The sequence below is a fragment of the Opisthocomus hoazin genome, chromosome 10 (genome assembly GCF_030867145.1).
Source record: "Opisthocomus hoazin isolate bOpiHoa1 chromosome 10, bOpiHoa1.hap1, whole genome shotgun sequence".
Taxonomy (NCBI): domain Eukaryota; kingdom Metazoa; phylum Chordata; class Aves; order Opisthocomiformes; family Opisthocomidae; genus Opisthocomus; species Opisthocomus hoazin.
In genome coordinates, this window is record NC_134423.1 from 32,420,632 (window position 1) to 32,693,025 (window position 272,394).

Consider the following 272,394-nt stretch of genomic DNA (forward strand, 5'->3'; position numbering starts at 1 on the left):
CCAGTGGAAACCGTTCGGGTGGTTTGGGGGAGCGGCGTAGAGCTGCCCCCGATGTCCGGCTCCAGCAGCGTTCTGAGGCCGAGCCTGAGGCAGCGGAGGGGGACGAACTTGGGCAAGGGGCTCCTGCGCTGCCTCGGCGAGGGTCTTTAAAAAAAACCCCACGCTGCTTCTGCCAAAAACTGGAGCCTCAGCAAAACTGTTCCCTTGGCGGAGGAACAAAGTCGATAGCCGAGCCGCGGCACGGGCGAGAGGCTCCCCGACAACGCCGTGGCTGCCGTGCCATGAATGCTCTCTTCGTTAAGCCGCTCAGCTGGCTCAGAAGCTCCTGCTCGGGATGAAAGCAGCACCTGCTGGTGCCGAGGAGCCCATTCTTCATTAGCAGCTCAGCTGGTGCAGAAAGGGAGCTGGGAGGCAGAGGAACAATTTATGCGGAGTGGGATGCGTGGCAGAGTAGCAGCTCCTTTGGTGAACACAAGCGTCTTTGTAAAAGCGCCCAGATGGTTCCGGAGCGAGCCCCGTTCTTCCCGACGAGCGCCGTTGGTGTGCCGGGCTCCGCATCCCGGCAGCGTGCCGGGCACTCCCCGGCTTCCCGGGGAGCTGCGGCCTTCGCTCTCCCGACGGACGGCCCGCGCAGGCCGGCGCTCCGGCTTTGCCGTCGGATTTCCCGGCAGAATAATGTCATTTTCGGGCTGTTGCCCACCGCTGCGGTTTCACTGCGGCAGCACCACTGCCTGCCACATCTTCCCCCTCGGACATTTACGTTAATTTAGATTAATTGCCTGTTGGATACTAAGATAACGGAGCCTGGCCCTCCCCTGTGGTTCCCCCCAAGAGCACAACCGTGGCAGGGATGTGCCCAGCCTGACGGGCAGACCCAGTGCGGCCAGCCTGGCTGGGGACGGGGACGGGGAGGCAGGGGCTGGGGAAGGCTCGTCCTGGGGACGACCCCTGAACCGTACGGCCCCAGAGAAAAGCACCCAGATCCCAGCCCTGCATGCTGGAGTGGGGGCTCCCCACGGTGAGGATGGTGTGTCAGGGATGGAATCATCGAAACATTGAATGGTTTGGGTGGGAAGGGACCTTCAGAGGCCACCCAGCCCCACCCCCTGCAGAGAGCAGGGACATCTTCAACCAGGTCAGGCTGCTCAGAGCCCCGTCCAGCCTGGCCGGGAATGGTCCCAGGGATGGGGCATCCACCACCTCGCTGGGCAACCTGGGCCAGGTTTCCACCACCGTCATGGTAAAAAATTTCTTCCTTATATCCAGCCTAAATCTCCCCTCTTTTAGTTTAAAACCATTCCCCCTTGTCCCACCACAACTGGCCCTGCTAAAAAGCCTGTCCCCAGCTTTCTTCTGAGCCCACTTTAAGTACCAGAAGGCCACAGCAAGGTGTCCCCGGAGCCTTCTTCTCCCCAGGCTGAGCAGCCCCAGCTCTCCCAGCCTGTCCTCCCAGCAGAGGGGTTCCAGCCCTCACAGCATGGCTGGGGCCCTGCTCCCACAGCTCCAGCTCTGTCCTGGGCTGGATACGAGAGCCTGGAGAGCCACCAGTGCCTTGGAGCCGTTCTCCTTTCTGGCGGAGCTGGGAAGAGCTTGGCCGGGCGGCGCGGTGCGGGAAGGGGTGCTGCCCCGCAGCCGGGAGAGGTCCGGAAGGGTCGGTGGGGAGGGAACCTGTGCTGTCTCAGGTGGGGAGCGTGGGTTTGTGAGCCGTCCTTCTGGCTGGGAAGGCAGGGAATGAGCAAAACGGGAGCAGAGATAATACGGGGACCGGTTAGAGAGCAGCACAGTTGGAGTCCGAGGCTGGGGCTCGTGCAGGGAGGATGGGAGCCGCACCGCAGCCCCCCAGCGCAGCGGGAGGGGGGGAAGGGGGTCTCCAGCAGGATGGGCTCGGTCAGGAAGGCGCAGCGGGGACAAGGCCAGTGGGGTAGGGGGTGGGCGGCTGAACACGGACCCTCTCTGGGGCCTGTTTGGTTCGGGCATTTGTCAGCGTGTGCGGAACCACGGGGGTGGTGGGAGCGATGCTGAACCCCTGGGTGGGGGCCTTGGACCGAGGCCGTGGAGCGAGCGTGGCACCCGGGCGAGGGACGGCCGGGGCCGGAGGCAGAGATCCGCAGCGTCCCCGGTCGCTGCCGCCGCTGTCGCTGGGTGCTTCGCTTCTCCAGGGCGGCTCGCGCTGCAGCCCGGTGCCTCCGAGCCAGCCCCGGTCCCTCCTAGAGTCCTGTAAGCCTCATAACCAGAGATTTAGGAGTTTCCTTCCGGACACCGAGCGAAGCTCAGGCCCCGGGGACCAGCTCAGCGCTCGGGTTGGCGTGGCCGCTCGAAGGGCCGCGACGGCTGCCCCCTCCGCGGCGACCACCGCGACCCGCACGCGGCTCCGGCGAGAAGCGGGGCGAGGCTGGTGCCCCCGCAGCACCCCGGGGCCGGAGGGTCCCGCTGCATCCCCCGCTTCGTCCCCCGCTTCGTCCCCGGCTTCGTCCTCTGCTGACCCCGGGGATGGGCACGGCTGCTGCCCACCTCCCGCTCTGGGCCTGCCCCGCGTCGCTGCCCGGCTCCCGGCGCCGGCTGCCCCGCAACCCGGGGGCGGCCCCGCAACTCGGGGGCGGCCCCCCCCCCCCGCAACCCGGGGGTCGGGCTGCGGGGAGCGGAGCCAGCGCCCGCGGTATAAGTTGCGGGCGGGATGGGAGGACACAGCCCGGCGGGGGGGACCCCGGTGTGACCCCCCCCTCGCACCCCCCCTCGCCCCCCCGCACCCCGCGTTACCCCCTCCCGCGCGGGGCTGCCCGGCGGGGGGCGGGGGAATCCGCGCCGCCCCTGCCGCATTGGTTTGCGGCGGAGCCCGTCACCGCCGCCGCGCCGAGATTGGCCCCGCAACCGGCGCCGGGAGCCCCCCCCCCCCTTACCCCCCACCCCGCCCGCCTGCCGCCTCCACCCCGCCCGCTCCGCGCCGCGGCTCGGGCACTGCGCTCCGCTCCGCGGGCAGGGCCGGGCGGGGGGGGGGGTGGGGCACGGCACGGCACCGCACCGCCCCGCACCGCGGGGATGTGAGCGGCGGCCCGGCCGGGAAGATGCTGAGCAGGTGGGTGAGCGGGAGCAGCAGGAGCCTGGACCGCGAGTGCAGCTGCACCGTGCGGCTGCTGGACGACAGCGAGTACACCTGCAGCATCCAGGTCAGCGGGGCGGGGGCGCGGGGGGGCCCGGGCGGGGGGCGCGGGGGGGGGGCCCGCGGCCGGCGGGCAAAGGGAGCGGGGCGGCGGGGGGGGGGGGGGGGGGGGGTCGGTCCTGCCCTGCCGCCGCGAACAAAGGCGAACCCCCCCCCCCCCCCGACCCCCGGGAGGCCGCTGCGGGAGACGGCAACCCCCCCCCCCCTCTAATTCCGGCGCGGGGGGGGGAGCGGGGCCGGGGGGGGCTTCGGCCCCGCGGAGCCTCCGCGCATCGCGGGCTGCGGTGCGAGGTCGAGCAGCGGGGCTGCTGCTGGGCAGTGGAAACCCCCCCCCCGGGCTGCCCCCCCTCATTAGCTCTGCCCTAATGAGCGGTAACGGCTCGGAGCGGGGGGGCCGGGGCGCGCAGCTGCCGCTCCCCGAGCGCCGGCCGGGACCGGGGCACCGGGGCTGGGAGCGGGGCCGGGGCCGTGTCCCCCCCCCCCCGGGGGCCATCGCTCCGCGGCTGCGACCCTGCCAAGCGGCAGAGCCCACTCCGCGCCCGCGCTGCGACTCGTTGGGTGACGGGACCCGGGGGGCTGGGGGGGCTGGGAGGACCCCCCAACCCCCCCGGTGCCACCCCCGCTGCGGGGGAGCCCGCTCGCTGCCCCTCCCCCGGGCCGTGCCGCCGGTCCCGGCCGCCTGCAGCCCCGGGGCAGAGCCGGGGGCGGCGGGTCCCCCCCCCCGGGGCCCCCCGGCTACCCGCGTCCCGCAGCCCCGAGCGGCGGCACCGCCGGGGGGGGGACTGCTGCGGGGGGGACGCTGCGGGGGGGACGCTGCGGGGGTCGCCAGCCGGTTTCCCCGGGGGGTCCGAACCGAGGGACGAACGCGGGGTCTGTGCGGCAAAGCCGGGCGGGGGCAGGCAGAGCCCGGCGTCCTCCCTCGCTCCCCGGCCGGGCCGGCGGCGGTGACCCCGCACACAGCCCGCACGGCGGCCCGGCGGGTTGTGCGTGGGCAAAACTAATTCGCCTCTCGGAGGTGGTTTTTAATAGAATTTAAATGGAAAGCTGTCGTTCGGGAGAGAAAGTGCGGGCAGTGCCGTTAGGAAAAATCTGGATTTTCTGTCCTTAAGACAGTTTAACAAGGTGGTGTCGTTCTGCGTGTCTATTTTTTTTTTTTTAAATATAAAATGCTGCTCGATCACATATTTTAGTGGCTGATTTTGTGTTCAGCACAGTAAATAGTGAATCCTGCTATTTAGTGTGCATGACCGGAGAATGAGCTCGTGTTCCCCCCACCACCAAGGTTACCCCACCTGAGTATTTGTTTTCTGCTGCCTTCGCGCTGCCCTGGAAGCCCAGCGTTTACACTCCACGCAAAATTAAAGCGTGCAGAGTGGAGTGGGCAATGCCTCGCCGTCGCCGTGCGGATGGGGAGCGGTGAATGAGTTTTGAAGGTCGTTCCCTCACGAGCGCAGATATTTCGCGTCTTGCCGAGATCCGTAGCGTTTCCTTGCCCAGGCCGCGTCCGCGCCTGCCGTTTCTAATACGTATATTTCTTTTTTTTTTACTTAAATACGGAGAAACTGGCCCAAGCGGGCGTCACCGTTTCCGTACGCCGCGCTGTTCATCACGGCGCAGGTCTGGGGAGCGGAGCTGCCCGCTGGAAGCTTGTCACGCGCGCTTTGGGGGCTGTGCCCGCGGGCCTGTGCCGCTCGCGCCCGTCCGACGGCCTCGTCCCGCTTCTCCGTCGCGGGGGAAGAGAAGGAAGCACCCGGAGGCAGAGCTGGTTTGGAGAGGTTTTCTGGCCCTTTCAGCTAACGGCACTGGTTAAAGCTGTCGACAAAATCCCCCTTTGGCTGGAGAAAGGCGTGAGTGGGGGTCCGGCACTGCTGGGCGGTACTGGGTGTTCCGTCTCTAAATAAACCCTTTTTTATTTGGTTGTCGGCAGTTTGCTTTGGCAATGTCCCCGTGCTGAACGAGCGGTTCGTTGTCAGAGTTTGGGTGAATCCTTCCTCTCCCTTGCCCTGATTTTCGCTCCCCAGCAGCCCATCGGAGCAGGCGGAGGGGCTGAGGGGGCTCGGCCCTGGGTCCCCCGGCGTCGGGGGGCTCGGACGGTGTTAGGGGGCAGAGCTGCTGCAGGCAGAGGGAGCGGGGGCAGTGGGTTGGGGCAGGTGGGTCTGCACCCCCGTGAACGGTTTTTTCTTGGGGGGTGTTCGTAAATCCCAGCGGTTTGCCCTTTTGGGCAGGGGCCGGTCTGTGTCTGCCGGCGAGCAGGGCTGCGGGTCGCGCCGCTGGCCGGGACGTGGGGGCTCCCAGCAGCTGTCTGGACGTGAAGACGTCGGGCTTGCTTGACTCCGAAGAACTGGTGGTTTATCACAGACCCACAGCATGGCAGGGGTTGGCAGGGACCTCTGGGGACCCCCCACCCAACCCCCTGCCCAAGCAGGGTCACCCAGAGCAGGCTACACAGCACCGCGGCCAGGCGGGGCTGGAATATCTCCAGAGAAGGAGACTCCACAGCCTCCCTGGGCAGCCTGGGCCAGGGCTCCGTCACCCTCAGAGGGAAGAAGTTCTTCCTCGGGTTCAGCTGGAGCTTCCTCTGCTCCAGTTTGTGCCCATTGCCCCTTGTCCTGTCGCTGGGCACCACTGAACAGAGTCTGGCCCCATCCTCCTGACCCCCACCCTGCAGATATTTGTAAGTAGATATTAGGTCCCCGAAGATATTTGTAAGTATACATTAGGTTTACTAATATCACACACCACAGAGGCACCTGTAAAAGCCGCAGAGGCGGTGGTTTGCCGCGTGGGGACGGTCAGATGCGGGAAGGCGGCAGCGCCCGTGAGCGCTCTGTCCCTTGGCGCGGTGCTGGCCGTGGGTGCTGGGGACCCTGCTCAACCCTGCCCCGAGACGCGTCCCCGGGGAGCGGCTGGGCTGGTGGAGAAGGCAGCCCTTCCCGACGGCGTCGTCTCCATCCCCGTGGCAAGGCTCTGGTCTAGCGGCCTCTCTGATTTGTGTTTGCCACCCTGGGCTCGGTGTCTGCGAGCGCGGCGCGGTTGGCCGGCGAGGGAGCCTTGCAGCGGTTGTGGGAACAAAGCAAGCGTTGAACAAACGAGGCGACGCTCGTGGCCGCGGTTTCGCTGCGACCGAGGACGTGTTTGAAATCCTTCACGCTGGTGTCAGTGGGGGTGGGAGAGGCTTCAAATAATCCGTGGTTTGCCGCTGCTCGACGCGTCAGGCGTTTTCCTGAAAAGACAGTGGTGTTTTGTTTCAAACCTCGGTGGTACTGTGAGAGCCTGGAGACGTGAGAAAATAAATATAAAAATAGGGTTGCTTGGATTCGGGGTGTAAGAACTTTCTTGCAGAAGACTGGAAACAGATGAAAACGAGCTCTCGCCTCTGCTCTTGGACAAGCCCCACGTTTCCCAGATGAAGCGCAGAGTTCGTTAGCAGACCCGACAGGATCATTAATAACAGGTGGGCAGCACAAAGGGGAACCTCGGGGTTTTGCAGCGCTGGCTGCTCTGCAGGTGATTTGTTCGTTATCTTTTTACCCTCGGGGAGTTTCCAGCTGCTTCTGCCGGCAGCGCGCTGCGTGCGGGGTGCGGTCTCGTCTCCGCAGACCTGAGCAGGGGTGATGGGTTCTGCGCCGGGAACCACGGGGCTTCGTGCCCAGAGGTTCCTGTCGGCTCCCGGAGCCCTCCCTGCTCTTCCGCAGCCGGAGCCCGGTGTCCTGATGCCGGACCCGCTGCCAGGGGCGTGGGGCGAGGCGGATTTTGGGGCCAAGGCTGTGGGTCCGTGCGGTGGGTCGGGCTCTGCGAGCATCCCCCGGTCTCGCGGTCCGGCACCGGCGAGGCTCCCGCAGAGCCCCTGTGGCACTGCCGGCGCGTTGGCGGCAGCGAGGAGACGTCTCGGCCCTCGAGAAGTCCCCGGGCGAAGCCTCGGGGCTGCGGCGGTGCGGGATCCCACCCTGCCCAGCCCGGGGGTCCCAGGGGCGGTGACAGCAGCGCCGACCGGTTTCTTCGACGGGTTTGCTGTTGACCCTGTGCAGAGGAACGTGTTTGTTTATGGCGTTGGAAATGTGTTTGCAGCAGCAACAGCAACCTATCGCTCTGGCTCGGCTGACGCTCGGGTTGGGGCAGCATCCCGCATCCCCGCGCCGGCGTCGGCAGACGTGCGGGTCGCGGGCTCGCAGGAAAACCGCCCGAAAGGCACGGTGAGTTTGGAGACAAAGTGACCCTCCAAGCTGAGAGTTGCTTGGGTTTCGTCTCCTTTTCCCTTTTAAATTAATTTCCAAGTATATAATTTTAAATACAAAGGATACAAAAGGCAGCTGAGGAAAACATCCCCTGAATGTCCACGGAAAAAACAGCGGCATATTTACTCGCATTTTGATGGCGGGCAGAAGCACAAGTTGTTATGGAGACCCGTTGAAAATATTTCTGGTGTTGCGATTTCTGCACAGCTGAAATGCCTGTTCTGTGTTCGCTTTTCGGACCCGTTTCACAACGCTACCTGCTGCGGAATTCCTGGCCGTTCCCCTCCTGGGAGCCGGTTTCCTGGGAGAGCCGCTTTGCCGATCCCTTTCCCGTGTGAGATGCCGGAGACAGAGGCGGGCACACACCCGCACACGGTAACGCCGCTGCGGAAAGCCGTGTACGGCAGCAGCGTGAGAGGAGGAATTTTCTCCTTCTGTCGTGTAAGAATCGGGTAACGCACAGCACGAGGCTTTTTCTGAGGTGTCTGGGGAGCGCTAAAAGTGCCTTGAGCCGCCCACTCATTTTTAATTTTTGAGTCACTCTTCGGGAGCTCAGAGGGACCGTGTACGTGGGAACAACGTCCGTGGCCGCGTCCAAGCAAAGCCGTCTCCTTCCACGGAAACTTGCACGATGCTGGGGTTTGCCCCGTGCAAGGCGGGGGTCAGGCGTTGGCCCAGGCTGCCCAGGGCAGTGGGGGAGTCCCCATCCCTGGAGGGGTTCAGACACCGTGTGGATGTGGCACTTGGGGACATGGTTTAGCAGGCGTGGGGGTGTTGGGGTGATGGCTGGACTTGATGATCTCAGAGGTCTAAATAATATCCCAAAGTGCCACGTCCACGCGGTGTTTGAACCCCTCCAGGGATGGGGACTCCCCCACCGCCCTGGGCAGCCTGTCCCAACCCCTGACCACTCTTGCAGGAAAGACATTTTTCCCAATCTCCAACCTGAACCTCCCCTGACGCAGCTTGAGGCCATCGCCTCTCGTCCTGTCGCTGGTTCCTGGGGAGCAGAGCCCAACCCCCCCTCCCTGCCCCCTCCTGTCAGGGAGCTGCAGAGAGCGAGAAGGTCTCCCCTCAGCCTCCTCTTCTCCAGCCTGAGCAGCCCCAGCTCCCCCAGCCGCTCCCCATAGTTCTCGTTCTCTGAATCTGCAGATGTTACTGCTCGACACTTCAGCCTTCGGGGGGACTCGTCGGGGTGTCACGCGCCCCGTGGCGAGCACAGTTTGTGCAGGACCGATGGGAACCCCGACCCGGCACGCGGAGCAGCGCACGCACGCGTGTGTTCCCACCGAGAGGGGAGCGGTCCCTCGCCCTCTGCCTCGCTGCCTCTCCGAGGAGGGGTCGCGGTGTAGAGCAAACCCGCCAAGATCGCCGCGCTCCCGCTTTCCGAGCGGCGAGGAGGGGCCATCGCTGGTCGGAGAGGACAGCGCGCTACTGGGGGAGCCTGGGGAGCAAGCAGGGATTTGCCATGCGAGGAGTGGTGCTGGGTTTTATTTGCTATCAGTTTTGCCAAGCGCAGACAACACCTCGTTAGCACAGGGGGCAGCCGCCGCGGAGCGAACGGAACGGCGCTGCTGTCATCAGCCACTTGTTTGTGGTCAAAAAACCCAATTACCGTTTGGTTACGGGAGGCTTTGGAGTTGCTTCTGCAAATAGGAAGGTTTCAGGTCAAATTCTTTTCTTTGAGATCTTTCCAGAGTAAATTATCGCAGCAGTATGAGAGCAATTTCATATTGATGATCTGGAATTGCCTGCGAGGCTGATGACTCCACGGCGAGCGTCTGCAGGGGCGGCGGCTGCTGCGTGGCTCCGGTGGGTGCCGCGACGCCGCGGCCAACGTGCGCGCGTCCAAGTGTCTCCTGCCGGGGCGCGGGGTGGTTTGGAAGGACGGGGCTGAGCCCCTGCTTGCGGCGGGCTTCGTGGTTACTGATTTTCATTTTTTGTTCCTCTCAGCCTCTGAGAAGCTTCAGGACTCAGTTGTTTCTCCATCCACCTCTTGTGGATTCCCCCCTTGCCTTCCCAGCAGGCGATGGCTGTGGTGGCTCTTGGTGCCTTTCTAAAATCGACTCAGATTTATGTGGCACCTTCCTCACCCTGGGAGGTGTTTCTGCTTCTGCTCCTCGCGTGTCAGCGGGGCTCTGCCCGCCGCTGCCGGAGCCCGGGAGGAAGGCAAGCCACCGTCTTCGGTCACGGCAGAAAGGAATTGATACTTCGAGTGGTTTTTGGAGCTTTCACCCAAGCACAGCAGCACCTTAACCAGCCCTAACTGCTGGTGCAGGCTGCTTTCACGACGTTCCTTACGGAGCTGGGTAACCAGCTCCAGACCTACCCAGGGCTGCAGAGCAAACTGCTGCTGGGGGCCGGGGCACAGCGAAGGGTGCTCTGCTCTGAGCACCCGGCACGCAGCAGATGTGGCAGAAGTCTTCAGAAAGGTCTGAAGAAGGCAGAATTCCCTGCACGTGCAAGTGATGATGTTGAAATCGGGGTTTAGATGGTCACCTGTGTTTAGACAGAAAGAAGCCTGTCTTCCTGTTCAAACCAGTCTGTCTTTTATTTTATTATGTTGGGACATTGACACAAGGAGCGCTCGCAGCTGAAGGTGCCTATGGAATATCCATCATGGTGTTTCCATCTCTAGGCAGAAGAGTAACTGCTGCCTCTTGCATTCAGTAGCGTTGGGAACCGAGAGGAAGGGTGGTGAGGTCTGAAGTCACCATAGCCTTGTCCCCCGGGGAGGTGGGCTTGTGCGTGACAGCCGCGGGCCGTCATTCTGTCCCGCCGCACTGTGCCACAGATGCTGCGACGGTCCGGTTCTCCAGGAGTTTGCTGGGTGGGATGTGTGGAGATGTGGTCGCTGCTGAAGCAACCCATGGGATTTGGGGCTGGCCGGGCAGTTCTCCTGCGTGCGGCACAGAGGTGGTCACAGGATCCAGCATGGCAGGGTTGGCAGGGCCCTCTGGGGTCACCCAGCCCAACCCCCTGCCCAAGCAGGGTCACCCAGAGCAGGCTGCACAGCACCGCGGCCAGGCGGGGCTGGAATATCTCCAGAGAAGGAGACTCCACAGCCTCCCTGGGCAGCCTGGGCCAGGGCTCCATCATCCTCAGAGGGAAGAAGTTCTTCCTCGGGTTCAGCTGGAGCTTCCTCTGCTTCAGTTTGTGCCCGTTGCCCCTTGTCCTGTCGCTGGGCACCACTGGAAAGAGTCTGGCCCCATCCTCCTGACCCCCACCCTGCAGATATTTAGAGGCATTTCGAAGGTCCCCTCGCAGCCTTCTCTTCTCCAGGCTGAACAAGCCCAGCTCCCTCAGCCTCTCCTCGGAGGAGAGATGCTCCAGTCCCCTCCTCATCCTCGTAGCCCTGTGCTGGACTCCTTCCAGCAGCTCCTCATCTTTCTTGAACTGGGGAGCCCAGCACTGGATCCAGCACTGCAGATGGGGCCTCCCCAGGGCAGAGCAGAGGGGAAGGAGAAGGTCGTGACTGTTGTTTAGTTATGGCCGAATCCGAGCTGAATATCTGCAGAAAATGCCTCCTTCTTGGAGCCTGGTTTCCTTCTGAAAAGGCCAGTGCAGAGGGAAGCCGTGGGAGCTGTGCTTCAGGCTCCCGGTGGAGAATGGCTCTTTTTTCTAGGTGAAAATAGAATTTTTGCAGCTGCCCGTGCACCGCGCTAGCGTGGTCCTGGAGAGCAGCTGGGCACTGCGTTCCCCCGGCATGGTCACTGTAAAGATGCAGACCGTACCTTGCCCTTAATTACCCTTTGGCAATCACCGTCTGGGTAGATTACCTTCGCTGGCAACCGCTGTCTTCACTTGCCAAAGTGGCTCTGCAGCGGAAATTTCTTGAGGAACGCAGTTTATTCTGGGCACGCACAGAATGCTTCCTCTAGCTTGTTATCTGTAGGGGACAGCAGGGGTAAAATACAGCAAAATCTTATTTTTCTCAATAAAATCAGCAGCTGTCTCTCCAGATAGACATCAGGAGCTGCGCTACGGAGCAAGATGGTGCCATTTTTACATAATCAGCTTGCCGGGCAGAGCCGTATTTCAAGCCACGGGGTCTTCTGGCTGCTCTGAGCATCAGCGTTGTCCTCCTGTCAGTGGGTGGGCCCAGTTCTCCGGATGGACACTGCGGGGTCTGTTCTCCCAAACTGCCCAGCCTTTGCTCCTGACCGGGAAGGCTGCTGGAACGTCAGCGTAGGTGGAAGCTGCCGCTCCGCAGCCAAGGGCGCAGCCCGCAGAACGCCTGGGCGTGCAGGGGGTGCTCCCGTCGTCCAGCGGCGAAGGTGAGGAAAGAGGCCACAGGGACCTCACCAGCTCGGGTTGGATGTCAAAAATTTGATCAATGCTGCAGCTGGAAATAGGATATTTTGGCTGCGTGGCGTCTGTTACCAAAGGCTTTAATGATAGTGGCATATCTGCCATATCGGGGAGTTTTTTCTATTTTTCAGGGGTTTATAGCAGGGCTGTCTCAGACCGTATTGGCTTTTAGCTTGGCACATGAGCTGGGATCCCGAAGGAAATATCCATCTAGCTGCCAATAGGAAATTTTTCTTTAATACAAAAATTACAAAAATTGATTAAGCCGTTCTGGAGCCAGAGAGAGACTTTGGGAATATATGGATTGGGTAGTTTATAGCGATTGTAACTATATGTTATCTGTGTGCTGAACTCACGGAACTGACTGTATGCTGAAACTGAAAAAAAAAAAGCCAGAATCCAGTATAGTTATGTTTGAAAAATAGATAAGAAACATGCTGAGCAGGTACTTCTCCTGAATCGATTCAGTCCTCATTAGCCTGGTGCTATACAGCATGCTGACTGATATTTCTGGCTTGCCAACAAGCGTGGCCTTCCAAAGGGGACGCACAACGAGGACGGAGCGACTTCGGGAGCTGAAAACCCCGGGGCTGCTGGAGAAGAGAAAACGTGAGGGCAGCAGCGGTGGAGAGGGATGGGGTGGGGTGGGATGGGGCAGGGGATGAGGGTCAGGGTGGTAGCGGGTGGTGGGTGCTGGGGAGCGTCACCCGCCGTGCTGGGCCATCCCCTCCATCTACAGAGGGACCCCTGGGACCCCCGCGCCGTGGGGGCTGCCTCTGAGCCGAGCCTCGGCTCCTGCCCTTGCAGTGGGACTGTCGGGCCCCCGCTGATGGCAGCTCCCTCGGACCGCGCTCCTGCCTGACTCTGGGTGTTCCTGGGCTGTTCCTCAATAAGAAAGTTCTCCTGATCCAGAAGGGAATATTCTGTCTTCTGGTCCATGTCCGTATTGCCACCGTCCTTCCTTGCTTCCACTTGACTGTATTAGGGGTTCAAACACCGTGTGGATGTGGCACTTGTGGACATGGTTTAGCAGGCGTGGGGGTGTTGGGGTGATGGTTGGGCTTGATGAGCTTAGAGGTCTTTTCCAACCTTCATGATTCTGTGATTCTACGATTCTGTTACCCGTGTGTTCACAGTTTTGCATCGTTCTTGTTTGGGCGTTGGTATAAACCCCCCAAAACCACAGGGGTGGATTCCCCAGCCCTCCCTTAGGGCTGCGAGGATGAGGAGGGGACTGGAGCATCTCTGCTACGAGGAGAGGCTGAGGGAGCTGGGCTTGTTCAGCCTGGAGAAGAGAAGGCTGAGAGGGGACCTTCGAAATGCCTCTAAATATCTGCAGGGTGGGGGTCAGGAGGACGGGGCCAGACTCTTTCCAGTGGTGCCCAGCGCCAGGACAAGGGGCAACGGGCACAAACTGAAGCAGAGGAAGCTCCAGCTGAAGATGAGGAAGAACTTCTTCCCTCTGAGGGTGACGGAGCCCTGGCCCAGGCTGCGCAGGGAGGTTGTGGATGTCCCTGCTCCCTGCAGAATGTCTGGTTAGATGGCCTCTGCAGGTCCCTTCCCACCCAAACCAGTCCATGGTTCTGTGATTCTCTGATGTTTCCTTCGCCGTGAGGATGGTTTCACCGCGCAGCGTTGGTGTTGCTTTGCGCTGCCGGGTTGCAAGCAAAGGAAAAGCAGAGCAGCCCGCAGCGGAGCTTTTGGCTTGTCCCAGTGCAGGGCATGTCCCGACCCTTCGTGTCCCCACCAGGCGAGGAGGTGAAACCCTCGGCTCCTGCCGTGCCCACTGGCTGCCCCCCGGCCACAGAATCACAGAATGGTCGGGGTTGGAAGGGACCTCTGTGGGTCATCTAGTCCAACCCTCCTGCCAAAGCAGGGTCACCTACAGTAGGTCGTAGAGGACCTTGTCCAGACAGGTCTGGAATATCTCCAGAGAAGGAGACTCCACAGCCTCCCTGGGCAGCCTGGGCCAGGGCTCCGTCACCCTCAGAGGGAAGAAGTTCTTCCTCATTCACCCTTGGCAGGATGCGGGACCCCGGGACGGGCAGCCCGGGGCTGAGCAGCGAGCGCTGGTGCTGCGGTCACCGCTCCTCCTCCGTGGCCAACCCGAGACCCGCAGAACCCCAGAAGTTCGGAGCCCGAAGCCTAACGGCGGTGTTTCGGAGGAGGAGGGGAGCCGTTCCGGGGCACAGAGCAGCACAAACCCCAGCCGCGGCGAGCGGGACCCCCGTGAGGGATGACTGCGAAGGGGACCGCAGTGGCCATGCGCCGCTGGCGTCGGTGACGGCGCAGGGACGAGCGGAGGGACGGCTCCATCCCGGGCAGGACTCGTCCCCCGGGAGCTTATCGCGGCCGAGCTGCAGCTCCATTGCGGCTCCTGCAGCGCCGGGCGGAGAGGGAGCGGGTGCGGGTTTTGCGTTAGTAACGGAGAGCGTAAGCGATGGAACCTCGCGCACTCAGGATGGCAATTTTCAAATCCCTCCGGCTCTCCGCTCACCCTCTGGAAGTAAACGGGGAGGAGACGCGTGCTCTGAGTCTGACCTGCTGTGGTCTGATGTCCTACGGAGCCTTTGGAGCCCTGGGGAGCGGGAAGGCACCGTGCCCCGAGCGGGGACGGGCGCCTGGGGCCAGCTCCCCGCAGCGGCCGGGGGCTCCCGCGTCCCGGCAGAGCCGGCGCTGGGAGCTGGCAGCGGGGACCAGCCCCCGGCGGGGGCTTCAGTGGGGAGGGCGTGTGGGAAAGCCGGGAGGCTGCTGGGTGGGAGCTGGTGGCCCTGGTCTTCTGCAGCCCCCTGCGATGGCCTTCGTCTCGCCGGCAGGTTAGGTGGTTGCCCGAGGCTGGGGCAGATTTTAGGTGCCTCACGGGGACAGCTGCTGCTGCCAGGCCACCCTCCTCCCGCCGTGACTTCTCCAGCTCACCGAGCTCTCCTGGACTGAAATTCTGAGTCACAGCTCAGGTTCCCAGGATGGATATGAACGTGTTGTAGCCCACGTCTGGAAAATGGGCTGCCCTTCCCCGCGCTCAGCTGCAGCGGCCAAAAGGCTTCCCCGAGTGCAGGGGTGTTGGTGTTTCCCTCGCTGAGCCCGCACCAGCGCTGGACCTTAACTGGGATGACGGGCTGTGCTTTTAACCAGCCCTGCTAGCACGAGGTTTGCCATCCCCTCTCCTTGCTCCACCAGCTCATCTGGCATGGCCTCGGGGCCGGCCGCGGGGGCTTGGCGGAGGGGTTGGCACTGGCTCCGTGGTCGCGGTGCCGGTGGGGTAAATGCGAGGGTCAGGAGGCGAGCGGAGCTGGGCTGCAGTTTTACACCCTGTGCAGTCTCCATGAGACGGGGAGAAGAGTCAAAAGCAGCCCAGAATGGCTTCAGCGTTGGCCTCTGCGTGGGCCTTGGGAAACCGTAAATCAGCCTGAGAGGATCAGCCTGAGAGGAGTGACTGCACGTTGACCCCCCAGACACCGCCTGATTGTTTCATTCTGCTTTGTTCCACGATCTCTGTGGAGAGAGAGGAAAAGTCGCTGCGGGGAGCAGCTGGCGGGGCCAGGGATTGCCATGGGAACAGAATCACAGAATCACAGAATAGTAGGGGTTGGAAGGGACCTCTGTGGGTCACCCAGCCCAACCCCCTGCCCAAGCAGGATCACCCAGAGCAGGGGGCACAGCACCGCGGCCAGGCGGGGCTGGAATATCTCCAGAGAAGGAGACTCCACAGCCTCCCTGGGCAGCCTGGGCCAGGGCTCCGTCACCCTCAGAGGGAAGAAGTTCTTCCTCGGGTTCAGCTGGAGCTTCCTCTGCTTCAGTTTGTGCCCGTTGCCCCTTGTCCTGTTGCTGGGCACCACTGGAAAGAGTCTGGCCCCGTCCTCCTGACCCCCACCCTGCAGATATTTAGAGGCATTTCTAAGGTCCACTCTCAGCCTTCTCTTCTCCAGGCTGAACAAGCCCAGCTCCCTCAACCTCTCCTCGTAGGGGAGATGCTCCAGTCCCCTCACCATCCTCGTAGCCCTCCGCTGGACTCTCTCCAGTAGCTCTGCATCTTTCTTGAACTGGGGAGCCCAGAACTGGACACAGTACTCCAGATGGGGCCTCACCAGGGCAGTGTAGAGGGGAAGAGAGCAGAGGAACGAGAGAGGGGAAGAGAGAGAAGAGAACGGAGGAGCAGGGGACACCACCATCGCCCGGGAGACGCCCTGGTCCCCACTGCTGCTCGGGGACATCGTGCTGGAGCTCCACGTCCGGCCCCTGGAAGTGATAACCGGGAGCCGTAACACACTGGTGGGAGTTGGGATCCAGCCATGTCCCAGCTGCTGGGCTGTGGGGACTCCTCCACGCGGCTCCTCGGGTCCGTGCCGGCGAAGAAGTTGTGCCAAAATGGCCTTTCTGTAATTAACGCAGTCAGATTAACCAGTGCCACAGATAAACCGTTCTGTAAATTATTTGTTGCTGGAAACTTCCGTGTCCTTTTGTGGCTGGGTTTATAAAACGCTGCCAGCAGACCCTCTCGGGGACTGCAACCCGCCGCGGCGCTGCCGGCTGCGATGCCGGTGCCGGTGCTGCGCCTGGGGCCGCGGCTCCGCTCGCGGAAAGGCACAGACCCACGGCGGAAAGGGCGTTGGGTGCCAGAGGTAAAAACCACCCCGAGGGGCACAGCGAGGTGCGTTCGACCCTGGTCCCTTGCGGGACGCGTCTCGGGGAGCAGCGGGAGCGGTGCTGGTGGCCGTGTGCCGGGCGAGCATCCCGGCATGGCGTCCCGGCGACGGCCACACTCAGAGCCGCGGCGGGCGAGCAGCGAGTGGGGAGGGACCCGGCTTGTGTTGCGGCAGCGAAGGAAGCCGGCAAAAGCAGTCGTGGGAGGAGGTGAATAAATAAGCCCCTTGGCCCTGACTTTTGGAGTAACTGGGCACGGAGCTGTAACCTGGGCTGGCGGGCGGGTGGCGGGCGCAGAGCACGGTGGGCACTGTCCGTGTGCTGCCGCGTGCGATGTTTCTGCAGGGCCTGGGGAGCCTGCTGAGAGTCACAGACCCACAGCATGGTGGGGGTTGGCAGGGACCTCTGTGGGTCACCCAGCCCAACCCCCTGCCCAAGCAGGGTCACCCAGAGCAGGCTGCACAGCACCGTGGCCAGGCGGGGCTGGAATATCTCCAGAGAAGGAGATTCCACAGCCTCCCTGGGCAGCCTGTTCCAGGGCTCCGTCACCCTCAGAGGGAAGAAGTTCTTCCTCGGGTTCAGCTGGAGCTTCCTCTGCTTCACTTTGTGCCCGTTGCCCCTTGTCCTGTCGCTGGCAGAACCGGGTGTCCCTCTGACCGTAGCCAGGTAGGAGCTGCTGGGCAGGGGCGGGTGGCCGCGCGTTCCTTTGCCTGGCAGCGGGCTGGGCGCAAGCTCCCACCTCTGCGGGACCCAAGCCGGGGGGGGGCACAGCAACCGATGCTCTGAGCTCGCTGGAGTACGGGGTTTGCAGACCCTGTGCCTTTTGGATGCTCCAGTGTGCCCGCTCCAGAGGGGTGAGTTTCTCTTCAACGTTGGCCAGAATCAACCCAAGTTGTCCCCGATGAGCCCAGCTCCCGGGGCTCCCCGATGGCCCCCACCTTGCCTGCGGACGCTGGGGTCGTTGCGGATCTGCGGCAGCTTCCCGGGCACGCTCGTGCTGGTGCTCCCTGTGCCGCGCGCTGGCAGCGCTGGCATCCCGCTGTCACCGAGGGCACGGTGCGGTTCCCTCTCCCGGCGGTTTCTCCGTGGCAAAGGGAGCGCGGTGCCGTGCTGCTGTTGTGTTCTTCCGAGTGAGCGAGCTGGCGTGAAATAGCACACACATACGAAGAGGGTGAGTGCTCATGGCGTGCTGTCTTTTAGGTGTGTTTGGGAAAATAAAGTCATCTGATGAACCACAGAAGCCAAGAGAGGCTGTTCTGAATGCACTTGATTCCTCTGTAAGTGCTGCAATTATTCTGGCTATTATTTAGAGTGTCAGTTAGACACGGTGGTAGCACCGGGGCAGAAATGATATCCTCCTAGGGAAGCTGAGGAAGTGTGGGCTGGATGAGTGGTCGGTGAAGTGGATAGAGAACTGGCTGAACGGCAGAACTCAGAGGGTTGTCATCAGCGGCGCTGAGTCTAGTTGGAGGCTGGTGACAAGTGGTGTCCCCCAGGGGTCAGTACTGGGCCCAGTCTTGTTTAACTTCTTCATCAACGACCTGGATGAAGATTTAGAATGTACCCTCAGCAAGTTTGCTGATGACACCAAACTGGGAGGTGTGGTAGATACACCAGAAGGCTGTGCTGCCATTCAGCGTGACCTGGATAGGCTGGAAAGCTGGGCAGAGAGGAACCTGATGAGGTTCAACAAGGGCAAGTGCAGGGTCCTGCACCTGGGGAGGAACAACCTCATGCACCAGTACAGGCTTGGGGTGGACCTGCTGGAGAGCAGCTCTGCGGAGAGGGACCTGGGTGTGCTGGTGGACGACAGGTTAACCATGAGCCAGCAGCGTGCCCTGGGTGCCAAGAAGGCCAATGGGATCCTGGGGTGCATCAAGAAGAGTGTGGCCAGTAGGACGAGGGAGGTTCTCCTTCCCCTCTACACTGCCCTGGTGAGGCCTCATCTGGAGTACTGTGTCCAGTGCTGGGCTCCCCAGTTCAAGAAAGATGAGGAGCTACTGGAGAGAGTCCAGCGGAGGGCTATAAGGATGGTGAGGGGACTGGGGCATCTCCCCTACGAGGAGAGGTTGAGGGAACTGGGCTTGTTCAGCCTGAAGAAGAGAAGGCTGCGAGGGGACCTTATAAATGCCTACAAATATCTGCAGGGTGGGGGTCAGGAGGATGGGGCCAAGCTCTTTTCAGTGGTGCCCAGTGACAGGACAAGGGGCAATGGGCACAAACTGGGGCGCAGGAAGTTCCGTCTGAACCCGAGGAAGAACTTCTTCCCTCTGAGGGTGACGGAGCCCTGGCCCAGGCTGCCCAGGGAGGCTGTGGAGTCTCCTTCTCTGGAGATATTCAAGACCCGCCTGGACAAGGTCCTGTGCAGCCTGCTGTAGGTGACCCTGCTTCGGCAGGGGGGTTGGACTAGATGACCCACAGAGGTCCCTTCCAGCCCCTACTATTCTGTGATTCTGTGATTCTGTGAAATACGATGCTTTTGCCTGGATTGCATCCGCTGCCGAGGGAAGGGCTGAGGGGGCCGGTGGAGCTTGGTACAGGGTTAGCAACAGATTCACTCAAGCCCTTAAAATATTTATGGCCTTGTAATCCGTACACATTTTCAGCGCATCATCCTGCGCTGCTCCCGTATCTGTCGTTGCTCACGGAGAGACTCCGGAGAGCATCGCGGTAGGGCCGGCGGGGGTAGCTGCGGGTGGCCGTGCGTCGCGGGAGGTTTCTACAGCCAAGATTTAGAAAGGAGTCGTAAGTCTGTTCCTAGAGAGCCCTTCGTGGTGTGGGGGGGCTTTGCCTGGTGCTGGCGGAGTTGGCCGCTGGTGCAGGGATGGGGTTGGGGTGCAGGATGCGTGCCGGCGCTGTTTCGGCTGCGGGGCTCGTCCCCTCCTCGCACGCCCAGCCACCCCCCGGCTCGCCGTCGCCGCGGGGAAGCCGAGCAGCCTGCGGAGAAGAAGAAGGCGTCTCTGATGTTTCATCGCTGGCTCGAAGTCACCCCGTCGTTCGCAGCCTTCCCCGGCCCCGGGGTGCCACAGGACCTGTCACCGCGGCGGGGCCGCGGGGCTGTCACGTCGCGGCAGCCGTGCTTGGGGAAGCTGCGCAGCCCTCGGCACAGCGGGGAGGGTTTTGGGTTCCTTTGAAGCTGTCAAAACCCAGCTAAACGGGACGGATCGTCTCCTCGGCTGGACGATTTGTCTGCAGAGCTGCAAGGCAGCCTTCCTCCCTCCATCCTCCCTCCATCCTCCCTCCATCCTCCCTCCATCCTCCCTCCATCCTCCCTTCCTCCATCCATCCAACCCTCCATCCTCCCTCGCTGGCTTCCAGTCGTGTCTGTGCAGCTGAGAGAGCAGCCTCCTCCTCCTCCTCCTCCTCCTCCTCCCGGGGTGGGGATGGCTGCCGAGGGCCGGGAGATGGGGTGCGGGTTGGATGGGACGGGCTGGGCGTCCCGCGGGCTGCGGGGTCCCCTGGGGCAGTGCGGGCGCGCGGAGGGGGACGGCACCAGCGCCCGCGCGCGGTCCCCGAGGGCCCACTGAGTGCTGGTTCCTCGGAGGTCGGGCTGAGATCGTTGTGCGGGAGAAGAAACAAATCAGCAGAGCTGGAAGCGTTGGTGCCTCCGTCCTCTCTGCCCTGGCACAGGGGTTCTGGGTTTGTCCAGTTCTGGGCTCCCCAGTTCAAGAAAGATGAGGAGCTACTGGAGAGAGTCCAGCGGAGGGCTACAAGGATGGTGAGGGGACTGGAGCATCTCCCCTACGAGGAGAGGTTGAGGGAGCTGGGCTTGTTCAGCCTGAAGAAGAGAAGGCTGCGAGGGGACCTTAGAAATGCCTACAAATATCTGCAGGGTGGGGGTCAGGAGGATGGGGCCAAGCTCTTTCCAGTGGTGCCCAGCGACAGGACAAGGGGCAATGGGCACAAACTGAGGCACAGGAAGTTCCGTCTGAACATGAGGAGGAACTTCTTCCCTCTGAGGGTGACGGAGCACTGGCCCAGGCTGCCCAGGGAGGCTGTGGAGTCTCCTTCTCTGGAGATATTCAAGACCCGCCTGGACAAGATCCTGTGCAGCCTGCTCTGGGTGACCCTGCTTCGGCAGGAGGGTTGGACTAGATGACCCACAGAGGTCCCTTCCAACCCCTACTATTCTGTGATTCTGTGATTCTGGGTGCGTTTCGTTATTTGAAAACTTTCTGGATTTTTTTCTCTGATGGTACAACAATTTTTTTTTTAAGGATAGCCCAGAGAAAACCCTCTTACGCCAGATTCCATCAGAGAAACTCCAGCATCCTCCCTTCTCCTCGGCACCGTCTCTCATCCACCGCTCTCCTCGCTTCGGCCCCCTCCGTCGCGCCTGGAGCTGCTCCCGGCCGAGCAGCTTTGGTCTTGGGCGGGGGGCGAAGGGCAACGCTGCGCGGGGCGAAAGCTCTCCCGAGGGCGCGTCGGCCGGCGGGAGGGACAGGGTGGCCGGCGCACGTGGCAGAGCTGCGGTCCCCGTCGAGGCTCGTGTTTAGGGAGCTCCTGCGAGGCTCTGTGGTGGGCAGAGGACCCGTGAGGGACAGGAGGACACGGGCTGGGTGGTGGCGGCTGCTGGGGCTGCCGCAGCTGGGATTGATCCCGCATCCTGGGGTGACGTCCCGGGAAGCCGTCCGGCTGCGTCCGTGGCATCGGTTTGCCTCCGAGGGACGCGTCACCCCGTGCCGCCTGCCTGCTGCCCACCGAGGCTGGGGAGCGGGGGTGCCACCGCTCTGAGCTCTGCCCGTGCGGCGAAAGCCTCGGTGCTCTGCGGGGAGCTGCGGGGGCTGCGGGTGGGTAAATACCGCTCCGCTCGGAGCCGCGGGAAGGATGATGGCCTGAGACCGCTGCCCGTTCCCATGGCCTGGGGAGGAGAACGGGGAATTCTTGGCAGGGGCTGGGGAGGTTGGCTGTTTCCAGCCCGGGACACCGTTACTTGCGTGTGCATCAGCTCTTTCTTTTACCTTTTTTTTCCCTTAGAAGCTGAAATCGCCAAGCGTTTAACCCCCCGGGCTTTCTCCTGACCCAGAAATATTTCTGCCTGCCTGCAGTTGTCCGTGGTGACCGCGGGCTGTCGTGAGCCGGGGCTGGGGACGCAGCGAGAGGTTTTTGTGCTCGTGATGGTCTCCCTGGGAATGGGGCGGTGGGGCTGCCGCTTTCTGGGGAAGCTCATGGCCACGGCCCGTTCTCGGGCAGCCTCGTCTGCCCCGTCGGGCTCCTCAGCGGGGCGGCCACCGCCGCTGCCGGCGGGTTCAGCTCGTGTGCGTGTCCCCAGGCCGGCGAAGGATGGCACCGTGGCGTTTGTCATCGGGACGGCGTCGATAGCAGCAGGATATTCAGAAGGGTCCCGTCAGACGCCGGGGGCAGTCCCAGACGCCTGAGCAGCATCTTGGGGACATTTGTCGCTTTAAATGTCCGGTGGGGCATTTTGCTTTTCTTGGGCACCAGACTGTGTTCCTGGGGTCGTCCCCCGTCCTCACCTCCGTGGACACGTGGCCGTTTGTCCCTGTGTTTTGGTGGCTGCTGGGAAGGCAGGATGGGACCGTTTCCCTCCCCAGATCCTGAGGACACCCAGGATCCCTGCATGGGTCCACGCAGGGTTGCTCCGATGGGAGGAGCGACCCCAGAGCGCTGGCACTGCGGACAGGGGACGCGTGGCTCCGTGCCAGCCCTGGGAGGGAGATGTGACCCCGGCTGCGGTGGCCCTGGGACCACGAAGGGGTTGCCGTGGCCAATCCACCCGTGAAGTCGTGGCAGAGCCGTGGGTCCCCGGCCCAGGGAGCGGGGCGGGCTGCACGAGGGTCGGTCGGCGGCGGTGGACCCTGTGCCACTCTGCCAGCGGTGCCCACCTGCCCCGAGGGGACGGGAGGTGGCTTTCCAGCCAAGAATCACAGAATCACAGAATCACAGAATAGTAGGGGTTGGAAGGGACCTCTGTGGGTCATCTAGTCCAACCCCCCTGCCGAAGCAGGGTCACCCAGAGCAGGCTGCACAGGACCTTGTCCAGGCGGGTCTTGAATATCTCCAGAGAAGAGGAGCCCACTGGAACCAGCCGGCTGCCTTACTGCTGGGGGGAGGATTCTTGTCAATCTGCCACTGCTTGCTCTGATGGCTGAAAATAGCGCGTTATTTCCAGGCAGTAATTGCACATCCTGTAGTCGTAACGAGCTCTGAAGGTAATTACCTTCTGGTGGGGAAGAGCTGGAGACAGACTGCGTTCGGCTGACAAGGGGAGGGTGTTCAAGAAGGCGAAGGGACTCGGCGCTCCATTACAGGGCAGACGTCCCGCGGCAGGGGTGAAGGGTCTGGGGGGGGTTGGAAGGTGGTGGCACGTTGGCCCTTCCCTGCTGTCACAGAATCACAGAATAGTAGGCGTTGGAAGGGCCCTCTGTGGGTCATCTAGTCCAACCCCCCTGCCGAAGCAGGGTCACCTACAGCCGGCTGCACAGGACCTTGTCCAGGCGGGTCTTGAATATCTCCAGAGAAGGAGACTCCACAGCCTCCCTGAGCAGCCTGGGCCAGGGCTCCGTCACCCTCAGAGGGAAGAAGTTCTTCCTCATGTTCAGACGGAACTTCCTGTGCCTCAGTTTGTCCCCACGGGTGCTGGGGAGGGACGGGCTCCGTCACGCACCACCCCAGCCTGGGCTGCTCTTCCGGCAGAGCCGGGAACAAGCCGTCGCGTCGCGGCTGTGCTGGTGAGCGAGAGCACCTGAGAGGTCAACGTCATTGGGCAGGAGTCAGCTTCCCATCTAGCAAAGAATGTTGTAATGGATTTAATTTCTTCAAACCACGATTTACAAGTGCGTTTCCGCAGCGAGGGGTTGTCTTCACAGGAATTATGATATAAATAGAGCAAGAACGACGTGCCACCTGCTCTACCAAGCTTTGCACTACCAGAGGCTGCCCCAAAAGCCACCGCTCACCCCGTGCATCCTCCGGACCCTCCCGGCCATCGGCTCCCGGTGCCGGGGGGGCTGCCGGAGCCTGCAGGCAGCGGACGGACCCACCTTGCCCCCGCACACGCGTTGCTGTCCCTGGGTCAGTAAATGCTCTCTCCTAGTACTGCTTTGCCTCCCAGCTGGGTAAATCAATTTACTGCGTTGCAGAGTATCCAGTGCTTGTGTGAAGTGGGTAAATTACATCTACCGCTGTCACGCCTCTGTAGCTAATTTGATAACTATTAAGAATATAAACCAGTTAGAACATTTTTGTCTGAGTCAATTTGCCTTCTGCGAGGCGGAGGTGCTGGGCTCGCAGTGCGCTGCGTTTCCCAATCCTGTGTAACCCGGTGCCGTTTCCTTATCGCCGTCCCCAGCGATTTCCCCGGTTACAGCCCCGTCGGCGCGCCTGCCGTTCGCTGCCGCGCGGCGATGCCACCACAGAACCTCTCCAGCGTCGCGTTTCTGCAGCCGCCCCGCGTACGCGACCGCCTTGCTACGCGGGGAAGAGCTTGTAACGCCGAAACTCAGGTTTTATGGAGGGTTTCCTCGTATTTCTGCTTTTTCCAAGCACGGCTGTAGTCAGTAAGGTGCTGGTATCGACCTGCCGGCGTCGGCGGGGCCGGCGGCTGCGGGTTGCAGCTTCCGTCAGGCAGCAGGGAAGCGGCGAGGAGGGCGATTTCGCGTCTCCCGCATGGCACCTCCTGCGCCGCGCGTGCTTCCGCCCCGGGCAACACGAGCCGTGGGGTTTTGAAGTCCTGGGCTGTCAGCGTTGCGTATGATTTTGCACAACCTTCTTTAAAATAAAGGCCCTTGTTAGAAGTCAGGCTTAACAGCCACGTCGCGGCCGTTGTTCTTCAGGAAGAAGCTGTCGGAGAGGATCGAGCGTGCTTCGCGTGACGTGCCTTCGCCGGCTGCGCGGCACGAGGACCAAAGCCGGCTGCTTACGCCATCCCTGCGGAGCGGGGAAGGATCCCAGCCCTTCCCTCGCCGCCCTCTGCAGCGGCTCCCGCTGCGTCCGGCGCAGTGACGGCTGCTGTGGGACGGACTGACCGCCGGCACGGCCGAGCAGAGCACCGCGACGGCGGGCGGTGTTGGAGGAGACCGTGTGGGTGGGAGGCTGGGAGGTGGCCGGACGCCTTGCCCGGCTCGGTCTGCGGGTGCCCCGGAGCGGGGGGACGGGGTGCTGCCGCCCCTGAAGGGAAGGCACCGCGCGGGGGATGAGCTGCTGTGGGTGGGAGAGCAGCGGCCGTGGTGCCTGCGTGCAATTAGAGCAGCTCCTTGGCAATAAAAACATCGTCGCTTTGATAAAGCCGGAGCGATCTGCTGCTGGCAGATAGCAGCTACAGCGCGGCGTCAACAGAAGCAGAGGATTAGGTTAACAAAGCTCGGAGTCCTCGCTGTTAGAGGGACGTGGCGGTGGCGTATACGTGTTCTGGAGCGCAGGGTTACAGTCCAAAGCGTGAAATCTTTATCTTTTAATTGCTTAACGCTGTGTTTCATCCCCTTGGCTGGTGCAGGACGTTTGCTGTAATTAATACTAATGAACATGTCTGCTGGAGGATGCAGGGAAGCTCTTCATACCGAGCAGTTTTCTTCCTTCATTACTGTTTTGATGTAGACCAGACCCGAAAAGCACACCCTGCCCATTTCTGTGTGGTGCAAAGGTGCCGGGCCAGGGCTGCGGGTGATGCTCCAGGGCTCGGTGTCCCAGCACGGGGCTGGGGCCGGGGGAGCTGCCAGCAGATTTCTTCCTGCCCCTCTGCCGGGAGTCCTCCATCGCCCGGCCGTCCCGCACTGGGAGCCCTCCATCAGCCGACTGTCCCGCACCGGGAGCCCTTCATCGCCTGGCCGTCCCGCACCGGGAGCCCTCCATCGCCCGGCCGTCCCGCACCGGGAGCCCTCCATCGCCCGGCCATCCCGCACCGGGAGCCCTCCATCGCCCGGCCGTCCTGCACCGGGAGCCCTCCATCGCCCGGCCGTCCCGTGCCGGGAGCCCTCCATCGCCCGGCCGTCCCGCGCCGGGAGCCCGCATTCTGCTGGCATTCGTGATGCCAAGCCCCAGGCATTTTGCTCCGGTGTTTGGTGTGCTGAGCGCTGCTGGGACCGGAGAGGTCCCCAGGGGCTGTGGGTGCTGTGCCCCGGCGCTGGGCTGGCGCAGGGCCCTCCCGTGCTGCGGGTGCTCCCCGGGAACGAAGCCCTCGAGCCCCCCTGTGCCCCCATCCTTGGCTCCGGGTCTGTGCCAGCCCCTGCGGCAAGGACCTGGAGCTGATGCTCCTCTCTCCTCCGCTCCATCCGCGCAGGGAGCAGCTCCGCTGGGACGTGTTCCCGGGCTGGGCACGGGCTCTGCGTGGCCGGGGCGGACGCTGCGACGTTGTCGGGCGGTTTGAGTGGAAAATGCCGCCGGTAGCGGGAGGGTCGCGAAGCGGAGCCGCAGAGCTGCCGGAGGTGGGCAGGCCCTCGCAGTTCCGTGCCGGTGGTGACTCAAATGTGATTTGTGTGATGTTGCAGAACCAAGCTGGGTGTTGCAAAGCAGCTGCGAGTGGAGAAGATGATGCATTTTATTATCTTTTTTCTTTTTTCTGCACTTCCAATGTCATTTTGTAGTAAAACCCTCGAGCCTCTGCCTGGAGGGAGCAAACTGGAGATGGGCAGAGTCTCTGGGTGTCTGGCAGCCCGTTTCTCTGAGAGCCGTGTCACGTAGGGTGGGCGGCTGCACCGCCGAGCGCTCGCCGTCAGCGTGGGTTGGCGCGCGCGTTGTGGTCCAAGCTTCGAGGACCAGTTGGAGGGCTCTTGGCTGGGCACCACGCTGGCGGCAGGACGCCCGTTGGCAGCTACTGACCCACGGGCTGGGCTGGGAGAAGGTGGGGAGAATGTTGATGTTCGTTACGAAGACACCGTGTCCCACGACCAGCTGCCCTCCGAAGCCCCGCTCGTCCCAGGCTGCTCCCCAGGTCGCGTGGGCGATGCCAGGCACGGCCAGGCTGCTCCCAGTCTGCCCTTCGCCTGCGCTGAGCTGGGAGCACTGGGAGGGGCAGGACTGCGGCTTTCCTTGGTGGGTTCCCCCGTCCCCCACTGCCTGCTGTTTGCATTTCCAGTCTGGGTGTGCACCGGGGGATGCTGCCGAGGACGGGTCTTGGGTCCATGAAGCCGGGGTGCCCTGGGCGTGCTGAAGGAGTCTGCCCTGGCACCCTGCTAGAAGCTGGGGCTGTTTCTGAAGACGGTTTGGGTGTTGTGCATCTTCACAGAGGCTTGGAATTAAATCCCTGACAGTCCGGAGCCGCTGTTTCCTTTGCTAAACTCCCGGAGCTTTGTCTCGGTGACAGATGGGGCGCGGTGGGTTTGGAGACAGCGAGTGGTTTGGAAAGGTGTTGCTGCGTCGGGCCTGATACCAAGAATCACAGAATCACAGAATCACAGAATAGTAGGGGCTGAAAGGGACCTCTGTGGGTCATCTAGTCCAACCCCCCTGCCGAAGCAGGGTCACCTACAGCAGGCCGCACAGGACCTTGTCCAGGCGGGTCTTGAATATCTCCAGAGAAGGAGACTCCACAGCCTCCCTGGGCAGCCTGGGCCAGGGCTCCGTCACCCTCAGAGGGAAGAAGTTCTTCCTCATGTTCAGACGGAACTTCCTGTGCCTCAGTTTGTGCCCGTTGCCCCTTGTCCTGTCACTGGGCACCACTGAAAAGAGCTTGGCCCCATCCTCCTGACACCCACCCTGCAGATATTTGTAAGCATTTCTAAGGTCCCCTTGCAGCCTTCTCTTCTTCAGGCTGAACAAGCCCAGTTCCCTCAACCTCTCCTCATAGGGGAGATGTTCCAGTCCCCTCACCATCCTCGTAGCCCTCCGCTGGGGTCTCTCCAGTAGCTCCTCATCTTTCTTGAACTGGGGAGCCCAGCACTGGACACAGTACTCCAGATGAGGCCTCACCAGGGCAGTGTAGAGGGGAAGGAGAACCTCCCTCGTCCTGCTGGCCACACTCTTCTTGATGCACCCCAGGATCCCATTGGCTTTCTTGGCAGCCAGGGCACGCTGCTGCAAGGCTTGCTTGGAGCGGAAGGCGCTGCCGTGACTGCCGGGGGATCGCAATTCCGTAGCTGCCAGGCGAAGCCTGCCCTGCTCGCCCTCCCCTGCGGGTTTCCGACACCGTCAGCGCTGACCCTGCGGACGCCTTCGTCTTTCAGCAGCGCAGTGACAGGGTGGTGCTCCTCGTGCTGTTTACCCGTCTGTTTCTGCAGAGTGAGGACCTAACGGAGCGAATAACGTACGAGCTGACGGCTCTGGAAAGCCGTTGCGCAGCACTTTGTATTTTGGGGAAAGCTTTTTATTCGGGGCCGTTTGCGGTGCGGCCACGCAGGGTGCTCAGCCGCTGACGGGTGGCCCGGTCCCTGCTCAGGGCAAGCGTGGGGCACGCATCCTGCCAGGGCCCCGGTCCCCGGGGGTCTCCAGTGCCTGGAGCGGGGGTCACTGCACACTGGTTTGTAGCCTGGGGACGGGGTCCTGCAGAAAGCCTGCTTCTGCCCCGGGGGTCGGTCCCTGGTGCGTTCAGACCAAGCCCAGGGAGCATCCCTGGTGCAGACATCCCTGTTCCGCTTGGGAAGGGGAGATGGGAGCTGGGAGCTCGCTGGGTCGGAGTGGGTGCTCGGTGGGATCTCGGCTCGGCACCGGTGCCCCGGAGCTCGCGTGGCCTCTCAGCCCCTGGGAGATGCTGAGCGCAGCCAGCACCCGCTTCCAGACGTGAGCGAAGCCGCCTTCGCCGCGCGCTGAGCCCGGAGGAGCGGTTCCTCTTGCAGCATGGTTTAGTTTTCGCAGTGCAAACATCAGCTCCTGCAGCTGCAGACGTGGAGTCTCCAACCAGACCCCCCCTGCGTAGCTGAGTGAGATACGGTTGCGTTGCCTGGTCGGGCAGGGGGCTGGCACAATTTGAGACGTCCGTGAGGGTTTTTGAAGGTCAGTGATGTGCAGGACGTAACCAGCCCGGCGCGAGCCAGGCGTGCTACGCCGGCCTTTGGTAAACTCTGCTTGGCTTCTTGCCTTTCCTGCTCCCCGATAAAAAAGGGGGAGCTGAGCACAACGCAGGGACAGGGGTGGCCGAAACCCCAGCAAGAGGAAAACCTGAGATGCCCCGGACCCGGTGCAGGGTGGGGGGCTGTGAGGAGCGGGACCGAAGCGCGGTTGCAGGGAGCGGGACGAAGCGGGGCGGCTGCGGGGAAAAGGGGCCGAAGGGTTGCTCAGCGAGGGCGGGGAAGGGCAGGGTGTTTGTAAGGGCAGGTCCGAGGCGGTGAGGTCCGGCAGCTGACCCGTCGCGGTGCTGACACGTCTCGGAGGTCCCGCGGGGCCGCAGCCGGTGTTTGCCGAGCGGGGAGCGCCGGGCGAGCCCGCTGAGCCGTGGCTTTGCTGCCGGCAGATGACGGAGGACGCAGCGCGCGTGCCCTCCCTCCCCGAACTGCCGGCCACCAGCCCCAGCGCCCGGGGTCTGCCGCTTGGCACGGGGTGGGGATGAAGGTCGCCAGAAGCTGCTCTTGGCTAAGACAGAACATAAAGCCCTGATGGAGAGTCAGGGTGGGGACAGGAGGGTGCAGGGAGGGGGGGGTTGGGCTCTGCTCCCCAGGAACCAGCGACAGGACGAGAGGCGATGGCCTCAAGCTGCGTCAGGGGAGGTTCAGGTTGGAGATTGGGGAAAATTCTTTCCTGCAAGAGTGGTCAGGGGTTGGGACAGGCTGCCCAGGGCAGTGGGGGAGTCCCCATCCCTGGAGGGGTTCAAACACCGTGGGGATGTGGCACTTGGGGACACGGTTTAGCAGGCGTGGGGGTGCTGGCTCGCCTGCAGCAGGGCTCTGTGCCTCTCTGCTGTCTTCTCCTGCTCTGCGGGGTGGCTTTTCTTGCCCGTTCCCTGGCGTGTGCTGGAAAGGAGCGCCCAGAACCAGGTGCAGAGAGTAAGAATTTGCTTTTCTGATGTTCTGTTGGGGAAAGCATCACGTTTTCCCCAGGTCAGTAACCTGTGCTGATGGGGAGCTGGTGCCCTGCACGCCGCTGGAAGGCGTGGGACTGGCTGGGCACCTTCCCACCGCCCGAGGGTCCCCTGCACGGGGTCTCTTGCTGCTGCCGGCACCTCGGAAGCTTTCGCCCGGGGTCGGGAGGCTCGTTGCTGCCGGGAACGCTCCCTGCATTTTTCACTGCTGAGGGTCAGCGTAAAAATAGGAGCTGGGCGCTGCGGGAAGGTTTGGAGCTCTCCGTCACCAGCAGCACCTCAGATCATTAAGCCTGAAATAATTTTAATTGGATCCAGAATTCGCAAGAGGGTTTTTGTGCCGTTGTGGAGCTGGACTAGTTTCTCCGGTATCACACCAACCCTCCGAGCACGGGAGAGGAGAGAGTCCCCGCCTGTGGGTCAGAGATTGCTGGGTCGGCTTTCAGGACCGAGCTGGGTTTGGGGACTGAGAGGTGCGTGGTTTCCTTCGGAGCCGCTCGAAAGCTCCACGCTGCTGATTTCAGTTCTTGAAACGAATGCTCTGGTTTATTGTAGGGACGGTCCCTGACACCCTGTCTGACACCCTGTTCCCGCGGGGCGAAGGTGCGATGCGGGGCGGGCGTGCCTGCGGCTCTGCTGGGGTGCCTGGGGTGTGTGTAGGACAGATAACGTTTCAATTAAACATTCCCAGTTAAAAAGGAGGCATTTGTCTTTGCAAATGAACAGCAGATCAGTAACCCTCACCCACGCAGACAGGCTTTTCCAGTTAATGTGTCTTTAGAGAGCGTGGACTTCGTAGAAGGAATTAGGCCTTAATCAGCCGGAGGTGTTTCCCTGCGCTGACTGCACAGAAGGTGACGTAAAAAGTAAACATTAAAATTTCTTTTAAATAGACCGGCCTAGCAACGCTTGCATCCCGTAGCGTGGTTTTTCTCTGTGTAGAGTGCTGAGGAGCTTGAGCTTTGTCTGCACACCTTGGGCACAGCAAGGGATTAAACATGGGCAAAACGCAAAAATGCCATGAGAATTAAAAATGGAATTGTACTTTCACAGAATTCCGATGTGCTTTCAGCATGATGTTTGTCCAGCAGCTAATTTCAGCTCCGTGGCCCGGAGGAGGAGAGCCCTTGTCGACAGCTCCTTGCGGGACAAGGTGCGTGGAAGGGGCTTGCTGAGCCGGGCTCCCCCCACCACGGCTGTTGCCCTTTTCAAACGTTATAGAACAAATCTTGTCTCCTTTCCTGGGAGAATTGTGTCTGGGAAATGGGGAAGGGGGATGTGGCCAAACTCCCACCCGCCGGGCAGGATGGTGCCCAGCAGCCGGCTGTGTTGCAGCTCTGGCTGCTGTGTCCGTGGGCGAGGGGGTGCCCGTGAAGCCCCCCGGCACTGCGGCTGCGCAGCGGCTTCGGTCCGGGAGCCGGGGGCTCGCTGGGTCTGATCGGTGCCATCAGCTTCCCGTTTTGTGCTCCCAGTTCAGCGCTGGGACTGCGGTGGCGGGTGCTGGTGCGTGAGCGCTGGCTGCGCTCGTGGGACGGTTCGCGTCTGCGCGGGCGACGGGGGCACCGGGTGGGCGCATCGCTGTGCCGAAGTGCCTGCGACCAGCGCTGGGGTCTGGAGGGGAGCCGGCTCTTCTTCGGGCGTCTGCGTCCCTGCTGACAAGCGGCGAGGGGCATTAAAGGCTGAAATTGCGTGGAGAGCCCCTGTCTTTGCGTTCCTGCGGCCGGGCAATGAACCAAGCACACAGCGACAGTGCCAGGCAGCGAGGGCTCTGCCGGAGCACTGTGTCCAGCACTGGGCTCCCCAGTTCCAGAGAGATGAGGAGCTACTGGAGAGAGTCCAGCGGAGGGCTGCGAGGATGAGGAGGGGACTGGAGCATCTCTCCTGCGAGGAGAGGCTGAGGGAGCTGGGCTTGTTCAGCCTGGAGAAGAGAAGGCTGCGAGGGGACCTTAGAAATGCCTCTAAATATCTGCGGGGTGGGGGTCAGGAGGACGGGGCCAGACTCTTTCCAGTGGTGCCCAGCAACAGGACAAGGGGCAACGGGCACAAACTGAAGCAGAGGAAGCTCCAGCTGAACCCGAGGAAGAACTTCTTCCCTCTGAGGGTGCCGGAGCCCTGGCCCAGGCTGCCCAGGGAGGCTGTGGAGTCTCCTTCTCTGGAGATATTCCAGCCCCTCCTGGACGCGGTGCTGTGCAGCCTGCTCTGGGTGACCCTGCTTGGGCAGGGGGTTGGGCTGGGGGACCCCCGAGGGCCCTGCCAACCCCCACCATGCTGGGATTCTGTGGAGCACGGGGCTCGGCGCGGCTTTGGGGTGTTTACCCGAATACGGCTGCAGAGGGGTTGGTTTGGGAGTGTCGGGGTGAGGTCTCCGGTTGTGCTGAGCTGCGGCTCACGGAGCGCCGGATGCGAAAGCTCTCGGGGCGAAAGCGGCGGCTCTGACCCGGGCGCCCAGGAGGCTGCTGGACCTGGTGTCAGGGTTAAAATGGAACGGGGGGAATGTTCCAGGCGGTGGTGCTGGGGCTGGGAACGGTTTGCTTCCCAGTGCGGGAGCAGCCAGGGGGTGTTTTAAAATGTACGCGCAGGGGTCCCGGAGAGCGTCAGAGATTCAGCTGTGTTTGAGGAGGGCTCCGGCGTGCAAACAGCGCTTGGTGTTTGCACCGTCATCCTCCTCCCTGTTGCCGTCAGAGGATGTTCCTGCAGTGACACAACGCAGGGACAGGGGTGGCCGAAGCCCCAGCAAGTGGAAAACCTGAGATGCTCCGGACCCGGTGCAGGCTGGGGAGCTGTGAGGAGCGGGAGCGAAGAGCGGTTGCAGGGAGCGGGGCGGCTGCGGGGGAAAGGGGCCGAAGGGTTGCTCAGCGAGGGCAGGGCGAGCGGTGCGGAGCCGGCTGGCAGAGCGGCCAGCGCCGCGGTCCCGGGCTGCGCGGGGTGCTGGCACCGGCCCAGCCCTGCCCTTGGCCTCGGGCCCTCTCGGCAGGCGTCTGGCGAGCGGCTTTCGAGGAATCGCCGCCGCACCTGCGCTCGCCCGCCCGACCTGCCGGCACTGCTGCCGCCGCGAGACCGCGGCGAGCCCGGACCACGGGCAAGGGCTGCCCGTCGCGGGGGAGCAAGGGGACGTGGAGGACGACAGACCAACACACAGGGAAAAATCGGTGCCGTTTCCCACCGCGAGCCCCAGTCCCCACGCACCGCATCTGCCCCTGGCAGGGCATCGGGCACCGGTCAGCACGGAGTGCTCCCGAGTCGGGGTGCTCTGGGCTCCGGGCAGAATCCGGAGGGCTCCGGCTGCGGTGCTGCGTCCTCCAGCCCGGGCGGGCGTTGGGGAACCTCTGGTCGCCTGGCACTAAAACCGAGACAGTTTCACCCGCAGGTTTTACAGCTGAAGTTTTGTTGCTGAGGTTTGTTATTTATTTTCTTGCCCTGGCAGACGCCGGCGATGCCATTGGGTCACCCTCCATTTGCATGTTTAACGAGGACGCTTGAATGTTTCATGGCACGTTGCATGCTGCGAGCACTGCTGGTGCGATGCTACACGGATGCAGAGTTCATTCTGCTCCGGCGAGCTGCCGGCAGGCCGGTGTCTGCGGGGACGCGCGTCCCGGCGCGGGCTCCTGCCGCCATCCCAGCCGCAGGTCCCGGGCAGGGCTGGCCCACGGGAGCTTCCCAGGACCACGTCCCGCTCCTCGCCCGAGCCCCCCCAACTTGGACCCCTGCGTGGGCGGCTGTTGAGATCGTCTGCCCCGCTGCGGGAGTGAGGATTCCTGATGTTTCGGGCTGGGAGCCATGGTTTGTGGGCAGCAGGCGAGGGAGGTTCTCCCCCTCTGCTCTGCCCTGGGGAGGCCCCATCTGCAGTGCTGGGTCCAGTGCTGGGCTCCCCAGTTCAAGAAAGATGAGGAGCTACTGGAGAGAGTCCAGCGCAGGGCTACGAGGATGAGGAGGGGACTGGAGCATCTCTCCTATGAGGAGAGGCTGAGGGAGCTGGGCTTGTTCAGCCTGGAGAAGAGAAGGCTGAGAGGGGACCTTCGAAATGCCCCTAAATATCTGCAGGGTGGGGGTCAGGAGGACGGGGCCAGACTCTTTCCAGTGGTGCCCAGCGACAGGACAAGGGGCAACGGGCACAAACTGAAGCAGAGGAAGCTCCAGCTGAACCCGAGGAAGAACTTCTTCCCTCTGAGGGTGCCGGAGCCCTGGCCCAGGCTGCCCAGGGAGGCTGTGGAGTCTCCTTCTCTGGAGATATTCCAGCCCCGCCTGGCCGCGGTGCTGTGCAGCCTGCTCTGGGTGACCCTGCTTGGGCAGGGGGTTGGGCTGGGTGACCCCCAGAGGGCCCTGCCAACCCCCACCATGCTGTGGGTCTGTGATTCTGTTTGGGCTAATTCCTCCCGGGTGGAAGCAGGGTGAGACCCCTCTGCAGAGCCGGTGCCGCTGGCTGCACACCCAGCCCTTCTCTTCCACCTTTCCCGTTTCGCGAGCAGACCCGGAGCCCCAGTTTCCCTTCCCCGTGTTGTTTCACTGCGCTGCCCATGTTTGCGAAGCCTCTGTGTGTTCTCTGCTGTGGTTTCTGCCCAAGCACCCCTTGCTGCCACCCTCCCGGGGGGGTCCTGCCCTGGCCCCCGCTGCGGGACGAGCTGATGGCTCGGAGCGGGGCTACGCAGCCGCGCGCTCGCCGCAGCCGAGCTGGCGCAGAGATCAGCTCATCGCTCCGGCATCTCTCCGCTCCGGGCCATCTGCAGCTTTCTGGACTCTGGCAGCTTTTTTGTCCTCTTGCGGGGTTCAGCTGCCAGCCCAGCTGCGGTCGCGGCTCCCGCGGCAGGACAGAGCCCGAGCCGCGCCGGAGCGGTCGGAGTGGTTTGACCGACGCCGAGGACCCCCCAGGCCTGGTCCCCCAGGCTTGCTCCTTCACGGTTCCTCGTCACGCAACCCAGAAACTCCAGTCCTATTATTATTAGCTGGATCCAGTAAGAGCCCCAGTGTGGGTTTCCGAGGTGGCTCTGGCTGGCCCTCCGTGCCCTGGGCGGGTGGTGGGAGCGCAGGGGCACGCACGCTGCCCTGTCACAGCCGTGTCACCCCCTCACCGGGGCCGCTGCCGCCTCTGCGGGGCTCAAGCCGAAGTTCCTGGTGAGGTCCCTCCCCGGTCCGTGCCGTGCAGGCTTCAGCTGAGTTTCACGGCTGGGAGCGGTGGCTGTTGGGTGCTGCGGGGGAAGACCGAGGCGGTCCTGGGTGCGTGAGCTGCCTCCGAAGCCGCCCTGCGGCTGCTGAGCTGTCGCAGACCATCACCGTCTGCTTGTGTTGGCCACGAGCACGGCGACTCTGAGACGCTGCTGTTGCAGAGGTGCCCGAGCCTTTTATCTGTTAAAGCAAGCTGCGAACCTCCAGGGTCGAAGAGATGCGCTGTGGGGTCGTGATGTGCGCTGGAGGTGACGCGCAAAGGCTCTTCGGTTTCCATTCCCACCGCACGCCGACACGGCCATCTCCTCTGGAGGAGGCCGTGCTGGCAGCCACCACCCTGCTCCCCGGGTCAGTGAACTGTCCCGGAGAGGAGCAGCACCGGGCTCCGTGGTGGAGCTCCCCGGGTTGGGTGGGAAGGTGGGGAGCGGGGGGAGCTGCGGCCGTGCCGGCACAGCTGAGCCCTTGGCTCCGTCGCGTTGGGTCACCAGAGTGGTGGCTCTGGGGGTTTGGTTCCCGTGGCCGGGATGGGTGGAGGCATCGTTTCCACCCCCTGCTTGTTGCGAGAATGCTCTCTTCGCCATCGCCGAGGGGCTGGAGCGGGGCGGCAGGGCTGTGCCGAGGCGGGGGTCCCACCTGTGCCGGCTTCTGCTCCTGCCCTGTCCGCGGCTGGGGGTCTCCAGCACTGTCGCGATACGGCAGACAGCGGGGACGTGCCTGACGCGTCTCCCGAGTCAGGAACCTTCCCCGCTGCGTGGGGCTGGTTGTCTGCATGCCGGGGCTGAAGGCAGTGAGTCTGCGGAGGGGAGGAGTGAAGCGTTCCCTGGGTTTGGATCCTGGCTCGTTTCCCGTCGCCCGCGGGCTGCTGGACGTGAGCAGGCTGCCGAGTCCGCCTGCCAGGCAGCTCTGCCGACCTCCGGGCCAGGTCCTGCCGTCGCAAGCCCAAATCAGACCGGCAAATCTCTTCAGCCACTTTATTTTTCTGGAATTAGAAATAAAAATCTTTTTTAGTAAATAGTAACCCTTAAAAAAAATAATTCCCAAGACTGAGGTCCTGCGTTGCGGGTTCCGGGCGGTGCCAGTGCTCTCGGCAGCTCCTGCAACGCCGTCATCTCCGGTACGAGTCGTTACGCAGTCCTCATTCGCGTGCTGCACGTGGCGTCATTATGAAAGCAGAACATCAAAGTAGACCCCGAAACAATCGGGTTTCTGTTCGGAATCCAAGATGTTTGGGGAAGATCAGGAGTTCAGCCTTGCAAACTGCCCCAGAGAGCAGGTTGGGCTGGATGCGGGGGGGCTGGAAAGCGGCTCCCTCCCCCCGGAGCCTGACAGCGAGTTGTGGGCTATCCCGAGTCTGTGGAAACCCTTTCGTGACCCAGCAGGCACCCGGAATTCACCTGAAGTGGGTGTGAATAACGTGGGGAATAAACGAACAAGGAGTCCCCGTATCCACTGCCTGGACAGCGGGGAGTCACTGGTCCGGCAGGGCGGGATGCCGGGGCGGGATGCCGGGGTGGGATGCCGGGGCGGGATGCCGGGGCGGGATGCTGGAGCGGGATGCCGGGGCGGGATGCTGGAGTGGGATGCCGGGGCGGGATGCCGGGGCGGGATGCCGGGGCGGGATGCTGGAGTGGGATGCCGGGGCGGGATGCCGGGGCGGGATGCCGGGGCGGGATGCCGGAGCGGGATGCCGGGGTGGGATGCCGGGGTGGGATGCCGGGGCGGGATGCCGGAGCGGGATGCCGGGGCGGGATGCCGGGGCGGGATGCTGGAGTGGGATGCCGGGGTGGGATGCCGGGGTGGGATGCCGGGGTGGGATGCCGGGGCGGGATGCTGGAGCGGGATGCCGGGGCGGGATGCTGGAGTGGGATGCCGGGGCGGGATGCCGGAGCGGGATGCCGGGGCGGGATGCTGGAGTGGGATGCCGGGGCGGGATGCTGGAGTGGGATGCCGGGGTGGGATGCCAGGGCGGGATGCTGGGGTGGGATGCTGGGGCGGGATGCCGGAGTGGGATGCTGGAGTGGGATGCCGGAGTGGGATGCCGGAGTGGGATGCTGGAGTGGGATGCCGGAGTGGGATGCTGGGGCGGGATGCTGGGGCAGGATGGGTGCTCCCTACCCGTCTGCCCCCCGCCCCGCATCCCTCCCTCGAGCTGACCAGAGCATTCTTCCGAGCCCAGAGACTTCAACGGTTTTTAAGACGTCGAACCCGCAGGCTCCTGCCGTGCTGGAGTGACGGGGGTGAGGACAGTGCTGGGCGCGGGACGTCCCTGTGCTTCGGGGCGGTGGGGGGGCCGCGGGACGAGGGGCGATGCCCAGCGCTCATCCTGCACCATCCTGCTTTAATGAACTTCGCCAGTCCGCGGCACGGACTAACTTGGTGCCGGTGTCGGAGGGAACGAAGCGGGGGCTCGTGGCCCCGGAGGTGTGAGTAGCTGGGGGGGGGTTGCTGCGTCTCCGCGGAGGTAACCGCGCCAGCGCTCGTTTAGCCCTAATGGGAATTAATGGCGGCGGAGCTTCCCGTTAGGGCTAATGGGCATCACCAGAGTGGCCTGCCCAGCGCGGGGAAGCCGTGCCGGGGGGAGTGGGAGCAGGGGCAGCGCGGCAGGGAGGGTGCTGAGGGACCCGCCGTGGGCAGGGGGAAACTGGGGTGCGGGTCCTGTAGCTCCTTTTCAGAGTGAACGTCTCGGATGCTGCAGAAATGGGTCAGGGCCATGAAGTGTGCACAGTGGGATCCAGGGTGAAGGCACAGTAATTCTAGGCTTGTCGAAACCAGCTTTTAATTTTGTGGGAGCCGTGAAAGCAGAGCAACGAGCACAGATCCTGGCAGGTCTTTAATTTTGTGCTCAGGTGGAGACGCATGGCAAGCAGAAAGGTGCCACTGCCGGCTCCTGTTTCCTCCAAACGTCAGGATTCCTGGTTAAGCAGGAGCCCAGTCCGGGTCAGCCTTTGCAGGTTTTAGCAAAACCATTTCTCTCTGCCGGATTTGGCTGAGGCTGCGATTTTTGGAGGACACAACGGATGGAACATAAGTGCTGGTGATTTTGGTCTGTGTTATTAGCAAGTCTCCACCATAGATGTGGCACTTGGGGACATGTTTTAGCAGGCGTGGTGGTGTTGGGGCGACGGATGGACCTGATGGTGTTAGAGCTGTCTTCCACCCTGTGATTCTATGATTCAGCGTGACCCAGGGAAGAGGAATTGGTCAGGGAGCCGAGCCTAATTGTGAGATGTTGGAAGAGGGCAGTAAATGGCACGAACGGAGGCAGCTGTGACGCGAGCGGTGACTCAGGCCCGTGAGCGGGGCAGCGAGGGCGAGCGGCCGGCGGACAATGCCTGCCGTGTGCGAGGCACAAAGGGGCTCCTCTTCCCCCGAAGCACGCATGGCCGCTCGCTCCCGCTCCTCCTCGCTCCCACAGACAACGGCAGGAAAACCTTTCCTCACCCTGGAGTTCCCCCCGGTTGCTCCCACGGCCTCTCGGGCAGGGGCTGCGCGGTCTGGGCTCAGCTCGGACCTCGGGGTTTCGCAGCCTTCTTTAGAAGAACCCCCCCGTGCCGAGGAGCAGCTGGTGGCAGCTGGTGGCTTTCGGTCAGTTTGTGTCGTGGGGATCCGGCTGGTGCCCGTCCCCGTGGCGTGGCCGGGGCAGAGCTGGTCCTGGTCCCACACGTCGCCGTGCAGCCCCCAGCGCCGTGCCCGGGGACCCCAGGGCTCAGCCCCCAGACAGGCGCTGCGGGCGGTGCCATGCTCCGCTCGTGCCCCTCGTGTCCCCTGCCAACACGGACAGAAAACCCATGGGTTTGCCCCGTTACCCTGCCATGGCAGCACCTCGTGAGCCTGGAGCTGGGAGTGGGGCTCCGTCCTGACCCCAGAAACCCCGTGGGGGGTCCCCGACCCCCCGGCTCCAGGCCCCGCGGGTCTGCCCGGTCTCACCCACGCAGCCAGCACGGCGAGGGTGTCCTTCCCGGTCAGCAGACGGTGCAGGCTGCATGGACGTGTCGCGGGGCGGTGGGGGGTACGTGTGAAGCAGTTGGGGAGCGGGGGCACAGCACCGGTGGGCAGGACCCGGCCACCCCGAAGCGCCGTCGCCGGAGAGGTGATGGAGAATCTTCCCGATGTGGCGAAGGACTCGGCTCCCCATTTTTCTGACTGTGGCTTTGGGTGGTAATAGCAGCAAGGACGTCAGTGCTATGATGATGATAATGATAGTAATTAATGAAAAGGCTTTTTCACCTTTAAACCTACTGCTTGTATCTCGCCGAGCGCTCTGGTTCGTCCCCCTGCCCCTGCGAGCTCCCCGGTGACACTGGCCCGTGGCGTTCGGTGCCCGACGGGCTGACGCTGCTGCTCTCCGTGCTTGCTCGTCCTGCCCAGGAGCTCAACTGTGGCAGTCGGCTCCACGGCCTCCATCTTTACAGTTTATTTCATGGCTTTGAAAGATTTATTTGAATAAATTGCCAGATGAAATTCTGCTTTCAGCTTGCTGACCTGCTGGGGTGTTGTAGCCTTCCAGCGGTGCCATCAGGGAAAATTCGAGCCTTAGAAGTGGGATAAACGCGTTGCCTGCTCGGTGTTTGATGCGAAGCTGCACTAAGCAGAAAGGGGGGGCTTAGTGACTGCGTTTGGTGGTTAAAAAAGAGAAGAAAATTTTTCCTGACGTTTAAACGGCCGCGTTGCTGACCAGGGTCGGTTTGGGCGAGCTGTGGAGCAGAAAGCTGGCGGGGCCGCGGGGGGGTAACAGGTCGTGGCAGATGCTGAATGCAGACCCAGACCTGGCCCCCGGTTCCTGTAGCTGGCAAGAGTTGTGCGGAAATGTGGTGGTTGCTGGGCTGAAGGGCTGCTCCAGAGGAGCAATGTGCTCACGTAGGAGCACGTGAGATGAAATACATCGTAAAGACGTTTCTCGGCGCTGTTTCTCTGGAGCCTTCTCGAGGGCGATGGTTCCAGACTCCGCACCAGCCACCCCCTGCCCGAGCCGGGCGAGGTGAGCAAGCTTGAAGCTGAGCCTGCGCTCGGAGCTGCCCCTTGGTGAGCCCTGTTTGGCCCCAGGAGCAGGCGGCAGCAGCTCTCGGCGATGGCACGTGGTGCCGGGGCTCCGCTCCGAGCTGGCTGCTGGCTGGGGAGCACCAGGCACGGGCCAGCACGGGGCACTCGTGGGATGCTCGAGTTGTCCGAGGCTGCAGGACGAACCGCTGCAGCCCGGCTCTCCATCACGGGGGGGCTTCACGCTGGCGGGTCCTGGGCTGTCGGCACGGGGTCGGCCAGGGCAGCTCTGCCCCGGGCAGCGGTGGTAAATCCCGGGTCTTTGGGAGCAGCCAGGCTGCGCGGAGGTGAAGCTGCTGCGAAGCTGGGCTCAGCGGGTTTGCTGAGCTGGTGCCTCTTCCTCGGCGCTGCAGCGATGCTGGGATTTAAACTGGCAACGTGGGGTGAAGCATCCCCAGCTTGGTGCAGGGGCTCGGGTGGGAGGGAGGGGGAAGTGGGGTGAAGCATCCCCAGCTCAGCAGCGGCACAGTTGTCCCCTCCCTCCCACCCGAGCCCCCAGGCTGGGAGATGCTGGGAGCCGTGGGTTCAGGGAAAAACCCGATAACCCCAGCCGGCAACCGGATTCCCTGCTCCAGCCACATCTGAGCAACGTTCAGCGCTTCGGGGTGGCGTTTGTGCTCCTGCTCAAAGACCAAAAAACCAACAGTCTTGTGATGTTCATCCAGCAAAACTACCCCTAGAAACAGCGCGCTACGTAAAATAAATCACCGTCAGCGGCGGCGTGAGCGTTTCTTTTATGTAAGGCGCTCAGTGCTCCGAAGCGCGGGGGAAGACGTGACTTCGCCCTGCGTGGGACGGCGTCTGGGCTCTGGGAGGGGGTCACGTTGGAGGGCCCCGGTTTCAAGGCAGGTTTCGGTGAGGGGGGCCGGTAGTCACTGCTGTCGTGCAGAGGGGCTGGGGGGGCCTTCGCTGGAGGCAAACCTTGCTGGAGCCAGCCAGGATTTCCTTCTGTAATGAAATCGTTTACCAGCACGGTAGTGGCTATTGCTGCGTTTGGACGTGGGAAAGTAATTCCAGGCTTTGCTCACGTGGTTGTGGCGTCATCCTTGGGGTGCGCTGGGTGGCTTTGTGTGCACGGGCATGTCCCATCGTTCATCATCATCATCGTCCCCCACCTGAGCCGATCCTTGCCCACCCCGCTGGAGTGTGCCGCTCCCGGGCGTCAGGCAGTGCCAGCCCAGGGCTGCTCCGGCGCGGGTCAGTCGGCAAACACCGGAGCAGGCTCTGGAAACCGGCCGGAGGCTGCAAACCTCTTGATGTGCCACGGGCAAGTGAGAGAGCGTGGCAGGGCGCGGGTGGACGCGGGGAGATCGCCGCGCTTCTGACCCGCAGCGGGGCGAGGAGCCTCGCCGCTGCTCGCCCTCCGGCTGCGTTGGGAGCGGAGGCGCAAAATGGGGCGCAAGCCGTGGTTTGTGACCGCCCCGATGACCGTTAACCAGCCTGCTCGGCCGCTCGGAGCGCGTGGGCACGGGGGGGAATCGCCAGCCAAGCAAACCGCTGAACTCGGAGATGCGTCTCTGGCGTTCGGCCGCTGAGGAAGCGCTCTCCAGGTTTTCCTGGAGAGCTCGTTACAGAGACAATAACGGCCCAGGATAAATAGGATGCAGCCGTTATTAACACGCGGTCCCTAGGAACTGGTCTGAAAAGCTCGGTGCTTGGGAGATCAGATCGTGTCCTTGGTTTGTGCGGCAGCGTGCTCGCTCCCGTTGCCATGGCTGCGGCATCCTCCGGCCACGCTCCCGGCCACGTTCACGCTCCCTCAGATCTGCGTCTGCTCGGGCCGGGGCGTTTGCGTGTTGAACCCTCAGGAGAGCCTCCACACCGCCTGCCCGATGCGCATCCGTTTTACGAAGTATTCCCGGTTATTGCTGCCCCCTTTCCCGGACACCGTGGCTGACGTGAGCAGAATGGCTTCCTCAAGGCAAAGCTCGCGCGGGCGTTGCGTGTCGGGCCCCGCCGCCTGAGGGGAGCTGCCCCCGAAGGGAAGGGTCACAGCCAGTTGGACCCATTGCCTTTGCTTAAAAATCAGCGTACGTGGAAGTCGGTTGTGGAGAAGACCACCAGAAGACCACCAGAAGACCACCAGAACACCACCAGAACACCACCAGAAGACCACCAGAAGACCACCTTCTGGTACCAGAAGGCCACTTCTCCCCCGGTCCTGTGGCAGAGGGAAGGGTGGCTCCGCTGCCAGTGTCGGGGTCCGGGCGGGTGCCCCCGTCCCGCCATCCTCCTCCCTTGGCCCCGCGCTCAGCCCCCATCGCACCGACTCCTTCCTCCGCACCCGTCTCTCAGCTGCCGGTATCTGCCTTACGCAGGAGCCACGCGTGCCCCGTGCTGGCCGCGGTCACGCTGGAAGCGTGGTTTGGTGTGACACAAGTCAGAATATTTGAAGAATATTAAAGCCGCGGAGGGCGTGCGGGGAGGTACCGGCCGTGCGCCGTGTCGGTGCAGCATCCCCGCCGCGTGCGTCCGCGGCCCCTCGCCCGCCGCTGGCGGCTGCCCGGACCCCTGCCACCGGCTGCGGGTGGTCAGGGCTGTCTTCTGCATTCAGAGCAGTGTTCTGGGGGCATGGTGGGCTTGTGGGATCCACCACCTCCCAGGGCAGTTTATTCCGCTGCCGAGTCGCCCGTATTTTTAAAAACTGCACCTTGTTTCTGACTCAGATTTGTGGGCTGCCGGCTCGCGGCGGCTGGCTCTCGTGCTGCCTTTCCTCCCTTGACTGAGGAGCCCTTTGGTAGCGGGCGTCTCCTCTCTGTGAAGGCACCTACCGCTGAGCACCGCGTCACCTCTCGCTCTGCTGCGTGACGTGTTGGAGAGGCTGAGCTCTTCAGCGCTCCCGCTACGTGGCGGCTTCTCCGCCTTCCAAACAATTTCTTCTTTCGCGGCCTCCCCGGTGTTTTCACCTCCCCCTTCGCGGTGCGGGTACCGAGGCCGGGCGTTCCAGCATCCCCCAGCTGCCACGCTGCTGGTTGGTGCCCACGCCGGGGCTGCCCCGGCGCCCGCTGCCCTCCCGGCTCTGCAGACGCGCTCGGTGGCACCGGGGCCGACGACTTGTTGCGTCCTTGACATGATTATCGTTGCTTTTGTAGACACTGGTGAGGTAGGAGGGCAGCTCAGCAGGTCCTGTCTGCTTCTGCGCCCATCCCCGGCAGCCTCTGCCAGGGCCCGCCGGACACAGGGGAGGGACTGGGGGGCCTCTGGTCCCCGCTGCTGGGACCGTGCTGGTGGCATCACTGCGTGCCACGTGCGGGCCCTTCTGGTCCTTCTCCTCAAGAGCAAGCTCGTGCGAAGCAGCGCAGCCTGTAAGGACGATGGCTTCCCTGCGGCAGGCCTGCCCAAGACGATTTATGGGCGGTTGGATCCTGTATTTTTGAGGGGCTTTCTGTGTCCACTCTGCCCGTGTTGCTCCCTCTGGATTTAATGAGGGGCTGGAACTGGTTTTGAGGTCTGGATTTTGGTGAGGGGCTGCCTGGGCTGGTCCCACACCGGGTGAGGAGGAGGATGGGGGGAACAGAGTGGGTGCGACCCGGCGCAGAGCTCTTGGGGCAGAGCAGCAGAGCTGCTGCCTCACCCAGAGGGTTTTGCAGTGGTGCCCAGACCCCTGGAAAAGCATCTGCTGGAAAAGCGACGGTCGCGGAGGTTTCTGGAACAACACCCGCCCGCGGGGTCCGCTCAGCCCGTCGTCCCTGGGGCCGTTGGCCCCTTGCTGGTGGCGTTGCCTCCCGGCCGGGCTGCAGGACCAGATCGCTGCTTCCCCTCGGCAGGCGAGCGGGCGCGTCTGTGGGCGCCTGGGTGACAGAAAGCAAAGTGACACTTTTGCACATGAAGTCACACTGCCAGAAGAGTACTCGTGGCTGAGCTCCGCACAGCCCCAGCCGGGGCAGCTGCGGCCTGGGTGCCCGCGGCGCTGGATGTCCACGTTGTCGCGTGCAGTTGATAATTCTGCGCGTCCCGCGCCCGGCTGCCCCGGGAGCGCGGGGTGGGCAGGGGAGGCTCGGGCGCTGCGAGAGCTGGGTTTCGCCCGTCGTTAGCAGGGAGGAGGCGGGCAGGCGCAGCGCGGCGTGGGTGCGGTGGGCGAGATGCCTGGTGGTGTGGGGGACAGGAGGATCGGCGCTTGTTTGGGTTGGGCGCTGGGTGAGGGTACCAGCGGCAGTCACGCGCTAGCAGAAGGCTGTCGAGGTGGGTGAGCTGCAGACGCCCTTTTTGACCCGTTTCTTCTCTTCCCATCGTAGAATCATCGAATCCTAGAATTCAGGTTAACCACGAGCCAGCAGCATGCCCTGGGTGCCAAGAAGATCGATGGCATCCCAGGGTGCATGAGGAGGAGTGTGGGCAGCAGGGCGAGGGAGGGTCTCCTCCCCTTCTACACTGCCCTGGTGAGGCCCCATCTGGAGTACTGTGTCCAGTGCTGGGCTCCCCAGTTCAAGAAAGATGAAGAGCTACTGGAGAGAGTCCAGCGGAGGGCTATGAGGATGAGGAGGGGACTGGAGCATCTCTCCTGTGAGGAGAGGCTGAGGGAGCTGGGCTTGTTCAGCCTGGAGAAGAGAAGGCTGCGAGGGGACCTTCGAAATGCCTCTAAATATCTGCAGGGTGGGGGTCAGGAGGATGGGGCCAGACTCTTTCCAGTGGTGCCCAGCGACAGGACAATGGGCAACGGGCACAAACTGAAGCAGAGGAAGCTCCAGCTGAAGATGAGGAAGAACTTCTTCCCTCTGAGGGTGACGGAGCCCTGGCCCAGGCTGCCCAGGGAGGCTGTGGAGTCTCCTTCTCTGGAGATATTCCAGCCCCGCCTGGCCGCGGTGCTGTGCCCCCTGCTCTGGGTGACCCTGCTTGGGCAGGGGGTTGGGCTGGGTGACCCACAGAGGGCCCTGCCAACCCCCACCATGCTGGGATTCTGCGATAGAATGGCAAAGGTTGGAAGGGACCTTAAAGATCACGTAGTTCCAACCCCCCTGCCATGACCAGGGACATCTTCCTCATCAAGCCCTTCCGTGCTGGCCCATCGCCGGAGCAGAGCCGCGCGTGTGCCTTGGGGAGACGTGGGGAGGGGGAACGCAGCGCGATTTGCAGCATCGTCCGGACAGTTCGTGTGGGCAGCAGAGCTGCGGTGTGGCCACGTGCTGCGGGATGGCTGCGGGCTCCCGTAGCAGAGGTGCCTCCTCCAAATCCTGGTCTTCCTCTAAGAACTTGTCTGAGAGCTCCCTCTTGGCACCCTGGGCTCGCTGGGTGGGACTGTGCTGCCTGTGCCTGTCTGGGGGATATATATAGATGGATGGAGAGAGATATGTATGTACAAGAATGTATAAATATATATATATATGTAGTCTTTATGAATCCTTTCCAAGGTCACCTTACGTGACAGAGGACATCAGCCCTTCAGCGTAAGGCACTGAAATGGCCTGGAAGGCTCATCCAGATGCCAGGCTGTTCCGAGGGTCGCTCCGCAAGCGCTGCAGCGCGGGGACATTTTGTGCCAAGGCACGCTGCAGGGACGAGGCTGCGCTGGGGTCAGGGAGGAGGAGGAGGAGGAGGAGGAGGAGGCGGCAGTGCGGGAGGAAGGGGCTGGGGAGGGATGCGGGGCTGGCAGCCGGGCTCGGGCAGGGTGGTGGGTGGTGGGGGGGCGAGGCTCAGCGCGAATCGAGCACGGAGGAAGGGAGCAGGACAATTAAGGGCTCACGCTTGGCAGAAACGATGGAGGCACAAGGATTAACTGCACACGGGGAGCGGGAGTGCAGAAAGAGCAGATGGCAATAGCTGGAGTTACAGGCAAATATTAAAAATGAGTTTTCTGCTGAAGGAGAGGCTTTTCTGACTTAGAGGGACAATACGGGGGGGTGAAGCTGCTGCTGCTGCTTCCAGACGAGCAGACTGGCAATAAGGGAAGTTTGAGGGCGATACCTGAAGGTGGTTGGGGACGTCCTCCCTCGCTCTGCCCTCCCCTCCCTGTCCCCCCGCAGAGGCGGGGGAGCTGCGGTTGCGGGTTCAGGGCCCCGCGGCATCGGCACGGGGCAGGACACCGAACCGTGGCTTTGTGTGGCCGAGATGCTCCTGACAACACGGGCCCATTCCCAAATGCCTGAATTTCTTCTGACTCTCCTCATCGTACGCACCGCTCCCCCAAAGCCAAACCGAAGTGAGCTGTAGCAGGGCGGGGGAGCAGGCTGCCCAGGGAGGCTGTGGAGTCTCCTTCTCTGGAGATATTCCAGACCCACCTGGACAAGGTCCTGTGCAGCCTGCTCTGGGTGACCCTGCTTGGGCAGGGGGTTGGGCTGGGTGACCCCAGAGGTCCCTGTCAACCCCGACCATGCTGGGATTCTGTGATTCTGAGGCTGTGGCTGAACACGCCCTTTGCTGGTCCTGGAAGCTTGGGGTTTACACCTTCCCCTTGACAAGCGCCTTCGCCGCGGGGTGTCTGAGCAGCAGGCAGCCTCCTCTTCCTCCATGCGGGCAGGAAATGCTGAGTTTAAAGCTTTCAGAGCTGCTCGTTCGCTGGCAAGTCGGCATCGCTCCGTTGAAGTCCGAGGGGCGAGGGGAGGTGGGAGCGATGTGGCCCCCGCGTCCATCGCCACCGGCTTTCTCCTGGGCAGACTGGAGCCGGGAGCTGGGCCACGCTGGGGTCACTGCCCGCCGAGCCCCGTCCGGCGCTGGGGCACAGCCCAGCCCGGGAGCTGAGGTTCAGTGTCCGGCAGCCGTGGCTCGAGCCCCGGGGCTGTCCTGCGGGCGCAGCGGGTGACGTCCCGCTTGCCGCAGCAGGAGCAGAAGCCTTCGAGTCCCCTGAAACCCTTCTGGCTGGGCTCTGCTGGCCCAGCCCCTCGCGCTGCCCTCAGCTGCCTGGCGCCGAACTTCCCGTGCATTTTGAGCGTTTTGAGACAGGTCTGGTAAAAATGGGGATTGGTAGGTGCTGGGAGGGGTGATGGAGTGATTGCAGGCACAGCTGGAGTCCGAAGGGGCACCATGTCCCACCACGGCTGTCCCAGTACTGCAGGGTTTGAAGGACTCTCCCTGGCAGCTCTGCTCTCTGGCAGCGGTAGGTGGCCAGAGGTTGCTGCCGGGAGCGGCGTTGGGCACGGCTGCCCTGGGGTTCCTGCGTGACGGCTGCGAGCCGTGCTGCTCGGACAGAATCACAGCATCCCAGCATGGTGGGGGTTGGAAGAGACCTCTGTGGGTCCCCCAGCCCAACCCCCTGCCCAAGCAGGGTCACCCACAGCAGGGGGCACAGCACCGCGGCCAGGCGGGGCTGGAATATCTCCAGAGAAGGAGACTCCACAGCCTCCCTGGGCAGCCTGGGCCAGGGCTCCGTCACCCTCAGAGGGAAGAAGTTCTTCCTCGGGTTCAGCTGGAGCTTCCTCTGCTTCAGTTTGTGCCCGTTGCCCCTTGTCCTGTCGCTGGGCACCACTGGAAAGAGCTTGGCCCCATCCTCCTGACCCCCACCCTGCAGATATTTAGAGGCATTTCCAAGGTCCCCTCGGAAGGGTTCAGAGGAGGCCATGAGTGCAGCGGGTGGCGAGGGGGTTGGACTCGGATGCACAGAGGATTCTCCAGAGGGGAACACGTGGCCTTTTCTCCCGCCGAGACGCCGCGCCTGCGTCTTGCGGCAGCGGGTGGGATGCTGGGGCAGCTGATGGAGCCGGGCTGCTCGGGCAGGCCCAGCAGAGATCACTGCACAAAGTAGCAAAAAATAATAAAAAGCTGAATAGAAACTTTAATTTTAAACGCTCGGTCTAGATGGAGGGAAGCAGAGGGATTTGGATAAGAAGCCAGATATTAAACGTGCTTTTAATCCCAATTAGTCCCCAAAATACTTCAAGATCTCGTCACTGGGGGCTGAAATTAGCGGAACGTTGGCAGGAGCGTGCGTTACTGTAACAGAAAGTCTGCGTAAGCGTGGAAGGAATTTACCAAGGGAAATAATGGAGATTTTGTCTCTCTCTGTCTGATTCAAGTTATCTAAAAGCCCCGGGCCTACTTTTATCATAGTGTTATTAATGCATGCATGTCGTTTTGTGGGGGTTTCTTTTGGCTTGTTTTATTGAAAAGATAAAATTAAAAGGTCAGAGCTATCTGGTGGCTTCAAAATAGGTGTGCTGGAGTGGAACTGGAGCCGTCTGCGGTTCTTTCAGAGGGGCAGGGTGGAGTGGATCCAGGTTCCTGCGGTCAGCTGGATGCCTGCTGTACGGCGCTGAACTGGCTCCGTTCCTTCCACGGGACGTGGAGCTGTGACGGGTGCCACCGGGGCCGTGCGGGAGCCAGGCTGAGCGGGCTGCGCTGCCGCTGCCGCTGCCGGGCAGAACCGGAGATACGGCCGGGCTCGGCTCCGGCGTTAGCCAGAAATGTTGGGTATCAGGGATTTTAGAATAATGATGGCTGTCACCAGTTAGAAACATAAAATAGGTTCATCATAGAACAGTGTTTTCCAGCATTCCCATTCGATTGACCTCTGCGGTAGGGCAGAAAACGTGATTAATAATAACAGCCCGTGCTGCTGGTGGATGGTGAAGGCTGCTAACGATGGAGTAGAGCTGCTTGAACGTTCTGATTCATGCGAGGCTACTGCTGGTGGCCATGTGTTGTCCTGTGTGTAAATAATCAGCAGATATTGTCGCCTCGGCTGCTGGAGCGCCGCGATTTGGCACCTCTGGCACCGTATCCCAGCCTTGGCAGCGGCACGGGCACGGCGATCCGTAGGCGCAGATGCTGCCGGCAGACAGCCCCTCGCAGCCCGCTCCCACCTTCGGGGTGGGCATGGGCCCCTCGCAGCCCGCTCCCATCTCCGGGGTGGGCATGGGCCCCTCGCAGCCCGCTCCCATCTCCGGGGTGGGCATGGGCCCCTCGCAGCCCGCTCCCATCTGCGGGGCGGGCACGGGCCCCTCGCAGCCCGCTCCCATCTGCGGGGCGGGCACGGGCCCCTCGCAGCCCGCTCCCATCTGCGGGGCGGGCATGGGCCCCTCGCAGCCCGCTCCCATCTGCAGGGTGGGCATGGGCCCCTCGCAGCCCGCTCCCATCTGCGGGGCGGGCATGGGCCCCTCGCAGCCCGCTCCCATCTGCGGGGCGGGCATGGGCCCCTCGCAGCCCACTCCCATCTGCGGGGTGGGCATGGGCCCCTCGCAGCCCGCTCCCATCTGCAGGGTGGGCATGGGCCCCTCGCAGCCCGCTCCCATCTGCGGGGCGGGCATGGGCCCCTCGCAGCCCGCTCCCATCTGCGGGGTGGGCATGGGCCCCTCGCAGCCCGCTCCCATCTCCGGGGTGGGCATGGGCCCCTCGCAGCCCGCTCCCATCTCCGGGGTGGGCATGGGCCCCTCGCAGCCCGCTCCCATCTGCGGGGCGGGCATGGGCCCCTCGCAGCCCGCTCCCATCTGCGGGGCGGGCATGGGCCCCTCGCAGCCCGCTCCCATCTGCAGGGCGGGCATGGGCCCCTCGCAGCCCGCTCCCATCTCCGGGGCGGGCATGGGCCCCTCGCAGCCTGGGAGCGGGTCAGCGGTGGGCATCCCCCCCTGGGGACTCGCAGCTGGGCTGTGCCCGTGCCCCTGTCCTCGCCTACAGCCGCTGGAGCCTGTGGGCTCCAGGACTCGTTCCGTGCCTGGGTGAAGCTGGGTGATGAGTGAGGTGACGTGCTCTTGCAGTCCGGTGGTAGAGCTGCTCTGGGCACAGGGGGCACGGGAGATGGAGATGCGGAGTGGAGAAACCGGCTGCTTTGCTGATGTTCGACGTCACTGCTGCTGGAAAATTCTGTTTTCCCCCCAAAAATTGCTGCCAGTTGTGCGCAGAAGCTTTTCCTTTCCCCAGCATACGGAGACGAGTTGCGCGTTGGCGTTGCGGCTCGGTGACCGTCGCGGGACTCCTGCGGAGACAGAGGGTGAAACCTTCGCGGCGCGCCCGCAGCTTGCGGCCGCTCGCCGGCGAGCCCGGGGAAGGCGGCTCGTGCAGCCGGTCGGAGCGGGGCTGAGACGTGAAACTAAGGGGAGGAAATCGGGAGACGAGAGCTGCTGCCGTCCCCCACCCCGGGTCCTCAGCCCCTTCGCTGCCGGGGGACAGGGACGCTCCGGTCCCCGAGGAGCGCGGGTGCGCAGCCCCTGCCCGGGTGTGCGCCGCGCTTGGCGGGGACACAGCGTCGGATTTTAACCGGGGTCCTGTTCCCGCAGCCGTTCCGATTGCTCGGCGCCTGGCGTCTTCTTGGTCGCCGCTCCGGGCTGTCTGCCGGCTGCGCAGCGGTGCTGCGCTTCCTGCTGGGTTTTAGGTTGAAATCGTGGGAATTGGCCCCGTTTTCTGGAGGATCCCCATTAAACGCCCACCCAGCCGTTTCAGCATCCCGACTGCGTTGCAGGCAGCTTTTAATCCGTTTAGCGCGTGTCGTGTCGATGTTGTATCATTCTAATTTTTAACCAGAATGTCATGCGATAGCAGGGTAAGTGTCTTACAGAAGCCTAAATATATTAAATCAGCACCGTCGCCTTTATTAACCAATTTTTAAACTCATCCAGCAATCAGATAGATTTGACAGGGCTCATTTTTCACAATCACAGTTAATTACAGAATGGTCGGGGCCCTCTGGGGGTCACCCAGCCCAACCCCCTGCCCAAGCAGGGTCACCCAGAGCAGGCTGCACAGCACCGCGGCCAGGCGGGGCTGGAATATCTCCAGAGAAGGAGACTCCACAGCCTCCCTGGGCAGCCTGGGCCAGGGCTCCGTCACCCTCAGAGGGAAGAAGTTCTTCCTCGGGTTCAGCTGGAGCTTCCTCTGCTCCAGTTTGTGCCCGTTGCCCCTTGTCCTGTCGCTGGGCACCACTGAACAGAGTCTGGCCCCGTCCTCCTGACCCCCACCCTGCAGATATTTGTAAGTAGATATTAGGTCCCCTCGCAGCCTTCTCTTGTACATGCAAACAGCTGTACATAGAGAGAAACGAAAAAATATCTTTAAAGAAATAATACCTGGTGGAAGCAGACGTACATTATCTTTCAGCAGCCTTCAATACGGCAAATTTTCAGTATCCTGCTCTGGTGCAGGAACCCAGCTTTTTTCCCCTTCCTGATGCCGACGTTTGGATTCTGACATCGAATGGAAACCACGAGCTTGGCCCTTGACCCGCAGGCTCCGCAGGGCAGGGCAGAGCTAATTATGACTAATTATTTTAGGTTTGGTCACCTCGAAATCCGTGCCCGAGACGGGGAATGCGGGGGGAGAGGAGGGCGCGTGGCCGCGGGTCCTGGCCGGAGGCACGGACGTGGTTCTCCCGCTGGACGGTCCCGCTGCGGGAGCGGATCCGGGGCTGGAGGCAGGCACGTGTCTTTTCCCGGGAAAACCACGGGACCACGCTTTCCCCCCGCCCCGGGATTCCAGCCTACCCGAGGCTAATTTATGATAATTATTTTTAATATCGCTTTTATGTGGCAATATATTGTTTTAATGTCATAACAAGGCAATATCTGATATGAAGTGTTTCCAGCTTGACTCCAAGCACCCTGAGGCGGTATTTATTAAAATCTTTTTTTTCCCATATTTCATGTTTATTACTGCCATCTTTAATTAAGGGAGGTAAATATTGCTGATGGGGGTTGAGGGGCCTTTTTAGCGTGAATAATTTGCAATGCACTCGGTGGTACAGGATGCAGCAGAGGGGGAAGGAGCTCTCAGGCGTTAGTGGTGGCTCTTCCCGCTCCGGTGCGGGGCCACGGGGCTTTGCACCCGGGGTCTGGCCAGGTTTGAAAATCGGCAGCGGGGTGCTGCCGACGGTGGGTTTTCTCGCGGTTTGTTCTTCTCTTGTAATCTCTGGAGATTTATTGTGTGTAGTTCCATGTCTCCACCCATACTGGGAGGAAAGAAAGGGAAAGCCAGACCTAAGCCCAGTGGCGTGGGTTGCTAGGTCATTTTTTTATGACACATGTCCCAAAATCCTTCATTGCGGTTCTGTGGATGGAAGGTGGCGCGGGGCGCGGGGCGCGGGGCAGGGCGATGCGGTCCCGCGCAGCCGTGGGCTTCGCCGCGCTGGCGACTGCGTTATTCCTCCCCGGCACCGCTGCTTCCCGTCTGCCGGCTTCAGCGGCCGCTGCCGGAGCCTTTCGCTGCCCAAAGCTTCGGCGGTGAGGGGAGGGAAACCGGAGCTGCTCCGCGCCGGCAGGGACTGGGCTTGAGTAACGCCAGCTCTGCCTCAGGCGCATCCAACGGTACCCGCTGTGAAAAATCATCCCTTTTCCTTTTTTGTATCTGGAATGGCCATGAGTCTCGGAGCGCGGCTCCGCGGTGCTGCGTTCCGAGCTCCTCGCAGCCCCTCTCGTTGAGGGACCTCGCGCCCATGAGCGGGTTTGGCTGCCCGCTTTGGTGCGATCGCAGGTTTGCTTGTAATTGCATGGCTGCTGGGAGATGTTTTGCTGTTCGTTACTCACGCCGTTGTTTGTTGTGGAGAAAATAAGATTAATTTATGTTGCAGTCAAACTTCAAGTACGCGTTTTCGTACGATTGTAGAAAGGTGGAAGCTGCAGGGAACCGTCGAACAGTGCGAAGCTTGCCGTGAGAGCCCGAGCCAGCGGAGGGCTACGAGGATGAGGAGGGGACTGGAACATCTCTGCTACGAGGAGAGGCTGAGGGAGCTGGGCTTGTTCAGCCTGAAGAAGAGAAGGCTGAGAGGGGACCTTATAAATGCCTCTAAATATCTGCAGGGTGGGTGTCAGGAGGATGGGGCCAAGCTCTTTCCAGTGGTGCCCAGCGACAGGACAAGGGGCAATGGGCACAAACTGAGGCACAGGAAGCTCCAGCTGAACATGAGGAAGAACTTCTTCCCTCTGAGGGTGACGGAGCCCTGGCCCAGGCTGCCCAGGGAGGCTGTGGAGTCTCCTTCTCTGGAGATATTCCAGCCCCACCTGGCCGCGGTGCTGTGCCCCCTGCTCTGGGTGACCCTGCTTGGGCAGGGGGTTGGGCTGGGTGACCCACAGAGGGCCCTGCCAACCCCTACTATTCTGTGATTCTGTTTGGAACACGGGGACGGTGGCTGCGGTGACGGGTGGGTTTGGCGCACGGTTGTCAGGGGTCTGCTGGGTTCCCCCTCCCTCGAGGACGCTCCTGTTTCTCCTCTGTTGTGCAAATGCAGCAGGAACATTTCTGTGAAGCCTCAGCCGCCCTCGGCTGCTTCTCTTCTCCTCTCTGGAGGTGATGCTTTGTCAAACTTCGTGTTGTGAGCGGAGCTGAGAATCCTTTCTTCTGTCTTTTTTGATATGGAAAGCAAACAGGTTAACACGAAGGCGTCTTTCTAGCAGCGTCTGGGTTTTAGTGCGCGGCGGGGCTGGGCCTGGGTTCCTTCTCCGCCGTCCCCGGACGCCGTGCGGGTGCGCAGCGTTTGGGGGGCTGCGTGCGTGGGGCCGCCGTGCGGGGGGGTTCGATCGCTGCGGAGACCGACGGGAGCAATGCGCTGCCTGCGACGTCATCAGCGTGGGCCAGAGCACTTCTTTTACGGAATCTAATTCGGGAAATGCTTTTGGCTTTAGGGATCCGGGCTGGTTCTGCGTCCTTCCTCGTGCACGACCCGAGGTCCCCGTCTGCCTGCCAGCAAGGGCGTGCGGGATGCGCCAAGGGGCTCTCGTTTCCTTACCAGGCTTTCCTGGACCTTTCCCCGAGCAGTTACCAGGGTGTTTGGCTGCCTGGTGGAATGGCCCGGGACAGGACCCGTCCCACAGAAGCCCGGGGTGGACAGGGACCAGGGCTGCTGCGGGCTGGTGCCCCGCTCCTGCGCGGCTCGGTGGGCTGCGGGGACGAGCCACCATGCCCTGCTCCCGGCTGTGGCAGAGGTCCCACAGCCCCCCGGGCTTACAGCAACGTCTTCGTACGGGAACGGGGCGCCCGCTCTGAGCTCGGCAGGGCCTCAAGTTCCCTGCGTGTTCCCGGCAGAATGCCGGCGCGCAGCGTCCCGTGGGCGCTCGCAGGGGAGATGTCCACCCGCATCGCCGTTCCCCGAATCACGTTGCCGAGAGAATGGGTTTTGCCCTCTCTGGAAAGGTCGTGTGTGACACTGGCGTGTGACTGGAAGGGCAGAGGCCTTCTGGGGGCTTTTCTGTAAAAATAGCCGCAGCCGAGCGAAGCCCCACTCCCTGGCAGCTGGAAATGTCCCGCCGGCACCCGGGGGCTTTGTGCCGAGCCCTTCGCCGGGCTCGTTGCTCCGCGGCAGCGCGCCGTGCGCCGAGCCCTGGCGGGGGTCCGTGGGGAGCGAGCGAGCTGGGCAGGACGGCGTCTCGCTGACCCCATCCCCGCCTGCAGCTCGGCCCCGGGGCAGAGCCACTGCAGCCCCTGCCACCCCCTGCAGCCCCTGCAGACCCCCAGGGCTGCTCCACAGCCGGGGATGCTCGAGCGTGGCCGTGGGACTGCCAGGGCATCCCTGAGCATCCCCAGGGGGGGACCGCGGGGTCCTCTGCCCGCTGAGGAGCCGCCGGAAGGGTGACGGTGCTGGGGCTCAGCATCTCCCCGGCGTCTGTGCCCCGGGCGTGCCGAGAGCCGGCGGCAGCACCGCGGCGTTGCCAGCCGTGCCCCAGCTCTGCCCAGGCTCGCTCGCTCTCTTGCCGGGGAGCCTTTTGGGGCAGAAGCCCGTTATCTGGGAGCACCCTTCTCCGGGCGCTTGTCCCAGGGTGCTGCCGTGCTCGGGGCTGGGGTGGGGGGAGAGGGGTCGGCAATTAACGGCTGGGGGTCACGAGGAGGAGGAGGCAAGGTCAGCAGTCCAGGTCATCTCCAAAGGCTTGGGTTTGCAGAAGAGAGCAGGGGGAGATGGAGAGTCAACGTGAAGGGTCAGCGTTCCTTTCGGCAAAAGCTTCTGTTGGGTCTCAGGTGACACCAGGAATTTGCATTTAAATGAATATGTATTTTGAGAGATGAAACCCGCAGGCACCACAGAGGCCTTGCTGGGATGACAGATCCATCGCTTCTCCTGCGTGTGCCTGACGTTGCGCCAGCCAGCCCTTCGAAATAAAGCCACGTTAGCTACCGCCGTGATTCTTCCTTTTCTCTTCTGGAAACCACAGTCTGCTGTAGGTACGTGGTGTGGGCTCGAGCTGCCGAACCTCTAAAAGAGAAAAGGATCGGTGGGCTTCCAGGGTCTGTGCGTGAAGCGCAGGAGAACGACCTCAGGGCCCTTCTGCAGTGCCAGGTCAGCTGCTCTTGCACCCTAAAATCCTAATAAAGAGAGAAAAATCTGTTTGGGGGGGGGGGAAAGTCAGCTCTGGGTGACCTGGGGAGCAAAGTGGGGCTTTTCTTGTTTGTGATTTGTTTTTTTTGAAGTCCTTGGTGTGGCCCCAAGCCCCGTCGGTGGGTGGGCCGAGTGCTGAGCCCGGGGCTCCAGCCCCCAGCCCCCATGGTGGAGTGAGCAGCACCGGCACGCGTGGGCTATGGCCGGGACGGCTGCTCCTCAGGGCTTGGACCGCGGCAAGCAGCGACGCTGGCCCTCGGTCTCCGGCGCCGCGAGCTGCCGGCAGCAGGAGTCCTGCACAGCATCTTCTGTGCTGAGTCAGCACGTTTGATTCCCCGTGGGCGCCGGGCTGGTGTCAGGCAGCGCTTGGAGCGCCCGGGGAGGTGAGAGCTGACCCGTCTGCCGTGCCGCGGCGTTCCTCGCTGCAGGAGCTTGGCCGAGGCGGCACGGCGCAGGCTGCGGGGCCGCTGGCCGGGCTGCGCAACGGGAGGCAGCAGGCAGCGGTGCCGCGCGAGCCGGAGCCGCTCTGTGCAGGAGCGGGCACTATAAAATAAACTGTTACAGGGCTGCGCCGCCGCGGCGCGTTCCCATCCGAACGCGTTTTTTATCTCAGACTTCTGATGAATAAAACAAGGGCTCTTCGCTGCGCTCTGAAGTCGGCACCCAGCTGCTCGACAAGCTTGTAAAGCGTTTAGTCGAGGAGCAGAGCTGTGATCAGACGTGCCTGAACATGAGGAAGAACTTCTTCCCTCTGAGGGTGCCGGAGCCCTGGCCCAGGCTGCCCAGGGAGGCTGTGGAGTCTCCTTCTCTGGAGATATTCCAGCCCCGCCTGGACGCGGTGCTGTGCAGCCTGCTGTGGGTGACCCTGCTTGGGCAGGGGGTTGGGCTGGGTGACCCACAGAGGGCCCTTCCAACCCCCCCCATGCTGGGATTCTGTGATTCTGTGATTCTGTGATTCTGTGCTCATCGCTTCCTTGCCTGGCCATCTTCACTCGTGAGCTACCATTCGGGGAGGTGTAAATGCCGATTGCTTTTGAACCTGCTCTTAGTTTTGATTCCGAATCGGGGTTTTGAACTTCTGCCTGGTGTTTGGGGTCGGGATTTGCCCTTGCTGGTTGATTTTGGTTCCGTTGCCGAAGCCCCTGGGAGCACGAGCTGTATCCCCTGCCCTCCACCCGGGGCTGCTGCTCTGGGGAAGAATCCGGGGAAAGCTGTGACGCTGGGCGCGGGGGTACGGGAGGGCTCGCGCCTGGCTGGGGGGTCTGCTCTGCTGGCTCGAGGCCTCCCGGACGCGGCTGGCCCGGGGTGCTCGCAGACCTCGCACCCCGTTATTCCAGCGGCTTGCACAACACGGCGGCAGGGCTTCGGGGGTGCTTGATGCCGGTGGTGGACTGCAAACGGAGCAGAGGGCTCGCTCCCTCCTCCTGGGACGCCGGGGCTGGCCGGCAGCCCCGTCCCTGGGACGCGGTGCTCGAGCGGGGGGCCCGGCGCAGCTGCGGGGACCCTGGGGGCGGCCGGTTTGGGGGCTGCGTGCTCGGGGAGCTGGGACCAGGCAGGGCGAAGGACGAGCTCGGCTGGCCCGTGGCTTTGCTAGGCGTTTCGGTATCTCTCGCCCCTGTGTTTCTCCCAGCGCCTCATTTCGCTTTCATGAAAAGTGAATTTTTTATGAACCATTTATACTTTTCTTTCTTTTCTCCCCTGAGCTTTTTGCTGCATTCAGTTGCTGGAAGAGGAGCGAGCTTCTCGGCTGGAACATTGCCAAGAAAACCAAAGGTGCCTGGTTTTCTGGTTGCGAGCAGCACACACGGGGTTTGCATTTTTGTAGTTCGTTTTATTTTATCTTTCGTCGGCTGCGCGCGCGGTAGCGTTGACCACGGGGTGCAGACCTCGTTCCCGCAAGGTTCGAGGGAGACCTCCCGCGGGACCCTGCAAATCCCCGTGCTCTGCCCTCGGCTGGGGCTGCCCCACGCCTGGCATCCGGGGGGTCTGCGCCGCGCTGGGGGTTGCGGCAGCACAAGCGAGTCGGTGCCGCTCGTCGCAGCCCTCGCGGGGGCTGCCCTTCCTTCTGCCAGCGCCTTCGCTCTTGGCAAGGTCTGAGCCAGCTTTGCTGAAGCTGCGCCGGAGCTGGCCCTGCTGGCATCCCGTGCGAGTACGGGGCTGGGGTCCGAGGAGCGCTTACTGGTTTGCACTGGTACCAGAGCTGCTCTACAGCCAGCGTGACTCCAGGTACAGATGCGAAAGGTCGGTACAGCAGTACCTGACGCCGAGCTTGTGGCACCCAGCACTGCTCTGCAGCGCGGAGGCTGCCGAGGCTCCGGCTGCTGCTGGCTGGAGCTGGGAAGGGCAGCGTCCCCGTCGCGACGCGGAAGCCGGCAGCTCTGCCGTTCGCTGGCCGTGCGGCCACTGCCACTGAGGCTCTTGCTGAAGTCTTTTTAGTTCCTGTGCTACAAGAAGCATGACTTGCATTGGAAGTATCTCCCTCTTGTATGCAGCAGAAGGGCTTGCTTTCGGACAGGGCAGCATTCATGGTCGGGTGATCACTATGAACAGGTTAATTAGCCGCTGCGTAACGTGCACCAGAGTCAGTCGCACCGAGGATGCTTCGCGTGCTAATGGAGGAAGAGTGCTGATCTGAACAAGAGCACACAGGGAGCCGCCCCAAGCTTGCATGAATGAAAAAAGTGAGTTTGAGTTGTGGGAAAAGCCAATTTGGTTTCATGGAGAGAGGTTTTTCTGGAGTGCCTCTAAATTATAGGCTGATAAATTCTAGATTTAATTCGTAACAGTTGCCGGTAGCACTAAGCAGCAGAACGTGAGGTGACATCTCATCAGCCACTGGGACTTCATGTCCGGCTTGCTGGAGAGCTGCGCTGAAGGGTGCTCTGTGCGTCCCCTCGGGGCTCTGCGGCGGGACCCGCGCTGACGCCGGCGAGGCCTCAGCGCGCCAGCTCGCGGGTCGCAGACGGGGACGTCCCGCCCGGCGCTGACTGGTGTCGGCGTGGCTGGAGGAAATGACATTTCTGGTGAGGCAAGAAACCACTCACCCAGAGTGACGCTGGGCTCCAGGTAACCCCGGGGTGTTCACGGGGAACACGGAAAAAACAATTTCTTGCCGTGAGTCAGGGTAGTAGCTTCTTCACAAGATGAAGTGTCAGTACCTCAGGCTTTGCAGAGCAGAATCTTTTTTTTGTTCTCCCCAGTCACGCTGAAGTTTTCCGTTGCCGCGTTGACACCGTGATGCCATGGAGCACTTGCGGATGAGCGTGGCGGAGTGTCACCGGGCTCTGCGATGGCCACGGCAGGGGCGAGCCCCAGCTCCACCTGACTTTGGTGACGGCTTTGCGTGAGGAAAGGCTGCGGCTCCAGGGTCCCTGGGTTGAGTCTCCGGTGAGCCCGTGGACCAGCAGAAAGCCAAAACAGCTTCGTGAGAGCGTCCCATGGGCTGAGCATCGCACGTGGTGGTCTGAACTCCTCCGCTGCCATTTTTGCATTGTTTTAGTGCAAAACTGTCCCTCCAGCGAGCTGGGCAGACCAACTGGCACCTTAGTGTCCAGCTTTTACCCTGCTCTGCTGGAAGGGGACAGAAGGGGTCGTTCCTGTGGGCACTGCCCTGGCCAGGGCTCCCTCCTGCCCAGCCGCCCCGCTGCGACGGGGGCTGGGGAGGACAACGCGGGAAGGAGGGCGTGGGGTGAGCCAGCCAAGTCCGCCGTCCTGCTGATGGAGCTTGGCCAGACTGTGCTGAAAAGAAGTCGAAGTAACGATGGAGTTTTCATTTAAAAACTAAACACAGCTGCGAGACTTGGAGAAGTGGTAGGGGACGCAGGTTGCCGTTACTCTGAACCCGAGGAAGAACTTCTTCCCTCTGAGGGTGCCGGAGCCCTGGCCCAGGCTGCCCAGGGAGGCTGTGGAGTCTCCTTCTCTGGAGATATTCCAGCCCCGCCTGGACAAGGTCCTGTGCCCCCTGCTCTGGGTGACCCTGCTTGGGCAGGGGGTTGGGCTGGGGGACCCACAGAGGTCCCTCCCAACCCCCACCATGCTGGGATTCTGGGATTCTGTCTTGCTGAGAAGGTGCCGGGGCGGCGGGGATGGTGCCTGCACAGCTGCGGTGCCAGCGTCGGTGCTGGGCGTTGGAAGGGTTGGGGGAAGCACGGAGTGAGTTTCCCGCAGCCCTTGGGAGGGCAGAGCCGTCAGGAAAACTTCCTCGTCGAGCGCGGAGGTGAAACCTCAGCAGACGCAGCAGCCAGGCATGGACAGAGCTGCAGCCGCGTCCGTTTACGGGAGGCCGGTGTGTTCCGGGGCTGAAGTCCCTGGTTATGGTGTAGGATTTAAAAATGTGCTGAACTGCTGTCCCAAAGTGTATTTTTTCCGAAATGGGGACGTAAGCAGAAATATCAGCGGCTGAAATTCGGTGATGGAGAGCCGTGAAGGACCTGTCACATAGCCAGGCTTTCAAAGGTTTTTAAAAACCTGCTTGTGGATTAGAACAAGGAATCGATAATCTGGTGTTTAAGGCGCCGAGAGCCGCTTTGTTAGGAACTTTCCTTCTCAAAAGCTTTGTAAACTTCTGGAGCAACCTCCCCGGGTGAGTCTCGAAGAGAGAAATTACTGTGTCAGCTGGGAGGAAGGATTACAGATAGCAGGGAATTAATACTGAAATGCATGTGCTATAAATATAACGGGATTACATTCGGGTGTTACATAAACCCCCTCTCCCAAGTCTCCTGGGGGGCAGGCAGCGGTGGGCTCGGGCAGGAGGGCTCCGGCGGGAGCTGCGGCTCTCGGGGCACGGTCCTGCGTTTCCCGCTTGCCCGTGCGCTCGTCGGGCGACTCGGCTTCTGCGGCCACCTTTGCTGAAGGGGCTTTTCGTCTGCGTCTCGTGGAGACCTGGCACGGGCCAAACCGCCCGCTGGCCTCGGGCAAGGTGTGGGCAGCAGCACGTCCCCAGCCCCTCGCTCTTGGGTGCCAGCGCTGGTGGCCTCTCCCTGCCCGCCAGGGTGCTGGGGCATGGCAGGGATCATGGAAGCACAGGATGGTTTGGGTCAGAAGGGACCTTATAGATCATCTGGTTCCAACCCACCTGCCACGGGCAGGGACCCCTGCCCCCAGCCCAGGGTGCTCCCAGCCCCGTCCAACCTGGCCTTGAGCCCTGCCAGGGAGGGGGCAGCCACAGCTTCTCGGGGCAACTGGGCCAGGGCCTCACCACCCTCATCGTAAAGAATTTCTTCCTTATATCTGATCTAAACCTGCCCTCTCCCAGTCCAAAGCCATCCCCCCTCGTCCCATCACCCCCTGCCCTTGTCCCAGCCCCTCCCCAGCTCTCTCGCAGCCCCTCCAGGCCCTGGCAGCTGCTCTCAGGTCTCCCTGCAGCCTTCTCCTCCCCAGGCTGAGCAGCCCCAGCTCTCCCAGCCTGTCCTCCCCGCAGAGGGGTTCCAGCCCTCAGATCATTGCTGGGGCCTCCTCCGGCCCCACTCCACAGCTCTGCCGTTCAGATTTGCTCCCGTCAGACGAGTGGGAGCTTCCCAGCGGCCATGAACTCACCCTGGCCTCCCATTTTCTTGTTTATCTCTGCAGCTCTGTCAGAACTAATGAGCGGTGCGGCAGTGAACGCTGCGTCCTCTGCCTCTGCTCCCTGGGGTCCGCGTGTCCCTGTGTGACATCGTCCCCAGCCACTCCGTTCCCCATGGCTGCCTGTCCTCCTTTTCCCCTGTGCTGGGGCTGCCTTTGGAAGCCATCCGTAGCTTCCACCTGAGAAACATCGTTCCCCTCCTGCCCTGGCCCCTCCACCCCTTCCCGCTCGCTGCAGCGGGGCCGGCATGGCTGCGGCGGCTGGGCACCGGCCCGGGGCTCCGAGGTTTGGCTGGCAGCGTGCCCATGCTCGCCGCTCTCCTCCCCGCCGCCCCGGGCTGCCCGTGCTGGGGGCTCGTTCCTGGGAGCAGCCGCTCGGCTGCGGTCCGGCTGCACCGATGGCCCCAAGAGCATCTTCCCAGGGGCTTTTTGTGACACGGAATCCCAGGATCCCAGCATGGTGGGGGTTGGCAGGGCCCTCTGGGGTCCCCCAGCCCAACCCCCTGCCCAAGCAGGGTCACCCAGAGCAGGCTGCACAGCACCGCAGCCAGGCGGGGCTGGAATATCTCCAGAGAAGGAGACTCCACAGCCTCCCTGGGCAGCCTGGGCCAGGGCTCCGGCACCCTCAGAGGGAAGAAGTTCTTCCTCGGGTTCAGCTGGAGCTTCCTCTGCTTCCGTTTGTGCCCGGTGCCCCTTGTCCTGTCACTGGGCACCACTGGAAAGAGTCTGGCCCCATCCTCCTGACCCCCACCCTGCAGATATTTAGAGGCATTTCTAATGTCCCCTCGCAGCCTTCTCTTCTTCAGGCTGAACAAGCCCAGCTCCCTCAGCCTCTCCTCGTAGGAGAGATGCTCCAGTCCCCTCCTCATCCTCGCAGCCCTGCGCTGGACTCTCTCCAGTAGCTCCTCATCTTTCTTGAACTGGGGAGCCCAGCACTGGACCCAGCACTGCAGATGGGGCCTCCCCAGGGCAGAGCAGAGGGCGAGGAGCGTTGCTCAGTCATTTCTGGAGACAGGGTTTAGGCTCCTGCCGTGGCTCGCTGGAGCACGGCCGCTGAGCCCCGGCTGCCGGCCGGGTGCTGTGCCTGCTGCAGTCCGAGGGGCAGTGGGCAGGGTGGGTGACCCCGCTCCCCCCCGCGCCATGGCAGGGCACCTGCTGCCCGGCTCACACAGAGCCAGGGCATCCGCTGGAGCCATGGCAGCAAAATGTCCATCATAAACCAAAATCGTGAATAATAATGATAATAATGCAGGGGACGGGAGGGGGCTGTGGGGTCAGGGCAGCGCTGCGGGGTGCCCAGCGCGCCTGTCCCCCGGGGCCACCCATCCGGGCGGGCGCTGGAGCTCCTGCCCCGCACCCCCTTCATGGGGGGCCGTGGGGAGAAGGGGTCCCCGCGGGCAATGCCCCCCCACAGAGCGTGGTCGCGGCGTCCGCGCCGGCTGCGCCCTGTCTGGCGCTGAGCGTCCCCGGGCGCGGTTGTGCCCGGCGGGTGAGACGCCGGCGTGTTGGAGGGCTGGAGGAGCTGGGAGGGCTTTGCGCTGCCTGCAAACGGAGCGCTGACTTTGGCCGAGGGATGATAAATCCCTGGCTCGTACGGTACGATGCCGAATTTTGAAAATGAAGCATTTAAATGGGAAAATTGCGGTGAAATTGCCAGCGAGGATCTCCACGTGTTGGCAGCGGAGCTGGTGGCTCTTTGATCTCCCCCAGCTCGGAGCCGCTGCCAAAGAGACTTCAGCTTAAACTTCACTTTGCGAAATAGACTTTTTCTGACAGTTTCCTTTAAAAAATAATCCTCTCCTAAGCTGAGGAGGCAGGGAGGAAAGGCCAGCCCCACAAAGAGATTTCCAAACCGAACAGCGCGGAGAGGAGCAGCTTTCAACGGCTGCCGTTTCTCCTGTAAATCCTGCGCTTAATCCGCGGAGCGGCCGTGGGGCGATTCGGCGTTTGGCTGGAGACAGCGAGCGTTGCGGTGGGGCTGGGGGTCTGACCAGCTTGGGCTGGGGGTCTGGCAGGCTCTGGGGCTGGGGGTCCGGCCAGCTGGGGCTGGGGGTCCGGCCAGCTCGGGCTAGGGGTCCGGCAGACTGGGGCTGGGGGTCCAGCAGGCTGGGGCTGGGGGTCCGGCCGGCTGGGGCTGGGGGTCCGGCAGGCTGGGGCTGGGGGTCTGGCAGGCTGGGGCTGAGGGTCCGGCCGGCTGGGGCTGGCGGTCCGGCCGGCTGGGGCTGAGGGTCCGGCCGGCTGGGGCTGAGGGTCCGGCCGGCTGGGGCTGGGGGTCTGGCAGGCTGGGGCTGGGGGTCCGACCGGCTCGGGCTGGGGGTCCGGCCGGCTCGGGCTGGGGGTCCGGCAGGCTGGGGCTGGGGGTCCGGCTGGCTCGGGCTGGGGGTCCGACCGGCTTGGGCTGGGGGTCCGGCCGGCTCTGGGGCTGGGGGTCCGGCCGGCTCGGGCTGGGGGTCCGACCGGCTGGTGCTGGGGGTCCGGCTGGCTCGGGCTGGGGGTCCAGCAGGCTGGGGCTGGGGGTCCGGCCGGCTCGGGCTGGGGGTCTGGCCGGCTCGGGCTGGGGGTCCGGCAGGCTGGGGCTGGGGGTCCGGCCGGCTGGGGCTGGGGGTCCAGCTGGCTCTGGGGCTGGGGGTCCGGCCGGCTCGGGCTGGGGGTCCGACCGGCTTGGGCTGGGGGTCCGGCCGGCTCTGGGGCTGGGGGTCCGGCAGGCTGGGGCTGGGGGTCCGGCCGGCTGGGGCTGGGGCCGGCGGCGGGTGAGCAGCGTTTCCCGGGGCCGGCTGGGCTCCCTCGTCCCGCTGCTCGCCCGATCCCGGCTGTGCCCCCGCAGCAGAGCCAGGACGCACGTGGCACGCTGCAAACGGCCACACCGGAGCGGGCTGGCGTGGGCGCTGAGCCCGGCGGGTTGCGAAGCCCCGGTGCCCCTCTTCAGCCCTGCTCCTGCTCCTGCCCGGTGCTTTTTGGCCACGTCCCTGGAGCAGATGCTGCCGTGCCAGGCGGAGCAGCGGTGCCCGCCAGTTGGCATGGAAGGAAACACAGGGTGATTGCACGGGAGGGACGAGGGGATCTGTTGTTGGGCAGCTTGGAGCGAGTTCCGTCGGCTCTCTGGGGTGGCTGGTCACGCCAAGGGGCCACCGAGCTGTCACCACCGCTCCCCAGCTTCTCCCAGCCCGCACCGAGCAGCCTTGAACTCCTCTGTGCCCCGGACCTGCTCCGCTGGCCCCGCGCCGGGAGACGCGGGATGCCCCGCCGCGTCTGCTGACGGGTTCTGCTTCTTGCCCGGGCGGGAGGTGCAAGGCCCTCAGCCCCCCCAGCCCCCCCGTTTCCCTCCCAGCCCCCCAGCAGCCCGCAGCCATGGGAATCGCTCTGCCAGGCAAGGCGTGCGTCACGCCGGCTTGAGTCATGGAGTCACTGCTCTGCTGTCCCTCTCCCTCTGGAGCGAGTGCACCTCCAGCATCTCCCCGCCATCGCAGCTCCCGTCCTCCACCCCGCGAAGCCTTGGCGATCGCGGTGGCTGGGGGGCTCAGCCGCTCTCCGCAGCCTCTCGCCATCGTCCCCTCCCCGGGACCGGCCCCTCCGCCGGCTGCGGGCTCCGGGCTGGGGCAGGACCTTGGCGAGGACCCTGCGGAGGGCGAGGCAGCCTGCTTGGGCGCGGGGTCCGGAGCTGTTTCCCACCTCCGGGCAGGGTCTTGCAGGGTGAGCACGCTGCAGGAGACGGGAAGACCCTGCCCGCCGGCGGGTTCCCGGGGTGTCCCGGGTGTAGTGATGCTCGAGTGAGCGCGTGGTACCCGACCCTCGCAAGAGCCACGTTTGGGGTTGGCTGGCGGAGGTTTTCCAGCAGCCGTACCCGCTCTCTCTGCCGGCCGGCAGCCCCTGTTGTGCCATCCCACGGCTCCGCGCCGTGCTCAGCCTCATGGTGCAGCCTGGCCTCACTGGTCTGGCGTGGGTGCTGGGGTGGCAGGGCTGGGTGGCAGTGGTGATGTAGGAAGCTTACACTTTTGGATGGCTTTGGGCCCGGTGCTGTGTGACACCCGATTGAGAAGCCGGAGTGAAACAAAACCCTCATGGCACGTGATAAATGGTTTAAAAAATGGCTGTGCTGTCGGTCTCCGCAGGCGAGGCTTCGGGACAGACCTGGGTCTCATCCTGCGGTGCAAAGCCACCCCTCGCCGGCTCCGGAGCATGGCTGGGGCGCGTGGACGTGCTGCCGCAGAGCTGCCGCGCTCAGCGGGACTGGGAGCGCTCCTGCCGCGAGCGAGGCACACTGTTCCCTGCCAGATGAGCTGCTATTTTTAAATATCTCTTTTATTTTTTTTTTAATTTTTTAGCTGTGGATGACCCTAATTTTGGCTGAGGAGCTTAGAAAAGCTCAGAATGCAAGGTTAGTTTAATCTTCTTAAAGTTTAAAAATCATCAGGGATCCTTCTGTTTGACAGCGCTGGAGGCGCTTGCCTCCCCGAAGGAGCCTGGTTTCTCTGCTCAGCACCTCGTGCGGAGCTCCAGGGCAGCAAGGGCTGGCGGCTTTCAGCATTCCGCGCTTTCCACCTTCGGGAACGTTCCCGACGCTCCCGCTCGGCCCGGCGAGGCGGCCGGGGGCTCCTCTGCACCGAGGGGAACCGCGCAGTCCGTGCCGCGGGGCTGGGGCCGGGTGGGTCCCAGTGGGGTGTGTTGAGCTCTGGCGAGAAGCAGCCGCTGCAGTCCACGTGCGGGGTGGTCCCTGTCGCCGAGCCGTGGGACGGGTGCGTTCGCCGCTGGAAAATCCCGGCAGGGTCTCCCTGCCACCGGCACAGCGCTGTCTTTCTGTCCCCCTGCGAAAAGGGATCATAAAATTGCTGGAAGAGCTTGTTCCCGAGGCCACCAACAAACCCGTCCCCTCCCCGAGCAGGGAGCAGTAAATCTCTGGATGGAGAGGTTGCTGACACCTTCGTGCTCCTCAGGAGCCTCGTAAAGCTGCTGTGGGGATGGACGGCTCCGAAGGGCTGCGCGGACGAGCGGCACGGGCAGCGAGGGCTTCCCGGGGCCAGCACTGCTCCCCGCTCCCGCGGCAGCGTCCCCCTCCCCAGGGTCTGCCCGCAGCCAGCTCCTCTGAGCCAAATCAGTCCCACCTGGCCCCCCGTCCCACCCCTGCCCTGGGGAGCTCGGCCAGTCTGCGGGGGTCCAGCGAGGCCGTGAGTCGGGGTACTGGGGTGTGCGTGGGGTCCCAGAGGTCCCATAGAAATGGGGGCTGCCGTGAGATCTGGTCCCGGTGACATCCCAGCACCCTTGGACGGGGTCGGGTGCGAGGGAGGGTGCGGGAGCTGAGCTGGGGGGGTCGGGCCCCCGACGGCGTTACCGCACGCTGCCCTGCAGCCGTTCGGGTTTCGCCGATGCTGCGGGGCGAGGCGGCCGCAGCGACCGTCGCAGGGAGGTTCAGGTTTGCGGATTTGCCGCCTGCCTGCGGCAGCACGCGCTGCGAGCAGCGGCACGTCGCCGTCTGCTTCCCCAGGACGCCGGGCGGGACTGGGGGCTGCGGGGAGTCGGGGCGGTGCAGAAGGGAGTCATTAGCGGCGGCTGCTTTTCCGCAGCCGGTCCCTCGGCGTGGTGCGGGTCAGCTCGGCGTGCGGCGTCACCGGTGTGCGCGAGCGGGCTCGCCGACGGCGCAGCTGGCGGTGGTGTCTCCGTCGGAGCGCTGCACCCCGAAGGCTCAGAAACCTGCAAAGCTTAAGACAGAGAGAAATCTTACTTTGTAAGAACGGGCGAAGATCAGAGCGTGGAATATTTAAGCTGATATTATGCAACAGACGGCTCTTTTAAGTCGTGATTTGTAAAGGCAGCTCAGATAATTTCCTGCAAGACATACTGATAATGACTAATTTAGAGTATGTTTAATTCAAGTTAGCGAGATCAAAGAGAAAGCATTTCCCCCTGTAATGCCGCGTGCGTTCTCGCACTTTCACCGTATTCCGCTGGGCTGGGGGGGGCCTGGTGTGTCTCCTGCTGCGGTTTCTCCGGGCTGAGATGGCAGAGGGAAGCGTTTTGCAGACGTTGGTGCTGATCTGGAGCCTGGGTAGGGAAAGGGGAGGGCCCGCAGCAGAGCAGAGGAGGTGAGGAGGGACGGGCGTGATGCCGGGGACGGCGAAATCATCCCCTCTGCTCTTCTTGCCTCTCTCGAGAGGTTCCCCCTTGTGCAGCTTATCACAGAATCACAGAATCACAGAATCATAGAATCATAGAATCACAGAATCATAGAATCATAGAATCATAGAATCGTAGAAAGTTTTGGGTTGGAAGGGACCCCCAGAGCTCATCCAGTCCAACCCCCCGCAGCGAGCAGGGACACCGCTAACGAGATCAGGGTGCTCAGAGCCCTGTCCAACCTGGTCTGGAATGTTTCCAGGGATGGGGCCTCCACTACCTCTCTGGGCAACCCGTTCCAGTGTTCCACCACCCTCATGGTGAAGAATTTCTTCTGCTTGCTCTGGCACTTTCTGGGACTGCGGTCGGCGGCAGACTTTCCCGAGCGGGGAAGCTCCGTCAGCGCGGGCGGGACGGAGCCGACGCTGCGGCAGCGTGCCAGGCCGGGCTGCCAGATGTGCCAGGCGCCGCGGGCAGCAGCTCGCGTCCCTGCCAACGGCCCTTCAGCTCCAGTCGGGAGTGACGGATGAGCGTGGCTTTATTTGTGCAACTGCAGTTTCTGTTACGCGGTCGGGTGTTTTAACCTCTGTGGCTGCATCGAATGTCCTGCTAGTTCAGCCTGCAAAGTGATCTTTTCTAGGGGAAGAGAATAAAATCATATTAATTACTGTTTTCTGCGTAATGCAGGAGGAGGTCCAGTCTCCGTCAGACACGGCAGCTGAGCTGGGGTGCTGATCGGGCCCGACAGGCGAGCAAGGCTCGGGCGTTCGCTCTGCCGCTCACGCGATGCTGCTGCAGTTTCCCTCTTCCCAAGCTCCGTGTTGCTGCTCCAGTCCTCGCTGAAAAAAGGAGCGTTATTTAATGAAAGCACAAGACGTGGCTCTAGCTCAGGCAGAGGGGTTTGGGTTCTGGCGGGTTTCGTTGCCCCGTTCTGCTGGGTGCCCGTGCACGCGGGCGGGCGCGCAGCCGGTCCCAGGCAGCGGCTGTCTGACGGCGATGCTGAGACACGCAGGGGCTTAATTAGCGGATTAATGAAGCACAGTGTAGGACACAGTTTTCCAAGCTCAGCACCCAAATCCTTATCCAAAACCTGACACAGGCTGAGAGGTCCCCACTCCGGGCAAGCGCCGGGGTGAGCCCACCGCGGCGGTGCGGGTCTGCTCGGCACGGAGCCGCTGCGCCGGGGCCGCATCCTGCGGGCAGCTCCGCTGAGCAGAGGTTCGTGGCTGAGTGGGGGTAGCTGGGTTCTTGTCCACGAGCAAGATGCTGCCGTGCTCTCTGCAGGGCCGGGGTCTGGCAGCACAGACTGCTCCTGGAGAGCAGAGTTCCAGAAAGATGAGGAGCTACTGGAGAGAGCCCAGCGTAGGGCTGTGAGGATGAGGAGGGGACTGGAGCATCTCTCCTACGAGGAGAGGCTGAGGGAGCTGGGCTTGTTCAGCCTGGAGAAGAGAAGGCTGCGTGGGGACCTTCGAAATGCCTCTAAATATCTGCAGGGTGGGGGTCAGGAGGACGGGGCCAGACTCTTTCCAGTGGTGCCCAGCGACAGGATAAGGGGCAACGGGCACAAACTGGAGCAGAGGAAGCTCCAGCTGAACCCGAGGAAGAACTTCTTCCCTCTGAGGGTGCCGGAGCCCTGGCCCAGGCTGCCCAGGGAGGCTGTGGAGTCTCCTTCTCTGGAGATATTCCAGCCCCGCCTGGACAAGGTCCTGTGCAGTCTGCTGTGGGTGACCCTGCTTGGGCAGGGGGCTGGGCTGGGTGACCCCAGAGGGCCCTGCCAACCCCCACCATGCTGTGGGTCTGTGATTCTGTGGAGAAAGCAGAGATCTGTGGAGCCCCTCTGCCACAGCCCGCAGCGATGCTGAGCCCCAGCGACAGGGAAGGGGGAAAGTTGATTTCCTAAAAGCTCAGTAGCCGAAAAAGGCACAGAAGAACCGTGCTGAAAACCGGCAGCTCAGCACGGGGCACATGCCCGAGTGCCGGACCGGAGCCAGAAGAGAGCGAAAGCGCTGAGCCGGCGGTGGGCTGTGCCGCGCAGCCCGGCAGCGACCGCGCCAGCGGCAGAGCTGTGACCTTGCTGATCTGCGGGCAGGCACGGGCCAGGCGGGCAGACCCAGAATTCGCAGCTTCCCCGCCGCGTGCGTCGCAGCCGCAGGCTGAGCCCCAGACGGAGCCCGACCTCGGTCGCGGTTTTCTTTACGCCGTTAAAATGCCCTGGGTGTTCGGCGCTGCTCGGGCTGGGTGCGGGGCGGCTGCGGTTCTGCTGCCCCGCTCCTCCTCTCTCCACGTGCTCCAGGCAGCTTCACCTCCGCAGCGCTGCCCGGACATGGGTTTCTTGTCCAAGCACATGTGGGTTTCGGCTGACGCTGTGGTCTCCTGCCGAGCCCCGGGCACCCTTGGCATCCCGCCCGGCAGGTCTCGGGATGGGGATGGGGACTTGCTCCTGCTATGGGGTCCTGCTCCGGCTGCTCTTGGGCTGCCCCTCGGTGGGACGGGAGATGGTTTCTGAGCTGACACGGTCAGTGGTGGGACACAGGGAGGTTGGGGGGGTCTGCACCGTCCTTGGTGTCACTTTGCAGCTTTGGGACCCTTCACCCCCAGCTCCCCTGCGCCGCTGCCATCGCATCGCATCGTCCTGCCGCTCTGTCACCGAGTGTCTTTGTCTTGCAGAGAGATGCCAAGGGCCAGTACCTGTTCGACCTTCTCTGCCACCACCTGAACCTGCTGGAGAAGGACTACTTCGGCATTCGGTTTGTGGACCCTGACAAGCAGAGGGTGAGAGCCCGTCCTGCCCGGGCTGCCTGCTGGGGCTTCTCGCAGCTTGGTGGTACCAGACTTGAACCGGGGCGTGAGGCAAATGGCTGCAGCAAATTCCGGTTTAGGCAGTGACAAGGGGCTCTTCCTCAGCGATTCTCCCTGTCCCTGCTGCTGGGAAGGGGACAAGCCAGGGGTTGTGGGTGCCCTGATGGGTCACTGCTTTGCCCGTGGGAAGAGCAGCTACTCGTGGCTCCCCTGAGCACCCTGGGGAGACCCCCTGCCCCTTCCCACCCTTCTGCCAGAGCCAGGGCTGAGCCTGGTGCTGCAGCCCTGGGGAGGGGGGCTGGGGAGCACCCAGGCTCCGGCAGCAGCAGCCTCCATGTCCCGGCCCTGCTGACACCTCCTCGGCATCGGTGCAGTGATAGGACAAGGGGGAACGGCTCTAAACTAACAGAGGGCAGATTTAGATGAGATATTAGGAAGAAATTCTTCCCCGTGAGGGTGGTGAGGCCCTGGCCCAGGCTGCCCAGAGAAGCTGTGGCTGCCCCCTCCCTGGCAGGGTTCAAGGCCAGGTTGGACGGGGCTGGGAGCACCCTGGGCTGGTGGAAGATGTCCCTGCTCATGGCAGGGGGGTTGGAACCAGATGATCTCGAAGGTCCCTTCCAACCCAAACCATTCTAGGATTCTATAAAAAATCCTCCCTCTTTACCCATCATTTCCCAGTACTCTGCTGGGTCTGGCTCAGAGGGTGCTGGTGCCGGCACTCAGACGGTTCCAGCCCAGTCCAAAAGACAAGGGTGCTTCTTCCCAGCGTGGCGGGGACCGTCGTGACCGGGCGGTTCCATGGTCCCGTGGTGGGTTCCTGGGGCCGGGGCAGGCGTTTCCCGCAGGAACCCTCCGGGACGTTCCCCATCCCCAGTGCTGCTGTTGCAGCACCGGAACCTCTCGCTACCAGATTTTGGTGATCAACTGAAAGTATTTGCTCCTGACTTGCTTCCATTGCCTTCTCTTTTGTTTCAGCACTGGCTGGAGTTCACCAAGTCGGTGGTGAAGCAGATGAGGGGTGAGTGTCGCTGTGAGCAGATGTGCTGGGGCGGCGGCGCGTGCTCCCCTTGTTTTAGACGTGTGTCCGTTTTCTCCGGTCCTTCCCTTCTGGGGTCAATTCCTAGAAAAAAAGGCCTGTTTGATTATCCACAAAGCTGTTCTCCTGGGTCGAAAGTGGGGTCGTTCTCCACCGGTCCCACTGCAGTGGCAGCCGGCCATGCCCCCCCGGCACGTGGGCACGGGGCACCGGCCCTGGCAGAGACCGGGACAGGAACGATCCAGACGAGCAACCAGGAGTTGCCAGCGCCGGGGTATGACCAGGGTGTGCGACCGGCAGACGGTGCTGCGGGTGCTTCCCCACGGCTTTACCGGGGACATCTGCTCCCCCCGTGACACTGCAGCAGGGAACGGCCCCGTGCCCGTCTCCTGCCTCCTTACCGAGGGCATCTGGGTGTGTTGGGGGTAACGGGGAGGGCGAGTGAGACCCCCGGCGCTGTCTGCCCGTCTCCTCGAGCAGGGTTACTGGGGAGGGCGAAGGGGACAAACCTTGTCGCTTGGTGACCGCGGCGTCGCTGTTCTCGCTGCAGCCCAGCCTCCCTTCACCATGTGCTTCCGCGTGAAGTTTTACCCCACGGACCCCGCCGCTCTGAAGGAGGAGATCACCAGGTAAGACCCCGGCCAGCACCGGGCCGCGAGGGCTTGGCCGCGGCGGGAGCACGCCCTGCCGAGCTCCGCTGTGTGGTCACGGGGGAGCGGAAGCCGATGAGGTTTCCCAGTGACCCTGAGCGTTTCGGGGTTGTCACAGCGGTGTGGAAATCCCTGCCTGTGCTCCGCTGGCGCGCGGAGCTGCCGTGCTGGCGGGGAGCGCTGCCGGCGGGTTGAAGCCCACTGACCTGCTCTTCGGCCGCGGTCGGTGACGAAGACCAGGTTCCCAGGGCAGAGAGCTCCGAGCGCGGCGCTGCTGACCGCAGCGTCCGTCGCGACAGCGGTGCCACCCTGCCCGTGCAGCTGGCTGCTGGGCTGCCCTCCCTGCAGCTCTGCCAACCCTCTGCTTCCCCGGCGCAGCGAGGGGGGCTTAGGCAGGAGCCGCAGTTCTCCCGCCCGGGTCTGATTTCTGCTTCTGCTGGCGCTGGTGCCACTTCTGAGTCAGCGGTTGGTGCCACTGCCTGGGCACGTCCTCGGCTCAGGCTGTCGCTACGTGTGCTTGGGCTGTCGGGAAGGACTGGAGTGTCTCCGGTTCCCTTGACGTCCCCTGGCAGTAATTAGCCACATCCCTTGTACGTAAGGGGCGAGAGTGCTGTGGGAGAAATAGGTGACAAACTGCGATGCGGGGACTTGACAGCGGCTCTTGCGAGCTTCTGCCTTTAGGGGCTCTTTGTGCTGCTCATCCTGCCAGAAGGGAGGGCACGAAGCACACTCGCTCCAAAATCGCAGGAGTTCTGGGAAACAAACCATGGCTGTGGATCTCCGGGACACGGCAGCTCGCATGGCGTGGGGGGCGGCTGGACTTGGCAATGTCACCAGAGGCTGCTGCGTGTTCCCCCGGGACCTTCTGCCATTACTGCTGCAAATCGTTCTTCGTTGTCTTTGCGAGGGGTTTGCGGAGGAGACGGTGATGAGGGTGGTGTGGGCCGGGCGCGGGCAGGCTGGCGGGAGCGTGTCCAGGGTCCGGAGCGCTGCCGCGGCACGGGCACCTCGCTGTCCCCACCGGCCCGGGACCGGGGCGGCCGCCTGGCCCCAGGGCTGCCTGCCCTGCTGCTTTCACTCATTCACACGCGTCCTGGTGTGAAGCCCAGGCCAGGGAGGTGAGCTGGAGAAGTGACATGTGAAGAAACGACTGCAGAAATCCTTCTTGTGACTCTGCCCTGGCTCAGGGTTTGGGGTGGGAGAGGGTGCAAGGCTTGCCGGGTGCCATCTGCCGAAGCGCGGTGAGGGCTCCAGAGACAGCCGGGGAGCGGCACCGGGCCCGGGGGTGGGCAGAGCCGGTGCTACTCGGGTGTGTGGCTGCAGCGCTCCCCTCTTCCTACCTCGGCTTCTGCCTGCGATGTGCCTCAGCCCCGGGCAGGAGACCACCGCTCCTGGAGAAGGAAGCCCCCCGCTCACCTGGGAAGATCAGGGACGACAGTGGCACAGGCTTCTCCTGATACCCACAAAGCGCGCTGTAAATGCCGTGCTGTGCCCTGGGCAGCAGCGAAGGGCAGGACCCGCGGCGTCCTGGCCCCGGAGACCCCCAGATGGCAGCGAGCAGCCCCGGTCCCTCGCTCGGGGGTCTCGGTCCCAGCAGCCCGGAGCCGGGCAGCCCCGCGTCCTCCCCTGGCTCTGCCTGCCGCCGCCTTCTCCCAGGGAATGGCTGGGGCCGTGCAGAGCGCGTCGGGAGCTAAGCAGGCTTACTGACAGAGCTAAATATATCCCAGGATTTAATTCTTGGGATTTTCAGCCTATTTCTGCGGGCAGCAAATGGAAGAAGAGGTCTGGGTGTTTGCAGCCCATTAGGCAGTGCGGTTGGAACAGACCTGGGCTCAGCTTTTTGCTCCACTTTGGCGTTGATAAGCTCTCGGTGTTTTTGTGGGCGGATCAGTTAGAAGTAGAGGATGGTGAGGGGTTCCAAAAACCCTTCTGGCATTTGCTTTCCCCGTGAAAACGTAGAAAACCGGTGAAAGCTTTTCTTGTGTTTCACAGAAGGACCCATAAACCAAAACTGAACCATCCCTGACGACGTCATTTGGAAGCCTGGGACAGCGTGGGTCCGTTGGGTCTGACCTCAGCCGGGCGGTGCTGGTGGGGAGGAAGGCTCATGCGAGGAGCCCTGTGCGTGTCTGCCGGGCCTCGTTGGAAGCACCTTCGTGTCCAACCTGCCAGCCTGCCCGCTGCTGCCCGGGCACGGCTGCGACCGCCCTGCTCGCGGACGATGGAGCTGGCTCACGGACGATGGAGCTGGCTCACGGACGATGGAGCTGCCCTGCCGTACAGGCACGCTTCAGGGGACCCGCAGGGGTGTCCAGGAGCGGTTTCACACGGATGCATCTCCTTGTTTAGCTGAAGAGGCAGTTATTTAGTTAGCAGATTTCGAGTTTGCTCCCAGCAGCCGCAGCTCTGTGCGGCCACCAGGCCTGAATTTAAATGGGAAATGGCCGAAGCCGTCGGCTCCGAAGAGCGACAGCGACTATGCGGGCATTAAGCTGCACATACACTGTGTTAATTGCATTTCTTTAATCAGAGATTAGCAAACATCTGCAGCTCTCAAGCACAGTAAAGAGGACTGGAAAGGGGGTTGCAGATTTGCCCTTGCGGAGGGTGGGAGCTGGACCCGCAGAGCATCGGGGCGGGCGCCAGCCTGGGAGCTTGGCGGTTCCGGGTCAGAAGCGTTGCCCGCTCCAGTGTCCCTTTCCAAGGCAGGCTCAGCCCGCTGCCCCGGGACGCTCCCCTTGCCGGGGGTATCCCACGGCGTAAGCGAGGCTTTGGAAAAGCCGCCTGGCACCCGCTGGGTGCTTTTGTTGGCAAAACCAGCGCCGCGCTGAGCAGGGGGGTTCTGGGCGGGGCCGGGGGTCTGGCAGGGTTAAAGCCATCTGTTGATGTGGTTTTTGCTAGGTGCTGGGGAAGGGCTGGTGCAGCGAAGGTCGGTGCTGGGCAGCCGAGCCCGGGGTCTGCAGCCCACCTCCCCCCTTGCCAGGGTGCTCAGCAAGCAGCAGGGTTCGTCACCCTGCAACTGAAACCGGGATGGAAAATTCACTTTCCCCTGGACCGAGCACACTTTAATATCTGGATTTCTCTGTAATATATTTTATCTCTGAAAATTAGTGGTTTATCTCATCATAAATACGGATTTGAGAACTGAAGCATGACTGAAATATTGCAGAGTGCAAGCCTGATTATTTCAGCACATTTCTGACGGCTCCCGTTTTGCTCCTTCGCTCTGTGGCTTTACCTATTACCATCCAAAGGTTTTCCCAAACGCCGTATGACTCAGCCCAGATGGCTACTGACGTTTGAATTTATTCAAATCTGCAGTCTTCCAACATAGCTGATCTTTTCACTGGGCATTGGTGCTTGGAGGTAGAGATGGGCGAGCGCGAGAGGCAGCTCGCTGCAGGTGATGGGGTGGTGGTCACTGGCGAGCACGGAGGAGGGAGGCGGGCGCGGATGCAGAGACCTGGAGGGATGCGGAAGGTTGGGGAAGGAGAAAATCCTGTTATGGGGAGGGAGAAATGGCCGTTATGGGGAAGGAGAAATGGCCGTTATGGGGAAGCTGGGCAGCCGGGCGAGGACGCAGGACTGGGAAGCGCAGCAGTCGCTGGTGGGCTCAGGACCGCGAGACCCCCTTCGGAGCAGCACCCCTGCGCACCTCAGCCCCGCTGACCTCGGGCTGGGGCAGTTGCAGTCGCATTCGGGCACCGCTGCCCGAGGGTGAAGCATCGGGGGGACCCCGGGGGCTGGCAGGCTGGAGGGACCAGCACCTCCTCGTCTCTGAGGTGCCTCCGTTGTCCGCTTTCCCGGTGGGAGAGCGCGTCCGAGTAGCTCCGTGCCCGAGCGAGCTCCGCGTCTCTGCCGGCAGCTCTGCCCTGCTGCGCGTGGCCGTGCCGGCGGGGAGCCGGCTGGTGACAGGAGCGTTGGTGCAGAGCTCCATCGGCCCTCGGGCTCCCACGGAGCAGGCGCCGTGTCCCTGTGGGCTGCAGCGGGGCTGGGACGCGTAGGTGTGAGCCCCAGCACCGGCCCTGACCAGGACGAGCTGCCCGGTAATTAGCACTTGTTCGCTCCTAGCAAGCGTAACGTCTTGTAAATGGGCGGCTCGAGGAGAAACATCAGTGCAAGCGTCTCGTGGCAGATATTCCACATCTAAATGGCCTGTTTAGGTGGTTTAAACTTTGCTTAATAAATGGACTATCTCTTCTGTCCTCAGGTATTTAGTCTTCCTGCAGATCAAAAGGGATCTCTACCACGGCCGTCTGCTCTGCAAGACGTCGGACGCCGCTTTGCTGGCCGCCTATATCCTTCAAGGTAATGCTTTTTGACAAGATAAATTTGCTTTTCATGCTAAGTACTGATTACATTATTTCACTTACAACAGATCACTGCACCTAGAATACAGATGTCATCCCGGCAGCGTGGGGCTCGTGCTTCGAGCCTGTGCTTGTGCCGGGCTAGCGGCGGGTGAGGAGGGCGTTGGGGTCTCCCCGCAGCAGAAGCACCGCGCTGCCCGAGCTGTCCCGCCTGCGTTCGGCGCAGCGGCATCCCCGCGGCGTCCGCTCCGCTGACCCGGCCCGTGTCTCCCCGCTCCGCGCCTGTCCAGACGCAGGAGCAGCCCGGTGACAAAGCGCTGCTCTCCCCGGGGCGGTGCGGGAGCTCTGGCGGGCGCAAAGGGGGCTCCGGAGCGACCCGCAGCCCTGCTGGGCGCTGGGACGGGCGAAGGTGGCCTTGGGGCAGGTCACTGCTGGCTGCCGGGCACCTCGGCGGAGAAGGTGCCTTTGTCAGCGAGCTGCAGAGGCACTGGTGGGGTTTGGAGCGGCAGGTGGGAGAAGCTTTCACAGGATCCCAGCATGGTGGGGGCTGGCAGGGCCCTCTGTGGGTCACCCAGCCCAACCCCCTGCCCAAGCAGGGTCACCCACAGCAGGCTGCACAGGACCTTGTCCAGGTGGGGCTGGAATATCTCCAGAGAAGGAGACTCCACAGCCTCCCTGGGCAGCCTGGGCCAGGGCTCCGTCACCCTCAGAGGGAAGAAGTTCTTCCTCGGGTTCAGCTGGAGCTTCCTCTGCTCCAGTTTGTGCCCGTTGCCCCTTGTCCTGTCACTGGGCACCACTGAAAAGAGCTTGGCCCCATCCTCCTGACACCCACCCTGCAGATATTTGTAGGCATTTATAAGGTCCCCTCGCAGCCTTCTCTTCTCCAGGCTGAACAAGCCCAGCTCCCTCAGCCTCTCCTCGTAGGAGAGATGCTCCAGTCCCCTCCTCATCCTCATAGCCCTCCACTGGACTCTCTCCAGTAGCTCCTCATCTTTCTTGAACTGGGGAGCCCAGCACTGGACACAGCACTGCAGATGGGGCCTCCCCAGGGCAGAGCAGAGGGGGAGGAGAACCTCCCTCGCCCTGCTGCCCACACTCCTCCTCATGCACCCCAGGATCCCATTGGCCTTCTTGGCACCCAGGGCACGCTGCTGGCTCATGGTCACCCTGTCGTCCCCCAGCACTCCCAGTCCCTCTCCACAGAGCTGCTCTCCAGCAGGTCCGCCCCAAGCCTGTACTGATGAGAACCTGCTGCCTGCTCTGCCCTCCTGCCTGCTCTCCTGCCAGCGCGGCTCTGCCTGCTGCTGCCTCCACTGCCCGTGATGCCAAGAGCACGGGGCTGGTTGGCATCTGCCCAGCGTGGTGCAGCACCCGGGGGCTCAGCGAGGGCCGTCAGGCTGTGCAGACAAGCTGGGCGGCACTGGTGTGGTGGGAAAGCACCGTGATACCGTGACGTGCTGCTGGCACCGCGATGCCGGGCGTGCGAGTGGGCTTCCCCACCCCAGGGTGCTCCGCTCGGCCCCTCTCTGCAGTCCTGTGGTCGTGTCCCCGGCACGAGCGGGGTGATGCACCCCAGGAATCAAAAAAGACAAATTTCAGCTCCGAAGCATTTTTCAGTGATTTCACAGTGCGGGTGTGTTTAGCACTGTAAGCAGGAATCATAAAAATTAACGTAACCTCCACATTTCGCTCAGGACCTGAGGCTGGGGGGAATTAAACGAGAGCAGGGTGCTTTCCTCGCCGGCGGCGGGAGGCTGCCGGGTCGGGGACGCCGGCTGCAGAGCCCTGCTGCGGCGAGGTGCCAGCGGCCACGGCACAGAGGGACGGAGCTGCGGCCGCCCGCGCCGGGCAGCGAGCGGAGCGGAGCTCAGAAACCCCCTTGTCCCGGGCGTCTGTGCAGCCTGGCCTCGGGCTCGGGGTGGTTTGAGGTCGGACCTCCCGACGCTGCGCTTGCGGCTTGCCCAGGCTTGGAGCGGGTTTGGCAGGCGGGGGGTCAGTCCCTGCCCGCAGCCGTCGCAGCAGCCCCCCAGGCCTCCCCACTGCAGGGTCAGCCTGTCCCCGTGGTCACTGGCAGCGCTTCCCCAGGGTGGGTAGAGAGGGGAAGGAGCTTTCCTCAGTGTCACTTTACAGATTTCCAACTAGGTGTATTTTTTCAAGGACCAGAATTCGCTCGCTGCCTTGTTCCCAGCCGGCTGGGATTGGGCTGGGGGTCAGGGGTGCCCCCGGGGCTGCATCACACGCACCCAGCGTGGCTCCCGGGAGGTTCTTGGTGAATAGCTCGAGGAATTAATAAATTTGGGACAGTGAGCATCTGCTGCCGGGCGACTCCCAAGCAAACGGTGGGGTTAATCGGACGCAGTTAACGCCTGCCAAGCGCTCCCTCCCGCTGGGAAGCGCGGCCGGGTCAGAGCGGCGTTCCTGGGATGCTCCGAGCCGCAGCCCCGCGCCCGCTCACCGCTGGCTCCGCTGCCGAGGCTGGCGCTGCCGGGGTGCCAGGCACTGCTGCCCCTCACCGGGTCTGTCTCCTACAGCCGAGATCGGCGACTACGACCCGGGGAAGCACCCGGAAGGCTACAGCTCCAAGTTCCAGTTCTTCCCCAGACACTCGGAGAAGCTGGAGAGGAAGATTGCGGAGATCCACAAGTCGGAGCTGAGGTACGGCCGGGCGGCTGCGCTGAGCGGGGCTGGCGGCTGCTGCGGGGGTTACGGCTGCTCGGCTGATTTTTATCCCTGCTTGGGGTTTTCAGCCGTGCCGTGAGACGAGCGCTCTCCGCTCTCGTGTGTCAGACCCAGCCGAGAGCCAGCGGTGCTCTTGGCAGCGTTGGTCGTGGCCGAGCCGCCGAGCAGAGCCAGCTGCAGCAAAGCGGGTCGTTCGGTGGCGTAGGGGCATCGCAGCAAACCGCCCCGCCGCGTCCCCAGACCTCTGCTCGCTGGGAGGAAAACGCGGTCGCGCAGCCAAGGACAAGCCGCGGAAAGTGTGGACGACTGGGAAAAGGCGCTGGCAAAGCAGCGGTCGCGTCGGGTGCAAACTCAGCCCCGATCCCTCCTGCCCCCGGGCAGGCTGGGGGTTTCTCCTGCTCTGGACTGTCGGCTCAGTGGCACAGCCCGGGGGTCCCTGGTCTTCCCCGGTGGCACAGGGGTGGTCACTGAGCCCCTGTCCCCCACAGACCCCCCCGCCCTCCCCCTGCTCTGGGCTGGGAGGTGTGAGGGCTGGCAGCAGACCCCGTCCTCCCGTGGCATGGTCTGTGTCCCTGGGGCTGTGTCCCAACTGCGGCCCCACACTGGTCCCCGGGGAAGACGGGGGGTTCCACCGCCCAGAAACCCATCTGAGCCGTGCTGGTACGTGAGGCGGCTGCTGCCTTCTACCCGGAACACTCCCCTTTGCTCCCCCCGGAGAAATGCCTGCGCTGCTCGTAGGAAATTCAGCCCGACGTGTTGCCGGTGCTCCGTGATGTTGGGCGCGTCTCCTGCCAGGTCAGGCTGGCAGAGGAGGGCTGGGTGTCGGCGCTGGTCTCCTGCTGCAGACTGACCGTGCAGGTGAACGTGGCAGCAGCATGCCCTGACTGGTGCCTCTCGTTAACAGAACTGGCTTTCACGGTCGTGTCTTCCATGGAATACTCTTTTTTTATCCCTTTTTTCCCTCCTGCAGTGGGCAGTCACCAGCTACTTCAGAGCTGAATTTTCTCAGGAAAGCCCAGACTCTGGAGACCTACGGGGTTGACCCACACCCTTGCAAGGTAAAACAGTTTTCTGAACGCTCTTCCTTGTGGCAGATTTCTCGCTCCAGCCGGTGCCCGGCTGCCGAGGTACCGGGGCCAGCCCCGAGGGCAACCGTTCCCTGCCGGCAGCACCAGCAGGGCCGTGCATGGGATGTGCTGGAGCCCAGCAGAGCTGTGGTGCATGGGAAGCGCTGGAGCTGTGGTGCATGGGATGCGCTGGAGCTGGCAGAGCCGTGGTGCATGGGATGCACTGGAGCCCAGCAGAGCTGTGGTGCATGGGATGTGCTGGAGCTGTAGTGCATGGGATGCGCTGGAGCTGGCAGAGCCGTGGTGCATGGGATGCACTGAAGCCCAGCAGAGCCGTGGTGCATGGGATGTGCTGGAGCTGGCAGAGCCATGGTGCATGGGATGCGCTGGAGCTGGCAGAGCCGTGGTGCATGGGATGCGCTGGAGCCGTGCTGCATGGGATGCACTGGAGCCATGCTGCATGGGATGCACTGGAGCTGGCAGAGCCATGCTGCATGGGATGCGCTGGAGCCGGCAGAGCCATGGTGCATGGGATGTGCTGGAGCCGTGGTGCATGGGATGCGGTGGAGCTGACGGAGCCGTGGTGCATGGGATGCACTGGAGCCGTGGTGCATGGGATGCACTGGAGCTGACGGAGCCGTGGTGCATGGGATGCACTGGAGCCGTGGTGCATGGGATGCGGTGGAGCTGACGGAGCCGTGGTGCATGGGATGCACTGGAGCCGTGGTGCATGGGATGCGCTGGAGCTGGCAGCCGTCTCCAGCCTCAGAGCAGCCCCACGCAGGCGCGTGGGCACAGGGGAGCGGGGTGGGTGAGCACCCTCAAACCCTTCCAGCGCGTCTTTCGGGCAGCCCTAGGAAAGCGTTCTGGCCTGCAGACAGCCGTGAAGGACAGCGGCCGATGGCTGCCGCTAAGGCCGGTAATTTGGAGGCAGGAGCAAGGTCAGTAACGCGTCTGAGCGCCCAACAAGCATCATTCTGCCACAGACACTCTCGCTCCGCTCTTCCCTGGCCCGTAATCCAGTTTTCTGTTTGAAATGCATTTTATTGACTGGAGATGTCACTGCATTTGGCTCTCTCTGGTCCTTTATAACCCCATCGCATGCAGATGGGTTCGGGATGCAAAGCAGACGGAGAGTTTTACTATAAGGGCAGTGCCTGCTCTGTGGTCCCCCCAGGCTTTTAACTGAATTATGCCACGTGATTACATGATTGCGATAAATATACATCGCCTGGGTGGGGGGTGTCCCCTGTACCAGCAGTCTGTGGTTTGCCAGGCTGGAGGAGCTGAGCCACCATGCCTCACTGCTGGCTGGACTGGGCTGTGCTGCCCTGGGAGCGCTGCTCGGCACGCCTGGCTCAGCGCCGGTGCTGGGGGGTCCGTGCTTTGCTCCTATTTCCCTGTGGGGTGCTGTGCTCTATTTAGCAGCCCCAGCCCCTGTGAAGCCTCTGCACCCCCAGCTCCCCATCCTCACCCCCAGCATCCCCCACCCTTCCCGGGGGCACCCAGCTCCCCCCTCCGCCCCGACTGTGGGGAGCTCGGCCCCACTCCTCCCATCCCAGAGCGGCAACCCCAGAACCGTGCGGCTTCCAGCCTGGCACCCCGTTAATCTCCACCTGCCCCGCTGGCTGCCGCAGCATCGGCCACGGTCAGAGCAGGTTGGTGTGTCAGTGGGGTGTGGGGGCAAGGGGGTCCGCACCCACTGGGAGGGTACGGCCTGCTGCCAAGCTGCTGCTTCTCCGTGTCCTGAAGGTTTTCCCAGGCGTGGGGAAGAGCCAAAGCACTGTGGGCAGCCCGGAGCCGGAGCTGCTGCCGGGCTGGTGCGTTCCCCACGGGCTGGTTTCTGCAAAGAGGCGCAGAAATGGTCCTTCCCCTGCTGCCTCTCGGCCGCGACGAGGTTGGGAATTTACGTCTCGCCTTGTGCCGGGCATGGGGTTGAGGTTCAGGGCTCTGCTTGTGGCCGTTCACCCTTGACAGATTAAGATGGATTTTTTTTTAATCTAATCTCTGCTCACATTCCAACGATCTTATCGCAGCGCTGGCTCCCTGCCGTCCCTGCGCCGTGCTGGCAGAGAGCTGGCATCCCGGGGTGGAAAGCAAACAGCAGAGAGGTTTTGCCTCTTGATTAAGCCGGGGAAGGGCACAACTGGGAGCAGAGGGGCAGAGTTTTACCCCTGAGCTGGAGAAATCCTGGGCGTGGGGCATCCCAGCAAGGAGCAGACGCTGAGACGCCTGGTGCCATGCTTTCCCCCGAGGAAACATCGCAGACACCGCAAGAGGCATTGCTCTTCTGCAGCCGCCCCTGTGAAACGCCTGGCGTGCACCTTCCCCTCGGCTCCGCGTCCTTCGAAAGCCACCTGGGCGTCTCCACCCAACAGGAGTCAGGGCCAATCGGACGGTTACTGGCTGGCCACAACAGCTTCATAATATTTTTTAAATCCAGCATATCTCTGGGTTTTTTTTTTTCCATGCGCACCAGTGCAGTTCATGATCACTCCTCTGGAGTCTAGATGTTGTGATTAAGTTAAACTGCTGCCTTGCTCCGTACGCGACGCTAATTGCTGGGTTTAGACCGTCTCGCTGCCGCCCGGCTGCGCGGGCCATGCGGGCTCAGAACAGGCTTTCACCGCTCCCGAGTTTGATCATCAGTGAGAGGGTCGGCGCGGAGCGGCCTTCACTGTTTGCTCCTCGCCGGTGAGCGGGCGGGAGCTGGGGTGGGAGCTGAGCTGCGGTTTCTCCTCGTTAGTGCCACCGGGCCAGCCGCCCCGTGACGCGGCTGTGGGTGCTGCTGGGTATGCAGGGGGTCAGGGGCCGGGCTCCCCAGTTCAAGAAAGATGAAGAGCTACTTGAGAGAGTCCAGCGGAGGGCTACGAGGATGGTGAGGGGACTGGAGCATCTCTCCTACGAGGAGAGGCTGAGGGAGCTGGGCTTGTTCAGCCTGGAGAAGAGAAGGCTGCGAGGGGACCTTATAAATGCCTCTAAATATCTGCAGGGTGGGTGTCAGGAGGATGGGGCCAGACTCTGTTCAGTGGTGCCCAGTGACAGGACAAGGGGCAATGGGCACAAACTGAAGCAGAGGAAGCTCCAGCTGAACCCGAGGAAGAACTTCTTCCCTCTGAGGGTGACGGAGCCCTGGCCCAGGCTGCCCAGGGAGGCTGTGGAGTCTCCTTCTCTGGAGATATTCCAGCCCCGCCTGGCCGCGGTGCTGTGCCCCCTGCTCTGGGTGACCCTGCTTGGGCAGGGGGTTGGACTAGATGACCCACAGAGGGCCCTGCCAACCCCTACTATTCTGTGATTCTGTGATTCTGTGAACCCGCCGGGAGCGTCCCTTAGGGCTGGGGGTCTCCCGCGGCGCGGGAGCTTTGCCGGCTCGGCAGCGCTTTGATGAGGAATTGCTGCTGTCTTCCAGGACGTGTCGGGGAACGCGGCGTTTCTGGCCTTCACTCCCTTCGGGTTCGTTGTTCTGCAGGGAAACAAGAGAGTTCACTTCATCAAGTGGTGAGTTCCCACGCCGGCACCGCCCGGGGTGCGCTGCGTGCTCGGAGCCGCGCTGGCCGTGGGGTGCTGTGGGGCAGGGGCCGTGGGTGCCCCGCATCGTCCCGGGGCATTCGAGGGATGCTGAGGCCAAGAAGGCCAATGGGAACCTGGGGTGCATGAGGAGGAGTGTGGGCAGCAGGGCGAGGGAGGGTCTCCTCCCCCTCTGCTCTGCCCTGGGGAGGCCCCATCTGCAGTGCTGTGTCCAGTGCTGGGCTCCCCAGTTCAGGAAAGATGAGGAGCTACTGGAGAGAGTCCAGCACAGGGCTACGAGGATGAGGAGGGGACTGGAGCATCTCTCCTGCGAGGAGAGGCTGAGGGAGCTGGGCTTGTTCAGCCTGGAGAAGAGAAGGCTGAGAGGGGACCTTCGAAATGCCTCTAAATATCTGCAGGGTGGGGGTCAGGAGGACGGGGCCAGACTCTTTCCAGTGGTGCCCAGCGACAGGACAAGGGGCAACGGGCACAAACTGGAGCAGAGGAAGCTCCAGCTGAACCCGAGGAAGAACTTCTTCCCTCTGAGGGTGCCGGAGCCCTGGCCCAGGCTGCCCAGGGAGGCTGTGGAGTCTCCTTCTCTGGAGATATTCCAGCCCCGCCTGGCCGCGGTGCTGTGCCCCCTGCTCTGGGTGACCCTGCTTGGGCAGGGGGTTGGGCTGGGTGACCCCCAGAGGGCCCTGCCAACCCCCACCATGCTGTGGGTCTGTGCCTTCCCCAGGCGCTTGCACCACGTGGGGTAGGGGTAATGTGCCCGTATGGGGTGGTGCCAGGGCACCCAGTGCCCACGTCTGAGCCGGGTCGGGCGCCGAGCAGAGGACACGGAGCGGAGCGATGCCACGGGAGCTGCCAAACCCGTCCCGTGCCCTGCACACGCTTGCCCCAGCGCAGCCAGGAGCTTGCACGCGTGCGTCTCGGGAGCAGGGGAGGCAGCGGGTCCCCTTCGGGGAGCGGTGCGGTCGCCGGGGCGGCGGGGCTCTCCTGAGACGGGGTGTGACGGGCGCTCGGGGTGCCTCATCTTGGTCCTCATCCCCGGGAGGAGCCCCGGGGCCCGCTGCCGCGTTGCTGCGGGGTGCTGGGCTGTGGCCCCTGCACAGCACGGCTCGCGGGGCAGCGGCACGCGCTTGGTTTGTTTTATTTGCCCAAGGTTTTTATTTTCTGTGTTTGTCGACATTAACCCGCATCGTCCGTGAGTTGGCCGAGTCCCTCGAAAGCCCCCCTGAACCCGGTTGCGTTGTTCCTCTCGGATTCTGGCCGCCGTGTCCCCCACGGCTGGCACTGCCACCCGGCCAGTGCCCGTGTGACGGGGTCCCCAGGGCCTCCGGGACGCCCCGCTGCCTGCCCCCCTCGCCGGCCGCTGCTTTCTGCGCCGGGGCTCCTCTCGCCGCTCCGTGGCACCTCCCAGGGACGGCAAACGGGGCCCTGGGGCCACCCCGCTCCGTCGCCCAGCGCCGGCTCCCGGCGGTGGCCAGCGCGGTGCCAGCGAGCCGCCCGCCTGCCTGTCCTTCTCCTTCCAGGAACGAGGTGACCAAGCTGAAATTCGAGGGGAAGACTTTCTACCTGTACGTGAGCCAGAAGGAGGTGAGTGCTCTCCCGAGCGCGGCGCGTCCCGAGCGCGGCCGCGGCCGTGGCTTCGGCGGGTTCTCCGTGCCCTCGGCGGCGTCACCGCGTGCCTGCGGCACAGGGGCGCGGTGGCAGGGGCTGCGGTCACCTCCCTGCTGCCGCCGGCACCGTGCTCCGGGCATCGGAGCCCGCAGCCGCCGCGTCAGCCCCGGGCTGTGCCGCGGGGACGGCTCTGCCCTCGGCGGCGTCACCGCGCTCCCGCAGCTCCTCGCCGTGCCCGCGCCGCAGCCGCCTGCTGCAGGCGGCGTCATGGCGGTGGCTCGTTACCGCCGTCCCGCTCGTTACCGTCATGGCGGTGGTTCGTTACCGCCGTCCCGCTCGGTCAGCCCGGGTTGGGGAAATCAGCCCCAAAACCTCTGGCTGCAGCTGGCTCCCATGCACGCCATCAGCGTGACTTTTTTTAAAGATTTATTTCTGGAATTTAAAATTTTTTAAATATTTATTTTAATTTAAAGAAATATATTTTAAATTTTTTTTAAGACTTATTTCTGGAATTTAATTTTTTAAAAATATTTATTTTAATGTAAAAAATATATTTTAAATTTTTTAAAGATTTAGTTCTGGAATTTAAAATTTTTTAAATATTTATTTTAATTTAAAGAAATATATTTTAAATTTTTTAAAGATTCATTTCTGGAATTTAAAATTTTTTATATTTATTTTAATTTTTAAAAATATATTTTAAATTTTTTAAAGATTTATTTCTGGAATTTAAAATTTTTTATATTTATTTTAATTTTAAAAAACATATTTTAAATTTTTTAAAGATTTATTTCTGGAATTTGAATTTCTTTACTTTAAAGATGAATTTCCGCTGAAGCAGGCCGGCGAGCGGGAGGAGGCGGGTGGCAGGGCCCCGGTGCCCGTCCCTGGTGCGAGGCACCGAGCTCCGACATCTCCCTGTGTCCTGAGCGGCTCGGGGGGGTCTGCCCCGCGCCGACGCCGGCCGCTCTGCCTCCGCCCGCGCTCCCAGGTGCTGCCCAGCGGGCACCGCTCCCCTCTTCCCCTGCCGACCCCTTGTCTTTCGCCTTTAGGAGAAGAAAATTGTCCTGACGTATTTTGCCCCGACGCCAGAAGCCTGCAAGCACCTCTGGAAGTGCGGGATAGAGAACCAGGCTTTCTACAAGTGAGTGCCGGCCCCGCGGCGCGCGGGCTGCGCTCGGCGTCGCCGCGTCCCGGAGCAGGGTGCGGTGCTGGTGCAGGGTGCGGTGCTGGGAGCAGGGTGCGGTGCTGGGAGCAGGGTGCGGTGCTGGTGCGGGAGCAGCGCGGGCGGACGCTGCCAAAACGCGGGAAACGTTTCCTGACCCGATGTTCCAGAGTGGATCTTCAGAACGACCGAGCAGGGTCTGTCTGCGCCGAGTCCTGGGGGACGACAGGGTGACCACGAGCCAGCAGCGTGCCCTGGGTGCCAAGAAGGGCGATGGGATCCTGGGGTGCATGAGGAGGAGTGTGGGCAGCAGGGCGAGGGAGGTTCTCCTCCCCCTCTGCTCTGCCCTGGGGAGGCCCCATCTGCAGTGCTGGGTCCAGTGCTGGGCTCCCCAGTTCAAGAAAGATGAGGAGCTATTGGAGAGAGTCCAGCGCAGGGCTACGAGGATGAGGAGGGGACTGGAGCATCTCTGCTACGAGGAGAGGCTGAGGGAGCTGGGCTTGTTCAGCCTGGAGAAGAGAAGGCTGAGAGGGGACCTTCGAAATGCCTACAAATATCTGCAGGGTGGGGGTCAGGAGGACGGGGCCAGACTCTTTCCAGTGGTGCCCAGCGACAGGACGAGGGGCAACGGGCACAAACTGAAGCAGAGGAAGCTCCAGCTGAACCCGAGGAAGAACTTCTTCCCTCTGAGGGTGACGGAGCCCTGGCCCAGGCTGCCCAGGGAGGCTGTGGAGTCTCCTTCTCTGGAGATATTCCAGCCCCGCCTGGCCGCGGTGCTGTGCAGCCTGCTCTGGGTGACCCTGCTTGGGCAGGGGGTTGGGCTGGGGGACCCCAGAGGTCCCTGCCAACCCCCACCATGCTGGGATTCTGTGAGTCCAGCGCTCAGACCCCCGCTGAAGTTGAGCCGGTGCCGTGGGGCGCCTGGGAAGAGCCTGCTTGTGGGTGAGGAAGGCTCAGGAACGTTCAGGAATCATCTGCTCCTGGGCCTGTGGGAGCAAGGGAACTCATCATGGGAAATACTCCAGGGGCTGGGGACTGAGGTGGGGTCTGGGCCGCAGCCGCGAGCCCGGGCAGTCGGGCACGGTGGCTCCAGGGACCGTCCCCTCCGGCTGCCCGGTGCCGGCGGACCTCCGGGCTGGGGAGGAGGAGGAGGAGGAAGGTTCTGTCCTTCTCCAGGAGCGCAGGGCTCCCCGGTTCACGGCCACCGAAGCAGACCTTGTGCCCGTGGGTGGGTGGGTTACCTGGGCGGTCAGACTGGAAGGGGGGGGTCACGGGCTGGGCTGTCTGCCCCAACCCAGCGAGGGGCCGGGCGGAGAGCCCTGGTTTTACCATCCTGCTCCTACTTCAAAGTAGCCGCTTTGTGCTTGGTGATGAGTTTGATTTGAATCAGCGCGAGGCGAGGCGAGGCGAGGCGTGTGGTGCGTTCTCCTGGGGACCGCTGCCATCGGCAGCTGCAATCAGCAGGCTTCGTTTCTCGTTATGAGAACATGAAATGAAATTGCAATATTGCTTTGCAAATCTTTTTTGTGATTAATCACGTCAGTACCTCGCTGCCGGGTGCCGCACGCGGTGGAGTGGGCCGCGGCCTCGGCCGAGGGGCTGCCGGGTGCTCCCGGGGCGAGGGCAGGAGCCCGGGCTGGCGCTCCCGGCAGCGTTCGGTTCTGCCCGGTGAGCTCCGGCCAGCCTGGACGGGCCCGTTCCGGCACCCCGGCCACCGGGAGCTCGCTGGTGGCCCTGGGACCACGGCGTGAGCCACAGCCCGAGCCCCATCACCTGCTGGGGAAGCCACCGGCAGCGGCTCCGGCACGGCCGGGCAACGCTCCGACACCGGCAGAGCCGTGCTGTGCTGGGGGAGCGGGTGATGCCGTGACGGTCCGGGTGCTCGTGCCCACCCCACCGCTGCCGGCACCTTGTTTCCTCCCCGGTGGTGCGCCGCGTCTCCGGGCGTTGCTCTGGCCAGGCGGCCTCGTGCCGTTTGCCGGCGGCGTGCGGCTCCCGGGCGCCGACGCTGGGGCTCCGTCCGGTGGGGACGACGCTGCGTGAGCAGATCGGTCCCCGTCACCGGTGGGGTGCAGGGGAGACAAAACGGGGTGAAGGCTGTGCCGTGAAGCGGTGCTGGGGGCCGCACGCTGCCCGGTGCTGGGCGCTGCCCGGCAGCGGGGGGCTCACCCAGCTCCGGGTGCCGTTGCAGGTTGGAGAAGTCGAGCCAGGTCCGGACGGTGTCCAGCAGCAACTTGTTCTTCAAGGGCAGCCGGTTCCGGTACAGGTGAGTGAGGCCGGTGAGCGGCGGCTGCCGGCTGGGTTTGGGGTGCAGCTCTGGGCACGCCGTGGGGACCGGTCAGGGCTGGACTCGCTGAGGGTCCTGCTGTCGCTGGAGGACCCCCCACTGCAGCCTCGCTGAGGCCATCACCGCTGCTGCCTCCGTTCCACAGCTGACGTCCCGCTCCCCAGCCCCGGAACGGGGGATTTTTGGAGGGACGGGCGTGGAGGAGGGGGAGGACGGGGGGCTTTGGGGTTTGGTGTTGAGAACAGCAAGGAGCGAAGCGCGTCCCCACAATTCCTAAACTCCCGGGGGGGGGGTGGTCCTCCCTCCCCCAGACCTGGGACCCCGCATCTCAGCAGGGTGAGACCCCAGCACGTCCCCAGCTGCGAGGCGCTCGCTGCTGGCACGGGAGGGCTCAGGCACCCCTGGCGTGTCCCCCCCGGAGGGGAGGTGACCCCACGGTGTCCGGCATCTCGTGCCAGCAGAAGCAGCGACGCGTGGCGGCAGAGGTGCCAGCTCAGCCTGTCCCTGCTCTGCCCATTGCCCCTCTTTCCAGCAAAGATCACTGCTTCTCCGTGGGGAGACCCCCACCCGGCCCCGGTGCGTGGGGAGGGGGCCGTGCCGTGCCGGGGTGCCGCGGGGCCAGCTCGTGGCTCGCCGGTGCGGTGCTCACGGCCGCTGTTGTTGAACCGCCCGCAGTGGCCGCGTTGCGAAGGAGGTGATGGAGTCCAGCGCCAAGATCAAGCGGGAGCCGCCCGAGATTCACCGGTAAGAGCCGGGCACCCGCGGCGCGGTGCAGCCCGTGGGGCCGGGGAGGGCTCCGGTACCCGGCTCCCGGGGCGGCGGAGGGAGCCGCAGGGCCGAAGCGGAGGGCAGCCACACGCCCAGGGCTCCGGCACCGTCCCGGGCTGTGACACCGTCCCAGGCTGTGACACCGTCCCGGGCTGTGACACCGTCCCAGGCTGTGACACCGTCCCCATTCTCGTCCTCAGGGCAGGGCTGGTGCCGAGCCGGAGCTGCCCCTCCATCACCCACGGCCCCCGCCTGAGCAGCGTGCCCCGCACCCGCAGGAGAGCCGTGCACATCTCCATCATGGAAGGTAGGGCGCGGGGCCGGGGAAGGAGGGCTGGCGGAGGGCAAAGCCCCGGCAGCCGCCCTGGAGCTGCCCCACGGGGCCAGGGCCAGCGCTGGGGGCTGGGGCTGTGCCGCTGGCGGTGGCTGTGATACCCACCGGTGACAGCCGGGTCTGACTGCCAGTGACACTGTGGTGGCTGTGGTACCCACCGGTGACAGCCATGTCTGATCCCAGTGACACTGCGGTGGCCATGGTACCCGCCGGTGATGGCAGTGTCTGACCCTGGTGACACTGTGGTGGCCATGGTACCCACTGGTGATGGCAATGTCTGATCCCAGTGACGCTGCGGTGGCTGTGGTACCTGCTGGTGACAGCCATGTCTGATCCCAGTGACACCGCAGTGGCCATGGTACCCGCCGATGATGGCAGTGTCTGACCCCGGTGACGCTGTGGTGGCCATGGTAGCTGGTGACAGCCGTGTCTGACCCCGGTGACGCTGCGGTGGCCGTGGTAGCTGGTGACAGCTGTGTCTGACCCCAGTGACGCTGTGGTGGCCATGGTAGCTGGTGACAGCCGTGTCTGACCCCGGTGACACTGCAGTGGCCATGGTAGCCGGTGACAGCCGTGTCTGACCCCGGTGACGCTGCGGTGGCGGAGGGCAGCGTGCGGGGTGGGCGCTGCTGGGGTCCGTTGGGGCCACGCGAGGATGCTCAGCAGTTTGGGAACCGGGGAGGTGGGCGAGGGAGGGGCCGGCAGGGAGCGTGGGGCCGGGGTGGGTGCACCCCGCGGTCCTGCCCCGCTCCCGGCCGGGCACCGCTGCGCCCACCCGGCTGCCCGGGCTGCGGAGCCGCTGCCTGTCCGAGGGACGGGCCCCTCCGAGCGGGCCGGGGGCTTGTCTGCAGCCGGGGACCCCCGGGCGGGCGGCTCTGCTGGTTTCTGGGGTGGGAGCGCGGCCGCCAGCCGGGGTCACCGCTGCCACCCCGTTCAACGTGAGCACCCGCTCCCCCCGGCGCGGGTCCAAAGCGGTGACAGCAGCGCAGAGCCACCCCAGCGAGCCCCCCCGCGGTGGCACAGCCGCCGGCACCCCCTGCCCTGCCAGCTGCTCTGCTTCGCTCGCACCTCCGCAGCCCAAAATAGCCCCCGGCGTCAGCGTGCCAGCGGGCGAGCGGCCGTCCCCGGGCTCCTCGCGGCCCTCGCCGTCGCCGCGGGCCGGGTGCCGCCATGGCGAGGTCCCTGGTGAGGATTCAAACCAAAGTCAGCGTCCGCCTGCGGCTCGTCAACCACTGCTGCCGCCAGGTCACGGTCCGGCTGCTGGCCCTGGGGCCGCGGCTGCTGGCCCGGGCGCGGGGGGCTCTGCCGCTCGGCCCCGCGCTCCCCGGCCTCGGCCGCGATGCTCTGCGCGGCCCCGGCACCGCACCGGCACCAGGTAACGCCGCGCTGCGCGGGGTCTGGGCCCCTCCTGGCTGTGGTGTCCCTGGGGGTCCCCAGGGGCTCCTTGCGGCTGCGGTGTCCCTGGGGGTCCCCATGGGCTCCTCATGGCTGCGGTGTCCTTGGGGGTTCCCATGGGCTCCTCGTGGCTGCGGTGTCCTTGGGGGGTCCCCAGGGGCTCCTCCTGGCTGCGGTGTCCCTAGGGGTCCCCATGGGCTCCTCCTGGCTGCGGTGTCCCTGGGGGTCCCCACGGGCTCCTCCTGGCTGTGGTGTCCTTGGGGGGTCCCCACAGGCCCCTCCTGGCTGCGGTGTCCTTGGGGGGTCCCCAGGGGCTGCTCATGGCTGCGGTGTCCCTGGGGGTCCCCATGGGCTCCTTGCGGCTGCGGTGTCCTTGGGGGTCCCCATGGGCTCCTCCTGGCTGTGGTGTCCTTGGGGGGTCCCCAGGGGCTGCTCATGGCTGCGGTGTCCCCAGGGGTCCCCACAGGCCCCTCCTGCCTGCCGTGTCCTTGGGGGTCCCCACAGGCTCCTCCTGGCTGCGGTGTCCCCAGGGGTCCCCACGGGCCCCTCCTGGCTGCAGTGTCCGGGGGGGGTCCCCACGGGGCTGCTCATGGCTGCGGTGTCCCTGGGGGTCCCCATGGGCTCCTCCTGGCTGTGGTGTCCTTGGGGGGTCCCCACGGGCCCCTCCTGGCTGTGGTGTCCCCAGGGGTCCCCACAGGCCCCTCCTGGCTGCCGTGTCCCCAGGGGTCCCCAGGGGCTCCTCCTGGCTGTGGTGTCCTTAGGGGTCCCCATGGGCTGCTCATGGCTGCGGTGTCCCCAGGGGTCCCCACAGGCCCCTCCTGGCTGCCGTGTCCTTGGGGGTCCCCACAGGCTCCTCCTGGCTGCGGTGTCCCCAGGGGTCCCCACGGGCCCCTCCTGGCTGCAGTGTCCGGGGGGGGTCCCCACGGGGCTGCTCATGGCTGCGGTGTCCCTGGGGGTCCCCATGGGCTCCTCCTGGCTGCGGTGTCCTTGGGGGGGTCCCCATGGGCTCCTCCTGGCTGTGGTGTCCCCAGGGGTCCCCACAGGCCCCTCCTGGCTGCGGTGTCCCCGGGGGTCCCCAGGGGCTCCTCCTGGCTGTGGTGTCCTTGGGGGTCCCCACAGGCCCCTCCTGGCTGCGGTGTCCCCAGGGGTCCCCAGGGGCTCCTCCTGGCTGTGGTGTCCTTGGGGGTCCCCATGGGCTGCTCATGGCTGCGGTGTCCCCAGGGGTCCCCACAGGCCCCTCCTGGCTGCGGTGTCCTTGGGGGTCCCCAGGGGCTGCTCATGGCTGCGGTGTCCCCAGGGGTCCCCACAGGCCCCTCCTGGCTGCCGTGTCCTTGGGGGTCCCCAGGGGCTCCTCCTGCCTGCGGTGTCCTTGTGGGGTCCCCACGGGCCCCTCCTGGCTGCAGTGTCCGGGGGGGGTCCCCACGGGGCTGCTCATGGCTGTGGTGTCCCTGGGGGTCCCCATGGGCTCCTCGTGGCTGCGGTGTCCTTGGGGGGGTCCCCATGGGCTCCTCGTGGCTGCAGTGTCCTCGGGGGTCCCCACAGACTCCTTGTGGCTGCAGCGTCCTTGGAGGGTCCCCAGGGGCTCCTCCCGGCTGTTGTGTCCCCGGGGGGTCCCCAAGGGCTCCCCGCGACCGCAGCCCAGGCGATGTGGGACACGAGATGCAGGACGCTGGGGCGAGCGGGCTGGGGTCCCCCGTGCTGGCTGGACCCTGGGTCGTTGTCACCACGCAGCAGCTCCAGTTTCGGGGCTGGACCCGGCTTTCCCCAGTTCCTCTGGCTTTTTCCGCCAGTCCCGTGGAGCCGGCAGGGGCAGGAAGGGTCTGGGGGGGACACGGACCCCATCAGCTGCCCTCCCCGGGGAGCCCGACTGCCGCCGGCCCCGCCGGGGACGCAGCGGGCGCTGAGCGCCGTGCCACCCCGCAGACATGGCTGTTGGGGTGAGAACACGGTTATTCCCCGCCGCGCTGATCGCCCGGGCGGCTGCCGGCACGCGGGGCCCGCGGGTGGCATCCGGGGAGCGCTGACACGCGCGAGGCCGCGAAGCCCGGGGAATGCGGGCGAGGACGCGCGCCGGGAGCTTCGCTTCACCCCGGGCAGCGCGTGCGGCCAGGGCAGCCGTGGTGCTCCCCACGGTGCCCGCCCCACCGGGGCGATGGCTGCCCCGGCCCTGGCAGCCCGGTGGCCATGGGGACCCCTGGGGACCCCCGGGGACCCCCGGTCCTGGCCTCACCCCCTCCAGGCCCCTGGGTCCCGCGGGAGCGGGTGTGAAGCCTTTTTCTGGCAGTGAATCCATGGCAGTCAGAGCTGCTCGTGACGCGGGGCGGGGGGGCTGACACCCCAGCGCGGTCACAGCACGCGGGTGTCAGCGATCAGGTGACACCGCGCTCCGTCCCGGGCTGACACCAGTGGCTGCCGGTGCCAAGTCCCGGCGTGTCCCGGCGTCACCGCTGCCGTCAGGGCTGCAGCCCAGGGGCTGCTCCGGGCTCAGGCCGCTGGTCCCGGGGGACCAAACCCGACCGAACGCAGCCGTGCTGGGCCCCCGCGGGGACACCGGTCCGGCACCGCGCCGTGGGGGGTCCAGCGGTGGGAGGGGAGCGATCCCCACCCTCCGCCCCGCTGAGCGTCCCCCCTCTCCCCTGCTGTCCCCCCAGGCCTGGAGTCCCTGCGTGACAGTGCCCACTCGACGCCCGTGCGCTCGGCCTCCCACGGCGACGCCTTCGCGGCCCCCGGCCGGAGCGGCCGCGCCGAGAGCAGCGAGCGGGTGGCCGTCATCGCCGACGAGAGCTACAGCCCGGCCGACAGCGTGCTGCCCACGCCGGTGGCCGAGCACAGCCTGGAGCTGATGCTGCTCTCGCGGCAGGCGAACGGGGCCCCGTGCAGCATCGAGGAGGAGAAGGAGTCGGAGGCCGGCACGCCGGCGGCGGGCGAGGAGGCGGGCGGCGAGCTGCGGGCGCTGTGCCCGGGCGCCGGCGGCCTGGGGGCCGCGCCGGCCGAGCAGGTGAATAAGTTTGTTTTAAGTGTCCTCCGTTTGCTCCTCGTGACCGTTGGACTCCTCTTTGTCTTGCTCCTCCTCCTGATCGTCCTTACCGAGTCCGACCTTGACACTGCCTTTTTCCGCGATATCCGCCAGACCCCCGAGTTCGAGCAGTTCCATTACCAATACTTTTGTCCCCTCAGGCGATGGTTTGCCTGCAAAGTCCGCGCCGTGGTAAGCCTGCTCCTTGACACCTGACGGCGGGAGCCGCCACCTAACTGGCCGCGGGCCTGGGGACAGACCTGCCGCCATCCCCGCGCGCGGGACCGCCGGGGCGTCTGCGGCCCCCCCCAGCCCTCCCCTCCCGACCCCGAGCCCGGCGCGGCTGCGGGAGGTGGGTGCAGCCCCACGCCGCCTCCTCCTCCTCCTCCTCCTCCTCCCTGCTCAGCCGCTCCCGCCCCGGAGCCCGCACAGCGCGCTCACCCTCCCAACGCTCCCACCGCTCCGGAAGCACCGAGCAGAGCAGTCGGCTTTGCTCTCGCCGCCGTCACCGCACGAGCATCGCCGGGAGGCTCGCGATGCCGCGTTGCGCAGGAGCTTCAGCAATGGTGCTACTGAGTATTAATTCAAACACTCGTGTGCTCTGACGTCATCAAATCCGCCACTGTGCGCACCACCACCTTCCACCTACCGCTTTGCAGAAGCCCCTCCCTGCTAACGCGGAGCGATTCGCAGCGGGATGTCGACCAGGGACGCCAACCGGGGACGCCGGCCGGGGACGCCGATCAGGGATGCCAACCGGGGACGCCCCAGTTCGCCCCGCTCCCGGGCGGGTATGCGGGCCGGCTCCCCGCGGCGCGGCATCGCCCGGCGAACGGGAGCCCTCGCCCAGCGCTGCAGACTCGGCCTCTCCTCACTCGTCCTCAGCGTCGGAGCTCCCGAGGGCAGGGGGAGCGCGGGGCCGGCGAGAGCACGCCGGGCACGCTTGGCCACGCCGGGGCACGTAGCCAGTAGTGACCGTGTCAGATTTATTAGGAAGCCCTCTAGCCTCCGAAAGGTGTACCTGTTTTGTACAAAAAAAGAAAAAAACAAAAAAGAGGAAAAAAAAAAAAAAAAAAGAGACTGTTTCAAGGTCTATTTTAACAAGGAAATGCTATTTTGTTATCGAATCTAATCCAGTCTTTTTTTACTTCACGGCTCGGGTGAGCGGCGCGCGCTGCACCGAGCAGCTCTCAGTCAGCGAGAGGTTTGAGAGTAAACGCTCGGGAGGGCGGCAGATGAACCCGCCGCTGGGTCTGGAATGGAGAAGGGAGCGGGATTTGGTGACTCTTCTGAAGAGAAGAAGGACGGAGCTACAGGAGCGGAGGTGACACTGACCAAGCCAACGGAGAACCATTAGATCTGGCTGTTCCGAAGCAAAAATCAATAAAACCCCCTCCTCGTTGGCGTGCCGCTGCCGGGACCGCCGGTTCCCCGGGCAGCAGCCGCCTGGTCGCACCGGGAGCAATAAGCGCCAGCCCTGGCCAGGCTGGGTCGAGCCAAACGTAACAAAAAAGGCAAAAACACAGCTGAGCAAGTTTTATTTCATCTCAGGGAGAGATTTCACGTCCGCTGGGGCCATAACCGCAGTTTTCAAAAGCCTGATTTCCGTGGTCTCGTCTCTGCGCGTCCCACCACCCATCGCGGCGAGCACCGCTCCCCGCCGAGGCCGGCTCCCGCCCGGCCCGCACCCGCTCCGCCGGCGCCGGGCAGAGCAGCGCGGCGATGGCGTTGGCACAAGGGGGGCCAGACGTGGGTTTGTCACTGCAATAAAGAGCGAGGTCCCGTTGGCGGTCGGCGGCAATACAGACCCACGCCGTCGCGTCCCGCCGCCCGTGAGGGCTTCGCCGCCAGCCCCCAGCGCGGGAGCATCCGGAGCCGCCCCGCGCGCGCTGCCGGGAGCCCCAGGAGCCGTTTCGGCACGATCTCGATCTCCTGTTTTATGCAACGTAGCGAAACGAACTCTTAGCGTAGTGCTCCTACCTCAGCCCGTAGTTCATGGTGTTTCTATGCAGTGCGTGGTAGTCCCGAACCCGCCGTTCCTCGCCCCGCGTCGGAGGTGCGGTGGCCCCTGATGTCCCGCGTGACGTCGTAGCAGCACAGCCCCGTCCGCCCGCGAGACACCGGCCTCCCGCGCGCCGTCCTGCCCGCGGAACCCCGCGGAACCCCGCGGAACCCCTCGCCATCGGCTCACTCCAGCGGAGCGACGAGGCCGGGGCCGGCGCCTCTGCGCTGCCCACCCAGCCTCCTGCAGCCCCCCCAGAAGTGGTGACCGCTCCTCGTGCGTTTCTCCTGTGCGTTCCATGTTACGTCTGGTGTTCTGCTACCTGTTAGTTTTACCTGTCTTTATATTAAAGTGTTCTTTCCATAGGTTCTTATATCAGAGAAAAAAAAAAAAAAAAAATCTTGTAATAGCGTACTGCATCTTTAAGCAGTAGAGGTTAAAATACCTGAAAATGTGAATTTCTTAGTTTTCATATAAAAAGAATCTAGAAATTAACCTTTCATGTGCCAAATACTGTAAGTTACATTTTTCCTTCAAAATGTACCTTTTTCTACATATTCAGTATCTTAGTTAGCATAAAATCATTGGTGCCATGAAAAGTATTTTTAAATTTAAATAAATATTTAAACCTCATGAAAACCGGAGTCGGTATGAGAGTTGTTCAGCACGTACGGTGTCGGTATCAGTTTTTCACTTGAGTGAAAACTCAGCTCAAAACCCACGAGGGCTCTGCCCTTTTAGCAGCCGCTCACCCGCGTCCCAGGGAGCCCCCGGGAGCGGGCAGAACTCGGCCGCCTCCGGCCGCTCCACCAAGGACGCGCGTCCCGTGGTGGGGGGACCATAAGCCAGCAGTGTGCCCTGGCTGCCAAGAAGGCCAATGGGATCCTGGGGTGCATCAAGAAGAGTGTGGCCAGCAGGTCGAGGGAGGTTCTCCTTCCCCTCTACACTGCCCTGGTGAGGCCTCATCTGGAGTACTGTGTCCATTTCTGGGCTCCCCAGTTCAAGAAAGATGAAGAGCTACTGGAGAGAGTCCAGTGGAGGGCTACGAGGATGGTGAGGGGACTGGAGCATCTCCACTACGAGGAGAGGTTGAGGGAGCTGGGCTTGTTCAGCCTGGAGAAGGCTGCGAGGGGACCTTATAAATGCCTACAAATATCTGCAGGGTGGGTGTCAGGAGGATGGGGTCAAGCTCTTTCCAGTGGTGCCCAGCGACAGGACAAGGGGCAATGGGCACAAACTGAAGCATAGGAAGTTCCGTCTGAACATGAGGAAGAACTTCTTCCCTCTGAGGGTGACGGAGCCCTGGCCCAGGCTGCCCAGGGAGGCTGTGGAGTCTCCTTCTCTGGAGATATTCAAGACCCGCCTGGACAAGGTCCTGTGCAGCCTGCTCTGGGTGACCCTGCTTGGGCAGGGGGTTGGACAAGATGACCCACAGAGGTCCCTGCCAACCCCTACTATTCTGTGATTCTGTGGGGACGGCGCCTGCCCAGCAGCATCAGCCCCAGGGAGCCCGTCCTGCTGCCTCGCGGATGGCGTTAAGGAGACCTCGGCCGTCCCTCTGACGGGACAGACCTTGCCCGAGACACGGACACCGACCGGCTGCCGGCCTTCAGAGACGGTGGGCACAGCACAGGCACCGGCCGGGAACGGCCGCTCCGGACTCTCTCCTGGCCCCTTACACGCAGCAAATACCCTACTGACCGAGCAGGCTTTCTTTTTTTGAAAACTTACTTTGATATTGGGGAAAAAATACCTATTTTGATACAAACTGACTGTCATAGCCAGATTAATTTTTTTTTAAATTGAAGAAAATGCCAAATGTAGTTTAGAAGATTTATTTTAAAGCTTTTACAATACTGTTGTCTCGAGAAAACAGAGTTAGCTTAGAAACAGCTTAATACAAATTAAAAAAAATTAATGCAAAAGGGAAATAAAAAAAACCCTCAAGCCACGTTGTTTATTCTTTGAACACGTGAAGGCGGCCGCTGGAGTTGCCGCCCACCAAGATGTTCCTGCTGGGATGAACCACGTTAATGGAACAGACGGACCCAAGGCAGTCGGGGTTGTAGAAGGAGTGCAGCAGTTTCCCCGTGTCCTGGTAGACCTCGATTTGCCTCGGCTGCGCCATGCTGCCCACCACGAAGCAGTCCTCCTGCTTAGGGTCCCATATCGCTCTGAACCTCGTCAACCAGCGGCCCGTGTTATTGTTGTGTCTTCAGAGCAGCAAACAGGGAGAAAAAAAGAGAGAGAAACATTCCTCTGACTGAGTCCAGCACCTTTACGTATCGTCCCTTACGGCGTATTTGCTTAAGCCCCCCCCTTCCTCGCCTGCCGAGCCCCCGGCACAGCTCGCGCTGCTCAGCCCCGGGCAGGGCATCGCTCTGCTGCGACGGCGGGACGGGACAAGGCAAGGCGCCGGGGCAGGAACACAGAGCAGAGGGTACTGGGACCTAAGTGATTACTAGTCAAGGTAGTTACGCTTCATGGTTCCCTATTTTAATAAAACAGGACAAACAGAATCACAGAATGGTGGGGGTTGGCAGGGCCCTCTGTGGGTCCCCCAGCCCAACCCCCTGCCCAAGCAGGGTCACCCAGAGCAGGCTGCACAGCACCGCGTCCAGGCAGGGCTGGAATATCTCCAGAGAAGGAGACTCCACAGCCTCCCTGGGCAGCCTGGGCCAGGGCTCCGGCACCCTCAGAGGGAAGAAGTTCTTCCTCGGGTTCAGCTGGAGCTTCCTCTGCTCCAGTTTGTGCCCGTTGCCCCTTGTCCTGTCGCTGGGCACCACTGGAAAGAGTCTGGCCCCGTCCTTCTGACCCCCACCCTGCAGATATTTATAAAAGGTCCCCTAACGTGCATCGAGCTTTTTGATAAACTGCAAACGAAGAGTTTTCAAGCCGGTCACTCCTCTAGCTCCAGCTCCCTCGCAAACCAACCCTGACAATGATTCACCTTCTGGAGCACAAAGGTGTTTCACAAGGGTTGAGACTCCAGCCAAAAAATGTCAAGAAGTAACCTCTGATATTTAAGAAATGCACAAAGAAAAGGCATTCTGAACCAGAAGGCATTTCAGAAGTCACAAATCGGTCTGCTCCAGGTGCGCAGGAGGACGCTGAAGCTTCCCTGCAGCCCCGACCGCCCCGAGGAGGCTGCGCCGAGCTCACCTGACGGCGCTGAGCACTGCGGCCGTCGCTGAGAAGGAGGTGGTGTCGTAGACCCTGCAACACAGAGCAGCGCGTCAGCAGGACGGGCAGGCGGGGACGGCAGCCCTGGCCTCGCAAAGCAGGGTCAGCGCAGGCCTGGCCGCGCACGAGCCGGGGGCACCGCAGCGAACGGCACACGGCATCGCGGCGAACGCAGGCACCAGCCCCCCAGCTGACACTGTTAACGTTGGCTTTTCGGATTGGGTCTGCTTCTAGCTAGAACTGTAGGGCTGCCTTTCCGAAAGCCGCTGCGGGAGGACACCAAGAGCGGCGTGCGGGGACAGACGGCAGCTGCTCTGTCCCGCTGTCCTGCTGCCGGGAAGGGCAACAGGCGCCAGTGAACCCCCACCAGTACCAGCTCCCAGCGCCAGGGCCTCCCAGGCAGGATGGAGCTCACCCGGCAGAGAAACCATCGCCACAGCTCCCGCTCGGGGCTCTCCCTCCCTCCCGACGGACTCTCAGGATCCCCAGCCCCCAGGGCACGAACTCCCGGCCGCTGCCCAGTCAGGAGCCGCTGCTTCTCCCTCCGGAGCGGGCAGGGAATGAAGGATCCTGTATCTGTTCTTCTCCCCAGTCTGTCGAGCACAAACGTTCTGGTTTACTCGTAGCCATTCTGTACTCTGATCCTTGCTGTTAGCACCAAGGATTTGCAATTTCCACAACCGAGCCTGCTACGGAGAACAACATCCTCAATTATCCACAGCAAACAGATCCCGGGAGAGAACGCGCAGCAGCACCACGGAGCTGCACAGCAGAACTCCTTCCCGTGTACGGGGAAGGAAGAAAAGCAGATTTCCACCCAAAACAGGCAGCACTTTGAGAGCTGCGCCGCACTCGGCTCCTGCCCCGGACCCCGGTCGCTGCCCGTCTGGTGACAGCATGGGCACCGGTGAGCCCGGGCCGGGTTCCCGCTGCTCTGACACGAATCAGGACTTCAGGACAAACAGGGCGAATACGCAGCCGCCATCAGGGACGCACATGAACAGATCACCTAAACTATGGTCACAGAACTACCAAGCAGAAAGAAAAACCAGTCCTCTAACACAGCACCGCTCCCAGCAGTTCCGTTCATCAGACGCAGACGACTGGCAGCAGAGCTGGCATTATCAGACTCCTAAGTACCAGCAGCTAAAAATAAAAGCGGTTTCTAAGCATCTCATATTTGTGTTCATGAGCCAGGTTTTTTGGCTGGTTTTTGTTTGGTTGGTTTGGGGTTTGTTTTTTTTTGGTTGTTTTTTTAAAAGACTTAACAGTACCTGTGTATTCTACTGCTCACTGTTAAATATTCTTCAGGAAAATGAGAATTAGAAAGAAGAAAAGCAAATCATGCAGCATTAAAGATTTACTTGCCTTGGCATTTTTATCACGTTTTAAAAAAGTGATAAAGACAGAAAGCTCTCAATGGTGGGTAATGCAGACAGGAAATCATCATCATCATCATAATAAAACCCCAGTTGGCATTTTCCAGAGATTCCTCCCTCGCACACCGCCTCACCTCAGCTTGTCATCAGCACACACCGTCACCACTCTGTTCCCCGTCACGGGCGAGAAGTACGCAGAGGCAACGCTTTTCGTGTGTCCCTTGAGAGCGCTCACGGGCTTGTTCCCCTTGGGCTTCAAGTGCCGAACGTCGTAAACACACACATCCCTGCGAGAGACGCCACGCGGCACCCGTTACACAGCGCAGCACCAGGCCGCGCCGTTCCCTTTACCAGAAATGGCTCCGGAGACGGCGCCGGCCTCAGGCGAGGGCGTTCGATCCTCCCCGCAGCCGCGCGCTCGCTCTGCCGGCCAGCAGCCCCAGGAGAGCACCAACCCCCTGCGACACTGAAGCCCCTCTGCCCTGCCGTCTGTCAAAAACCCGTCACTCCCAAACCCCTTTTCTACCCCGAAAGGCGAAAGCCAAAAGCGTGTCTCATCTCAGAACCACAAGCTTGTTTTCCAAAACGCCCACGAGAGCTGTGAGGGTGCGCCGAGGCCGGGACGCGCCCCGCTGAGCGGCTCCCGCCCTCCGGACACGCCGCCGACGCAGACCCCAGCGCGGACAGGGCACCGGGAGCGCAGAGCTCGTGTCGAGCCACCTACCCTGCGCCAGCAGCAACGAAATACTGTTTATTCGCGGGGTGGACGTGGACTGTCCTCGTCTTCTGGAAGCCGATGTCTGCGGACAGCTCTGGAGACGTTCCCGGCGTCCGTCTGTCCACAATGGCGACGTCACCTTCCCACTGTCCCACTATGGCAGTGCAGGCGTTGTCTTCCAGAAAGTCAAAGGAGGAAAAGCTCCCCTCGCTCCGGCACACCTGAGCGCAGAGAAGGTCACAGGTAACCGAAGCCGCGGAAGGAAGCGCGCCGCTACTCACCATACCCACGGCACCCCACGGGCTGGAGACTCCACGCTGCCCCTTCGCAGCGTTCCACAAATACCAGAGAAGACTGCCTGGTTTGGGAGGCCCGGCCTTGGCTCGCCGTGCGGGTCACCTTTCTGTAGGACCGGAACGCTCTGCACAGGGGGGACAGTTCTCCATCCCCAGTAAGCTGGCAGCAGCGTACCCGGCCGCTCTGCCAGCGCTCCGAGGAGACGCTGTCACCTCTGCGTCCCGGCCACCCAACGGCTGCTGTCCTCCAGCACGCACCGAGCGAGCACTAACGAGGCCGTGCCTCTCTCCAGCGCTACAGAGACCTCCAGTCGGGCGCAGAAATGCGAATTTGGCCTCCTGTAATCTGGGGGATCAGAGCCGGGACGCCAAGCCACCCCACCCATGGAAGTCTCCTCTCGCAGCAGCAATCGGCCCCAAGTTTGCTAACGCTGCAGGAAAGCTTCCGCGCCCCAGCTCTCCCGAGGTGTGCGGGCTCTCCCGCGAGCGGCCGCACTCCTTCCAGCGGCAGCAACGCTCCTCGAGGTATCGCGAGGCTGCGTCAGCCGGCGCGAGCAAACGGAGCAGGGGAGCAGCACTTCTCTCCCCCGACCTCCCACGACACGCTCTGGCAAGGGTCTGTCTCCAGAAGCGAGCCCCCCTGCCCACCACAGAATCCCAGCATGGTGGGGGTTGGCAGGGACCTCTGGGGTCCCCCAGCCCAACCCCCTGCCCAAGCAGGGTCACCCAGAGCAGGCTGCACAGCACCGCGGCCAGGCGGGGCTGGAATATCTCCAGAGAAGGAGACTCCACAGCCTCCCTGGGCAGCCTGGGCCAGGGCTCCGGCACCCTCAGAGGGAAGAAGTTCTTCCTCGGGTTCAGCTGGAGCTTCCTCTGCCTCAGTTTGTGCCCGTTGCCCCTTGTCCTGTCGCTGGGCACCACTGGACAGAGCTTGGCCCCGTCCTCCTGACCCCCCCCTGCAGATATTTATAAGTTTACATTAGGTCCCCACTGCAGGCGCTTCCCAAGCAGCTGCCTGCCACAACCCCACCAAATCTACGGTGCCTGGAAGGGCTGGGGGGAAACCAAAGCTTTAAGCTGTGGCAGCCTGTTGTATTTTGCAGCGTCGAGAGCTGAGCAGCGCAGATGTACCTGTGAAAACCACGCAAACAAAGGCAGCACCACGCAGCCCCTCCGCTCCGCTGCCTGGCTCGCCCTGAAGACGGCCACAGCGTCTGGCTCGCGTGAAGCCCGAGGAAAGCAAAGCCAGCTCATGCTTTGTGCTGTTCTACCACGTTTGTTTGGGTGGGGAGTTTTTCGTAAGACAGACTCTTGCTCGTGGTCGTTAAAAGGTACTGCTTTTGAAGAGAGGCACGTGCTGCTGAAGCAGAGATATGAAATTAAATTCAGTAATTGCAATTTCCTCCCTGCAGAAGCAGTTGCGAGTACCCGAGCTGTTACTCTGATTTAGTGACTAGGAAGCATCTCCGTATTTTTATGGTGTTAATTAAAGGTTACTTCACGTGTCCTTGTGGGAATGGAATCCTGAACTTTCTTGCTAACAAAACAACCAACAAACAGCGACTTGGGTACAAGGAGACTGGAGCTTCCCAGCCGAGAGGAGCTGGCAGCACCGCCGCGGGAGCACTCACCTCATCGAAGACGGCCCTCGTCACGTCCCCGCATCGCAGAGTGTCACTGCTCAGGGACAGCAAGTGCGCGGGATTACACGGAGAGAAGTGCATGCAGCTGACCAGGTAGTTGTGCGGAACGAAGACGTGCGCTCCTCCTTCAGACTGGCAGTCCTGAAAAGCAGCGGAGGGTCAGCGGACACAGACGCGAGTTACTGCAGGTATTTCTAGCAATGACTGCGACTTTCAAAGCCAAGTCTCTGTCCTCCCAGTGCTCTCAGCCTGCTCGGGACACCCGCTCCTGCTCGGAGCTTCCCCTCTGCCTGGAGAGAGAACGCGCTCGCCGGACCGCTCAGCGCAGCCCGGCCAGGCCGCCCGCCCGCTACCATCTTCACCACGACACAGTTTAGCTCAAAAAAGCACTCAGCGTTTACTCCCAGTTTCCGAACTCTGTTTGCTAGTTGGGAAAAGCTGCGACTTCCTGCTGTGATTTAGGTGCTCTTCTGCCACCGCCGTCACCAGCGCCGCAGCGGGACATCACACCTGGCTCGGTTTTACTGGCAAAAATGGTCCTTCACTGGCAGAAATGGGCCTTCACTGGCAGAAATGGGCCTTCACTGGCAGAAATGGGCCTTCACTGGCAGAAACGGGCCTTCACTGGCAGAAACGGGCCTTCACTGGCAGAAATGGTCCCTCGGTTCCCGCAGTCGAACACCTCGCCGAGGATCCAGCGCGTGCGTACGCCACTCACCTCGCGGTATGCACATGCCAGGCTACTTAGAGCTCAAGCTGAATTATAGTGACCCAAACTGAAGGTACAGCATAACCTCCTCCATCTTCTCTTCTAATTTTGGCATCATTTAAGCTCTGATATTTTAAAACTGAATACATCACTTTGGTACAAGTGCCGGTCCAGCCCACAAAGACTACTCTGCTCCCAAACTTGGCCAAGTCCAACTCACTTCAGGAAAATAAAGAAGGGAGCACAAAAGGGCAAGGAGCAGCCTTAACGATTCCAGGCTTCCCCTGAAACGCCTTCGCAAGGCCACAGAGCCAGCCTGGAGCGCTCGGAGGCCTCAGCCGCCGCGTCACCAGGTCACCTCTTCGACAGGGCTGCGCGGTCCAAGCTTTCCAAGCTGCACGGAGCAGTTTAAACTCCTTTATAACCGAGTAAGAGTCTCGGAGCTGAATTCAGTCGATCAGTTTCCATTTTCCATCAAAGCAGAAACGACTCAAACCCCGAGAGGTCAGCACCATTGCAAAAATCGCAAAGAAAATCTGCGCACGCGTGACCTTCAGGCAGCTGCCTTGGACGACGCGGGCTCCAAGCGGAGGAAGGTTACCGAGGTGCAAGCCCAGGGCACGAGCAAGGATTCTTGCTGCAGGAGTAACTAAGGCAGCTCAAAAACGACGCTGAGACTAACTGCAAAGCCCCCAGAAGCTCTCAAAGCTGCTTTTTGGAGACAATGTCAGTAAATACATGCCAGCATAGACCGGCAGAGCAATTTTCTCTCTGCTGTCTGGAAAGACAGTGAGCCATTGCAGCTACCCAAAACCTGAACAAACTCAAAAACCAAATGCTTGAGCATCCACTTCCCCTCGCCCTCCGAAACCTAGCTGTGGTATTGCTACAAGGGTACTGTAATTAGATCCTCAATCTCTCAACAGGGAATTTAATTTTCACCGTTGCTGATAATATTTTCAGGTAGCGATCCATTTTCTTCCTCTCTCCCCTCAAAACTTACCAGCGCAACCTCCCCTCGCATTAAACCTGGGCTTGCCGAGGACCAGGCAGCTCGGGTGAGCCTCAGCTGAACAGACAGCCCGGAGCCCCCCGCAAGCACGGGCACAGCCCCAAACACCCCGCGCCGAGCCTGACAAGCGATGCTCCAGGCTGCGCCCGCCCTGCACGCGGAGCTCTGCCAGGCGAAGAGCGCACCGACGACTCACCACGTTCCAGAGACCGATCTGCCCGGACTTGTCCCCCGCTGCCACCAAGACGATGCTGTCAGAAGGATGGATGGCCATGGCAGATACGCGGTACTTCACAACCTTTTTAATGTTCTCCTCACTGAGGACCATGCTGTTCAGGCTGTCTTGGTATCTAGACAGCATCAGGAAAACGTTAGCTATTCCGGAGAAGAAAGGAGAACAAGCCGAGACCCAGCTGTTAGCTGCTGGCTTCAGATTACCTTTTCATGTCACACGTGTGCTTTTCTTTAGCATTAGCTTTCATCTACAGAGAGAAAGGAAATATTTATCAGAATTAGATTACTTACAACTCAAGCTCAATTACATTACCCAAAAATAGTTCACGGTAAGTACAGCACCTCGCTTATCCTCATCCACGTAGCCAGTAAGTCCTCTGCCGATTTACTGTTCTCCGTCTGATCTTCCGGAACCATTGGCAAAGGCCCGGCTGGAACCTGAGCCTGGAAAGACACGAGCAACTTTCGTAACTCAGATCAACCCAAACTACAAACCTTTCCACACACCAGACAGCCCGAGAACACACCTGTGACAACACAAGAAATGAACACAAAAACAACAACAACAAGTTTGTATCAAATCTCATTAAAAATATAAATAGAAATTTACTAAAGACAACAGCGAAGACCAATAGCTACCGCATGCTCTCTCCTCTCCTTTCTGATGCTCCAGCAAGGCTGATCTTCAAGAACTGTATTAGAGATTTAGCTTTATTCTGCAGCACCACGGAAGATTTAAATCCCCATCTCTCAAAGCAATAGAATTTTTACGTGTTGCTATATAACTACTTCAAAAAGGTAGTAAATACTTCAAAGGAAAATAAACTAGATCAAAAGTTACTGTGAAATAACATTAAAACAGAGCAGTAAAACTGTGAATTTAAAGCCGCTCAGATCTAAGGGCTGTTGAAAAACGCGTGACGTTTGACCTCAGGACCCTTCCGACCATCCAGACCTGCACTACCTCACCACCCCGAGCCACCCAACAGCAGCGAACCTTCCGAGCGGGCACGGGCAGCCTGCGCCTCAGGATGCTGGAGGGTGAAAGAATTTACCTTTCGCTGTCACCACTGTAATGGGACCTCCCCAAATGTCTCCAGGTTTTACAGTAAGCTCAGCCATGACATTATCAGTCAGCTTCACCAGCACCATTTTTATAAAGCTTCTGTCCATACACGCCCACCCACACTTCCTCTGACCCTGCCCCATCTCACATATTCCTCTGCTTCCGGCGGGGCAGCCATCGCCGGCATCGGAATTCCTGACGGCTCGACTCTCTGCAAGCGCCGAGATCTTCGAAGGACTCCTTCATCTTCTGCCTTTTTCGGCTTAGGTCTAGAACAACCACAACATTTCAGAATTACCGACGCAGTTAAGTAACAGAAGTCCTCTGCATCTGAGCAGGAGACGGCAGAGAGGGTTCAGCCGCGCGACTCCGACAGCCCAGCCCGGCCCGGCCGCCCAGCTGCTGCCGACTCACGGCGGGACCGATTGCTGCCGTCACTTGTTCCGTCACGGAGAGCAACGCACGACCAGAGGAGCACTTCGCAAGGCGTGCATACGCACTGCACCTTTCTTTCGCTCGTAACACGTCCCGCCACTGCCGCTTCTCCTCCCAGCCTTCCCGGCTTGTAATCCCTCCTTCCACTCACCGATCTCGTCATCTTTTCCCGCTTTCCTGCGTCATCTATCTTATTCTTCATTTGGGCTCAAGCTCATTTTTCTGCTTTGCCTGGCCCTGTTGTGGCACTGCCAAGTGTCTTTTCTCCTACCCTCGTTGGTTACCCTCTCCCTTGCACCCAGTCCTGCCCCCCTCTTTCTTCCCCGTGCTTTTTCCCATCATTGGTTTTCATCATTTAACATTTCTTTCTTTGGCCATCATGCAAAAATATCATCAGAAAAAAGAAATGCACTTGAAATGCCTCAAGACAAACGTCACAAAAAGAACCACTCCTGTGATGTGACGCACAGGCTGCTCAGACTGCCGCTCTCCTTCCACAGGACGGCAGAGGAGAGGCACTGCCCGGAGGAGGCCCCTGCTCATGCGTTCGCACAGCTTCAGAGAACCAGCGACCCAGACTGAGCTGCCCAGGGAGACCCCTCGCTAGCTCTGCCTCTGTGTGCCAGGCGTGTGCGGGTGGAAGAGCCGAGACACGCGACGAAGCAAGCAGGAGGCAAATCTCACACAACGTTGTTTTACCTCTTGGTGACTTGAGGTTGTGTTTTAGTTGCAATTTGCTGAAGTCTTGCAGCTGACTTAAAGAGAAAGAAAAAGATTAAAAATATATATATATATAAAACGAGCATAAAAGATTAGCCTGTATAAAATGCAACTATCTAAAGGCTGCAATGAACTATACTGCAATTATTTATAACAATAATAAAAAGGGAACTCCGAGAGCAACTGGACGAAAAGGAGTTATTTTGACTCAGGTTTCAGTCTGGGTGGTAGGGAGTCTTACTGCCTACTAGACAAGCCCAACCATGTCTCGCAACCCAGTCCAGCGAGCGAGGAAGCAGGCAGCCATTCACGCAGGTAATTCACTCACTGCTGCCAGAAAAGGCATACGTTATGAACTGAAAATGAAAAAAAAATAACGCAAGAGAATGAAGGAGCGCGGAAATAAGGGTAAAGACTTGGATCTACGCGTGACAGCATTTGAAATTCCACTGCCTTCGCCTTCCAGACAACACGAGAGGAACTGCAGCACGGTTGTGTGCACCTGGACGAGGTATGCTCGGAGGAGGCCTCCTCCCAGCAGCTCTCCCACCAGCCTCTCGAGCGGGAACGCAGGGCACGGGAAGCAGTGGGAGCACGCGCCCACAACGCTGGCACCGGCACCTTCGCCGAGCCCCGAGCCCCAGGGCCACCCCATCCGGCACCGCCGGGCCCGGCTGCTGCTGCCACCGAACACCCCACCGGCAGGGTTTTGCTTTCCTCACTTCTCTAAGTTTGACCACTGACCTCCCCTCTTTGGAAAAAGCTAACCAGCAGCACAAAACCCCAATTTTTTTATCCAGCCAGGGTAGTCCTGACGTCTCAGGAAGCTGTCGTGGCTTTCCTAACACTGCCACTGCCAGGGAAGGGTTCCACGACGAGAGGATGACGGCACGGTTATGACACCTGGAGACCGCGTTTTGATGCTACTTAGATTCTATACAAACCTCATGCAGCTTTAAAGCAGCAAAGAATTTAGCATTTTCTGTAATGTTCTTTAGCCTTTTCCTTTCATACGCTGACAACTGCGAGTATCCATCCTGCAAGAAGAAGAGCCAGTCACTCCCCATCGTACAGTTACACGGCGCGCAAGAGGTGTCCCAGGCTCCTGGGAAGTGAGTCTCGAAATTGATTGTCTAAATTCCTTAACAGTGGTTCGAGAGGCTTGCAAACAAACAGCAAGCCACGCACAGTGGGGTGATCCCCTGTCCATACCCAGACAGGTACCAGCTTGCATTGCAAAACTCTCTCCTAGCATTAACTCTACAGAAAGGGTCAGCTCATCCAGACCTTGCTAGAGGGAAAACAACACTGAAGTGAATTAATAAATAACTCAAGACTTCAGCAATGCGGCAAATGTTGCACATAAATGCAATGCAGTCTTAGATCATTTTTATCTATTGTAGAGGAGAAGGTGGACTCGACAAGTTGAAATGATAATTTGAATATAAATGAACACAGACAAAGCATTCGTATCTTATCACAGACCCACAGCATGGCAGGGTTGGCAGGGCCCTCTGGGGGTCACCCAGCCCAACCCCCTGCCCAAGCAGGGTCACCCAGAGCAGGCTGCACAGCACCGCGGCCAGGCGGGTCTTGAATATCTCCAGAGAAGGAGACTCCACAGCCTCCCTGGGCAGCCTGGGCCAGGGCTCCGGCACCCTCAGAGGGAAGAAGTTCTTCCTCGGGTTCAGCTGGAGCTTCCTCTGCTTCAGTTTGTGCCCGCTGCCCCTTGTCCTGTCGCTGGGCACCACTGGACAGAGTCTGGCCCCATCCTCCTGACCCCCACCCTGCAGATATTTAGAGGCATTTCCAAGGTCCCCTCGCAGCCTTCTCTTCTCCAGGCTGAACATGCCCAGCTCCCTCAACCTCTCCTCGTAGGAGAGATGCTCCAGTCCCCTCCTCATCCTCGTAGCCCTCCGCTGGACTCTCTCCAGTAGCTCCTCATCTTTCTTGAACTGGGGAGCCCAGCACTGGACACAGCACTGCAGATGGGGCCTCCCCAGGGCAGAGCAGAGGGGCAGGAGACCCTCCCTCGCCCTGCTGCCCACACTCCTCCTCATGCACCCCGGGATGCCGTCGGCTGCCCCCAGCTGCAGAAGCGCTGGACGGCGGCTACCGGCAGCCCAGGGACCCGCTGACGCCTGGGCGCTCGGCTTTCCCACGCTCCGACCGAGCAAGGGCGGCTTTCTCCCCCCTCGGGAGCCCGAACGGGTGAAACCCGGCCGTACGGCGCCAGCCGGAGCGGTCAGGAAGAAACCAGCCCGCGGAAAGAGGAAAACCGCTTCCACCCCCACCCCCCCACCCCCGCCCGGGGCGAGCGGCGGGGCCGCGCACTCACCGCAGCCTCCCCGCTGTCGCTGCCGTCGCTCTCCGCCTCCGGTGCCCTCGGGCGGGGCTCGGGGCAAGGCCGCTTGCCCTCCCCCGGCCCCCCCCCGCCGTACGCCTCCAGCAGCCGCTTCTGCGGCAGCCGCCGGGCCGCCACGGCCAGGGGCGTGAGCAGCACCCGCAGCTGCCGCGCCGGGCTCCCGCGCCGCCCGCCCGCACCCGGGCTGGGCCGCGCCTCCGAGGGCGCCGGCGGGGTGGACTCCTGCGGGGGGAGAGCGGGAGCTCGGCGGGGAGCCGCGGGCCGGGACCCTGCCTCCACCCGCCTCCCCTTCCCTTCCCGCGCCGCTCCTCCCGCACCCGGCTCCCCAAACCCTCGTCCTCCCGCACCCGGCTCCCCCATCCTCCCGGGCCCCCAGAGCCCCGCCCGCCTCGCTCCTCCCGGGCCCCCAGATCCCCATGCTCCCGCACCCGGCTCCCCCGCCCGCCCATCTCCCGCCGGCTCCTCTGCGCGCCGCCCGGCTCCCGCAGCCCCTCTGCTCCCAGCCCTTCCGCCCGACGCCCCTCCCCCGGACCTGCATCCACTGCCGGGTGCGCGGCGACGGCTCCTCGGGCTCCAGGGTCTCGGCCTGCGGCAGCGCCATGGCGGGCCGGGGGGGGCGGGGCGGCCGCTTCCCGCGCTGCAGAGGGGCGGCGCGCGTGCGCTCCCGCCCTCGGCGCCTTCCCGCCACGGCCGCCGAACGGGGCCCCGCCCCCCCGTGCCAGGCCCCGCCCCCCATGAGCCCGGTCCCGCCCCCACAGGAGCCCGGCCCCGCCCCCCCAGCTCCCTGCGGGCCCCGCGCTGCCGGGCCGTAGCGCCCGTAGGTGCCCCAGGGCTGCCGTGTCGGGGAGCAGAATCGCGACAGAGGGCCACGAGGGCCGATGTCGTTGCGCTCTGCGGGTCCGCGCTGCAGCTGGGCGTGCTCAGGAGAGACGAACATTGCGCAGTTTGATTCGGATGCTGCAGGCTAACGAGGTGCCAGGGCTCAGCGGCGGTGGGTGCCCGGCCCTGGGCCCACGCCCGCCCGGGCTGGACGGGGCTCTGCGCAGCCGGGTCTGGCTGGAGACGCCCCCTGCTCGCTGCCGGGGCTGGGCAGCCTCCAGCGGTCCCTTCCCACCCGAACCGGTCTGGTGCGGCGGTTCCGGAGTCGTTGCCGAGAAGCAGCTGATGGAATCCTCTGCTCCAGTCAAGCAAGCGACCGGTTCGCGCTGGCGAAAACAGGCGCATCGCCAAGGCCGGCTGCTGCGAGGAGGGGGGTGGAAGCTGAGGGCAGCTCCAACGCCCTTCACCGGGGCGGTGGCGAGATCCCAGTTTACATAAACAAAAAAACCTAAGAGCTCTGCAGCGCTTCTCCCGTGCTCCCCGTGCAGGACCCAGCTCTGCAGCGCTTCTCCCCTGCTCCCTGCGCAGGACCAGGGGCCAGCGCAGCTTTGGGACGCGCAGTTCCAGCAGCCACCCTCGAGCCGTGGTCTCCAGCGTAGCCCCGAGGCAGCTGTAAGGCAGGGGTACAGGGATTATTTCCACGGAAAGCGTTTCTAGAACCAGTCAGAACTGTTTAGAGTAGAAAGAAAGGTCTAAATAAGCTTATGAGTTCAAAAACATTTATTCAGTGTATTTGTACTTGACAAATGTACAAGTCACAGAAGGTTTAGCAAATAAAACAAAGATTTAATAAACAATGATTACATCTTCGGGGCTTGCTGCTATACAGTATTTACATTCTCCTCGTTACAACACTGCATACGAGGGCTGGAGGAACTGCCTGGCTTTGGGTTTGGGTGGTGCCATGATCCCCAGCCTTCCCGCAGCTCCTTGCGCGGCGCTGGCGCCGTACGACGCCGGGCTGTGGCCCGACGGGGCTGGAGCCTTGGAGCCGGCCGGCCTCCTGGTCCTTCGGTACCTGCTGTAACCACTGCAAAACCCAGGGAGAAGGCACGCGTCAAGCGCCTGCGTTACCTGCCGCGCTCCCCACGCCCACCGTTACGCTTCCTAGAAGACTATGCTTTTGTTTTTAAAAAGGTTGTTGGTTTTGGGGGCGTTTTGGCTTGGGTTTTTTTGGTTGGTTGTGTTTTTTTTTTTTAAATACAGGTGGCTGCAAAAGCACCTTTGAAATGTAAATCCCGCGTAGCTGTTGCTCTGGCATTTGCCTAAGGGCAAGAAGCAGGGGCAGGGAATGCTGAACCGACCTGACTCCTATTAATCCAATTAGAGCATCAACATTAAGTGGCACTGCAGGGTCAACAGCATTTAATGACTAATATTTTCCTAGATGAGAAGGTAAAAAGGGTGGGAGTAAAACCTACCGAGCTGGGAACCGCTGTTTGCTACAGCAAGGAAAGAACCGAATGAGGACAGACAGGGCGGAGGAGCAGACGTCCTCGGAAGGCCCAGCGGTGGCGAGCAGCGAGTTCAGCAAGGCAGACGGCGCTGTCTCGCTGACGATGGATGCACGGTGAGGTGGCAGTAGTTAATACAGCAGTAAAACCTAACAGTCTTTAAAACTGAGGCATGGCTCTTCAGGTGGGGATTTTACAGAATGTTTTGGAGAGCACGTTTGTACTGCTTAGAGCTCCTCTTCCGCAGGGCCTGGCCTCCCCCGGCGGAGAGAACGCGATGTCTGCGACGCTTACGGGCCGAATAAAGCCCCACTCAGATCACTGCAGAAACGCAAGGCGCAGGTTGGCCACGTAACTGCTCTTTCGTACCTCGTGTCCTCCACCTCAGGTACCAACCGAGGGGCGTTTCTGGGTGCGGGATTAGGCAACCTGACCACAGCACAGCACAGGGAACTCCCGCTCGCTTCCTTTTGCGCAAGGCAAGCTATGGGCACAGAACCCTTTGAAAGGTGGGACTACAAATCCCAAATGAGAACTTACTGCTCAAGTTTTCTAATGCCCCCCCCCGTTTTTAGGGAGGGTTTGGGGAGGGCAGAATTGCTCCAACCCTTTCTCCTTTTCCATTCGCTCCCTTTCAGCACCGATTAATCATCCTGCTTTGAAGCATGGACCTTCAGCACTAACTGCTGCTGCTTGAGTTACCAGACTAATAATGGCATGAGCTGCTAAAATAAGGGCACCGACTCCAAGGATGAGGCGCAGCCTGGCTGCTCCATCACCCTGTGATAGTTTGCTGGTGGATCTGCCCTGGGAGCTCAGGACCAGCCAGACTCCTGGGTCCAAATGCTGCGGTCTCGATGCAGGCATTGCCTTGTATGGCACAATTGGAGAAAAGTTCTGAATTAACAAGGGACGGGGAACTGAAGTTCAAACGTTCCATCAAATCTTCGAAGTTTCAAGCCATCTTTCTGTTCCCAAGCACAGAATCCAGAAAGCCTGCTAATAATGGTTATGGCAGCACGCTGAAATTTAGCATCACGACTTAAGCTGTGGCAGTCAAGAGTGAGGAACAAAGGCCAACTGTTAAACATCCTTCCTCACCAGGAGCTTCTTAAACAGCAAATGGTGGGAAACCAAAGTACAGCCGTTGTTGCCAGGTACCTGGACAGTTTTAATGCCATTCTTAAAGCCCATACTTGCTCAGGAAAATGCAGTGGGATAACACTGCACCTCTGGGATCATTCTGGACTAAGAAAGGTAACAAATGACCACAAGCAACGTACCTTTTGGGATGAAACTGCTGGCTGCCACCATTACTTGTCTTTTTCCTCTTTGATTCTCTGAAGTTTGGCAGCCTCTTCCTTTTCCGTCTTTGATTTGCATTATTGCAAAAATAGCTCGAGGTAGTAACTGCATCTTCTGCTTCTTCATCACTCTCAGGCGTGCCGGCGCTCCCCGCGGCCGGGTCCACACCTTGGCAGGCAGCATCTTCTACAGACAGACAGCGAGTTAAAACTAACGAAATCAAGACACTGCCTGGGCCAGTCAGAGCCGTCCGCCAGAGCAGACCGACTGTGCCAAAACTTCTGTCCGTGCTGGTCAAAGCCTCCCGCGCACTGCCTTCACCCTGGCGATGCTCCAGGCTCAGCTAAAGGTGCTGCACACCTTCTGGTGTAAACCAGAACTGCCCTCTGCCCCTGCCTTAGCTCGTGACATAAAGGAATACTGGCCAGCCCTATATGCTCTAGTTTGGCTTCTTGCCTGAACTATTTCGGTAACACCGGGCTCTCTGCCTTTACACTCTTCTCCCCGTGTCAGCTGGAAAGAAATGTGGAATATACCATAAATACTGCAGTCAAACACAGCACTTGTTTCTGAAAACAACATCAGGAGACACTGAAAGGCTCAGTCAGCTGAAGGCTCCTTCTCAATCAGTCACAATCAAGAGGGACGTGATTCTTTGTACAGGCAGGAGTGTAAAATACGTAAAAATCAGGTTTGTAGACACCTACTTATTCACACCGCAGCGTATGAAAGCACAGCCTCCTTAAATGTCACCATGAATCACTTTAAGATTGCAGGCCCCGATGTCTAATCTGATAGCCACGCTGTCTTAAACGGTCTCCGTACAACACGGGCTACATGCCCCGCTCACGTGAAGTGACCGGACTTAACCAGTCTCAGGGCTCAGTTCTCCACTGAGCTGCACTTCGTGTGCAAGGCCGGAGCCGTGCAAAGGCATTGTGAAACACTGCCCTTCTGACCTGACGGGTTTTTTGTTTGGGTTGGGGTTTTTTTGTTTCGTTTTGTTTTTTACACCTAGCTTTGAAAGTGCTTCATGTTTGAGCAAGAGCTAGTCAGTGAAGACCTGAACTTGCTGACCTTAATTACTATGAAAAATAAAGGTAGTAGCTATTGATTATCGGCCAGGCTACAACATTACACCATACATAGCAGATGCAGGTGTAAAAATACGCAGGAGGTGCAAGACCTTTAATGTTAAGGTCAGAATTCCCATTGTAACTATGCGTATTACACACATGCCAACAACTAACGGGTTAGGAGCAGAGCAGTCTGCTTAGTTCTCATTTTCCTTTTTTAGCTTTTCAGAGATCTGCTGAATTTGACTAGTGAGAAGACAGCAAAACCCTTTGTATGCTCTGAAAACGCGCAATCGCTCCCTTTTTGTAATTAATGGACTGCAACAATTAGTTATTTGTATTTAAAACCAGGTAAATTTTGAGTGAAACTTCCAAAAGGGGAGGAGAGGTGGGTACTGAACAGGAAAGTACACATTTAGGTACAAAGTATACTCAACCTGGCATGGTCCATTCGGAGTACTTATCCATCACTTTGATTATTTCTGCACCATACTTTTCCAGCTTGTCTTCTGTGACACCATCGATCTGCAGTAAAACCTCCACATCGGATGACAAGGTTTCTGTAACACAACAAAGCGCCAGTTAGACATGGCAAACTGACTTCTTTTAAAGAGAGGTCATGGTAGAGAGAGAGCATTCTGGAGGAAATGAACTCCTTTTCGTGCCACCCTAGGCGTTAAGGCCTTCGGGAAGCAAGCCTTTATTCTAGCAGATCTGCTTCTAGTTGGTAGCACAAAGACGAGCCCAAACGTTTTCTCCGAAAATGCTGCAGCCTGCTGTAGGTGACCCTGCTTGGGCAGGGGGTTGGACTAGATGACCCACAGAGGTCCCTTCCAACCCCTACTATTCTGTGATTCTGTGATTCTGTCTGTTTTGCAGTCGGGTTACTTGGGTGGCTCCTGTAGCTGCCCGGCAGGACTGCTGCAGCACAGACTGCGGCTCCAAGGATCTGCGCTGCGCCAGCTCCTTCCCCACGACTCCCTCAGGCTCCTCTGCTTAAACCCGTTCTCACCAAGTGTTAGAACCCGTAGCTTTTCTGCCAGAACAGGCGACAATTGCAGTCGACTGCCGCCAGGGATTCCCAGTGACGAAAACCAGGCATTACCTGCTATTTTCTTGAGAGTTGAAGTACTGAAAATATTGAAGTAATGCACATCAAAGACTTTCCCAAGCGTCTTGCACGTGTCTGTAAGTTCCCCAAGGCACTTTTTAACCATCTCTTCTCGCTGTGACATTTTTGCCACGGAGGCCCTTTGCTTTCTGATGGCACTGGCACTTTCTGTTTCATGGAACTCCACCTGTCCAAACAAGCCAATCAATAACTTCTGTCAGGGGAGCTGCTGCAGAGCCATCGTTAGAAGATTGACTGGTAACACAGGAAAGCAGTGAGGGAAACTGAAAGTATTCTTTGATGGATCAAAAAAAGCTGTTTACCCAGTAGATGCTTTTTAAATTCTTTTTTTACAGGCTACTCAACCGCCCCCAAGTTTCTTCTGCAAAGAACTAGCAGAGCATACACAACACAGGAAAAATCCTGAGAACCCAATTTACAGCTAGCTTTAAACAGAGGTCACTAGGACTAATGCTGAGGGCTCTTCTCCAAACACAGCACTACTGCAGAGGAGACATTGCCTCAAGCAATTCTGGAACTGGTTCCATGACCTTCTTGAAGTGCATTTTTCATCAGAGATCACCACTGACTGGAAAAAAAGAGCAGAAAACGCAGGAGAAGGTAGAGCTGTTCTTTCTTCCCTTCTTCGCTAGCTTTTTCGGTGTTGGTCATAACTTTCCTTTCTTGTCAAGCTGGAATCAGGTGGATGGGAGAAGAGCAAGATTTAATCCCCTCCAGCCCTCTCAAACTCACCTTTTGCCTCACAACATTATTATCAGAATAATGGACTAGCAATCACGCTTGTTGGATTCTGTTCCCTGCATCTGCTGAAGACTAGTTCCCATACTTCAGCTGCTGGGAAACTATGTTTAAACTATCCTAGGGTATATGCTACATAAAAACTGTAGCACGTCCCCTATAACAATACCTTAGAGAGAGAAACAATGAATTGTTACACACCTGTAGTGATCCATCCAGCACAGCCTGAGCTTTCTCTCCGAGAATTACATACGCTACCGCTTGGTCATTAGCTGTGATATACAAGTCTTCATCCAGGATCTTGTCCAGGACCAGTTTTCTAAAGAGTCTTTCAACATTGTGCCTTGAGTAGGCAGCTCCCTTCCCAAATATTCCAGACTGAATCTTCGCACTCTTCGTACCTGTGCGACAGAAATCACAGGATTAGCCTGCGACTGGAAAGCCTGCGTACGTAGGTATTTACAGACCCAAGATTCCCAAGGGTATTCCATAGTCAACGCACACAAAAAACTGCATTTAAGCACCAGAAACAACAAGCACCACCAGAAAATTAATATCATCACTATAGCAACCTGAAATGGATTAAAGCTTTAGTCTCATTTATTTTGGATCATCTACCACCAAGAGATTCCTGCGAAGAATAATTTTGTAAAATATATCTTCTTTTGAACCTCTGCTGGTATTGCGCAGAGCTCCTGATACTCAGTCAGGAATTTCTGCACCAGGTCTATTTAGGTGTCGTTTCTGGAAGAACAGGACTTACCTAAGAAAATGTCTACCATCATATTCAATGTGTATCTTCCAGAACCTGAATTTCTCTTTCCATTTAATCGTCCCATTTGTCCACAGTGCTCTTGTACAAATCTTATAATGCTCTTCACTTCATCCGTCACATTTCTTGATTTGTAATCCTGTTAAAACAGGCTGGATTAGGAAACAGCGTTACGTGGTTCTGTCCTACTGCAAGTTGTTCCTGAGCTTTTTCCAGTCATGAATTCATTTTCTTCCAAACTCGGAATGAGCAACTTCCTAGATAGTACCCCTACAGTGACACAATGTAGTCACACAAATTCTGGATTTGATAACGCTCTGAAAAATGCAGTAACACGTACCAACTGATGGTATATAATCTCTGGGTGTTAGTTCTAGAGTGAGCTGCAAGATTGCTGCGTGAATACTGGTAGTCAAGGTAAACAGCGTGGAAAGCGTTCCCGTCAGTACTCTGCTGGCACACACCAGAACTTACACTTCCAGTACCCATTAAAATGAGAAGACTGGACTGAACAGGCATCATTCTGGTCACAGCTATGTAAGGTAAGGCTTCAAACACAGGACTGAGAAGCAATACCACCAGGTATAAAACTGAGCCCGTTTAGAGACCGCTAAGCCTTCCCTGTCTGCTTCAACAGCTATCTTCTCTTCTACTCCTGTTCGTGCCACTGACAAGTTTGCTTCAAACCCTGACTCACAAACCCTGACCTCTGGGCCACCTCAAGCAGTGTACACCTCCCAGTGTGGCACTTGTGCTACGCTGGCAGCACAAAGCTGCCTGGAAAACATCAGAACAGGCAGCGGAAGAGATTTCCCCGTAGCCATGCCAGTGGACCTTATACTAGCTCCTGCCTCCTACGAGCACTGCAGCCAAAAAATCAACACTAAGGAACATCCTTACACCTCACTACTCCTCCTCGTACAGAAACAGGAGTATCAAAGGTCCATGGATAGCATGTGTAATTGCTACTCTAGATTAAAACCTGGAAGTAATTCAAAGCATTTAGCACGACAAAAATACAAGACACCTTACTCATTTTCTCCATTTGCCTTCCCAAATGTCATGCAACCATTTTTTAATGCAGCTAAATGCAGATCAGTTTAACAACGCTATAAGTAAGAGCCATGCTTTTTACCTTCTTTCTACTGCAGTTATCGCAAATTACTTCTGGGTGATCTTTACAGAAGTTGGGATTAAAATTAGTTTCCCCGAAGTAGGCCAAAAGCTGAATTCGCCGGCAATCGACTACGTTCTCACAGTAGTGAACCATACTGTACAGGTTGTTAAAGTGGGTCTGTCTGGTGTGACTGTTTCCGTCTTTCTCCACTGAAACGCAATAAATTCAATTCTATTTGTCAGATCTGCACCTCTGCATTTTTAGATATCGTCAGATAGACAGAACGCAATATTCTTTTTTCCTTAAAAAAAGATGAGTAGGTCAGTACAGAACTAACCCAGGACAGATTTTTACCTCTAGATTTCAAAGAGTGAAGAAAGGAAAGACAACTAGAATGACAAGAATCAACAGATGGATACGTATAAAGCAAAACGGTTTTGACTAAACTGAAGTACAAGTGACAAAAATCTTTCATTACAGAAAACCACTCAGGTGAAGATGCGTGGTTCTCCCATCTTTGCAACACCATACCACATGTGGCACTCCCAGATGAGAAAATGGCACAGTCTAAATCAAACAGCTTCTTTAATATAGCCTCCATGAGGTTACAGACACGAGAACTCACTTAGTATGAGCCTTCTGAGCCTGGTGACATCACTGTAGCTGTAGAAGAGCAGACAGTGAGACATTTCACCGTCTCGTCCAGCTCTGCCAGATTCTTGATAGTAACCTTCTACAGATTTAGGAAGGGACGCGTGGATAACATAGCGTACGTCAGGTTTATCAATTCCCATTCCAAAGGCAATTGTTGCACATATAACCTAGGAAGGAAATAAGAATTTGTTACGCAGAGTTATGAAAGTTATTCATGCAGCACTCTGCACTGAAAACAGACAGGCGATCAGGACCACAAAACCGTGCAGAACCTGGAATTTCAATTGTAACACTGCAGAACCTGGAATTTCAATTGTAACACTGCAAGACCAGTACAAAGTAGCAAAACCACCTCTCCTTTCAGAAGAGCTATTCCAGACAAAGGCAAACTCCACATTTGCATCTCAATATACAGTTCAGCGGTGTGCCTAGAGCTGCTTCCGAAGCCTTGTACTGCTCAATTCCTTCCTCCTGGAGCATCATACCTTGGTGCAGCGCTGCAGTCTTTGATTTGTAAAGCTCCCACTGAAAAGATGGCTAACGTGTTTTGGCAGATCTGTTCGGATCGGTGATTTAACACTGCATCCGATTTGGCAATCAAAAGTTACACAACTTTGCTTTCATTTACGAGGCCAAGAGGGATGAAAGCACTCTAGATTCTATTCACTTTTTCCCCCAGATGCTTTTCTGTTACCTGGCATCCTTCTTGATTAACCCACTTCTTTTGTACGAGATCTCTGTTGGAGTCAGTGAGGCCAGCGTGATAGGCAAGTGCGGCAAGACCCTCCTTCTGCAGAATGGCTGCTGTTGTGTCACATTCATGACGCGAAAGGCAATAAATTATTCCAGAGTCATCTGCAAATATATAAAAAAAGATTTGTGCTACAATACAACTTTATTCCCTTTCACTTGCTTAACAGTCACGCCTGTCAAGCAAATAGATTTATTCCAAGTGGGAGAGGCTGGGAAGTGTAATGCAATAGTAAATGCTTAATAATAAAAGAAAGTAATTTTACTAGTATCGGATGTTTTTGTTAGTTTCTCTTCACCCAGTTTGCTGGTATTTTTTAGCAAGGTGCAATCAAGAAAAGTTTTCCTGCTCATTACTGTGTAGTCTTAGGATTTAAAATACATTAATAAAGAACTACATATATCAAGACCTAGAGCAGTTCAGTCAACGACATACTAGGTTACAGCACTAGAGAGGCTACGAAGGGAGCTTGGCGTCGTCAACTTCCAGCAGCAGGAGCTGCAGGACCCCAACAGTGAGCCTAGAAAGGCAGGAATCCCTAAAGGTATCTTCACGGGGAACCACAGATAAGCAGACCAACAGAATCAAACTATTACAACAGCTGGGATATGAGATAACCTTCACAGTCTGACGACACAATTCAAAGGCCTGGCAACCTCCAGCAAGATTACTGAAGAGCATTACCAAAATTAATTTTTCTAGCTTAACTTGGACTCTTAACTTCAGGATGCCCACAGATCTGATTCCCATTACTAATAATATCATTCTGCCTCCAACTTGTTTTTCTTGTAAATATATTAGCCACTTACAGAAGGGCACAAGGTTAGGGTTTTTACAGCATTGAAAAAGCTTTTCCTGCCTTAAAAAGTAGTTCACAACAACGCATACAAGCACACTATGCTGCTCACTACTCACGTGGATGATATTTTTTAATCCATTCCAAGCAATCCATTGCCACCTTCTTTGGCTTCTTGGGCAACACGTCATATTTCAAGTTATGCCTGTTGAAGCTCATTGTAAACCTAAAACAAGACAGTTCATGGGTGCTCATCAGCTTTATGGGTGCAGCAATCCTTTCAACAAGCTTGGGGCTGACTGGAAGGTCCCAAATTCAGCTAGCTACTACTTGCTCTGCATTATCTGCAAAGGAATTTCTGTTCCACTGTGCCCATGGAGATTCACACTGCCCATACTTTGGGTCTAAAGTTCCTGCATTTTTCCCGTGGTTGTGAAAAAACAGAGCTACATGGCACTATGTAGAAGGAAGAGATGCCCATAAACCAGACACGCACACGGGGATTTGCCTCGCCTCCATTTGCCTTTTGAACACTAGCGTCCACATTTGGCTGATCAAATTTGCAAAATAGCATCACCTCCCTCCTTCTGCCCTAAAATACAGTTCTAAAATAAGAAATCCAACAAAACAGAATGCTCTATTTTTCCATCGTGCACAATGCAAACACTACAATACAATCCACGTTCAATGTAACATCATTATCTATGTTACTGCCAATGCCAATGAAAAACCACTTCCAGCTTTCACAGTTTTCCAGCATTCTCATGAAAAGCACCCTAAAATACAACCTACACATTTTATTAGTGACATAGAAAATTTCGTGTTATTTTCTACAAAACAGCTTCCTTAATCATGCAAGGAAAAATCTGCATTTTTTTCTTCTGACTTTTAATATTTTGCATTTAACTCACATCAAATTCCATGCCTACACTCTCATTTAACCAGATACAACTGACCGGTATTTCAGATGGACCTGTAACACTTTTCTTACTTTACGAAGTTTTCCACTCAAAATTTCTCCTGACACAAACAGATCGTTTCAGGAAACTGCTGAGCAACTTACACTTGTGGCTTTAGCATCTCAAGCTGATTCTGGATATCCTTCTGCACTCTGGGGTTCGCAGTGGCAGTAAGAGCCATCATAGGGACTGAGCGGAACTTCTTGCGGAGCATATTCAGTCGTTTGTAGTCTTGTCGAAAATCGTGACCCCACTAGTTCAACAAACAAACTTTAAGTGTAGCTGAGTAAGATGCTCCTACTAAGTCTTCTGCCATTTTGAAACACAACTCGAGGTCTTTACCTGGCTGACGCAGTGCGCCTCATCAATGACAAAACGCGCTAGGAGTTTCCTGTCGTAGAGGTTTTCCAGGGCGGACATCAGTCGGTTGCTTGCACAGACCTAGGTACACATCCACCAGCGGCATCAGAAAGCAAACCAGCAGAGCCAAGCGTCACCCTACCTGACTAAGAACACAGAAACAGCTGTTCTGTACAGCAAAGTTAATCTTGGCTGCACCGGTGAAGCCTGAAGGCATGAAGAAGATGGCAATCAGCTTCATTATAATTTGTAAGAAAGCAGCTGGTGTGGGATTACCGAAAGCTTCTGGCATCATCCACCCAGAGGTCCCACAATCTGAGTAAATTTAAGTGACTTCTGTCACAAAAGACAGGGAAAGACGGTGCTGAAGAAAGAAACATAATCAGCACACCAAATAGTCCCCTCTTACAAAGCTCTTGAGGAATAATATCATTTTTAAAGGCAGCAGATAATTAAGTACAAGGAAATCTTTCGACAGTCACCTATTACCTTGGCAGTTACATTTTTTTTCCCTGTATTATCCTATTCGTAGTGGTCTAGATTTCAATAGCTACTTGACAGCAATTAGCCACTAATAATGTAGTAAGGTATACTGAAATGGACGGGCACAAGGTGTTTGTTTTAAGCATTTAAATTGTACAGACACACTAAATTCTCATTCTTAGTTAATTACTGATTGAAATTAGTTACATCTGTACAGAGTCGTACTGAATTATCTAAAAAAAATACATAACAGTTTTCATTCCCCCAGAAGCCTACTCTAAATTCAGTGTTTCCCCTTTAATTCTTCATAGTAATCCACCTTGTTGCCTCCATGATTTTACAATTCAAATTAAATACAAACCTTCTCAGGAGTAACATACAGAAGCTTTATTACTGGATCTTTTTTTGACATTTGCATATATATTTTTGAAGCATCGGCATCTGTTCTATCGCCAGTCAGATATGTTGCAGCAATCTATATTAAAAAAGTACATTAAGTTTGAATATGTGCAAACCAGGAGCATCTCCAAATATAGTCCTACATCTAATTATAAGCCAGATAACAAAAGTATACGCATTTACCGTCCTCAGTGAATATAACATTTTCAATGTTTCTCTGTATAATTATAGATAACATTTGAACCCCTGCCGTACTGCAGACATCACAGAGTTTTTCTAATGATAAAACCAAAAGACTATAAGCCAAATTCTACTCTTCTGCTCCCAATTCTACCAGCAGACCAACAGCTGACTTGGGGGATTTGTTTGCTTTCTTTGAACTCTCTTTCCCGTAAAGAAAATAGATGTGATGTTTGTTTATTGCTCAACACGCTGAAAATTTGAGATTGAATTCAGAGATCTCAAGATAAGAAACCATTTTCAAGCAGCACAAAAGCATGGCACCCCCCTCAATAACAGTGCCCACGCTGCACAGAACAGCATTGCATCAGAAGAGATTGAATACAACCTGGAGCAGCAATTTAATATTAAACTTCAAAGTATAACTTCCTGTTCACACTGAACAGTAACAAAGGAATTAGATCCTAAGGACAAAAACAGTGTAAGAATAGGTCATGGCAACACAGCCAATTCTGCCTGCTTGTCTCCTCTTCCTCTCGCAAGAGGCAGCTGCAGCTCTGCAGAGGAAATTCCTCCTGCGGCCACAAACGCCCAGGAGACGCAGCGCCAGTGTAACTGGCTTCTACAGCCACGGCACCCCACCGCGCCGGAAAGAGCACAGCGCGGGGCCCAAGCGTCGCGTGCTGGAACAGCCACTAAAGGGCAGACAACCGTGCGAGGGCCCTGCCTAGCGAGGCTATCAAAACCCTCACCCGATGAGAGATGGATTTGTCTGAGCTTCGAAACCCGGCATCGCAGCCCCTTCGGTCTCGTACCCCAACACTTCTCCGTATTTTTGCCCTAAAGCGTGTTACCCACCTTTGTTTCCCCGATCTCTCAATCTCAGAAATACACTAAGGACGGAAAAGGCACTGCACGAAGGCAAAAGCAGTTCACAAGCAGTCAGCCTTAGGAACACACACCTGCTGCACTTGCATTTCTTTTCTCTAAGTATTACTTTTCTAGAAATGCTCGGCGTCTCCAGAACTCTCCCAGCTTGGGAATTGTTAGCGCTTATTTCTGCTACAGAGCCAGGCTGCTCCTCTTTCGCTGTCTACAGCTCTCAGAATCTAAGAATCAGGCATCTGCACGTCAAAACTTAAGCTACAATAACAAAGACACGTGAGCATCAATAAATGTAGCCGTTAGGCTGCCAAGATATTCTAGGTCATCTCATTTAGTTCTTCCTAGACAACTTTGTGTGCCTTTTACAGTTTCCATCTAATAAATTTTTTGCAGTTTGTATTTGAGAGACGTAAGATTTGCTGTGAAATTTCAGATTTCTAATTCACTGATCTGCAGTTTAACTAAATACAGCTGTTTGAACTTACATCTAAAGTCTTCAGTTTCTGAACCTGATCTATTATCAGCGACCTCAGTGGAGAGATAACAATAGTGACTCCAGCAGAGACGCACGCTGGTAACTGGTAGCACAAGCTTTTACCACCACCTGTGAGGATAAAACAGAGCACAACCAATGTTAGATACCGAGAGGAAAGGGAGACAGCGTGGAGAAGGAGAGGAAGAGGGGAGACCTATTTCTTACTTCCCATTTTACAGCACTTCCACACAATAAACTTTTACCAACAACCGCCTCTCACGGGATACCTGCAGGACATGGTAACTCTGCAGGTATCCCCTGAGAGGCAGTTGTTGGTAAAAGTTTATACAAAACTCCAGAAATCCTGCAGCCACAGACTTCAAGCAGCACAACTTATCGTCACCTCCACAAAGGCACAGAGAAGGAGGAAAGTTTGTCAATGGCCTTGCAAAAGGAGCTCCAGCTCTTTATTCCTCAAGCGTGTGCCAGACCGCCAAAGCCTGCGGCTGCGCGCCCTCGGGAGATACGTACCAGTGGGCATCAAGATGAAACAGTCTTCACCCAGCAGAGCAGCATTGATGGCCTCCAGCTGATTTGTCCGAAAACAGTGCAAACCAAACTTTCTGTGAAATATATTCATCATTTTTTCAGAATGGGAAAATTTCATACCCTTGAAACGCTCTAGTGCAGGGTTATTAACCAGCGGATCTAGGAAACAAAGAAATGTACTTACAGTAAGTTACAACATGAAGTTGCGCTGTCCCTCTTGCAACATAAAACTGCTTCAGTAGAACAGATGGCTTAGCCACCACTTCGACCCTTCAAATCTTTTAAAAATCAAATCATGGCTTACAAAAAAAAAATTACATTGATCTAGAATTTAGGAACAGCTAAATTGTGAATTTTGATTCTATGTAAATCTCTGGAAACAAGCTTCTTGCCCAGGATTGTATAAAACGCCTAGTCCTACACTGACAGCCTTCATCTCCGTCACAGCAGCTGGGAACAGGCTCCCTGCTCCTGGGGACCTACAGCAGGTGCCAGCCCAATCAGCAACAGAAGCTGGCGAAACGGCTGAACGTTTCACCCCTTACCAGCCTGTTCCTGCAGCCACCACAGACAATACTGACCCACCCCTCTGCCCCAGAGGGATCAGGTTTGCTTCAGCAAGTGCTCATTTTTGAACATTTTGCATAAACAGCTAAAACTGTAGCACAGCTTTGCATTAGCAACTGCAGAGTCATTATTTAAAACACAGAAACATTCTAGTTTCCAATTTTAGCAGCTTCGTCTTCCCAGCAGCCTGCAACCTGCATGACAAATAAATATTCAAGAAGTTTGGCATCACTTGGAGGTAAAAAGTGCCAGAAGGGGACTTTGCAAAGAGAAACCAAAAGAAATGTCCACAGAAACAAAAGGCATTGATGTAACCTACCGTAAATGACTTGGCCTTAGGTTTAAAAATAAGTAATTGAAAATTTTAAATGGGAAAGACAGTAATCCTAATGAGCATAATTCACCTGAATGGTTCTTTGTTGCCATCAAGAAGCTTGATTTCGGCACGGCAGGACTGGATACAACAGCAGACCCTTTGGCTCTGGACATTATCTTTGACCACAGCGATCTGGCAGGCGGCCCTTCCCCGACGGGCTGACACAACGGCGCAGACGGCGTCTCCGGTGCCGAAACATTCACCGAATCCTCCCAGGCCTCATCAAAATCATCAATATCAAAGTGATCAAGGTCAAAGTCTGTATCTGTTACACCTAAACTGTCTTCTGCAGGAACGCTGGTAACAGCTTTGCTCTGGCCTTTCACAGCTGTGCTCGTCAGAGGCCTCTCCTGCAGATGACGGCTTCCAGTGCTTCTCACCCCGGGCTCCTCACCCCAGCTGCTGTCGAAGGACACCTCGGAACGGAAGCTGAGCGAAGCTCCCTCTTTGCTGTTTATCTTGGAAGAAGACAGCGCTGTAATTTCTGGGCTGATGACCTCCTTGAAACTTTGCTTTGAAGCATAAGAGGTATCCAAGGTCTGATTTTTTTTGGTAGAAAAATCGCTTGAATTAACAGTCCCAGAAAGCCTAGATGGCAGGTTTGTGGATTTTGGGGAGTTTCTGTCAGAACTGAAGCTCCAGTTCGGGCCAGAACACAGAGCAGTACCAGGAGATGCCAGAGGGCCCCGCTCCACACCTGCCTTCCAGCTCCTGGGAAAAGTGTTGTTTATGCTACTTTTGTTCAAAGTGACAGAATTAGCTAGCAATTTTCTCCTGGGAGAGGTGGCAAGGGAAGGAAGAAGGAAAAAAAAAAAATTTAGTCACAAGCAATGATTTATCAAGTTCTACAACATACATTAAACAGTTTTGTCTCTCTCCTATTAAAAATCTCAACATATGGTGGTTACATTGTATTCTGTGTCACTATATTTTAAAAATATTTCAAACAAATCTAGGGAAGAGAGACTAATACCAGAACTCAGTTGAAGAAAGTAACTACAAAATTACTACACTTCTCTGCAGACATAAAATAAAAGCATTCCTAATAGCAAGGAACTGATCCAGGCAAGGTAGAGCACAAAAAAAAAAAAAAAAAAAAAAATCCTTAGAGGCATAAACCTGAGGTTAAAAAAGTAAAAATATGCTTGAACCAAATTGTGGTTTTATGTACTTTCTAAAGACTATGTCTGGCTACAGAAATAAGAGGAAATAGAATAAATTAGTTTTACCGAGAACGTTCAGAAAAAGCACACCGTCCCAGCCCAGTAAAACAAACCAAAATGCCAGATCTCAATACTTTGTCCAGATACTGCGTCACTAGGTTATGCAGAAGTTAAAGCAGCAGACTGCAGTGGCAGTGATCAGAATGGAAGATGACAAGTACGTGGACATCAGGAGAAGTGACGATCAGTGCAGTCAGTGACAGCGAGTCTCATCGAGGGAATATTAAATTAATGCCTCCGGTTACAAGCAGTCTGGATGACACCTAGCAGGTTCGATCACATCACCCTGCTGCTTTGGAGGCAGCTGGGGCCAGTCGCCTTCCAGAGAAAGGCCACAGGACTGCCTGTGCCTCGGGCTGAACGCTGGGACTGGTAACGCTTCCAGCAGCTGGGGGTATTTTTTTCCACGCACCGGGTCAGTGATTTTAAGCTTTGTAAAAAACCCTTCCGCGCCCTCTTTTCAGGGGGACAGAGACACCTGCAGGCACCACACCGCTTGGCACGGGGCACGGAGCGGCGACGGCGCCCGCTGAAGCGTACCTGCGGTCTCTGTGCTGGAGGAGCTGCTTGGCACAGGACAGGGACTGCAGCTCCTGAAGCGGAATGGCATCCACCAGCTGGCAGATATCATCCATGACGCCGTAGAGCTGCTGCTCCAAATGCAAGCCTTTCTCTGTTAGACGGAGAGATTTTAGCAGGCAGTAATACTAATTTTTATTGCAATATGTAACAAGATGATATCACTCTCCCAAAAGACAGTAAATTACAATAAAGAAGTCTAAATAATTTACTTTCAATATATATTTAACTGTTTCTGTGTGCACAAACTCATCTAGTCTACGTATTTTTGCCCTTGCCTTTTAATTATCCATCTATATATATATATTTTCCAACTTGTCACAGTTCTTTCGAACTTCTTTCAAAAAACACTCGAGTTTACATGTTTTGCTTATCCCAAATACCCCTCCCCAAACACACTAAAACACATTTCATCAAAATACTACACTGCAGTTCGAGTCTTGGGAGTCCTGCAGAAAGCCTCCCACGTGTGAACGTCAGCACTCGTCACCTCACGACCTTCCCTTTCAAATCTAGGTCCAGATTTTGCCCACTTCCCAATCCAGATTTTGCCGATGCACCGCACGGGACCTCAGACCGCTGCTGCCGGGGGTGTGATCCCTCCGGCTAAATCCTGCCCTCTGCTACACTTGCCTAACCCCGATTTACTGGGCAGTGGAAGGGTGCCTCCTGCAACAAGCTGATGGTCCACATGGACCAGACGTTGGCTACAGGTACACTAAAGCATGACGAGCTTGATTAAATTGATTTCCAGAACAGCATTATTAAAACATAAATATAAAAATGCTCCTCTGGGCATTTATAAACGCAAAATTTTAAATGGCACTGTAGAACAGTACCACAAGCTACATTTTTACACATCTTGAGAGGAAAGTCTGAACCTGCAGCCTTAAAGCCAGGCTGTGGCTCACCTATACTTAGTAACTTTTGACTCTGCAAGTGAAACTCAGAAACATTCTAGCTCAGTAGTTCCCGAAGCCAGGCCCTGCGGGAATCAAACGGGAGGGCTGACGCAGCTCCAGCTTACAGGGATGTGCCTCCGGGCTGTGGCTGACTTCAGGAACCATTTGGTCGATCTGTGCTTTTAAGTTGTGAAAAAGAAGTCTGTGCCGTATCCCAGCCTGGTACCGACAACCCCAGGATCTGGATCAGACAACACCCCTGAGCCTACACAACGCGTACGCGACACCTGAAAACCCCGTAGGAGCCCCAGTCCCACGGTCACTGCCAGTGAATGCTCTCAGGTTACGTGGGATACACGGGAGAACAAGACCATCCCCAAAATCTAAGGCGTAACATTCCCAAATGATTCGTGTACCTGCATCCTCCGCAGGGTCACTCTCAGCAACAGGCTGCGTTGTGGCGACCTTCCCAGGCCCGGACTCAGCGCTAGCTGCCGTGGATCTTCCATCAGTGGGAGATTCTTTGAAAATATTACTAATATTAAAAGAAAAATTCATTAAAGTACTGATATTGGTAAATCAAGGCATTTCCATCAGAGAAGTTTATCTTTCAGAATAACAGCATTTACGATGTGAGTAAAAGATGAACAAACTTCTGAAAACGCAGTTAAAATCCAGGTAGCTGAGCAGTTGGTCACTCCTCCCATGTGCCAACACGTAGAGACTTGCTTCAGTCATTTCTTTTTTTTCCTCTCACTACGAAAGGAGAAATACCTCTGTTTTTTTCTGAAGCAAAAGCCACCTTAAACGTTGGCCATAAAGCAAAAAGTATTTCATAAGATACTACCAGTGGCTGTCAACTGCCACCCTGCCGCACAACGGACCGACACAGCCAACTCAATCCGCAAGCTTTTCACAAGCACTAGCTCCCTGTCTTTCCTGGTGCTTTTTAAATTCGTCCCAAAGACAGACAGTCTTACCAATGAACGGTCTTTTACCTGATGCTTTTTACAGCAGGTGAGAAGGAAGGCAGGTCTTCTTCAGGGGAGGGTGGAACGATGTCCAAGTAATCATCCTCCTCAAGCTCAGTGCCCACAAAGGGCTCGAGGGCGGCCTCACCCACTTCAGGGGGGCTGCTCTTCTCAGGGCTGCTTGGCTTCTGGCTCTCACCGCCTTTATCACTGGCAGCTGAAAGAGAAGGGTATTAACATCAACCATAAACTCGTTCTGGTATAAACAAAAACGCAAAAGGACAGAGGGGAAAAATTAACAGCCAGTTTCTGACTTTTAAAGGACAAAGAAAACAAAAAAAAAAGCTATTACTGCTCCCTTTTGCTCCCTCCTTAAAAACAGACAAAACACCCACAAACCCTCTTTTAAGTGGAAAAGTTCTTTGGCGTGCCTATAGTTACCTTCCCCTGTCAGCAGAGAAACACTTAAGAGGTATATTTTGCTACAAGAGATTTAATAGAAAACTATTGTTATGTTAAATAATAGCTCTAAAAGAGCGTAGACTCATGAACTAGCATGGTCCCTGTACTGGAACTGGAAGGTAAATTTACACGTATAGTGCCTTCTGAGACGGAGCCTAGTAAGAAAGGCCAATATCATCAATATATTGAAATTCATTTCTCAGAAAGAGCTAAAAAAGGTAACAAAGCCTTCTTAAGAAGAAAAATACAGTTCACAAATCCTTTCGCCACTTAGTGTAACTGCAGCATCACAGAACACTGTTCAACACCATCCAGACGCATAAACGTATTAATTTCACAAATAAAGATTAAAAGTTTCCAAACGTGACAGGTCAGGTGTGGAACACAGAGCCACTGAGGACGGACTCTGGCTGATGGCCATGAACTCTGCGGTCACAATCGAGGGTCGGAGGTTTTGGTGGGGTTTTCTTTGTTTGTTTAGTTTCAAATTGAAAGAGATCTTTTTTTCCTGGTTTAATATTTCTCATCGTTACGTTAAGGCGTAAGATTATTTCACGTCTCTCTCGTATGAATTTTCCAAGCGCTTTTCTCGCTGTAACGTCCCTCCGGACGGCTGCCCTTCGCTGCCGCGCCGCCGCACGGGAAGCAGCCCTGCAGCCCCGGCACGGCCCCGCCACCGGCTGCCGCTTCTCCGCGACCCGCAGCCCTGCGCCGTGGTCACCGGGACGAAACCCCCGGCCCCGCGACCGCGGCTCGGCGGCGGGCACCCGGCTCCCCCGGCCTCCGGGCAGAGAAACCGGGCGGCCTCCGGGCGGGGAGCGAGGGGAACCGGGCGGCCTCCGGGCGCAGACCCGAGCGGATTCTCCTCCACTCCGAAGTACCCCGTTACCTGGCTGCGCCTCCTCCCCGTCCTCAATTAAAATCACCTCAGCAGCGCAGCCCTGGGCGAGGCCTGCGGCCCTGACCCCGCCGCAGCCAGCGGGATGCCCCCGGTCGGCGCGGGGCGGGGGCCCGGGGCCGGCGGGGCGCTCGGCCCGGCGCGGGGGCGGCCGGCGGGGGGCTCGGGCCGGCGGGGAGGGCCCCGGCGCCCGGCAGTACCGCTCGGCGCCCGACAGGTCGAAGTCGTCCATGTCGTCCCAGCCGTCGGCCGCGGCCCCGGGGCCGGCAGCACCCCCCCCCTCCCGGGAAGGCATCCTGGGCGCCCGCTTTCCTCTCCGCGGAGGCCGGGGGGGACGCGGCGAGCGCGGCCAGGGAGGTGTTCACGTCCTTGTCCCGCAGCGCGGCGGCGGGGCCCCGCGCCTCCCGGGCCGGGCCGACCTTCCTGAAGACGAAGCCCCTGCAAAGAGACGAGCCCCTCGTCAGCGCCCGCAGCCGGCCGCGGCCCGCCCGCCGGGCCCCGCGCTACTCACGCCGGCCGGGGCCGCGGCGGGGGCGGCTGGCCCAGCCCGCCGCGGGCCGAGTGGAGCCGCAGCTGCTCCCGCAGGTTGTTCTGCGGCACGGCCGCCATGACGGGGCCGGGGGAGGCCGCCCCGCCGCCGGGGGCGCCCTTCACGCCGCCTCACTCCCGCCCGGCTTCGCATTCGGCGCCAAAAGGCGGCCCGCCCCCGCCATTGGCTGGGCGCACCGGGACCGGACGTGACGACACGGCGCTTCCGTCTCCACGGTGAGGGCGGGGTGCCGCCCCGCCCCTCCTCGCAACATGGCGGCGCGGACATGCACCGGGCCGGGGGGGTCTCCGGACGCGGCGGCCCGGCCCCCAGCGCGCTGAAGCTGGTTGTAAAAGCGAGTTGCGCAGCTCCGGGAAGGTTTGGGCGGTGAGCGCCCGCGCGGGTGCCCCCTTCCCCGCCGGTGGGGCCTGCTCCGTCATCGGGCAGCCCGGAGCCCGCCGCCTCTCCCGCCGCTGACCGTGCCGGGGCCGCGGGGAGCACACCGCCACGCCGAGGAGCCGCCGTCTTAATTCAGTCCGCAGACGGCTTGAGCGCCACATAACGCGACAGGAGTGCCCCCCCCCCCCCCCCCCCCCCTCCAATACACAGCCGTCCCTCGCCCTCGCGTGGTTATAAACTGGTAGCAAGAAGCTTCCCCCTTGCTTCATTGACTCGTAAAAGAAAATCATCCGTTTATTCTGTGTTATTTCTTCTGCATTAAAATACACTATTTTATAATACAAAAATACTAAAATTTAGTGAAAACAGGTGAGACCGACAAATCACAGCATTCATCATTCTGTACAGAAAGGAAAAATCACCTTCAAAGAAAGTTAAAACATGCCCAGAAGTTCCATCTGTTGGCTGGGAAGCGGCTGCCTGAGGAAGGGGTGAGCTCTGCCGGGGCAGCATCTTAAAATCGTGTAACTGCACAGTGGGGTAACGGCACGGCATTCCCCGCTGCCGGCAGGGCCAGGGCGAGCTGGGCACACCGCAGCCGGGAGGAGAGGGCGCGGGTTTGCTTCTGGCTGGGGAGAGGAGGCACAGCTCTTCCTGCTGCAAGGAGCTGTGTGCGAGCCGAGGAACCTGCCTGCGAGTCATGACTTTGGGCAGACTGCTCTTTCACCTCGTTCTCACTTCCTCGGTTTCAGTGCTCAGAAATCCCCGTGCAATCGGGCGGTCCGTGTCCTGTGCCTGCTTCCCCTGGCCTGCGCTCCCCTCTTACAGCTGAGGAACCGGGTAGGAGGCACAAGCAGCAAGACCGCACATGTTCTTGCCACGCTCAATAAGGAAGTACCTAAAAAGAGAAAGCAGTGAGTGTGAGCGCATGCTCCCTTCTCCGGCAGTCAGCACAACGCTGGCGTAAGGCGACTGCTCTCCTTTTGTGCAAGCTCCTTTCTCATGCCAGCTATTCCCCATCCCCCTTACATCACAAACTCGCAGAGTTAGCACCTGACTCTCAAAAATTTCCCTTGCAGCTGGAAATACTTGCAGAGCTGGAGTGAAAACTCACTCCTGGCACAACCTGTTCTTCTCTGGCCCTGTAACCGCAGAGGAGGCACGGTGCTCTCCAGCGGTACGGCAGCTCTGCAGTGCTGGCCGAGCCCCTGCTGACACCAGCAGGTCTAAGCTGAGGCTCTGCTCTAACCAGTCAGCCCACAACTGGTTTGCAGAGCCAGGTCTCTGTCTCTGCCGAGGCTGGGATGATTTCCCCTGCCTCTTCCCAGAGCATGAAACGGCTGCGACATTTCAGAGGGCGACCTGGGGGCTGAGGAGGGTGGGTGGACTGCCCCGCACGCACGGGACTGCCCTTCCACCAGGTACGGGCAGGCCGCGGCGGGGCCGGCAGCGCTGGGGCCTCCTTACCCATCCATGCCCCACAGCCGGCCCCAGGAGTTCTTCACAATCCAGTAAGGAGTCCCGTTTTCTTCTCCATACCCCACCGCGAGGACAGCATGGTTCACCTTGTCAGGAGTGTGCTCGCATCGTGGGCTGCAAGGAAAAGGAAAAATAACGCAGATTTGTTACATGAAAAACCAGCCTATAATAAATCGTGGATTAGCCAGCATTCTTGACTGTGCCCCAAGTGCAAAAAGAACGAAGGGACACTCTGAACTTCAGTTGTGGAGAGCAGGGAGGGAGGCCAAGCACAGGAGACGCTGGTTATTACGGGCCACGTCTGAAGGCACGCGGTGGGCTACACGCACCTTTGATCTGAGCACCCGGTCCAGCCCCTTGTTCAGAATTAACATCAACACTGTCACACAAGAGTGAGCTACAACGAAAAACTGGGCCAGGGAATTTTTCCAATGAAAACCAGAAGCTCTTAGTGTGTCCCAGAAATGGTTTGTTCTGCCCCAAAGCTCGGGGAACTGTTCCACACTTTGCACAGGGAACAGCGAGTTCCTCAGCCTAAATACACATTTCTTTGTATTTCCTTTGAATTTCCAGGTTTTAAATTGCACTCAATGAAAGTTGCTGCCTGCGACAGGAAACAACACAACACAAGGTACAAGCTCCCATCTCTAGAGCACCTATTTTTCAATATTTTCAAATTGCAGATAACAAAATGATCGGTAACCGCCGCAACAGATTTACTTACCCTGAATCTGTTAATAGCTGGTCTGGGGAGCTTAGGCTGAAACCACCGGAGCACCAAGCATTCCATGTGCTCTGACTTTAAACCGCCCTTCGGCTACAAATCTGCAAGGTAACTTCACTTGGCGTGTTCCTCAAACTGGAGTCCTGTTGCAATCCTGTACCTTGACCTGCTTTCAGCCCTCCCTGCTGCCGGCAGTTCGCTTGCAGAGTACTGTCTGCATTGCCACAGCAAAGCCACTGGAATTCCGTGCTGCCTGCTCCTTCCCTTGAGCTCCCTGGGGCAGATCGCTCGTGCTTAGACTCTCCCTGCAGTTCTACGTGACTGAGGATTCATTACTCTGAAGTATTTTTCTGCTTCTCTCCAAACATGCACTTTTCTTGCCCAACAGGAATCTATCCTGCCACAGTGCGCTTCCACAGTCTTTCCAAAATACAACAATCATCCTTTTAGGTAGCTTTTTGCCTTGGCTGTAGGGCTGACACAACACTCGAGACCTTCTCCTGCCAGGACACTGATCTCTGCTACTATTTTTGCACGTCCAGCTGCAGAGAGGGACTGTCATGAGGTGCTCGGGGACGTGCCTGCCCTGCGGAGAACGGCGACGCAGGGATCGCTGCCTTCGTCACGCACCCTGCGAACGCAGCGGCTCGGGAGCAGGGCAGCGCGAAGGCAGCCGCGCCGCTCACCGCCCCCGCCGAGGTCCAGCACTGGAGCAGCCGCCCGAGTCCCACCGAAAACTTACTTTGGTCAGGGCCTGCCCTAAGTAAACCGGAGGCGATCAGCTGCCAGCACCCACAGCTCGGACAGACGGACACAGCGCAGCCCTGGACAGGCCTCCCCCAGCTCTGCGGCAGGGCTGCAGGACGACCTCGCTGAGCTTCGTTCCAAAGACCGGTCTTAGCTTGGGCTGGCTCCTAGCAGTAAATTATCTGCCAGCACACTGTTCCCTCTGCCCTGTGCTGCGCTCTTGTACCCCTGGGAAATCGGTATGTCAAGGCTCAGCTTCCTTATGTTTTCTATTTTGTTTAAAAGAAAATGCAAGAATGCAGTCTGGTGACGCAGAGCAGGCGAAACGGGGATGCGAGTGGTTCCAGCCCTGCGCCTTCCCCCCACCCTCACCTCCCAGGTTCTGAAACACTCACTTTGAATAGACTCCTTTTCTGTAGTGCATGAAGTCACCGGTCACCTCAAACGCAAAGCTCACCGGGTTGTGCTTCCCCACAGCTTCTACCATGCCATCCTCATCGTACTGCAAGAAGAGGATCCCAGGGTCATTTATCTCCTGATCACACTGGGACCAGGCAGGACCCCGGACCAGCAGCGACTCTTTTGTATTTCAGCTAGGGGTTTTTTTCCACAACAGTCGGGATCCCCGGGCCAGCGGTCAGAGCGCAGTGGGGATGGCCAACCCTGGCTTTCTGCTTGCAGACAGGAAACAAGCGCTGCTTGCGTTGTCTTTACAGAACCGAGACTTTCTTCGAGCCTGGAGGCGTGCCCGCTGCGGAAAGCAGGCAGAGACCCTAGCGCCTGTATTTTGATGACAGCACTTCATGGGTGCCACCTTCAGAAACGGGCGTCAGCAGCGCGCAGGAGAGGAGGAGTGCACACTGCAGAGCCCGGCACGCCTCGGGGCATCCGAGCACCTTCCAGGCCAGGCTTGGCACAGCCCTGGCAGTCTGCAAACATAACCCTCGCGGCCTTACCTGTGTGATATTGATAACGTCCTTGACAAAAGCGATAGCCTTCTCCGGCTGGAACTTGCACGTGCCATTCTGCGCAGACAGAAAGGAACCGGTGTTAGAGCCTGCTCAGGACCCTGCTCAGGACCCTGCTCTGCCGCTGCAGAAACGCGTCCGAGCTGCGCTGGAAGTACCTTGGCCCGGTACGGGTAGGTGTCCTCCCCCATGAGCCCTTTGTTATACAAGATGTATTCGAAGGCTTGGCTTGGCAGGCCCCTGCAAGACAACACAGCCAGAATGCAGATTAATTAGGACGGTAACGCTGCAGCTTCTGCAGAGCAAAGCCATCAGCCTTCCCCGCAGTCCTACAGGCGTTCATGCAGAGCGGGGGGAAAGGGAAGGACCGTCTGTATCCCAGACCCTCTGAAGGCACAAACTCCAGTCTGTCTGGGACTCGTGCCTAGCCCATCAACGCTGTCTGGCAGGGTCCTGGTGGTGGTTTGACTGAAATCAAGTTAATTTTCTTCACACAGTTAGAACCATCTCTTTCTCATAGCTAGTATGGTTGTTGTTTGGGTTTGGTTCGAGAAGGAATACAAGAACTTAGAGAGATCTTTGCTGTCACCAGGGAAACCAAGGTCTTCCTCGGCTTCCTGTCTGCCAGGCAGGGGGCAGCTAGGAAGGGGGCATGGATGGACAGACCTCGACTGACACCCAGGCCGATCAGTGAGGGTATTCCATACCAGCAGCGCCATGCTTTGGATACCAGTGGAGTCGGCTTTTCCGGCTGGGGAGAACAGACCATTTAGGGAGAACCGCTCTGGGCAGAACCGTTCCGGTTCCGTCAGTTCGGCCTTTTGCCATTCTGCCGTTTTGCAGCTGCCTTTTGGGCCTCCCTGCCTTTCTCATCTCCTCACTCTCTCCGCAGCATCGGCTGTTCTGGACCAGAGTGCTCTCTTCCTGGGACTGGCTGCTCAACACAGGTGGAGTTCGTGAGGAATTGCATTTTATTTTATATATTAGTATTATTTTGTTATCCCTGTTAAACTGTTTTCATCTCGACCCATGAGTTTTCCCTTTTGTCCCTTTCTCCTCCCCACCCCGCTGAGGGGGAAGGGGAGGGACTGAGCGGGGGCTGTCTGGTGCTTAGCTGCTAGCTGGGGTGCTTAGCTGCTCGCAGGCTCGGCAGGACCCCGTTCCAGGGGTGCTGAGTCTCTGGGGGAGAAGGCCAGCACGGAGCCCCAGAGGCACGACCCACCTCCCCACGCAGCACCGCGTGTGCCAGCTCGGCTCTGCAGCCCCCACACTGGGGGTGTTCACCCGTGCCCGCCGCCCAGCCTGCACGCTGGGGACAGGTCCCTGGCTGCCCAGCACGGGGCAGGACAAGGGAGCCACATCTCCAGCCAGCAGCTGCTTCCTTCCCCGGCCACCTTCGGGGTGCACACCTCGCCGAGGGAAGGAGAGGAGAGCGTGATCAGGGCGTGCTAACAAGGGAAGGACTAAGGAGTCATCATGAGAAAAATACAAAGCACCAAGAGTGGTTCTGCTCAGCTCTCTGAGCATTCCTCAGGGACCGCTTATCTTACAGAAAACAGAAGATTTCAGAAAGTTTTATTTTCTGCCTTCTCTAGCAATGCCAGTAGGAATTTACCAAAGGGGAAGCAGAGGTTTCTGTGGGTTCCTTAAAGCACCATGAGATGTGTGTGACGCATGAGCAGAGCAACAGACAAAACCCCCTTTGCTTTCCCAGACCGGGCTAACGCCTAGCTATGCAGCACCCGTGACTGCCGTATCACAAGATACCAAGTACAGAATAAAAACTCATAAACAAGAGAAACAACAGAGGTTAGGAAGTGCTGGAGATTTCATGAAACATTCTAACCTCTAGGGAGAGCGAAATTAAAACAACCAAACCCAACCCCAAACTGTTTTCCCTGACACCTCTCAGCCAAGGGGAAACAAAACCCATTCCAGTATCTGGAAGGATCCCGACACTAGGTCTGGAGGAAGACTGTCAGTCGTGGAACATCAGATACTCTCACTTCTGTTCTGTATTACTTTATGTTACTTACCCACTACAGCCGTGGTTGTTAAAAGCCTGGGCGCAATCAACTAACTGTTGTTCCGCCTGCAGAAGAGTATTTTCAGTCAGTGTGTATTCACCACCTGCACTCGGAGTCAGCGCGCCAGGACGCAGCCCGCGCGGCAGCCAGCCGAGCAGCGCTGGTTTCACGCCGGCGGCTGGCTGTTCACCCGCTGCCAGCGGGAACTGCCCGGTGAACGGCTCCACGGCCCGAGGAGCCCGACGAGGAAGACGCGGAGCCGGCAGCCCAGGATGCTCCGGCTGCCAGAGGCGTTCCTCCTCCCGCCCGCCGCGACGTCGTCCCACCCGCCGGAGCGCTGGCCGAGATCTCTTTCAAAGGTCAAGTTTGTTTTTAACGCTCACACCCAGCCCTCAGCTCTTCTGGTAAGCCACTAAGTGGCTACAGGCTGGTTCGTCGAGAATACAAATCCTCAGGGAGTTTAAAAACAACCAGCCTCGCAGCGTGCTGCTTGCAGCAAGGGGCCGCAGCCGGCTGGCAGCACCAGACACGCTCCGGCTCACCGCGCCTGCGCCCAGCCGCCGGGACCCCTGCTCCGCGGAGGCCTCTGCCGCAGCCCGGGGCAGCGGGACACTCGCACCCCGGGAGGGGATGGCGACTGGCACATCCTCGGGCACAGAGAGCTCCTGGCCTCGCTGCCCCGCGCCTCCCCAGCAGTTTTGCTCAGCTTGTGAAGAGCTGCGAGGGGTCTGCAGGGCTGGGGGTGCCGGCCACAGCCCCGCACAGCGAGGCACAGCCGGACTCGGAACAAGCAGCTGGCGGCGGTCAGGAAAGGAAAACGTCGTGCTTACCAGGGAGAGGAGCTTTCCCGTCGCGATAGCAATGGCAGACTCCAAGCACCCCGTGGTGGAGAAGGTCCAGCAGCTCCCGCAGGGGCCCTGCGTCAGGAACCGGGGAGGACTGCTCCATGATGTGCCGCAGGGGCACCAGCCTCCCCAAAATCCCAGGGCCGCGGCAGGAGGGCACGCCAGGAGCGCAGCTCTCCCACTCCCCGCCGGCAGCTGGGCTTTGCCTTCTGCTCGGCCCCTGCCCAGCTGCCCCGGGCACCCTCGCCCCAGCCATGGAGGGGCTCCCGGGGGGGCACGCACACCCCAGCCCTCCTCTTCCCGGCACCGTGCCCTGCCCGCAGCGGTTAGCCCCTCTTGGTGCGTCGCCAATGACATGCGCTCCTCACCTGGTTTTTCACGGGTGTCACGTAATTCCCCTTCTTCCTCCAGTCGATGGAGTCGGGATGCGGCCCGGAGCTGCGCAGGAAGTTCCCCTTTGTGGCCGAGCAGTTCTGCAAGCGAGGTGGGAGGGCTGCGGCGAGCCGCCGTGCCGGGGGGGACGGTGGCCCACGGGCAGCTGCCCTCCCCAGGCAGAGGGAGCGGGGACCGCCACGCTGCCTGCGCAGCCCCGGCCCCCCGCACGCCAGCCCCGGGACGGCAGCCCCGGCAGCAGCGCCCGAGCTGCTGAGGGAGCTCCAGACTCCCCGAAGAGCCGGGATCGGGCCCTCGGTGTACCCGCAGAAATGCGGACCGCCCTGGGAGCTGAGAGCAGGGGTGACAGCGAGCCAGGCTCCAGGGGCAGAAGCCGGGGGGTCTCGCTTTGCCCTCGAGGATGGGGGTCTCGCCCCCACCCACGCTCCGCAGGACAGCACGCTGCACCCCACAGAGCGGCCTTCAGGCAGCGCGGCGATGGGGGCAGCTGGGCACGGAGCCCCCCGTCCCGCCGGACCCCCGCCCGCCGCGCAGACCCCCGCTCACCTGGGGCTCTCCCCACAGGTACAGCTTCTTGAACTCGGCGAAGGTCAGATCCGAGAACGGGTTCAGGCTCACTGCGGAGGGAGGAGGGAAGGGGCACGCTGCGCTCGGGAGGGCCGGAGCTCCCGGGGGCCGGGGCCGGGGGGCCGGGGCGGGGGCAGCGGCTCCTACTCTGGAAGCTGTGGTTGCCGGCGTTGTGCTCCTCGATTCGCCTCTTGTTGCCCAGGAAGACGCGCAGCCTGCGGGGGTACTCGGCCGGGCCGTACCGGCGGTTGTGCTGCGGGGACGGGGGGTGTGGGGGGCCGTCAGCCGAGCCCCGAGCCCCCGGCCCGGCCCCCCGCCGCGGCCCGCAGCAACCCCCCCCCCCCCCCCCCCGCCGGGGCTGTACCTGCACCATCCAGGCCTTGAACTGCAGCTCCTCTGCGGGAGAGAGCGCGGAGCGTCAGCGGCTGCCCCGGCTCGGCCCGGCTCCCCCCGCGGGCCCCGGGCCGCCGGGCCGGGCCGGGCCGAGCCGAGCCGGGCCCTCCCCTCCCGGTGCCCCGTTACCTTCGGCGGACGGTGCCCAGGCGGCGGCGGGCGCCAGGAGCGCGGCCGCAGCCAGGAGCAGGGCCCAGGCCATGGCGGTGCCGAGCCGAGCCGAGCCGAGCCGAGCCGAGCCGAGCCGAGCCGAGCCGAGCCGAACGGAGGCGACCTGGGCCGAACCTCCGCCTGGGGGCGGGGCAGGGGGCGGGGCGGGGGCGTGCCTTCCCCTCTGGGGCGGGGAAGGGGGCGTGCCCGCCCCGCGGAGGGCGACAGGGGGAGTGGCCTCCCGAGGGGGCGGGTCGGAGGCGTGGCCTCCCGCGGGGGCGGGGCAGGGGGCGTGTCTGCGGGGCGGGCGCTGCCCCGCCGACAAGAAGAGCGCGAGTCGCGGTTCACCCTGAGATAGAATAGATTTATTAGCAAGAGGTAATCAGGAAACATATATTTTTACAAAAAAAATGGAAATATCTTTCCAAACAAGCTGTAAGTCGAAACAGTTTTTTAGGGCTTGAAAGAGAATTCTCATACCACGAGGTATTGCTTACAGCAAAGTGTTGTCGGAGTGGAGCATGCCTGCCACCGTCAAGGTAAACTGTGTTTCGGTACTGTACAATGTAAAAAATACATGGTAATATTCACAGAATAAGCACTACATTACTATACTCCTGCTAGCAGGTGGTTAGACAGGATTACAGTATATGTAATAAAAACACTCGGTCATCTTTTTCTAACTCTACATCATGTTACTCAGAGCAGTCACAAGGTTTACGGGCCGACAGCAGATCAACAGAAGCTTGGCGTGAGCCGTACGCAGCGAGGGGAGCCAAGGGACGCTTCCATCTTCCCGAGGAGGGGGGCCGGGCGCGGCGGCCGCGGGGGGCACGCAGGGAGCGGGCAGCGTCGCGCGGAGGGACACGCTGCGCTGCGGTCGCTTCCCCCGCCTCGCAGAGCCTGCCCGGGGCTGCCACCGCCGCCGTCCCGCGCTGCCCGAGAGCCCCGCGGGAACGCGGGGGGTCCCCCGCCCCGGCCCCAGCCCCCTCCAGAAGAAGAAATGACAAAAATAACATCATCGAAAAGAAACCGGGACTCCGGCAAAGTGTCGATGCGTGAAACCTTAAACGATGCGGGGAAACCCTACGCGAGGTCTAAGAGAAGGAGGGGGACGGGTGGCTGGGAGAAGCACGTACGTGGAAGTCACTCCAGGGCGCCCAACAGAAACGACAGGTATATACAGCATGGTATAGCGCGTGTACACCAGCAGCCGCCGGCCGCGCGCCGGGCTCAGGAAGGCAGCTTGGGCTCTATCCGCAGAGAAGCTTCGTAAAGGGATTCTTCGTCCATCACAAACGACTGGTCCAGCAGGTACTGCGTCACCTGGAAGAGCGAGAGCCGACCCGTCAGCAGGGAGGACTCCCCTCTGCCGCAGCCGGCGGTAAACGCCGACACCAGGAAATTATCGGCAAAAGCCTGAGCCCAAACGAGTCGCAGAGCAGCGCCTGCAGCTCCTGCCAACCGACACCGGCACTGCACGTGCTCATCCCAGGACTGCAAAGGCTCCCCTAGGCCTCAGCTGCTCTGCGCTTTTTCTTCCTCAGTTTTTTAGCGACAGGACAAGGGGCAACGGGCACAAACTGGAGCAGAGGAAGCTCCAGCTGAACCCGAGGAAGAACTTCTTCCCTCTGAGGGTGACGGAGCCCTGGCCCAGGCTGCCCAGGGAGGCTGTGGAGTCTCCTTCTCTGGAGATATTCCAGCCCCGCCTGGACGCGGTGCTGTGCCCCCTGCTCTGGGTGACCCTGCTTGGGCAGGGGGTGGGACTGGGTGACCCACAGAGGGCCCTGCCAACCCCCACCATGCAGGGATTCTGTGATTCCTCTCTGGTACTGTTTTATCAGCTACAAAGGTCTCGCCCATCAAGAACACCAAGCCCTGATAACTAAGGGACCGCGTGAGTGGGGACCAATGCTCTCGCTGCAGGAATGCTGCTGCCGGGGCATCTGCTCCAGCGCCAGCAGAAAATCTGCTCGCAGTTCCTGGAAGATTTTTCCCCAATGCCTTTTCGGCCTCATACGCAGCGCGGCGCGCGCAGCTGATGCCGCAGAGGGGCACAGCCCGTCCCGGGGCAATGCGCTGTGCCCGGGGTTCGGAGCCGGCCGGCGCGTGGAGCCGCTGGCAGTAGAGCCTCTGTGTGGGAAGCACCAGCAGCACGGACAGGGCTGCACCCCAGCACCCACAAGACCCTCCAGGAGCTTCTGTGCAGCTGCATCCCACCTCAGAGGGACACCGGGCCATGCACGGCACCGCCGCACTGCACTTCCCCGCTCCGCTCGGCGTTGGCCGTGCTCAGCCGGGTTTCCTGGGGCAGACACTGCTGCTCCTCCCGAGCCGGAGAGCCGGGAGCAGGCAGGCGTCACCCGGTCTGCCCGGCTGGGCGAAGGCTGCGGCGTGGAGTCTCCTTCTCTGGAGATATTCCAGACCCGCCTGGACAAGGTCCTCTGCAGCCTGCTGTAGGTGACCCTGCTTCGGCAGGGGGGTTGGACTGGGTGACCCACAGAGGTCCCTGCCAACCCCCACCATCCTGGGATTCTGTGAGCCCAGCGCCGGGCAGGTGCCAGCGGTGCGGAGGGCAGGGCTGGGGCTGCCCGCTGCTGCAGGGCCGAAAATCGGAGCCCGCGGCTCCCCGACCTCGGCCAGCCCAGCCAGGGGTTGTGGTCCAGAGGGACTTGGGCTGCTCCTGCCACTGCCCGTGGAAACCGGCAGCATCGGAGGGCGTTGGATCGCTGACACCAGGCAGGCTGGGCCGGTGCAGCAGCACCGTTTGGGCAGGGTTCGCCGTCCCACAGCAGTGCCAGAGGCAGCGGAAACCCCCGCAGCAACCAGCCCGGTTCCGGGGCGGCTCTGCAGTGCTGCGGCAGAGGAAGTGCGAGGGCGGCTGAGACCCTGCAGCTCATCACACGTGTGGAGCCGCCGCGAGGTGGAGGCCCCCCGGCCCCCGGCTGCGGCGCGGGGTGGGACATCGCGTCTTCCCGAAGGAGCTGCCAGCACCCGGAGGCTGCTGCGATGCTGCAGCTGGAGTGGGAGGAGAGGAGAGGGACAAAGCCGTACCTTGGGCTGGTGCTCAATCTTGTAGGAAGTTTGCTGGAACTGGCGGATCTCTCTGATGATGTGCGAGATCTGTCCGGAGATAAAACACAGGGGCCGGTCGCAGCGCAGCCGTCACCGCGGGCCCCGCGTCGCAGCAGCCGGGACGGCGACGGGCAGCCGGTGCAGCACGCTCCGTCCTTCCAACCCCAGCACGATGCCAAGGGCCTCCTTGGTTCTTCCAGACACGGCCCTCACCAGGGACAGCCCTGGCTGCCTCTGTGCGGGCAGGGGGACGCGCGCGGCCGCCCGGTGCTGTGCGGGCGACCGCCGGCTGCGGGGACGGCACGGGGTGGGCACAGCCGCATCGCTCCGACCCATCCCCACCCACCCGCAGCAGTGGGGCTGGGCCACTCACCATCCTCATCTTGGAGAAGTTCACCAGGCCGTCCTCGGTGTAGTTCGGGGTGCCCTCCTCGATGAACGCCAGGTCGGTCAGGTACATTCCCAGGTAGGGGACACACGGAGGGTCACAACTTTGGGAGCAAACCAGGAACACGTGAGAAAGAAAACCACCATACCCTGGGGCTCTGCAGGGAGGGACTCCACAGCCAGCAGAATCTGAAGGATTCTTTCTAACATACAGAAGCCCCAGCAGGAAGCCAGGGCAGCTCGGCACCCCGCTCCCCACGCACCCACGGCACCGGGCTCCCCGGCTGCGGGACCAAGCAAACACCGAGTAACGGCGATGCGGGGAGCCGCAGGGCTGCAGGGAAGCCCGGTGCCGTCTCCGGGAGGGCGCGGGGCTGGCTGCTGTTCCCGCACCGCCAGCTCCCTGTGTGCGATGCCCTCGCCGGAGCCACCCCGCTGTGCTGCCAGTGAGGTCCACGCCAGCTGGAGTGACGTGCACTGGCTGGTGGGAAACCACAGGCAAATGTCGCACACTGCGAGGTTTAAACTCTGAGTCTGTCGGGGGGCGAGGGGGGGGAATGTTTGCTGGTGTCCAGCGATGATTCCCCCCTCTGCAGTCCCTTTTAGTCACTGCTCCCCGCACCGCTGCTCAAAGGAGCAGCTCCTCACTTGGGAGCACCTCGCAAGCCGCTGCCCTGCTCAACAGGACACACGTTAGCGCGGGCTCCAGCGCTCTCGTGAGCATTGTGGGACCGGGGTGGGATCCGGGTCCCCTGCCACCGCGGGCCCTGAGCCCGCTGTCAGCAGCCCCTCGCCGCTGCAGCCCCCATCGTCGCAGCCCCCTCGCTGCTGCAGCCCCCATTGTCGCAGCCCCCATCGTCGCAGCCCCCATCGTCGCAGCTCCCCTCGCCGCTGCAGCCCCCTCGCCGCCGCAGCCCCCATCGTCGCAGCTCCCCTCGCCACCGCAGCCCCCATCGTCGCAGCCCCCATTGTTGCAGCTCCCCTCGTCGCCGCAGCCCCCATCGTCGCAGCCCCCATCATCGCAGCCCCCCTCGTCGCCGCAGCCCCCATCGTCGCAGCCCCCTCGCCGCTGCAGCCCCCTCGCCGCCGCAGCCCCCATCGTCGCAGCTCCCCTCGTCGCCGCAGCCCCCATCGTCGCAGCCCCCATCATCGCAGCCCCCCTCGTCGCCGCAGCCCCCATCGTCGCAGCCCCCTCGTCGCTGCAGCCCCCATCATCGCAGCCCCCATCGTCGCAGCTCCCCTCGCTGCTGCAGCCCCGTCGTTGCCGCAGCCCCCATCGTCGCCACAGCCCCCATCGTCGCCGCAGCCCCCATCGTCGCAGCCCCCATCATCGCAGCCCCCATCGTCGCAGCCCCCCTCGCCGCCGCAGCCGCAGCGCAGAATCGCCGTTCACTCACTTCTTCAGTGCCTCCCTCAGGTTCTTGAACCTGCCCTCCGACGACACCAGCTTTTGCAGCTTATCGATCAGCGCCTTCGTCTGCAAGAATCCGAAAGCGTTGCCTGGAGAGGGCCCTGGCAGCAACCCGGGTCCCCGTGCCGGGGGGAAGCCTGCGGAGCCGCAGGGTCGCACCCCCCCGCCCAGCCGCCGCGCCCCGAGGCATCCCACACCCCGGTAGGGACGGATCCTGCCCCGGCCCTTACACCCGGCTCCTGGGGAGCTCCAGGGGAGCGGAGGAAGCACTTGGCAGCAAAGCTCCTGCAGCACAGAATACAGCCAGGCTGTGCCCCCGTTCCCTCCCCTGCCTCCCACCCTCGCCAGGGCCTGTTCTCGTTGACAGCTTCATCACCCTGCAGAAAGCAGACGGTGTTCCAGGCTCAGCAGAGCCCACGCCGCGGTTCTGGCGTGGCAAACCCCGGACCCCGGCAGGCTCCGCACCGAGCAGGGACAAGCTATGTCCATACCAAGTAACCCCACACAAGAATTCATTCTGATCCCCCATAACTGGTACGAGAAGCCCAGAAAACCAGCTTACAGAAGTGTCTGTGTGTGCGCATGCAGCTACGACGACTCCTTGGAGAAGGTTTCTCTAACTGCACATCTGCAGCGCGAATAAACGCGACGGCAGCGCAGGGTCCGAGCCACCTGCACCCCACCTGTCCCCGGGAAGGACCTGCAACAGCCTTGCTCCGCTCTCTGGCTGGGATTTTTCAGCGCACACGTCCCCTGTCACCCCCAAAGCACCGCGCTCGGCCACGCAGCCTCCCCGGCGTCCCCCGAGGGGGCTCAGCCCCGCGCCCCACCTGCTTGGAGACCTTGAGCCAGGTTTTCTTCAGGCGGAAGATGGCACTGCGGTTGAGGGAGGAGGTGATCTCCAGCACGGCGTTGTAGTTGTGCAGGCACCTGCAGATGTCCGCCACCGCCACCCACTTCTCGATGGCGCTCACCCGCGCGTTGATCTCCTCGTTCCGGAGGATCTCCGACGCGATCAGGTTACTGACCTTCGGGGAGACACCGGCCCCAGCCCGACTTCAGGCCACAGCTACGCGCCCGCCACCTCACAGCACTCCTAAAATCCATCTCCCTTCACTGCAGCAGCCCCGGCAGGAGCCGCTGTGCCAGGAGATGCTGCAGCTGCAACGGGTGCCCAAGGCACGCGACGTCGGGGCAGATGCAGCTCGTGCATCCCTGTCCCTGCTAAGGCCGGGGCAGCTTGGCTGCGCTGCCTCGCCTCTGCCCATCTCCCCACCCCATGCCATGGCTGCACCTCACAGAACCACAGCATGGTGGGGGTTGGCAGGGACCCCTGTGGGTCACCCAGCCCAACCCCCTGCCCAAGCAGGGTCACCCAGAGCAGGGGGCACAGCACCGCGGCCAGGCGGGGCTGGAATATCTCCAGAGAAGGAGACTCCACAGCCTCCCTGGGCAGCCTGGGGCAGAGCTCCATCACCCTCAGAGGGAAGAAGTTCTTCCTCGGGTTCAGCTGGAGCTTCCTCTGCTCCAGTTTGTGCCCGTTGCCCCTTGTCCTGTCGCTGGGCACCACTGCAAAGAGTCTGGTCCCGTCCTCCTGACCCCCACCCTGCAGATATTTCTAAGGTCCCCTCTCAGCCTTCTCTTCTCCAGGCTGAACAAGCCCAGCTCCCTCAGCCTCTCCTCGCAGGAGAGATGCTCACGTCATTAAAGTGTTTTGTGTTCTTCATGATGTAGGGAGTCCTTTCGTTCTTCTCAAGCTTCATCCAACCTTGCCCGAAGAACTCCCTGCAAATGACAGTGGTCTGGTCAACATTCACTTCCCATTTTTCTGGGACGCCCAAGCCCTGCAAGCTCCGTTGCACCCACACGGGACAGAGGAGCCCGGGCCTTCGCCCCCCCGTGCTGCCGGGAAGGGACCCCATGGACACGCATGACAGCGCAATGGGTGCGGGAGGCTCCCCGGGAGCCGGTCACCCCGTGGGTGCCAGCAGAGAAGCCACAGGCTCCGGGCTCGAGCCCAGCCTGGGCCACTCGCAGAGCCGGCGGCAGCCGGGAAGGGGCCAGCCTGGGCGGGGGTGATCAGCACGGCCCCTCCTCACTCGTGGGGTCACTCACTCGTACGGGATCTTCTTGAAGACCAGGTGATCCAGCAGCGTCAGCTGTTCCGCTATCTCCAGGGCCGAGTGGTTTTCAAAGGGTTCTGCCTTGACTCCCTCCGCCTGAGCAACAAAGGCAACGGCGGGGCCTCGTTGGTCACGAGCACGGCAAGGACTCCTCCACTTCACACACGGAAAATCAAAACCAAGGTCGGATTCCCAAGGCTTCTCCCCGGCAGCGCCAGCACGCGTGGTGCCGCGCTGGTCCGACAGCCCAGCGGCACTGCACCCCGCACCCCGCACCCCGCACCCCGCCGGCGCCACGCAGCCCCACCGGTTCCAATCGTGTTCTCATCCATGCACGTGTACGGGCACAGAATTAACTCATCAGCTTCTCTATTCCAGCAATTAGGTGTCCGCTACGGAACAGATCCCCGCGCACCGACTTCTGCAGCCGCTGCCTCTTTGCTTTACGCCTGCTCGGTTAACGCAGCGCGGCGGAGCCCGGCTGGAGCAGCACCCGGCTACCGCTGCCCGCAGCTCGGCCAGGCTCGCCAGCACCGCTCTGCCCGCGCCCACGGGGTCGGCAGCTCCCGGACCCCGCGGCTGCTCGGCACGGCTCTTCCAAGGGATGTCCAGGAGAGCAGGAGAACGGGGACACCCCCGTCCCCGCAGCGAGAGCCTCCGGCACCAGACCTGCACAGGGCACGCAGGGGCTTCGCTGCACCCCGGCACAGAGCCCACTCAGGGCTGTCCCGGCCACAGCGTCCCTGCTCCTGCACCCAGCGGCTCTCCTGTCCGGCTCCTGGGAGCAGGGACCGGAGCAGCCCCCCACATGGGGGTACACGGGAAAGAGGGGGGAGGCTGGCAGCGTGCCAGGATGGAGCAGTGTGCTCAGGAACCGCGGGCGGCTCTGGGGACGGCGCTGCCACGGCCGAGCTGCCCGGTGCAGAGTGACCGGGCGGCGGGAGCAGGGTGCGTGTGGGTGCCCCGCGCTGCCTCCAGTCCGGCCAGTTACTCCCACCGGCAGCCCGGGCCTGGGGGAGCGTGGGGGGAGGCTGCTCCTGCCCCACGTCCCCTCCTCGCTGCCCCCCCCAGCACTGCCCACAGGCAGATGGCGAAAGGCACGGCCCTGTCCCTGCCCTGCTCAGGGTGTCCCACCCAAACACCCGCTGCCACACTGCGGTGTCCCCTGGGCAGCGACAGCGGGGTGGGGGGCTGGGGGTGCAGGGGGGATTGCGGTGCGGGGGGACAGCGGGGTGGGGGGGCTGGGGGTGCAGGGGGGACCGCGGTGCGGGGGGACAGCGGGGTGGGGGGGCTGGGGGTGCAGGGGGGATTGCGGTGCGGGGGGACAGCGGGGTGGGGGACTGGGGGTGCAGGGGGGATTGCGGTGCGGGGGGACAGCGGGGGTGGGGGGGCTGGGGGTGCAGGGGGGACCGCGGTGCGGGGGGACAGCGGGGTGGGGGGGCTGGGGGTGCAGGGGGGATTGCGGTGCGGGGGGACAGCGGGGTGGGGGGCTGGGGGTGCAGGGGGGATTGCGGTGCGGGGGGACAGCGGGGTGGGGGGCTGGGGGTGCAGGGGGGATTGCGGTGCGGGGGGACAGCGGGGTGGGGGGCTGGGGGTGCAGGGGGGACCGCGGTGCGGGGGGACAGCGGGGTGGGGGGCTGGGGGTGCAGGGGGGATTGCGGTGCGGGGGGGACAGCGGGGTGGGGGGCTGGGGCTGCAGGGGGGACCGCGGTGCGGGGGGACAGCGGGGTGGGGGGGCTGGGGGTGCAGGGGGGATTGCGGTGCGGGGGGACAGCGGGGTGGGGGGGGCTGGGGGTGCAGGGGGGGACCGCGGTGCGGGGCAGCTGGGGGTGCAGGTGATGCCAAGGGCCAGCTGAGCCCCCCGCTCCAGGGTGCTGCTTCGCCCTGAGCAGAGGCATCGCCCCGCTCCAGCACCCTGGCGCAGCAGGTTTGGGAACAGCCGAGCGGCTGGAGGCACCCACGGGCGAGCCGGCCCCCGGAAACCCCCCCCCCGGCCAGCGCGAGGCAACAGCCCATTGCAAAACCCCCTCCTGGCCGTGGGAAGGGGGTTGCGAAAGCGGCTCCCGGGGAGCAGACACCAGCCGGGCTCCCTCTGCGGCGGGGCCGACGGGGGGGGCCGCGGTGGGCGCAGGCTGCGGGCGCGTGGGCGCGCAAACACGCGGCGGGCGAGCGGCACGGTGGGCGTCAGCAGCGCCGGTGCCGTGCAGGAGGGCTCCGAGCACGCTGAGGGCACCCGGCCGAGGGTGCAGCCCCCAGCACGACGCACACCCCCAGCTCGCGAGGAGGGGGCTGGGGAACCCACAACCCCCAGCACCCCGCCGTGCACCCCAAAACCCAGGGCTCCCTCGTGACCCCGCCGTGCCGCTGACCGCAGGTCGCTGCTGCTCAGCCGGAGGGACAGACCCACACCCTCCCGTTTCAATTATCTTTTCCTCGAGGAAGTTTCCAGCGCCCGTGGTCACGAAGATTTGACCCCCCCCAGGGAGCCTCGGCCGCCCCAGAGCCCGCCCGGGGCCCAGGGGACAGAGCTGCTGCTGCTCCAGCTGCACTGGGCCAACTCAGAGTGGCTCTCGGGTTTTCCTGGGCGCAGACTTTGCTATTTTAAAGGCAGGGAGGTGGCAAACGCACTGCAGCCACCCTGACAGCTCCAAACCCGCACACGCTCCCAGCGCTCTGCTCTGGGGCAGCCGCACCAGCGCCCGGCGGCCGGACCCCGCACACGGCAGCACCGGCGCACGTCTGGGGTCACAGAGGACACGGCGGACACCCAGGGAGGGGGCTTCCCCGCGTCCCTCGCGCAGGTGGGCAGACCCACCCTGGCAGCGCGGCAGGCCGGAGCAGTCGGTGAGCTGGGTCAGCGTCACCTCTGCCCGCAGCAGATCCAGCTGTGCTCACAGCTGGCCCGGCCCCAGCAAACCTTCCCCGCTCCGTGGCCGCGCACCGGGACAGCGGGCTCGGAGCACCGAGCCCCACCGAGCCGGCCGCGCCGTGGGGGTCGGTGGCTGCTCCCCCGCCACCACGCCGAGCTCCGGGCAGAGCAACGGAGGGGAAGGGCATTTACCATCTGCACGACCTCCTCCAGGGTTATCTGGTTGTCGCCCGGGTCCTCCTGCGTCAGGGTCCTGCGGCACGAAAGGGCAGCGTTACTCGGGCTGGCGAAGCCCCAGGCCGGCGCAGCTCCGGCGCGGGCGCAGCGCGGCTGCGTGGCTGTTCGCAGCCTGAACCCTCCGCCTACGCAAGAACCCTTCTGAGTCCCGTTTCCTGTTCTAAAGAGAAAAAAAACCCCTTCCCCGAGGCCACGGCTGGCCCCGCACGCAGGGGCGAGGGTGGGCGTCACGCCTTGCCCGCGGCCCCCGCTCCGGTCCCGCCGCGCCCAGCACCGCCCGTGGTCCTCCTCCTCGGCGCCGGCCGCGGGCACAGCCCCTCCAGCAGCCCTCGTGCCCGCTCTGACCCCGCGCGAGCGCCCGGCACCGCGGCCGGCAAGCGCGGCCGCCCGCCCAGGGCCCTTCACCTGATGATGTTGGCGGCTGCCTTCCTCTCCTGGGTCAGGAGCTCGGGATCGTGAATGACCTCCTCCAGGAAGCCGATCACTCGGAACTTCAGCTCCTCGTTGGTCTCAAAGTCCTGCCACAGAGTCCGTGTGCCACACGGGGAGGGACAGCGATTCCCAGCAGCTCCGCTCCCCGCCCGTCCCAGCGCGGCCGAGACCGACGGCCCCGTGGTGCCCGCTGCTCACCGAGGGCAGGGGCTGCGTCTCCCCGGAAAAACCCCAGCGCGCGGCACCCGGCAAACAGGAACCGGCCAGGAAGGCACCGGGCTCGTTCTGCGCCGTTGCGTTGCCACCACCCAGCCCGGGACGGGCGCAAGGGCTTCCCAGTGACAACCAGTACGGCACCGCTCCCCCAGCAACCAGCGGCCGAGAGGGACACGGACAGCAAGGAAAGCCACGCAGCTTCCCACCCCTGACCCCAGCCTGAAGCCCCCCAGCAGGAATCAAACCCAAACACCCCACTTCCCCCCAGCCCGGGGTGCCCACGGATGCGGGGTGCAAACACCGCGCTGCACGCCCGGCCCCCCGCCCTGTGCCAGGGGCTCCAGCTCCCCTGCTTTGCAGTCTGCTTCTCCTCCCCACGTCCACTCATTGGCTTAATTAATAAAGAAGTGACAAATTGCCTTTCCAGCTGGAGGGTGGCTGAGGCAGCCGGCCCGCAGCCGAACCCACGCCGGCGGGGAGGGAGGGTCCCCGCGGCGCCGAGCCCCCGCCACCCACCTGCGAGTGCTTGGAGACCCAGTGCCGCAGCACGTTGAGGACCCGGTTGGTGGCCGCTCTCCGGATCACAAACTCCTTGTCTCCGTTCCGCTGGTCCGTCGGAAAGCCTGAAACTGCCAGCAACCCCTCAGCACCGCAGCAGCTCCGGCGGGAGCCGCTGACGGAGACTTTCGGGGCTGCGGGCAGGAGCACCCCCATCGTCCCAAGCACCCTCATTGTCCCAAGCACCCCCATCGTCCCAAGCACCCCCATCGTCCCAAGCACCCCATCATCCCAAGCATCCCCATCGTCCCAAGCACCCTCATTGTCCCAAGCACCCCATCATCCCAAGCATCCCCATCGTCCCAAGCACCCCCATCGTCCCAAGCATCCCCATCGTCCCAAGCACCCTCATTGTCCCAAGCACCCCATCATCCCAAGCATCCCCATCATCCCAAGCATCCCCATCGTCCCAAGCATCCCCATCGTCCCAAGCACCCCCATCGTCCCAAGCATCCCCATCGTCCCAAGCACCCCCATCGTCCCAAGCACCCCATCATCCCAAGCATCCCCATCGTCCCAAGCACCCCCATCGTCCCAAGCACCCCCATCATCCCAAGCATCCCCCAGCCGCCTCTTCCCCGCCAGTGCCGGGGAAGCTCCGTGTCACCAGGCAGCGGGGTGCTCAGCCCACGACCCGTCCCCTCCTGGGGCAGCCCCCGTGCCCAGGCGCCGCGGAAGCGCAGCCCGGAGCGGGTGGGCGCTGGGCTGTGGGTGCTCTGGGCACCCCAGCGGGGGCTGCCCCCTCCAGCCGAGCACGGTGGGAACGGGCACCCCGAAAACGCCTCCCGCTCTGCCCGGGGCAGGGTACCTGCGCTGGCGAGGGACATCCTGCGGTACTTCTCCTTGGTGGGGGTCCCCTCGTTGGCTCCCGCCGTGGCGATGGCGAAGGCGGAGGCGGCGGACAGGGCGCTGCGGGTGCTGTCGAGCTCCCGGCAGGACGTCATGACCACGCCGTTGTTGTAAGAAAACAACGAGAAATCTAGCGGGGAGAAGAAAGCCACCACCACGCTGGCCGCCGCTGCAGCCCCGGCCAGGCCCCCCCGCCAGCCCCCCAGCGCAGCGGCAGCCCCCCGGGTCGGGGACGCCGGGAACGGGGCTCACGGAGGGGGTGGGTGCAGACGGCCGGTGCGGGGCTGCTCAGTGCGGGGAGCTGGCTGCCACCCCCGCGGGCTGGGGCAGAGGAGAGGGGCAGCGGCGGGTGCCACCGCGCCGTAAGGATTCATCCGGCACGGCCCCAGCAGGAACGGAGCCAAGAGGGCCCCACGGACGGCGTTACGGCAGCTGCAGGGGAGGCTCGGGCCGGTGAATCGGTGCTTAACGCCGGGCCGGGCTCACGTCTCTACTGGAGAGCCCAGCGCAGGGCTACGAGGATGAGGAGGGGACGTGAGCATCTCTCCTGCGAGGAGAGGCTGAGGGAGCTGGGCTTGTTCAGCCTGGAGAAGAGAAGGCTGAGAGGGGACCTTAGAAATGCCTCTAAATATCTGCAGGGTGGGGGTCAGGAGGACGGGGCCAGACTCTTTCCAGTGGTGCCCAGCGACAGGACAAGGGGCAACGGGCACAAACTGAAGCCGAGGAAGCTCCAGCTGAACCCGAGGAAGAACTTCTTCCCTCTGAGGGTGACAGAGCCCTGGCCCAGGCTGCCCAGGGAGGCTGTGGAGTCTCCTTCTCTGGAGATATTCCAGCCCCTCCTGGCCGCGGTGCTGTGCAGCCTGCTCTGGGTGACCCTGCTTGGGCAGGGGGTTGGGCTGGGGGACCCACAGAGGGCCCTGCCAACCCCCACCATGCTGGGATGCTGTGATTCTGTCTCGAGCAGCGTAACCTGCTCCTGACACCCCAGATCAGCCCCGGGAGGGGGGCAAAGGGGGGAGAAGCCTTGGTCAGACCCGCAGACCCGCTCAGCCACGGGGCCGGAGAGCCGGGCATTTCCCTGTCCCCTTGCAGGAGAATAACGGGTCAGGTCCTGCTCCTTCCACATCGGCTCCAGTCCCAGCCCCGCACGGGCAGGCTCACGGGCAGCGCGCGGCCCAGAGCGACCCCCGAGCGCGACAGCTCTTGGCTCACTCGTTACCTGATGAGTTTTTGCACTTGATGGCCTTGGGAGTCGTCGGAGATTTTGTTGGGGAGGTGTCAGCTTCTGCTTCATCGCTCTGGTTGGGATCCGTGTCCGACTCTTCCCTGACAGAGACGTCTGCGCCTGGAGGAGCGGGGAACCCAGCTGCCACCACCGCCGGAGCCGCACGCGCCGCGGCGGCCTCGCGGCTCTCCCGGATCTCCTGAAGCCCGAACCCTCCCGGCTGGGCACACGGCTGCCCACCACGGGAACCACACAGAGCCCTGCGGCTCCTTCGGGGTTTTCTGGGGGGGGGGGGGTATTTTTGTGGGGCGGGGGGTTTTTAGGGGTTTTTTTGTTTTGCCCTTACACCGTAGGCAGCTTTCGGGCAGCTCGCAGCCCACCGGAGGCGGGCGCTCGCCGTGCCGTGCGCGGTGCGTGCCCGGGGCTGGCGATGGAGCCAGAGCGCGGGCGAGCTCAGCCCACGCGCCCCGTGCGCCGCGATGGGGAGGGACGCAGGGGCGCAGGGGGTGGCAGCCCCCAGCGCAGGGCTGCGAGGAGCTGGGGCAGCCTCTCCCCCCGTCTCCTGCCCTCCTCCTCCTCCGCCGCTGTGCGGTGCTCAGGGCCGTGCCCGGGCACGCGGGCGGCAGAGGGACGCTCCGTGGCGCGGGGACCGGTTTGCGGTGCTTTGCTCGCCCAGCTCCGGCTCTCTGCCCCCAGTACGCGTTGCTGAGCCTCCTGGAGGCCACACCACGAGTCACCGCATCACCTGGAGCACCACCGCCACTGCTACCACCACCACCACCGAGACCACCACTGCCACTGCCACCACCACTGCTACCACTACCACTGCCACCACCACCGCCACTGCCACCACCGCCACTGCCACCACCGCCACCACCGCCACTGCCACCACCACCACCGAGACCACCACTGCCACCACCACCGCCACTGCACCACCACCGCTACCACTGCCACCACTGCCACCACCACCACCACCACCGCTACCACTGCCACCACCACCACTGAGACCACCACTGCTACCATCGCCACCACCACTGCCACTGCCACCACCACTGCTACCGCTACCACTGCCACCACTGCCACCACCACCACTGAGACCACCACTGCGACCATCACCACCACCACTGCCACTGCCACCACCACTGCTACCGCTACCACTGCCACCACTGCCACCACCACCACTGAGACCACCACCGCCACTGCCACTGCCACCACTGCTACCACCATCACCACCACCACTGCCACCACCACCACTGAGACCACCACCGCCACTGCCACCACTGCTACCACCACCACCACCACCACCACCACCACCACCACCACTGCCACCAACACCACTGCCACCACCATCATCGCCAGCACCACCACTGCCACCACCACTGCCACCACCACCGCCACCACCATCACCACCACCATCACCACCACCACCACCGCCCCTGGTGTCCCCAGCACACAGGGGGCTGCTCCGTGCCTGCTCGTGGGGCTGGGGGCTCCCCGTGCCCACCCCTCACCGGCACACAGCCAGGCCTGGCTGCTGCAAAGCCCCCGGGCACAGCGTGCCCGACCCCCTGCCCGCGTCCCTGTGCCCCCCGCAGAGCACCCACCGGCACCGGCCCCCTCCCTGCCCGCCTGGGGCTGCAGCCCGCCCGCCTGCCAACCCCCAGCGACTTACCCTGCTTGCTGGGCAGAGACTCCTCCTGCTTTTCCGAGGCCGCTTCTCCTTCGTCGGGGATTTTGTTGGGATAGCTGCTGGACACGTACAGCTTGTTTATGTCCAGGGTGGTCTTACTGAAGGGTGCCACGGAGGAGTACACGCTTGCGTAGCCGTTGGAGGAGCAGCTCAGCGCAGCCAGGTCCAGCGCCTTCCCTCCGGTGATGATGGGGATGTTGAGGGAGAGCTTCCTCCGCCGGCTGGGCGACGACGACTTGGTGATGGAGAGCGGGGGAGGCGAGGAGAACTTGCGGTTGGCTCGGGGGGACTTGGGGGGCTCGCCGTACAGCAGCTTGTTGTTCTGGCTGTTTGCGAACAGGAGCTCCAGGGACCTTGGTGGAGAGACAGGGAGAGGCTGAACTCGCACCCACTCTGCCCGAGAGGCCGTGGAGGTCCCCGCCGGCAGCTCCGGGTCTCCGGGGCATCCCCCCCGCCACCCCGCTCCCACCGCCCAGCCCTGCCAGGAGCGGGGACACCCGCAGAGCTCGGGCTTCTCTGCTTCCCCGCTTCACGGGTACCGCTGCTCACGGGGAGCGGGTGACACGGCCCCGGGTGGCACCAGGGCCAGGCGGGGCTGGGGAGCAGAGCTCCGACGCGGGACAGAAGAGGGGACAGCGGACCTTCGGGGCAGTCGGGGCACCGGCACGGGCATCGCAGCGACGCCGCACGCAGCCTCACCGTGCGGGGATGGCACTGATCGGCTTCTTGTAGATCGTGATGAGCTTGTCGAGGACGACGAGGGCGGTGGTGAAGACGCGGTACGAGTGCAGGAACGTGTTCAGGAAGTCAATGCTCAGGAAGCGCAGGTCCGTCAGCCTCTCCAGGAGCCGCTCCACGCTCGCGTAGCGGATCTGCAGGACCTTGCAGGAATTCATCGTTTTACTGAACCTAATGTCAACATCATCACAATACAAGCTGGCGTCAGACCTGCAGAGAGACAAGACATCGGTGGTTCCAGCCTGGAGCGAGGCCAAGAGCTGCGTCACGCGAGCAGCTTCCCGCCGCGACGCGTGGGGACGACGCAAAGCAGCGCAGGTCCCCGGCGGAGAAGGAGCCTCGCTCGTCCCCGAGCGAGACGCGGGCAAAACGCTGCCCGGGGGCAGCGAGGAGACCCCAGCCCGCAACGGGTGGAAACGGTGCGCAGTGCTCAACAGGCAGAGGCAGGCGTGAAAAACACGAAGCGACCGTCCCCGAGGGGCCCCAGGAATGAAGACCCCTGCCCCTGCACCCCAGCACCCAGAGCCCCCCGCCCCGCGCCCCCGGGGGGCTCACACCCCCCGCCTTCACTATTTTTCCTTCTCCTCTGAGGTCTCCCCTTTGCCCTCCCCACCTCCCCAGGCACAGTCCCAGACAAATCTCCTCTCCCAGCTAATTAGCGCTCCTCGTCACCACGCTGGGAGCCGCACAGGCGAGCGCCTGTGCAGAGGGGAGAGCCCCGGGGCCAGGCAGGAGCTGTGCCACGGGGCTGGGCAGGAGCTGTGCCATGGGGCCAGGCAGGAGCTGTGCCACGGGGCTGGGCAGGAGCTGTGCCATGGGGCCAGGCAGGAGCTGTGCCATGGGGCTGGCCAGGAGCTGTGCCATGGGGCCGGGCAGGAGCTGTGCCAGGGGGCTGGCCAGGAGCTGTGCCATGGGGCCAGGCAGGAGCTGTGCCACGGGGCTGGGCAGGAGCTGTGCCATGGGGCTGGGCAGGAGCTGTGCCACAGGGCTGGGCAGGAGCTGTGCCATGGGGCCGGGCAGGAGCTGTGCCAGGGGGCTGGCCAGGAGCTGTGCCATGGGGCCGGGCAGGAGCTGTGCCATGGGGCTGCAGCAGGAGCTGTGCCACAGGGCTGGCCAGGAGCTGTGCCACGGGGCTGCAGCAGGAGCTGTGCCACGGGGCTGGGCAGGAGCTGTGCCACGGGGCTGCAGCAGGAGCTGTGCCACGGGGCCGGGCAGGAGCTGTGCCACGGGGCTGGGCAGGAGCTGTGCCATGGGGCTGGGCAGGAGCTGTGCCATGGGGCTGCAGCAGGAGCTGTGCCACGGGGCCGGGCAGGAGCTGTGCCACGGGGCTGCAGCAGGAGCTGTGCCACGGGGCCGGGCAGGAGCTGTGCCACGGGGCTGCAGCAGGAGCTGTGCCACGGGGCCGGGCAGAGCCCGGGGCTCCCGGTAGCGCCCGGCCGCGGCAGCACTCACTTGATCATCTGGGGGACGGTGACCTTGGAGTTCTCCTCGAAGGCGTTCATCATGAGGCCGTTGCAGCGGATGTTGTCCACGCACTGCAAGAGACACGGGTGGGAGGTGGGAGCAGGCGGTGGCGGGGAGGACGGCCCCGCTGCCCACCCGCCTCGGACGCACCGTGGGGGAGCCCGGGCTTGGCCCCATGCAGACGGGACACAGCCCTGCTGGCTGCACGTGCCCTGCGTGACGGGAGATCTGCCCTGGGAGGGCACAGCCGGCAGGGGCAGGAGCTGCTGCGGGCGAGCAGGAGCTTCGTGCTCACGCTCCTGCAGCCCCGCTCTGGGGCAAACGTCACCCCGAGCCGCTCCCCAGCTCCCCGCGCCGGACCTGGCCGGGGTCAGGGTGTGCGGGCAGGCACCGAGGCATCGCGAGCGTCACCAGAAACCGGCTCTGCTCCGTTATCGCCGTCATTAAACTCCGCTCGCAGCCGGCGCTGCTGGGTGCTCTTGGAGCGAGGGCAGCAGAGCAGCACCGCTCCCTTCGCTGCCGGCTCGGCTCCAAGGGCTTTGCTGGGCAGGAGCATGGGCTGGAGACCCCCGCGTGGGCTGGAGACCCCTGCGTGGGCTGGAGACCCCAGAGCGGGCTGGAGACCCCCGCGTGGGCTGGAGACCCCAGAGCGGGCTGGAGACCCCAGAGCGGGCTGGAGACCCCCGCGTGGGCTGGAGACCCCAGAGCGGGCTGGAGACCCCAGAGCGGGCTGGAGACCCCCGCGTGGGCTGGAGACCCCCGCGTGGGCTGGAGACCCCTGCGTGGGCTGGAGACCCCAGAGCAGGCTGGAGACCCCAGAGTGGGCTGGAGACCCCTGCGCAGGCTGGAGACCCCCGTGTGGGCTGGAGACCCCAGAGCGGGCTGGAGACCCCTGCGTGGGCTGGAGACCCCGGCGTGGGCTGGAGACCCCCACGTGGGCTGGAGACCCCAGAGCGGGCTGGAGACCCCGGTGCAGGCTGGAGACCCTGGCGCAGGCTGCAGACCCCCGCATGGGCTGGAGACCCCAGAGCAGGCTGGAGACCCCCGCGTGGGCTGGAGACCCCAGAGCGGGCTGGAGACCCCAGAGCGGGCTGGAGACCCCGGCGTGGGCTGGAGACCCCCGCGTGGGCTGGAGACCCCGGTGCAGGCTGGAGACCCCGGCGCGGGCTGGAGATCCAGCCCTGCAGGGAGCGGGACGAGGAGCTGCCACCTCCCTGCGCGGGGCTGGCCCCAGCTCCTGCCCACGGCTCTGCTCGGAACCGATGCTCAGCAAGGGGACGCGGGTGGGGACATGGCAGACAGAGGTGGCCCGAGCCAAGCCCTATTTGACCAACAACTTTTCCTCTTCCACTTGGGAAGAAACGTCTTCGAAGTCACTCGCACCGAGCAAAGGAAGCGCAGGTGCAAACTGGGACCACGCGTCCGAGTCCGAGGAGGAATCCAGACCGTGAGACCCTGCTCCCGGCTGCTGTGGCTCTGTCCCCTTCCTCCTCCTCCAGAAACGCTGCGGGTGACGGCCGGGCTCTGGGTGCCCCCCAGCCCCAAGCCGCCCTCCGCACGGTGCCCTGGGTCTGGGGTCCGCCCGCGCTGCTCGCAGCAGCCCGACGCAGCCCCACCTCGCCCGCAGCGGGTCCCGAGCACGGCGCCGCGAAAGCGCTCGCTGCGGGTGCCCCACGCTGCCTGCGGGCGGGCGGCCGGGCAGGGACCCCCGGGGGGGCTCGGCACCCCGACACCTCCGTCCTACCTGGCTGATGTCGCTGGTCCACGCAGCCTTCTCCTGCCTGGACGAGGCCACGAGGATGACCGTAAAAGACGAGGAATCTTTGGGCTCCACCACGATTTTGAAGTCGAGGTGGTCGACGTCCTGCCCCGACGCTTTCGCTTTGGGATAGAAAAACCCCACACAGTGATGGCGAAAAGGCTTCCGCAGCCCCCCTCCCCCAGCACGGTTTTTCTCCAGGGCTGAAGACGCTTGCTGCGTTTCGCAGGGACGGGACGGGTTTGCTGGGCAAAGGCTCCGGGTTTGCAAACCCGGTCTGCCCAGCGGGCGCACGGGGCGAAGGCCCCCGCAGCCGACCCCCTGGCTCGGCTGCCCCGTCCCTCACGTCCTCACCGCCGCACGCAGTAGCTGGTCTTGGACTTGACCTTCTAGAAGCTGTTGCTGTAACTGCGAGTCTTATACTGGAGGCTGCATTTTTATACTGTATTTTTGTACCATTTTTTGAGATGTATTGGTAAAGATTTTGCATTTTTTTATATATATCTATATATCTACTTCAGCCTGCTGCTGGGGTCCTGGCACCAAGTGCCAGGGGAGAACCCGGCTGCCCAGCACGTCTTAGAAAACTCCTCCTGAGGACAGGAGCCAGGAGCCCGCGCTTCTTCAGAAACCTGCAGCTCAGCGAGCATGGCTGGGGACATCCAGCGCCTTTGCCTTTTTCCACTTGCTCGCGCCGAGCTGTGACGCTCGCTGCCGCCTTGGGAAGGTCAGATTTGCATAAATGTGCATCTGTTTGGTTCACAGTAAATAACTGACTTCATTAAATCCAGCCAGTAGATCATGATTTCCTTTAATCTGTTCAGCAGCTGAATTTGCTCCAATGCGGGCAGCCAGCAAGGAGGGGCCCAGAGCAGAATCATGGAATGGTTTGGGTTGGAAGGGACCTTATAGATCATCTGGTTCCCACCCCCCTGCCATGGGCAGGGACCCCTGCCCCCAGCCCAGGGTGCTCCCAGCTCCGTCCAACCTGGCCTTGAGCCCTGCCAGGGAGGGGGCAGCCACAGCTTCTCTGGGCAGCCTGGGCCAGGTCCTCACCACCCTCATCGTAAAGAATTTCTTCCTAATAGCTCATCTAAATCTGCCCTCTCTCAGCCCAAAGCCATCCCCCCTCGTCCCGTCACCCCCTGCCCTTGTCCCAGCCCCTCCCCAGCTCTCTCGCAGCCCCTCCAGGCCCTGGCAGCTGCTCTCAGGTCTCCCTGCAGCCTTCTCCTCCCCAGGCTGAGCAGCCCCAGCTCTCCCAGCCTCTCCTCCCAGCAGAGGGGTTCCAGCCCTCGGGTCATTGCTGGGGCCTCCTCTGGGTGCAGGGCTCCCGGGGGGTCTCACAGAGCGGGGCAGAGGGGATAGAACCCCCTCCCTCGCCCTGTGCCCACGCTGTGGGGATGGTTTCGGGGCTGCCAGCGCACACTGCCGGGTCACGGGGAGCTCCTCATCCCCCAAGAAGCTGCGACTCTGCTTTCCGAGACGCCCCTGTGTGCCCAGCACCCGCCGGGAGATGCAGCAGCCAACCCCCATCCTGCACCCACGGTGGGGCTGAGCGCGCCGCGAGGGTGGGGGTACCCACGGCACCTACCGTCCTCGTCGGTGCTCTCCTGCTCCTCCACCAGCGTGCAGTCGATGAGGGAGATCACGCCGTTCTGCAGGGGCGGGAGCCGGGGTTCAGAGGCAGGGACCGGACCCCCACCGCAGCCCACCCCTCCCGGGGACGGGGACGGGGACGGGGCGACGCTGCCCCGCTGCACGCACAGCCCGCGGCCAGCGCAGCGCCCGCTTTCCCGGGGAAAAAACCAGTCCCTGACTGCTGGGATATCACGGTTCTCCCTGTACAGCCCATCAGCTAATCTGTTTATAAATTATTTAATATGAGCTTTAAATTAAATTTTCCAAAAGTCTGTTGTTGTAATTACCAACTCTTTGCCATGGACTGTAATTTTTCAAACTGATAATTTAATGCCAGTAATGAGCAATTTCTGTAAGATTCTTGCTCAATTAACTGCAAAACTTGCAGCAACAAAAGCACGAGTCTTGGGAGCGGACCGGAGGGGACCGGGAGCGTTACGTACAAACCTAGGCTATAATTTAAGTTTCTCACTGAACAGATTGTGAAGGTTTCTGCCACAAATCAGGATAACTTCTTTTATCAAGAATTTGTAATTTCTCATCTTCGCCCGTGACTCAGAGCCCCGCGCAGCACTGCCAAGGCGTCCCGACCACGCGAAATGAATCCGATCGCTCGCCTGCTCGCAGCCCGGCACCCTGGGGGGCTGCAGCCGGGGAGGGCACGGTGGTCCCCGGGGTCACCAGGAGAGCCCGGCCGCCCCCCCGGGGAGCAGCAGCACCCCAAGCCCGGCAGGCACGGGACCCCTCGCCGGCCCCCCGCACCTTGGTGAGATGCAGCTTGCCTCCGGAGCCCCGGGTGCAGATGATCAGGTGCTTGGAGAAGAGGAAGCACTGCCGCTCGCCCTCCTTCCTCAGCGAGAGGGAGCCCAGCCGCCCCCGCGTGATCTTCCCTTTCTCCGACATCGGCACCTGGATCAGGGACCCTGCGGGGCACAGACCCGTCCCTGGCACCGGCGGCAGCGGCGGCAGCGGCGGCAGCGCGGCAGGGCTCGGTGCCCGGGAGCAGGGCATCGCCGCGTGCCCGGAGCGCGGCAGCGGCGAGCGTGTCCCCAGGCGCCGGGGCTGCGACCGGGGCCGGCCAGGAGCCATCGGCTGCCGGGGGGCCCAGAGACTGAGCAGGGGCCCAGCCACAGCCCCCGCCGCGCGTGGGTGCTCGTCCGGGACCGCGCGTGCCCGGGGGGTCAGGGCACGTCCCGCTACTCCCGCGACGGCAGAGCTCCGTAACGGCTAAAACGCAGGTTCTGCTCCGTGCCACGACACAACGCAGCGCCCAGGCTGCCTGCAAGCGAGGTGCTCTCGAGCGCAGAAAATTCAGGAACAGGTCGTATTTTGAAATGTCAGCAGCCCGCGCGGCGAAGGGCTGCGGGGAGGAGCGGACAGGGGCTGCGGGGCTCTGCACGGAGCGCGCAGGGCAGGGCGGTCGACGCAGACACCGTACCTTGTCGCACGAAGGTCTGGCTGGTGTCCAGCAGGATTTCACACCCTTCGATAATCATCCTCTCTATCGCCAGATTCTTTCGGATGTTTTCGGTCTCACTCACTTCATCGTGCATTATCCTGCAGGGGGGAGAAGGCGAAACGGGGGCTCGGATGAGATTTGCTGTTTTCCCGGCAGAGCCCTCTGGACACGCCGGGGGGGCTGCGCTAGGTGAGACCGAGCCCAGGGGAACGCCACGGGAATTTCGGCAGTCGCCGCAATCGGTGCCGCTCGGGAGGTGACCTGCACCCCAGCCGGGGCTGCTCCTCTGGGTTTCTGAGCACGACACACGCGTGCTTCCTCCTCCGAAACCTCAAAACTCAGGTTTAGGGCAGAGAGGCCCCCCCATCGGCAGCCCCCTCCGACGCCCCCGCTCCGTGAGAGCGGGGAAAGGGATGGGAACTCCACGGATCTCCTGGGGACCGAGGCGCGCCGGGGGGTTTGGGCCGTTGCAATACGCTGGCACGGGACACGCAGACCGGTCCACGGCCTGCGGAGGGAGAGGATGGGAGACGGGGAATCGCGGTCGATTCCGGAGCGCTCACTGGAGGCACTCGGCCCCCGGCCATGGGGCAGCCCCCCCAGCCCCCCCAGCACGGCCGCACCAGACAGCGCAGGGCAGAGCCAGACCTTCGGAGCTGTCCCTGCCCTCCCAAACCCGCAGTCACAGAATCACAGACCCACAGCACGGTGGGGGTTGGCAGGGACCTCTGTGGGTCCCCCAGCCCAACCCCCTGCCCAAGCAGGGTCACCCAGAGCAGGGGGCACAGCACCGCGGCCAGGCGGGGCTGGAATATCTCCAGAGAAGGAGACTCCACAACCTCCCTGGGCAGCCTGGGCCAGGGCTCCGTCACCCTCAGAGGGAAGAAGTTCTTCCTCGGGTTCAGCTGGAGCTTCCTCTGCTTCCGTTTGTGCCCGTTGCCCCTCGTCCTGTCGCTGGGCACCACTGAACAGAGCTTGGCCCCATCCTCCTGACCCCCACCCTGCAGATATCTGTAAGTTTATATCAGTCCGGCATCAAGGAGCCCTGGCAAACGCCATGTGCAGCCAGCGGCAGCTGGGCCCCCGTCCAGCCGCCCCGGGGACGACCTGCACCGGAGGGCGGGAGAAGGCACTGGAAGGTCTGGGGACGAGGGCCATGGGAGGCCAGGTCCTGGCTACGGCAGCACCGGGCGCCTTGGCGCAGGGCACCTCGGGCGCGGGGCTTTGCTCGCTGCCGGCACGGTGCCCGCGCAGCCGGAGGGTCCTGGGTGAGCTCCCCGCGCCGCCGCGCACAGCACCCGGCACGAGCCCGCAGATCTCCCTCTGCCAACGAGCCCTTTGGTCCTGGCGAGGATGAAAACCCGCGAGCGCTCTCACCCTCACCAGGGACGGCCGGCGGGCTCCGAGCGAACCGAGGACGGAGCTCGCCCCGCGTCCCACCGCAGCGGGACAGCGCAGCCCCTGCGTCACCACCTCCACCGGCCGCACGCCGCGGGTGCTGTACAAACCCCTGGCCGGGCTGGTCCCACCGGCACCGCACCCTCTCCAAACCCTGCGGGTCAGGGTCTGCCCCAGCCCCCCACGCTGCCCACCCAAGGGCGGCACACCGCGCCGGCACCCGAACCGCCCGGCGCGAGAGCGCGGGGGTCTGACCTGGACAGCTCTTCCAGCTTGGACTTGGCGTAATCCAGGCTGTTCCTCTCCACGTGCTCGTGCGGGGTGTGAGCCAGCAGCTCGTGCAGCGTCAGGATGTACCGCGGGATCTGCGGCACGACAGACCGGAGCGGGGCGTCAGCCGCGGCGCAGCGCGGGGAGCGGGCGGGCTGCGGGGGCACGGGGGGCTGCAGGGGCACGGGGGGCTGCGGGCGCCCACCCTGCGCCGCTCCCCGAGCCGCCACGGCCGGGGCCATCATGCCGTATGGGCCCCCTGAGCTTCCAAGCTCTTTGTGCTGAAACTTAACGCAGAGGGGAACGGCGCGGGGTTGTGCCCAGGACACTGCTGTGCCCCACCCGGGTCCCAGTGGCGTGGGGGAACTGGGAAGCCGGCAGCCTCACCCAGGGACAGTCCTCCCGCAGCACCGACGAGCCCAGCAACGGCCTGGGCAGGTCCCGGGAGCAGCGTGGGACCATGCAGGGTCCAGCCCCAGGCCATCTTCACCCGGGCTTTGCCTCCCCACCACCCGACGCCCGCTGTGGGGCTGGGCTTTGCACCGCTCAGCCCACCCCACCCCACCGCGCTGTGGTGGCATCCCCGGGGGCCGACCCCCGCGCCAGCGGTCACCTGAAACATGGGGTAGGTGAGGAAGGTCTCCAGGGTCCTCTCCTCGCAGTCAGGCTTGGCCTCGTAGTGCTTGAGCAGCTTGTCGAAGTCGCGGTTCTGCTTGCAGTGCGCCAGGATCTGCAGGCTGTACTGGTGGTTCCTGACGAACTCCTGGTAGATGTTCAGCATGGGCAGCAGGATGTCGAACAGGTCGGCTGCGGGCAGAGAGGCGGGGGGGAGGTGGGTGTGCTGGTCCAGCCCGCGCCCCGGGGTCCCGGCACTGCATCCCCCCCTCCCGACCCTCCCCAGCCCCGGATCCCGCCCGGGGCAGCCCCCAGCGCCTCGTGGTGCTCGTGCAAGCCCCGGGTCTGCCCAGTTTGGGTTTCCAAGACACCCGGCAGTGCCAGCTGAGGGTCTCATCGGACGCTCCTCAGCACCAGCTCTCCTCTGCGCGGTCCAGCCCCGCTCCCACCACCCAGCAGAACCAGCGACGCAGGAACTGGGTCTCTCTGGGGTTCTTTGCTCTGGTCCTCGCCTCCGCGACCGACACGAACAAGCAACGACGCGCGGCGCGACGCGCTTCGCCGCTGCCGTCGGGCGAGCAAAACGCCCGCGGAGCTGCGCTGGGAGCAGCAGCGCGGGCTCGGCTCTGCCGGCGCGCGGGAAGGAGACGGCGAGGGGCAGCTGGCGCTCACCCAGCACGAGCGTCGGCCAGCTGGAAATCCTCGCCTTCAGGCCTTGGTAGAAGATTTGGTGCAAGAACATGATTGTTTCACTGAAAGACAAACCCAGGGGTGAAAAGGCAGACGCGCAAGCAGCAAATAACGAGTAATGAGACGAAACGCCCAGCGCAGAGGGGAGCGGGACTCGGACTGGCTGGGGTGGGGGCTGCGCAGGGTGGGGGGCAGCGGGGGTCCCCGGAGGCACGCAGGGCATGGTGGACAGGGACAGAGGAGAGGGAGGAACCCCGCAGCCTGAAGCTCCCCTCGGAAGTGACCCCGGGAAGCCCAGACCCCACTTCCAGCAGCTGGCGGGGGGCGAAAGCACCCCCAGCTCCCCGGCACCCAGCACCCCTGCCCTGCCCTGCTGCCCACCAGCTGGCAGGGGTGCTGGGTGCCGGGGCTGGTGGGGATGCTGCTGGCATCCCCAGCCTCGGCAGCACAGGGTGCTCTGAGCCGGCCCCGGGTCCTCCACCACTCATCCTCCACAAGACCCCACGGTGAGGGTCCTCCTTCGGATGAGATGGTGCCGAGGAGGGGGCCTGGGAGCCCCCGCTCTGCCCGCGCCGGCCCCAGCCAAGGCACCGGCTTCCCACCAGCCCAGATGTGCGGGAAAACGGGAATTTGGGTTCTGCAGTGCGGGTCCGTCTCGGCTTCCAGCGCGGGCTGGCACCCCGCGCAGCGCGGGCAAGGGCGGAGGAGAGGGCCAGGAGCGACCGCCCGGAGCTGCAAGCGCGGCTCCCGGAGCTGCTCCCCCTGCGAGGGCCGGCGGCCGGCACCTCCAGGGCTGGCAGCGCTGGCTGGCGGGACGCGCCACTGGTGCCAGCACCGCCCGCGGGACGGAGCCGTTGCGGCCGCCGTCAGACCTGGCACACGCTGCCGGCACACTCGGCATCACCGCGGCCTGGCGGGAGCCAGCGAGGGCCAGCTCCCACCCCGCCAGCCCCCCGGGCACGGCGGCTCCGGGCACACAGCAGCGGCTGCAGCCCCGCGTCGCAGCTGCAGGAGAGGCTACGCCTGCCCCTCCGAGCCGTCTCCCGTGAGAGCTGCATCCTCCCGCTTTGCCTGCCCGCTGCCACCGCCGTCGGTCACAGGACACCGTCCTCCCCCTGCCAGAGCCAGCAGCTCGCTGGGACGGGCTCCCGCAGCCCCGACCCGCTGCCGAGGCCCCAACCCACCAGCCCCGCGGCCGCTCCTCGCGGCAGTGCCACCATGCAGCAGGTCGCCTGCTGGCCGGGCGGCTTCGGTTAGAGTCTATTTTCGAGTGCACCCCAGTGACAAACTCAGCGCTTTGGTCCCAAGCAAAAACCTTTCAGAGCACTTGGGTAAAAGAAGTAATTCTACTCACAGTGCTTCGCAACGTGTAACACAGGAGAAATTAAAATGCGGTCATTTCGGTGGTGTAACAAGAAGTTACGACAAGAACGGTGACAGGAGACGTAGCTGAAGGTGCCTGTCCCTTTTGACCTGCTCGAGATGTGGCGATTGCTTGGATCCCAGCCACCACAAGTCATATGGCGGCAACCTCATCCTCACCATTATGGTTTTGTCGTTCCACCAGAAGATGGTGATTGATTGTTTTCTTCACATGTGGACTTTGTAGTAATGACCTGTCTTTTTCCTCGGAAAGCTGGACGGAGGACTGAGGATTGAGATGGCCTGGTATTTTTTCTAAATTTTCTAGGGCCACACGGAAAGACCCAAATGCTTATCTGAGAGAGCATGGGATGTCCTAGCAGTTGCAACACAGGACAGAGAAGGGTCCTTAAGGGGATGACTGGGTATGGGACAACCAGCACCAGCAGCATCTGCACAGTTTTAGACATCCAGACATTAAAATAAAGATTCAAAGGTGGTTTAACTGACGAAAACTAGCCCGTCAGGGGACGGCGAGTTTGGCCGCACGGCTTCGGGGGCCAGGCTGCAGGCTCCCAGCGAGCCCCCCGGCACCCAGCACCCCAACGCCTCATCTGGAGTACTGTGTCCAGTTCTGGGCTCCCCAGTTCAAGAAAGATGAAGAGCTACTGGAGAGAGTCCAGCGGAGGGCTGCGAGGATGAGGAGGGGACTGGAGCATCTCCCCTACGAGGAGAGGCTGAGGGAACTGGGCTTGTTCAGCCTGGAGAAGAGAAGGCTGCGAGGGGACCTTATAAATGCTTATAAATATCTGCAGGGTGGGGGTCAGGAGGATGGGGCCAGACTCTTTCCAGTGGTGCCCAGCGACAGGACAAGGGGCAACGGGCACAAACTGGAGCAGAGGAAGCTCCAGCTGAACCCGAGGAAGAACTTCTTCCCTCTGAGGGTGACGGAGCCCTGGCCCAGGCTGCCCAGGGAGGCTGTGGAGTCTCCTTCTCTGGAGATATTCAAGACCCGCCTGGACGCGGTGCTGTGCCCCCTGCTCTGGGTGACCCTGCTTGGGCAGGGGGTTGGACTAGATGACCCACAGAGGTCCCTTCCAGCCCCTACTATTCTGTGATTCTGTGATCCCCGGGGGAGGGCAGCGGGCTGCGGACACCAGCGCCCGCCCGGAGGCTGCCGGCTCTGCCGGGTGCCACCGAGGCGTCGCAGCCCGGGACGGCGCTCACCTGTTGAGGAATATGCTGCTGACGTCGTCGTGCGTGATGGGAGGCTTCTTGGAGCTGGCGGCCATCCGCAGCGGCCGCAGGAAGTTGTTGACCAGGATGTGGAGCTGCTGGACGTACTCGGCCTCCGCCTCCAGCATGCTGAAGACGACCTGGTTCCTCTTGCGCATGCTGTCGGCGTGCGGGGACCTGATGTAGTCCTGGATGATCGTCTTCCACTTCCTCCGGCACAGCCAGCCCCGCAGGAAGCTCTGCACCTGCCAGGGAGCAGCGCCCGCGTCAGCGGCGCCGGGCGACGAGCCGGGCGGGCAGCCCACGCGCAGCACGGGGCAGGGGCTCCCGGGCTCTGTGCCGAGGGGGCTGCTGCTGCCTGGAGCCCCCCGGCTGGGGACCGGACGGCAACTCCACGAAATGCACTCGCTCTCTGCAGACAGACAGCGTCCCCTCGTCCCTGCTACAGAAAGGCAGGGAAGACTCCTGCGAGAGGCAAGGACGGGATGGGATGGGATGGGATGGGATGGGATGGGATGGGATGGGATGGGATAGAGTAGAGTAGAGTAGAATAGAGTGGAAAGGGAAGGGAAGGGAAGGGAAGGGAAGGGAAGGGAAGGGAAGGGAAGGGAAGGGAAGGGAAGGGAAGGGAAGGGAAGGGAAGGGAAGGGAAGGGAAGGGAAGGGAAGGGAAAAGGGAAAAAGGGAAAAGGGAAAAGGGAAAAAGGGAAAGGGAAAAAGGGAAAGGGAAAAAGGGAAAGGGAAAAAGGGAAAGGGAAAAAGGGAAAGGGAAAAAGGGAAAGGGAAAAAGGGAAAGGGAAAGGGGAAAAAGGGAAAGGGGGGAAAAGGGAAAGGGGGGGAAAGGGAAAGGGGGGAAAAGGGAAAGGGGGGAAAAGGGAAAGGGGGGAAAAAGGGAAAGGGGGGAAAAAGGGAAAGGGGGGAAAAAGGGAAAGGGGGGAAAAGGGAAAGGGGGAAAAAGGGAAAAAGGGAAAAAGGGAAAAAGGGAAAAAGGGAAAGGTTTGGGTGGGAAGGGACTTTCAGAGGCCACCCAGCCCCACCCCCTGCAGAGAGCAGGGACATCTCCAACCAGGTCAGATTGCTCAGAGCCCCGTCCAGCCTGGCCGGGAATGGTCCCAGGGATGGGGCATCCACCACCTCTCCAGGCTGTTCCAGTGTTTCACCACCCTCAGTGGAAAAAAATTTCTCCTTATATCCAGTCTAAACCTACCCTTCCCCTGAGCTCCCCCGGCATGGACACAACGCCAGCGCTTCCCTGGCAGCAGGACTGGGCAGGCACGGAGACTCACGGCCTGCCGGTGCTCTGCCCTGCCCAGTACCCCCCGATCGCCCCAGGAACCGGGGCACCAAAGCCCCCCTGGGCACCCAAACATGCGGAGACGCGTTAAGACACCCAGAAAAGCTTCCGACCCTTCCTCGTGTAACCGGCACCCGCAGCACCTCCCAGTCCGCGCCCAGAGCTCCGTCCGTGCGTGCGGCTGCTGCCCGCCGCCCCAAGCCGTGGGGTCCAACCCCACATCCCTGCACGGGGCAGCGCCCGGGGCTGGCAGGAGCTTTCCTGGGGGTCAGGCGAGGGCAGGGCCCGCTCCCCGAGCGGCGGCAGCACCGGTCCCCTCTGCGGCTCTGCGGGGTGGCCAAGGCAGCTCCGCGCTTGCCGGGCGCAGGGAATCGCCCACGGGAGCGGGGTGGGGGGCGAGCAGCGTCTGCTGCTGCGGGCAGCCCTGTATTCGGAGCAGATTTCCTCGCGGGGTCTATTGCTCCCTGCAGGAACGCTGCTGGGGGGTGGCTTTGGCTTTTTCCTCGCAAAAATAACAGACGTAACCACGGCCGTGCGGGACGGAGAGGGGCCGTGTGTGTGTGAGCCAGCGCGGGCAGGGACGCCTCGCTCGCCTGGGGAAAGCGGGGAGCCCCCCGAGGGGAAAACGCAACCAGCAGCAGGGCTTCCAGTTCCACAAAACTCATTTTCCTCCTCAAAACCCCTCCCCGTTAGCAGAGGCACCTCCTCAGAAGGGTCCCCAGGCCAGCGGCGTGGCCAGCCCCGGGCGCAGGGCTGCCACGCGTGCCAGCCCCGCCGAGCTCCGGCCCCGCGCCGCCCCCCGCCGCCCCCCACCTTCTTGATTTTCTTGATGTCGCTGTCATCGTCGCTGGGCGCGCTGGTCTGGCCGGCCTGGATGCGTTCGTGGTCCTTGAGCAGCGAGGCGATCTGTGGGCACAGGGCGGGCGTCAGCGGCCGCCCCGGCGCGTCCCGGGGGCCGAGGGCGAACCCCGCTGCCACGCAGCGCCGGGGAACGCCGCGCGCGTCCCCGTGGAGTCACAGCTACGGGGACACATTGTGCGGATCCTGTCTCGACGGGAGATGGGTGGATGAAGCAGGTGAAGAAACGCTGCAGAGCTGTCGGGGCATCGCCCACCCCCGGCACCCCGGCACCGAGACAGGGACCCGGGGATCCCGCCCGGCTCCCAGTGCAAACCGCATCCCCCATTCCCAGGACAGCCTCCACGGGCGAGCCGCTAAGAAACGAGCTGGAGAGAAAACGGCAGAAAAATCTCGAGTCATTTGCACCCTAAAACTCGCAGACAGGGACAAACTCCCATCCGGTCACAGCTTTCCAGCACTAACCCGATCGACTCCCGCTAGCTCCAAGCATTTCAATTTTTACCATTTCTCGCCTGTACTTTTTCTGAGTCCTCTGCCCACGGCCGCATCCCTGCCCCACGGCTGTGCCCCTGCCCCACGGCCGCGTCCCTGCCCCACGGCCGCGTCCCTGCCCCACGGCCGCATCCCTTTGTGAAGCTACAGCAAAGGGCAGGGAAACAGAAACGGTGCCACTGAGAAAATGCGACTTGGGAAAGACGTGATTTGAATTCTGGTTTTACAGAAAATACTAAAACCCAGAACACAGAGAGTGCTTTCCAAAAAGTTCTGGAGGGGAAGGCACTGAGATCTGTCTCAGCCGGAGCCCTCCCAGCGACGCTGGCACTGCGACACCCGCCCTGCACGCGCTGCTTCGCCGTCTCTGGGCTGCCAGGGAGGAAGGGACGAGGGAGGTTCTCCTTCCCCTCTACACTGCCCTAGTGAGGCCTCATCTGCAGTGCTGTGTCCAGTTCTGGGCTCCCCAGTTCAAGAAAGATGAGGAGCTGCTGGAGAGAGTCCAGCGGAGGGCTGCGAGGATGAGGAGGGGACTGGAGCATCTCCCCTACGAGGAGAGGCTGAGGGAGCTGGGCTTGTTCAGCCTGGAGAAGAGAAGGCTGCGAGGGGACCTTAGAAATGCTTACAAATATCTGCAGGGTGGGGGTCAGGAGGATGGGGCCAAGCTCTTTTCAGTGGTGCCCAGCGACAGGACAAGGGGCAACGGGCACAAACTGAAGCAGAGGAAGCTCCAGCTGAACCCGAGGAAGAACTTCTTCCCTCTGAGGGTGACGGAGCCCTGGCCCAGGCTGCCCAGGGAGGCTGTGGAGTCTCCTTCTCTGGAGATATTCCAGCCCCACCTGGACAAGGTCCTGTGCAGCCTGCTGTAGGTGACCCTGCTTCGGCAGGGGGGTTGGACTAGATGACCCACAGAGGTCCCTTCCAGCCCCTACTATTCTGTGATTCTGTGATTCTGTGAAGGCGCAGCAAGGGACAAGAGCAGCCGGCGGCCGGGGGAGCAGGACGGGGGCAGAAGCGGCTCCGGGTGCACGGTCCCCGCCCGGGAAGAGGAGACGGCTGTGAGAAAACCCAAACTAACCAAGAGCTGCGCGTTTCCATGCCGTAAGAAGCTAAAAGCTGCTGTGGGGTCAACGCGGTCACCGAACCAACGCCCCTCGGCGTCGAGCTCTGCCCCAGAGCCGGCCGTCCCGCGGTCAGCGTGGAGGCATCCCCGGGGCTTCCCACCGCCCGGTGCCGGCAGGGAGGGTGACGGCGGGGCTGGGTCCCGGCACAGGGCTGGGGATGAGTCCGAGCCCTGGCCCCGCGTGTCACTGGTGCGACCCGGCCGCTCTCGAGGGGCTCAGACGGGGGCTGCCCCAACCCCCCCACCGCTGCGCGCCCAGCACAGCCGCCCAGCCACGCCGGCCGCCGCGGGAGCAGCACCGCGCCGGAGGCACCGGCCGCGGGCTCACCGGCACCAACGCGGCTGCCACGCAGCTCAATCGGCTTCCCCCCATTTTATTCCATGGGGTTAGATTCTAGAAGAGACTTCAGCGATTTTCTCCACACCCTGTGCTTTCCTAGGGAGCTTCACGTCGCCAGACATCCCCAGCACCCCCTCCGCACCGAAGCCGTTCCCCGCGCCTGCTCCGGGTGCATCGCGGCCGGGACCCACGGAGCGGGTTTGCGCTGCCGTGGTTTTATTTTGGTGTCTTTTTTTTAAAATTGAGTAAGCAACATTTGCACATTAAAGCAGAAGCCGATTATTTGATCTCTGCTTCAAAGCACGTGGAAGAGTAGAAAAGCAAAGCCCGACACACGGTGACACCAAAGGTACCCGGGCACAGGGGAGGGGACGGGCTGCAGCTCTGCCCAGCGTCGCTGAGCCTCACCCTTCAGCTGGCTTCAGGGGTCCCAACACATCTCCCACGCCCCGCCGCTCGCCGCCCCGCTGTCCCTTACGCCGACCACGCTCCCGGGGGAGCGGAGCCAGCCCGGCTTGGAGGCTGGACCGGGCCAAGGCGCTCCCGGCCGGCGCCGGGCTGGGGCCCCAGCAGAACCCCCCCACCGAGCGGGCGCCGTGGGCTGCGGCCGGGCCCATTTTGGGGCTGATCCTGTTCTACTGGAGAGCACAAATTCAGCGGTGTTGAAGCTGCTCCTGGGAAAGGCTGGCAGCATCCTGGTTCCCCGAGACTAAAGGCAGCCTTCAGCGTCCTGCCCGCCCCGACCCAGGGCCGGGGATTGCCACTGATGTGCGCTTTTTAACTCAAAAATCAGAAACACAAGGAAAACACCACCCTAAGGAGGTACCAACCCGCTCCCGCCCTCGCCGCCTCCCCAGCTGCCTCCTCCGCGGCCGTTCCGAGGTCTGGGCTGACCGGGGTCGAGGTCTCAGCCCAGCGGGCAGCAGGACCCGCTCCCGGCCACCTTCTCCATGAAGCCACTGCCCGGCCCTCCCTGCCAGGCACGAGCAGGGTCCGGCGGCAGCACCGGCACCAACACCCGCCGGCAGCCAAAGCCCAGGCGCCGAGGGGGTCCCTGGGCTGGCTGCAGCCACACAGACCCACGCCTCCAAGCATCTGCCTTCGAGACACCGGCTTCCCCGGCACCGTCTGCCGAGCCATCTCCGCGTTCCGGTGCCGTCTGCCACAACCCGCGCCGTGCCACCCTTCCCATGACCCAGCGCCGCAAAGTGCTGCACAGCGAGCGGCTGCGAGAGCTGCTGGGACAAGCTACGGGCGGCCGGTTTTAGGGGCTGCCCTCACTGCAGAGACGCTCGCTTCTCGGCGAGGCGTCCGTGTCACTTACGGCACCGGGCACATTAATGCCCTGAGGTACCCGGGCTATCAGGACGGCTGCAGCTTGCACCCGGCAGAGGGTCCCCCCCGGGCCCACAGACCCCTGTTCCCCGTCTTCGTTACCCCGCTGGCTTTGCACCCTCTGGCAGACACTACCGCCAGGCACGCAGCACGCAGAGGGGTCCGACTGTGTCCAGTGCTGGGCTCCCCAGTTCAAGAAAGATGAGGAGCTACTGGAGAGAGTCCAGCGGAGGGCTACGAGGATGAGGAGGGGACTGGAGCATCTCCCCTACGAGGAGAGGTTGAGGGAACTGGGCTTGTTCAGCCTGAAGAAGAGAAGGCTGAGAGGGGACCTTCGAAATGCCTACAAATATCTGCAGGGTGGGGGTCAGGAGGATGGGGCCAAGCTCTTTTCAGTGGTGCCCAGCGACAGGACAAGGGGCAACGGGCACAAACTGGAGCAGAGGAAGCTCCAGCTGAACCCGAGGAAGAACTTCTTCCCTCTGAGGGTGATGGAGCCCTGGCCCAGGCTGCCCAGAGGGGCTGTGGAGTCTCCTTCTCTGGAGATATTCCAGCCCCACCTGGCCGCGGTGCTGTGCCCCCTGCTCTGGGTGACCCTGCTTGGGCAGGGGGTTGGGCTGGGTGACCCCCAGAGGTCCCTGCCAACCCCTACTATTCTGTGATTCTGTGATTCTGTGACCAAGGTACCCAGGGTTAAATAAAGGAAGGAGAAATGCTACGGTACGGAGCCTCCATCCCCGCCCCAACACCTTCTCCTGACCCAAGGGCCCGGCTCACCAGCCCGTGCCCCAGCGCTCGCAGCTGGCGCGAGCCCTTCCCCGCCGCGGCAGCATCCCGTGGGCACCGCGCCGGCACGGCGCAGCCACGGCCGCACGGCTCCTGCCAGAGCAACCCCCAGCGAAGGCGAAGCCCTCGCCCCTCTCTGCAGAAGGGGCCAGCCCGATGGCGTTCAAACACGCCCAAACACCCCGGCTGCGGCGTCCCCGGTCCCCGCCAGCGCAGCGATGCCGCCCGCCCGCCCGCCCGCCCGCAGCCCGCGGGTCGCCCTGGGCAGCGGCCGTGCACCCCCGGGGCGACACCGGGCTCCTCACCTCGGCCTTCAGGCGCTCGATCTCGATCTCCCCGTCCTCGATCTGCTGGCGGAGTTGCTTGGCAACGGTCTTCTCCGTCTCCACGATCTGCAGGAGATGGAGGTACTTCTGCATCAGCGCCTCGTGCTCCGTCGCCAGGTTCCTGTAGCTGCAGGCAGACGCGGCCGTGAGCTCCTCGCCCCCCCCCCTGGACCCGCCGCCGCGGACCCCCGGGACGCGCAAGCGAAGCGAGGTGCGGGCACGCTGCGGTTTGCCGTGGGGGGGTCCCTGCCCGGCTGCCTACGCGCTGCCCTGGCCCCTCCGGCTCAGGGTACCCACAGGGTGAACGGACTGGAGACGGCTCTCGGGTTTGGGATGCAGCTGCTCAGAGCTGGGAGAGGACTTGGGTTCACTGTGAGGGTGCAAACAGAAAAGGCAACGCAGCGTGCCCTGGGTGCCAAGAAAGTCAACGGGGGGATCCTGGGGTGCATGAGGAGGAGTGTGGGCAGCAGGGCGAGGGAGGGTCTCCTCCCCCTCTGCTCTGCCCTGGGGAGGCCCCATCTGCAGTGCTGGGTCCAGTGCTGGGCTCCCCAGTTCAAGAAAGATGAGGAGCTACTGGAGAGAGTCCAGCACAGGGCTGTGAGGATGAGGAGGGGACTGGAGCATCTCTCCTGCGAGGAGAGGCTGAGGGAGCTGGGCTTGTTCAGCCTGGAGAAGAGAAGGCTGCGAGGGGACCTTCGAAATGCCTCTAAATATCTGCAGGGTGGGGGTCAGGAGGACGGGGCCAGACTCTTTCCAGTGGTGCCCAGCGACAGGACAAGGGGCAATGGGCACAAACTGGAGCAGAGGAAGCTCCAGCTGAACCCGAGGAAGAACTTCTTCCCTCTGAGGGTGCCGGAGCCCTGGCCCAGGCTGCCCAGGGAGGCTGTGGAGTCTCCTTCTCTGGAGATATTCCAGCCCCGCCTGGCCGCGGTGCTGTGCAGCCTGCTCTGGGTGACCCTGCTTGGGCAGGGGGTTGGGCTGGGTGACCCCAGAGGTCCCTTCCAACCCCCACTATGCTGGGATTCTGGGATTCTGTGAAATTTTCAGGAAATGGTTGGAAACATAAAAAAAATAAACCGATGGCCAAACTGCTCTCAACTATCATGTCCCACAAGTTTAACGAGGAGGACACTTGTGGCACAAGCTCTGAAGAACATCTGCTCTCGTGGAGGTGCGGCAGCCGATGGCATTTCCCTCATCTCCCGCACACAACGCTCCTGTGCTCCCCCTTCTCGCTGCCAGCCCAGCACCCTCCTTCGCCGGACACGCGGCTGCGCCAGCACTCCCACGGCAGAGACGCGGGAGCTTGGAAAAAACCGCCTTTGGCCCATTTCCGCTATTCCAGATGAAACCCTTCCTGACGGTCTTTGAAGGGGACGGCGAGGCGGGCATCCCTCCGGCGCCGGGCTGGGACGGGCAGTGCCAGCCTGCCGAAGCGGCCGTGGGACGGGGACGGGGATGGGGACGGGCAGGCGCAGAGCCGGGGGGGACACCTGACCGCAGCCTCCTGCTCTGCACGGGGGTCCGCGACACGGGGCTGGGGACCAAAGGCGCTCAGCTCAACAGCTCCCTGCCCGCAGCCGCCCTCGGGCACGGCTTCGCCTCCGACAGCCCCGTCGCCGGGTCTGCGCCGGCGGAGCGCGATACCTGGCGTGAGCTATGGCTGCCACCCACTCGTCGCAGTCCTTGGCGTCCTCGGTCCTCAGCTCCAGGGTCTTCTGGTTCTCGTGGTTGAAATTAACGGTGAAGTAGTGCTGCGGGGGCAACGGGAGGGTGAGGTTACCGCTGGCTCGCACAGGGCCCCTGGAACAGCACTTTATGGTCCACCACAGGTCGCTTAATGTGAAAAAAAACGTTTTGAAACACCCGGAGCACGGCCGGGACGTGCTGCCCTCAGCGCTCGGGGAAACGCGGCCGCGCAGCCGTGCCACGGGCGAGGACGGGGCCGAGCAGCCTCCGAGGGGAGATCCCGGCGGGCACAGACCGGGCTGCGGAGGAACCCAAACCCAGCGAGCGCCGGGGGGCTGCGGGCGATCGCCGCGGGGTCAGGGGTGGGCGAGCGAGGGCGTTTCGCTGGACCCGGCCCGGGCTGCCCGCAGCGGCACCGTCGGGCACCCGCAGGCAGCCCCGCTGCCGCCCGGGGCTGGGCGTCGGGCAGAGCCGCGGCCCCAGGCGCTGGCACCGCTCGAGCCGGGAGGCTCCGACGGGCGACGGCGCGGCAGGACCGAGCGCTGGGCTATATTTAGGCTCCCTTGACATTTACAGTATTTGTGCTAATTGCGCGCGGCGGCAGCCGCGGCGGCCGGGGCTTGCGCTGCTCCGCTGCTTTCCCGTGGTCTCCCAGGAAACGGGCACCACGCTGCAAAGCCGCGCACTGCCCGGAATAACCGGGCTGAGACGAAACCCACCAGAAAAAGCTCAGCCTGACATTATCAGCTCCTCCGTTAGGTTTCACGAGGGATCTGAATTAACAGGCACCGTGGCAAATAAAAAACCAACCCCAAGCGCCCCGGGCAGCAGCCGCCTGCTCCCTGGCACCATGAAGGCACGGACGGGCACGCAGGGCAGGCAGGAGCTGGCGTGGGAGCTGCGGGCTGCAGGCAGCGCCGGCACTCACCCGGTACGGCCGGCCGGTCCAGCACCATCACCGGCCCTGCGCTGAACACCGGGGGTACTGCTCACCGCACCCCCAAAACGGAGCCATGTCCCTCAGCCCTACCCCTCCCAGCTCTCCCTCTCCTCCTCACAGAATCACAGACCCACAGCATGGTGGGGTTGGCAGGGCCCTCTGTGGGTCACCCAGCCCAGCCCCCTGCCCAAGCAGGGTCACCCAGAGCAGGGGGCACAGCACCGCGGCCAGGGGGGCTGGAATATCTCCAGAGAAGGAGACTCCACAGCCTCCCTGGGCAGCCTGGGCCAGGGCTCCGGCACCCTCAGAGGGAAGAAGTTCTTCCTCGGGTTCAGCTGGAGCTTCCTCTGCTCCAGTTTGTGCCCGTTGCCCCTTGTCCTGTCGCTGGGCACCACTGGAAAGAGTCTGGCCCCGTCCTCCTGACCCCCACCCTGCAGATATTTAGAGGCATTTCTAAGGTCCCCTCTCAGCCTTCTCTTCTCCAGGCTGAACAAGCCCAGCTCCCTCAGCCTCTCCTCGCAGGAGAGATGCTCCAGTCCCCTCCTCATCCTCGCAGCCCTCCACTGGACTCTCTCCAGTAGCTCCTCATCTTTCTGGAACTGGGGAGCCCAGCACTGGACCCAGCACTGCAGATGGGGCCTCCCCAGGGCAGAGCAGAGGGGGAGGAGACCCTCCCTCGTCCTGCTGCCCACACTCCTCCTCATGCACCCCAGGGTCCCCTTGGCCTTCTTGGCAGCCAGGGCACGCTGCTGGCTCATGGTCACCCTGTCGTCCACCAGGACACCCAGGTCCCTCTCCACAGAGCTGCTCTCCAGCAGGTCCACCCCAGCCTGTACTGGTGCCTGGGGCATCCCATCTCTCTTGTCCCCTTCCCGTCCCTAACCAGGCCCAGGGGTGCCAAGGAAGCCCCCTTCCGAAGCAGCTCTTTCGCCTTCGGGGAGCAGCCGCTTGCTCCTGTGACGACGCATCTCCTCCGCTTCTGCCCAGGATCCTTTCGGTGCAGTACCTTTACATGGCTGATCCTGCAGACAAGTCTTTTCCTTACGGAGCCTTCCCCACGGTAAAACACGCCGTCATCTGCCTCCCACCCCTTCCCCAGCCCACCAGGACGGCGAGAGCTCGGGCAGCCGGGCTGGCAGCTCGCCTCTGCCTGCAGGCCACGGCTGCAGCGCTCCATAGCCCTCCGCTTCTCACCCCCTTCCTTCTCCCTCCCACCCCCAAAGGCTTTTATGGGCAACCAGACATCTCTGATGGAAAATTCACCAGAAATTTTGGGTCTCTGAAACTGTGCAGTAGTTGCACTCCCCTGCTTTGTGTCCACCTCACTCACAGCCCTTCCCCTGCACACAGCATCAAACAGAGCTCAGCCTGGCACGCCTGGAAGTCCTCCCCGGCAAACCCCCACAGAGGAACATCACCAGCCGTGCCAGGGCAGTGCCAAGCACCCGCTCCCCAGCGCCGTGTCCTGCCCGCAGGATGCGAGGGGTGGCAAAGCCCCTCCTCGGCCCCGATGCCCTGCGAGCTCCCGGTGCCGCGGGGACAAACCGCCCCGGTGTGCGCGCTCACCGTGCCGTGCTCCACCGACACCGACAGCCGGGGCTCGGTGGAGCGCCCGTGGCACCAGCAACACGGGGAGATGCCCCCGGGGCTCCCCCAGCGCGGCGCCTGCCCGGCGCGAGGGGACGGGACGCCGAGCCCCGGGCTGCCCTTCCCGGGCACTGCGGGTCCCCGGGGACGATGCCCACCCACGGGCGAGCGAACCGCCCAGAGCCTGGAGCCCACCGGGCATCGCGCCGGGTTACAGCACCCCGACCATCACCAGAGCTCCCAGGGAAGGCAGCACCTCGCACAGCTTTGGGACCTGCTGGGTTTTAAAAGAAGGGGTGGCAGAGCCCGCGGCGGGGCCGGGGACCGGGGTCCACCCTGCCCACGCTGCCGCTGCTTCGCCCACCGAGGCACCTCCCGACCCCACGGCGCCCAAAGCTCTTCGTCAGGCGGCTTCCAGCTCGCCCCGTTTGAGCTTTCGCAAACGGCAGCTTCCAGGCGGTCAGCAGCGCAGCGGGGCGGTGAGGGGCCGAAAGCCCCCCGCCACGGCCGGGGCAGCTCCGGCAGCCGCTGCGGGGCCGCGGGCGCGAGGGTTCGGTCCACGCGCCACGGAAAGCCGGTTCCCGCGAGCAGCGGTGCCGCAGCTCCGTGTCACTCTGATTTATCCCTCTACAATACCCAGGAAGTGCAGCGCGCTCGCAGGGAGGAAGTTATTTTATATTTGAATAATAAAACTCCCACCACCTTTTATCTCTGCCTAAATTATGATCCTTCTCTGTTATCCCAGCGACACATCAAACCCGACAGCTCGGGAGCGGTTCCAGCGGCGCTCACCGCGCTGGGGCCGCGGCTCGGCGGCGGGACGGACGCGGGACCAGCCCCCGCCGCGAGCATCACCCCGCACCCAGCCCCGCGGGGTGCTCAGCGCTGCCCAGCGCCGGGCACACGCTGCCCGCAGCTCGCCTTGGCTGCTGCTCGCGCCCGTTTGCTGCTCCCGCGCAGACCCCACGCACTCGCTGCCGTGGGGCACCGACACCCCTGCCCGAAGCACCTCTCGCTGTGCCTCCCGGCAAAGGAACCAGGGGCAATTCCTCCAGCGGTTCCTCAACACGGGGCGTTCTCCATAGAACCACAGGTTGGAAAAGACCTCTGAGATCATCAAGTCCAACCGTCACCCCAACACCCCCACGCCTGCTAAACCACGTCCCCAGGTGCCACATCCACACGGTGTTTGAACCCCTCCAGGGATGGGGACTCCCCCACTGCCCTGGGCAGCCTGTCCCAACCCCTGACCACTCTTGCAGGAAAGACATTTTCCCCAATCTCCAACCCGAACCCCCCCGACGCAGCTTGAGGCCATCGCCTCTCGTCCTGTCGCTGGTTCCTGGGGAGCAGAGCCCAACCCCCCCTCCCTGCCCCCTCCTGTCAGGGAGCTGCAGAGAGCGAGAAGGTCTCCCCTCAGCCTCCTCTTCTCCAACCTGAGCAGCCCCAGCTCCCTCAGCCGCTCCCCACAGTTCTTGTTTTCCAGCCCCCTCCCCAGCCTCGCTGCCCTCCAGCCTCCCCCATGTCCACGGAGCCTCCGAGCACCCGCTGTGGGACGCGTGGCCCCCGGCCCCGCTGCTGCGGGGGTTTTCCTTGGGGGAACCCCCAGGGACACCCAGAAGAACGACACGGGAGCATTGCAGGTCACAAAGTGGACGTCACAAACCCGCCCGGGGCCAGGCACAGCCCTGGGACCGCTGCCCGGCTCTGCCTGCTGCAGGGCAGCCGGTGCGGGACCCCGCGGCGGGCAGGCTCTGTGGCCCCCGACGTGCAGAGACCCCCGCCCGACGAGACACAGCCTGTGATGCCAGGGACCCCCGGGACCTCTCCCCCGTCCCACCCGAACGCAGGCCACGGCAAACCAAGCGCTCGCAGGCTGCTCCCGCCCTGGAGCTCTTCACTGGGGGAAGACGGCACAGCCCCGGCAGCCGGCAGGAGCTGAATCCGTCCTGCAGACCCCTGAGCCCACCCCCCAAACTCCACGCTCGCTGTTGCTGTTTCTGCACAAAACCCCCTGCGCCGGCCCGGCTATTTTTACCGAGGGGAGAGCACAACAGCAAAATGCGGCTCAGGAGCTATTTCTGCTTCCAGAACCTCCACAAACGACTTTGAATTAATGAAGGAGACTACCCGAGTGATTAATCTGCAAGGACTGCCTCCCCAGAAACGTCCTCCCGCGTCTGGCGTCCCTGGGCTGGCACGGTCAGCGCAGCAGTGGCTCTGCCCTCCTGCCGAGCCCCGTGCTGGAGACGCAGACCCTCCCGCGTGTGCCCCCCGATGCGGGTCCCTGCCGCCCCACACACACGTCCCCAGAGACCCCAAGGTGCAGGTCCCTGCCCAACCCCACATCTGCGTCCATCTGACGCCCGCTCCCACCCGCTGGGACACTCGGGCTCCTCCATCCTCCACATCCTTGACATCCTTTCCAGTGGTGCCCAGCGACAGGACAAGGGGCAATGGGCACAAACTGGAGCAGAGGAAGCTCCAGCTGAACATGAGGAAGAACTTCTTCCCTCTGAGGGTGACGGAGCCCTGGCCCAGGCTGCCCAGGGAGGTTGTGGAGTCTCCTTCTCTGGAGATATTCAAGACCCGCCTGGACAAGGTCCTGTGCAGCCTGCTCTGGGTGACCCTGCTTCGGCAGGGGGCTGGGCTGGGTGACCCCAGAGGGCCCTGCCAACCCCGACCGTGCTGTGACTCTGTGACAAAAGCCAAGGAGATGATCACCGAGAGCACGCTGGCTGCTGGGCTTTGGGGGTCCGCACGCTGGGGTCTCCCTGGGGCAGGAATCCCCGGGTCCCACGTGGTGTTTCCGCAGGGATGCTCAAGGGCGGCCGGCGAGCTCCCACGGGGCTCCACGTCGGCGGGGAGCCGGGGGGCTCACGGCACGGCCGCGCGGCAGCAGCGTCTCTCCGCGGCACGGGGACAAACCCGCAGATCTCCCAGTTTGTTGCAGCAAAGGCAGAGCCGGGCCTGCTGCCCGCAAACCCGCTGCTGCTGCCCCGAAGCTCTGCAAGGGTTTCACTCTGCTTCTTGCCTTCTATTCCGCAAACAATAAATAAATGCAAATAAGCTTTAAGATGATGCGTGATTTCCAAAACAGAAAAATCAACGTACTCCAGAACTTTTTAAGATTAGGAGCAGGGGGTTTTCCAGCCCGGACGCCCTGCCAGACGGCGCTGGGTGCCCTGACCGGCGCGGCCGGGCGCTGCTGCGGACCCGCGCTGCCCACGGCCGTGCCCGGCTCTGCCGAGCGGCCGGCGCAGAGCGAGGGCACCGCGACGCCGACACCCCCGGCAGCGCCGCCCGCGCAGAAGCGGTGACCGTCACCCTTCCCCGCACGAGGCGGTTTTGTTGTGCCACGACGGGGGGGCTTTCTGCCCCACGGCAGGTGCCCCTCGCCGTCCCACCGCGCCGGGGACCCGCCTGCCCTCCATCCGCCCGCGGCAGGCAGGTACGCGGCCGCCATGCCCGGCGCTGACGGTTATTGCAGCTGACATAAAGGGCAAGGGAGGAGAATTTTCCTGCTCTGGATGGATGAGTCTAAAAACCCACCGGCAGCATTTAATCTCCCTGACCTACATAGCGTGTGCTCCGGGAAGAGAGGACTCGGACCGGGACGGAGGAGATGGGTGGCCGGGCAGCTCCTTTGCCTGCTGACAACAAGAAAAAAATCCCAGAAGAGGAAATATGTGTCCTCTGCTGCAGGATGGACCACCAGGATGCTCGGGCACGGGCACCAGAACCGAGCATCAGCCGGGCTGGGTGGGCTTCACCCACCAGCAGGGCAAAGAGCAGGCAGGGGAACCTTGGCAGCAGGGGGCTTCACCCCGTGTGAATCCCACCCTAAGTCTCGGGCAGAAACATTTGTAAAAAAACCAAAAGATTGATTTTTTTTTCCCCCTCTCCGGCACATTATTCAGCAACGCTGGCAGACGGGCACGCAAGCAGCGCCGGTACCGGGCAGGCATCACCTGCGTGGCACCGGCACCCGAGCAGCCCGCGGCTGGAAACAGCCTTGGCATCACTCCGGACAGCAATTCATGAAGAAACCAGCGCCACACCAAAGTCCTGACCCTGGGTGCATCGGGCATTGCCACCTCGGCCAGGCTTCACCCGTGAATATCACCACCGCCGTAACGACTCCGCGCCTTCGCGTCTGCAGGAAATCTGCCAGCGGTGCACAGGCAGCTGAGGCTGCCGAGCTGGTGGGACTGGGCTGGGGGAAGGCGTCCTTCCTCCCTCCTCCTGCTTCTTGAACAGCATCCACTGGATGCGAGCGCGGGGAAAAAAGGGGACGGACTGGCATCACGTTTATCACACAAAAATGTGCAGGATAATCTGCAAATTTGTGAGTAGTTCAGGTTTACGTTCACAAATTGCGATTTCTGTTCCAAAAATCAGATGGCATGTAAATACATCTCAGTTTCTGTGCTGCTGGCGTGAGTTACGGCGGTGCTCAGCTCAGTGCAGGAAGCCTGGCTAAAAGTACACGAGCCGAGGAAAAGTCTAGCCAGGTTTTAGTTTAAAGCTTCTAAAAATCCAACACGACGACCCAACAGGATCGTCATGGCAAAGGCCCAGGCGAGCACATCCAGGTGAATTAAGCTGATGGGAAGAGCCAAACAGCTTCAGCAAGGAGACCTCTTCAGCAGAAGTGGGCCGTACACTTTAAAAAAAAAAAAATCACATTGAAAAATGTCCTTTTAAACTTCTTAATCCCATTTTCTTTTTCAGATTTTTTTGTTGTTTTACGGATGAAAATGCTCTCGGCCTTTTTTGCTTTACCAGAAACCAACCTCTACCAACTCCCAGCCTTTGGCCACCAAAACCTTCCAACGCCTGTTTCACTGCTCCAGCTTGGAGGCACCACCCCCTTCTTCTCCACCATCCCACAACGGACGCGTCCCCGCAGGACTCCCCCGCGGGGCAGCCGCTCCAGCTCCCGGCTGCGGACCCGGGGACCCGAGACACCGACGCCGAGCGTAACCCCGGACCTGGAAAACCTCGGGCAGGCGTCTGACACCCCGGGGGGCTGGGGATGGGCAGACCTTTCCGAGGCGACACCCCGACGCCCCTGGTCTCCGTCCCCGGGCTCGGGGCTGCGCGGGGGCACGCATGGAGGGCAGCTGTCGGCTACGGTGGCTCTCGGCCTTTTGGAAAACCATTTGTAAGCGGTGAAAACCCCACAGCCCCGACCACCACCACCAGTGGATGGGTTTGTCCAACGTCCACGCCCTGCTTGGTTCACGGGCACTGTAAAAACACCAGTTTGCCCAGTTGAGGCTCCCGGCTGCGACCTGCCCAGCATCCACTCACGCCGTGGGGAACACTTCATCCCACGACTTCAGCTCCTCTGCTCACAGCACATCTGTACGAGGGCCACGTTGTCCCCAGATTGCCTTATTTGGACTCACACGGCAAACCTGGGGAGCGGTTTTTCACCCCGTGACAACGCCAGCTCCCGCAGAGGCACGGTGTCGTGCGCTCAGACTCAGCCGCGACCGCTTCCTCGCCGTCAGCCACGCAGACCACGCCGCGTCGCCCCGTCCTCCGAGCACGCCCCATCCGAATCGCCAGGGCGATGGCACCCAGGCAGCGGCACGCTCGGGCAGATCACGCGCCGAGAAGCCAGACTCTTCCCGCAGACGAGAAGCGCGCTCCCCTCCCGTGCGACGCGCGCTCTGCACCGGGATCTCCATGCGGCGCGGGGACCGCTCGCTGTCACCCCAACCGGATGATTCTGCTTCTCCGCCTTCGTGCTGGGCTCCCGCTGGGACCCCGCACCGGCTCGTCCTCGCTCCCTCCACCCCGCACCCGCCGAGCAGAGGGTGCCCCGGCCGCGGGCAGCCCTGCTCGGGGTGCCCATGGACACCCCGCTCGCCCCAGCGAGAAGCTGCTCTGCGCGCGGGCTCTGTCCCCTCCTGCGCCCTGCTCTGAGCCCTTCCCCGGGCCACGTCCGAAGCCGCCGGCGTGGCCTCTGCCCCTGCGCAGCCCGGACAACCCCGGCACGCTGGGCACTGAGCAGAGGGGCCCGGGGGGGGGAACGCGTCCTCTGCGGCTGCCCCGGCCGTCGCTGGAAAGGACCCGGGGGTCCCGGGGGGCACCCGCTGCTCGGCATCGCCATGGGGGCTGGGACAGCGGCACTCAGCGAAAGCTGGAGGGGAAGGTCTGCTCGGGAAGGGCCATCGCCACCCTGCTGGTCAGAGGGACCCGTCCCACCCGCGGAGCGAGCACCCCGGCGGGCACCGGGAGTTCTGCCCAGCGACCCCCCCGCGCATGGACAGGCACAGCTGGATCACCGAGCCGCGGAATCAGGGAGGCTGGCAAAGATCTCTGAGATCATCCAGTCCAACCATCACCCCAACACCCCCACGCCTGCTAAACCCTGTCCCCAGGTGCCACAGCCACACGATGTTTGAACCCCTCCAGGGATGGGGACTCCCCCACTGCCCTGGGCAGCCTGTCCCAACCCCTGACCACTCTTGCAGGAAAGACATTTTTCCCAAAATCCAACCTGAACCCCCCCTGACGCAGCCTGAGGCCATCGCCTCTCGTCCTGTCGCTGGGTCCTGGGGAGCAGAGCCCAACCCCCCCTCCCTGCCCCCTCCTGTCAGGGAGCTGCAGAGAGCGAGAAGGTCTCCCCTCAGCCCCCTCTTCTCCAGCCTGAGCAGCCCCAGCTCCCCCAGCCGCTCCCCACAGTTCTTGTTCTGCAGCCCCCTCCCCAGCCTCGCTGCCCTTCTCCGGACACGCTCCAGCCCCTCCACGTCCTGCTTGGAGTGAGGGGCCCAAAACTGAAGACAGTGCTCGAGGATCCCGTGGTCCCCGCTGCTGCGCCCTCGGAGAGCACCCGAGCGCTCCCGCTGCCAGGGACCACGCTGACATCGGGGCCTGGGGCTCGGCTCCGCAGGTACCCGACGCCCCGCGAGGCACCCAAGCATCCCCCAGCCCCGCTTCCTCCAGCTCTTCCAGTGTCTCAGGGACGGGTGCCACGGCACAGGGTGCCCTTGGTGACCGAGCTCTGTCTCTGCTCAGCACCCGCTGCTGCTGAGAAGAGACGTGGCCGTCTCGTGCGCTCCTCAGCTGTGCAGGGAAATGAGCAGGGCTGGGGCTGGACGCGGGGTGGGAGACAAACTCCTTCTCCAGCGCGCTGGTGGGAACCGTTTCCACAAGCCTTCTCCCACCCGGGTGGGAAACCACGGCCACGCACACCCACCCACGCGTCCCCGGCTTTGCATCACGGCGCAGCACGCTTCCTCGCGGCTCCCCTGCCCCCCGACAGCGCAGACAGCACGCGGGGCACCCACCCCTGGCAGACGCTTCGAGGAGGGGAGGGGGATCTCCAGCTGTGGGCTGTGTGTTCGCAGGAGCAGCCCAGGCTTTGGGAGATAAAAAACCACTCCCAGCTCCCGAGAGCTTCCGAGTTCCAAGCCAAGGGCTTGGCACCGTGCTGCCACTGGACTCGGCGTCCTGCTGGCTCCCGTCTCCGACGCCGAGGGCTGCTGGCGAAGAACAACGTGCGGCACCGGGGCACGGGTCTGCAGAGCCGGCTCCAGGCTGGACCCGCGGTGCAACCCCAGCCGTGACTCCCGCTGCCTGACTCACGCCACGGAGAGCCTTCGCCCCGCGCCACGGCCTGCCCGGTCCCAAGCACCGGGAGGGATCAGCTCCGGATCGCTGCGCCTGCCCCGCTCCCCCGCCGGGACCTCCCACCACGTGCAGACCCCCCAGGGCACCCCACGTCCTGCCCACCCCCCTGCGACGCAGCACGGACCCGGGGGTCTCTCACAGCCCCTTCCACCAAGAGGCAGGAGATGTGACCACGCGGAAGCGCGTCCCAGCATCCTCATCCTCATCTCGGGGGGCCGGGGACCGCGGGGCCCTGGGGATGGCGGGACAGCAGGGAGGGCTCAGGCTCGGCCCCAGCGCCACGCGCCCGTCCCACCGCCGGCACCGCCGCCCCGAGCAGCCCCCACGCCAGCACCCCGCTCCGAGCGGGGCAGCGCACGCGGACCCCGCAGACCCCTCCTCCGGGCCACAGCCCGAAGCCCACCCAACAATACAGCGTCCTCCAAACCAAACTGGTTTGAAGAAAATATCATTTGCGGAAAAACGTAGAGAAAACAGAAATGAAAGTTTCCAGAGGTGTCCAAACGCCCTTTCCAGCGCTTCGGTTCTTCAGGCTGCTTTGCTCCTTGCTGCTCACACGCGTGTGTGCTGGAAACGCACCGCACGCCCAGCAAAACCTGCCCCACCACAGCGAAACGCGTGCACCTCGAACATGAGGGGGTTGTGAAAGCCCCACCTCTAGGAGCTGCTCCTTCGTGGAGAACCTGAAACCTTCCAGGCTTTACTCCAGTGGAGAAGGAATCTAAACCTGAAGCTCCTCTGCCGCAGGGAACAGCGTCCTCACCGCCCGGACAGACAGATACCCCCGGAACACCATTAACGGCCATCCCGGGCAATGCTAGAAACTTCCACGGCACCTTCCTCCCAAAGGAAGATCCAGCGGTGCTGGACACGGCTCGGGAGCGGGGGAGGTGGGAGCGAACGCCGTCCCCGGTCCGCAGCGCTCGGACACCTTCCTCTCGGGGACCCGCGGGCGCTGCGTGCCGCGTTCGCCCGCCCTCAGCCGCCAGCACGGACCACGCTGCGGGGCTGCGCCAGGCACATCCCGCTGCTCGTCTCATCCGCTGTGCCACTGATCGCCCCGCAACGCGGCGGGCACGCGAGCGCTTCAGCACCTTCGTTTGAATTTGCCCCAATGAATTGCACAGAATCACGAGCCAGGCGCTGAACCGCGGTAAAGCAGCGCGGAGCCGCGGCCTGGCGAACGCTCGGCGTGGCCGGATCGCGCTGCGCCGCGGCAGCGGCCCCCGGTTTACGCTGAGGATAAATCTCCCAGGGGCGTTTTGAAATGGAAAGGGGCTGTGACACACCCCCCCCTCAGCGTTGTTCTGGTGGAAAATCCCCCCCTGCGCAGACACGAGGGGTCAGAACCCGGCGAGCGCGCGTGATCCAAGCCAAGCCCGGAACAAGCAGCAACATCTCCCCCGCCGCTGCCCAAAGGACCCCAGCCCAGAAAACAGGCCGGCAGCGGACCCCCCGCCACGGCCAGACCCTGCCCTCGCGGCCGGCAGCGCAGCACGCGGGGGGCTGCTCCCGCGCCAGGGCCAGGCGGGCACGGCTGGTGCAAAAGAAAAAAAAAAAAAAAAAAGGAAAATAGAAAATATTTTGATCTGAAAGGGTGAAATATTCCCGTGGTCCCTGCCGGGAGCGAGGAGCCGCGGTGCTGTGCTGCCTCGCGCCTGTGGCCGGGCTTTTCGGGGTGCTGAGCACGCCGTGATGAGCCGGAGGCAGTCGGGGGGGGCTTCTCCTCGGGGGCTGGCCCCTGGGTCCGGCGGGGCCCCGCAGCGCCCACCGCCCCCTCCCGCAGCCCCCCCAGCAGCAATTATGCAAGAGCTGCAGCGCTGGACCCGAACGGGCGGGAGCCTCCCGCAAGCACCCAGCGCCGGGACCACCAGCCCCGCTGCGAGGGGGTCCCCGGTGCCCTCTGCGATGCGGGCACGCGCGGGGCCTGCGCCCACACCCCGCACACAGCGGTCCGGGGGGGGGGTCCGACCCCCCAACCTCCCGCCCGCGCTCAGGGGACCGGGGTGGTTTGGGGATGATGGACTGGGACGGGCACCCCCGGGCTGGCGGCCAGGGGTCCGAGCCCCCCAAGCCCCCCCCTGCCCGGACACACGCCGAGCTCCGGCGAAGGTTGCTGGCGTCGCGGGCCGCGCTGCTCGGGGACCCCTGCCCACCCGGGACAGGCACACAGGGACCCAGGCCCACCGGGGGTGCCGTCCCCACGGGTGGGTCCCCGGGGCAGCGCGGGGGGGGCCCGGGCTCTCCCACGGCCCCACCGTCAGCAGCGGCACCTGGCAGGGGCCATGGGAGGGCCCGGCCCCGCGGCTCCCCACGCGCGGGACGGGGGTGCGTGGTGCCCCCCCCCCCCACGCCGAGCACCGCGCACCCCTCCCCGCGTTGGCAAACCCCGGGGGAGCCCACGGAGCAGCCCCACGGGAGCCGGGGACCCCCCACGGCCCCAGAGCCACGGCCGGGGCGGGGGGATGGGCCGCGGACACGCGTGGGGCTCCGCTGCGCAAAGCGCGGCCCGCGGCCGCCGGGGGGCGCCCCGCAACGCAGCCCCGCGCCAATTACCGGCGGTTAATTAGCTGCGGGGGGGGGGGGGAATGGAAGGGGGGGGTCCCAGCCAGAGCCCGACACCCCCGTGATGGACCCACCCGCTGCCCCGGGGCGCGCTGGCCGCGGAGCCGGTACCGCAACCACTGGGAGCATCCCCCCCACCCCATCCCCCCCTCCCCATCCCCCGCCCCGGTCACGCGTGGGGCCGGTCCGCTCCGAGCGGCGGGACCCCGGGGAGCGGGGCTGCGTGCGGGGCCGAGACCCCCGCGGCGGGCAGGGGCGGCCCCGGGGCATCCCCTCGCTCGGCCAGCGGCCGGTCCCGGGGGGTCTCCGGCCCCGACACCCCCCCCCCCCCCCCCGCGCCCACCTGCTTCTCCAGGGAGTCCTTGGCCGAGAGGGAGGGCTTGGGGGAGGGCGCCCGGTCGCAGACGCAGCCCTCGAGCAGGTAGAGCCCCGAGGGCCGGGAGCTGGAGTCGCTCTCGAAGTAGAAGAGCATGTTGTGCAGCAGCGCGAACCACCTGGTGTGCCATTTTGTGTTGTCGGAGCTCCGCTTGCTCAGGTAGCCCCGCCGGGCGCCGTCCTTCTTGGCCAGCAGCCCCAGGTAGGCGACGTGCCCGTCATTCAGCCGCATCCCCTTCTGCATGGCGGCCGCCGGCTGCTCACATGGCCCCCCCGCCGGCCCCGCTGCCCCCGGCCCCGCCGGCTCCTCCGCCCGGGCAGCGCCGCGTCCCGCAGCCGCGGCTCCCGCAGGCGGGCGGGGCGTGTGACGCCGGGGCCGGCGGCCGCACCGGGAGCCCGTCAGCGCCGGGCCGGGCCGGGCCGAGCCGAGCCGGGCTGGCCCTGCCCCCCCCCCACCCAAAGGGGGCCGCCGGCTGCGGGGGCGGCCGCGCCGCGCTGCCCGGGGCCGCCCCCCGGGTGCGGGATGCCGGGCCCCCGCCCCGCCCGCCGCCAGCACGGCCGGCACCGGACCACGGCGGGCGGGACCCCCACCCGCAGCCAGACCCCCGGCGGGTGGGACCCCCGGGGGGGCACGGACCCCCACCCACAGCCGGACCCCGAGGCCAGTGGGACCCCCGGGAGGGCACGGACCCCCAGCAAGCAGGACCCCTGGCAGGTGGGACCCCCACCCGCAGCCGGACCACGGCAGGCAGGACCCCTGGGGGGGCACAGACCCCCACACGCAGCTGGACCCTGGCAGGCAGGACCCCCACCCGCAGCCGGACCCCCAGCAGGCAGGACCCCCAGGCCGGCACAGACCTCCACACGCAGCCAGACCCCCCACAAGCAGGACCCCCGGGCCAGCACGGACCGCCAGGCCAAGAAGGATGACCGGGACAGATGGGACCCCCATGCAGGCACGGACCCCCACCCACAGCCGGACCCCTAGCAGGCGGGACCCCTGGGCCAGCACGGATCCCCACCCGCAGCCAGAGCCCCGGCAGGCGGGACCCCTGGGCCAGCACGGACCCCCACCCACAGACCCCCGAGCCAGCGGGACCTCCACACCAGCACAGAGCCCCAAGCTGAGAGGGATGACCAGGGTAGATGGGACCCCCAGCCAGCATGGACCCCTGCCCACAGCCACAGCCCCGGGCCAGGAGGCACCCCCGGCCAGCATGGACCCCTGCCCACAGCTGCAGCGTCGCACCAAGAGGGACCACCAGGACAGATGGGAGCCCTGGGCGCAGCGGGACCCCAGGCCAAAAGGGACCCTCAGGGCAGGAAGTGCCTTGGGACAAAAGGGACCCCTGGCAGATGAGGACCCTCTGCAGACAGGGACCCCCGGGTGAGGCAGGACCCCCGGGCTGAGAGGACACCCCCACTCTGAGACCAACGCAGGGCTGGGACAAGCCCTGGCTTGCCACGAGCTTCAGACCGAGCAGGACCCCCAGGCCCGGTGGGACCCCCAGCCTGCGCTAGCGCAGCGTGGGGGTGTGCTCGGCTGGGTGCCCACCCCGGGCACCCACCTCGGGCGCCCACTCCCCCGCTGACCCCCAGAAGGTCCCCCCGCGTCCAGCCCGTGACCGTGGGACATCCCCACTGGTGGCCTTCACCCTGTGGGACCCACGCACAGCCTGCAGCCCCCCACCCAGCAGCGTGACGCCAACCCAGACCCCGCACGCTGCTTCCCCCGGCCCGGGTGGTCCCGCTGTCGGCACCCCCCAGAACCACCCTCTCCCTTCCCACCCTCCCGCTCTCGTCAGGGTGCTCGGTAACGGCGCGGCCGCTCCCCGGTGTCACACGTGGGGCAGAAGAGGACCCCGTTTCTCCATTTATTTCCGTTCATCTCAGTCCGTGCTCCCTCTGCTCCGTCCCGGCCTCCAGTGCTGCACTGAGCGGGGCGGAACTGGGCGCATCCCGGGGTGCTCCCCGCATCCCGGGGTCTCCCCGCATCCCGGGGTGCTCCCCACATCCCGGGGTCTCTCTGCATCCCGGGGTGCTCCCTGCATCCCGGGGTCTCCCTGCATCCCGGGGTGCTCCCCGCATCCCGGAGTCTCCCCGCATCCCGGGGTGCTCCCTGCATCCTGGGGTCTCCCCGCATCCCGGGGTGCTCCCCGCATCCCGGGGTCTCCCCGCATCCCGGGGTGCTCCCCACATCCCGGAGTCTCCCCGCATCCCGGGGTGCTCCCTGCATCCTGGGGTCTCCCCGCATCCCGGGGTGCTCCCCGCATCCCGGGGTGCTCCCCACATCCCGGGGTCTCTCCGCATCCCTGGGTGCTCTCCGCATCCCGGGGTGCTCCCCACATCCCGGGGTGCTCCCCGCATCCCGAGGTCTCCCCACATCCCGGGGTCTCCCCGCGGCCGGGGCCCCGGGCCGGTCAGCCGCCGCGGCGATGGGCGACGCGACACCCGGGGTGGCTGCGAGGCGGCGGCAGAGGAACCGACCCCGGCCCGAGTGTGGCCGAGCCCCTGCGGGCAGGGAGGGCATCAGGAAAACCCTGTTAATTAGGTTCGTTTCCGCGGAAAATGCTGGCGGATCTCCAAGGAATTCAGTGAGGTCACGGGTTGCCACGGCAACAGGAGGGAACGGGCTGGGATTGGGAAGGGTGCAGGCGTTTCCAGGATGGATCTGCTCGGCCTGGGTGCTGGCTGGGACGGGGATGCGCGCCCGCTGGTACCCAGATTGCCAGCCGGTGTCTGGCTCTCGGCGTTCCCCACCGGCATGGCTCGCCCTCCGCCTCGGCCAGGGCTCTCCCCTTTCCCGTTTTCCCGGCCCGATCCACCGAATCCCAGCATGGCAGGGGCTGGCAGGGCCCTCAGGCTGCGAGAATGAGGAGGGGACTGGAGCATCTCTCCTACGAGGAGAAGCTGAGGGAGCTGGGCTTGTTCAGCCTGGAGAAGAGAAGGCTGAGAGGGGACCTTCGAAATGCCTCTAAATATCTGCAGGGTGGGGGTCAGGAGGACGGGGCCAGACTCTTTCCAGTGGTGCCCAGCGACAGGACAAGGGGCAACGGGCACAAACTGGAGCAGAGGAAGCTCCAGCTGAACCCGAGGAAGAACTTCTTCCCTCTGAGGGTGACGGAGCCCTGGCCCAGGCTGCCCAGGGAGGCTGTGGAGTCTCCTTCTCTGGAGATATTCCAGCCCCGCCTGGCCGCGGTGCTGTGCAGCCTGCTGTGGGTGACCCTGCTTGGGCAGGGGGTTGGGCTGGGTGACCCACAGAGGGCCCTGCCAACCCCTACTATTTCTGTGATTCTGTGATTTCTGTGATTTCTAAGGCGTTTGCAGCGTGCCCCTGCTGCTCTGGCAAAGCAGAGGCGAAGCCTCCGTCCCTTCCCCCAGCGTCGCCGCACAGAACGCCCAGACCTGCCGCTGCGGGCCGCGCTGGGGCAGCGAGTTTGTCTGGAGTGAAGATTTCCCAGGGTCTCCGAGTGTTTTAACTGCAGTGGTTTCCTCTCTCTTCACTGAAGTGTTTAATAAACACCGAAGCGGCCCCGTGGGCATCCTGCACAAAGCCGAGGCTCGAGCCCCGGCAGGGTCGCAGGCGGTGGGAGCAGTTCCGGCAGCGGCACTGAGGGCACAGGGCTGGCTCGCGTGGCAGAGCCGGGGGCCAGGGACGCTGCTGGGGGGCAGCGGGCAGGGGGACGGCGGGGGGGCACCGGGCGCAGGGGAGCTCCGGGAGTGGGACAGCCCCCAGCAGAGACCGGCTGCTCCCAGCAGCTCCAGGCACGCTGTGACGGGGTCTGGGGAGCAGGGCAGGGCATCCGCTGAGCCAGGGTGCAACAGGCGAAGGACGCAGGGTGACGGCACCCATGACTGCAGGGTGGCTGGTCGGGGGCTCGGTGGGGATCTGCATGTGCAGCCGCAGGCTGAGCCCTGACCCACCAGTGCAGAACAGGATGGGTCTCGGCACAGGACGGGTCTCGGCACGGGACGGGTCTCGGCACGGGATGGGTCTCGGCACGGGACGGGTCTCGGCATGGGACAGGTCTCGGCACAGGACGGGTCTCGGCACAGGATGGGTCTCGGCACAGGACGGGTCTCGGCACGGGACAGGTCTCAGCATGGGATGGGTCTCGGCACAGGACGGGTCTCGGCACAGGACGGGTCTCGGCACAGGACGAGTCTCGGCACGGGACGGGTCTCAGCATGGGATGGGTCTCGGCACGGGACGGGTCTCAGCACGGGATGGGTCTCGGCACAGGACGGGTCTCGGCACAGGATGGGTCTCGGCACAGGACGGGTCTCGGCACGGGAAGGGTCTCCGGCACGGGACGGGTCTCAGCACGGGACGGGTCTCGGCACAGGATGGGTCTCGGCACAGGACGGGTCTCGGCACAGGACGGGTCTCGGCACGGGACGGGTCTCAGCACAGGATGGGTCTCGGCACGGGACGGGTCTCAGCACGGGATGGGTCTCGGCACAGGACGGGTCTCGGCACAGGACGGGTCTCGGCACAGGACGGGTCTCGGCACGGGACGGGTCTCAGCACGGGATGGGTCTCGGCACAGGACGGGTCTCGGCACAGGACGGGTCTCGGCACGGGAAGGGTCTCAGCACGGGACGGGTCTCGGCACAGGACGGGTCTCGGCACGGGACGGGTCTCGGCACAGGATGGGTCTCGGCACGGGACCGGTCTCGGCACGGGAAGGGTCTCAGCACGGGACGGGTCTCCGGCAGGCTGCCTGCTCATCCCGCACCGCGGCGCTGGGATTTGCCGGTCCCCGCGTGCTGCCGCTGTTATCTGGGCAGGTGCAGAGCCCCTTGCTGCGCACCGACTGCTCGCGACACGCGTCCTGTGATTTCCACGCCAGAACAACCAGCGGTGGAAAACACGGCCCTCGCCGCGCTCCGCCTGTGCCTCAGCCTCTTGCCTGAGCGTGGCTCTCGTCGGCTCGGCTGGCGGCAGGCGCTTTTATACGCCAGCAGCCACCTCGCCAGTTCGGATCCCAAAGTCTCCTCCCTCCTTCCAGCCCGGTTTGCCGCTCCGCACACCCAGCTCCGGCGTGGCACCGGCCGGGTGCCGACGGCTCGCCGTGCGCGGCTGACAGCCCTGCCCCGCAGCACGGACGCGTCCCCACCTCTGCGTGCAGATGCTCCCCGCAGGGCTGGCTCTCGGCACCCGCCGCACCGGGCTGCCGGGGCGGGGGTTCCCTGCGGCAGTGCTCTGGGGGCACAGCCCCGCTCCCCCGGGCGTTACAAGGCTCGTGGGAGGCTCAGACTTGCTGCCTGTCGCACCCGTGTCCCCCTTCGCCCCGGATTTCGGATGCTCGCTGGCCTCGCAGGCTGCCGAGCGCATCTCGCTGGCCGAGCTGCAGGCGGAGGATGCTGACGCTAAACACGTGCACAACGGAAAAAACCGCAGCCTTCCCGACTCCCCACGTGCTGCCGGGCAATGTGGGCGCTGGTATTTATCGGCGGCTCCCCCAGCTCCCGCTCGGCCTCGCCGGTAAAGGCCGGGCTCGGCTGCCGCCCACGGGGAGCTGCCGGCAGCGGGGAGAGCGGGCAGGCAGCCCGGACGCCGCGCGAGGAGCTCCCAGCCCCACACCGCCGGGACCAGCAACGGGAGGTTTCCCTCACTTGGAGCCGGGAGTAAAATGGGCATTTTTATCCGGTCAGGCTCAGAGGCACCAGCCCGGGGCCGAGGCACCGACAGGGCAGGCGCTGACGTTTGTGGCATCAAACGTGTTTGCCCAGGACACCGCGCCGTTCCCGGCTGCTGGCAGCCAGGCGCACGCTCAGTTTCCGTTCCGCGCGTGGGTGCTCGCTTCGTGCCCCCCGAGCTCCCCTGCGGTGTGCAGCAGGGTACAGCGTGCTTCGGCACGCAAAGCGCCTTGGCGCTGCCCAGACTGCGCTTTCCAAGAGGAATCGGCACAAGCTGCAGCCAAAGTCAGGTCCACGGGCTTGGGCTCCCAAACCACGCCAGCAAGTGAGACCTGGGCTAAAGATTCCGCTGCAGCAGATGCCGGTGGGTGCGCTGTCCCCGCGCTCCCCACTCCAGGGGTTTGAGCTCTGTCCCTGTGCTCCCCACTCCAGGGGTTTGAGCTCTGTCCCTGTGCTCCCCACTCCAGGGGTTTGAGCTCTGTCCCTGTGCTCCCCGCGCTCCCCACTCCAGGGGTTTGAGCTCTGTCCCTGTGCTCCCTGTGCTCCCTGCGCTCCCTGCGCTCCCCACTCTGGGGGTTTGAGCTCTGTCCCCATGCTCCCTGTGCTCCCCACTCCGGGGGGTTTGAGCTCTGTCCCTGTGCTCCCCGTGCTCCCCGCTCCGGGGGTTCAAGCTCTGTCCCTGTGCTCCCCGTGCTCCCCGCTCCGGGGGTTTGAGCTCTGTCCCTGTGCTCCCCGTGCTCCCCGCTCCGGGGGTTGAGCTGATCCCACCGGCCGTGCCCACGTCCCGGCGCAGGGCTGAGCGGGGCCGAGCAGGTTTCGGAGCAGCGCTGCAGGCCGGGGGCTCGGCTCGCTGGTGGCCGAGAGACAAAACCCACGGGGCTCTAGCGCAAAAGCCAGGTTTTTGCGTTCTTCGCCGCAGACTGCGCAGGAGCAGGAGCAGCAGCTTCGTGTCTAATTCCGAGGCAGCCCGGTGCCGTGGCAGAGCTGATGCTGCACCAGACCGTCCGCGGGCAGGACACAGCGACCCAGCTCGACGGGTACCCTCGCTTAGAGCTGCTCTCCAGTGTGCCCTTGATCTTTACCCCATTCCCCAGCAGCGCTCCGATGCGCTCTCCTTTGTGCTCTCCGGAATGCTGCCAGGGCAGGGGCAGGACAGGGAAGAGATCTTCAGAGCAGGAGCAGCTGTCTGCTGTGCTCACACCGCAGGTCACGCTCCCGCCTGGGCAGCCGTGCCCTCTCCGACACGCCAGCGCCAGGAGAGCTGGACTCAGCACTTCGCCGCACGGATCTCTGCTAATTGGCCCCATCCTGCGCTTCGTTTTGGCAGGCCGGGTTCCCGTCCCCACCGCCGCACACTGAACCAGGGACAGGGGCAGGGGCAGGGGCTGGGGCTGGGACGGGGACAGGGGCTGGGGCAGGGACAGGGGCAGGGGCAGGGATGGGGTCAGGGGCAGGGGCTGGGGCAGGAGGGATGCCAGGGAGGTGGCACAAACCTGCAGCCTGGGCACAGTCCTGGCCAGGGCACGGTGCTGGTGGTGCGTGGGGCTCACCGGGGCGCAGAGATCGCTCTCCCAGACTGAGCCCCACTGGTCCCAGTTGCCCGGGGGAGCGGGGAGGTGGGGTAAACGGACTCAGGAGATCGGTGATCCCAGAGCCTTCGGCCATAGCCTCTCCCTCCAGCTCCCAGGCTCCGCTTTCGTGTTTCCTTCCCCGAGCGGAGCCGGTGAAGCCGCAGCTCTCCCTGTCCAAGCCCTGCCAGCCTGGAGCCCTCTCACAGCGTGCTGGACGGTGCGCTGGCTCTGGGCTGGCTCCCGTGCCGTGGGGACACCTCGCTGTCACCCTGGAAGGGTGCTGAGCTCCATGAGGGACGAGGTGCCCCTCGCACCCCGGGCCTGACCGGTGGCAGGAGCCGGAGCTCGGCAATCGTAACGGGAATCATTGCTATCTCCATGGAGAGCTCCCGAGGGAGCGTGCGGCCGCCGCGGCGGGGGCTGCGTCCCCGGGGGGTTCGGGGCTGCCAGCACCACGTACGGCACCGGGCGCCCGAGCTCCGGGGAGCCGCTGCGGGGACCGGGGCTCTGCTGCTGCTTCGTGCCAAGAGCCGCACCGCGCCGGGCGTCCCGAGCCGCTCGCTCCACGCACATACAGCCATGATTTGGTAACCGAATGCTATTTTTAGGCATTTCTGAGACAAACCGTCATGCTTTACAAGCCTCTCTGAATGTGTTACAGCTAAAATGGAGTTTATACCTCTGTGCCATCCTGTGCCTCGCAGGCCAGGGGTCCCTGCTGCCACGTACAATATTCCCTGCGTGACAGACACAGCAGCGCTGGAACCGCCCCTGAGCATCGCAGCTGCAGACTTTTAGAGACGTTTCCCGTCCCTACAGGTACGAACTATTTTTGGGTACAGACCTCCCCGCTCACCCTGTGCCTGATTTTATTGCTCTGCGTCTGACTGGCAGGCTGCAGGCTGCAGCTCGCAGCCCTGCCAGCCGCTGCCGAGCGGCCAGAGCAGGACCTGGGCTGTGCTGCGGGCGCCCAGCCGCAGGCACAGCACCCCAGCCCCGCACCAGTGCCCTAGGCATCCCCAGGGGTGCACCCCACATCCCCAGGAAAGCATCCCGCATCCCCAGGGGAGCACCCTGCATCCCAGGGGAGCACCCCACATCCCCAGTGGAGCACCCCACATCACCAGAGAAGCACCCTGCATCCCTAAGGGAGCACCCCACATCCCAGGGGAGCACCCTGCACCCTCAGGAAAGCACCCCGCATCCCTAAGGGAGCACCCCGCATCCCAGGGGAGCACCCCGCATCCCCAGGAAAGCACACTGCATCCCTACGGGACCACCATGCATGCCAGGGAAGCACCCCACGTTGTAGGGGAGCACCCCGTATCCCAGGGGAGCACCCTGCATCCCTAAGGGAGCACCCCACATCCCTAAGGGAGCACCCCGTATCCCAGGGGAGCACCCTGCACCCCCAGGAAAGCACCCTGCATCCCTAAGGGAGCACCCTGCATCCCCAGGGGAGCACCCCACCTTGCAGGGGAGCACCCCCACGTGCCAGCCTGGGGTGGCTGGGCAGAGAGCAGCCCCAGCCGTGGCTTTGGGGCTGGGCAGGAGGGACACGGGGGACACGGCCCCCCGGCCCCAGGACCGAGGGGTGTTGGGTGGTGGCAGCTTTCGCAGGCAGCTGCCCACCCGGGGCGAGCACGGCGCAGGCCCACGCCGAGGCGGGCGAGGAGCTTTCCACCGCCTCGTCCTAAAGCTCTGCCGAGCTCCGGTGCCCGCCGGCACGGCGGGGATGGCTGCGGTGCTGGCACAGAGCAGGGGCACAAAGCAGGCAAACCCCAGCCCCCCGGCTGTGGCCAGGGAGGGGGACCTTGCAGCGACCTCCTCGACGTTCTCCTCGCTCCCTCCTGGCCCACCCGGGTGCCGCAGCAGCGCTGAGCCCCTGTCCAACCTCCCGCAGAAAGAGGACTGAAGAGTCGCCAAGAAAGCCAATGGGATCCTGGGGTGCATCAAGAAGAGTGTGGCCAGCAGGACGAGGGAGGTTCTCCTTCCCCTCTGCTCTGCCCTGGGGAGGCCCCATCTGGAGTCCTGTGTCCAGTTCTGGGCTCCCCAGTTCAAGAAAGATGAAGAGCTACTGGAGAGAGTCCAGCGCAGGGCTGCGAGGATGAGGAGGGGACTGGAGCATCTCTGCTACGAGGAGAGGCTGAGGGAGCTGGGCTTGTTCAGCCTGGAGAAGAGAAGGCTGCGAGGGGACCTTATAAATGCCTACAAATATCTGAAGGGTGGGGGTCAGGAGGATGGGGCCAAGCTCTTTTCAGTGGTGCCCAGTGACAGGACAAGGGGCAATGGGCACAAACTGAGGCACAGGAAGTTCCGTCTGAACATGAGGAAGAACTTCTTCCCTCTGAGGGTGATGGAGCCCTGGCCCAGGCTGCCCAGGGAGGCTGTGGAGTCTCCTTCTCTGGAGATGTTCCAGCCCCGCCTGGACGCGGTGCTGTGCCCCCTGCTCTGGGTGACCCTGCTTGGGCAGGGGGTTGGGCTGGGTGACCCACAGAGGTCCCTTCCAACCCCTACTATTCTGTGATTCTGTGATTCTGTGATTCTGTCGCGTCGTCTGCGGGAGCCTGCAGGCTCCTTCGCACGCCAGTGCCCGTGGGACCTGCTGGAGAGGCAGGGGGGAGCGGGAGGGAGAACGGGCAGCCTCGAGCTGCGGGATGCACCTGGCATCGCCCCGGGGTGCAGAACGGACAGAAGAAGTGGAAGCACTTCTTAATAATACCGACTCCAAATGGCCTGGCTCGGGTTCATTTTTTCCCTTCGGGTCTGTAGTGAGCGCTGGTCCCCTTCGAGGTGCCCGTGGGCCTCCTTCGCGCCTGCCCGGCTGCCACTGCTCTCGGCAGCGTGGGAGCCCGTTCCCAGCAGAATTCCCGGTCTCCCCGTGGGTGCATGCAGGGCAGCTCTCGCCATCCTGCAGATCAAGGCTGAAGCTGCGCATTTCCCCCCCTGAGCACGCAGGACCGTGACATCTGCAGATGGAATAACTCGGCATATTTTCCCTTATTAGGCTTCAGAGTCAACACCACACCTGGGTGAAGGGCTCGTGCTACTCTGAGCTGCTGCCACAGCTGAAATGCAAAGCAGAGCCGCGGTCCCCAACCCCCTGACTCGCACGGCTCCGCTGCCCGAGCCCGGCGCTGGTGGCCCGCACCCACCCGGGGGTCCCAGCACCAAGCATCTTCCACGGGGCGGGGGTCGGCTGAGGCGGGAGCGCAGGGGATAAACCCAGCTTCAAACCCTTCCCTGACCCTGGGCCTCCAAAGGAGCAGTGTGCTACTTTCTGTTCTCTAATTAAATTAATATCGCATCTTACTAGGGGAGAACGAGTAAACAAACAATTCGGGAGTTGATGGGGTGTGAAATGGGACACAGGCAGGAAGAGGGAAGGAGCTGAATCAAAGCGCCAGGCTCTGTGGGCAGGGCAGGCGTGGGGCAGCCCCAGAGCCACGCGTGTGCATGCGTGTACGTGCACACGTGTGGGCACGTGTGTGGAAAGCCCACGGCCCGGTCTGAGCAGCAGGCAGAGAGGGGGGGCTGCCCCGGGGGGAGGGTCTGGCACGGCTCGGATGCAGAGCATCCCTGCAGCCCCAGCAGGCTCACGCGCATCCCCGGAAGAGGTTTGTGTCTATGCACAGAAAAGGGCTTTTTTTCCAGTTCACTGCTTTCTGAAAAGGCTGAAGAGGGCTCCGCTCCTCCCACCCGTCTCTCGAGAGCACGCCAGACCTTTGTTCAGCAACGCTGAGAGCAGATCTGGCCAGGCCTATGTCTGACATCCCCCTGGACGCTGCGGAAACCCGCGCTCCGCTCGCCCAGCCGGGAGGGCACGGAGCAGCGACGCTCTGCCCGCGACCGGCCCAGACCCGAGCGGGAGGGCTCGGGGTCCCCGCGGGGTACGGGGCGCAGGGGTGAGGGGCAGAGCAGGGCCCCAGCAGCCTCCCTCTGGACATGGCCACGGGGCAGGGCCGGGGCTCAGAGCCCGCGCTTGGACGTGGAGGGGCCCAAGGACATGGAGGGGCCGCAGCCAGGAGCTGGGGTCTGGGCTCCTGCCCATGCCCGTTCCTGCAGCCTGACCCGGCCCAGGCAGCGTTTGCAGGCTGCTGCAGCCCCTTTGGAGCGCAGCTCCTCGCGCTCCACTGCAGACACCCGAAAATCAAGACCGGGATTTTCCAGCCGCCACCGAGCCCGGGATGGACAAGCGGCATCAACGCCACGGGGGACTTTCATGATCCGTCTGAACCCGAGGAAGAACTTCTTCCCTCTGAGGGTGACGGAGCCCTGGCCCAGGCTGCCCAGGGAGGCTGTGGAGTCTCCTTCTCTGGAGATATTCCAGCCCCACCTGGACACGGTGCTGTGCCCCCTGCTCTGGGTGACCCTGCTTGGGCAGGGAGTTGGGCTGGGTGACCCCAGAGGGCCCTGCCAACCCCCACCATGCTGTGGGTCTGTGATTCTGATTCTGTGATTTCAGCAGCCGGGTACCAGGGAGCAGCTCTGAGGTCGGCAGCGCTGAGCCGGGTCGCTCCGAGCTGGACGTGCGTGCGTGCTGGTGCAGAAGGCGCCGGGCAGCATGGCTGGATCACCTTGGACCATCCGTCCCGCGGCTGGACACACCGTGCCCGGGCGCGTGATCCCCAGGGCCGCCGGGATTAGCCCAGGAGAGCAAGGCCAGCACGCTGGGGCTGCTGCTGCCGGTGCTCCCGGGAACAGCCCTGCGCCGGGGAGCTGCTGGCTGACGTTATCATACGCTTCAGCCCATCTCTAATTAAGAATTTAATAACCAAACCTCTGGAAGCAATTAATTACTTCTTGTCACGGAGAAATCATTTCTCCCTGTCTCCCTACCAGCAAATTCAGAAGACAACAAAGCTCTCCAGTATCTGCTAAGAGGCGATGGTTCAGGGAGGTGCAGGAGCCACAGGACTTGGTTTGGGTGGGGGCAACAAGCCCCACGCGCGGACAGAGCTATAAATACACCAGAAGCGTGGGCAGGACACGGGTGTCCCCCACTAACCCGGTCAGCTCCCCACTGGCCGCGTGGCAAACGCTCCACGATCGCCCACCGATCAGCTCCGCGTTAGCCGCTTACGCGGGCGGGAGGGATCATCCCCACCAAGGGCACGAGGCGATGCCCCGGCCACGCCGCCGTCCTCCCGCAGCCCTCGCAACGCCGCAGCCAGGGCTCCGCAAACCGGCACGGGTTGTCTGCGCACGGCGGGCAGGCCGAGTGCCCCGCTGCCCCGGGCACGGGCAGCCGGCCGGGGTAATTACGCCGCTGCGTGATTAGCGCTGCGAGACGCAGGGCTTTGCCCCAGCACCCCGGCCACGCGCGGGGCAGGGAGCCGGCCAGCCCCCAGCTGCCCGGGCGGGCTGGAGGGACAGACCGTGCCCCATGGCAGGACGCTGGGGCACGCACAGCCCCGGGATGGAGAGGTCCAGCAGCTGGGGCCAGAGTCCTGCCAGGCGCTTTGTGCAGCCCCGGGGGGAGCAGCAAATCCCCCTCCTCGCAGCAGCCAGGGCAGGGGGACATCCCGGGGACAGGGGTTGCTCACATCGCTGCGGGAGCTGCAGCTCCGGAGAAGGGAGGGTCAGGGCAGCCAGGGAAGCATCCCCGGGTCAGGCAGCATCACCCCCAGCGAGCGGGGAGCCCAGCAGGCTGCAGGGGGTCTCGCTCCCCTGTGCTGCGGAGAGGGGGCAATTCAGTTTCCCAGTACAGAGCCAACCCCCTGCCCAGCAGTGACCCCCCTGGGCTGCTGGGGCCAAGCCCAGTGCCGCTCAGCCCCAGGGGCTGCAGGAAGCAGACCCCGGGGTTCTGGCCATATATCCCATGGCACGGGCTCTCCCTGCAGCGCTTTTCCGAGCAGACCGAGCGGCAGCCACAGCCGGCACAGCGAAAGGCGCCCGCGTCCCCAGGCACCCCAGCCCGCTGGCCGGCTCCCCTCCCCGGGGCTGACCCACGCTGGCCCCACGCTGCCGGCGGCCGTGGCTGCCTCTGCAAAGCGTCAGCGACACGCCGCGTCTGCTGCCCGCTCCCGGGTGCGAGCTGGGGACGGAGCCCAGGGACTCTGCCGCGGGTGCTGGTCCCGGCACCCACCGCAGCACCGGTCTCGCTGCCCCTGCGCCAGCACCAGCGGGGCCAAGGGCTGCTCCTGCTAGCAGCGGTGCAGGGGCTCACCACCACCCTGGAAAAAGGAATTTGAGTGTTTCCAGGAGCCCACCGGATCCCAGGAGCAGAAATATGCCAGCCCCACCCCAGCCCAGCCCGAGGGAGGTGGGAACCCCATGTCCCAGCAGGCAGGACCCCCAGGGTCGCACCCCCACGGCACAGCAGCAGGGATGGAGGCTTTGCTGCACTTTCCCCTTGAACTGGGACATTTCACTGCTCCCAGTTCCTGGGAAAGAAACAACCTCAAACACATCTCCATCATCCAGGCGGTTTAATTAGCCTGTTACCCACTAGGCAGAGGCCAGAGACCCCCTCTGCACCCTAGTTCACCTAGCAGCCGTGCCTTGGGGCCATCACATGGAGATGCCACCCACATCTATGGTGCCTTTGCAGCAGTGCTTGTGTTCCCCCCATCGCCCTGCTCCCATCTGCACCACCTTCCTCACGCCTGAGCCACCACGCCTGGCCACGGGCCCTCGTCTCAGCAGGGGTGAAGCTTTACTCGCTGTCACCGTCCCTCAGCAGCACTGCTGGGGTGGTTCTGGCTGCTGGACGGAGCTGGCTCACACATGAGGGACCCCCCTCACGTGTTCTATGTCGGTTGGCACAGGTGTATCCTCATCATCATCCTCACCTTGCACTGCAGGTGCACAGAGGGCAACGTGATCTGCCCAAGGTCCTACTGGGAGTCACAGGCAGAGCAAGAGGCCCCAGGTCCCCTTGTCCTCGCGGGACGGTACTTGCAGCTGGGTCAGGAAATGGGCAGTAACACGTGCGGAGAGCAGTGAGCCCCCAGAGCTGCCCCCAGACCCGCGGCAAAGGGACCCAGAACCTTCCCCAGAGCTCACTGGGGAGAAAGTGCCAAAGTTCAGCACACGCTCCTCAGCTCCACATTGCGATGGGATTCGCCGTAGCAGATTCCCATCGGTCACGGAAGAGTGACAGATTTACTTTTAATCAGATTAAGCACCTGCTGCTGACAGAGCACATCTCTGCACAGCCCGGGCAGGCGTCCCAGCGAGCGGTGCCCACGGGGGGAACATCGCAGGAAAGCACCAGCGAAGGCAACGAGCGAGCTCGGCCGGCTCAAGTGTGTTTTGAGATCATTTCACACCAGATGCCAGTGTCCCATCAGGGCTTGGCCAGCACCGGGCTTGCCCTGGCCCCGCTCGCTGCACCCTGCTCCGGGCTGGCACCACCACGGATGCAGATGCCAGGCTCTGTAGGATGTTTTCATGTTGGCTGTAGAAACAAATAAAACAAAACATTTGCTAATGCAGGGAGATTCTGCTGGATGAGGCAAATTAATCAGAGGTGATTCACTCTCATGCTTTCTCTGCGGGACAGCGGCAGATCGGGGGATTAGCGAGCCGGACGGGAACGCTGCGATCACGCGAGCTGCCCGAAGGCTCTCCTGCCTCGGGGCCGGCTGGGCTGCAGCACCGGGGCAGGTTCCAGCAGTGCTGGCAGCAGAGACTCAGTTACAGGCTTGTTCAGTTGTCCTGCTGAATCCAGAATTCACCAGGAAGCACTCTGGGGTCGGTCTGTTTAATTCCCATTTCCAGGCACCAGCCCTCTCCTGTCCTGGCCAGCGCAGGCGAAGAGGTGCCCGCAGCCAAGACTTTCTCTCCGAGCAGCTCGACCCACACTTGTCAGAGTAAATAGACCCAAGGCTCCAACTTTGCTCCCTTAAACCAGACTCAGACCCTTCCCCAAGCCGTCCCCAAGTCCGCAGCATCCTTCTGCGCGTGCAGACCCCAGGGAGACGCTGGGCTGGGGGGGCTGGCAGCAGCGCGCAGCGGTGACGGTCTCCGTGACACCGTGAGCTGTCCCAGCACACACAGAGGCTGCTCCAGCGCTGCGGGACACGGCAACGCCTCGGGCTCCCTCTGCGCTGCCGGCCCCTGCGAGCCCCAGCCCCGCTCCGAGGCAGCGCACGCCGGGACGGGGACCCGGTGAGCGGCTCCTGTCCCCTCTGTCAGCAGGAGCTGGTATCTGCACAACCCAAGTGCCAACGGTTTGCCCGAACCTACTTTTCTACTCCTCAAACCCATCCGCCAGGCTGCCTGCAAACACTCGCAGCAGTGGTTTTCCATCTTCTTTCAGGTCATTGGCAAGACGTGTTCGATAACGCAAGCCCAAAGCCCCCACCACCCTGTTCCAGCGGGGTCCCCGGTTCCAGTCACATTCAGCGCTGGCCCACCCGTCACTTCAAGCCATTTTCCGTACGCGCCGGTGCCTGCAGCCTCCCCGGTACCCGAGCTGCTGACTGCTGCACCGGAGCCCACAGCGCTGTGCCAGCTCCAGCTCCCATCCCCACCAGCCCCACCACCACCACCAGCCCCACCAGATCCAGCTGCCAGAGAAGGAACTCCATTGACCTTAACCACCCTCTTCTAATGTTTGATTAACCGAGTCTGCTACCAGCTACTGCTGAGCCTCGGGCCGGGCTGACGGCAGCACCAGGAGCCCGGCCGGACTCGGTGCTGCTGGCACGGGTGCTGAGCACACCCCACTGCCGGCCCCGCCACGGCTCAGCTTGGGGTGCAGCTCCCCAGGGCCCATCCATCGCCTTCTGTGGGGTGCAGGGGTTCTCCCAGCCCCGCTCCTCCCCTCTGCTCCCACTGCAGCCGCCGAGGGGACGGCCTGCCGGAGGGATGAGCCAGCGAAACACCCCAGCCAAAAGCCGGCTCGCAGCAGGTCAGCCTGTCCTGCTGGGCTTGGAAGCGATGACGTGAGCCGGCCGTCAGCACAGCGAGCGAGCGGGGCTGCGTTGCTTCAGCGATCGAAGCCCCGGTGAAAGGCGTCGCACCAGAGCCTCGTGGAAAATGAATCACCTGCACTTTTACACCCTTAAAAAAACCCAAAGCACCTCCTGTGCAGGGACCAGGAGCCATGTGCGTCTTCCCTGACCTCCACGGGGCACGGCTGAGCAGGTCGCAGGGAGTGAATTTGTCACCGGTGCTCTGCACGCCCAGTGCCAGGCTCCACGAGCATCTCTGTGCCAGCAGCCCCAACCAGGGCACCCCCTGACCCAGGAAGACAGATTAACGAACCGCTCAGCGGTAACGATGTCACTCACCACTTCTCTCAGCCTGAACAGCCTCGTCCAGCTTCTGCCGAAGATTAATGAGGTGTTTACCCGCAGCCAGGGAGCCGATGCCGGCACGCATCCCCTCCTGCTCCCCTGGGAGAGGCAGGGAGCGTTTCGGGTTTATTTTCTGGACCCCCACTCCCCAAGCTCACTGCCCGATGCCAGGCTGGTGCCCATCACCTGCCAAAGCCCCATCTTCAGCCAAGCCGGGTGGCAGCACCGCGGGGCGCGCTGGCTCCCGTGCCAACCTGGCACCGCTCAGCACCAGCACACCTCATCTCAAAGACGGTGCCTAATTAATTTTAATATATTTCACTGATCAGTTTTTCAGAGTATCTGCACATTTCACTCACCCGGCCTTTTTAACCCCGGTGGCCACTTTCACGTCTCCACCGTCAGCACGCAGCCTTCATCCCCCTCGCCTGGCCGGGCACACGTCCTCCACACCTCGCTCCCCAGGACGGTGCCTGGTGGCCCCGTAGCAACTCATGAACATTGCCAACGAGCAAACTCAAATATATATGCTCAAAAAGGGCTTTTAGTGACCATTTCCACTGTCTTGGGCCAAAGACACCAGAACATCGAGTCACACCGATGCACTTCGCTGCAGGAGCTCCCGCCGGGACGCTGCAGGACATCGCCGCTGTCAGCGGGGTGCGGGTCCGCAGGGCCCAGCAGCCCCTGCTCGCTCACACCCCCCCAAAATCAGCCCTCTCCAAGCACCCCGCAGCCCCGGATTGTCACGTGTGCAGGCTCGAAGAGAAACAGAGCATTTTTCCTAAGTTACTGCTGTATCCATAGCTCACTAAAAATAAAGATTGCTTTTTTGCAGCGGGTGAAAACTGAGGATAAAAATCCCCATGAATACTTCATCAAGCTGCCTGCTTTCCCATAGATTTTCTGTCGCCAGGAGAGCGTTTCCAGCAGCCACTGGTGCCTGGAAACCAGGACCGCGGGGGAACCCAAATCAATTGCATCTGAAAGAGGGAATTTTCTACCAAATCCTATTGCTCCCGGTGGCATTCTCCACACAGGAGCTGCGGCAGCAGCCGGAGCGATGGTTTGTCCCCAGGACACGGAGCGCGGGTGGCAGGGCCTGGGGCTGGTGCACCCCACCATGGGCTCCCAGGCACCTTCACCTCCCGGCCGGAGGAGCACGCACGGAAGACGTGGGGCGAGGACAGGCAGCAACAGGACAAAAACACAGCAGGAAAGTTCCATCTGCGGCGGTACGGAAAGCTGTCGGAGCTGCAGGGGCACTGAGGGCTTACAGACAGATGGGCCGTTGGCCAAGGGAGTTTGGTGAGGTGCTCCCACCCCTGCCCCTCGCCAGCCGCGTCCCACCGGGCTCGCAGCATCACCCTCGCTAGGAGAGCCGGCACGGAGGGAAGAGTTTTCCTCCTAGGATAAGGGCTGGAGACCGGCATCCCTCCCACCTCGCTCTGCCTGAGCAGACGCTGAATCATACGGCAAGCTGGCATTTAAAATACTTGAATTCCTCTTTTTAGCAAGAGCATTGCTCCGTCCTAGGAGAAGGCTGAAGGGGATCTGCGTGCTGTCGGGGCAGCCGCAGCACAGGCTCCCTGCAGAGGACGAGGGACAGCGGGCACCGGCTGCGAGAGCCATCCCGAGGAGACCACGGGGTGGTCAGGAGCTGGGATGCTGGGGGAGCCGCATCCCCCCCAGCCGCAGGAGGCCCCGTGAAGCCTGACCTGAGCCCGGGTCCCACCCGGGGCTGTCCTGCCTCGACCAGGGGCCGGGGGATGGACCAGAGGCAGCTCCCACGCTGGGTGATTCTCCTGCCTGGGATCACACCAGGCACCATTTAACGAGTCCCAACACCATGGCACCAGCCAGCGAAGAGCACGGAACCCCCCGCAGTAACTGCTGCAGCATCTTGGCTCCAGCCATGGGCTCGGGGCTGTCCGCCACCATCCCAGCCCCTGTGGCCAAAGGCTTTGCCCGGGGTCCTGAGGGTCTGCCCACGTCAGGGCGAGCGGACATCCTCGCCGGCTTCGCTGCGCGAGCGGGGTGCACGGCTCACGCAGAGCATGGCCCCCAGCACAGGCAGCTGCCCCCCGCGCTCCCAGCCCCTGTCCTCGAGGATGCTTGGGCCCACATGAGTCACAGAATCACAGAATAGTAGGGGTTGGAAGGGACCTCTGTGGGTCACCCAGTCCAACCCCCTGCCGAAGCAGGGTCACCTACAGTAGGCTTTAGAAGACCTTGTCCAGGCGGGTCTGGAATATCTCCAGAGAAGGAGACTCCACAGCCTCCCTGGGCAGCCTGTTCCAGTGCTCCATCACCCTCAGAGTCCCTGTCCCCTGCCACTGTCACCAGCGCTGTGCCGACAGCTCGCCAAGCCCGCTGCGGGGACAGGTACGGCTCGTCCTGCATGACCCAGTTACCACCAACAGCGGCGAGGTGCAGATCTGGGAGAGGAGCAAAGCCTGCCTTGAACCCGACAGAGCCCGAGGCACCCATCCCTCCCTCCCCCCAGGACCCACAGCCAGTCCCACAGGCACCCCGGGTCCCTCTGCCACCACGCCACAGGGATGGGGTATGACAGCACCCACATGTCCCCAGCCTGGGGTGCCGGACCCACCCCAGCAAACCCCCCCCCTCCTGCCCGAGCCAGGGGCTGGTCTCCAGCCCTGGGGCAAGATGCTCTCCGCCTTCTTCACGGGGCCACAGACGCCTGTCCCCAGGGCAAGGCGCGGGGACACCTGCGCTGGCCTGCCCAGGGGGTTTCCAGCTTCAGGAGGTTTCCATGACCCTGTCCCAGATCCCTCCCTGCTCACGGGCATCCTTGCCGGGGCAGAGGCACATCAGATTGGACCTGCTTTCCAACGATAGCCCCCAGGCTTGGTCCTCCCCTGCCTCTGCCACACGCAGGGCGGCCTCAGCCCTCCCCAGCCGCAGCACCCGCAGCCCCGGGGTCCCCGCACAGCCCGCCGTCGAGGCAGCTTGGTTTCCAGGCGCCTGCCTTCGTGCTCCTCCAAACCACAACACGTGTTCAAACAAGCCGGGCTGTTGTGCAACCCGGGTCACCCCACCAGCGTTTGCATAACCCAGGAACTTCAGCAGCCAGGAGTTGTTTCCCTCTAAACTGCTCATTAAAAAAAAAAAGAGAGGGATTGAACCCGGCTGCTCCCGCAGCAGACGCTGCCTCCGGGCAGCAGCTCCCACCCAGCGCTGGCATCGGTGGGCAGCACGTTTTAGGCTGCCCTCACGCATCACCTTACCCAGCAGCAGCATCCTGTGCCGGCATCGCAGCTCCGCCATCGCCCCGCGCCGGCAAGGCCACCTCGGCAGACCAGGAGTCACCTCAGAGAGAAATTCGGTGTTTTCCTTGTTCATCCTGCAGACACGGCTGAAACCTCAGCTGCAGGGAGAGGATCCCAGGGGAGTCACCAGTGCTTGGCCCATGGGGTCCCTGCACAGCCCCACAGCCACCCCACTGGACCCACAGCCACCCCACCAGCACTGAGCAAGCAGCGTTTTCCCCCTTTTATTCTGAAAAAATGACCCAGACCCACCCACACCTGCGCTGCCTGTGCCTCCCTTGTGTGCCACTCAATGCACCTGGGAGCCAAGTGCTAATGAGGGCTAATTAGCCTCAGCCTCCACCCTGTGGCTTCCCAAGGAGCTGTGGGAGCTGCTGGGAGCTGCTGGACCCCCACCCCGGGGTTTCCTAGCTCCCGTGGGACCCAGACCCGCTGATCACTGAGGGGGGGCTGTGGGGTGCTCTCCCCGGGATCGGGCCCTTTCCGAAGACCTGGGGGTCCCAGTGGGAAGCCAGCTCAGCCCCGGCCCCGCTCCTGGGGCACCCGGCGCTTGGCTCATCGCCGGCGCAGCCACGTTAACCCGAGAAACGTCCCCCTGAAGCCAGGCAGGAGGGCAGGTGGCTGCCTCCCCCGCCCGTTTCACGATCCTTTTCCACAGCCGCGGCCAAAGACCGGCGTTCGCTCGTCCACAGACGAACCTGGATGCTCCCAGCAGGCGGGAGCCCGCGGGCAGCTCTGGGGTCCGGGCAGGCCGGGAGGTCCCACCGGCCGGGGTGCGGGATCCAGCCCAGCACCCGCTGGGGAGAAGCGGCAGGGGCAGGCGACGCCGCGGGCAGCGCGCGATGGAGGGGAAGGGGACGCAGAGGGGGCCGGGGGCGGGGGGCTGGCGGTGGGGCCGCAGGCTGCTCCCAGCACCTCTCGCTCTCGAACCGCATCGCTCTGCTCCCTTCGGCCGGAGGTCTCGGACAGCAGCAGCCCACGAGCCCGCGAGCGCCCGAAGCACGGCTTCTCGCCGCGCCAGGGGAAAGGTTTTCCGTGAGCGCACGCGGCAGCACTTCAGAGATGATTATTTAGTACGTGAATTAATTCTACAAAGCCAAGCACCAAACAATCTTTTAAAATTTCATATTTCGTGCGGTTTAGGTGCTCAGAACAGTGATATAATGACTGCACGCACCCCCACGGCGGGCGAAGACGGCTGAGGAACAAAGCAGGCGTGTGGGCATCGAGAGCTCCCCCTGAGCCTGGAACCACACGGACGAGCCAGATTTCTGCTATTTCAAAGCCAATTTTATTATTACAGCAGAGATTTTTTTTTTTTTCCCCGAGCTGGTCCGTTCATAGTGGTATGAAACCAGAAAAAGTAGGAATTCCTGTGCTGAGGAACAGCAGGAGAAATGCAGTATAAAGGCTCCAGGTTCTGCCTGGCAGTGAAGGAAGTGAGCTTCAAATGTCAAGCCTGCGGAGTTCTGCTGCATGCGAAGGAGCCCTTCCAAGCTGTCTGAGATGTCACAAACGTTGGATTTTGTCTCCCTGTTCCAACTGACTTCAGTAAATGGCAAAAAATGCCACTAAAATACAGCAATTGGCAGCACTGGCTGCAGAAATAAATAAGCTTGTCATCATTTTAGGTTTTTTTCCATTTTCTAAGTTAAAAATCTGCAGGATGCCAAATGCCACGCGTTGGAGCGATCTCCGTGTGTACACACAATTGGCAGGAGCAACAGGGCTGGAACAGAACCGAGGGAGGTGTAAATATGACCCCTGCATTTCTGCACCTTGGCTAATTAAAATGCATTTTAGAAAAAAAAAAAAAAGAAATAAAAGCAAAGAAAACCCAAACTGACTGGCCAAGAGTTGAGCAAAGAAAACATCTCCTGGGAAAGGGGGTCTGGGAGGAGGGCAGCCATCCAGCGAGCACAGGGTGAGGGGACCCCAGGACGTGCTGAGATTGCGGGTGGCAGCCGGGGCCAAGCCCAGCTCTCATGGGGAGGGGACGCAGCCAGGACCCCCGCGTGTCCCCCCGGGCTGCTGCTGCTGTCCCACAGACACGCTGCGGGCACGGGGCTCCCATCACCCCCGGCCCGAAGCGCAGATGGAGGGGCAGCGGGCTCCGCGTGGGGCTCGAAGGGACCCTGCCTGCCCCACAGCAGCCTCGGGGCTCTTCTTGGGGGTGGGAGCCCCTCTCGGCAGCCACGCGGGGTGGCCGAGGGATGGGGCAGCCCCACACGTCCTTCGCCACGCGCCGCGGGCAGGGCACGGTCTGGTCTGCTGGGGTCCGCTCTGGGCGGCTCCGTACCGGGAGCAGGGGGCTGGGGGGCCGAGCTGGGCGCAGCCCCGGGCTGTGGACCCACGGGGAGCCGCGGTGCGGGGCACCCGGCAGTGCCGCAGCCGCAGGCACCCGGCAGCCGCGGGGACCGGGTACCTGCGGGGTTGGAGAGCCCCGAAGATGCTGCAGACACACGCCGCCGCTTGCAAAGGCAATATCATATTCAGCTTCTCTCTGCCTCAAAAAGGCAGCTCCAGAGCGGCGGCTGGGGCTGCATCTACGTTTGCTAATTTAGCAGCGGCCTGTCAGAGCCGTTTATCTCCGACTGTTGACTGTTGGCGTGGAAGCTTGTTAGCAAGTTGTCAGAGCAGATATCGCTGGTGAATCTGAATAACAGATCAGGTGTCGATTGCTGCCGAGCTGTTTGCTTTGGGGACGGATTTAGAAATTCAGCTGAAAGAGAAGGAGCCGTGTCTGTAACAAGAATAGAACGGTGTCGGCTCTCCGTCAGGTTTTTGCAATTACAGCACATAATTTGACAAAGCTGCTCCTGCTTTCGTGGTTGCGTGGAACACCAGCATCCAGGGCAACCATACCGCGAAACGGCAGATGCTGCTGGGTCTCCGCTGGCTGCTCGCTCAGAGATCAGCCAGGAAACCATGGGGCTGGAGGCTCTTCCCGCCGGCACGGGGCGCGGCCGGGGGTCTCTGACCCCGCACGCCGTCAGCGAGGCTCAGCAGAGCCCCTCGTTGTGCTGCTGGGTTTCTCCCCAGGAGCCCCACGCGCAGAGCTCCCGGGGGGCCGCGGCAGCACCAGAGCCAGAGCTGGGTGAAAGCCATCGCCGGGGCCTCGGGACCCCCCGCAGCGAGGAGCGGGGGCAGCGGGGGTGGTGGGGGGGTGATGGCGGTGTGGGCCCCCGCAATGGAGAGGCGAGAAGGGGAGATGGGGGGGCAGCCCCTTCCCCGCAGCGGGGGACAAGGCACAGTGCTGGGGCAGGGGAGCGCAGAGGCGAGGAGAGGAGATGCTGCTTCCCCGAAGGCAGAACCGAACGGCGCAGGATGGGTGCTGGGACGGGTGGGCTCGGCGCGGCCGCGGGGAACGGTGTTCCCCGGAGCAAGCCCAGCACCCGGCAGCATCCCCGCTGCTCCCCAGGGCTCTGCAGCCGGCTGCGAGCGGAGGTGGAGGTGGGACCCGGACCCCAGCCCCATCCCCTCCAGCCCCAGCCCCCCGTCTCAGACCCCGGGACGCATCCTGCCCCGACTCCTCTCTTCCCGAGGAGCAGCACAGCCGGCGCGGGACTTGGCTCGAAGTCAGACCGGCGTGATTCAGTGCGGTAACATTTCCCAGGGCCTCGCCGAGGTGGGCACGTGGGCGGGAGGGAGCTGGCAGTGCCCGTAACGAGGAGGAGGGCAGGGGGTGAGGATGTGCTGGTGGGAGCGGAAGGACGAGCCCCGTCCAGTGGCTCCCGCTGGAGCGGGACCCCATCCTGGCCACCAGCACTGGGCTCTGACCCCGGCACGGCTCGGCGCTGCCCCGGGCTGTCGGCACTGCCAACGTGGAACCCCGGCACGGCCAGCTCACGGGCTGCTCCCTGGAGGAACGGCCCCAAGCTGGAGAGAGCCCCAAGCCCAGCGTGACCGTGGGCGCAGTGTCCGTGCGTGGGGGGGGGGGTCTTCTCGCCGGTGCCCTGCCAAGGACGCGGAGCTGCGGACGCCAGGAGCAGCCTTCCTCCCGCTGCCGCTGCCCAGCCTCCCGTGTATTCCACGGGTAAAATCTCGTTGCTGCCTGAGGGACCTGTGCCGGGGAAGAGGCCAGAGAACGCGCCGAGCCCTGCCCGCCGCCGGCAGCGGGGCCTGACCTGACCGGGGCACCAGACGCGCGGGGAGCCGGACAGCTGCGCCCACGGCTCATCCCTCACAGCCGGGACAGAGTCAGCTCCTTTGCCTTAAATATTTATTCTCTGCGGAGTTAACTGTTTCAAAAAACCTTTTATATGTTTAAAATTGATGCTTTGGTTTTTAACTCCCCCTTCTCCCGGGTTTCCTTTAGCCAACATCCCGCAGCCCCCGGAAACACCTCTCCTCGGGTTCGGGACCCCCTGGCACCGTGGCATCACCCCCAGGTCCGCAGACCCCCTCTGCGGAAAGCCGGGGAGCCGGGCACGGCGCGGGCAGGGCAGCCGGCAGCGCGTGGCAGGAGCCCCGGCCGCGGCGAAGCGCCCGCGCCGTGCCATCGCGCCCGCGCAGCCGCCGTGGCACCGGGCGGGCAGCCCCGGCTCTGCCGCGCGGCTCCCACTGCCACCTCCACCCCTTCCTCCAGTTTTGCAACACAAGTGGTGGATGTAAAATAAAAAAAAGAAAAAGAAATCATGATCTAATTAGCAGCCTTCAGCTACAGCATTGAATTAGCAAAAAAAAAAAAAAAGTGAAAGTGGGTTTAATTAAAACTGTTGCTGGAAGAGAATTTTGATTAACTGATGTAGTGCATTAAAATTGCAAATCCCAGAAGCTTAAGTGACAGATAAAATAGCGCAAATGGTTTACAAATTAATTTACTTTTTTTGAAAACAAGCATGCTGCATATTATTAAAAATTAATTAGTCATAGCGGGAAGATCTCACACAAAGGTTACGACAGCGCGGGCCGCCGAGGCGACGCACGTGCTCGCGTGTGGCGGGTTCTTTGCTGCAGCCGTAAACCCGGGATGCGAGTCCGCGCCGCGGGCGAAGGCGCCGGAGCCGGTGAGCGCCCGGGCGAGCCGGAGGGAGCCGGGCGGCCGCGCAGGGCACGGAGCACCCGCAGCGAGGGCGCAGCCCGCACCGGCCGCGGCACTGCCGGGCAGCGCCGTCCTCGCACCATCGACGGGGTCAGCGCCGCGTCCCTGGCTGCAGCGCGGGGACCCGCGGGAGGGACCCCGGGAGCTGCTTCCCACCAGCGCGGAGGGCGCAGCGGGGCGCGGGGCGGCACCGGCTCCTCCGCAGACCGAGACCCTCCCGGTGACCTGGGGACAGGACGGGGCTCTGCCCCGCGCCCGCAGGGACCTCCGGGACGGGAGCCATGCGACAAGCGGCACGAGGATGCAGCTGAGATGCTGTCAACAGCAGCAACGTTAAACCAAAATGTTTATTGACACCAGGCTGTGGTTTTATCTTTTTTAATTCCCCTCATTTGACACATTTTGGTGATGTTTCCGTGCCCGGTTGCCATGGTGACTGACATTGGCCTCCCAGCCGCTGTGCGAATCCTTTTCTCTCCCGCGAGGCGGCGGGCGGTGGGCCCGGTGCCCGACAGCCCCCAGACCCCGGCCCGGCCCCCCTGGCAGCCACGGCAGCATCCCCCCGGGCAGAGGGACCCCCCAGCCCCACCGACCCTGTCCCTGGCACCGCGAAACGCCACGGCAGCCTCCGGGCAGCAGCCGCTCCGGCCCACGGGTGCCCCGCGGCCAGGGGCTGCCCGGAGCAGCGGCCGTGGGTGCAGCCCTGCCGCCTGCCCCAGCGCTGCCTGCGCCTCTCGAGATCCCCCGCTTCGCCCCGTCCCTGCCCGACGCCGCGCTCTCCGCGCGGAGCCAGCGCAGACCAAGCCGGGAGCCGGCGTCTGCGCCTTCGTGCGATGCCTCGGCGTCACGTGGAACGGGGCTCGGCTCCGACACGGCCCCCTCCTGCCGCCTCCCCGGGCTGCTTCCCTGCTTCCACCCGAGCGTCCCCGCCACGGTGACGCCCCACGAAGTCCCCGTCACATTCAGCCCAGCGCGACAAGCGGTTGCCTCCATCGTCCAGAGGCTTCCCAGCCTGCCCGCCCACCGCGGCTCCGGCGCCGGGGGAAGCCCCGCTGCCCGCCGTGCCGGGCGCGTGAGGAGCACCGAGGGGATCTCCTCGTGTCGCCGTGGCCCCGCGCCGCGGGCAGAGCAGACCCCTCGCCCCGTCGGCCGCGCGCCGCGGGCAGGGCTCGGCGGGGAGCCCTGAGACCGGGACGAGGATCGTGCCCCAGCGCAGAGCCAGGGTTCGTGCTCACCGTCCAGCCCAGCTTCTCACGTCCAACATTTCGCAGCCGGGTTCTCCGCAGCGTGGGGAGCGCCGGGTCTTCAGATCATCCCCCTGGACTGCGGACAGCTCGCAGCCACCCCGGCCCGCGTCCGTGGCTTGCGTGGCCAGGAGGCGATGGCAGCGATCCCGGCTCCGTCGCTGTCGCTCCTGCACAGCCGGCTCCGGCCCCCCCAGCCCCCACACCCGGTGTTTCTGGAGCTGCCGAGCTCCCTCCCCACGCACCCCGCAACGACCGCAAGCGTTGCAGAAAGGCAGCGACAGCGTGGGGGGACTGAGGGAAGGGCTTCCCCCCGCAGCCGCAGGGCAGGACCCCCCAGACCCCCCGACACAGCCCCACTCCAGCGTTACACCCCGAGGGGCACGGACGGGGCTGGGACAGCGTCTCCCAAGCCTGCCCCGGTCTTGCTGCTCCACCGGCGCCTGCTTCCGGCCCCGCTGGAGCGGGACCCCGGCCGGGCTGGACCAGCACCCACCGTGCCCAGGGTCCAGCTCTGCCTTCAACGCCCAGGGCGGTGCGGAAGAGCCCGATGGCTCACACCGACCCCCCACGACACCAACCACAGACTGGAACACGCTTGCTGCCTCGCCTTTAGTGGCACACGAGATTCTTTCTCCAGGCACTCGCTGTTTCTCGGGGTATTTCTTTGTGTTCCCAGCGCACCGTTACGCTCCGAGCACCGGAGCAGCCTGGTTCGGCTGCACCCACGGCGCTGCGTTTTCCCCGGCTCATTAGCGGGTTTGCGCACGGCCTTGGCGCGTTCGAGGAGGGATTGTTTCTGCTGACAAAATTAGCCCTAACAAGTAGGACATGAAACAGCATCTACAGTAAACCCAGTACCTCCGTGTGCTGCAGGAGCCGCGGCTCAGACAGGGATTTAATTGCACCCTTTAGGCGTCAGATAAAGTTTTTAAAAGATACAGCAAAATGTAAAGCAATGCAAATTTGCATTTCTCATTGGCCGCAGCAGGGGACGAGCGTTAGAAATGGAATATCCTCAAGGAACCCCGTAACCCTTTGCGGGCTGCGTCGCTGCCGGTCTCTGCCGGACAGTGGGGTCTGCGCCCACGGAGAAAACGCGGAATCGTTCCGTGGGCTGCAGAAGGAGCTGGGCTGGCTGTGCCCCTGCGACCCACAGCCCGTCCCCCTGCTTCCCCCCGGCCCCGGCCAGCCCGCAGCGCCCTCAGCCCCCACGCAGAGGGGACAGATGGACGGGCAGTGCCCATCCCTCCTGTCCCCAGGACACCTGGCTGAAACCCCACCGAACACAGAAACAGGACAACGCTCTTCAGGGAAACGTGACAGGGAGCAAACGCTGCTGAGAACAGATCCGGGTCATCCCCCACCGCCTGTCCTCACAGAAACGTCCTTACAGTCCCCGCATTTTGGATTTCTGCTCAGCCAGAATGGTGCCGCCTCTCAAAAACCCCGCAAAAGGCAAAACCGTGGGCAGATGCACTGGGAGGGTGCCCAGCTCCAGGCCCTGCCCCGACAGGATAGCGCCCGGAGGAGCCCCATGCCAGGCTCCAGGCTCGGGAGCGATGCCCAGGCAGCACAGCCCTGCAGGCAGAGCCAGCCCCGCTGCCTGCCCTTCTGCCTGCCCTGCTGCCTGCCCTTCTGCCTGCCCCTCTACCAGCCCCGCTGCCTGCCCTTCTGCCTGCCCCGCTGCCTGCCCCTCTGCCTGCCCCTCTACCAGCCCCGCTGCCTGCCCCTCTGCCTGCCCCGCTGCCTGCCCTTCTGCCTGCCCCTCTGCCTGCCCCTCTGCCTGCCCCACTGCCTGTCCTGCTGCCTTCCTCTCTGCCTGCCCCTCTGCCTGCCCCCCTGCCAGATCTGCTGCCTGCCCCTCTGCCTGCCCCTTTGCCTTCCCCTCTGCCAGCCCCTCTGCCTGCCCCCCTGCCTGCCCCACTGCCTGTCCTGCTGCCTTCCTCTCTGCCTGCCCCTCTGCCAGCCCCTCTGCCAGATCCGCTGCCAGCCCCTCTGCCTGTCCCTCTGCCTGCCCCTCTGCCAGCCCCTCTGCCAGCCCCTCTGCCAGCCCCACTGCCTGCCCCTCTGCCTGCCCCGCAGTGATGGTGGGGGAGCAGCAGACCCCCAAGTCTCGCCTGGGCAGTCTGGCTCAGCCCTTCTCTCCCTGGCACCACCCGTCCCACTTTCGCGCGTGAAAGGAGCCCAGACGCCACCGGCCGGCAGCCCCCACGCCGCGGTCGCACCCCTGCGCCTTCCACCCTCGGTCGCAGCGAGGGCTGGCACAACGTCCCGCTCCCACGGGGGTACCGGCAGCCCGCGGCCCCCGACCCATCGCGGGGTGACCCCGGCACAAGACTTGTGCTGTGCTTCAGCGGTAGCGGAGTGGCGATTCCAGCTGGCTGATCTCGTTTCGCTGCAGATTACAGCGATGTTCCCAGGAAGAGGGGCTGTCAAACCTCATCTCGTTCCGCATTCCGCGTCCCGCTCGCCCGGCCGCAGCAGCCCGAGCCGGCGGCGTGCGCGGTGCCAGCGCAGCCCAGCCACCGAGGCTGCCGAGATGGGGTTCAGGCACCCCGAGCCAGTGGAGCCCCGTCCCCAGAGCCACTGCCGCTCGCCCCGGGTCCCACCACCGGCTGCCTCCAGGTAGCAGCGACCACCGATGTGTTTTGCCAGGAGACGCAGACGTCACGGCCGCTCACAGCACCTCCGGGCGATGCCGAACCGCTGCCTCAGCCTGCGGCCGGTGCAATATCCCGCTCCGTTCGCCACACGCCAGGCACTTCTCACCCCCGGCGCCTGAGCTGGTACCCCTGTCCCCACCGTCGGCGCAGCAAACGCCGTGCAAAGCCCCTGCGTCCCAGACCTCACGGTGACGGCCACCACGGGCACGCGGGGCAGTGACGGGGCATCGGGGCTGCATCCCCTGCTTTGAATCTCGCAGTGCTCAGCAGCGTTATCTGGGGGAAAAGTTGGTCTTGGGTGAGAGGGGGGAAAACATCCTGGGGCACTTGGATATAACCGGCGTTACTGGTACAGCGTGGCATCGCTCTGGTTGCCCCAGTACCTCCAGGTCAGCAGGTAGGAACCAGCCTTCACCACCGAGAGGTCTGAAGATGGCAAAGCCAGCCAGGCCAAAGCCAACGCAGCGTTTTTAAACAGGCTGGCCAGGAGCAGGTCACGATGCGCTCCTGTGCCGCTTCCCCCCCCAGGGGCCATCGCTGTGCAGGCCTTGGGGTGCCTTAGGCATTGCACCAGTTTCTGCTGAGGCATTTCCGCTCCTGGCAGACGCTGCAAGATCGGGTGGGAGCAGCAGCCCTGCTCATCGGGAGCGCTACTTGCAGAGTCGCGTTTGGAAACTCGGCTTGTGATGGATTCCCAAGCAGCTCCCACCTGCCCTCTCCGCTCCAGCCTGCCCCGGCCACGCTCCTCGCACCCTCTGCCAGCTGCTGCTTGCGAGGGTCCCGCACCCGCCCCGGGCTCGGGCGCTGCCCCTTCACCCTGCTCCCTCCTGCTGCGTCCACCCCCGGGCAAGGCTGCGCCCGACCCCGAACGGCTCCCGCATCCGGACGGCTCCCGACACTGCCGGCCACCCCGCCGCGCTGGCACAGCCTGCGGAACCCCAGGGACACCCTTCGTCTTCTCCCGGGGGGAGGGCCGTGCCCTCGCGGCCAAGGGATGGCCAGCGCGCCGCGCCGCTCCCAGCGCGCTCGCGGAAAGCAGCCGTTTCGTGGCCAGTTTTGCTCATGAATAAACACAACCACTAACAGCACGGTTTACGCGGGCCCCCGGGGAAGCACTTTTGCAATTTCTTGCTGGAAACCCTCTAAATGCATCGCTTCCCCGATCCCCCGTGGAGATGTTTCCACAAACAGAAACTGCTGGGCTGCTGCATGTGAACAGAACCTGCTGAATTTTTTAAAAATCCCATCTCGCTCACCTTTTCAAGGAGAGCGGCAGCGGGGAGCGCTCAGATTATTTCACCAAGGCATCAGCTTTGCTGAAGCCTACCGAATTGTCCCGGCTCCCGGCTCCCGTCCTGGGAGCAGATCTCTGCCTTCGGCTGCGAAAGGAGCAGCAGCGACAGGAAAAAGATGAACAGACAAGTGGCATCGTTTCCGCGCTGTCGCTAGCGGGAAATAAACCCCGGCTTCTGGGATGCCACTCCCGCACGGCGGCATCCGGCAGGCACCGGGAAGCATCGCTCACCCGCACGGCCCCCGGGCTGGGCAGCGGCCCCGGCCACGCAGACCCCAGCCATGCAGACCCCGGCTACGCAGACCCCGGCCATGCAGCCCTGGCCACGCAGACCCCGGCCACGCAGACCCTGGCCACGCAGACCCCGGGCTGGGCAGCAGCCCTGGCCATGCAGACCCCGGCCACACAGACCCTGGCCACGCAGACCCTGGCCATGCAGCCCCGGCCACGCAGACCCCGGCCACACAGACCCTGGCCACGCAACCCCGGCCACGCAGACCCCGGCCACACAGACCCCGGGCTGGGCAGCAGCCCTGGCCATGCAGACCCCGGCCACGCAGCCCCGGCCACGCAGACCCCGGCCACGCAGACCCCAGCCACGCAGACCCTGGGCTGGGCAGCAGCCCTGGCCATGCAGACCCCGGCCACGCAGCCCCGGCCATGCAGCCCCCACCACGCAGACCCCAGGGCGGCGGGACCCCCCTCCCCACCCCACCATCCCGGCTGAGCCCCGCACCTCGCCGCGGTGCGACGGCTGCCCCGGCGCAGACCAAAAGCTGGCGGGAGCATTTCGCCCTGTGCCTGGGCTGGGACGGGCAGCCCAGCACACGCGGCACACGCGGCACACACGGCGTGGGGCAGCACGAGCGGGACGCATGCCGGTACCACCGGGCCTGGCAACCCCGCCGTGGCGGGCGATGCGTTGCGGGACCGGGGGGTCCGGGCTGGGCAGGCAGCCAGCGCCCGCCATGCCCTTCCCGCTGCCGCGGCCGGCGCGTGCTCCTTGTGCCAGCCGCTGGAACGGGCCCGGCTGCGGCGCGTTCAACAAGCACCCCGAGTCTGAAAACAACCAATCTGTCAGGCGCCTGCCCTGGCGCTTTTTGGAAGACCCTGCAGGCAGGTGCAGGTGCCACATCAATATGTCAGCGCTCGGATGACGAGTTCATAATATTTTCTGCTTGCATTCCGCTGTCTCTGCGTATTAGCAAACAGGCTGCTCCCAAGCGCTGATCTCCGGAGCCAGGGGTTGCAGATTTAATAACAAAATGATCATTGTAAGTCATTAGGTGGTGATTCAGCATGGAAATACCTCATTATCACTTAAGCATGTGCAGTATGCGACTTATGAAAACCTCTGAATTATGACTAATTAAGTGCAGGCCAAGAAACACCCCGGATCAGAGCCACAGCCACCCGCCGCGGAGGGCAACGCGTGCGAGGCCAGCAGGAGTGCTGGGCGCCGGGAGCTGAAGCCCCCCGCGCCAGAAGCAGTGTGCTGCTCGGAAAGCTGCCTCCACCCCAGAGCACTGGGATCCTTGGCAACGTGAGCGTCTAATTAGCAGGATTTTTAAGACCTGCAACATGCTAATTAATTTCTGTATTAATCACAACATCTTCGAACACTGGCCGATCCAAAACCTCTTCGAAACAAATCCACTTTGCCGTGCAGCTGCTGACCCCAGAGAAGCCGGTAGCCGCGCACCCTGCGCCTGCTCGGCTCTCCCCGGCTGCGGGACCGGAGCCGTCGGCACGGAGAATCCGGGGGGTCCCGCTGTGCCCCCCGCCCGGGACGCCGCAGCCCCGCACCCGGCGGCTCCCGGTGGGATTCCCAGGTTGGGCTGCGGCAGTCAGAGGGAAGCAGGGGGGACTGAACCACAGCCGAGAGAGCCTCTCGTGCTAAGAAAGGGTCTAAAAATAAGATTTAATAGACTCCTGCATCCTGTCAAGGCTTTAAATAGCTGTTTGGAGTTCAGATTTTAAAAACTGTTGAGCTCAAATCATTTATGACAACTTGGGAGCCAAAAATAAATGGGAATGAGGAAAGCGGAGGAGCCCGTCCCCCAGCGTAGCTGCCGAGGAGAGTGCCCAGGGGCTGAGCCCACTCAGCAGCCGGTGCCCCCGGGTGCCTCTGGGGCTGAGGGCTGACAGCGGGGTGTGGTGGGGGTCACCTCGGGGGGCTGGCCCCACGGTCACCCCATCCTGCACCACACCGCCTGCCAAACCCCGTGCCTGCACCCAGTGCCTCTGCATCGCCCCGTGCCACGCAGGCAGCAGCCAACAGCCACCGGCACGGCCGGAGCCCTCCCAGTGTGGGAGAAAATGGCACTGCCCACGGCCGGAGCGGCTGGGTGGGTGTCACACATCGGCACTGCCCACGGCCAGAGCGGCTGGGTGGGTGTCACACATCGGCACTGCCCACGGCCGGAGCGGCTGGGTGGGTGTCACACATCGGCACTGCCCACGGCCGGAGCGGCTGGGTGGGTGTCACACATCGGCACTGCCCACGGCCGGAGCGGCTGGGTGGGTGTCACACATCGGCACTGCCCACGGCCGGAGCGGCTGGGTGGGTGTCACACATCGGCACTGCCCACGGCCGGAGCGGCTGGGTGGGTGTCACACATCGGCACTGCCCACGGCCGGAGCGGCTGGGTGGGTGTCACACATCGGCACTGCCCACGGCCGGAGCGGCTGGGTGGGTGTCACACATCGGCACTGCCCACGCCAGAGTGGCTGGGTGGGTGTCACACATCAGCACTGCCCACGGCCGGAGCGGCTGGGTGGGTGTCACACATCGGCACTGCCCACGCCAGAGCGGCTGGGTGGGTGTCACACATCGGCACTGCCCACGGCCGGAGCGGCTGGGTGGGTGTCACACATCAGCACTGCCCACGGCCGGAGCGGCCGGCGGGCAGCAGCGTCAGCCCGGCGCGGTGTGAAGCGCGAGGCCCGTGGCTGGAGGGACCGGCCGTGTCCGGCTGTGTTTACGCTGCAGGGTGGCGAGGGTGCCCTTCACCAGGAAATTCCGTCCAATGGGAGGAGGGTGTTGCTGAAACGCTGAGTCAGCAGAGGGACCCTCCGCCTGCGGCCGGCTCTCATAGCTGTGACCCATCACCGAGATGTTCTTCTACCCGATAAAATATCAGACCCCACTTCGGGTCGGTTTGTGACCAGACGAGCGCAGGGAGCCCTTGCTCGTCTCGCTCTCCGCAGAGCGACCTGCAGCGCTTGGTGCACGTCCGCTCTGCTGTCTGCAGACGCGCTGAGCTCCCACGGAGAGGCGAAAACCGACGGCCCCCTGCGTCCCCGCTCACAGCGGCGGATTCTGCTCCAGCGCCCCGAGCAGCCGCGCTGGCCCGGCAGGCTCCCTGCAACACCGCGGTCCCTGCCCGAGCCGCAGCGGACCCCTGCCCTCGCCCGCGGCCCCACGCCGTCTGCCGGGTGCTATGCTACCATCGCCAGGGATGATCCCCGCGTGGGGCAGCTCTGTCCCCGCCAGTCGCCCACCGCGGCGTGGGGCAGCCCCACGTCCCCCCTCCCGCCGCCCACCGAGCTGCTCCCGGCCGGCGCCCGCCGTGTGCGCTGGGCTGTAAGCAATGGGTGCTCGCGGGCTTTCCAGAAATATTCTGCGCTCTTGTTCACTGAACTTTGATCTTTTATTCGATTTTCATTCTCGTGGAAAGCCAGGACACAAAGAGGGGGCCCTGACGCTCTCCGCCAGGGAGGGGGCTGCCAGCGGCAGGGGGGCTGCCTGCCGGGAACAAACAGCGGCCGGGCTGTTGTGTTGGGGAGGGGGCTCGAGAGCCGAGGGTGGTTTTCCCGTGTTCGCTGGACGTCGCAGGAGCTGACCCCTCCGCAGCCCCCGCTCTCCGGCTGCCACGGGAGCGGAGCATCCCCCCCCGGCTGGGCCGCGGTGGGCGGGCTGGGCTCCGCTCCCCGGCGCCAGGGACCCAGCGGCGAGCGGCGGCTCGGCTCCCTCCTCCTGAAACAGCCAAAAACGCAAAAAATGTCTTTTCCCAAATCCCCGGCGCTTCCCGCTGCAGCGCTTGGCTCCGGCTGCGCCCGCGCCCGGCTGCGCAGCTCAGCGCCCCGCAGCACCCAGCGCCGGTTTTCTCCCCGCGGTGGGAACGCGGCTGCGGTGCCGGCTTCGCGCGCCGCTCCCTTGCGTCACGCATCGCTCCGCGAACGGCCCTGGCGAGGGGCTCCCCGCAGCGCGGCGTTTCCCACGCCGCGGCCCGCGACCCCGCCAGCCGCAACCGCGGGCTCGCGCTGCGCCGCAGAAAATCCCCGGCTGTGTTTAGTCAGCATTTTTTCCTCGGTCGTGCTGGAAACCCTCCGGGAGCACAGCTTTGCTCCCGCTTTTTGGTGTCGAACCGCTTTTGGGGGGCTCGTTCCCAAACCGGCGCCTACGCAGGCGCGCGCCAGCAGCGCGTGGGCTTCGCGGGGAAGGGCTGCGCTGGGGCTCGGGGTCAAGACGTGGCGGCTGCCGTAGGGGCGAGGAAGATGCTGGGAGGCAGCGCTGGCGTGAGCGGCTTGGTCGCTGGTGAAGAGCCAGGAGCAGCGACGGTGTCGGGGGGTGCGTCAGCTCTGCCCCGTGGGGCAGGTCGGGGTGACCCCCGGGCTGTCACCCGCTGGAGACGGGGGACTCTGGGGGAAGGAGTGACCTTGGATCGCGATGGCAGGGACGGGTGCTGGTAGATGGGGCAGGTCGGGGGGGGGGCAGGAGGGCAGGGATCTGGGGGCAGACGGGGTGCGGGCAGGTCGGGGGGGCAGGAGGGCAGGGATCTGGGGGCAGACGGGGTGCGGGCAGGTCAGGGGGGGGCAGGAGGGCAGGGATCTGGGGGCAGACGGGCTGCGGGCAGGTCGGGGGGCAGGAGGGCAGGGATCTGGGGGCAGACGGGCTGCGGGCAGGTCAGGGGGGTCAAGAGGGCAGGGATCTGGGGGCAGACGGGGTGTGGGCAGGTCGGGGGGTGCAGGAGGGCAGGGATCTGGGGGCAGATGGGGTGCGGGCAGGTCAGGGGGGTCAAGAGGGCAGGGATCTGGGGGCAGACGGGGTGCGGGCAGGTCGGGGGGGCAGGAGGGCAGGGATCTGGGGGCAGATAGGGTGTGGGCAGGTCGGGGGGGCAGGAGGGCAGGGATCTGGGGGCAGACAGGCTGGGGCGGTGGGACCGCGGCTGGCCCCGCTGCCACGAACCAGTGGCACTCAGGGACACGGCTTCTCAGCAAGCACGACCGTGAAATTCAGGCCAGCCTTGGACCCGTGTCTGCCGCTGGTGCCAGGCGGGGGGGGGGGGCTCGGCGGCTGCAGGATCAGGCCCTTCCACAACAGCAGCGCCGTGAGGTGCCCTCTGCCCCCCGGGGCTGGCTTGGGGGGCTTTACAGAAGCGCCTCGGCGCAGAATCCACGCCGAAAACAGTTTCGCATGCAGCTCTTCCAGTTCCTAATCTCAGACATTACAAGGACGTATCCCACAACAGCAGAACAATGTGGATGTGAAAATGAAACTTAATAACGAATAATTTGCTCTCTAGGGGAAAAAAAATGCCGACTGGAAGCGTGTTGTACCTGCAGTCATGTCATCACAGATGCAGTGATTTTGTGGTGCCTCCCAGCCCCCCATGAACGCAGCCCTCCCGAGCAGCCTCCCGCCAGCGCCCGGGAAGGCTCCCAAGCCCCCTGGACCACAACCCCCCTGCTCGGGGGGCCGGCAGCCGGCTGCCGGGACCCCCAGTCGGCAAACCGAAGGTCGGGGTGTCGACGGGAGCGGAGGGGGAATAACGAGCCGGGAGCAGCGGAACGGGAGCCAAGCCCGGGGAAGCCGAGCGTGGAGGTGTCAACAGCAGCGGAGAGGGAAGAGCCCTGGGGACGGCGCAGCAGAGCCGGGCTCTGGGGACGGGTAAGCGCCGAGCGAATCCTCATCTCTCGCTGGCCTAGGTTTTTTCCTTTTCCCTCTTTTTTTCCCCCCCTGCACATTACAGGGGGGAGCCGGGGCTCAGCTCAGCACCCGATGCGGCTCTGCGGGACCCCCGGCCCGGGCGCTCGCGGGGCGAAGCCGCGGGTCTCCGGCAGCGCCGCGGGCAGGGTGCGAGCCCCGCCATCGGGTCCGGTGCAGGCAGGCGAGCGAGGCGGGGGTGTCGGAGCGGGGCAGCAGCACCGCCGGACCCCGACAGAGCCGCCCTGGGCTGGCGGGGTGGTGGCTCGGGCTGCGCGGAGGTGACCATTGGCATTGGGGTTCCCGCGTGTGGGCACCCCGTGTGCCCCGCAGTGCTGGGGGTACCAGCTGGGCTAAATGCGCTCAGCGGCACGGCCACGACGCAGCTTTTCCCAGGATATTTATTCCTGGAGAAGGGTTTGGCTTCGCAGGCCAGCCCGGGCCCACCAGGCGCAGCAGCCCTGGATGGTGCAGAGCACCGCAGGGGTCTGCGCCCGTCGCACCGGCACTGGGGTGCACCCAGCTGGGGCCGGAGCTGGAGGCACAACCACGGCTCTTTGGGGGTGCCCGCGGGGCTCTGAGCGAAGACACCGGCCGTGGGCTGTGCTGCTCGGGCATGTCGGGGTGAGGGAGCGGCGAGGGACTGCCCGGTGCGTGCCGGGAGCACGGGACAGAGACCTCGGAGCGTGCGGTGGCTGCTCCGGGACGGGGTAAAGCCGTGCTCAGGACGGGCCGTGTGGGTGCAGGACACGCACCCAGCACCCACGTGCTGCTCTCGGGGTGTCGACGTCCCGAGCAGCCACGCAGAGCACCCCAGGGCTGCCCTGTCCGGGCAGGCAGCGAGCCCCCGCCTGCCGCTGTGCACTGCCTGGGCACCCTGCCGGGACCCCCAAAGGGGGGACCCCAGACCCCCGGCACTGCCAGGCCGAAGCGGGGGGCTGGGCTGCGGGCTCAGGCAGAGCTGGGAGCAGGGCAAGGTGCCATCTGCAGACCACCGAGCGGGTGGAGGGGGCGGGGATGGGGACAGGGATGGGGACAGGGATGGGGACAGGGATGGGGATGGGGAGGGGGATGGGGATGGGGATGGGGATGGGGATGGGGATGGGGATGGGGATGGGATGGGATGGGGATGGGGATAGGGAGGGGGGACGGGGATGGGGATGGGGACGGGGACAGGGATGGGAATAGGGATGGGATGGGATGGGATGGGGATGGGATGGGGATAGGGATGGGGATGGGGATGGGGATGGGGATAGGGACGAGGATGGGATGGGGACAGGGATGGGGATGGGGATGGGAATAGGGATGGGATGGGATGGGATGGGATGGGGATGGGATGGGGACAGGGATGGGGATGGGATGGGGATAGGGATGGGGATGGGATGAGGACAGGGATGGGGATGGGATGGGATGGGGATGAGGATGGGGGACGGGGATGGGGATGGGGACGGGGACAGAGATGGGAATAGGGATGGGATGGGATGGGGATGGGATGGGGATGGGGATGGGGATGGGGATGGGGATGGGGATAGGGACGAGGATGGGATGGGGACAGGGATGTGGATGGGGATGGGATGGGGATAGGGATGGGGATGGGATGAGGACAGGGATGGGGATGGGGATGAGGATGGGGACAGTGGTGGGGATGGGGATGGGGATGCTGGCAGTCCCCAGACCCCCTGGCCAGCAGGATGAGTGGCCTTGGCTGCTGAGAACCGGCGGCTGCCAAAGCAGCTGACCCCGCAGCGACGGGCCTGGGGAGCACCCAAAGCCTCGACGCAGCTCCCACGGGACCCCGCTCGCTGCCCGCAGCCAAGCGCCCTGCCCGCGGGAGCACGCGGGCAGCCAGGTGAGAAAAGGCGCAGTTTATGCCACGTCATTTAAATCGATAAATCACGCTAACAAGTGCTGCGTCCGCCACGAACGCCCTCATTAGGCTTTGGTCATGCGTTAATCTTTAACAAGGACCTGTTGCCTGCGGCGAGCCGGGCCGAGCAGAACGGGGCTGGGGCAGCTCCAGGCAGAGCGCTGAGCGGAGAGACGTGGCGTGGCAAAACCAGCCTGGCACATCCCATGGGAGCCACGGTCCCGCTCCGGTCACGGCTCGACCCTCCCAGGGCCAGGACACCGGACAGGAAGGTCCCGTGTGTCACCCCCAGCCTCCCTGCCTTGGTGGCACGAGGACAGCTGTCCCCAGCCGCCAGCCTGCGGCTCCTGCAGCTCTGCCCTCAGCTCTTCACCCTCGCCACGGCCAGGCTGCGCGTGGCCAGCGCCGCGCCGTGTGCCCTGTGCTGCGGGCGAGACCCGGGGTGCCACGCTGCGGGGTGCCAGGGGACGGTCACACCGAGACCCAGGGTGCCACGCTCTGCAGTGATGGGGGATGGTCACACTGAGACCCGGGGTACCACACTGCGGGGTGCTGGGGAACGGTCACACCGAGACCCAGGGTGCCAGGGGATGGTCACATCGAAAACCAGGGTGCCATGCTCTGCGGTGATGGGGGACAGTCACACCGGGACCTGGTGTGCCCGGGGACGGCCACACTGAGACCCGGGGTGCCGGGGGATGGCCACATGGAAACCCGGGGTGCCACGCTGCGGGGTGCCGGGGAACGGTCACACCGAGACCTGGGGTGCCAGGGGATGGTCACACTGAGACCCAGGGTGCCACGCTGCAGGATGATGGGGGTCGGTCACACCAAGACCCGGGGTGCCATGCCGCGGGGTGATGGGGGACGGTCACACTGAGACCTGGGGTGCCAGGGGACGGTCACACCGAGACCCGGGGTGATGGGGGACGGTCACACTGAGACCCGCGGTGCCACGCCGCGGGGTGCCGGGGGACGCCGGCTGAGTGCCGCAGCGCTGGGTGCGGGACCCCCGGGCTGGGCGGGTGGTCCCGGCTCCCCCGGCCCGCCCCGACCCCCCCCCAGACCGGGTGGTCCCGGCTCCCCCGGCCCGCCCCGAGCCCCCCCCAGACCGGGTGGTCCCTGCTCCCCCGGCCCGTCCCGCCCCCCCCAGACCGGGTGGTCCCTGCTCCCCCGGCCCGCCCCGAGCCCCCCCCAGACCGGGTGGTCGCTGCGGAGCGCCCGCAGCCCCCGGCCGTGCGGGAGGCGCGCGCAGGCCGGGCCGCCGGTGACATCCAGCGGCTGCGGGTAGGAGATGCAGCCCCCCACCTCCCCCCCACCCCCGACCCCGGCCCCGCTCCGCTCGGAGGGGCTGGAGGGGGCACAGACCCGCACAGCCCCGCTCCGCCCCGGCGAGCTGGCCTGGCCCCCGCCCACCCCGCACCGCTGGGGACCCCCTCCGGGCCTGGGGCTGGCACGGCAGGCGGGACCCCGCCGTGCACCCCCGGCTGCCTCTGGGCTGGGGACAGCGGGACATCCGTGCCCGGGCTGGGCACCGGACAGCCGCTCGCTCACCCCTGCCCGCGGGACGGGGCAGACGGGCCGAGGGTGAAACCGCGGGTGGAGACGGAGGCCGTTTAATAAGACCACAAAGGAAATGCTAATTATACTAATGATGAACGCGCAGAACAAGCCGTACACAATACAATTCTGTCACCACCCGATGACCGATTCACAGCCACTCCCCGAGCAGCGACCACGACCACGGAACCCGAACTCACGGGTTTTATGAACTTTGCAAAACTCCTCCCAAAAAAACCTGAACTCCCAGAAAAGCTCAAACTCCCAGACAAGAGAGGATTCGAACTCACGGAAAAGAGGGTTTAAAAAAAGGATTCCTGCCCCCCAGCCGACCCACATTCATAATCCGAGCACGACGTCTACGGCATGGAACGTGTCCGCGGGCCAGCCTGGCTGCCAGCCTGCTGTGCTCCCCCCAGCCCCCGCACACGGGCTCCTCGGCTGAAACAGAGAAACTGGAAAAAGTCCTTGATTTCCCAGCAAGATCTAAAAACGGCAGTGCTATCAGCACGCTGCTCGTACCAGACCCAAAACACAGGAGTCACCGGGTGGACAATCAACTCCATCCCAGCCGAAACCAGGACACCATGCCAGGTCAGGACCAGTGAAAACCAGTTGGAAGACCGCCCTAAACTGGAGCCTCGGGAAACTTAGCCTGCTGCCAGCCCGGGGTCTGGCACGTCACCCCGCGGTGCCCGCTGGGCACGAGGCTGCGCAGTCTCCAGGGCAGGCTGGGGGGAGCCGTGGGTCCCCTGCTCGGGAGACAGGAGCTGCTGGGGGGGGGCAGGAGGAGGTATTTGTAATTTCCTCCCCACCCCAGGGGGTTTCTCCCCCCTCTCCAGAGGGCAGGAGCTGAAAGCTCGCTTTTCTTCTCCCTCCAAGAGCTGCTTTAATAACAGAAGCATGGGCGGGGAGGCCAGTCAGCACCGATAAATCCACAGATGAGCGCTCGCCTTGCCCCCGGGGCTTGCAGTGAGCCCTGCCCCAGGCCCCACGGCTCCCACGCCTCCGCCCCACGGCAGCCCAGGCCCCGCTCCCAGCAAGCGTGTCCTGAGCTTTGCCACCCTGCTGCCAACGGGGGTCTGTGCTGCTGCCAAAGGGGGTCTGTGCTGCTGCCAACGGGGGTCTGTGCTGCTGCCAACGGGGGTCTGTCCTGTCCCACTGCAGTGGGCATCAGCCAGCACCAGCTGCAGCATGAGTGGGATGCCCCAGCCCTGCAGAGCCGGGATCCGGTGGGACACCCCAGCCCTGCAGAGCCGGGATCCGGTGGGATGCCTCAGCCCTGCAGAGCTGGGATCCAGTGGGATGCCCCAGCCCTGCAGAGCCAGGATCCGGTGGGATGACCCAGCCCTGCAGAGCCGGGATCCAGTGGGATGCCCCAGCCCTGCAGAGCCAGGATCCAGTGGGATGCCCCAGCCCTGCAGAGCCAGGATCCGGTGGGATGACCCAGCCCTGCAGAGCCGGGATCCGGTGGGATGCCCCAGCCCTGCAGAGCCGGGATCCGGTGGGATGACCCAGCCCTGCAGAGCCGGGACCCATGGGACACCCCAGATGCAGAGCCAGGACCCGATGGGGTGCCCCAGCCCCACAAGCAGCCCAGCCGTCTTCTTGGCTGCAGGAACCGGCGCGTCAGCACCGCGCTGTCTGAATTCACGCGACGTCTCAGCAGACACGGCCCGAGCCCCCCTTGTCGTCCCACCGAGGCCGTGCTCACCCCGGGCACATCCAACTTGGTGGAGCTGGGGGCAGCAGGTCCCCCGGCGCTGCTCAGCACCGCAGCCCTGGTTCTGCCCCTCCTTTGGGGCACCAGCCCCTCTGCCATCACGTCGGCGTCGTGAGCCAGCAGCTTCTGCAAAGGTGCTCGCCTTGGGAGCGAGCCTTGTTTACTCTGACACGAATGCTCACACCGCTCGGAGCTGCTCAGCCCCACAATCGCCCAAACCAACACGGGACCCGCGCCGCTCGCTCTCTTTGTGCTTGCCCACTGGCCGCTGACGGAGATAAAAGCCTTGGCTCCGGCCGCCCGCAGCCGTCCCGCGGGCTCTGTCTGGCCCAGCCCGCCGTGCTTTCCCACCGCGCCGGGGCGGTGGCCCCGCTCAAGGCTCGGCAGCGCCGGGGCGGTGGGAGCACCGCGAGAGCCACGGGCGCAGCCGGCGATGCTGCGCGACCCGAGCCGCTCCCGCACGGCGCTCGAGTCGCCCGCCAACCCCGAAACAGCCCGAGAGCCGCCGCGGGCGGGAGGAGAAGCTGCGGCCGCGCTCGGCCTCGTGCAGGGGATGCTCGCGGGGCGCCCGTGCCAGCGCGGGGCTCTTACGGCCCCTTGGTGTTGCCACGGGTTTGCCGGACCCCCCGTCCTCCCCCACCATCCCAAGCGGTGGGGACGTGATTGTCACCATCACCGTCACCGGGAAAGGCGAGTGGCTGGGGAGGGGGCCACAGCCCGAGGCAGAGCCGGGGTGAGGGGCGAGGGACGGGGGCACACAGCCTGAGGCTGGTTCCGGGGGAGGGCTCCTCACAAGCCCCCATTTGTCCGGGAAATACCCCGGGGACAGCGTGGGGACGGGGCGTCCCCCCGGGTCTCTGTGCTGCGGGGCGCAGACTCTCGCACCCGCACACGGATGCCTGCGGGGGTTTTGCTGATCCCGTTCACCCCGGTCCAGCCCAGCGGGGCCCCCGGTCCCGCTCTGCACCCCAACGGCCGCCCCCCGGCGCGCCGAGCCGTGCCCACCTCGCGATGTGTACGCGGCCCGGCCGAAGCGGCCGGCGTGGGGGGCAGAGGGGGCTCCTCCCCGCGTCCCCGGCAGCGCGCGGAGCTGCCAGCCTCGCACAGCGCGGGGACATCTGCGTCCCCCCCCTCCCCTCCGCGCAGACGTTGTCAGCGGGACAGCGCGTACCTGCCAGCGCGGCCGGGCGCTGAGCGCGGCCGGCCCGACAGCCCGGACCCCCGGCAGCGTGGCGGGCAGCGAGGGGCGGCACGTCGCGCTTGCGGAGCTCGCCGGCGCTGTCACCGTCCCTGGCCGTTGCGGTAGCCACAAACCTGACCCAGACAAGAACGGATCGAAGGTGCAGCCGCCCCGAGCTGGCGGTCGCAGAGACCACGTGTGTTAAACCCCCCCAGCTCCCTGTTCACCAACAGAGGAACGAGGCAAAAGCTTTTAATTTTGAAAAAAAATGTCGATTTCCACCTAAAACGTCTGTTTTGTCGACCCCACCCTGCCCTGCCAACCGTCCTCGCCGCTGCCTCCCAGCCCGGCTCGCGGTGGCTGCGCAGAGCGAGGCCGGCCCCGGGGCACCGCGAGGGCTCTGCCACCCCCCGCCCACCGCAGTGGGGCCACCAGAGCCGGCGAGGGTCCGGTGGGTGTGAGACCCCCCAAAACGTCCCCGCGGTGAGCACCCACCACCCAGCTGCCAGGCTGAGGGCTGTGGCCGCCATTGCCTGCCGTGCCAAACCCGCCGCCTTGCCGCCGATCGCCGGGGCCAGACGCGGCCCCGCAGAGCTGCCCCCGCCGCGGGGGGCATCGCTCCCACCCCGGGGGTGCCCAGAGCCCCGGCCGAGGGGCAGGAGGACCCCGGCCGTGGGGCGGTTGGGGCAGAAGCAGCCCCTCGGCATCGCCCCACGGGTGGCTCTGGCGGGGTCCTGGGGCTCGCTTGCCGCTCTCCAGTTTATCCCAGGCATCGCCCACTGCGCCCGGTGCGGGACCGACCCCCGGGCACCGCCGACGCCGGACGGAGCCGCTCGCGGCTGTAACGAGCTCGCACAAGCCGCAGCTGGGGAGCGGAGATCCGGATTCCTCGGCTCCAGCCTGCAGACGGGAGGGATCGGGGTGCTCCGGGGCGAAGCCGCCGGCAGCCGGGGCCGGTCACAGCCCCCCGGCCGTCCCGGCAGGCTCAGCCCTCGGCTGACCCCCCAGCGGGACGGAGCGGGCTTGGCCGCTCTCCTTGGGCTGTTGCCCTCGAGCGTGCAGAGCGGGAGGAATCGCTCCCGAGAGCAGAAGAGAGGATGGTGTGGGGACACGGTGACACCGGGGGCTTGGGGCATGGGGTGGGCGGCACGGCGGGGCTCAGACAGCCGCCGTGGGCAGCCGGTGCGGCGGGCAGGGGTCACGGGCCCTTCCCAGCCGCCCGCCGTGGGGTCTTCTTGCCTTGTGGGAGCGGGGCAGCCCCAGCCCCGGTCCCCCGGCACCGCCGCGACGGCGGGCTGGGAGCGCGGCGGCTGTCGGTGCCTTTCTGCAGCGTCAGACGAATCCGCCCGGCTGAACCCCCGCCATTTGCACAGCTTAATCCGGCGGCGGGCAGGTCCCCAGCGCCCCGGCCGGGCTGGGGTGCCGGGCTCGGCGGTCCCACCCCGCAGGGAGGGGACTGAGGTTATGAAATTTGTGGATGGGGAGTGTCCGGGGGGCTGGCGCAGAGCGAGCCCGGGGGCGCGGGCACGCGTCGCAGGCAGCGGCGACCCGCGCCCCGAGGACCCAGCGCCGCACCTCCCGCCCTCCCCGCCACAAAACCCCGCCGCCGCCCCGCGCCCGGCAGACGAGGCCGACCGGAGAGAAGAGGCGAGCGGCGACGTCCCGGCCTGCGTCGCGCGCGTCGCCGCGCCGGCTTGCTTCTCGCGTTTCGGTTTCCGAAGTTTTAGGGGCAGACGCCTGCGGAGGCCGTTCTCATCCCCTTATCACTTTTCCAGCCCAGCTTCTGCACTGCGACTGTTGGACGGAGAACTGATAAGGGTGTGCGAGCGGCGCGAGCGACCGTCCCGGCTCGCCGGCCCCCGGCGGCGGTGCCGCGCGTGCTGCAGATGCGGGCTCGACGTGAAGCCGACGCAAAGCAAACTCAAGGGTTAAAGAAACAAATTCTTTCCACTAAGAGCTGGCAGGTTCTGTCGTTTCAGGCTTTTTCTCTTTCGGCATTACACCAGGTCTCCTGCAGGAAAATGCTTTTTTTTAAAAAGGTCTCGAAACACCGCTTGCGTGAGGGGTCCTGGAGCGCTGCTTTAGCACGTTAGCGTTTGCTCCTGTTTCAGGGGAGTTCGCCTGAAATTCTTCGGAGCGCGTATAAAGAGCAATTACACAAATAAGAAAGCAGCGTTGCGTAAGCGTAAAGCTCCTCTGCTTCGCAGGCGCCTGGGATTCTTTGCATTAGAAGTTATTTATTCCAAACTTTTAGGTAATTTTAAAGGCGAGCGCTGGCGACGCGGCTCGACCCGCAGCGACGACGGGACCTGACGGCAGCAGAGCAGATCCCCCCGCGAGCCACCGCAGCGCAGCCGGGACGCGGGGCAGCGACCGCAGCGGGAGGTAAGGGGGTCCTTGCCCAGCACGGAGCCCGGCGGCAGAGCCCCGCGCCCAGGCTGGGGCACAGCCCGTGTCCCCACCGACCCCGGGGGTCCCGCCGGGGCTGCCCCCGCCTCACAGAGCGCTGCTCTAAGGGTTTGCTTCGCATTCCCAGCCCCGTCTTGCCCGTCTCCCGCTGTCCTGCCAGCGCGTCCCTCTCGCCCCGCAGCGCGTCGCAGAAGCGGGGTGCCGGGGAGGGCTGCGTGGCGATGCAGAGCCCACGCTGGCGTTCCGGGCTGCTCACCCCACGGCCAGCCGGAGGGGACGGAGCCGGCGCCGGGGGGGTTTCTTGGAGGGGGGAGGCAGCCTGGCCTGGCTGAACCCCATCGGCTGCACAGCCCTGCCCTGGTCCCGCACGATCACCCCCAGCCGCTGACCACCGCGGCCCCCGGGGCTCCCGGCCATGTCACCGTCCCCCCAGGGACCGAGACCTCGGGGAAGGGGTGATGCCAGCGCACGCAGTCCCTGCACGCAGCTCCCTGCACGCCCCTCGGCTTGGCAGAGGCTGGAGGGGGGGTCCCGGAGCTGCCCAGGGGTGGGTGCCCCAAATCCCCTCAATTTCCAGGCACGGGCGTCGGGGCAGGGACTGATGTGGACGAAGCAGCTCCACGTCGGACACCGCAGTCCCCAGCTGGCCTGGGGAGGGGATACCCCCCCCAACACCCGGGTGCTCCCTTCAGGCACCCTCCTGCCCAGACCCCCCCTCTGCCAGAGCCTGGGCCTGATCCAGACCCTCAAGACCTGGCCCAGCCCCGGACAGCGAGTCCGAGGGGCAGCACCAGCGTGGGGGGTTGGACCCCCGGGCTCGTCCTCCCATGACAGGGGGGTGACAGCTCGCCAGAGCTGTGAGATGATAACCTCGCTGTGCAACCCCCCCTCGGCTCAGCACCCTGGCAAAGGGTGGCAGGATCGGGCCCCCCCGCAGCACTGCTCTGCAGAGCAGGGGACGGGTGTGCGGGGCTGGCAGCGGGCAGACGTCCCAAGCAGGCTGGCACCAGCAGGCACAGCGCGCTGGGGGTCCCAGGACGAGCCCACCCGCCCGCCGGGGAGCCGGAGGGGCAGAGCGCTGCTCTGCAAACGGCACCTGCAGCTTCCCAGCCGGGCAGGGCAGCTCCCATCGCCCGGGGGTGGGCAGGCGGCGAGGAGCCCTGAAATCGAAGTGGGGCAGAGGAGGTTCCTCCTCAGCATCCCCCCGTGAGCTGGTCCAGGGGACCAGACCCTGGGGGCTCTGGGCATCCCTCGGCCCCGCAGCAGCGCAGGGAGAGCCGAGAGCTGCCGGGAGCCACGAACCGGGCGCGAGCGTCTGCGTTCCCACGGCCGCTTCTGCATGAGGGGTTCGGCGGTGGGACGGGACCGCATCTGATCCCTCTCCAAACACGGCCGCCAGCGAATTGTCAGTGTGCATTCGGATTTCACCCATGGCAGCTGGTGTGATCAGCCATGAAAAGCAGGCTTAGTGCGGGCTGGAAAACTACTGAGGCAGCCGAATTCCCCGCGCCGGCCCCAGCCCAGCGCCGGTGACGGGGAGCCGAGCCGGGGCAGCCACGGCCGCAGGGCAGCAGTGCAGGGGGAGAGCGACGGCTGAGCCAGCACCGGCACAGCCGCCGTGCAGCCACTTCCCTCCCAGAGCACGTAGCCCTTATATTAAATCCATAAATAGGAAATTCCACTTCTTCAGACAAAAAACAGAATCCGGATATTTCATAAGTATCCCAGCGGACATGAAAGCCGAATCAGGAAATTTCACTCAGCGGAGATATTAAAATTGCCGCAGCCCTTCAGCCAGCCGTGGCAAAGCACTCGCACGCCCGGGGCCCGGCGCAGCACGAGGGCTGGCTGCAGGGACACGCGTGCCACGGCTCCTTGGCCACAGCAGCCGCGTTTCACCGTCCCTCCCGTCCCTGCTCCCCGCTGGCAGGCCACGGCCGCTGGTTTCTCCGCAACCGGTGACCCCAGGTTTAGCAGAGCCGGGCTGCAGCTCCGGGAAAGCATCGCCTCCCACCCATGGCACTCCCAGCTGCCGAAGCGAGACCCCCTCCCCTGCGCCGAGCCCCGGCAGCGCTGGTGCCGCTGGGCTGCCTGCGCCGAGCCCCGCACGCTGCTGCCGGCGTCGGCTGCGTGAGCCGCGCAGCCCCGAGCGCTGCTAACGGAGGTGCGAGGGCAGGGACCGGCACGGCCAAGGGGCTTTTCCCGACACAGCTGCGGGGAAGAGAGCAGCAGTGCCGCTGCGGCGCGGGGCGACGGGGCAGGCGGAGCTGAGCATCCCCCCGCACCGGAGGACGCGCTGCGGGCAGCGGGTGCAGCCGGCGGGTGCCTGCGGGAGACCCCACGCTGCCGGTGAGCCCGGTGGGCTGCCCCGGCCCGGAGGGGAACGCCCTGCCGCCGGCCACCCCGCAACGCCCCGCACCACCCCACACCAGCCCTGCGTCCTCCTGGCAGGCGGCACCGCGCCTGGGCCGAGACGGGCGAGCGGGTCTTCCCCGGCACGGCTCGACGGAGCCGGCGCTGGGCGTGCGCTGATGCCCTCGTCGTCCCCCCGCTCGCAAACCCCACGCGCTTTCCAGAGCAAAGCCCGCTGGCGTAACTCGCTTCCCCGGCGATGGGGCATCGTGACGATTCCTCGCGCTTTCCAACGTGGCGGCACGTCCACGGGCGGTCGTGGGAGCCGGGGGGACGCAGCTGGCGAGGGCAGGCGGCTGCCCCGGCACTGCTGAGGGGGTACGGCGGTGCCGGCGGTGCCCGTGCTGCCGGCTGCGGGGCCGGTGTCTGCACCAGGCGGAGCTGGGGGCTCTGGGGGGGGGAAGAGCCTGGTGCTGGTTTGCCCCAGGCTCCCCACCTCCACCCACGGACAAAAAACATCCCTTTGATCACCAAGAGGCCAAGGACCCCCCCCTTTGGAAAAGCCCACCAGTTTGGGGAGCGCTGGGTCAGGGCCATCCCCCAAGGAGGAGGACAAGCACCGGCCACGCAGCCACCGACCCCGTGGGGCTCGGGGGGGGACCCTGCGGGCACGGGAGGCAAGAGCAGCAGCCACCGAGCCCCCCGGCACGTGCCTGGCTGGGGGTCCCTGTGCCCAGCTTCACTTGGGAAATGGGGGGATGCCACCCCCGGGACTGGTGACGGTGGGGCTGAGCATGGAGGCTGGGCTGCAGCTGCCTGGGCCATGGCTGCTCCTCTGCAACCCGCCCCGTGCCCACCGGCCCCGGCCCTGCCAGCTGGCGGTCCCAGCGCCCATCCCAGCACCCGACGGTGCCGGCGCACGCCAAGCGCGGTGCCGTGCCCCGGGCCCCGCCAGCACCGTGCCGAGGGCACGCGCCGGGAGCAGCCGCGTCCGTGCCGGCAGCAGGCGCGGTGCGGAGCGCTCACCCCCCTCGCTGTGCCGGGGAACGAGCCGCCCCCACGGGCCCCGCGCGAGGTAATTGCGGGTTATTACACAGCTCTGCCGTTAAACACGGATCGCTTCGCTTCCGACAAGCGCTCTCTGCAATGCAAACTCAGATCATCTCCCTCCTCCACCCAGCACCTCTCCTCACCTGCCAGGAGCCGGGAAAAGTCACCGCGATGGCAAGGGACGCAATGTGCATGGTGTCACCGTGGTGGCAGGGGACACGATGTGCACGGTGTCACCGCGATGCAGAGGATGCGATGTGCATGGTGTCACGGCGGTGGCAGAGGACGCGACGTGCATGGTGTCACCACGATGGCAGAGGACGCGATGTGCATGGTGTCACGGCAGTGGCAGAGGACGCGATGTGCATGGTGTCACGGCGGTGGCAGAGGACGCGATGTCTGTCTTCCGCTCCCATGGAGAGTCATTTTGAGGCAATAAGAGAAAAATTGGTCCCCGACGGCCTCCGCTTCAGCAGAGTCAGGAACAAACCGCCCCGGTCTCGGGCTTTGTCTCCGAAGCCGGCGTGCCTGCGCGCCGACGGACTGACCATGCACAGCCGGTCGAGCATGGCCGGCTGCCAGACGCCCACCCAGCCGCTCGCCCCCAGGTCCCCCACCCTCGGGTGGGGTCCGGGCGCTGGGGTCGGGGACTCGCGCCGCCAGCCCGGTCCCTTCGGCGGAGTGGCAGCCCCGGCAGCCCCGGCGAGCCCTGTGCCGCCGAGGGGTGACGCTCCGGAGCGGCGTGCCCAGCGCCTCACCCAGCACCCGCGGTTGTCCCACCTGCCTCAGCCACGGCTGCCCACCAGCTCGGGGTCCCGCCGCACACGATGTTCAGAGCCCCCGGAGCTGGCTGTTCCCAAACCGGGGGCACATGCCATCCGGAGAGGGGAGAGCAGCGCGGGGGTCGTCTGCTCTCAAGGGACAAGGACGCGAGCTTGAGGAAGGACAAACAGCAAGAGGAAATCCTTAGCAGTGACACGTGCACAGCGTACGGCGCGCAAGGACCCCAAACCCCTCCCAGACCACGAACCCCGCTCCGTGAGGCCCCTGCGTCCCGGGCACCGAGGCAGCGGGTGACGGAGAGGCCCCATCCGGCACACGCCAGAGCTGAGAGGGGAGCACAGGACCGCCGGCCGCTCGCTCCTGCAGCACCATCCTGCCCTGCACGAAAGCGTCAGCCCCGTCCTCCCGGCCGCCACCAGCCGCCCTGTGCAGACACTCGTGGAAACGAAGGTTTCGTCAGGCAGAATAGGTATGAGGTCAAAACAAAATTACTTTCTATACAAATGAGCTTAAATCAAGATGATTTTTAGATGGAAATCGGTTTGCCGTGACGGGTCTCAGCGCTGCGTGCGTAAGGCAGGAGCGCCAGAACGGCAGGGCCAGCTCCACCGGGAGCGCAAAAAATGTCTGGAATGGGAATTCGGCAGAGGACCCCAATGCAACGTGGATGCCAGCTCACGGCCTCGGTCCCCGCGGATCAGCGTGGCGCATCGGACACGCGTGCTCGGCACGGCCCCCGGCGCAGGGCAGCGCGGCCGCGAACAGGAAATTGGTCTGGGGGGGGAAATCCTGCTCGTTCTGTGGTTACGGTCACAGCAAGCTAAAGAAGCTGGCCTAGCTCCTTGACCCTTCCCTCTGCAGCAGGCAGACGGGTGCAGGGGTGCCAGGGAACACCCCCTCGGTGTCACCGGTGGGTGCCCATTCGTGGTGCCGGGGGGCACCGATCCCGAGGCACTGCCGGGTCCCACCGGTGCTCTGGGGAGATGCAGTCCCCAGGCAGCCCTGCGCAGACCCTCGGCACAGCCACGGGCTCTCCTCCTCTTCCTCCTCAGAAAGCGGTTCAAGCGCTGCAGCGTTTCACCTTTCGCCCGTGCCCGGCCCCTCTGCCAGCGCCGGGGCTGAAGCACAGGACCACCGACACTGCCGATGGTCCATGGCCTGCCACGTCCGGAGATCCTCCCAGGGTCAGCAGGGAAACACAGCCCAAAGAGCCTTGCGATGACTCCCCAAGGCTAAATGAGCTTCTAAAATTAAACCAGTAAAATGAGAGAATGGAATATTTTTGCATTGATTTCACTGCCATGAATATTTATAAAACCTAGGTTAATGATATTGACTACAATAAAACAGAGCTCTGGGTGAGAACTGCTGCCTGCACCTCTCTGTCCCCATCACGCTGCGCAGCGCAGGCGAGAAAACGCCTGAACGAGAGCCACCCCGGAGCCCCCGCGGCTGCGCACACCCTGCGAGGGTCCGAGCTGCAGCATCGGCTCCAGGAGCCCGGAGCAGGGAACCCCCAGCCTGGAAACAGGTAAAATCCCCAGCAGGACCCACAAAACCCCCCTCTGGCAGCTCGCTCCACGGCGAGGTCCCGGCACCCTGGGCGCCCGCACACCTCTCCAGCCCCAGCGCGACGGGCACAAACTGGAGCAGAGGAAGCTCCAGCTGAACCCGAGGAAGAACTTCTTCCCTCTGAGGGTGACGGAGCCCTGGCCCAGGCTGCCCAGGGAGGCTGTGGAGTCTCCTTCTCTGGAGATATTCCAGCCCCGCCTGGCCGCGGTGCTGTGCCCCCTGCTCTGGTTGACCCTGCTTGGGCAGGGGGTTGGGCTGGGGGACCACAGAGGGCCCTCCCAACCCCCACCATGCTGTGACGGCCCGTCGCCGTGCAGGCGTCTCGGCAGCACCCGGCGGGCTCGTGCCCCTGCCCAACGCAGGCAGAGCGGGCAGCGAGAGACGGCGCGCGGGGCCCGAGCTCCGGGCATCGCCACAGCCGTGCCGCGTCTCAGGCGCAGGCTGCCGGCGTCACCAGCCCCGTCTCTTCCCCTGCTCGCGTCTGCGCTCTCAGCTTCACCTCCGCCTTTCCAACCCCTGTCCTCAGGCCAAGTGTTGTATTTTCTCCTGTCCCAGACACTGCTTGTGCTCATGTTAATTAGCAAATAATCATTGCAAATTGAATTGCCGCTCCGCTCCTCCTACGCCTGCCTATTAACTCCCGGAGCTGGTGGGTCTGAAGGCACCCAGATGAAACCTCTCTCCCTCACGGGCTCCAGCCCCGGGCTTGCCCACGGACTCCCAAACGCTGGGACCCGCCGGCTGCCCCGGCCCCAGGAGACCCCGGGGTGGTGACGGCATCGGGGAGTGGGTGGCACAGCCGTGACCGCCGGTGGCTTTGGAAGGACACAGGACACCGTTCCCACGGTGAGATGGAGCAGGATCCGTGGTTTTCCAGCCCGGCCCCGAGCGCGTTTCCCTGCACTTCGATCCAAGGTCTTCTCTGCAGAGCCCCGGAGCACAGCCAGGACCAAAAACACCCAGCGTGGGGGTTTGAGAACGTAGAGATTACAAAGGGAAAAGGATGAAAATGGGTGGGGAGAGAGATGCTCCTCAGGAGCAACCTCAGGTTGCTCAGAGCCCTGTCCAACCTGGTCTTGAACATTTCCAGTGGAGGCCCCATCCCTGGAAACATTCCAGACCAGGTTGGACAGGGCTCTGAGCACCCTGATCTCAGCGGTGTCCCTGCTTGCTGCGGGGGGGTTGGACTAGATGAGTTCCAGGGGTCCCTTCCAACCCAAAACTTTCTATGCACTGCCCAGACAACCCCCGACTGCGGGCTGAGAGCAGGAGACCGAGGGGAGCAGGGTCTGGGGGCTGGTGGGCTCCCCGGAGCTGGGCCAGGCGCTGTGCCGTCGGCAGGGCTCACCCCACCAGCCGCAACTCCCCGGCACGCTGCTCCGCCAGGACAGGGGAGCGGATGAAAATGCTTCTCCAGCTGCTTCCAAAACACGTTCCCACCCCACCTGTGGGCCGCATGCGAGAGAAGAGGGGAAAAGGGAGGTCTTTCTGAAGCAGACCTTCTCCTGGGGCTCCGGTGACAGAGATGGTGGGGATGGCAAGCCCTGGGCAGGTGACAGGAGCGAGCGGGGCAGCTCCCGTCCCCGCTCCGAGCGAGGCAGGAGGGCTCCCGGCACAGCAGCATCCCCCGCACCCACCAGCCCACGTCCCGCCTGGTCCCGCAGCCCAGCTCCCTGGTCAGGGTCCCAGGGACGGGAACCGCCGCTGTCCGAGGGGCAGCTCACCGAGTTAATTGTGCAAAACGTCAACCGGTAATTAGAAACGGAGCAGCACTCGCTGTTCAGTGACACACAGCAGCAGCATTTCTATTTTCAGACCTTAACACAACTTATTAGAGTCAAAGTCGAATTAATGCAGCACGCTGCTGAGCAGAGCATGGAGAGTGACCCAGATCTCACCCAGCTCCACCGCTCCTCGCTTACAGCAAGGTTTTAGACTTCGTCCGCGCTTCAGACGCGGATCAGGAGGAGATGGGCGCTGAAGTCCCCGGGCAGGGCAAGGCGCTGGCGTTGCGCAGGGGCTCACCCCCAGGCTCCCTCTCTCTCTGTACAGGCGCCGACTTCTGCTTGGTTTGCGGGTGGGAAATGACGTCCTGCCAGGCTCAGCTGCCGGGGGGGAGCTGGCAAAGGGGAGCAGGCGGATTTCCACGTGCGGTCCCAGCTCTGCGGCAGGGAGTGATGCCATGAAGCTGCTGGCCCCCGCCCAGGCTGCCCTCTCGGCACGTGGAGGAGGCCACCAATGCCCCCGAGGTCCCCAAGGCTCGGGGCCATCCCTCGCAGAGGACGCTGCACCCGCTCCCCCAGCCCTGTCCCACGGAGCATCGCTCCCACTGCGGCGCGGAGCTGGGCCAACGGGACGGGTACAGCCCCGGCACACGCGGCAGCGCGTGGCACCGAGCGAGCGGGTCTGCGCCGACGGGATGGAGCCCCCACCTGCCACACATCCCCACTGCCGGGGAATGGACCACCGAGGGTCCCCAGGGTGTGGGGGGTCCTGGGAAGCAGCAGTGCCCACCCCTGCCACGTGTCCCTGCTGCCGGGGAACAGCCCACCGAGGGTCCCCAGGGTGTGGGGGGTCCTGGGAAGCAGCAGTGCCCACCCCTGCCAGCAGACAGCCCTGCCTCTGCCACCACAGCAGCACCCCTGGCACGGCAGCGAAGCCCCGCTTCTCCTGTGCCCCCCTACACAAAACCACTGGGGGTGGCGAATGGCCCCCCCCCACACCTGCCCCGAAACCTGGGGTGAGCCCAGGCTGGCTGTGGGGCAGCTGGAGATCCCTGCCTCTGACACCTCGAGTCGAGCACCTAAACCCCCCCCAGAGCCCTCAGGCTGGCCCCAAAAATCGCTGTCCCCCGGGGCCTCGGGTGGGATTCAGGCTGCTCCTGGAGCTTTGCAAGCCCCCGATGTCTGCGGGACCGGGCAGCAAACGCCGTCACCCAGAGCCCCGACGGGTCGGACCCACAGCCCCTGCCCGGGGTACAGGGCTGGGAGCCGGGGCACGGCTGGCTGCAGAGCCAGGGCAGCCCTGGCGCGGGGAGGGGGACGGCGAGGTGTGGGGAGGGGGGAGGGGGACGGCGAGGTGCAGCCACCCAGAAGCTCCGTGGTGGTGGAGGCAGCTGCAGAGCCGCGGGTCCAGCACGGGACGGTGGCAGGGAGGGCAGCCCTGGACCCCAGCCGAACACCGCGGCAGCGACCGTGCCCGCGGGCTGCGGGCACAGCCAGCCCTCGGCGCGTGTCCACCGGCGCCATGCCCTGCGTGCCAACGCCCGTCACCGTGCCCTCAGCCAGGACCGGGGGAGCCCAGCGCCGCGGGGCAGGCAGCGTTCGGTGCTGCCGTGGCCCTGGCAGGGACAGCAGCTCCCAGCAGCGTGGCCAGCCCTGCTCCCCGCGGACCCCTGCTCCCCGCAGACCCCCGCTCCCCCAGCACCCCGCATCCCAGGCTCCCTCCCCGCCAGGGCCCGGCGGCTCCGAAATGCTCCGGGACTATTTTTACCCCGCGGTTGCTATAGAGACTCCAGACCCACTCGTGGTGATGCAGTTTCGGAAGCGCCGCATCACCCGCTGCCTCCGGCAAGGCGCGGGGCAGGGGGCTCTGGGCAGAGCCCCCCCGCAGCAGGAGATGTCCCAGCCCCACAGGACAGCCTGGCCTGGGGAAAGCGATGGCTCCAGGGGAGAGGGGCAGATACGTACGGGGGGAGGAGGGCAGCGGCATGTCGGAGCCCCAGGAGCCTGCCCTGGCAGCCCCCCCGTCGCCCTGCCCTCCCCACCCAGCCCTGCCACTCGCTGTCCCCTGCGCAGGGAGGCTCAGCCCTGGGGTGCTCGTAAAAGCGAGAAGGGGAACGCGGCGGCTGCCCGACACAGGCAGCGCCAGGAAGGGTTTGGGGTCCGGGAGGGCACACGCGCAGGATCCATCCCTGCTGTGTCCAGCCCTGCCGTACCCACAACCCCCAGACCAGAATTACAGGGGCAGCAGCTTCCCGAAGACACGAGCAGGGCTCGGGTAGGGCTGTGCTGGGAGCAGGGGTGGGGTGCAGGTCCCCCCGACAGCCCCTCCAGAGCTTTGCCAGCTCCCCCAGCCCCGCCGAGCGGCCGTGCCGCAGGACGGGGAGCGAGCGGCCGCCCGCCCCACCGCTCCCACTGCCTCCCCCAGCCCAGGCAACGTCCCCATGCCAGGGCCGAGCGTCCCAGCACTGCCCCGGCACCGCAGCCAGCCGAGCCGGGGACAGGAGGGGACACAGAGCGGCCGTCGACCGCCCGGGCGCAGCACTGCGTGGCCACACGAGGTGTCGGGGCAGGGCTGCCGCTCGCCGAGGCCGTCACCGATAGCAGCTAACTCGCCTCCATCACACCCTGGGATACTGGTACCTGCTTGCTTAGTTTTTCCAGCAGGAGAAATCAGGGTCAGAATCACAGCAGACGCAGACCCGCAGCAGGGTTTAGCCCGTGCCCGTCTGTGGGGAAAATGTCCAGACGCTGCGGGAACGGCTGCTGCCCCTCACCCCTGGAAACCCCCCCGAGGGGCACAGCGGGGGCTGCACACGTGGATGGGGCACGGCAGGGACCCGGGGCTGCACCCCCCCGGGAGGGGAGCGCCGGCAGGTCCGCGGGCCGGACCCCGAGCTTCATGAACCTGTCACCATGGCGAACCCGCACCGCGCGCCCGCAGCAGCAGAGCCGGGCACAAGCCCCCCGCGGGGCCACAGCGCAGGCTGCACACCGAAGGGCTGGGACCCCCGGCTGCCCCGTGCCAGGTCTGCAGACCCCCCATGCCCAGGGCAGCCCCGCTGTGCCCTGCGGGTCGGGAGACCCCGGCCGTGCCGCAGCCAGGGCATGGGGTCGCAGCATCCCTGGGATGGGGTCACAGCGTCCGCAGCGGAGCTGGTGGTCCCCTCCAAAACGTCATCGCCGAGCGCGCTCCCCATCACCGGCGCGCACCCCCCCGGGGAAGCGTGTTTATAAAAAGCAGCCGTGCGTGGACGAGCTGGCAGAAATAGCTGCGCGCCGCCCTCCAAGAGACCATCGCCAGCTGCTCTGCGCAGCACCCGAAATAGAACCGGCGCGGCGCAGCCCCTGGGAGACGGTCCCTGTTCAGCCAGGGCAGGCAGAGCCAGAGGGCTGCGCCCCGGGGAGAAGCCCCTTCCCCAGGAGACGGGCCAGGCTCTGACAAGCCACGGGCTGAGATGCTGCAGCTTCTCTGGACCTTCAGAAGCCTGCGGAGCCGTGCTTGCCCCTCGCCGCCCCGTCCCCGAGCCTGCACCCACGGCCGCAGCCTCCTGAGGCATCACGGCAGCCCCTGCTCGAGTGCCCCGGGGATCCCAGCCGCAACACACGCAAACCAGACAGGCCCACCACGGTCCCAGCAAGCAGCCGAAAGCAGCTCCTTCCTCCTCCGGGCTGGGCCAGGCTCCGCTTCCAACCCCAGGAAGCTCTGATCGACGGGTGAGAACTGCCCGCCAGCTCGTCCGCGGTGAGATACGCTGGCATGGCCCAACCAAGCACCCCACATCTCGGCTCATCTCTTCGGTGTCGCAGTTGTCACCGCTGCCCCTCCCTGCCTGGGAGGAAGGAGCCCCTCTGCCGGGATCAGGGTACCGGGTACCAGTATCCCCACACCCGCCAGCAGCAGCTCCGGGCCGGTGCCCACCCCCCGCAGCCTGCCGGGGTTGCTGGGGCAGAGCAGGACTCAGAGCACCCACAGGATGGCACCCCGGGCACCCACAGAGCCACCTCTCAGCCTTGCCCCAAACTGGCTGGGTCTGGAGACCACCCCGCAGCCCCCCAGCCTGCCCAGGGCACTGCTGCCGTGCTGAGGATCACGGCCAGGGCTCAGAGCCCCGGCGCCGGAGCTGCTGCGCCTCCGGCAGCCGGCCCCGTTGCCATGGCATCCTGAGGGATGGCACGGCTGCTGGCGAGGAAGATGAGCAGGATGAAGGTAGGTGGACACGTTGGCTCTGCACAGTCAGGATGGGGCTGGGGCGGACCCGGGGATCCCTTGCAGCAGGCAGGGGCCGTTCCCCATCCCCAGGAGGTCCCAGCACTGGGATAACTGGCAGCAGCCGTGGCTGGAGCACCCATTGCTCGCTGGCCTCGTCAGCAGGGAGCCGCACAAGGTGCTGAGCTGGTCTTGACAGCTCGGGCATCGCCGTACCCGGGGCTCTGCTGCTGCCCTCCCCGACCCTTGGCACGCCGGCTGGGAGAGCTTCTCCTCTCCCTGCAGCTCTTACCAGGGCATGGGAAGAAATCGGCACCTGTGGACGCCTCGCACTGGGTTATGAACAGCAAACGAGCCCAGGGCTCTGCCCCCAGGGCTGCCCCTGCGCCCCACTGCCGGATCTCAGACCGTACCCGGATTCACATCCGCGCTACCGAGACCGAGGAGCGAGCACGCTGGTGCTGGTCCCACAGCGGAGGACAGAGATGCTCAGCCCAGAACAGCAGCGCGGTTAAAGCTGAGATGACACAGGTGACATTTGCCAGGCATCTCTGCGTGTCCCTTGGGTTCAGCCCAGCTCCCTCCCTGTTCACTGCTCCCAGCAAACCAAGCGAGGAGCAGGGATATTCAGCCCAAATCTCCTATTTAACCAAAACCTCCCATTTTAAGCACTTCTCATTCCCAGCAGCGGAACCTTGTACTCGGAGCCGCACCGGGCGTGCAGTGCCCAGGGTTCTGGTACCTGGGCAGGGAGAAGGAGCAGCTGCCCCCAACCCCCCCGGTGAATCGGCAGGGAGCAGCCCGCAGCCCAGACGTTACTCAGCAAATCGTTCTGAATAACTGGCGGCTCTGAAAAAATGCAACCTGTGATCATGTGCGAATAGAAGGGGGGGGCATCTCCATTAATCACTCATCATGAATTATTCAGCAAAAGAGGAAGCAGAAGGCAAGCACAGAACCGAGCTGTGTAGAAACGCAGTGGGTTGTCCACGTCCCATGGCCACCCCCAGGCCACAGTCCCCGCACGCAGCCCCAGCAGAGCTCTGCCCCGCCGGCACGAGGGCCGCCGTGTCCAGCCCTGAGTTCGGAGCGAGCCGCGGGCCGCCCTGCCACGGCAGCTCCTCTCGGACACGCAGCCGACGGGGAGATGGAGCCGGCCTCGCCGTGCTCGTCCCTCGCTGCTGTGAGCAGGGCTGGGGCATCTCCCACCCCACGGACCCCCGGGAGCTGGTGAGGCCAGGCTGGCGGAGCAGGAAAGCGAACTCTCAGGTCCGAACATCCGCAAGGAAGGGTTCCTCCTGCCCCCGGAGCCGCCTCGGCAGCGCATGGGACAGCCCGGCGCTGGAGCCGGGAGCCAGCCCGCGCCCCGGCACGGGGACCGTAACTACTGGGGACGGCGAGGCTGGCAGAAGAGGAGGGGTCGCTGGCAGGTGAGGGGGTGTCCGCTCCTGTCAGTTGTTGCTGACACTCTGCTAATTGAGAGGATTGCTGCCAGGAGGGGTAATGACAGCCTGGAGAAGGTTGTGTGACTCACAGCGTCTCGCAGCCCTCTGCTCCCAGCCACGGCCGTCTCTCTCCGTGTAGCAGCTCGCTGGGAACAAGCGACCCCCTCCCTTGAGTCAGCCCCCCCAAACCTCCCAACGCAGCTGCTGGCAGATCCCCCGGCTCCAGCATGGGGCCAGCCCGGGCACCGCAGGGAGGACCCTCGGGTGGGAGACGTGGCCCCTCCAGCCCAGGCCCTGAGCACAGCCGCTCGACCGCAGCACCGGTTTCCACCCGTGTGGGGTCCTCTCTGTCATCTGTGCCCACACCGAGATGGCAGCTTTTGTCCCTGGTGACCCAGCTGTGAGTCCCAAGGCACAGCAGGGCAGATGCTGCTTTTTGGTATCACGTAAATTACTTATAAACCGTCGATCATTTCTGTAATCCCACACGACAAACGCGTGTTTGCAGGAGCACCAGCCCCGCTGCATGCACAGCCGTCAGGTCCAGGCACTCCCGACGTCTCCAACACCCCAGGACCTCCCCTCTGCCCCCTGCTCCCTCCCTCGTTGCGGCTGTCCCTTACGCGTCCCCCAGCCCCGGGGTGGGTGGGGGGATTCCCCCCTTGACCGGGCTCGAGCACCCCGTCGGCGCGGGGATGCTGCAGTCGCTGCAGAGCAAACCCCCACCCCGCGCAGAGCCCGTGCTCACCCTGCCAGGGCAACCCGTCCGGTTCTAAATTTGCTTTTTCAGGTAGGGCTTTTCCACAAATAATCTGGTGCACGCACCTGAAGATGCATGGACAAACAGACACATTTTCAGAGTTGATATGGCCAATTTCACGAGCTGCCGAGCGGTCTCTGCCTCACCGGAGGTAGCAAAGAAGCTGCCATCAGGTTCTCCTAAGTGCTTGCTGCTGTAATAAGACCTCCTTCACTTCCCTGCTAGCTCTGATTATTGTTATTATCACCTTTTACCAAAGACGACTGCAAATCTAGATAATGTTTTAGTGACCACAAGAGAAGTTTCCCCCGATGTGAACCCAATCTAAGAGTGCTACGGTAACGATCGCTACGGGCAGCGCCAGTCTGCTGAATTACGGAGCCGCGTGGAACCTTCTGTTCATTGCACGTTTATGACCATTTCCCCCCTTCCACGCAATCGCCTGTTTCTGCTGGGACTGCTCCCAAAGCGCCGATCTTCTCAGCAGCCCCAGCGTAAGAGGGGCCGGATTCTGCGGAAAAGCCGTTTTCTGCCTGGCTGAGAGACTGCGGGACCGGAGAGGTCTGCCCGGGGACAGCGGGAGAGCACGGGGCCCGGCAGCTCCTCACCGACGTCAAGGGGGCTTCGTGCCCCGGAGGGCACACGCGGGGACCCCAGCCACCCCGTGCACAACACAGCGCACCCGGGTACCCCAGGTGCACACTTGGGCTGCAGGGTCACAAGCACTGGAGGGGACCTGGGGGGTCTCCAAGCCGCCCCCTGCTCCAAGCAGGACCAGCTGCAGGCTGAGACCAGTTTGCTCATGGCTGGGCCCACTGGGGCTGGAAACCCTCCAGACAGAGGGGGCAAAGCCCCCCGGGTGCCCACGCTGGTGCTGGGTGCTCCCCACAGCGGGAGCTGAGCAGCGTCACAGCACGGGGCACGCAGCGGGCACGGGCAGCACACGCAGGCAGCGGGGAACACGCGTGGCTCAGCTCCCCCCCCGGGCATGGAGCCCCACAGTGACACGGGCACCCGACACACGGGCAGGCAGGCAAACACACGTGTGCGGGGACACATGGACACGGGCACCCTGCACACGGGCAGACAGGCAAACACACGTGTGCAGGGACACATGGACACAGGCACCCTGGCAAACACACGTGTGCGGGGACACATGGACACGGGCACCCCGCACACAGGGAGACAGGCAAACACACGTGTGCGGGGACACATGGACACAGGCACCCCGCACACGGGCAGACAGGCAAACACATGTGTGTGGGGACACATGGACACGGGCACCCTGGCAAACACACATGTGCGGGGACACCCACCCGCGGCGCACCCCCCACGCACAGGCACAGCTCCACGCCCGCAGCAACACACCTTGCACACGCACGGACACACGCGCACCCCCGCGACACGGACACCCCCGACGGTGCGCACCCACGCCCACCCCCCCCACGCACGCACAGACTGACGGCCACCCACGCGTGCAGGAACACGCACCTTGCACACGCACGGACACCCCCTCCCCGGCCCCCCGCACACGTGGGCGCCGCCCGGACACCCACACCCCCCCACCCGCCCCCGCACACGCGCCCCCGCGGGCGGGCAGGGACACAGCCCCGCACCCCCCCCCCCGCACCCGGCCGGGGGCGGAGGCGCCGCCCCCCCCCCCGCGCGGGTCGGGCCGCGCGTGACGCAGCCGCCCGGAGCGCGCGGGCGGGGGGGGGGGGGCCCGGCTGCCGGTACCGGAGCGGAGCAGGCGGCGGGTGCCGGGGCAGGGTCCCCCCCCCCCCAGAACCTCGGACAGCGGCAGCGGGACGGCCCCGCGGGGGGGACCACGCACCCCCCCCCGCACTCCCGACGGGCGGGGCCGGGACCCCCCGGCGGCACCGGGACCGGGGGACGGAGGTGAGAGCCGTCGGGGGAGCGACGCGGGGCCGAGCGGCGGGGGGGCCGCGGCCCCGGGGAGGGGGGCGACGCCGCTTGTGCCTTGGGGGGGGTGGGCGGGGGGCGATGCCCCCGGTGCGGGCACCGACAGCTGCCCCCGAACCGCAGATCGACGCGCCCGGGGCCGGCGGGGAAGGGCAGGGCAGCCTGCAGACCCCACCGTGGGGGGGGTCCGGGGGAGAGCCACCGAGCACTCGGGGCAAAGCATGGGGGGCTCGGGGGGGGGGTCCCTCGCGGGTGGGGTGCTCAGGGGCGGGGTGGGCACAGCAGGAGCGGGGGGCAGGCGCGTGGCCGGGCCCCTGGTCCGTCCCTGCGCCCGGGCAGTGTTCCCATGGCGCTGGGCACCTGCGGGTCCCCCCAGCACGGCCTTGAGCCCCCCCCAGGTGCTGGCGCTGCGGGGTCTGGTGACGCCCCTGGGGCCGCGATGCTGGGAGCCTCGCCTGGCTCAGAGCCCCGCGGCACCGGTGGGTCCCCCCGCGGCACCGGTGGGTCCCCCCGCGGCACCGGTGGGTCCCCCCGCGGCACCGGTGGGTCCCCCCGCGGCACCGGTGGGTCCCCCCGCGGCACCGGTGGGTCCCCCCGCGGCAGCCCTGCTGCGGGGCACTGCGAGGGACGCTGCGCCCGCAGCGCGGGGTTCCGGGCAGCGAGGCCGCGGCTGCTCGGCGTCTCCTTCAGCAGCGAGGCAGCGGAGGAGCCCGCGGAGCCCAGGAAGCCATGGGACATGCTCGCGCTGTCCCCAGCACGCTCGGCGTTACGTCCCCAGAGCCCTAGCCCGACGCGGCGGGACCCACCTCGGCACCGCGACCGCCGCGGGTTCTCCGGCGCTCGCGGAAATGAGCTGCGTCCAGGCAAACGTCGGCGCGGCCGCTGGCGAAGCGGGGCTGGAGCTGAGCGAGGCAAGCTGAGGAGCATCGCCGGGGAGCGACGAGAGCAGCGCTGCTCTGCCAGGGGGGACGAGCCGTAAGCCGAGGGTGGCCCCCGCGCAGGCCGGGGACGAGACCTCGTCAGCAGGGCAGGGACAGGTCCCACCAACAGCCCTCAGGCCAGGGGAAGGTGGCAAGCCGGGTCCCGGTCGATGAGCGAAGCCCAATGTGCAGGTCTGGTCTGGTCTGGAGGGAGCCTCAGGCACCTGCAAAGCTCAACCCGGGCCTGGGGGCTGGGCCAGCGTTTAAATAGAGGCGGGGGGGTGGGGGGTGGGGGTCTCAGGTGGGGCTGGTCAGGGCAATCCAGGGCAATTGGCACACGCGGGCCAGGTGGCCAAGTCTTCTGGCACACCTGGAAGAGAGGAAGGCTGACAGAGAAAGATACCGTAGAATCACAGAATTATTAAGGTTGGAAAAGACCTCTGAGATCATCAGGTCCAGCCGTCACCCCAACACCCCCATGCCTGCTAAACCCTGTCCCCAGGTGCCACATCCACACGGCGTTTGAACCCCTCCAGGGATGGGGACTCCCCCACTGCCCTGGGCAGCCTGGGCCGACGCCTGACCGCTCTTTCAGTGATGAAATTTTTCCAAATATCCGACCTGAGCCTCCCCTGACGCAGCTTGAGGCCATGAGTGCACCCTAAAGATGAGGTCGCTGCGAGGGGCCCAATGCCAGCGCGTGGCACGGCCGTGAGCAGGCAGCGCCGCGGCATCTCCCCGCCGGCAGAGACCCGCTCCTCCTGCCCGGGAGGTGCCCGAGGGGAGCCAGCCTTTCCCCCCGCTGCCGCTCGCCTGCCTCGGCCCACGGGCACCCCCAGACCCCCCCCAGGCACCCCCAGACCCCGTGTGCAGGGGCTGCGGTGCCGCACGCGGGCGGGGGGTGGCTGCGGGGGGCTCCTGGTGCCGCGGCGTGGGGTGGCCGTGGTCAGAGAGGCGGCGGGACGCGGAGCAGGGCCAAGGGCACGACAGCCCCGGGAGGGGAGGGCAGGGGCGAGGGGCAGCGCTGAGGAGCGAGCCTCACGTCTCCTTCACGGTTCCTTCCACAGCGGCCGGCGGACGCCGTCTTTGCCCACCGGTGAGCGCCGGCCGGTGCCATGGATGAGGTGACGGAGCTGGAGGTGGGGGGGAACTCCCTCCTGAAGGCAGTGTGGCTTGGCCGGCTCCGGCTGACGCGGCTGCTGCTGGAGGGGGGGGCTTACATCAACGAGAGCAACGAGAAAGGGGAGACCGCCCTGATGGTGGCCTGCATCACCAAGCACGTCGACCAGCAGAGCATCAGCAAGGCCAAGATGGTGAAGTACCTGCTGGACAACAGAGCCGACCCCAACATCCAGGACAAGTCCGGGAAAACAGCCCTCATGCACGCCTGCCTGCGCGGCGCCGGGGGGGACGTGGTGTCCCTGCTGCTGGAGAACGGGGCAGACCCCAGCCTGGAGGACCACTCGGGAGCGTCGGCTCTGGTCCACGCCATCAACGCCGACGACAAGGACGTGCTGCAGCACCTCCTGAACGCCTGCAAGGCCAAGGGGAAGGAGGTCATCATCATCACCATGGACAAGTCGGCCGCTGGCACCAAGACCGCCAGGCAGTACCTGAACGTTCCCCCCTCACTGGAGTTCAAGGAGAGGGCCCCTCCCGAGGCGTGCGCAGCAGCCGCCAGCGCCCACCGGAAAACTCCTGCCTCGGCACCTTCCTCCGCCGACAGGGAGACCGGCGTCTTCATCCCGCAGCCGTCGCAGCCCGGGGACAGCCCCTCTGCCAGGGCTGCCGGCGAGCCCCCCTCCCCGGGCCGGGGAGCCGCGGCGGCCAGGCGAGCCCGCCTGCCGCAGCTGAAGCGCCTGCGCTCGGAGCCGTGGGGTCTGATCGCGCCCTCGGTGCTGGCAGCCCCCGCGCACCGCGACGACACGCGGCTCTGCGGGGACGGCCAGGTGGTCACGGCCATCGCCGACCTCTCGCTCTCCAAAAAGGCTCCCCTCGCCCGGAGCGGCAGCGGCGGCGGCAAGAGCAAAGACCCCTCTCTCTTCCCGCCGGTGGACGAGCAGGCTCCGAGGAAAGCCACCTACGAGAAGAGCCAGGCCGCCCACCCGCGCCTGCCCCGGAGGAGCACGGTCCCCCAAGAGCCGGAGAGCTCGGCCGCGGCGGCGGACGCGCTGCACTGGAGGAGGCTGGGTGCCGAGCACTACGACTGCGACGCGCCGCTCGCCGGCGCGCCCGGCCCGGCCGAGGCGGGGAAGGTGCCCTCGGAGAGGAGGAAGCTCAGTGGGTCCCACCTGGCCTTGCTGGGTGGCTCGCGGGACTCGCTGGATGGCATCGCCGGCACGTCGCCCGGGACCGTCCGGCGCCGGCCGCCCGGCTTGCTGGAGAGGCGCGGGTCCGGGACCCTGCTGCTGGACCACATCTCCCAGACAAGGCCCGGATATCTGCCCCCCCTGAACGTGAACCCCAACCCCCCCATCCCCGACATCGGCTCCAGCAGCAAATCCTCCTCCCCGCTTGCTGCTGGCCTGAAGGTGCTGGTCCCCGTCGCGCCCAGCTCGCCCAGACGGGGCGACTTGAGAGCCAAAAGGAAGCTTCTCCGGAGACACTCCATGCAAGCGGAGCAGATGCGGCAGCTCTCCGACTTCGAGGAAGTGATGGCCCAGTAGCCGTGTCACCACGTGCTTCCCAGGAAGGCTCCAAGCCAGCGCTGTCCCTGCAGAATCGTGACGGTTCCCGCACCGAGCGGTCGCCCAGCACCGGGGAAGCGCGGGGGGCTGCGGGGGTCAGACGCGTGCCCAGGGGCTCAATCCGGAGGTTCCTGCTCCTGCGTCGCCGGAGCTGTCAGGGGAGCCCGGGCACGGAGCCCGGGCAGCCGCGGGGTCTCTGGCGCTCTGCGTTCACTGCTGGACCTTCCTCCAGGAGCGACTGCCTGCGAGACCGACCCAGATCGGCCGGGATCAGCAGGCTGCGCACGAAGGCTCCCGCCTGCGCTTCGCCTGCTCCTCGTTACAGAATCACAGAATGGTCGGGGCTGGAAGGGCCCTCTGTGGGTCACCCAGCCCAACCCCCTGCCCAAACAGGGTCACCCACAGCAGGCTGCACAGCACCGCGGCCAGGCGGGGCTGGAATATCTCCAGAGAAGGAGACTCCACAGCCTCCCTGGGCAGCCTGGGCCAGGGCTCCGTCACCCTCAGAGGGAAGAAGTTCTTCCTTGTGTTCAGCTGGAGCTTCCTCTGCTCCAGTTTGTGCCCGTTGCCCCTTGTCCTGTCGCTGGGCACCACTGCAAAGAGCCTGGCCCCATAAATTACTTACAACCCGCTTCTCTTCCACCCCGCTCGTCCCGACACGGAAACCCGCCTGGAGCCCCATGCCAGGGAGCCGCGGGGCTGACGAGTTTGTGAAGTGCCTACCGGGAAGGGAAGGAGCTTGATGCTGCGCGAGGTGGGACGAGCAGAAAGACCCCTCCCCAGCCCCGGGTGCGTCGGTACCCGCACTGCACTGCAGAGGAGGACGATCCTCCGCCTCGGAGACTTCCAGGCACTGCGGAGCTCCAGAGGCTGAGCTAACCCCGACACCGCTGCAGCCCGGTGCCTGCAGCGGGCCGGGATCGGGAACGGGTTTGTCTCCGTCAAACCAAGGTTCAGGGGCGTTTCCCAGCACACTGAGCAACGCCGAGCACCGGATTCCTGGGCAGGGAGCTCCCAGCCTGTCCGTGTGGGACGGGGGAGCTCGTGGTGAGCGTCAGGGCTTCGTCACACAGCACAGCACCGCAGCCAGGACCCCGCTCTCCTGCTGACCCCACGCAGCGACAGTCCTCTGGGGCCAAAGCAGAGCTGAGCGAGAGGCGGGGGGAGCAGCGGCGGGACAGGCACATCACCGTCCTGGCACAGCGCGAGGTCGAGCCAGCCGTGTGTCCGCACGGCTGGAGGGGGGGCTGCGGCTGCCATTCCATCCTGCCACACAGGGACCCCCGGGCACCCAGCCCTACCGCACCCCGCTGCAGGACTGGGCCTGCGAGAGCAGCACGTGGCAGGTCTGCAGCACCCGGGCAGCGAGACCGTGCGCTGCCACCTGCTCCCATCCCCACCCGCACAGCCCCAGCCCCAGCCGGCCACCGGCCAGCGGCGGCGAGCACTCCTCGCCCCGCGCTCAGCAGGGACCAGGGGCTGGATGCGTGCCGCAGCTGCCAAACCCACCGCAAGGAACCCGGCCCACGCCCCTGTGCCGCTGGCTCGGCGCGCGTTTCGGACCCGAACGTCGTGTCGGCCGCTCGGACCAGCCCAAGCGCGAACAGCTCCCGCGGGTCTGTGCGATGAAGTCCCCGTGTCCACGGCACAGGCAGCACCGCGCTGGGAAGCGCGTGGGAGCAGTCTCGCCCCGCCGCGGCTGCCGCCGGGTTCTGCCCTCACCTCGCTCGGCCCGGCGCACGCTGCCGTCGCTGCTTCCGGCGTGGCCCAGGGCGTCAGCCGTCTGCCTCCGGGCTGCCGCCGAGCTCCGCACAGCTCCCGCACGAAGCGGCGCGGGAATCTTCGCCGGAAGTGCGTTTTAGACTGAAACAGCTACCGAGGGCACAGCTGGGCTTATGTTTCCACAGCCTCAAAGTTTCCACTTCCCGCAGGCCGAATTTCGGGTGGATTTCCCCCGTGATGACCAGGCGTGTCTCACACGTTAGCGCGTGGGGTTTCGAATCCCGCAGTCCACCTGCTCCGTCCGGCGGCTGGCGATTGCCCGTCGCTGAGCGGCGCCGGAGGCCCTCAGCCGGCGGCAGGCAGCGCGCCCGTGCGGGAACGCTGCGGCGCGGGTGCGGGGAGCACCGTGTCGGAGCGTGACGTCATGCGGCAGGACGGGCTGCTTGCGGTACGGCGGCGGCGAGGAAGGGCTGGGCGCTGGCCGGAGCGGGGCCACGCCCCCCGCTGCGGCCACGCCCCCCCGCTGCGGCCACGCCCCTCCGGGGCCCCCCCGCCCCCCGGGGCGGTGCCGCAGCCCGGGGCCGCCCCCCAGCGGAAGCGGCGCCCCTGGCGGTGCCGGGGCCGGGCGGGCGCCACGTCAGGAGTGGGCGGGGCGTGGGCGGGGCCGGACGGGATGGCGCGGTGCGGGCTGCGGGCGCGGTGCGGGCTGCGGGCGCTGCTGCTGCTGCTGCTGTGCGCGCTGCGGGCCGGCGGCACCGAGCTGACCTTCGAGCTGCCCGACAGCGACAAGCAGTGCTTCCACCAGGAGCTGGAGCGCGGCCTCAAGTTCACGCTGGACTACCAGGTACTGCCCTGCCCGCCACCCCCACCCCTGCCCTCCCCCCACCCCCGCTTCCCCTGCCCTCCCCGTGCCCCCCACCCTGCTCCCCCTGCCCCGCAGACCCCCGGCCAGGCGGCAGCCCCACCTCTCCCGCGCACCCCCAGCTCCCCCCAGCCGTCCCCAACCCTGGCCCCGTCCCAGTGGTGCCCGCCTCGGAGCCAGGACCGGGATGTGGCCTCAGGAGCCCCCAACCCGGCCATGGCGGCTGGCCCGGGCTGTCCCCCTGCCCGGGCACCCACCCGAGCTGCGGGCGCTGTGGGGTGCAGCTTCCCGGGGGTCCCCCAGCCTGGGCAGCCGTGGGCACGGTGCCTGCTCGCTGCGGGCACGGGGTCCGGCGGGGCTGCTGTCTGCGGGGCGGACCTGGGTCTCCTTGCGCAGGTGATCACCGGCGGCCACTACGACGTGGACTGCTACGTGGAGGACCCCAACGGCAGGACGATCTACAAGGAGACCAAGAAGCAGTACGACAGCTTCCCGCACCGCGCCGAAGTCCACGGCGTCTACACCTTCTGCTTCAGCAACGAGTTCTCCACCTTCTCGCACAAAACCGTCTACTTCGACTTCCAGGTGGGCGACGAGCCGCCCATCCTGCCCGACATGAGCAACCGCGTCACCGCCCTGACGCAGGTGGGTCGCTGCGTGCCGCCGCGGCTCCTGCCTGCGGCCAAATGGCCCCGCGGGACGGGTTGGGGGCTCACCCCCCTCCCCCTCACAAATGCAGAAGTGCCAACCGCCAGCCAACCGCCCCGCTGCGTGCGGGCTGCGTCCTGCTCCCGGCACCGCGGGCAGAGAGCGGCGGCGGGGGCTGCTCGGGGCCTGAACCTCCCCCACCCGAGCACCCCGTTTCCATCCCGCCCAAGGGGGGTGCAGCAAGGCTTTTCCACCCCTCGGTGTGAGTTCACGGGGGTGGCCGCACCCTGGGCTGGGACCCAGACCCTGCCCTTGGCCCCCGGGGTCCCAGTTGTGCTACGGTGCTCGCAGCCGGCTCCTCCGCCGGGCGGTCTCCAGCCGCTCTGGGGTCAGGGCTGGCAGGGTGCTGCTGGCCTGCTCTTGGGTGCCCCAGCGCAGTCCTCGGCCACAAGCACCCGGCCCGAGCTGTGCCGAGGCAGGAGCGACGGAGCGTGCTTGTCTCCGCAGATGGAGTCCGCCTGCGTCACCATCCACGAGGCTCTGAACACGGTGATCGACTCCCAGACTCACTACCGCCTGCGGGAAGCGCAGGACCGGAGCCGAGCCGAAGACCTCAACGGCCGGGTCTCGTACTGGTCGGTTGGGGAAACCCTCATCCTCTTCGTGGTCAGCATCGGGCAAGTGATGCTGCTCAAAAGCTTCTTCACCGAGAAGAGACCCGGCAGCGGCGCGGCCGGCACCTAGAGCCCCAGCCGCCCCGCGCCCGGACTGCGGGGGGGAGCGGGCGGGCAGCCCGGGCCACGCTGCACCTCCGTTTTCTGCAGGGTGCTGCCGGGGGGAGGGGGCTGGGAGAAGCGGGGGCTGACGAGACGCTGCTGAGCCAGGTGGAAAGCGGCCACCCAAGTACGGGCACCCCCTGCACGTCCCCTTCGAACAGGCACCCCCCGGCACACCCCCCCCAGCATCGCCTCCCGCTTTGCCCTCGCCTGCCCTGCGGCCCTCTGCCCGCTCGCCCCCTCCCCGGGAAGCGGGGGGGCTCGCTGGGCTTCGGCTCACCCCTCCGGCCCCTTGCCCGATGCCCGGTGCACCTTGCGAGCCCGATGCGGCCGCAGGGTGCAGCCGGGCGTCCGGCAAGGCCACGCGCTGCCCGCTCACACCGGTGAGCTCTGCCGGGGCCGGCGAGGGGCTGGGGCAGCGCTGACCCCCCCAGCGCCCACCTCCTGAGCCCGCGTGCCGTTCTCCCGGAGGGGAGCTGCGCGGCGGGCGGCGGGCAGAGGAGGGGTGGGCGCAGCCGCGCTGGGTGCCGCAGCGGGCAGGCTCGTCCCCGCAGCAGGGCCGAGGCCGGCGGCAGCGTCCCGGGAGCCGCTGGCCCAGAAATGGGGGCGAGGTTTCAGCAGGGGCTCCTTGCTTGGTGGTGTCCATCGCGTTGCAAGCCCCCATCCTCGCCGGGGAGCGTTCCCCAGCCCCTCTCTGCCGCGGGAGCAAGCAGCGTGCCCCGTTTTCACGCTTACGTGAGCCCGTGGCTGCGGCTTGGCCACCCACGCGTCCCACCGTGTCCCGCAGGCAGCGGGAGCGGGCGCAGCTCCGTTCCACCCATCCCTACCCCAGCAGCAGCGAGGAACCCACGCACCCCTAGGACCACCGCCCTGGTCCCTGGCGCCCCACGAAATGGAGACCCGTCCCTGGGGGACCCCCCCCTCCGAGAGCCCCCGGGAGACCAGCACCGGCCACCGCCGCCAGCCGCTGAGCGGGCGCGGGATCGCTGCTCCGGAGCCAGACCGGCACCACTGCCCGTTTACTCTGCCACTTCGTAATAAACCCCTGCGACCGTGGTTCGCGCTGCCGTTATTGGGCACCGCTCCCAGCACGGGCACCCGGGCACGGCCACCGCCGCGCGCGCTGCCCTCGGCTCCCGCCGCCCAGTCGGGCTCCCGGCCCCTCAGCGCCCCGCAGCTGGGCTCAGTGCCCACCGGGGTGCTGCCCACCGCTCCCCCGGCCCTCGGCAGACCCCTGCCCCAGCGGAGCTGGTTTGGTGCAGCCGGCTACCGCAGCCCTGCCGCGCGCCGGCTCAGTGCCGCCGGCCGGACCAGATGCCGCAGCCGGGGAGAGCCCGGCAGCAGGAGCAGCTCTCCCAGCCGTCCCCCCGCGGACATGGCCAGCTCGTGGGGGGGCTTCCCCGGGGCTATGGGCGAATCCCTCGGTCTGGGGTCCCCCCTGGCAACGGGGGCTGGTGACCCCAGTTCTCCCAGTAACCTTTCCCCAATGGGGGGGACGGCAGGGCCATTCGCTGGAGCCATCCCTCGCCCCGACGCTGACCCCGGCACCGCAGGGGGGGCTCAGACCGGCTGCTCCGGGGTGCGGGGGGGAGCGAGGGGCCCAGGCACCCGCAGCCCCTGCTGCAGCCCCCTCCCCAGCTCCCCCGCCTCTCCCGGCTGCGCCAGCTCCCGCGGTAGCGATGGCCTTGGGCGGCTGCCGAGCAGCCGGGCGCCCGCGCCTCGCGACGGCCTTCGGCAGCAGCCGAGCTCCCGTTGGGAGCGGAGCTGCCGGGGGGTGCGAGGGATGGCCCTGGCATCCCCCCGCCCAGGGGCTGCTGCGGGCTCGGTGCCGCGGGGAGGGCAGCACCCAGCCCGTGGGCCTGCCCAGGGCCCCCATGGCGGGGACAGGAGCTGCCCGGACCAGCTCCGGACCACCCACCCCCAGGGCCAGCGGGTCGGGGTCCCACCCAGCCCGTGCCCAGCAGCACTGGCTCTGGGGACCCCAGCCCAGCTCACGGCTGGGGACAGAGGCAGGACGGGAGGTGGCCGTGGGACAATTTATTGCTGCGGTGGGCTCTGCTCCAGCGGCTGTGCCCAGGGGGGGCCGGGGGGGGCTCACACTGCTGCCCGCAGCGGCACTTTGGGGCGCGGAAAGAGCAGCGGTGACCCCGTCCCTGCCCTCGCCATCCTGCCACCGGTTCCCTCCTGCCCGCAGCCTGGGTGCCTGCTGAGCACCCCGGGATGTCCCCGTGGGCGCGGGGCCCTCACAGGGAGCTGCTCTGGCAGGAGCTGGGACCAGGGGGCAGCTCCGGTGCGGCCGGCGCCCGCTGCCCCGGTGCCCCCGGGACGCCCCGCTTGGGCGGCAGCGAGGAGGCCGAGCAGCGGAAGGAGCCGGTGGCTGGGGACGGCGGCTGGGGCTCGGGGCCCTGCCTGCAGGGGCAGCCCCAGCCCCTCCGGAAGGGGATGGTGAAGAGCCCGTAGGTGATGGGGTCCAGGCAGGCGTTGAAGAGGCCGAAGATGAAGAGGATGTGGGTGAGGGCCGGTGAGACCCTCTTCTCCATGACCCGCGGGCAGAACCAGTACCACAGCCCCAGCAGGTAGTAGGGGGTCCAGCAGAGGATGAAGGAGGAGACGATGACCAGGCTCATCTTCAGCATCCGCAGCCGTGCCCGCGGGATGTTGTTCCTGGAGCACCGCAGCGACACGTCCTGCGAGGAGACTGCGGTGGCACGACCGTGAGCAAGGGACACTCGGCTGCCCGGACGGGACGGGGACCCCACAGCCCCAGGGAGGGCCAGGGGGGTCCCCGCACAGCCCTGGCCAGCCCTCCCCCCTGCCCAGGGTCCCCGCAGAGCCCCCCAGGCGCGGGGACGCGGCAGCCGGGTGCCGGGCACTCACAGAGGCTGGAGCCCATGCGTCGGGAGATCTCCAGGAGGATGCGCGCGTAGCAGCAGACCATGACCAGCAGCGGCAGGAGGAAGAGGCAGGCGAAGCCGAGCATGTTGTAGAGGGTCTCGTGCCAGCGCTGGGGGAAGCTGCCGCGCGTGGTGCACTGGGTGAAGTTGTGCGGGGGGCGGAGGGTGACCGTGCGGAAGAGGAAGAGCTGGAGGCAGAGCGGCGGTGGGATGGCAGCCTCCTCCCCGGGGCCGCGGGGTGACGGGGGACCCCGCGCCTCCCAAGGGCAGGGGACCACCGGAGCCACGGGGTCTGATCCTGCCCATGGGAGTGGGACCCGCAGCCACCCCTGCGCCGGCTCCGCTCCCCACTCCCGGGGGGCCGGGGCACGCGGCGGGGTGGGGGGGCAGCGCGGGGTGGAGGGGGACGCTGCCACAGCCCCTCCTGCGCTGCCCAGCTCGGCCGCCTCTCCTCCAAGCCCCCTCCATCCCCATCCCGCGGGGCGGGCGGCAGCACCAGCCCTGGGAGCGACCCCAGCCAGCGCGCTGGGCATCCCGGGAGCCGGGTGGGCACCGGGCGCGGGGCGCGGGGCTGGAGGGGACCCCCGGGGACGGGTACCTGCGGCACCGAGAGCCCCGCGCTGAGGAGCCAGGCGACGTAGAGCATGATGCGGTTCCTGCTGCGGGCGCGGGCGATGGCCAGCGGGCGCAGGATGGCGGCCTGCCGGTCCAGGCTGATGACGACGGTGACGAAGGCGGAGGCGTACATGGCCAGGAGCCGGACGTACATGAGGAGGCGGCAGGCCAGGTCGCCCGCCCGCCATTGCAGCGTGATGTTCCAGACGGCGTCCAGCGGCATCACCGCCACCGTCACCAGCATGTCGGCGGCGGCCAGGTGCAGCAGCAGCAGGCGGATGTGGGACCGCCGGCCGCCCCGCCGGCCCCCCGCCGCCCGCAGCACCGCCAGGTTGCATCCAGCCGAGACGGCGAAGAGGGCGAAGGTGACGGCGACGCGGGCCTGGGCGGCGGGCGAGAAGGTGGGCAGCGGCGGGGGCTCCTCGCCGCCCTCGGCCCGGGGGCTCCAGGCGCAGCCCTGCTCGGGGGGCGGCAGGCTGCCGGCGCTGGCGTTCCCCACCGCGGGGTCCGGGTCCGGCCGGCCCCCTCCTGCTGGGACAGGCGGACAGGCAGCGGCAGCCCCCGGGGTGGGGGCTCAAGGTGGGGACAGGTCACGCTCAGCACAGGAGGCCCCATCCCAGGGAGCCCTGCTCCTGCCCAGGGCTGCGGTGCTGCACCGGGACCCCCACCCCCGTCTGCTCTTTGGGTGCTCTTTGCATCCCTGCTGCTCTTCCAGCCCCCAGAGACCCCCTCAGTCCCCACGAAGCTGCAGGGGGTCCTTGGCAGACGGTCTCAGCTGCCCCAACCCACCCCCTACCCCAGGCCATTCCTCCTGCCCATCCACCCCCCACCCCGGAGCATCCCCCGTGGTCCCACACGGGGACAGAGACCCTCCCAGCCCAGAGCCGGAGCCCCCGGGGGACCCCCAGCCGCCTCACCTCCAGCCAGGGCGTCCCACCCAGCACCGCTCAGCCGAGCCATGGCGGGGCCGCTGCTCAGGCGCTGCCGGGTCTCCCCGCCAAGGGCTCCTGCATCCGTGCCCGGCAGCGAGCGGCGGGGCGGCGGAAAGCGGGGCAGCGGAGCGGGCAGCACCGTCGCGCCGGTGCCTGCAGCCACCTCCGCGCTGGGCCGGTGGGATGCCCTTGGGAGCTCGGGTTGCTCCTTGACGTAGCCAGCCCGCCTGGAACGGCTTGGTCCTTCGCCCCACGCCACCCACGCAGACACAGGAGCAGACACGCGCAGGCTCAGACGCGCGTTCCTGCCGATGCACACGCATGCACACGCATGCACACGCATGCACACGCATGCACGGCTGTGCCCTGAGATCAGAGCCCCCTCTCCTGCTCCCGCTGCACAGGCTCATCCCAAATCCCACCCTGAGCACCTTGTGCGGCTGCCTGCCCCAGGGGAAGGACCTGCACCAGCCCCCAGCCCGCAGCCCCTAGCCCACAGCCCCCAGCCCGCCTGGGTGCTGCACCCTGCCCTGCCGGGGCTGGGACCGCTGCTGCTGGGGCCCGGCGTCGGCGTGCACAAAGGCTCCTCGCTTTGGGGTGCATCGTTTGGGGGATCCAGAGACCCACCGGTCCCTTCTCCCTGCCAGGCTGCCCCAGACTGCTGCTGTCCCCACGACCGGAGAGTGTCCCCATGGCCAAATCATGTCCCCATGGCCAGCGCGTGTCCCCACAGCCAGAGCGTGTCCCCATGGCCAGAGCGTGTCCCCATGGCCAAATCATGTCCCCATGGCCAGAGCATGTCCCCACAGCCAGAGCGTGTCCCCACAGCTGGAGCATGTCCCCACAGCCGGAGCATGTCCCCATGGCCAGCGCGTGTCCCCACGGCCAGAGCGTGTCCCCACAGCCAGAGCGTGTCCCCATGGCCAGAGCATGTGCCCATGGCCAGCGCGTGTCCCCACAGCCGGAGCGTGTCCCCATGGCCAAATCATGTCCCCACAGCCAGGGCATGTCCCCACGGCCAGAGCGTGTCCCCACAGCCGGAGAGTGTCCCCATGGCCAGAGCATGTGCCCATGGCCAGCGCGTGTCCCCACGGCCAGAGCGTGTCCCCATGGCCAGCGCGTGTCCCCATGGCCAGCGCATGTCCCCACAGCTGGAGCATGTCCCCATGGCCAAATCATGTCCCCATGGCCAGATCATGTCCCCACAGCCGGAGCATGTCCCCAGGTCCCCTGAGCCCCGGCTGGGGGGAGCTGCAGCCTGGGGGAGGGTGGGGGGCTGCTTTGCACCTCAAAGGCTTGGCCCCCCCCCCAGCAGCGGGAATTAACATTATTAGCAAGTCATCTCAGATAAGCGGGGCTCATTAGCCCTGCAGATCCCCTGCCCCGGAGCCCCGGCGCGTTAGCACCCGGCTGTCAGGCCCCACCAGGGTCCCTGAGAGGGGCTCCCCAGCCCCCCCACCCCCCGCAGGGAGCCCCGTCTGCAGCCCCCCGCACAACCCTCTGGCTGTGGGGTCTCCAGCCCCAAGGACCCCGTGCCCGAGCCCTTCTGCTGTTGCTGGACCCCGAACACCCACATCTGACCCAGCACTGTGCGGGGTCCGGGGCCGCGGTCCCCAGCCCCTGCAGCCCGGCAAGGCGGTGCCGGATCCATGCCAGAGCCCCTGCCCATGCCTGGTGGGATGTCCACGACCTGCCCTGCTGCAGAGCGGGGTCTGCACCGGCTCAGCCATCCTCTCCGGACCCCAAGTCCCCCCCCCTGGAGCCCACGCGATGGCCCGGGCACGCTGCACCCACCCCGAGCCCGCTCCTGCCACGGGAGCAGCCAGGCGTCGACACGCGGGGGGACAAGGGTTTATTTCTGTACAGTCGCAACCGCCCCAGCACCGCTCCGGGCTCGCACAAGAGCCAGCTCATGGTGTCCCCCCACCCCAGCTGTCCCACGCGTCCCCGAGCCGCAGGCATCCGGATGGCGTTCGCGGGGGCTCCGGCAGCGGGGGCTCCGGCAGCGGGGAGCGGGGGGCTCGGCCGGGTCAGTCCTGGGGCTGCGGCGGGAGCAGAGCCTCCAAGAGCGAGAGCAGGTCCGCAGAGAGCTCCTGGGGGGGGGCAGAGGGTGGGTGAGACGGTGACAGGACAGGGTGGGGGTCCAGGGCAGGGCTGGGGTCTCGGGGGAGCAGGAAGGGGAGGTGACAGAGCCCACAAGGGACGGTGGCACCGGGGGGATCGGTGGGGGCTGAGGGATCCACATGCACCCACTGCAGGGAGGAGGGGGGGGACAATTCTCCGTTCCCGACCCCACACAAGGCTGTTCTCACCCCAAAACCAGCCCCCACACTGCCCCAAGCCAAGGGTGGGGGGCTCCGAGTGCAGCGGGGGGCTGCGCCTTGCCCCGTGCCCACCCCACGCTGACCCCGCCAGCCACGTACCTGGGTGACCGTCCCCGCATCCAGCAGCTCCGGCAGCATCAGCCCCGCGTCCAGGAGGGGGTCGCCGGGGAGGTCCGGGGGGGCCCCGGCCCCTGCGCAGCCGGGAGGGGACAGCCAGGACGACGCTTCGGAGTCGAGAGCGCCGTGCAGCTCCGGGGGGGTCCCCGCCACGGGGGGGTATGGGGGTGACCCCCAGGCCCCCGTCCCCATGTCGGGAACCCCAGACATCTCCAGGGGGATCCCTGCTGCAGGGAAGTAGGGGGGTGACCCCCAGGCCCCCATCCCCGTGTCGGGAATCTCAGGCACGTCTGGGGGGGTCCCTGCTGCAGGACCATAGGGGGGTGACCCCCAGGCCTCGAACGCCATGCCAGGAAGCCCAAACACCTCCAGGGGGGTCCCTACAGCAGGGCTATAGGGGGGCGACCCCCAGCCCTCCGTCCCCACGCCGGGAGCCCCACGCAGCTCCAGGGGGGTCCCCGCCGTCGGAGGTGACCCCCAGCCCGCGGTGCCGGCGGGCGAAGCGTCCCGCGGGGCCGGGGCTGGTGGGTGCCGTGGGGGGTGCGGGGGCTGGCAGCACCCCAGGCCCTGGGGGCAGAGCGGGCAGTGCCGGGGGGCCGCCCCCCGCCGCCGGGCCGGGGTCTCCTGGCCGAGCCCCAGCAGGGCCGAGAGGTGGGCGATGTAGCGGGTGGCGAGGCGCAGGGTCTCGATCTTGGTGAGGCTCTGGCCGGCGGGTGCCAGCGCGGGCGGCAGGTAGTGCCGCAGCCGCAGCAGTGCCCGCGCCAGCCGCCGCATCCGCAGCTTCTCCCGCTCGCTGGCGCTCTGCCGCGGGCCCCCCCGCCACTGCCGCCCGGACCCCCTTTCTGCCGCCGGGGCCTCGCCGCGGGCGGGGGACGGCGGGGCCGTGGCAGGGTCCCCGGGCGGCGGCGGGCGACGAGAGGCCGCAGGAGTCGGGCGAGGGTGCGGGCGAGCTGCTGCTGTAGCCCTCGGGGTCCGGGGGTCCGCGGCAGCCGCAGTCCCGCAGCAGGGCGGCGGTGGGGAGCGGGAGGCCGGGGGCTGCCGAGCGCGCCATGGCTGAGGGGCCGTGTGCCGGAGACCCCGGCCAGCCTGGCTTTATGCGGGGCCCGAGGTGTGAAGTGGCACCTTCGTGGCCGGCATCGGCGGCGCTTCAAAGGCCGGGGGGGCCGGGGGGCCGGGGCAGCCGGCTTTGAACACGCGGGTGACGAATTTTACCCCGGCGGTGTCAGGCTGCTCGGTGCTGCCCACCCCCCTGCCAGCCCTCGCCCCCCCCGGCACCGGCCTGAGGATGGGGCTTGGTCCCCATGGGGGCTGCGGCGGGACTGTAATGGGGGGGCTGCATTGGGGGCTGCAGTGGGACTGTAATGGGGGGGCTGCAGTGGGGGCTGCAGCGAGGCTGGCAGCAGGGTTTGTAGCAGGGCCTTCACCGGGGTCTGCGGGGGGGGGGGGGTCTGTAGGGGCATCTGTGATGGGGTCTGCGGGGGGGGGGTGGTCTGTGGGGGGATCTGTAGCGGGGTCTGTGGGGGGGGTCTGTGGCAGGATCTGCGGGGGGTCTGCAGGGGGGTCTGTGGCATGGTCTGCGGGGGGGTCTGTGATGGGTTCTCGGGGGGGGGGGTCTGCGAGGGGGTCTGTGGCACGGTCTGCGGGGGGGTCTGTGGTGGGTTCTGGGGGGGGGTCTGCGGGAGGGGTCTGTGGAGGGGTCTGGGGGGGGGTCTGGGGGGGGGGTTCTGCAGAGGGGTCTGCAGGGGATTCTGCGGTGGGGTCTGTTGGGGGGGTCTGTGGCGGGATCTGCGGGGGGAGGTCTGCGGGGGGGGTCTGTGGGGGGGGTCTGCGGCGGGGAGGCCTGCGGGGGGAGGTCTGCGGCGGGGGGTCTGCGGTGGGGTGCCAGCTGCAGCGCTGCCAGCTCTGGGTGCCCACGTCCCCCGGCACAGCGCGTGGCCCCAGCTGGGCATCCCCGGTGCCCACCGAGGCTCAGCGCGATGCCGACCCCCGCGCCCGGTGCCGGGGGGGGAGGAGGGGGGGGGGGGGGGGTCCCCCGCAGCCACCGCTAATGGCGTTTCACGCGCTGCTCCTAACGAGCCGCCCGCCCGCCGAGCCCCGGCGCGGAGCCGCTGCCGGAGCCGGGGCCGGAGCCGGCGGTGCCGTCGAGGGGCGGCCCGGGCGCGGCGACCCCCGGGCGGGGGGCGGGGGCCGGGCTGGGAGGGGCCCCCCCGCCGCGTTCCCAGGCCCCGCAGGTGTCGGTGCCGGCGGGTGCGAAGGTTTCCAGGGAAACCCGGCCCCGCCGCGGGAAGGAAAATCCATCAGGGAGCGGGCGGGGGGCCGGGGCACCGCACCGCACCGCACCGGCACGGGCCCGCGGTGCCTCGGGGTGCGGGACCCCCACACGGCATTGTGCACAGCCCCGGGGCTCGGCGGTGGGCGTGGGACCCCCAATAGGGGGTGCACACAGCCCCGCGCTCGGCGGGGACACGGGACCCCCAGACTGGGTGCACACAGCCCCGGGGTGTGATGGTGGGCATGGAACCCCCAATACAGGATGCACAAAGCCCCAGGGCTCGGTGGGGGCACGGGACCCCCAGACCAGGCACACACAGCCCTGGGGCTCGGCAGTGGGCACGGGACCCCCAATATGGGGTGTGCACAGCCACAGGGCTTGGTGGGGGCACGGGACTCCCAGACTGGGTGCACACAGCCCCAGGGTGTGATGGTGGGCACGGGACCCCCAGTATGGGGTGCACACAGCCCCAGGGTTCGGCAGCGGGCACGGAAATCCCCCGTACAGCCCCGGGGCTCGGTGGCGGGCACGGGACCCCCCGTGCGGGGTGTGCACAGCCCCGGGGCTCGGTGGCGGGCACGGGACCCCCTGTGCGGGGTGCGCACAGCCCCGGGGCTCGGTGGCGGGCATGGGACCCCCTGTGCGGGGTGCGCACAGCCCCAGGGCTCGGTGGCGGGCACGGGACCCCCTGTGCGGGGTGTGCACAGCCCTTCTGCAGTATCAGGCACCAGCCCCAGAGCCGGCTGTGGGGCACGGAGCCAGCAGTGGGGCACGGAGCGGGCACAGGCCCTGGGCGCAGCAGGGTACGGGGCCGTCCCCTCCCAGGGAAGTGCTGGTGGCACGGGGTGAGCCAGCACCCCAGTGCTCACCGACTCGTGTGTCCCAGCGGTCACATGAAGCTTGTTCAGCTCTCCTTGGCACTGGCGTGGCACAGATGTGACGAGGCAAATCCCGTTTATTGCTCAGCACCAGCCGAGCGTTCCTGCCGCGCTCGCTGGCGCTGGGCACGCTGCTCAGCCCGTGGCAGCCCCGCAGCCCCGGCCCTGGGGAGCCTGGGCAGGGCCATCGCCAGCGTTTCGAAGCCCCGGTGTGCGGGTGTTGCAGGGCCCTGGGCAGCTGGCAGCGCAGGGACCAAGCGGTCCCCTGCCACGGTCCCCTCCTGCCACCAAGCACGCCCTGGCACCCAGCGCCGGTGCTGCTGGGAGCCACCGGCACCCTGAGGCATCAGCCTGCAGCCCGGCTCCCGGTACCCACCCCGCCTGCCAGGCTGCAGGAGGATGCTGGCATCCAAACCGGCCGTTATCTCCGCGCCGACGTCGCAGACGTGGCACGGGAACACGCGAGCTGATTGCTGTTCACCCCCTCTGCCCTCTCACCGGAGGAAGCGCCGAGCCGCTGCCCCGGCCAAGGTCCGCGCCGGTGCCAGCCCGGTGCCGCAGCGCAGCGCTGGGTGCTCAGACGGCTGACGCTGCCCCAGAGCCCATCCCCGGGGCCGGGGGCTGTGGCGGGGGTCCGGGGGCAGCCTGGTCCCGGGAGCGTGGCGGGGTGCTCTGCGGGGTGCTCTGCACCCGACGGCACTGCCCGGGGCACGGCCCCTTGCCCATGCGCCCCTCGGCGCTGCCCTGGCCCCGCTCCCCCCATTCCCAGGCCCCCTCCTGGGTCTCATTAGCTGATGAGCTCCCGGGTAATGAGTTCTGCTGCCCCGCTGGGCAGCTGCTTCCCACCTCTCTGTGTTTAGACAAGTGCTGGAGCACGGCTGGGCCGTGACAGCCCTGGCCATGGGGTCAAATGCCGCGCGGAGGAGAGCCCGCAGCCCCTCACCCCTGGGAGAGGTGGGGTCCCCCCACGTCCCTCCTGTCCGCGTTGATGGAGGGTGGGCACAGGGCTGTGGGGTGGACGTGGCCAGGGCACTGGGAGAGCTGCAGGGCCTCCTGACAGTGCCAAAACTGGCCAAAGCCCTCCCCAGACGGTGGGAGCCCTGCTCGGACCGTGCCCCCGGGAGCAGCCAGCCCTCCCACCGAGGGGGGTCCCGCCGGGCGCTGCGGGACCCTCCCCAGGACACCTTGCTGCCCACCTCGGACCCACCGTCCCTGCTTGGCACCTCCCGGGGGGTCAGACATCCGCAGGGCCCCCAGCCCTGGCTGCGCACTCCCGTACCCCCGGCCAGGACAGGGACGGCTGGCAGGGACAGTGCCGGGCCCTGGGGACGGTGCTGCGACAGCGTCCTGGCAGACGGCCCTGGGCAGCCGGCAGCGCTGCCCACCCCGAGCCGGGCAAGCAGCTGCCTCCCCCCTGCTCCTGCTGCAGCCCCCAGCCCCCGTGCACAGGCAGGGTCCCCTGCCTTGGAGCACCCTAAAGGGCTCAGCACCCCAGGACAGCGCTGCCCGCTGCCTCAGGGACCCCGACCCTGGGTCAGAGAATCACAGAATCACAGAACGGTTTGTGTCGGAAGGGACCTTATAGATCATCTGGTTCCCACCCCCCTACCACGGGCAGGGACCCCTGCCCCCAGCCCAGGGTGCTCCCAGCGCCGTCCAACCTGGCCTTGAGCCCTGCCAGGGAGGGGGCAGCCACAGCTCCTCTGGGCAGCCTGGGCCAGGGCCTCACCACCCTCATCGTAAAGAATTTCTGCCTTAGATCTGATCTAAATCTGCCCTCTCCCAGTCCAAAGCCATCCCCCCTCGTCCCGTCACCCCCTGCCCTTGTCCCTGCCCCTCTTCAGCTCTCTCGCAGCCCCTCCAGGCACTGGCAGCTGCTCTCAGGTCTCCCCGGTGCCTTCTCCTCCCCAGGCTGAGCAGCCCCAGCTCTCCCAGCCTCTCCTCCCAGCAGAGGGGTTCCAGCCCTCGGGTCATTGCTGGGGCCTCCTCTGGGTGCAGGGCTCCCGGGGGGTCTCAGCAGAGCGGGGCAGAGGGGCAGAATCCCCCCTCACCCTGTGCCCACGCTGCTGGGGATGCAGCCCAGGGCACGGTTGTCCTTCAGGGCTGCCAGCGCACACTGCCGGGTCACGGGCAGCTCCTCATCCCCAGCATCCCCAAGTCCTTCTCCCCAGGGCTGCTCTCTGTCCGTTCTCGCCCAGCCTGTGTTTGTGCCTGGGATTGCCCTGACCCATGTGCAGGACCTTGCCCTTGGCCTTGCTGAGCTTCACGAGGTTCCCATGGTCCCAGCTCTCCAGCCTGTGCAGGTCCCTCTGGACGGCATCCCTCCCCTCCCGCCGGTCGACCGCACCACCCGGCCTGGTGCCATCACAAACTCGCTGAGGGTGCCCTCGGCCCCGCTGTCCGTGTCGCCGACAAAGATGTCAAACAGCACCGGTCCCGGTACCGACCCCTGAGGAACGCCACTCTTCACTGGTCTCCACTTGGACATCGAGCCCTTGACTGCAGCTCTTTGAGTGCCATCATCCAGCCAATTCCTTATCCACCGAGTGGTCCAGCCATCAAATCCCTGTCTCTCCAGTTTAGAGACAAGGATGTCGCGCAGGACAGTGTCAAAGGCTTTGCACAAGTCCACGTAGATGACATCAGTTGCTCTTCCCTTATCCACCAACGCTGTAACCCCGTCGCAGAAGGCCCCCAGGTTTGTCAGCCGTAATTTGCCCTTAGTGAAGCCACGCTGGCTGTCACCAGTCACCTCCTTCTTTTCCATGGGCCTTAGCATAGTTTCCAGGAGGATCTGCTCCGTGATCTTGCTGGGCACAGAGGTGAGACTGACTGGCCTGTAGTTCCCCGGTCTCATTCTTTCCCCTTTTTAAAAATAGGGTTATGCTTCCCCTTTTCCAGGCAGGGGGAACTCACTGGAGTGCCGCAACTTCCCGAATATGATGCAGAGTGGCTTAGCAACTTCATTCACCAGTTCCCTCTGGACTTGCGGATGCACCTGAGCAGGTCCCATGGCCTTGTGCACCTTCAGGTTCCTCAGATGGTCTCAAACTAGATCTTCTCCTGCAGTGGGCAGCTCTTCATTCTCCTGGTCCCTCTCTTTGCCTGCTGCAGCGTGGGAGCACTTGCTGGTGTAGACTGAGGCAAAAAAGTCATCGAGTACCTCAGCCTTCTCCACATGCTGGGTAACCAGGTCTCCCATTCTCTTCCAGAGACGGCCCATGTTTTGCTTACTCTGTCTTTTGTCACTGATGTACCTGTAGAAGCTTTTCTTGTTGCCCTTTATGTATCTGTCCAGATTTAAGTCTATCAGGGCTTTAGCTTTCCTCGCCTGATCCCTGGCTGCTTGGACAGTTTCTCTGTGTTCCTCCCAGGCTACCTGTCCTGGCTCCCACCCTCTGTAGGCTTCCGTTTTGTGCTTGGGTTTGCCCAGGAGCTCCTTGTCCATCCATGCTGGCCTCCTGGCGTTCTTGCCCAACTTCCTCTGTGTTGGGAGGCATCGCTCCCAAGCTTGGAGGAGGGGATCCTTGAACAGTGACCAGCTTTCCTGGGCCCCTCTCCCCTCCAGGGTCTGGGGTCTGCCCCAGCTGGACAAGCAGCACAGGGAGCCTCAGCTCCATGTGGGGGGTGCAGCCCGCTGGGTCCCCACGAACCCACAGGTTGTGCCTCCGGCTTCTCCAGAGCACGCCGGGAACTCGGGGAGCCAGGGCTGCATCCCACCGGGTCACGGAGACCAAGGCAGCCCGGCCGGGTGCAGGGACATCACCCGGGAAGGCAGCACACTGGTCCCACCGCCAGCACACCAGCCTGGCTGCCGCGGCCCCTCAGGGTGTTGGTGGGACCTGGGAACCCACCCAGGACCCCCTGCCCCGGGCTGGGAGCTGTGCAGCAGGCAGGGGAGCTGTGGGGACACCACAGGTCCTCCTTCCCCTCAGGGTGGTTGGCGGGTCCTGGGAGCCCACCCAGGACCCCCTGCCCCGGGCTGGGAGCTGTGCAGTGGGCAGGGGAGCTGTGGGGACACCACAGGTCCTCCTTCCCCTCAGGGTGGTTGGCGGGACCTGGGAGCCCACCCAGGACCCCCTGCCCTGGGCTGGGAGCTGTGCAGCGGGCAGGGGAGCTGCGGGGACATCGCTGGGGGTCCGGGCTGGCTGCTCGGGGTCCCAGCACTGTACGGCCAAGTCCCCGGCGTCCCCGCAGCGCGGCCGGCCGGGCAGAGCTGCCGTGCGGGGCGGTGCGGGCTCTGGCAGGGATGGCTGGCACGCTCGCATCTCTCGCGGCCGTGTGAATTGGTCCCCGCACACTTCCCAGCGCCGGGCAGCACCAATTAAGGGCCGGAGGCGTCAGAACGGACACCTCTGCAAATGGGCCCGGCGTTCCCAGGCTCCCGGCTGGCCCCGGCCCGGCTCTGTAGGTTTTGACACCTCTGGGCGGCCAGAAATGCTGACTTGCACCCCGACCACGCATAAAGCGGGGGCACCCCCGGACACGGGCGGCAGAGCGGACCCCAGCCATGGCCGGACCCCCAGCCCCACTCCCGCCCCGGGGTCTCCAGACCCCGCTGGGCCATGCCCCGCTCCGGGACCGGGCTGGGGGCCTCGCCGCCTCCCCAGCCCCCTCTGCGCAGCCCCAGGGGGGCAGAAAGGGGGTCCGGGTGGCGGTGGCGGGGGGCCCGCGGCAGAGCGCCAGCGAGCGGGAGAAGCTGCGGATGCGGCGGCTGGCGCGGGCACTGCTGCGGCTGCGGCACTACCTGCCGCCCGCGCTGGCACCCGCCGGCCAGAGCCTCACCAAGATCGAGACCCTGCGCCTCGCCACCCGCTACATCGCCCACCTCTCGGCCCTGCTGGGGCTCGGCCAGGAGACCCCGGCCCGGCGGCGGGGGGCGGCCCCCCGGCACTGCCCGCTCTGCCCCCAGGGCCTGGGGTGCTGCCAGCCCCCGCACCCCCCACGGCACCCACCAGCCCCGGCCCCGCGGGACGCTTCGCCCGCCGGCACCGCGGGCTGGGGTTCACCTCCCACGGCGGGGACCCCCCCGGAGCTGCGTGGGGCTCCCGGCGTGGGGACAGAGGGCTGGGGGTCGCCCCCCTATAGCCCTGCTGTAGGGACCCCCCCGGAGGTGTTTGGGCTTCCTGGCATGGCGTTCGAGGCCTGGGGGTCACCCCTCTATGGTCCTGCAGCGGGGACCCCCACAGACGTGCCTGAGATTCCCGACACGGGGATGGGGGCCTGGGGGTCGCCCCCCTACTTCCCTGCAGCAGGGACCCCCACGGAGGTGCTTCGGGTTCCCCACATGAGGATGGGGGCCTGGGGGTCACCCCCTTACATCCCCGTGGCAGTGACCCCCCCAGAACTGCTTGGGGTTCCCGACACTGAGACGGGGGTCTGGGGGTCGCCCCTCTATGGCCCTGCAGCATGGACCCCCCCAGAACTGCTTGGACTTCCCGACACAGGGATGGGGGCCTGGGGGTCGCCCCCATACCCCCCAGCGTCATGGACCCCCCCGCAGCGGCACAGGACCCCTGGCTCTGTCTCGGGGTCCTGGTCGTCACCGCCGTGCAGCCTCGGAGCAGAGACCCCGCCGGAGCCCCCCCCGAGACGCGCCGAGGCCATGGGCACCGGGACGGCTTCCTCCTGCTTCTCAGCACCTGCAGCCCCCCCGCAGCCCCCCGGGGCAGGAGGGACGGACCCGGGGACCCCCGCAATCCCCGCGCACGGCTCCCAGCTGCCTGTGCACCACCAGGTACGCGCAGCCCCCTCCCCAGCCCCTGCTCCCGCGCCCACCACCCCCGCGGGCAGCAGGGTGGCTCGGGGGGACACGGGGGGGGGGGGGGGGGGGGTACTGTGCGCCCTGACACAGCTCTTTCCCACAGCTCGGCAGCCCCCCGGCCCTGGATGAGCTCCTCTCCCCGGACCCCCGCGCAGCCCCCGGCCCACCTGGCTGCATCCCAGCACGGCACTGGGGGGAGTGGAGCTGACCGTGCCCCCCCGGCCGCGGAGCCCCGACGGGTGGGCGCCGGGGAAGGGCTCCTCATTAAAGCTGCCGGGCACTGCTGCACCCCGACTCCTTACTGCGGGACCCCCGCTCACTGCGCCCGGGCTGGGGGCACCCCCGAGGCTGGCAACACCCCCCGGCACTGCCTCTGGGCCAGGGGCTCGGTGCTCCCCCCAGCCCAGAGCTGGGGTAGCAGCAGGACCCCCCACCCGGGGGTTCCCCAGCCCCGCTGACCCCTGCAAGGGGCAGCTCCCACCCCCCCCAGCCCCGTCCCTTCCCTGCGCCCACAGCCCCCCGAGGTCTGGGACGGGGGCTGTGAGGAGCCCCCCGGGGCCGCTGGGACCGTCCCACTCCGTCCCCTCGGGA

General features: G+C 63.9%; 10 protein-coding genes and 1 long non-coding RNA gene across 21 annotated transcripts; 4 read left to right on the forward strand and 7 right to left on the reverse strand.

Moving 5' to 3' along the window:
- Positions 1-2,967: 2,967 nt before the first annotated feature.
- On the forward strand, positions 2,968-95,907 carry FRMD5 (FERM domain containing 5). Of its 2 annotated transcripts, XM_075431351.1 has the most exons (15): positions 2,968-3,164; positions 68,952-69,056; positions 70,059-70,101; positions 70,670-70,748; positions 74,980-75,077; positions 77,611-77,734; positions 78,729-78,816; positions 82,235-82,323; positions 83,868-83,931; positions 85,008-85,099; positions 87,312-87,386; positions 88,083-88,151; positions 88,376-88,482; positions 92,556-92,902; positions 93,082-95,907. In XM_075431351.1, the coding sequence occupies exons 1-15, from the start codon at positions 3,063-3,065 to the stop codon at positions 93,127-93,129; spliced, it is 1,530 nt and encodes a 509-aa protein (XP_075287466.1). In that variant the 5' UTR covers positions 2,968-3,062; the 3' UTR covers positions 93,130-95,907. The 2 variants fall into 2 exon arrangements, with proteins under 2 accessions (XP_075287466.1, XP_075287465.1); XM_075431350.1 differs by having other exon boundaries at positions 92,556-95,907.
- Positions 95,908-96,734: 827 nt separating this feature from the next.
- WDR76 (WD repeat domain 76) lies at positions 96,735-109,286 on the reverse strand. Its single transcript, XM_075431238.1, has 13 exons — positions 109,215-109,286; positions 108,656-108,904; positions 107,262-107,354; positions 106,297-106,352; positions 105,311-105,431; positions 104,439-104,540; positions 104,301-104,344; positions 104,059-104,212; positions 102,130-102,282; positions 100,209-100,423; positions 99,619-99,771; positions 98,085-98,138; positions 96,735-97,135 (listed from the first exon to the last, which is right to left on the reverse strand). Exons 1-13 carry the CDS (start codon positions 109,281-109,283, stop codon positions 96,880-96,882), a joined length of 1,719 nt encoding a protein of 572 aa, XP_075287353.1. The 5' UTR covers positions 109,284-109,286; the 3' UTR covers positions 96,735-96,879.
- Positions 109,287-110,278: 992 nt separating this feature from the next.
- On the reverse strand, positions 110,279-129,736 carry BLM (BLM RecQ like helicase). Its single transcript, XM_075431237.1, has 20 exons — positions 129,616-129,736; positions 128,292-128,481; positions 127,710-127,828; positions 126,353-126,485; positions 124,618-125,363; positions 123,629-123,805; positions 123,108-123,226; positions 121,520-121,633; positions 120,658-120,756; positions 120,420-120,568; positions 119,476-119,582; positions 118,504-118,664; positions 117,781-117,976; positions 117,174-117,364; positions 116,030-116,177; positions 115,468-115,667; positions 114,502-114,694; positions 113,834-113,956; positions 112,299-112,506; positions 110,279-110,591 (listed from the first exon to the last, which is right to left on the reverse strand). The coding sequence occupies exons 4-20, from the start codon at positions 126,445-126,447 to the stop codon at positions 110,408-110,410; spliced, it is 3,210 nt and encodes a 1,069-aa protein (XP_075287352.1). The 5' UTR covers positions 126,448-126,485; positions 127,710-127,828; positions 128,292-128,481; positions 129,616-129,736; the 3' UTR covers positions 110,279-110,407.
- LOC142362537 (uncharacterized) lies at positions 127,354-130,233 on the reverse strand. Its single transcript, XM_075431309.1, has 7 exons — positions 130,136-130,233; positions 129,692-130,062; positions 129,283-129,507; positions 128,706-128,711; positions 128,292-128,481; positions 127,419-127,534; positions 127,354-127,376 (listed from the first exon to the last, which is right to left on the reverse strand). The coding sequence occupies exons 1-7, from the start codon at positions 130,231-130,233 to the stop codon at positions 127,354-127,356; spliced, it is 1,029 nt and encodes a 342-aa protein (XP_075287424.1).
- A 583-nt stretch (positions 130,234-130,816) lies between these two features.
- CTSH (cathepsin H) lies at positions 130,817-138,974 on the reverse strand. The gene is made up of 12 exons (XM_075431248.1): positions 138,825-138,974; positions 138,667-138,698; positions 138,450-138,555; positions 138,282-138,352; positions 137,711-137,815; positions 137,328-137,414; positions 136,507-136,562; positions 134,629-134,710; positions 134,459-134,527; positions 133,898-134,004; positions 132,020-132,145; positions 130,817-131,450 (listed from the first exon to the last, which is right to left on the reverse strand). The coding sequence occupies exons 1-12, from the start codon at positions 138,895-138,897 to the stop codon at positions 131,375-131,377; spliced, it is 990 nt and encodes a 329-aa protein (XP_075287363.1). The 5' UTR covers positions 138,898-138,974; the 3' UTR covers positions 130,817-131,374.
- A 214-nt stretch (positions 138,975-139,188) lies between these two features.
- On the reverse strand, positions 139,189-214,073 carry RASGRF1 (Ras protein specific guanine nucleotide releasing factor 1). 3 transcript variants are annotated; one of them, XM_075431236.1, is made up of 27 exons: positions 213,940-214,073; positions 174,750-174,856; positions 173,082-173,229; positions 168,653-168,745; positions 166,538-166,791; positions 163,931-164,010; positions 163,257-163,450; positions 162,629-162,738; positions 160,955-161,073; positions 160,279-160,439; positions 159,470-159,533; positions 157,864-158,000; positions 156,108-156,190; positions 154,617-154,865; positions 153,900-154,270; positions 152,222-152,347; positions 150,962-151,132; positions 150,112-150,224; positions 149,353-149,465; positions 148,903-148,963; positions 145,834-145,937; positions 145,419-145,503; positions 144,549-144,746; positions 143,705-143,784; positions 142,294-142,411; positions 141,900-141,968; positions 139,189-140,171 (listed from the first exon to the last, which is right to left on the reverse strand). In XM_075431236.1, the coding sequence occupies exons 3-27, from the start codon at positions 173,193-173,195 to the stop codon at positions 140,079-140,081; spliced, it is 3,360 nt and encodes a 1,119-aa protein (XP_075287351.1). In that variant the 5' UTR covers positions 173,196-173,229; positions 174,750-174,856; positions 213,940-214,073; the 3' UTR covers positions 139,189-140,078. The 3 variants fall into 3 exon arrangements, with proteins under 3 accessions (XP_075287351.1, XP_075287350.1, XP_075287349.1); XM_075431235.1 differs by lacking the exon at positions 213,940-214,073 and adding an exon at positions 187,874-188,231 and having other exon boundaries at positions 154,617-154,826; XM_075431234.1 differs by lacking the exon at positions 213,940-214,073 and adding an exon at positions 187,874-188,231.
- LOC142362530 (uncharacterized) lies at positions 187,767-197,230 on the forward strand. The gene is made up of 3 exons (XR_012765113.1): positions 187,767-188,107; positions 195,824-195,938; positions 197,023-197,230. It is a non-coding gene; the product is annotated as an uncharacterized LOC142362530 (long non-coding RNA).
- A 34,115-nt stretch (positions 214,074-248,188) lies between the features above and the next one.
- On the forward strand, positions 248,189-251,995 carry ANKRD34C (ankyrin repeat domain 34C). Of its 8 annotated transcripts, none has more exons than XM_075431240.1 (3): positions 248,189-248,368; positions 249,035-249,504; positions 250,380-251,995. In XM_075431240.1, the coding sequence occupies exon 3, from the start codon at positions 250,428-250,430 to the stop codon at positions 251,976-251,978; it is 1,551 nt and encodes a 516-aa protein (XP_075287355.1). In that variant the 5' UTR covers positions 248,189-248,368; positions 249,035-249,504; positions 250,380-250,427; the 3' UTR covers positions 251,979-251,995. The 8 variants fall into 8 exon arrangements, with proteins under 8 accessions (XP_075287355.1, XP_075287358.1, XP_075287354.1 ...); XM_075431243.1 differs by having other exon boundaries at positions 249,035-249,367; XM_075431239.1 differs by having other exon boundaries at positions 249,035-249,303.
- A 2,395-nt stretch (positions 251,996-254,390) lies between these two features.
- Positions 254,391-257,063, forward strand: TMED3 (transmembrane p24 trafficking protein 3). The gene is made up of 3 exons (XM_075431251.1): positions 254,391-254,565; positions 254,980-255,228; positions 255,739-257,063. Exons 1-3 carry the CDS (start codon positions 254,395-254,397, stop codon positions 255,973-255,975), a joined length of 657 nt encoding a protein of 218 aa, XP_075287366.1. The 5' UTR covers positions 254,391-254,394; the 3' UTR covers positions 255,976-257,063.
- A 1,180-nt stretch (positions 257,064-258,243) lies between these two features.
- On the reverse strand, positions 258,244-260,476 carry LOC142362527 (putative gonadotropin-releasing hormone II receptor). The gene is made up of 4 exons (XM_075431247.1): positions 260,437-260,476; positions 259,500-259,861; positions 258,885-259,089; positions 258,244-258,705 (listed from the first exon to the last, which is right to left on the reverse strand). The coding sequence occupies exons 1-4, from the start codon at positions 260,474-260,476 to the stop codon at positions 258,251-258,253; spliced, it is 1,062 nt and encodes a 353-aa protein (XP_075287362.1). The 3' UTR covers positions 258,244-258,250.
- A 2,002-nt stretch (positions 260,477-262,478) lies between these two features.
- LOC142362528 (uncharacterized) lies at positions 262,479-263,940 on the reverse strand. The gene is given in 4 exon segments (XM_075431250.1): positions 262,479-262,541; positions 262,872-263,099; positions 263,256-263,711; positions 263,713-263,940. Coding segments are annotated over 4 exon segments (975 nt in total).
- Between the last annotated feature and the right edge of the window lie 8,454 nt (positions 263,941-272,394).

What these genes read in the sequence shown, in the direction of transcription:
- FRMD5 (XM_075431350.1), top strand. Translation starts at nt 3,063, where the DNA reads ATGCTGAGCAGGTGGGTGAGCGGGAGCAGCAGGAGCCTGGACCGCGAG. An exon ending in TGTACGTGAGCCAGAAGGAG is followed by an intron (nt 83,932 to 85,007) that starts GTGAGTGCTCTC and finishes TTTCGCCTTTAG; the next exon opens with GAGAAGAAAATTGTCCTGAC. An exon ending in GCACATCTCCATCATGGAAG is followed by an intron (nt 88,483 to 92,555) that starts GTAGGGCGCGGG and finishes CTGTCCCCCCAG; the next exon opens with GCCTGGAGTCCCTGCGTGAC.
- WDR76 (XM_075431238.1), bottom strand. Translation starts at nt 109,283, where the DNA reads ATGGCGCTGCCGCAGGCCGAGACCCTGGAGCCCGAGGAGCCGTCGCCG. An exon ending in CTGCTTTAAAGCTGCATGAG is followed by an intron (nt 106,353 to 107,261) that starts GTTTGTATAGAA and finishes TTTCTCTTTAAG; the next exon opens with TCAGCTGCAAGACTTCAGCA. An exon ending in CAACCTCAAGTCACCAAGAG is followed by an intron (nt 105,432 to 106,296) that starts GTAAAACAACGT and finishes TGGTTGTTCTAG; the next exon opens with ACCTAAGCCGAAAAAGGCAG.
- BLM (XM_075431237.1), bottom strand. Translation starts at nt 126,447, where the DNA reads ATGGATGATATCTGCCAGCTGGTGGATGCCATTCCGCTTCAGGAGCTG. An exon ending in GCTCAGAAGGCTCATACTAA is followed by an intron (nt 117,365 to 117,780) that starts GTGAGTTCTCGT and finishes ATTGCGTTTCAG; the next exon opens with TGGAGAAAGACGGAAACAGT. An exon ending in TGCTGGATGGATCACTACAG is followed by an intron (nt 114,695 to 115,467) that starts GTGTGTAACAAT and finishes TTGTTTGGACAG; the next exon opens with GTGGAGTTCCATGAAACAGA.
- LOC142362537 (XM_075431309.1), bottom strand. Translation starts at nt 130,233, where the DNA reads ATGGCGGCCGTGCCGCAGAACAACCTGCGGGAGCAGCTGCGGCTCCAC. An exon ending in ATCCCGCTGGCTGCGGCGGG is followed by an intron (nt 129,508 to 129,691) that starts GTCAGGGCCGCA and finishes CTCTGCCCGGAG; the next exon opens with GCCGGGGGAGCCGGGTGCCC. An exon ending in CAGCCCGGAGGCACATCCCT is followed by an intron (nt 127,377 to 127,418) that starts GTAAGCTGGAGC and finishes TGATTCCCGCAG; the next exon opens with GGCCTGGCTTCGGGAACTAC.
- CTSH (XM_075431248.1), bottom strand. Translation starts at nt 138,897, where the DNA reads ATGGCCTGGGCCCTGCTCCTGGCTGCGGCCGCGCTCCTGGCGCCCGCC. An exon ending in CGGCAACCACAGCTTCCAGA is followed by an intron (nt 138,353 to 138,449) that starts GTAGGAGCCGCT and finishes CTCCCTCCGCAG; the next exon opens with TGAGCCTGAACCCGTTCTCG. An exon ending in CGGCTGTGGGGCATGGATGG is followed by an intron (nt 131,451 to 132,019) that starts GTAAGGAGGCCC and finishes TTCTCTTTTTAG; the next exon opens with GTACTTCCTTATTGAGCGTG.
- RASGRF1 (XM_075431234.1), bottom strand. Translation starts at nt 188,149, where the DNA reads ATGCAGAAGGGGATGCGGCTGAATGACGGGCACGTCGCCTACCTGGGG. An exon ending in CAAGTGCAAAAACTCATCAG is followed by an intron (nt 151,133 to 152,221) that starts GTAACGAGTGAG and finishes TCTCCCCGCTAG; the next exon opens with ATTTCTCGTTGTTTTCTTAC. An exon ending in GGGTCTCCAAGCACTCGCAG is followed by an intron (nt 149,466 to 150,111) that starts GTGGGTGGCGGG and finishes ACTCTGTGGCAG; the next exon opens with GACTTTGAGACCAACGAGGA.
- ANKRD34C (XM_075431240.1), top strand. Translation starts at nt 250,428, where the DNA reads ATGGATGAGGTGACGGAGCTGGAGGTGGGGGGGAACTCCCTCCTGAAG.
- TMED3 (XM_075431251.1), top strand. Translation starts at nt 254,395, where the DNA reads ATGGCGCGGTGCGGGCTGCGGGCGCGGTGCGGGCTGCGGGCGCTGCTG. An exon ending in AGTTCACGCTGGACTACCAG is followed by an intron (nt 254,566 to 254,979) that starts GTACTGCCCTGC and finishes CTCCTTGCGCAG; the next exon opens with GTGATCACCGGCGGCCACTA. An exon ending in GCGTCACCGCCCTGACGCAG is followed by an intron (nt 255,229 to 255,738) that starts GTGGGTCGCTGC and finishes TTGTCTCCGCAG; the next exon opens with ATGGAGTCCGCCTGCGTCAC.
- LOC142362527 (XM_075431247.1), bottom strand. Translation starts at nt 260,476, where the DNA reads ATGGCTCGGCTGAGCGGTGCTGGGTGGGACGCCCTGGCTG. An exon ending in CGGGGCTCTCGGTGCCGCAG is followed by an intron (nt 259,090 to 259,499) that starts GTACCCGTCCCC and finishes CTCTGCCTCCAG; the next exon opens with CTCTTCCTCTTCCGCACGGT. An exon ending in ACGCATGGGCTCCAGCCTCT is followed by an intron (nt 258,706 to 258,884) that starts GTGAGTGCCCGG and finishes GTGCCACCGCAG; the next exon opens with TCTCCTCGCAGGACGTGTCG.